This window comes from Ambystoma mexicanum, chromosome 2q (genome assembly GCF_040938575.1).
Source record: "Ambystoma mexicanum isolate Mex_15411 chromosome 2q, UKY_AmexF1_1, whole genome shotgun sequence".
NCBI lineage: Eukaryota > Metazoa > Chordata > Amphibia > Caudata > Ambystomatidae > Ambystoma > Ambystoma mexicanum.
In genome coordinates this window covers 191384843-191670536 of record NC_090924.1, presented here as the reverse complement: position 1 = coordinate 191670536, position 285694 = coordinate 191384843, and the positions used below count along the sequence as shown (strand labels likewise).

Sequence of the window (285694 nt, the reverse complement as noted above, 5' to 3'; positions counted from 1 at the left end):
ATTCACTGGAGCAAATGAGGAGATGCTCGGGAGCATTTATGATTTGCTCCTGTTACCTTATATCTGTGGTGGGGATGCACGCCACCAAAAACCACGCTGACTCCGGTAGTAAGTCCAAGGGTGTTTATTCAAATTACAAAGGGTCAGAATGGCTTCCGGTTTTTACGTTTTTTTGGGGGCCTACTGGGTCCTGTTGGGAGATTTGGTGCTAGAACCGCCCTTCTCTGTCTCACCTTCCCTGGCCTTACCCCCAGCTCCCTATCTCAGGCCTCCCCAATGGGGATGTTAGTAGCTGTTGATCGGTTGCACCTGTGATCTTCTCTGACTGGGACTACAGATGTTTTCCCTAAGACGATGGCTACCTGTCTCCCTAGGGTGTCTTCTAGGCTTTCCCTAACCTAACCCAGTTAGTAATCTTAGGGATTTTGGGATGGTGCTTTCTTCCTCATGGTATACCGTTTACTTCAGTCACACTCACTCGTATCTGACCCTTCTCTATACTGTTCTCTTTAAGATGTTCTCCTCCCAACCATATGACTGTCCCTTTGCTCTCTCACTCCCTATTTCCGCCTCCAAACTTTGATCTTACTTCTTCTCTCACTCCTCATTTTACTATCGCTCGTACCTCCAACTACCCCTCTGCCTCCCTCCTCTCATTCTACTTTCCCGCCTCTTACTGTTCCTCCGGTTATAATCTCGGTTTCACTCTACGCCAATAGCCACTTCTCTTTTCCCACTCCCAGTCATTTTTCCCACTTTCCGTCTGTTATTTATTGTTCCTACTTCATTGCTAAAAGTATATCTGTACTACCCTTCCCTCCTACTACTATTATCAGACTCTTCTGTTCACTAGAGCTTGCTATCGTCTCCTTCTACCAATTTCCAATCTACTGCTTGCTTCTCTCACTCGCTACCCCACTATTCCTTCTACCTATGGTCTTTCCTCCCAACTACTACTACTTCTTCACGAATCTCAGGGATATGGTACGCTGCTTACCCCTTTCGCTATCATGGAGCCCAGGGATATTGTGCCCGGCCTGGTTTTGTGAATAGTGCAACACCCCTTTGTGACTCTCATCCCCTTGCTGCATCCTCCGACTGGTGTTGTGGCATTCGTGGCACCACTTGACAGGGACGACGTAGCTATCTTTGGTGTCTCCTGGGTGCACTTATCCCCTGGCTGCTGTGCTGCATTCAGGCACCTTGTTGGGTTGGGGTGGGCTTGAAAGGGCCAACATTGCATTATATTGGCAGCCATATCTTTGCGTGTGTGTCATCTCACACAGAACGTTCATGTTGCAAACCAATAGTTCCTGCCACCGGTTGTTCTCCGATAAGTAAAGATGAATTGTCCTGTTCCTGGCCCCTAAGAGAGGAGGAAGATGCCCCTCATCTGTCCTGATACTGCCCTATGTTTGCTCATTTATCAACTCAAATTGAACTGTCATGGTGCCAACCATTACTCCTGCAACCTGTTTCTCTACTATACTTAACTTTGAGTGGTTTTGCAGACTTCTTGGCACCTGAGGGAGAAGGAAGATGCCTCCTCTCTGAAGGTAGGATGCCTTGCAGGTGTACTTGCCATATGCAAATGAAATTAATTGACTTATTTAATCATATAACATTGTGTAACTCGTTTACCAATATTCAGATTGACATAAAATCAATTCCAGTATCACTGTTCTTTCACCTGCTTTCGAGTCATATAGTTTGTGTCAAAAACGTATAGTGATTGTACCTCACACTGGGTTTGGGACTTTGTACATCCTTCCTGTAAACACCCTCTCCATGCTATGCTCCCAAACCCATGAAATTCTGAGCCATTCCCTGGTTAGACACACCTAAATTGCCCCTTCCATAGGAACCTGTTGCTGTGTCACCATTTGCTTTCCTGACCGTCTTCCAGGGAGCTCCCAAGCTCTGATGATTCCTCCCCTTGTCCCTCCTCATCTGGGTCTTCTGTGGAACTGTATTGGGTTTCCGTCTTCTTCTTTCTCCGTGTCTTCTTAGCCTCTTCGTCCTTCTTGTCCTTCTTTTCCTTCTTTTCTTTCTTCTTGTCGTAGAGATAAGGTCGAGCTCAGCCGGAGGCCACATTGACTGGGCAAATCCACTCCATACTAAAGGGGACTCAGGGGAGACAACCCCCCACCAGGGAAAAAGCCTAACGGCTGAAAAAGCACAGGACCGGCACGGACGGTAGCTGGAGTGATGGTTTGGTAGTCCGCGCAATGGAAGATCCAGACTGGATCAAGGTTTTGTCATGTGCGACTGCTCTGGCAGCCAGCAGGAATGCCAGATCCAAGAACGAATATCAAATGCAGAAGAGATAGGAGAAGTGAAGTCCACAATTTAGAAACTCCTGAGGTACTGCTCACAATAATGAGGAGGTTCCCAGCTGGAATAGGAACGAGGCGGTAAGTGTAAGAAGGAGATCCAGAGGAGAAAGCGTAGCAATGCAAATGGGTGAAATCCGTTAGAGCAAGCAGCTGGAATAGACGGCACCGCAAGGCACAAAGGGCGGAGTAACGGTGCCGACAGAAAGAAAGAATAAGAGAAGCAGAGAGAGCGTAGGCGTTCCGGGAATCTGTTACTCACCACACCTATACTGCCAGGGGCGATGTCGTCTCGGAGGTAGGCGAAGCCACAAAGCCAAGATCGACAACGAGCCTGATTCGAAACGACCTCCCAGAATACAAGCCTCCTCAATTTGAGGGAACTCTTTTTTACGATACACCCCTCTGCTGTTGTAATGAAACAGACAGAGGAGTTGATCCCACAAAAGAGTGGGGAACACACGCACCGCTTACACCAATGCTGAAAAAGAAACAACAACCGTTAATGGTCTGCACAAGTTTCATCAAATACAATCCCACTAGAGAACAGAGTAAGTACCTCGTATTATCTTGTTATGGACAGGAAATCCCAGACCTAAGGAATAGGGAATATATTACTGGATGGATAGAAGTTCTTAATGCCACCCGCTTCCTGATCAAGATTCAGTTCTTACCAACTAATATGATGCAACAGGCCAATTGTGATGAAACAGGCCAAACCAGAGGAATCAATGGCAGGAAAAAATAACAAAAAGCAAGGTTAGTATGGGAACCTAACACGGGCGGCACGAGGGATGCACTAGTGATGGGATGGTGCACTGGGTCAGCAGAGCGTTCTAAGTGCACTTGATTGATTCAGGGTTGTGCAGTTCTTTATGGCAAGGTTTGGGAAGTAACCAGATAAGTTAAGGAAATAGAATTCAGAAGGTGAGCTGTATTCTGGCATATGCAGTTCGGAAGCACTGGTATGATAAAAAACTGGAGAGTAAATAAAGAATAGAATTTTGTCCCCAGAAAAACTCGGAGGAGCTTACCACAGCTGGGAGAGCCAGCCTCTGTATCAAGAGGCACCGAGGATGTAAACCAGGCAATGCTGTTCTCCCGATTTCTGCCGTGTGTAGAAGGTAAGCCGATTGGAAGCGGGACCTCCTGTTGTCTACGGTGGAGGGTCGAAGGCAGTACTCGGAACGAGTTACAGAAGGAAAAGATTCCCGCGGAGGTAGAGGCCGTGACAAGAGCGGTAAGAGGAAGCAGGTCAATTGCAGTCCGAGGATCGTTACCAGGTAGACCAATTCTGTACAAGTCAGGAGGCAGGAGCTGGTCGGAGGACGAAGCAGGGTCAAAAGCTGGGTGATCACACAAGGAGACGAAAGGTAGTTTGTAGGAAAAGGTTTGTGGAATAACTTTAATTAGAAGCACTGGAGAACAGGAAGAGAACCTATTTAACTTCCTGAACTGGGCAGAGCATGAACGTGAGCAAGCCGACGTGGCGTGCGTCGGGTCCTCACGTGATTCGGACAACATGCCTTTGTTGTTAATCTCCATGGCAACCTCCATTTATTCCATACGGAAGGGTTTCTGGACAGAAACTTACCACGGGAATGAACACTGATCTTGAATGTTGTCCGTGGTTGTTGCATGGCCAAAGTCCTGCGCATAACAGAATCCAAACACTGAGAGGGAAATGCTAGCGCAGGTCTGAAACAGGGAAGCAAAAGTTTACACAGGAAGAACATACGGGCGTCGGCCAACAACAAGGGTTGCAACTCTCCGAGTCGCAGGTGAGACTCCAGTAAATAGCACGGCGGACATTTTGGAAAAGGCTAGACCGTTAAGCGAGCAAGTGAAAGAACATGATGGCATGCTTAATGGAGCCGCCAGCGCTGCCATACTTTCCAGGGACGAAGCATGACAGTAGGACCCCTCTTCATCGGCACTCCTCCTGGTTTCCCTGGATGTTGTCTATGAAACTGTTGGATGAGGCGAGGTGCATGGAAATCTGGGCTCCCAAGTCCTTTCTGCAGACTAATTCCCCTTCCAATGCACAAGATACTGCAAGGCCCCGCGTTTATACCTGGAGTTGATTAGTTTGGATACCTCATATTCCTCTGATTCTTGGGTACCTGTAGACTGGGTAGTCTTCGTCCATGTGAGTCAGGTATGTAATCCTTGAGGAGGCAACTGTGAAACACTGGCTGTACGCTCCTCAGTCTTTGTGGTAGGCGTAGTCGGAAGGCTCTCGGGTTCACCCTGAAGATGATCGGGAACAGCCCAATAAACCGGGGGGAGAATTTTCCCGTGTGAACCCATCGTGGAAGGTATTTGGTTGATAACCACACCAAAGTTCCGATATCCCAAGGAGGATTTGGTCTTCTCTGCTTGTCGGCCCAATCCTTATATCCCTTCTTGCTGTCTTCCAGCTAGAGAAGGGCTTCCTTGTTAATGCGCTTTAGAGTCTCCAGGAGTTGATCAATCATGGGTGACAAGGTGAGTAAAGAATCTGAAAGTGGGATGTGATTAGAATTGTAACCAAAAGTACAGAAGACGGGACTCATACCTATTGTAGTCTGTTTGGTGTTATTATAGGTACATTCTGCCATGGGAAGGTATTCGGCCCAGTCATCTTGTTCTTTGTTACAAAAGCACCAGAGATATTGCTCGAGGGTGACATTAAGGCATTCAGTCTGTCCATTGCTCTGTTGATGGTATCCCGAAGCCAATGCCCATTGGATGCCTAGCTCTCTGCACAGAGCAGTCAAAACTTTGAGGTAAACTGTGGGCCTCGATCGGAAAACAACATTGCGAGGAATACCATGAAGTCGAACAATATCACGCAGAAACACTGCAGCTGTCTCTGGGGCAGAAGGTAGTCCTTGCAGGAGGGAGAAATGTGCTAGTTTACTGAAAGAGTCCACAGTGACCATGATGGCTGTGTTGCCTCGTGAAGGTGGGAGGTCTACAATAAAGTCTGTGGACACATGTTCTCAAGGTCTTGAAGGTGGATTCTCCTGTTGAAGCAGACGGATAGGTTTCAGGGTGGAATATTTGTTTGCTGCACAAACAGGACAAGCCGAAACGTAATTCTTTACATCCTTGTACATAGTAGGCCACCAGAATTGCCTTGAAACTAAATCCAGGGTAGCCTTCTGGCCCCTGTGACCTGCAGTTGGAAGGTTATGGCACCATGAGATGGCCTGAGTATGTCGCTCTTCCGAAGGTAAGAATAAGTTCCTTCCATGAAAGTAAAGGCCCTCCCTTCTTTCCATGGTGTGTCTCCTTATACTGGGAATAGAGGTCTGACGAGTTGCTTGTTTGACATCCCGTAGAAAAATGTTAACACCGCCTAGAAACCGTTTGCCCATCAACAACATCTCCTGTCCCCGGTATTGACCGGAATCTACTCCCAAACTCAGAAACAGGGCATCAGCAAGGTCGTTTTCTTTACCTGGGAGGTAGGTTATGTCAAAGTCAAACTGGGACAAGAAATATGCCCTGCGGGCATGACGGGAATTTCGGCATTCCATCTGTTGTAACACAGATAAATTACTGTGGTTGGTACGTACAAAAAATGGATGAGCAGCTCCCTGGAGTAGATGTCTCCACTCTTCGCAGGCTTGTCTTATGGCAAGCAGTTCTTTCTCAAGAACTGAGTCGTTCCTCTCACTAGGAGTGAGGGTTCGGGAACAGGGGTGAGGGTTCAGGAACAGTAGGCCACTGGATGTTCAAAACCATCTTCTCCAGCCTGTAGAAGGGTGACTCTTATAGCACCCCTTGTGGCGTCCGTTTCCACAACAAAAGGAAGTGTTTGATTGGGTTGAATGAGCACTGGTACAGAGGTAAAGGTCTTCTTCAGTAGGTGAAATGCAGCGTCGGCTTCCTTATTCCACTGAAACTTATTTCATTTCTTGAGCAAGAAGTTGATGGGTAGAACAATATCTGTGAATTTAGGGATAAATCTCCTATAAAAGGTTGCTAGTCCCAGAAGGCGCTGAATGTCCTTGTTAGTCTTATGTTCAGGCCACTGCAGAACCGCCTTAATCTTTCCCCGTTCTATCTGTACTCCTTCTTTGGAGAGAATGAAACCTAACTAGGGAACAGAGGGTGCCTCGAAAGTGCATTTCTCAGGTTTGATTAACAACTGATTGTTGAGTAGGCGAACCAGAACTTTGCAGAGTGCCTCTGGTGTTCTGATATGGTGGACGAGAATATTAAAATGTCATCCAAGTAGACTACTATCGAGGAGTACAGGAGATCCGTGAAAACCCGATCCATAAACCACTGGAAAATTGCAGGGGCGTTCACCAAACCAAACGGCATCACTTGATATTCAAAGTGTCCTAGGGGAGTTCTAAAGGCCGTCTTCCACTCGTCGACCTTTCTTACTCTCAGCAGATGGTACGCTGCCCTAAGGTCTAGCTTGGTGAATAAGTTGGACCCTTGTACGGATTCCAGCACATCCTTAATCAAGGGCATCGGATATCGGTCTCTTCCTGTAAAATGGTTGAGCATGCGGTATTCAATACAGGGTCAGAGCTTGTGGGTTCCTTTCTTGGGTATAAAGAATAAAGATGCTCCTGCACAAGACCGGGATTCATTAATAAGCCCATTCTGAAGATTGACTTCGAGATACTCCTTAAGAGCTCTCTGTTCAGGTAACAAAAGAGGGTGCATCCTACCGAAGGGCACGGAAGTATGAGGAATCAAGTCAATGACACAGTCCTTTGCCCGATGGGGTGGTATGGTACAAGGTATCTTGTCCTCAAAAAGGTCTGAGAACTCCTGGTAGTGCAAGGGTATGGAATTCACTACGGATGAAGATAATCCCCTCTCTGGGGACTTGGAGTGGAAGCTCAAGGCAATGTTGGCCACAGTACTGAGATTGGAAGCAGATTGTGTTAGCAGACCAGTCAATACTGGGGTTATGTTTACGCAACCAGGGAATGCCCAGTATGACTGGGAAATGGGCAGCTCAGATAATGTCAAACACTATCTGCTCCTTGTGTTGAAACATGGTAACCGTAATGGGGCTAGACTCTTGCACGATGGTCCCTGAAGTCAAGGGAGATCCGTTGACCCCTTTCACCGGTATGGGAGTCAACTTCTCTTGTAAAGGTATGTCCTGCTCCTTAGCCCAAGTGGTGTCTAAGAAATGTCCTGCAGCTCTGCAGTCTAGCATGGCCAGTACTTCTAAAGGAGGTGATGGTCCGAAGGCCAACTGTACCTTGAATACCATCAGTTGGTTGTCAGCACTGTCTTCTTCCCATTGGGTAACGTTACAGGGATTGGAGAAATTGACCCCGGACCTTTCCCTGCTTAAGGTCGTGTTGTAGCATTTCCCTGTCACTGAGGAGGGACTTCGGAGCAGTTCCTCAGAAGATGTTTTGATGATCCGCAGTACATACACAGTCCTTGCTCTCTGCGTCTTGTGCGCTCTTCAGCAGCGAGTGGTCTTCTGGCCGTGCCAATCTGCATGGGTTCATCTACTTGCAGTCTTGTTGAGGGTGTCGAAGGGTTGATCACTGAAGGCTGAAAAGGTCTGGTCCTTCTTCTCCCCTGCTTATGTTCGGACTATCCGAACTCAATTTGGAGGGTCAGGGATAGCAGTTCCTGGAAGGTGGCGGGTCTTGCTACTCGGGCCAACTCATCCTTGATGTCGTCATGCAGTCCCTGGCGAAACAGGGTCTGTTGGGCAGAGTCCGGCCAACCAGCTTCAATAACTAATTTGATAAAGACGGATACATACGTCTGAACATCTTGAGACCCTTGCCTTATGTCGAGCATAGCTTCATACGATGAGTACTGTACTTCAGGCCGGTCAAATCTGGACTTAAACAATTGTGTGAACAAAGCATAGTCATTCATGGCACAGGATCAGACTGTGTAATCAAAGGGGTGGCCCATGCCAAGGCGTTTCCTACAAGATTTGAGATAAGGAACCCTACTCTGACTCTATCCAGTTCATATGCCCGTGGGCGAAAGGTGAAGTACACCATACAGGTGTCCAGGAATTCCTTGAGGGTTCTAAGGTTCTCGTCATACTTTCCGAAGGGAAAGGTCAGAGGAGGGAGCTCACCTCGTTGGTCTTTTCTTAAGGAGATCTGCTGTCGTAATGTCACATTTTCGGCTCGGTAGAGAATGCACCTCTACAGTCAGTCCTTGTGAAGCTGCAACCAGCTCCTGATCGCCTCCAATAGTTCAAGGGAGGCGATGTTAGTCCTATGGCGTTGCAAGCTCTTAAGCTCTGATGATTCTTCCCCTTGTCCCTCCTCACCTGGTTCTTCTGTGGAACTGTCTTGGGTTTCCGTCTTCTTTTTTGTCCTTCTTGTCCTTCTTTTCCTTCTTCCCTTTCTTCTTGTCGTAGATATAAGGGCGACCTCCCTCGGAGGCCACCTTGACAGGGTAAGTCCACTCCAGGCAAAAGGGGACTCAGGGGAGCCAACCCCCCCCCAGGGAAAAGGCCTAACGGCTGAAAAAACCCAGGACCAGCATGGACGTGTAGCTGGAGTGATGGTTTGGTAGTCCACACAATGGAAGATCCAGACTGGATGAAGGTTTTGTCGCGTGCGACTGCTCTGGCAGCCAGTAGGAATGCCGGATCCAAGAAAGAGTATCAAATGGAGAAGAGATAGGAGAAATTAAGTCCACAATTGAGAAACTCCTGAAGTACGGCTCACGATAAGGGGAGTGTAAGAAGGAGATCCAGAGGAGAAAGTGTAACAATTCAAACAGGAGAATGCAGTTAGAGCAAACAGATGGAATAGATGGCACTGCAAAGCACAAAGGGCGGAGTAACGGTGCCGACAGAAAGAAAGAATTTGAGAAGCAGATAGAGCATTGGCATTCCGGGAATCCAAACGCTGAGAAGGAAATGCTAGCGCAGGTCTGAAACAGGGAAGCAAAAGTTTACAGAGGGCGAACATACGAGCGTCAGCCAACACAGAAGGTTGCAATGCTCTGAGTCACGGGTGAGACTCCAGTAAATAGCATGGCAGCCATGTTGGAAAAGGCTAGACCGTTAAGCGAGCAAGTGAAAGAACATGACGGAAACGCTTAATGGAGCCGCCAGCGCTGCCATACTTTCCAGGAGCCTGTTCCTGCATCCAGTTGTACTCTGAGTTAGGCCTTGTCCTGAGGATTTGCTGCTAGTTGGTTTGCCCTGTGCCCTTTTCTATCCTGCCCCAAGAGTTGATTGCTGTTGTGTGAGCTCAGCGGAAGTTGCAGTATCCTCTGCTGCGCCACAGCGCACCTCTGACTGTGAGAGAGCTGATCCACCTCCAAAGTCAGTGAACCAGAGAGGCACCAGCGAGAAGATCCATGGCACTGCCACAACCACTGCATTTCGCTGCACTTTGCCTGCTGCTGTGATTGAGGAGCAGAGGAAAAAGGCAGGGCATGTCCTGATTGCTCAGAACCCAGTAATTCCTTTCCAGACCAGGGAACTGCTAGCGATGGGGCCCACTTCCAGCAGGCTTATCGCCTTAAATTAATCCCTGGATGAACTTGCTGCTTGTACCATAGACCTTGACCTGCCCAGTAATTCCTCCCTAAGTACTGTTTGGGTGATCCCCTTATATATCTAAAAGACATTAAGTGAAGTTAAAGTGTACTGTGTTTTATTTGAGTAGTTTCACTTGCCTACATGCAGATAACCCCATGTGTGCTTTAAACTGTCTGTATGTATTCCACCTGTGTATTATTCAACTTGACTTAAAGTTTTCCCTATTAAACTGTGAAAATATGACCTTCATATCATCTTGCCCATGTCAGAGTATGCTGCTATTATTCTATCTTGCTTTATATCATTTGCAATCATCTTGCATATTATTCTGCCTAGTTCCATATCATTTGCATTTACTTTGCAGGCCATTCTGCCATTATTTACATTGTTTACCCTTTCTTTGCATTGAATTCTGCCAATAGATTTATTGTAAAACTGAGCTCTGGCCTATATTCCTCGTGTCAGTAATCTTTGCCTTGGGTCTGCAGTAATTATTGTATGCACATGAATCCTCCTGTTTCCTTTTATCATTGTGAATATGTTTCATTGGCTACATGTATGGTTCTTCATGGTCCCTTGTATTACTGATTGTGCCGGGAGATCCCAGTCCCGTAGTCCACTTCTTCACCTCATCCATGCGTCCCCATTGGCAAGTTTTGCACAGTAGCTATCCTATCCGCACTGTTGATAGTATGTCAGGAACTTTGATCAGGTTACCCCTTTTTCCTTCAGCGCTAATTTCATGGGGGCACCAACTAGTAAGACCCTTCATTGGTCCAGTGCCTCACCCATCAGGGCCCTTCAAGTAATCTGCACCCTTTGCATAAACATCTGTCACATGTGCATCTCTGTGATGCTTCAGGCATGTCCAGCTTTGCTTCGGTTATAAGCTTTGTGAATCAGATCAAGGCACCCAATGCAAATCTGCGATGCTGGCAGCGAAATGCAATTCACGAAGATGTGCTCATTGGCATCTCAGTAAAGTCCAGGTATCCCCAGATTTGCTCCAATTGTAGGCATTGGGAATCCTCCAAGACGTAACTTGGATGCATCTGAGATGCTCAAGAGCATCTCATCAATTGGTTCAGTGCAAGTCTTTGAGCCTCAGGCCTGTACTTTTCTCAGCTTCTGGTTCACCTTCTCCGCAATATCAGCTCACAATGAGTGTTGTCTGAGCTAATGACCTGGAAGCATGCTGCAGGGACTCTATCACAGTTTACCCAACCATTAGATATATAGGCGATGCTGATACATGGGACATGCATTAACTTGAGGTGCAGTGAGCAACTAAGCACAGGTCTCAAAGCAGCTTGCAAAAGGCTTATTATTGAATATCCATGTCATGGGCTTTGCAAAAGAGTCAGATGCTCACAGCTAGTGAGGTTGGGTACCACAAAAGTTTCAAGTTACTCCTCATCACGGCTGGAATAGGGATCCTGTGGACTGAGACTCAAAGCTAATCTCCAAATATGCTGCAATGGGATCAAGCTGTTGTGTCACTCAGTGTCAGGATAAGCTTGTCTTTATCCTGGAAGTATTTACTAGTCATGATAAAGACTTTGGCTATGGACAGGGCCAAGGAGTGAGAAAAGACAGCAGGTTCCTTTGGAAGGCATTCAGATATGATATGATATGATATCATATGTCATTTGTAACGCACCTATACACAAGTGTTTCAAGCCACATTTATGTACAACAGTAAATACTTGAATGGTATCATAGAAAACATGAAATGCCATATTGTTTTCAGCCTTTGAGTGTAGGGGAGTAGCTGTGTCCACCTCCCCCGTGCCCACAGGAACTGTCCTGGGGGAAATATTTTGACCCATGTGAACCAACCAGACCCCCTGTTCCATTCCCCTTGTGCACCTATTAGTAAGCACTGCTCTATGAGTGAGTGGTTTCATGACACTTCATGGTTCCGTGCTTAGCCTCGTCCCACAACTAAAGGGGACATTTCTTTAACAGTGACCCCAATTGTTGAGCCCATTGTTCAAGTCAATGCAATGTGTCCCAGCGTACATCTCTCCCGATAAAAAAGCACCCCATTTAGCCATTAATCTCCAGTGTGGGAAGGTTGGAAAATGATGTCGGCAGTGGTGCTGCCCACGCCCGGGCATGAGAAGTCGGGCGGCTGGAACAAAAAACAGGTGTGCACCTTCTTGCTCCCCCTCTTATATGACCCAGTCCTCCTCACCCGAAACCTCTCGTCAAAGTACTTCCAGTACAAAGCGGTTGCGCCTACTAGTCATTGTGCCATTCGGTGCCAAAATGTCCCCCACACACCCTCTCTGGCCCTCCACTGGGCCTCCCGAAACAGCACTCCGACATGCTGCCAAGACTTGCTCCTACGGGTGGCACATGCGGCAGGGACAAGGATTGAGACAAGACTTCTTTAGGAAGGCACTCAGCCACATTTATTTATGCCTCTCTCTCGCCCTGGCTCCTTCTTGCATGCTGGCTCCCTCTCGTGCACCCCTTGTCCTTCTTTGATGCCCCTCACCCTCTTTCTTTCTCAACTTTTCCATCTCTTTTACACCCCCTGTCCACTATGTTGTACAATGCGTGGCTGTCTTTTGCGAGCATCATCTCCCTTTCTTGTATGCTCCCCGGCCCACTGTTGTACTTTCTCAAAGCTGCACCCTGTGGCACCCTTATCCTCGTTTATACCTGCACACTTGTTTGCAGCATCTTCTTCGCTTTGTCGACCCCATTTGACACCATGGATAATAGGTTATTCAAAACTTTCCGCACCATTTTATAGGAATGTGTGGGATATCACAGGCTAGAATATCAAGTTCTACTTGGTGGCATCACCTTTCTATCCCTTACCTGTGGTGTGCCCCAAAGGTCCACGGTACGGCCCCTTCTTTTTAAACCATAAATGTTCCGTTTATCCAGGCTCATTGCAGACAGTGGTCTGGGGTGTCAACTATACACTGACCACCACAGATACTCTTGGGTGTTCACAGCAACTGCGGCAATAACAGCCATTTTGATGACACTCTGGAAAAGAAACAGCAATGGGTGAAAGTTAAGTAGATACAAGTTACCTGGTAAAGCCTTAACAATAACAGAACTCTGGCCCTATTGCTGGGTACTCCAGATCAGAACAATGTCCTTGCCTGCTCCCTCTTAGCACCTCTCATAGTCCTGGGGAATATGTGCAGAAACATGGGGTAATCTTTGATAGTGACTTGAGGTTTTCAGCCTCTGTTGTGGGCCGTGGTCTGGTCACATGTTCACCTCTAGAGCCTCTCCAAAAGTGTCCACATTTTTCCAGAAAGCCCTTCGAGGACACGCAGTAATCTCTCATGTCCTTTATTGTGTCACTGTCTGAACTTACTATCCGGAGTTGAAGAAATTCAAAACAGGGCATTAAGGTTATCCCTGAACCAATAAATGACATATTCACATTAGAATTTCAAAAAATCAATTGACATCTGTGAGCTAGAGTACTGTATACTTAACAACACAAATATGTGATTGGAATTGTTAGAGTTGATCAAGAAAGACAGATGTTTATAGCTTTACAGGAAAGTTGGCAAAATGCCCCATTGAATCAGAAGGTTACATGGTTTTCAAAACATTTGCCCATGCAAACCCAATCAGTCACCCATCAGAGGATCTGGCAATATGGTCTCAACAGTACTGGCATGGGAGTTCCAAGAGGTGAAACCCGATGACACATATACAACATAGGTCATGAGCCATCCATGAGCCTGATCGTCTCGAAAGATGACATCCTGAAAGAATTTCCCCATCTCTGCCAAGGCCTAGGCAAAATGAAAGGTCCACCAGTCAAGTTATACATTGATCCAGTGGTCCGCCCAGTCCCACAACACCCACACAAAGTTAGATTCCACCTTCAGGCAGCGGTATCAAATGAACTAAAGCAGCTCCTACGAAATTACATTGTCGGGGTGATTTCCCGGGGGTCGGCAGGGCCGTCCGTGGACCTCCAGGGTAAGAGAGGCCCCAACTCCTCCCGCAGTCCCCAATGAGTATGAGACACACGCGCAAGGCGTTACTGCTGTTTATTAGCTGAAACGGCAGGGATAGGTTTTGGGATCACAGCTCACCCGGGAACACTTACTCACAAGAGTGGGCTCGCAGGCCCTTTTTCTGCTTGCGTGACGCCACACTGTGCGTCACATGGGAAAACCTCCCCCAAAACCTAACGCCACCTCGGGTTGGCTCCCCGAGTGATAGGGTTAGTATAGACACATATAGAGAAGTTAGTAATTGGTACAGAAGAGGTCAGGTGGTACGCTTGGCTCGTCCCTAGAAATTGTTACAGCAGAATGGTTATATAAGGAAGGTTAGTGATTGGCTAGGTTGTGATGCCGTCAGTAGTTAGCCCCCCGTGCCCTGATTGGTTCATCCGTGAGCCCCAAAGCCTGGGACCATTGTTGTTCCCAGCTCACGGTGTACCTGGTGTTAGAAACAATGTACGACTATGTGTCAGTGATGGATAATGGACAGGTCTGCCATTCGTTGCAGGAGCGCTTCTTTCTCACCGCCGTCAGTGTCCAATTTGTCACATTATTGTTGCAGTCTGTGTCCCAACGTGAGACCCCAGAGTTTCCCTGGTCCCTGGTCCCTGGGACTTGGCATTGCGTCAGGTCGGCCTGGTCACGTGTTGTGAGACCGTGGCTGGAGCAGAATTATGAGCATTTGCTTTGTATTTCGGCTCTGAGGGGCGGTTAGCCATGGCAGGTGTAGCCTTGGCTCAGGACGCGCGGCGTGTAAATTGCAACTTCGTGTCCTTGGTTGCGAGGCCCTCGTCGGGGTTAGTTCTGCACGATCAGCATTTTGCAGCTTCTCTGCTGCTCTGGGCCTGTGGCTCTGGTTTTGCGGTCTACTCTGGTGCTGAGGCCTACTCGGGCCTTGTCTATGGCAGATGGCTCACGACACAGGGGTCACGCAGGGTGACATGGGTCCTTATATATATATATAGGTGTCTTACGTCACCGTGGTTTTACTAGCAAGGAAGCGTTTGCAAGCATGTACACGAGCTCTTCTTGCGTCTTGCGTTTCTGCAGTGTTGTAGCTTAGCCTATGTGGAAAATAACAAAGATGCATGAATGAATGTAGCGGTCCCCTAAGTCCTGGTGCTGAGTATGTTCTTTGTGTGGATTGGTGTGGGTATGACCAGTGTGCATGGTGACACATGTCTTACCGTCGATTGGGTATGTCGTCGTGTCATCTCTAATGATGGTGGTTTTCATTGTTGCTGTTTAATCGATCTGATCCATATCATCGATGTCGGCATCACCTAAGGTTCCGACACGTGGTTTGATTGACGGGCAGTTCCCCTGGCCCTGTGGAGCGTGGCCACAGTCAGGGCCATCTTAAGCACTTTTGCGGCCTTGGGCACGGACATCTTTGGGGCCCCCATCCACCAAACCAAAGTAATGAAGTGATCAAGAATATCTGCCCCGTCCCCCCTGGCGCGATCACAACCCATGGGTTGATATGCTGCCTCAGAGCATTAAAAATAATCATGTTTACGCCCTTTAAGTCCCCTTACCCTCTTCATTCTTGCTCTAATCAGAATGATAAACAAGTACCATTTGAAGGCCGACATTATCAGTCTACGAAGAGGTTACTTCTGTTCTAGCATAGAGACAGGAGACTTTTTATCAATAGCATCCAGGAGGGTATGCAGTCTGTAGTATTAATGCAGAACTGTATGTAAAAGGTACATGTAACCCAGAATAGACAGAGAACTCCCATTTGATGCCTCACATAACACAATCGTGCTCACATGGATAGGGGAGACCAATTGGTAGGAAGGAGAAAGCTACACATACCATACATAGCACGGATAGTGGATGCAGATTAGAAGCTACCAGGAAGGTGTCTGTATCCAAACAGAAAGATTATAAGTGGGACATGGTTTTCAAATAGTGTTGCCATTAGAGATCAAAATAATAAGTGCCTGTGTGTGCAATATATCAATGCTCACTATTATAGTGGAAGGAATACTGTAGCAAGTGAAACCATGAGTGAGGCTGTTTTGAAGATCATACCCTGAGAAGGAAATCACTCTAAAGGGCTGACAATTTTTAAAGGTTTAGGGACTGGCAATTCAGAGAGGCTAGGCAATACAAGATTAAATGAGATGCCCAGGATCACACATTGGTTAAGTGGTGAAGCTGGGATTTGTGCCAACTCTACAATTTCTGCATTTGAACACTTTCATTAACAGTTCTTACCATTAACTAAAATAATCTAATTTTATAAAACTGACTTGGAAAATACACCAATCACATTACCAAACATGACAATTTTTAAAAACAAAATAGTATAGAAAGGTGTAACACAGAATGATTCTAGCTTCATTCTCTCCATCATCAACAGAAGTATATAAGTACCAGCATTTTTCTCCCCTCGTAGGATTTTCAAACTTAGGTGGCCTCTCCACTGGGTACCTGATATGCATTACTGTGTTCACTGTGTTCTGAATTTGTGGTAAACTAGGGTTTGCTGCTCTCTTCCTGCCCGCTCGTGCTTGTCCTACCCCCCCCCCCTCCTATCCCATGGTGCTCTTTATCTCACCTATCTTTTCTAACTGCTTCTCCATTGACTATCCTGGTCTCCTCACTAAATCTGGTAGGAAAAAGTTTAAAAAGGACATCCTGGTCTCCAACCCAGGCCTCCCTATCGCTGACATCTACACCAGTGCCTCCTCTAAGGAAACTCTCACTGACATCCTCTTTTTCGTGCCTTCACCTGACCTATGGACCCTTCATATGGTCTCTGTGCTCTCTCCTTTCTCCTCTTCTCCCATTAATGGTGGCACCCGCTGGGACGTCCTCTTGGCCTCCTTTCACTCCTCTAAGGCCATCATTAATGCCTACGCTAATGGGACCGTCTTGGTGCAAGGCCCTCAGGCCAACCTTCACCTCTTTGATAGACGCTTCCCGCGCCTCTTCAACTTCCTTTCCTCTCCTGCTGTCCCCCCTCCTCTGTCGTCGGCTACCTTGCCTCTACCCTCCCTCTCTGCCCCCTCCCATGCTCCTTATTCCCCTCCGCAGGGCGTACCCCTGATCTGTACCCCTCCCCGGAAGTCCTTCAAAGATGGCAACCTTCTCCACATTGCCACTCTTAACTCTCGCTCTGCTGTCAAACATTCCTCTGATATCTGCCGCCTTCTTGAGGACTGGACCTTGACGTGCTCGTTCTCACTGAGACATGGTTCACGGCCAGCTCTGTCACCAGCTTTGACACACTCCTACCTGACGGTTACAAGATCCTCTCCGTGCCCAGGCCCAACCGTGCTGGGGGGGTGTGGCCCTTATCTTCCCCGAGTGGATTCCTGCCACTGCTATTCCCACGCAGACCTACTCCTCTTTTGAATGTCTTGTCTGCCGACTCTCTCTCTCTCCTAGCCATTCCCTTACCGTGGCTACTATCTATCGGCCACCTGGTCAAATTTCCTCCTTCCTCTCCGAGTGGGCGGACCTCTCCTCCTCACTCCTGTCCTCAACCACTCAACTCCTCTTTCTTGGAGACTTCAACATCCACCTGGATGCCTCCTGTCCTCCCTCTGGACTCTTTCGCGACCTCTGCTACTCTCTCTCACTCTCTATTCTCCCGTCTGGGCCAACCCATTCTGCTAGGCACACTCTTGATGCCCTGATCTCTTCTGACCTTCCCCTCTCTGTCCCTCTCTCCACTCCTCTCTCCTGGGGTGATCACTTTCTCCTCTCCTCCCACCTCACCCTCCCTACCCCACAGGCAAAGCCACTCTCATTACTGCCATCTTCCTTCTCGGTCATCCGGCCCATGAAGCGTGTGTCAGTTGAGGCTTTCGCTGCCACCTCCTCGCCCCCTCTTGCCCCCTCGGCTGACTCCCACCCTGACACAGCCCTCTCCACTCTCGACTCTGCTATATCTGATACTCTTGATATTCTTGCCCCTGTTATGAGAATCCGCCTGAAGCCCAAAGCCAAATGTAACTCCTGGTATGACTCGGATCTTGTCACCCTTAAACGCTTGTGCAGGGTGGCACAGAGGAAATGGCGTGCTTCATGTTCATCCTCTGACAAACTGGTCTGTCGCCTGCTCCAAAGGCAATACCGGCTCTCCGTTCTCACCAAGAAGAGAGCCCTTATCCAAGCCCGCATCACTGCAGCATCTAACAATTCAGCTGAACTCTTTAAAATCTGCAAGGAGCTGGCCAACCCTGCTGCAGTCTCTACCTCTCCTGTCCCCTCCCAGGCCCTCTGTACGGCACTGGCCTCTCACTTCATTTCAAAAACTCAGGACATCCTGTCCTCACTCTCCTCCCATCACCTCCTCCCCTCTATTCCCTGCCCATCCTCTGGCCCTTCTGCAGGCACCCCTCCTCTCTCCTTCTCTGCCTTTCCCCTTTTTTCTGCTGATGAGGTTTCGAGACAAGTCCGATCTATGAAAGTCTCGTCAACACAGGTCCACCCCTGCTCCTCCAAAACTATTAAGGACCACATCGACTCCTTGGCTCCTGCCCTTGCTGACTTCTGCAATCACTCCTTCGCCTCTGGAGTCTTCCCATTCCCTCTCAAGCACTCCCTTTTGCACCCCCTTCTTAAGAAACCCTCTTCCGACCCGTCCTGCCCAGCTAACTATCGCCCTATCTCTATCACTCCTTTCCTGGGCAAGCTCTTGGAGAAACTTGCCATCTCCCAGCTTAATCTCCATGCTGAATCTGTTGGTAGCCTTCATGACCATCAGTCTGGCTTCAAAGCTGCCAGAAGCACGGAAACTGCTCTCCTGAACATCTGTGAGGACCTGCTCTCGAACCTTGACTCTAACATTCCATATGTTCTCATTTTGCTTGATCTCTCTTCTGCCTTTGATACTGTCAACCATACCATCCTGCTCAACTGTCTCCGTGATAACCTGGGTATCATTGGTCAGGCTCTGGCTTGGCTGACCTCTTTCCTCTCAAATCGACCCTCCCAGGTACAACTGGGGTCTTTCCTGTCGGACATCTTTTTCTCTACCTGTGGTGTCCCACAGGGTTCTAACCTCTCTCCCTGGCTGTTCAACCAGTATCTGGCACTTCTCGCCCACCGCACGCTGCTCTCTGCCCCAACTTTCAGTGCTATGCAGATGATACCCAGCTCATTTTCAGGCTACTCTCGGCCTCCTCTTCTCCGTCCCTCATCTCTGACTGTCTTTCTGCTATCCAGGAATGGTGTGCCGCCAACGACCTCTGCCTTAATGCCAGTAAGACCGAGATTCTACTCATCGGCACATCCACTCCCTCCTTCCCTGCAGCTCTCTGGCCGGCCTCTCTTGGCCCTCTTCCTGCTCCTACCTGCAAGGCAACAAACCTCGGGGTCATCTTCGACTCCACACTCTCCTTCTCTCCTCACATTTCTGACGTTTCTAAGAAGTCACACTACCAGCTGCACATCCTCAGAGGTATCCTTCCTTTCCTTCCCCCAGAAGCTCACTGTCTCCAGAGCCCTGGTTCTCTTGAAGCTGGACTACTGTAACAGCCTCTATCTAAATCCGCCTGCCTCTACTCTCCGCCCTCTGCAACTCATCCAGAACAGGACTGCGAGACTTGTCCTTGGCCTCAAGCCCAGGGACCGTATCTTTCCAGGACTGAAATCGCTACACTGGCTCCCTGTGGCTGCAAGGATTAAGTTCAAAACCCTCTGCATTGTCCACAAGGCCTTCTGGGGCCTGGGGCCAAATTACCTTCAACTCTCCCTTCCTAAATATCTTCCTTCTCGAGCACTTCGCTCTTCCGCCTCCAACTCCCTCAGGGTCAGCCGCTTCTCCAAGCAACGAGTTGGGGGGAGATCTCTCTCCGCAGTTGGGGCCTCCCTCTGGAACAACCTTCCTGTCTCCCTGAAACTTGAAGAGAACCATCTCTGGTTCCGGAAGCACCTCAAAACCTTCCTCTTTGCTTCTGCTTTCTCTCTCCCTCTCCCCTGCTAAATCACTGAAACTGTACTGAATCAGCAACTGGGCCACTCACCAATCTCGGTCCTTGGCCCAGCCACCCTCCCCTGCACTGCCTTCCTGGCAACCCCTACACTGCGGGACTGTCTCTGTATCCCTACAGCCCCCCTTCCCAGCACTTGTTTGCACTTATCTTGCACTTGCCACCAGCTGGCCCTTATTATTTATCTTTTTCATTACTAACCCTGTACTGCACTTTCCCCTCTCCCTTTCCCCCTTGCACTTTTCCCGTCCCCCCTACCCATGCACTTGCGCGATCTGAGTGACACCTGGCCTAGTAGGATCGTTGTCTGTCTCCCCTTGTTCCCCCCTCCCTGCCTCATCACGTCTTGAAACACTTGTGTATAGGCGCGTTACAAATGCCATATCATATCATATCATATCATACGAATAAGTGTGATTTAACAGATCAAATCTGGTTTTGCCTTTTGTATTTTAAAGCTTTACATACTTCTAAAACACTGGCTTGTTAAATTGTCATTTATAAACGTGCAGAAAAATCTTTGACTTTTACAAAAATGCAAAACATTTTGGTGTCAAACAATCAGATTTTAAAATATGCTTTCAGGAGTCCTGCACAATTGGGTCCGCTCCCTTCTGTCTACCACCTCTTCCACTCAAATGGCCTACATACGAAGAAAGATCAAGAAGTAATGGGCTACACAATGCCACCAGCATGCCAGAAGGCAAACTTCACAAAAGACTGTACATGTACCATATATTAGATGATTTGACCAGGATCACTGTATTGTCTTCTGGCAAAGCCAGGATACAAGCATGAATGCTTTGGTTCCAAATGTGGATACTTATTCATCTCTTGGACTAACCGTTTATGCTCATCATTGGAGGTGATTGCCTAGGTTTTACAACACCCCATCTGAACAAACCAATTTCTAGACCTACACCATAAGGATGAGATGTTCTTTTTTATAGCAACCCCTATCTGGTGCAAGTAGATTTCTGATAATAGAATTTGTTGTGCTGCAAGACCGAGTATATAAGCAGGCAGGTTTATAAACTTCAGACATAGGAAAGGCTCAGCCAGCCTTACGGAATGTGCTATTCTAATCTTGCATAGGAACACATATCTCTGTAATGTGTGCTTAACACACTGAGCTAACTTCTGAACCATTGTGGCACATGATTTACCAATATGCATTTCAAATTTGGCTATTGCACATGATGAACATAATTTCCACAGGAAGGAAAGAATGCTACAGGAGTTGTGCTGCAAGGAACACACAAACTATACATACCACATTCAACACAGAAAGCATTACCTGATGAATTGATCGAGGCAGAATGTACAAGCCAAAACCGACAGGCAATAGGTTTAGAGCCTCCGCACCATGCCATCAAATATTCTGATGTGTGCTATTTAAGTCTGGTGCATAAAGGAATCTTACACCTTTAGATCAGACAGCCTTGTGGGGCCCCTTCCAAGGTGGGTGCCCTGGCCAAGTGCCCCTTTTGCTCTCCCATAAAAACATCTCTGGCCACAGTGGATGTTGACGTCTGGGGCATCTGTGAGTAGGTCGAATTCCTCTCGTGGTGGGTACTTGGGTCGTGACGTTCTATGCCATGGTCTAGATGAGAATCTGGTAAGGGAACGTCCCATTTTCCCTCTTCAACATCATAGAACCGGCCACTGTACCGACTCCCTGGGTCTCTCCACTTGTGATCATCCCAAAGGAAGGGGGTCAACTGCGACTGTGTGTCGACATGAGAGTAGCCAACACAGCCATCCAAAGGGAACGACACCCGGGACCCAAGATCGAAGACATGATTGTTCAATTAAACAAAGACGTTATTTTTTCAAAACTGGACTTGAATCAAGGATACCATCAATTGGTACTCCATCCAGAGTCATGACCAATCACCACGTTTGCATCCCACGATGGACTATTCTGTTATAAGTGACTGAATTTTGGGATATCGTCGGCAGCTGACATTTTTCATGAAACCATCAGGCAAATCATCAGACCTGTGAAAGGAACCCTAAATTACAGCGATGACATCCTCGTGTTCGGAAAGACTCGAAGAGACCATGACGAAGCACTTTGTGCCACCTGTGCAGCTGTACAAGATGCCGGATTGACCTTAAACTTGGAGAAGTGTCGATTCAGTAAGTCCAAGCTCAAATTCTTTGTACATATCTTCTCAGCCGACGGAATGACCCCAGATGCAGACAAAGTCTCCACCATCTTCCACTTGCAGAGACCTGAACAGGCCACTGATGTAGATCGTTCCTTCGGATGGCCGGACATTGCGCTTGCTATGTACCTCACTTTGCCACCATCACTGAACCCCTTTGACGCTTGCTTCAAAAAGAGGTCCCGTTTGTCTGGACAGATGAATGCCAAAGTGCATTTGACTCCATCAAACTAGCCCTTGCGGAAGCCTGGAAGCTCGCCTACTTTGTCCCCGACTAGCATACTGAAATCGTAGTGGATGCCAGTCCAGTGGGCTTGGGAGACATCCTTGCACAAACCAGCGGCTCGGATACCCATCCAAGACATGTAATTGCCTACGCTAGCAGGGCGTTGGCTCCACCGGAATCGGCGTACTCCAAGGTGGAGAAGGATAGTCTGGCAGCCGTCTGGGCCTGTGAACACTTTCACAACTTTGTTATTGGGAAAAGGTTCACACTAATAACGGATCACCAGGCACTGCTGTCCCTTTTCGGGAATCCAAGAACGAAAATGCCTGCCAGATTTGAACGCTGGGGCATCCGCCTACAAGAGTATGATTTTGACATCATCCATCGACCAGGCGGCGAGAACAACCCAGCAGACTATTTGTCCAGGCACCCGACAAGCAAACCCATCCCTAGATCCTGTGATGCCGAATATGTAAGCTATGAAACAGCCAACACACTACCCCCAGCCATTTTCATCAAAACCATTGCAGCTGCCTCAGCAGCAGATCCCTCTGTGGCGTTAGCAAAAAGTTTGACAGAAAACAATAAATGGAAAGACTTTCGCCGAGCAGTTCAGACACACCTTGGTGCATGCAGAGAAGAGCTCGAAAGGCTTGCCAAGATACAAACCGAACTAGCAGTCCAGGACAAAATGATCTTATTGAGGGGATGCCGGCTAGTGAAACCAGCGACACTCAGATCTGACATCATCAAGAAAGCCCATGAATGCCATAGGGGTGCGGAAAACACCAAAAGACAACTCAGGTGCCACGTCTGGTTCCCCTTCATGGATGATATGGTCGAGAGGTGGGTGAAGAACTGCACAGCCTGCCAATGCACCACAAAAGCGGAACCCCCGGTGCCGCTCCAAATGACCACAATCCCAGACCACCCATGGGAACGAGTTGCGGTCGACTTATATGGGCCACTCGAAACAGGCGAATACCTACTATTATTCATTGACGAACATTCAAGGTTCCCCATTGTAAAGAAGGAGAAGTCCATGGCGTTCGCCCACATATCTGCCACGTTCGATGAAGTCATCAGCGAATAGGGAATCCCGAACACAATCAAGTCAGGCAATGGTCCACCTTTCAGCGGACACCAGTTCGGAATATTCGCAAAGCACATGGGGTTTGTACATCAAAAGATCACGCCACGCTGGCCTCAAGCCAACGGGATGGCAGAAAGGTTCATGGCCTCAATTAAAAAGACAATGCAACGAGCAAGAGTTTAGGGGTCAGACCCCCACCAAGCATTGTGCAGAATGTTGAGAGACTATCAAAACACCCCACATGAGGTAACAAACAAAACCCCAGCTGAACTCATGATGAAATACCAAGTTAGAATCAGACTTGTCACCAACCCAACAACACGGCCTGAATCAGATCAAGAGGTCATCAGAAGGGACGGTCGAACGAAAGGAGAAAACCAGAATCCAGACAGATGAGAGTAGGAGAGCTCAGACGAAAGAGTTTCAGATAGGAGATGAAGTTTGGGTTGAACAGAACATGAACAAGAAAACAGACTCAAGGTATACCCCAGAGCCTCTCCAAGTAATCGCTGTAAAAGGGACAATGATAACAGCCCAAGTGAGTCCAAGGAGGTGACCAGAAATAGCTTGATGTTCAAACATGTCCTGAGGGGAGAGGAAGAGAGACCACCACCGGCTGACCCAGACCCTGAACACTATGACATGCAAGATGAAGAGTGGGTTCCCCTCAAACCACTGGTTCAACGTCAGTCAGATCTGTATGACCAGACTGAGAGTGGCTCAAGTCTAGAATCACGGGGACAACCCCAAAGGGTCATCAAGTGACCTCCAAGGCTGGTTGAAGAATGTTAAATCACAATTAAAAAGTTCCAGTTAAATACCTTGCAAGGACATTCGTCCGGGGGTGTTGTTACAGGTACTGTCGCTTTAAGACAGTCTTTGAAATGGACGTCACAGCATCATGTGATGCAGGGCAAAGGAGGGGGGTTTTGAAGAGGAAGGGAGGAAGGGGCAGTTCCACTTCGTAGTTTAATAAAGAAGGTTCCATACGATCCAGCTGTGTGTGCCTCCTTTGTTCCAACAAGGGCGAAAGCACCATCAGCTCCAACATATATTTATGATTTACGAGCTCTGCTGACAGATTTTAGCATCTTGAATGTAAAATCATACGGCAAGCTGACACATTTTCAGGCGGTCCAAATCTGAGAAAGCAAACATGATCCTCTGCTGTTTCTCCTAAATGTCACTATTTTGTACCCCAAGATCCTCTCAGAGAGTGATACAATCTTTTTGGACGCACTTGAGGTCTCTAACAGCAAACGAATGATCACGTTGAACATGAGAGCAGCAGCTGAGAGATCTGATGAGTTTATTGCAAGAAGCCTACCCGTCTTTTAAGTGATTTTGTCTTTGGGGGTTTTTATCCTGTTTTTTAGTAGCATATAATTAATTGACTAACTTGGTAGGTGAAATATGGTCAACAATCTGTAATAAAAACAAGGGTGGTCATAGAGTGATGTCAAAGGGCTGGTTTGATAGCATCTGTAGACAGGCCAAGGAAGATCTATTTACAATAATGAAGAGCAATCGATTTTGCAGCCTATAGCAACTAATTGCGAGTTAGTCTTAGTGTTGTCACTCTTTATGTTATGAACTGGGGTTGCATAGATGTGTACTTGTTTGCTTTGAGAATGCCCAATGCTCGAAACTTAATTAAAAGGGGGGTGGGCGGTTCCTGGTTACCTCGCATTCGTTTTGGGTGAAGAAATTGATTTTCCATGCAGATTTTTGCGTTTTGTGCTAGGTGCAAGATTTTAATGTATCTTTTCGTTTTTACAGTGTGGTCCCAGTTAAGGTCAGCTGTCATGTTTTTCGACCCGTGGGTCTTTTTCAAGGCTATGGTTCCTAGCCCTCTGTGGGGTCCTGGGTGGTGTGCTGCGATTGGTCCTGTAGTTACAGTTGGACTCGTCTTAGGCCCTGGGATAGCGGTTGGTGGCGGCGTTTATACATCCTGCTTGCATGGCCCTTAAACTTAATTAATCACGATTAACAGGTGCTGTGATTCTTGCGCTCCAGTCAATAATTGGTTGAAGATTTAATAGTTGTACTTATTTTCATTGATGAATATTCCTTATCATACAACCCTCCAGAAGAACCATTATAATTAATGGGGAAACACGTGTCAGGGGACAATGAGAAGATCAAATAAATAGTTTCAACACATTTTTGGGGGGATCGTTAACAAAACTAATGAATATGCAATTTAAAAAATCAAGATAAAGGAATATTCATCAATGAAAATAAATACAACTGTCAAATCTTCAACCAATTATTTATTGGGGCGCAAGAATCGCGGCACCTGTTAATTGTGTTTAACAATAATAAAGAGCACCCATGGAATCTTATCCCGGATAAGGAGAAAAAAACATCTTAGCTTTGAAAAAGAGAACAAATAAATAAACCAAAAAATATAAGATTTGCATCTTGATGCAGCTATCAATACGAATCAAAGAATCTTCTGGTCATTGGTGGCTAAACAATAAAATACAGGCATCAATGCCACAGCCTGATTCATGTGTTTTGCCCCTCTCTGCTCCTCTTCAGAGGAGTCCCCAATGGGCAAAGTGTGTGTGGAGGAGGCATATGGTAGTGTGATATGGTGCACTCCTCTGTTATTAGAGTGGGACCTAGAGTGGTTAAAAGGATTCCACAGTACAGGTGTTTCTAGTGCTTTGAAATCACATCAAAAGGGAAGATGTTTAGAATAAGACTACTTTCTATCACATTTAGCCTTATTGGGAATAATATAGCAATGCCTGTGACTTGGAAATCTCTAGAGCTTATGTTTTTGTTTAAAAACGTTTGAAAAAAATAGTGCAACTTGTTAGCCACTGATCTCACTCCTGAATTCCATGAGAGACTATCTGGGGAGCTGTTGCATTTCAAACCTACAATGGGCAGCTCAGGTGAAGCATCAACAGCAGGACTAATTTTAGCTTTTTGAGGAAAATCAGAGCCGTTCTATAAAGACAGTTCTCAAAATCTGCCAGTCAAAGCCATAGCTCAGCGTCCACATGGCGTGTGGTTATGGGGGACCCATGCAGGAGCCTCTTTTCATACAATTGAAAATAGTTATATAAAATGTCTGCACAGTATTTTGGTGCGCAGTCCATTTTTACAAAACGAGTGTTTTTTCACTCTAAATAGGGCTATTCGTGCACAAAAGGCAACATAAAACTGAAAAATGAATAAACAGCTAAACAAGTCTAAAACACAAGCCCTGCTAAAATGTAGACCCAGGGGAAAATAAAACACTTAAACGTTAGGATTCTACTTAGCTGTCTCCCAGCACCGTGGCATGCAGACATCCTGACACTCCTTTTAGAGCAGAGCCACCGTTTTACAGTACACAACATGCTCCTGTTTTCAGTTATCTGCTTTCCTGTTACAAGGTTAGACCAACCACATTTTATATTCCATACCGGGTTTTGGGTTAATGCAGCAAATGCATTCTGGTGGATGTGTGCCTTCTAAGAGACAAAGGACTGGAGAAGGGACTTTGATTACCTTCACTTGCAGAAGGCTGCTGCGAGCTGGAGAAATATAGATTGCAGTCACCTGCTGCAGCTACGCAAGGGTAGAATGCGCTTGATTGTGCACAGCTGCCTCAGTCTGCAATCTGCTGTACCCCTTGTGGGTTGGAAGATCTCTGATAAGTTCACTTTCCCCAATACCAGCTATCTATTGAATGGCTTCACTGAGAGTTCCTCCTTTGTACTTCTGGGACCAGTTTCTGCCGTTTATTCGATACCTTGTTGCACGCCTGAATTCTCTTTGCTGTTACAGTCTACCAGTTTTGAACGGTTTATAGACATAATTTCGAAATCAAAAATTTCGAAAGTCAAAAAGTCGAAAAAAAAATGTCGAAAAAAATAATGTCGAATTTATTTTTTATGACGTTTTTTTTTCGAAATGGGGGGGTTCCCCCCAACCCCCGTTTTTTCTTTTTTTTTTTGTTTTTACCTATTTTTTTTATATAAACTAGAGCCCAAAAAAAAATATCGAAAAAAAAAACAATTCGACATTTTTTTTTTCGACATTTTTGATTCGACTTTTTTGACATTCGAAATTTTGTATTCGATATTATGAATGGACACCGTTTTGAACCTGTCTTTCAGATCCTGGTTTTACTTCTGAATATTGCGTGTTGTTGCTGCATTGTGCAGTGTCCTCAATCCGGTTTTCTATCACAGTCTTTCAGTTTTTGAATCTATCTTTGAGATCATGCTCTTGTTTGTGAATCTTCCTTGTTGTGAATCCAATGGGACTCCATGTGAATGCAGACTACCCGATTCCGCCGCCTGATATCCCGGGCCACCGGGACTTGCAATGCCCCGGTGGCGCCGGGATATCAGGCGGCGGATTCAGTGTTACAGGGACAGCGGCAACCCACCAGTAGCACCAGCGGGTTAGCGCCGTCCTCTTAATGAGGCCCCTTGTCTTTTTACAAACGCCCTATTTGTCTGTGACCTTTCCTCCTCAAAGATCCCTTCCTGTATTGCTCCAAACGAACGGTTTTGTCTGTGAGCTTCCCCCAATAGACTTCGCCTGTTGTGTAAATTACGTATTCTTTCTGTTTCTCTCTGCACTTCCAGTTTCTTGCGTTAGTGTCTTTTTTCACCTGCTCTCTAAATCTACATATTTGCTCAGTTTGCGGTAACCTTATGTATTAAGCTTTCCTGTTTGTTTCTTTATTGTTTTACTCCTAGACTTCGATCCACAGTATTGTGTGTCTGCCTTTTAGCACCAGACCTCTTATTATTTCACGTGTTTGCTGACTTGGCTGCAACCTCCTGTCTTGTTGGTGGCTGGTCCTTTGAGTTTTCTGATATTCCTAGGATGCTACGATTTTGAGTCCCTATGTCCGTTTTCTTGACTGCTTCCTTGCTAGTCCCTGATATCTGTTCTGTTTCTAGGTCAATGATTTTTCTCTCTACTGGCCTTCCTATGTGCCCTATAAGTTATTACTTATAAAGCTCCCATCTATAGCCTCTGTCTCTATTGTGTGCAGGCTGCATTCGTTTCTCTACCAGTCTTGTGCCTGGCTATTTCTAGCCTCTCTGCTCTTTCCACCATAGTGTAGCCCCTGGGTTGGTCTCCATTAAGGTTAGATAAGGAAAATACTTCAATTGCCTCCCGCTAGCCCATGGGAGTCTTACATGTCTCACTATATGGTCTCCAGTTTTACCCAAACACCAATAAAAACCGTCTTTATAGCATGTCGAAGACATTACGATGCTGCATGATAGGTATCAAGAGTAATCTGCTGGTATCTATCCCACAGCCGTTCTCTAATCTCCCTGGATATCTCTTATCCTTTTTCAGTACACCACTTACTCTGATCATCCATATTATCCAGTACATACCCGGTATATTTGCTTGCCATCCCCTTTTCTCTGAGTCTCTTTTGCTTACAACCAGCTCTTGCTAGGCTAGTAGTTCAATTCTCATCCATAAAAACTCACACTGCTCAACAGCACACAATGCTGAATTGGAGACACACAATGTCAATCTTAGCCTACCAGCTTCACGGCCAATCCTAAAAATCAATACTTTGGATTTGTTCACATTGATAATGACACAGACTCACCTCGACACAGACTGTCCGGAGGGAGACCTCCTGTGACCCAAAATGAACTTTAGCCGTGTTTCCTAGATGGAGCGACCTCAAAAGGGCCACTGTTTCAAAATCCATTTGTTCCTCTAGCATAACATATCAAAATAATTTCCTGATAAATGCATCAAAGACTGGCTGGAAGTCCACAAACAAAAAAGAATAGAGTTTCTTTCTCATGCTCTAAATACTTTGCTATAAATAAGTAAAGTCAGCATCTTCTGTTGTGCTCCTGCCAGACATGAATCCTGCCCCAGCCCTCTGCCAGCCATAAGTGAATATGAGAAAGGAGAATCTACCCAAGATTTAAAAAGCTTCATCCAACAATGAAATCAGTCTGTAGTTCCCCAGAACTGCCTTCTGACTCTTTTTGAATATAGGGAATATAATGGTGGTTTTCAATGTGTCGGGTAAGGAGCCCAACAAGATGCAGGAGATCAAAGAACAAAGGATGGCCTGATTGTGGGTTTCGAATAATAGAAGTCACTTGGAACTGCTTTATTTGGGGTTTGGTGCTTCAGGCCCTGTGCCACCTCTGAGAGTGATCCAATTGAATCCCTTTTAGTACCACTTGCCCTTCTTGCCCTTGGCAAAGCCAGTAGAAGCCCATTAATAAATTCTAAATTACATTTCTCTGCTGTCTTCATTAGTCACAGTTGACTTATAATTGTCACAAGCTCTCCAAGAAGCCTCCTTCTTTATGGTTTGCACAAGAGCATTATGATCCCAATAACATTTCCCGATAGCCACAATTTTAGAGGCATGGCTGAAGGACTCCACTATATGAAGCTCGGAAAGGACTTTCTTTTTGATCAAACCTTTCTTTGTCATACAAGCATATAAGTGTTACGGTGTCATATTTATTGTCAAAGTAGATGTCAGATAAATCTTCAATATGCCCATGAGATTCATGAAAGGATCTAAACATTGTTTTTCTACGTTCTTAAAATTCGAAATCATTTCTAAATATGAATGTACCTCATTGTGCATTATGTGAAATACAGTATCTATAACAGTACCTAAAATATTCCATCTGACAGCACTATTCGTAATATTTACTGGCTCAGTTGGATAATGAAGCGCTTCTGATACCCTGGCAAGATATACAGCAGTGCTTCTATAGGGCATTGTATTATTGCCAGCTTTTTAATTCTGTCCCAACCACCAAAAAGCATGATCCCATATTCAATGAATTATGATTTAAAATTACTTCTGAATATTGTTTAAAGTAGCTTATACCATTTTAATCACTGCTTAATCACTCTTAAAGTGCTTATTGGCAGCACGTCCAGCACACAAAAGGTTGCATCCTTCACCCTTGATTCCAGCACAAAAGGTTGCAATCCCGCGGGTGTGATCTTTTGTGTGCAGCCCGCTCCCCTTCCTTTTCAGGGGGAATCCCCCTGACCCCTGGCCGCTACTGGGCACCCTCTGCCCCTTCCCTCTTCCCCCTGCTCCCACCTCCACTTGCTCCTCAGCGCTCGGCCTCGAGCAGCCGAGTTCCGTCCCTTTGTTGCTCTACAGAGCGCGTACCCGACCTACCATGCAAAATATCAAGCATATCAGAATCCTCAAAAAAAATCTGTAATGGGAAATGCAACTTTAAAGTCCTCAAAACAACTGAAATATCATGGTCTTTCTCTGAGGGGGGGCCATAAAACACACTTTTCGAAGTTATCCATGCACTTTTTCATGGTGGAATTCCCATCCTTCTCCAGGTCCTGATTATGTACATCGAATACGTGAAATGATTCTCTGCGTTGTTGTCTTTAGAAGAAAATATGAAATATCTCTTGCACCTTCATCAAGTTGGGTCACCATGATATTTACATGAATAGACATACAGGAAAGTAACCTCCACACCTAATGTCCTATCTCTGCCTTTTAACCCAGAATAAAATTAAAATAGTAGCTATCCAGCATTGTACAATAGGAACCGCGTTTTGTGTAAATACGAAATTTGATGTGACTAATAAAATCAAGCCAGTCCAGGTCACCTAATTTGCCCCATAGGCCTGCAATAATCGAGCTAAAGATTAACTTTGAATCCATGTACTCATATACAGCACATTTTTTGAGCATTCGAGCCATTGGCTAGGGGAACCCACAACTCAATTGCAAAGCAATAGGGAAGGGGGCAGGACCTGATGTACCTGGTATTTATGCGTCATGAAAACCCTTCTCAGAGTTTGGCAAGAAACAAATCAAATTACCAGGCAGTGAAAAAACGCAAGTAGGGAAAACCAAAACTGACCAATGTGCTAATGGGCTTACGTTTAAACACTGTGATGTCGCCTGAAACTTAAATGCATTGTGGGTCCCTTCCCTAGCTCCCCATGTCTAGAAATGAGAAACAAATAGCTTTAAGTTTCTATTGCGCTCAATCAAATACATTTGTAGTGGTGTGATCCAATATGTTTTGAACCCAATAGTATAGACCACAAATAATGTGTGGGGTATTTATTACCAATGATAGAATAATTCCAATTTACTAAACATGAATCTAATTGCAGCAAATAAACCATGAGCTATGAGCCGACACATGTTTCTGAAAGTGATACTCTTCTTCAGGGCTCTGTACAGTTACTATGATCAACAATAAAAAACCATCAAATGCCAGTCTTATAGCGTAAAGCTTGTGAACAATATTCACATTCAGGAAACAAAAGTGCTCATAAAAGTGTCACTGCTTTCGGAAACATGATAAAAATTTAATATTTCCCCATCCTTGAGACCTAGCAACCACTCTCTTGGCCAGGACAAGTAACAAACCCACCATTTTCCTAGCGTATACAGGAGCATCTTTCGTATAGCCCAGCTAGGCAATCAAAGGCGAGGCTGTGACTTTCACACCAGCCATTTCACTGATAATATGGAACACTTTTACTGTAGAAATCGAAAATAGGCCCACAGTCCCAGGCCAGGTGGAGAACATCAACCTGGGCAATGCCACATCGCTCACATTCAGGTGAGGAGTCAGGGTAATATTTATGCAGTTGCATGGGAGTGTAATATATCTGATGCAGGAATTTAAAAAGAATCAATTCATAGCGGCTGTTGAAGGAGACACATTTGGTTTGTGGGCAACAATACTAACGTACATCATCTGCAATCCGCCGCAAAAGAGATCGCTCCCAGAGCCTACGAGTAATGCCAGTGCCGCTGCCCGCCCCCTGAGTGATTTTAGCGTATAGCCAGGAGGTCATGTGTCCCTCGTCCTCCTCTGAAAGCATTTATAATTGCTGATGGGAGTTCTGGTTAAGTAATTGGGTTTCCTGAGAACTGCTTTTCATGGGAGACTAAGGGCCTGATTCACAGAGTGTTTTCCTATGGTATTATGCCATTGTAAAACGGTTCTGTGAATCAGGCCCTAAATACATGTTAGAGCATTTTCAGCATGTTTAAGACATTCGAACTATGGAGAGAATATGAAGCAAAAAACAAAGCTTATTCTGTCATTACTAGCTGTGTTTGGTATCCTACTCTACTGTTTCAACTGACCCTCAAATCTAACTGTGTTTATTTTGTACTCTATTGCAATGTTAGGCATAGGTCCCTCTCCCACTATACAGGACTCTCAAATCTAGCTGAGTTTGGTATCCTACTCTACTGTTTCAACTGATCCTCAAATCTAACTGTGTTTAGTTTGGTACTCTATTGCACTGTTAGGCATAGGCCTCTCTCCCACTTTACAGGACTCTCAAATCTAGCTGTGTTTGGTATCCTACTCTACTGTTTCAACTGACCCTCAAATATAACTCTGTCTAGTTCTGTACTCTATTGCACTGTTAGTCATAGGCCCCTCTCCCACTATTCAGGACTCTCAAATCTAGCTGTGTTTGATATCCTACTGTACTGTTTCAACTGACCCCACATCTAACTGTGCTTAGTTCGGTACTCTATTGCTCTGTTAGGCATGGGCCACTATCCCACTACACAGGACTCTCAAATATAGCTGTGTTTGCTATCCTACTCTACTGTTTCAACTGACCCTCAAATCTAAGTGTGTTTATTTCGGTACTCTACTGCTCTGTTAGGCATAGGCCTCTCTCCCACTATACAGGACTCTCAAATCTAGCTGTGTCTCGTATCCTACTCTACTGTTTCAACTGACCCTCAAATCTAACTGTGTTTTTTTTTGTACTCTATTGCACTGTTAGGCATAGGCCTCTCTCCCACTATACAGGAATCTCAAATCTAGCTGTGTTTGGTATCCTACTCTACTGTTTCAAATGACCCTCAAATCTAACTGTGTTTAGCTTGGTACTCTATTGCTCTGTTAGGCATAGGCCTCTCTCCCACTGTGCAGGACTCCCAAGTCTAGCTGTGTTTGGTATCCTACTCTACTGTTTCGGCTGACCCTCAAATCTAGCTGTGTTTATTTTGGTGCTATGTTGCTCTGTTGGGTGTGGGCCTCTCTCCCTGTATACAGGATTCTCGGGTCTAGCTGTGTTTGGGACTGTACTAAACCACACAATCGTTTCTCAAATCTAGCTGTCTGGACCCCAGACTCAATTATACAATTGTCTCTCAAACCTAGCTGTGCTCAGTGTCTTAACCTAGTGCTTCAATTGACTCCAATCAAGCTGCGTTCCAGTAGCGCCCGGGCTCGAAAAAAAAGCGTTAAGCACAGCCTGCCACTACTGTTCACCCTCACCGGCGGAACCAAACCCACACCCCGCCAGCACCTGAAACCCATCAGTACCTACGTTAATTGAGTCCTATACCACCCGACCACTGAACGCCCACAACCAACCCCAACAGTACACCCTTAGAAAACACACCCTACCCATCCACAGAAACGACAGATTGAGCCGGAGAGCATCCAAGGGTATCTTGAGAAGAAAGTATAAATAAATAAATAAACAAATAAAAAATAAAAACAAACCAACAATGCTCTGCCTACACAACACAGCACAAAGCCCCAACTAAACTACTACGTCTACACCTTGAACCGAAAAATGGCCCGACCCATAAAGGGAGCGAGAAAGAGAACAAGATCGTGCAACAAGGCACACGAAAACACAACACCAACAGAACCCAGAAGAAGCAGCCTCATATGCAGGAAACAACACGTCTAACACGGTCATCACCAGAACAAACTATGTAAGAGAAAAATATGTATATCTCACACCCTACCGCGCGACAACCACGAAACATTGATACCTCAACAAGGAAACCTCGAGACATGCAAAGAATCCCCCAAAACAACCAGAAAAAAGACAGGTGGACTCAACAAGAGAGTGTGATGACTCCAACCCTATTACCCCATACATCACAAGAACAGAGGGACACCATCGATTTCCACAACACTGCACACAATACAACGAAGCCCCGACAACCAACAATCCTACCTTAAACCTAACAATCCGACTCAAAGAAGAAGAAGCCATTGCTGAGCCTCAACCAATCATCATCACAGCAGAAGCACCACGATTGAGTAGCCCTGCTATCAACCTATTGGACCACTTCAATGAAGAAGCAGCTGTCCCTGTTCTTCATCCAACCAACATCAATACGGAAACACCACGACTGGACAGCTACAACCCTAAACAACGAATAACCACTAAGCAAAATCACACCTGGAGAATCTACTGTAACTTAATAAACGCAAGGTCAATGTCCAAACATTCAACCGAAATATACAACCTCCTATCAGACGGAGGCATCGACATCCTATTTGTAACCGAAATGTGGCTAGACGACAATTGCAAGATCACCCTCAACAACTGCCTGCCTGAAAATTTTAGATGCATCCAAGCAAACAGGAAATCCAAAAGAGGGGGGGAGGGGACTGGTGATCATCCACAAGGAGCAACTGGCTATCAAAATTGAAGATCCACTAAACATCGATAAATGTGAATCCTCAATACTACGGCTATCAGTAAACCCCAAAACAAACCTGAAATTCATACTGATATACAGACCACCAACCTACGATGCAACCTTCATAGATGCCTTCACGGAAGCAATAACCATCCTAGCCATCAAGCACAATAATCAGATCATCCTCGGAGATTTCAGCATCTGGTTCAACGAAGAAACCATAACCACACGAAAATCCTTAACCGCCCAACTAGCTGCTATGAATCTACAACAACTAGTCAAAGGAGCAACACACTCGGCTGGGCATACACTTGATGCAATCTTCACCAACAGGGATCTCATCACCATGGCACACCCAATTCAAATACTCTGAAGCGACCACCTCATCATTCCGTTCAAAATCACAACGGCCGTTCCAACAAAGAAGCAACAAGAAAAACCACTGATCACGATGAAAAGAAATTGGAGAACCATAAATAATTCCAACCTAACCGAGCTCCTGGAACTCAGCAAACCACAAGCAACAACTATGGAAGAAGCTGGCCTAGACAAAAATGTTGCCCTGCTCCATACCTGGATCGTAACAACCCTAGAAGACATCGGCAAAGAAAAACCTTTCACCCCTTCACGTAAGAAAACAACGGCAAAATGGTTCACCCGACTACTCAGCGCCATGAAAAGAAAACTAGAATCTGAATGGAGGACCAACAACAACACTGCAAACAAATTGAAATTCCTGCAACAGATCCGCTCATACAAAAAGGAAATACAAAAAGCGAAGAGGAAACACTACGACAACCGAATCTTCAAAGCACCAAATACCCAAAAAGAGCTCTTCAAAATCATAAACGAAATAAAAAACCCACTGGGTTGCAACAACACACCAATTCCATCAATGAAACTGTGCGATGACCTGGGAGACCAATTCAAAAATAAAATAACTTCCATCCAACACACCATATAAAGCAGACCACGCGATCACACTTCAAACCCCACTGACACCCACAAAGAACACCCAAACAAACTACAAAGCTTCCCCGAAATATCAGTGGAGACTTAGGTCAAACTGGTAAATCAAAGCAACAAATCAGGCTCTCCAGAAGACCCCTGCCCTCTGGACATATACAAATCAATTCTCAAACAAGGAACCCCCATGGAATACCACAGGAATCTCCTCAACCTCTCAATCTCAACAGGTAAAGTACCACAGGCTTTCAAATCGGCATACAGCAGGCCACTACTCAAAGACTCAACAGGAAACGTAGAGCACTTATCCAACTACAGACCCATTTCCAACATTCCTTACATAGCCAAACTGCTAGAAACGTACGTTTACAAACTAACCCAAGAATTCGTAGAAGAGCACTGCCTACTAGACCAGGCACAAGTTGGATTCAGACCAATGAGAGGAACGGAATCAGCTCTCCTCTCAATATGGGACGACCTAAAAACAAATGCAGACTCGGACAACAGTACTGCCCTGATTCTCCTTGACCTATTGCAGCAATCGACACTGTCAACCACGACATCCTCATAAAGAGATTAGAAGGACTAGGAATAACAGATACCGCCATACTATGGATCAAATCCTTCCTAACCAACAGAACCGAAACCGTATGGATGAAACCTTTTAAGTCAAAACCAAGAGACTCCACATGCAGAGTACCAAAAGGATCATCTTTCTCCCCGCTTCCATTCCACATCTACCTGTACCTATTAATAAAAATCATCAAAAGACACAGCCTCACATGCTACAACTACACAGACAATGCTCAAATAATCTTCAACATACAACACACCCGAGAAGAAAACACCACACTAGAGAATTGGCTTTGTGATATAATCAACTAAATGAACCTCAACCACCTCAAAATCCACCCAGACAAAACAGAGAAAATGATTGTTACAAAAAAGGGAGGAGACATCAGCTACATCCCCAGGCCAAGAGAGCTCGGCACCACGCCAGCGCCATCATCAATTGTAAAAAGCCTAGGTGTCCTGAAGGACAACAACCTCACTCTAGAGCCACAAGTGAACGCTCTACTCAAGAAATGTTTCTTTCTCCTGCGGGCGGCAAAAAGGATCCTACCATTCCTGTCATTCACCAACAAAACACTTACCATCATCGCTGTGATCATGTCCAGTGTAGATTACGGCAATAGCCTATACCTCGGCATGCCTGAACGACTTCTAAAAAAACTGCAATGCATACAAAATGCAGCAGCCAGACTCCTCCTCAAGCTACCCAGAAGAGAACACATCACACCTGCGCTAAAAATACTACATTGGCTACCATTAAAACAACAAATAAAGTTCAAATCAACGTGCATCACGCACAGAGCAATACACAAACAAGGTGCAGAATTCCTGAGTGATAAACTACGCCTACACCAGCCGAAAAGAACACTGAGATCAAGCACCGACATCCGCCTGGAACCAAAACACTATAACAGAAGAAAACTCAGAGGATCCTCTTTCTCTCACCAGGCAACGAAAACCTGGAATGACCTCAAATCCTGGCTCGTCACAGCGTAACTACAACAACAGTGCAAAAGAATGCCCACTCCGCTAAACAACGATGAATAAAGATACCGACCTCGGGCGCCCCCCAAAAATGGACATGCACAGAACCCAAAGAACGGACCCCACGATAAACCATAAGACATCATGAGAAATAGCCACAAAAGGAGGACACTAAACACTGATCACATACTGAGACTGAGACGAAAGCCCTTAAACGACTCATCCACAGCCTCCCGGCCTGTACCATATCCAAACTCCCAGCAGACACATTCAGATAGAAAGTATTGTGAGAGGATACCACAACACCTGCTTCAACACCCAAGGAGGAGAATAGACACCCAACCCCACAGTATTTACTCCATCAGAATTAGAACACCCACAGAGCGTGTTAGAATAGAACAGCGAGCGCGTCGCACCAAAACCTAAACCCCTACCAGGCGTAGCCCTTTCGCCCATCTTGATGGGATTGTGAAGGGTAGCAAGCGCCACCCTTGGACAGAATTTGAATGTTAGCATGATAAACATCATATAACCCGCTAACCAAAAAAAAGCTCAACATTTCTGCAGATTTATCTCACTCAAAAATCTCATATAACCATCTCTCGCACAACAGCCCACACGCACTTCACAACACTGCAACAACAAATAAGCCGCACCAACAGCACACGAGGACTGACATCGATCTGATACCCACACCAAAGCTCAGCACCTGGTGTATACTGAGTTGAAGCTGCCAACAGAACACCACTCCTCTCATTATCCTACTTCCTCTTCACCTTACTAACCCATCCCACCTTCTCATTTGCAGATCCGCCAGAGCGCCTGGGGACCAACTCGGTTGGTGACGGTGTGCGGTACAAATACCTTTAGCATTTAATATTAAAAAATGAGATTCATCAAGAACACAATATTTGAGACTGGTAAGAACAATTGACAAAAAGGTATTGCAATGGTGGGTAAGGTTAGCATAACTTCAAAAAAGAATGTGATACCTGAGCGAGATGGAAACAATTCTATCCGTGGAAATGAGGCAGAAAATGTGTAATTAATTACATCCATATCCATGAAATATCTAGAAAGCATCCAACATAATGGTGACATCTTTCAACCATCTACCACATAATTTATCAAACAGGTTATGGCTTTTCCACCTGCCAAGCCATTACTTACCAATGGGTAAATACCATATGCAAATCCGGCTTGGTCCCACTCCAAAAGGGGCAGTCCAGCCCAAACTGCTATGTCAGATACCTTCTGCACGGGACTACAAGCTTCCCCAATCATGATTCAGCCTCATTGGGCATCATCCGTGAGGAGTAGGTTGGGTCTCTATGCCAAGCAGGAGCGGGACTGAAGTCTGGGCATACCCGTCTCACTCGGGACGACTTTAGTAAAACCAAAAAGTGATGCCTGGAAAGTTCATAACTACTGGCACTCCAGACCATTGTCCTTCAGCCAGGCTAGTCATTACAAAAGGGGAAGGACCATGTGCAAATCAGCTGCAACCTGCATTCTTTTCCAGCTTTAGCCTGGTTGAGTCTCCTTCCACAGCGGTTAGGGAGAAGTTAACCACGAAGGTTTAGTACAGCACAGATTGCAGATCAAACTTTGTCACTGTAAATGGGAGGGGGAGGTTGTGCTGAGCTCCTTTATTAGAAATCCCTTAATTATCCAGACAGGTACGCCTGATGTTGAAGTAACAGGGGGCTCAGCCAGAAAGCTAATGATTATTCTGATGAACTTGGGGTCTGTAATTCAATCTGATGAGCAAAAGTGTCCGTGGCGGAGGGAGAGTGTGCAGTAGTCATCTGGGGGATAAAGAAGCTGCAGCTGCACCTGTGTGCCCCAGTTTTAGTGGTGCAGAGGGAATCTTCACCAGTGGTCTTTGGCTTTGCTAGGGTAAACATGTAAAGCAGAAACACATCCTGGTTTCAAGAATGCTAATGATGATGGTCTGTCAATTGATGATTGGGAAGATATATTACCATTATTAGCCTGGTCTAGTCCTCATCACCCCGAATCTGGGGACGGTGTCAGTGTTAGGCTTGGGTTGAGGTTTATTTTTCTCTTTTTCTCTTCCAGTAGACCTCTCTATGGTCTGAGTGTGACATTTCTATGTCTATGATGTACCTCAAGTGTGTGAACTACAAGTGGATTTAGGATGGCTGAGAGCAGAAAAGGGCTTGTTGAACCTAGGGTCACTATGGTGATATTGGTGGGAGGAAAAAAGGGTAGACTGGAGAGACTGGTGTGCATGAATGTGGGTGGGTGCCATCTGCATTGAGTTTTTTCATACAAGACACTGAGCCCACAGCACACCTTCTCAGGCCCTTTGCTGTTGAAGTGAGACCATGTGAGATGTGTTAATGTCTTGTGCATTCTCAGTTAGCCTTTAATGACCTGAGAGCATCAGGCCTGTTTCCTATGGTCATCGTGCTCAAACACCTTTCTGACTGACATAATCTTGCCAACAGGATGACTTACCTTTAATGAACCTGACGCTCCAGGGTGAGGAGCCATGGACTTTTTCTCCATTATATATTTGTGACTAAACTCTGTGACACATCTTGATGATAGTCATGTCCAGTCAAGCCCTAGAAGAGGGGAGGTGTACACCTTGGTGAGGTGTTCTGATCCCACATGGGTAGTTCAATGTAGATTTGGGGGTGTGCTGTTCTGGGTACATCCATACATAAAGGTGCACAATTCTCTCACTCTAGTATTTGGTTTCTGTGGAGGACAGTGTTCAAATGGCACTGCTGTTCTTTCCATTATGCAATGTAATTTTTAATCCATCCTGAAGGGGTGTTTTAGTTGGCACACTGTAAAGGAAAGCTCGTCTGAGGGTCACATGATTATCTAAATGTATTGTTTGCTATTGATCCACTGCAGCCAGACCACAGCACAAGTAAGCAGCTCTGAGAACAGCATTGGGGGCAATTTTTACTTTGACTTTGAGCAAACGTTTGCTCCAGCCCTTGGTCTTTGCCCATCCCATCCTCCCCAGTACATTTTCGGGCTCCGCAGTAGTTCCTACTCACTACTGGCCACGTGGATCGGGTGGCCTAGTACCTCTTTTAAACCAACGCTGTCACCCTCCAAATTCCCAAGTACACACCTGTTGACCAGGTAAAAGCCATTGCCCTAAAATACCCCACCACTACTTGATTAGTCATTAGGTGTGGGGGCTGTTGTGATATTTCCACTGTGATTTTGTTCCAGGTTGAGCCATGTTTGCTATTTGCTCCTGAGTAGGATTAAGTGTGATATTTGCTCTAAGGTGAAGTCACATGTGGTATGTGTACTGTGATATCTGCTCCTGGGTGGGGTTGTATGTGATTTTTGCCTGTGATTTGAGCTGCTGGGTTGGGGCGTCTTCCATTGTGACGGCCCAGAGGGGACCCTTTATGATATATGTGTTACGCTCACCTGGTATCCACAGGGACGCCACCCAGCCGGGTTACTCGCTGGTATGCTTCTCAGCTTTGCCCTGATGTGGTCTGCGGGGAAGGTTCTGCCTGAAAATACAGGAGGACTGTGTTCAAGACTGACCGACTGGGTTAAGTATCCTCCCTCCACCCCCGTATGATTTCAGTCCCACTCCTCACCTTGTGGTAGAATTAGGCGTGCTCTCCATCCTGGCTACTTTGCAGGGGCGCGTTGTCTTTCATGGGCGAGTGCGGTCCAGTTACTTCACTGACGCCGGCCCGTTTGATATTGTTCACATAGGTCTTATTGCTGTTCTTTAGTTTTGTTGCTATCCTACATGCCTTTCTTTGTTTAAAATGTCTCTTTTTTCTCCCTTAGGTATGCAGAGCTTTAGCGCGGCGAACTGGCTTGGTTGAGCCCCGCTGGTAAATGATGGCGCATTAAGAGCGCTGTGATGCGGCTATGCGCAGCGCTGCAAAGTCTTGCCTTTGCTAACCTGTGTTTTCCTTCCTTGTAGGTTGCGGTGTTCTTCAGCGTGAGTGGAATGTTCGGATTGGTGCCAGCCGAGAGGCGACCAGCCAGGTAAGCCTTTTGAGCAGTTCGTAATTTGTAAATGTCTCTACTGCTTTCTTTAATGTTGCCTCTATCTTCCTCTTTAAGGTCGTTCTGTCCGGGAGGCGTGCAGATTCGAGGAATCTGTTCTCAGTAGCTGTGAGTGTTTAAAGATGAAGACTGCAGGTAAGATGCTGCTGCTAATGATGTTCCTTTTGTCTCCTTGCAGGTTCTGCTTCTCCGAGGTTTTAGGGAATAGCTGGACACCGTGAGCGCCACGTTGCAAGCTGCAAAGTAACGCGAAGCGTGTTGTCTTGCTCGGGTGTGGTTTAAATAGCCCCAACAAAATAGTCCAGGTAAAGTAGTCCCTAGGCTACCACACCCAAAACACTAGACCGCATAGATTGATTCTTAGGAACCAAGCTATGTGGATGCCTCCATGTTGGCTGACAATACAATAAAGTAGTTCCCAAGCACATTGTTTTTCATGGTGTATGAGCGTGGAGCCATAGGTGCCAGGACTGGCCCCATGAGGTCTTTTGAAGAGGATGCCAGGCTCTAGAGGCCCGAGTCCTGACTCCACCTGGCCAATGGGTTTGCCAGAGGGGGTTTTGGGCGAGGGTCGTGACAGCCCCCCCCCCAAGGCCCCTCCCATGGTGTTCATTCTGTCTGGCCCAGGTTTGGTTGGGAAGTTCCGATGGAATTTCCTGATTAGACGTGGTGCGTGGATATTCTCACTGGGCTCCCAGGATCTATATTGTGGTCCAAATCCTTTCCAATCGACGAGATAGTATAGCTTGGTCCTAGAGTATTTAGAGTCCAATATATCTTTGACTTCGAATTCTGGTTCTCCGTCAACAAGTATGGGCTTGGCTGGTGTCCCAATCCGTGTGCCGGGTTGCATTGGTTTCAGGAGGGACACATGGAATACCGGGTGGATGTGTAGATTAGGTGGTAAATCCAGTTTCATGGCTGCTGGGTTGATAATTGCCTTAATGGTATAGGGTCATAAGAATCTGGGATGAAAGGTCCGGGTTCCCTTGATGGGTACGAATTTAGCGGCTAACCAAACTTTGTCTCCTACTTGATAATCAGGGGCCTTTTTCCGGTGTTGGTCGGCAAATCTCTTTTGTTTTTCTTTGGCATGAATAAGGTGCTCCTTTGCCCTTTTGAAAGCCTGAGTAATGGTTGTGTGTAGAGTCTTTACCGCTGGCATTTCCAAGCTGGCTGGAAGGTCTAGTTCAGAGGTACGTGGATGTCTGCCATAAAGGGTATAGAAGGGCGTTTGTCCCGTGCTTGAATGCAAAGAATTGTTATATGCATATTCGGCTTTCTATAGTAGGTCCTTCCAATTCCTTTGTTCGTGGTGCAGCATGCACCGTAAATATTGCTTGAGTGTCTGAACACTAAGGCAGGGTTGATACTGTCGCTCCAGGAGTCATGAGGATACAGACGTCGGGTTTCTCCTCTTGGTAATAGCAGGCAGGGGAGCAGTCACCGGGGAAGGTTAATTTTCGTGCCCGCCAGTCTATCAAAGGGTTGTGAGCAACCAACCATGGCATCCCTAGTATTAGCCTGAACTGAGGTGGCTTGATGAGATCGAATGAAATAGACACCCGATGTCCATCCTGGCACAGCTAGGTTACCCTGGCTGTGCACTGGGTTACTGGTCCGGAAACGATTTCTGTCCCATCCACGGTGGTTACCTTGTCCATAGTTGGCTTAGAACACAAAGGAAGCCCCATCTCTGCTGCCAGTTCTTGATCAATATAATTTCCAACTGCTCTGCTATCGATGTATGCTTCAATGGCATGCATTCTTGACGACTGTTGGTGGTTAATTAAGATCACTGGTATTGCAAAGTGCGAGGTCAGCAACTCTTTCTTCTCACTCGACAGACTGAGCTCTACGTTTGTTGAGCCTGGTAGTTTTCCAATTCCTTATCTTCATCCTTCTCTATGGCCCCGACTGTTCTTCTTGGGGGTTTTACTGGACAGTCCTTCAGGAAATGTCCTGGTTTCCCACAATACAAACAAAGCTGTTGTCTTATTTTGTCCCGCTCTTGTTTTGGTAATGCAGGCCATATACCTCCAATCTGCATGGGTTCTACAGCATTTTCAGGAACACAGGATATGTTTTCCCTTGGTCGAACATACACGGTCCGAGGGTCATTCTTAGACCGGTCTGCCTTTCGGTCCTGCAACCGGTGGTCTAGCTGCACAACCAGATTTATGAATTCTGCACAGTCTCTAGGTGGATCAACCACCTGGGCTAAGACGTCCTTTAATTCACCTCGTAAGCCTCGATGGAATAATGTGGTTCTTTTGTTTTCTGGCCGCCTAGCTTCGGCAACCAATCTGTTGAAGGTAGCAATGTACGTTAACAAGTCCTGATTCCCCTGTCCGAGGGACAAGAGTTCATTGTCTACTGCTTGTTCCTGGGTATGGTGAGCAAAAAGTTTTTCCATTTCTCTCTGGAACCCCCCAAAGTCATGTAATAGAGGATCATCATGGGTTACCAATGGCACCGACCAATCTGCTGCACTACCACTCAGGTATGATAAAACAAAAGCTACCTGAGCTTGGTCATTTGGAAATGCTCCAGGCCTACAAAGAAAATGAAGGCGGCACTGATTGATGAATGCCGCATACTTCCGTGGGACGCCTGAGAACCTTTCTGGTAGTGCCATGGGCACTGTTCCATGTAACGTGATCTGTACCAGAGTGGGTGGTATGGCAGGGTTTTGCATCGTTGGATTGCTTGCAGGTAGGTCTGTCCTGCCTGTGATTGCAAGTATTGCCAGCTAATCTCTTCAGTGCGTTCTTTGGTCACTATTAGGTCTCTCCGGAGGGCATTAGTCTCTTGTCGGGCAGAATGAACCTCAGCACGAAGCTCTCCTAGTAATTGGGCCAATTGGTCCATTTCTGATGTCTCCATGGCGCCCATGTAGATTTGTTATGGTAGGCTTTGCATTCTGTTACGCTCACCTGGTATCCACAGGGACGCCACCCAGCCGGGTTACTCGCTGGTATGCTTCTCAGCTTTGCCCTGATGTGGTCTGCAGGGAAGGTTCTGCCTAAAAATACAGGACTGTGTTCAAGACTGACCGACTGGGGTAAGTATCCTCCCTCCACCCCCGTATGATTTCAGTCCCTCTGGCGCCCTCTCCTCACCTTGTGGTAGAATTAGGCGTGCTCTCCGTCTTGCTTTCTTTGCAGGGGCGCGTTGTCTTTCATGGGCGAGTGCGGTCCAGTTACTTCACTGACGCCGGCCCGTTTGATATTGTTCACGTAGGTCTTATTGCTGTTCTTTAGTTTTGTTGCTATCCTGCATGCCTTTCTTTGTTTAAAATGTCTCTTTTTTCTCCCTGCAGAGTTTCAGCGTGGCGAACTGGCTTGGTTGAGCCCCGCTGGTATTGAGAGCGCTATGATGCGGTAAGTAAGCGCTATGCGCAGCGCTGCGAAGTCTTGCCTTTGCTAACCTGTGTTTTCCTTCCTTGTAGGTCGCAGTGTTCTTCAGCGCGAGTGGAATGTCCGGAGTGGTGCCAGCTGAGAGGCGACCAGCCAGGTAAGCCTTTTGAGCAGTTTGTAATTTGTAAATGTCTCTACTGCTTTCTTTAATGTTGCCTCTATCTTCCTCTTTCAGGTCGTTCTGTCCGGGAGGCGTGCAGATTCGAGGAAGCTGTTCTCAGTAGCAGCAAGTGTTTAAAGATGAAGAATGCAGGTAAGATGCTTGCTGCTAATGATGTTCCTTTTCTCTCCTTGCAGTTTCTGCTTCTCTGAGGTTCGAGGGAATAGCTGGACACGGTGAGCGTCACATTGCAAGCTGCAAAGTAACGCAAAGCGTGTTGTCTTGCTCGGGTGTGGTTTAAATAGCCCCAACAAAACAGTCCAGGTAAAGTAGTACCTAGGCTACAACACCCAAAACCCTAGACCGCATAGCTTTGTTCTTAGGAACCAAGCTATGTGGATGCATCCATGTTGGCTGACAATACAATAAAGTAGTTCCCAAGCACATTGTTTTTCATGGTGTATGAGCCTGGCGCACTGGCCCCATGAGGGCTTTTGAAGAGGATGCCAGGCTCTAGAGGCCCGAGTCCTGACTCCACCTGGCCAATGGGTTTGCCAGAGGGGGTTTTGGGCGAGGGTCGTGACAATATGATATAATATGATATGAGTGTTTCTAGGTGCGACAAAGGGAGGATAAAACAAATGATCTTGCTAGGCCGTGAGTCATTCAGATCGTACAAGTGCATGGGGGAGAGGGAGAGGAGAAGTGTCAGGGTAAAGGAAAGGGGGACCTGCGATCAGGGCAGCATTGTTCTGATTAAGTGCAGCCGTGGTAGCCAGCTCTTGGTAGTACAAGGAGGCTGGGGATTGTAGGGTTACAGATACAACCACTAAGTGCGTAGAGGCATGGAGGCAGTGCAGGTGCTTGCAGGTTGTGAAGGTGTCCATTGGATTATGAAGGTAGCCAGGCGACCAGTCAGTGCAGCAGACAGGAGGGTTAGCAAGGGAGCGAAAGAGACAAAGCAGAAGCGAAAAGGAAGGTCTTGAGCTGCTTCCGGAACCTCAGGTGGACCTGCTCAAGTTTGAGAGGGCAGGGAGGCCATTCCAGAGGGAGGCCCCTGCAGAGGAAAGAGGTCTACCTCCCAATCTCTGCCCGGAGGAGCGTCTGACCACCAGAGAGTTGGAGGTAGCTGAGTGACGGGCTTGAGAAGGAAGATGTTTAGGAAGACAGAGTTGGATGTAGTGCAGGCCCTGGCCCCAGAAAGCCTTGTGGACAATGCAGATGGTCTTCAACTTGATCCTTACAGCCACGGGGAGCCAGTGCAGATATTTCAGGGCTGGAGAAATATGATCCCTGGGCTTGAGGCCAAGGACAAGTCTTGCAGTCCTGTTCTGGATTAGTTGCAGAGGGTGGAGAGTAGAGGAAGGCAGGTTGAGAAAGTGGCTGTTGTAATAGTCCAGCCTAGAGAAAACCAGGGCTCTGGAGATGTTGAGCTTCTGGGGGAAAGTGAGAGAAGGAAGAATAACTCTGAGGCGCTACAGCTGGTAGTGGGATTCTTAGAGAGGTGTGTGATGTGTGGAGAGAAGGATAGAGTGGAGTCGAAGATGACCCCAAGGCTTTTTTGGCTCACAGAATGGCACAGGGAGAGGGCCCAAGGAGGGCCTTTTTCCCCAATTCCACATTGATATCTGTCCCTTGAAAGGGTCCATTGTGATTCGTTCACTTTGATATTTGCTATGATACGTTGAATATGTGATGACATCTCAACTGTCTGTACTCATCACTAACCGAATCAAAATTTTACTTTCAACCATATACTACGCATAGCAACCAAACCACACAGAGCAATTAGACAATAGCTAACAAGGCTTCTCCTTTCTGGATACAAATACCTAAAGCGCCCTTATCATAAATCAACTAAACGCATACAATTTCACAAGCCCAGACACTTTTGATCTGCACACATCAACACAACAACAAAGCAATATTGCATGGTCCCTTTCCCTCTAATGACCCAACCCAGGGGTACTTTTCCAACTGTGCATCCTCCCTTTTATACTGCTTTTTAGTGCTTTCTTGCAAATTCGAATTTAGGTGTGATCTCCAATTTGTTAAAGATCTTTGTATCTGGGCACTTCTAGTGTGCTTATTGTTTTTGTCTGCTTGTCCGCCTGTTGAAATTCTACTGTTGTATAGTGCTTCTAACCCTATCCCCTGCTATCTCCTGGTTCCTCCTCCCCAATTGTCTCTGCCCCCATGGTTTCCTCCATCTCTCCTATCTATTCTAATTGATTCTCCATCACCTATCCCTCCTCTCTCATGAAATCTGTAAGGAAGACATTTAAAAAGGCAGTCCTGAGTTTCAACCCGTTCTGCCCATTGCAGACACCTACATCAATGCTTCCTCCAGACAGACTATCACCAACATTCTCATTGCTGTTTCTTCCTCTGACCTATGGACTCCCCATATGCTTTCTGTCCTCTCCCCTTTCAATTCCTCACCCATTACTGCCGGCACCAGATGGGAAGTGTTCTTGGCTCACTTTGCATCTTAGATCCTGTCCAATCCTATGCTTTCCTACCTGGCAGCAGAGTGCCTAGGATCTTCCCTGAGTGGGTTTCTGCCTCCATCATTCCCACTCAAACCTACTCATCCTTTACAAGCCTAGTCTGCAGGCTATCCATTTTGCCTACCTTTTCTCTTACTCTTGCTACCATCTATAGGCCCCCGGGACCAACCTCCATCTTCCTCTCTGAAAGGGCAGACCTTTCCTCCTCTCTTCTTGCCTCCTCCCCCAAACTCATCTTCCTTCGGGACTTTAAAATCCATCTCGACTCTCCGGATGTGGCTTCTGTACTCTTTCGCGTCCTCTCACTATCCTTCCCTCTGGCCCAAGCCACTCTTCCGGACACACAACCTGGATGCTCTCATCTCAACAGTCATCCCACTCTCCAGCCCTCTTACTACCCCTCTGCCCTGGTCTGACCACTCTATCCTATCTTCCCACCTCGACCTCCCTGGTCCCCTGATGATGCCTCTGTCTCCTTCTCTGTCATTTGACCGATGAAGCATGTGTCAGTCACTGCATTTACCTCTTCCTCCATCCCTCCTCTGTCCCCTTCATTTGACTCTCCTTCTGACTCTGTTCTAGCTAACCTCCATCTCTCTATCTCTAACACCCTGGAAATCCTTATCCCTGTCATGAGGATATGCATGAAGCCTGCCTCCAATTGCAACGCTTGGTATGATTCCAACCTGGCAGCTTTGAAACGCAAGTGCAAAGCTGCAGAGCGGAAGTGGCAGGCATCTAGCTCATCCTCTGACAAACTGGCCTGCCACCTACTCCAAAGGCAATACCGCCTCACCATCTGCACCAAGAAGAGGGCTCATGTCCAAGCCTGCATCTCTGGAGCCATCAATAACATGGCTGAGCTCTTTAAAATCTGAGAGGACCTTGCCAATCCCACTGCAGTCTCCTCCTCTCCTCCTCCCTCCCAGGCCTTCTGTACTGCACTGGCCACCCACTTTTCCTCCAAATCTAGGGACATCCTGTCCTCTCTGTCATCTGCTCCCAACTCCCCATCCCCCTTGCCTCCCTTGGCCCCCATACTCACCTCCTTTTCTCCCATTGCACCAGAAGAGATGTCTAGAGTGGTCCGCTCTTTGAAAGTCTCCTCTAAATAGGTGCTCCCCTACTGCTCCAGAACCATCAAGGACAACATCGCCTCTTTCGCCCCAGCCTTGGCTGACCTCTGCAATGATTCCTTTGCCACTGGATCCTTCCCACAACCCCCTAAGCACTCTCGTGTGCACCTTCTCCTAAAAAATCCATCTGCTGACCCTTCTTGCCTGTCCAACGCCCTATATCAATCACCCCTTTTTTGGGCAAACTGATGAAGAAGCTGGTTATCCCCCAACTGACCGTCCACACCGAAATGGCAGCATGCCTCCATGACCACCAGTCCAGTTTCAGTGAGTCTACATGCATGGAAACTGCTCTCCTGAACATACGAGAAGACCTGCTTTCTAACCTGGACTCAAACACTCCCTCCATTTTGATCCTCCTTGATTTGTCTTCTGCCTTTGACACAGTCAACCACTCCATCCTCATAAACCGTTTTCATGATAACCTACGCATCAAGGACAGGGCACTGGCATGGCTGACCTCCTTCCTTTCAAACAGACCCTCACAAGTGCAAATGGGTCTTTTTCTCTCCCCCACCTCACTCTCTACCTGTGGCATCCCTCAGGGCTCTATCCTATCACAATGGCTCTTCAACATCTACTTGGCCCCTCTGGCCCACCTGATCTCCACCTTCTACCTTCATTTCCAGTGTCATGCAGATGACACAAAGTTCTCCTTAAAGCTGCCATCCTCTTCCTCCTCCCCCTCATCCCTCATACCTGACTGCCTGACTGCTATTCATACATGGTGCCCTGCCAATGATATCTGCCTTAATGCCAGCAAGATAGCGATCCTTCTCATTGGGATGTCTGCTCCCTGTTCCCCCCACTCTCTGGCCAGCCTCCTTGGGTCCCTTCCCCACACCCACTTGTGATACAAAAAACCTTGGGATCATCTTTGACTCCTCTCTCTCTTTCTCTCCACACATCACAGACCTTGCCAAGAAGTGCAACTTTCAGTTCCACCTCCTCAGTGGTATTCTACCTTTCCTCACCTTCCCCTGGAAGCTCAACATCTCTAGAGCCCTGGTTCTCTCTAGGCTGGACTACTGTAACAGCATCTTCCTCAATCTGCCTCTTTCCTTGCTTTTCCGCCTTCAACTAATCAGAATAGGACTGCGAGACTTATCCTTGGCCTCAAGCCCAGGGACTGCATCTCTCCAGCCCCAACATTTCTCCACTTGCTCCCGGTGACCCCAAGGATCAAATTCAAGACTCTTTGCATCATCCACAAGGCTGTCTGGCTCCATCTTTCCCCCCCATAAATAGCTTCCTGCCAGGGTCCTTTAGTCCTCTGGCTCAAACTCTCTGCAGGTCAAACGTTTCTCCAAACAGAGAGTGGGAGGTAGATCCCTCTCCTCGGCTGGATCCTCCATCTGGATCAGCCTCCCTGCCCCCTTCAGGCTTGAGCCGGATCTTCTTAAGTTATGTAAAATTCTCAAGACCTTATTTTTCTCCTCTTCTGTTCCCTCTCCCCTCCCTGTCCCCCTCCCTTGCTAACACTCCCTCTGGTGCTGTGACGGAGGCCTGGTCCCTTTAGAGTCACACAGGGGCCAGACCACACCCCCTACCAGTCCCCACAGCATCCTTTTCCAGCACTTGCCCTTGGGCTCCCTTCCCCAGACAAGCCCTATACTGGTCCCCCCACCTGTCCACTGCACTCCTCCTCCCTTCCCCTTCTCTTTCCCCTGGTACTTGCCGCCTCCCCCCACCCTCCCAGCACTTGAGCTCCCCCTTCCGTTTGGGGACCCCAGTCCACCACTTCTCCCTCTACCCCTTACCACTGCACTTACCACCTTTTCTTGCACTTGCACAATAGGATTGTCACAAGGCCAATATGACCTTTTGTTGTTCTACTTCTTTCCCATGTCCCCACACCCCGACTTTTCTTGTGGCACCTGGTAAAAACTTGTGTATAGGCGCCATACAAATGTCCAATAAATAAAAACCTGCCCTTCTTCCCAGAATATCAGGAGACTATGTACTGGCCAGCTGCACCATATAAAACACAGTAATATAAGATAATATAACAATATGTCTTAAGTAGCCTGATAATCCAGCTGCTGTCAATGTGCTTTGTCGTTCATGCTGTGCTTTGTGCAGTGTATCTATGTACCATGGATTCTAAATGCAGTGTGCATTTTTGTAGAAAGACTCTCATCATATTATTCTTAGTTCATAACTTCCCTAACCCTGATTTGAAGAGATTCCATGGAATGGTTGCACTCTAGAAGGTCTGATAGGAGGGTTGTTAACACACATTCAACAGTTGGCTGCTCCCCAAAGAGGTAACACTACAACCGTGTCGGTCAGCAGCTACAAATTTCATGCAGCACAAAATGCATCTGTTAACCCAGAGAGCTGCGGCTGGTTTGGGTTGATTACTACAAATGTATTGGTCGTTGGAGAATTGGTCGCAATTATTTTTTTGCCAGGTACATTTTGCCGCATATTATGTGGCGGGAGACCTCGCTGCAGTCCCCTCTCCCCTTAACTCCTTTCCATTAATTGTATCCCTATACCCACTCTTGGGGGCTGCTCCGGATCACCGGGCAGCCCCTTACTCGGGTCGGGTGGCACCCGACGAGGCACACACAGGTGCGGCGGTCACGCCGCCTCGGTTGGGGTGGGGGCTCATCCCACCCGCTCCGGGACACCAGAGCTCCCCACATGGCCGGCTGGCAACCGGCTCACCGCGGCCCCGGCTCTGGGGGCACCCAGGCCGGGGTCGCCACCCTGGCCCGACTCACAGGGCCAGGGAAACACACATGGACGGCGGTGCCCGGCAGGGGCACCGGCCGGACGGCGTTGCCCGGCAGGGGCACCGTCCTGGAGCTGGGCCCCGTCCGTGGGCCCAGCACACGTGGTGGGGCGCCACCATGGCGCCAACACAAGAACACACACACACCACGGAGTCTCGTTGGTCTCGACTGACGAGCCCGGAAACGGCTCGTTCTTTTTATTAGCTTGGTCACGTGGTTCCCCACGTGACCAAGACAAACACACTGGACGATCCCATGTCCCCTTACAGGGGTGACATGCAACACCCACCACCCACATATATATGTAGCAAAATGTGCAAAAGTAATGGCAACCAATTCTCCAAAGACCAAATTGGAAGCACAACAATCAACCAATCCCCTGCGGCTTAGGCAGCATTAAAATACAATGAAGCATGGTGGAGAATGGGCTATCCCCACAGGGGCGTATTGAAGCAGCACCAAACCAATGATTGATGAAAGAAGAGAACTATCGGTGTGCGCTCTCATGCAGGACAATAGAATGCTATTTACTGCACAGCAACATGCACTTCAACCTCATGCTCTGTGGCTCGCTGCGCAAAGCCTTTTCATCATGCATGTCTCTCGGGACAACCAGAGATTTCTAGACAGCTTAGCTTTCGGGGTTGTGTGGCATCATCTTGATTGTCGGTGGCATCGTGCCCATTTGGCGATTGGGTGTGTGGGTACTGGCAGGGTGCCCGAGTTGCTAGAAATAGCTCGGCAGCATGAGCCTGTGGCACACTATTGCTAAGATAGGATGCTGATTTTTCTTGTGGCCTTGCTCCAGGAGAGGTCCTGTTAGACTGTGAGTTTCCCCGAACGTTAACCGGTTCCAAGATATCTTGTAACTTTTCGGTGGCTCATGTTCTGGCTGAATGCAACGTGGTTGGCATCTTTGTGCTCTTCATGGTGCTAAGATCTATTTTTGGCTTGAGATGCAGAAAACCAACCAGAACGGGAAGCCTTGTGATATAACAAAGGAATGATGTTAGAAGGTCTGGCACAACCTCGTGATCATCTTGGTGGTCTTGTATTAATGATCAAATGCAGATTGGTGCAGGACATGGTGTCTTTTCATAAACTGAGACACTACCGTGGACATTCCTTTGCTTGTGGGTGTATTAAGGCCATTAGGAATATGTGGTATATGATTGTTCGGTTCATTCTGTCGAATCTTGGAGAAACAAAATAACCCACCCCTTACGATTGTGAAGGTGAGGATGAGTGGTAAAAATCTTCTTCAGTGAGTTACTATTTAAATAAGACTTGCTTGGCATGCTAGGATAACTTCTTTGATAACGTTGAAGGTACCCAGTTGCGGCTCATGCATATCCATAAAATACAGGTTAACACTGCTTTCGCGCCCAGCATTTACCCCTGCAGGTAATATGTGAGACTGGACGCCAACCCGTATGCCTTTTATCTCTAGCCATGGGAGGCTGGTTCTATCTTCATGTTCAGACCCTTAGCATATGCCGCAGAGCTCTGATACCTTCCTATTAGACAGAAGAAGACGGGACTATGGGAGGGAATTTGTCAATCAATCAACTTCCCTCCTGTTTCCGGTTTCCTGTTTCCCAGTGCAGGCCTGGAGCTGCAGGAGCCAGAGAAGGCGGGGATCTCAGATTCCTGTCAAAAATATCTGTATTGGTTTTAAAACACGTTTGTGTGTTTGTGTACTCCTGGTGAGAATGTCTGTGCGTGTGTGTGGCAGTACGGCTGTGGGTGTGCATGGCATGTGTCTCGTGCAGGTGGTTGCTGTGCTCTTGTCTGGGTCTCCAAGGAAGATGCCTGCGAGACACAAGGTATACACAATGCTGCTCCGGCAACTAAGTCCCAAGGGCTGCGGCTGGGGCCTTTAAACAGTTAACAACTCTTTGTTAATTGTTAGTGGTAAGAAACAAGGAGGGGTGGGATTAGCTATTTTGCACCAGACAGAGAAAAAAATAAAGCTGCAGATAAATAGACAAGTATGTGCCGTGTTTCAAGACAAACACATTTAACTTGTCGCTCATTTCCATTCTGTTTTCTTTGCTTGTCTCTAACTAAGCCTAACATTTTCTTCACACTCCATATAAAGAAAAAGGGTACCTTGCTTAAAGAAGGCAACCTGTTGTAAATAATCCACTTTACGTAATCATGGAACGGAAAGGGATTATTTCTTGAGCAGCATCTCACGTCATGGTCCCAGTGTCCAGCAACTGGCTGCCCCTTGAAGGATGTACATTCTAGTTGGAATCCCGGGGGCAGGGCATTCTGAATTGATGACATAGCATTACAACACATCTCACTCTGTATGAAGGAGATCGATACATGGGAATTGATAAGCACAGCTGAAAATAAAAACAATGAAATCCTTGTAAATTGACAATCCAAAAGTGCTAAATCATCCAACCAGGGAATTCGTGGTGATCACAGGCTGAAATCATTCCACCATCCTGGCGGTCTACATTGTCTCCCGTGATGAGGCCTTGTTCCATACTCTTATCCCATTCCTTAGTTGAGGCATCTCCTCTGGAAATATTAGCGATAATAGATGCACCCCTTTCAATAACCTCAAACATTTCCTTTTCTTATCATTTTCCGATGGGGAACATGGACAAGCGATCCATTAAGTTGTTACTCTGGCCTGACATATATATATGTTACATACAAATGAAAAGGTTTGGTTATTCACATTCATCAAAACCTTTATTCGACATTATGTAATCCGGTGTTTAAAACGCTACAGTATTACTGAGACAATGGGGGTCATTCCGAGTTGGGCGGTAGGGGATACCGAGCACCGGTAAGGAGACCGGTGCCGGTAATCCACTACCGCCCAATTCCGAGGTCCCTTAGCGGGAACCGTAAGGGACATGTGGTCGGACCACACGTCTTTATGGGTCCCGCTAAGGAACCAGGGAGCAAATAACGGGCTTGCTATTTGCGAGCCCGTTATTTGCGCCCTCCCCATTCCCATTGAGCCCTATGGGGGCTCAAATGGGAATGGGGAATGGTTTGTTCAATGGGGACTACCTGTCCCTCCAGGGTCGGAATGGACTGGTAAGTCCCCATTGAACCAAACCGGAGTCGGTACCAGTATAGGAGGCAGCCATGGAGCTAATTGCTCCATGGCTACCACCATACTCGGAATGACCCCTAATATGTAACATTATTAGATACCTTGTGAGCCAAAAGACAACAGACAACAATAATTGATAAATACACCTTAGTTAATAATCACTTTACTATTTTATATAAAAAATGTCATCAATGATGACTTAAACACTTCTTGCACATACCAAGTACATAAATATAGCAAGATCTCATAAATAATACATATATTAAAAAGCCATCAAAAATATAATTTAATAGTTATCTCTCCCAGTTGTCCATTAGAGAGAGCCAGGCATCGGACAAACACGTCAAAAGAAATTAACTTTAGACGTATTCCTCCGTCTGCCTGGTTTAAAAAGTTATTATGCTGAATGTGTTGCATGTGTTTATCTTCTCAATAAAGCCCTGTGTATGTATTTTGACCACTATGCATACAACATTGGGGGTCATTACAAGGTTGCCAGTCTGGATACAACGGTACCGGTAAGCGTACCGGTACCGCTGTATCCGGACCAGCAAACTCCGAGTTGTGCCGCGGGTGCCTTTCATTTCGCCAGGCTTAACCTGGCGGAATGAAAGGCACCCGCGAGCACAGCATGCCTGTAGCACCGGCACCGTTGTGAACGGTGCCGGTGCTACAGGCATCCCCATCGAGCCCTATGGGGCTCAAATGGGAATGGGGATATACCGGCTCCGGCACCCGCGAAAGGGCAATTACCGGGTCCGGCTGGGGCGGAATACCACGGTAATTGCCCATTCTCGGGTGCTGGATTTTCATGCAGGTATGGAGGTAGCTTTGCCAGTAAAACCGGCAAGGCTACCTCCAACCTTGTAATGACCCCCATTGTCTAATACATGTCGACTTGCACATTACCTTTGCATTATGCATACTACGGATATTATGGGAGTTAAGCGTTGGTTTGAGGTATGAGGCCATACGGTCTGTGTAAGTTGGGCATACAAATAAAACGTGTTTTATAGTCTCCTCATTCTCCCTGCAGGATGGCAAAATGCTATTGTGAGGCTTGTTCCATCTGAAAAGAATGCCACATTCAGAGTGCCCATTCTAAATCTAATGCATAGCGACTGTGCTAATGGGGTTGTAATCTCTGTAGTCATGTTGAAGCGTTGATTGCATTCATCATTCAATATAAACTTAACACTGTTTCTGGTAAACTCTCTTAAAGGAGCAGATTTAGTTGCTAAATCACTAATGAATTTAGAATAATATTCAATTAACCCAAGAAATTGATTAATTTGGGAACATGTGTATTAACTATTTAATCCACTAAATCAGGGGTGCACAACTGATTTTGACAGAGGGCCGAAAGTACCTTATGTGTTGCCTCTAGTGGGCCGAAAAGTTAATGTGGGTATGGCAATAGGCGCGGCAGGGCATGGCGTGGCAGGCGGCTTTTTTAACCCCCTTTTCATTAAACACATGGAAAAAGAATATGTTTTTGAGGTGTAACAGTGTTTATTTGTATTTCAAACTTACATTTGGTACTACACATTTTCCATTGTTATCATTTATTTTTATTTAGGTATTGCATATCGTCTGTTAATTAAAGTATACATATTTTATTGACCACTGATTGGACATTCTGTCATTTTGGACTGCTATACTTTGCTGTTTGGGTTGATCATGAGGAGTATGGCCTTCGTTGAGTCGGGTATACATAAAAAGCAAAGGAGGTACATCTCCAAATGGTGCCTGTTTTAGCTTTATTATTGGGTTCACTCTTGGAGTGCGACACTATGCCCCATGGCTCCACCCCCCAACCAAACACTATGCCTCATGTCCCCCACCCGCAACCAAACACTATGCCCCATGGCCCCCTACCCTCAACCAAACACTATGCCTCAGGGCCCGACCCCCCAACCAAACACTAAGCCCCATGGCCCCCAGCCTTCATCCAAACATTATGCCCCATGTCCTCCAACCAAACACCATGCCCCTGGCCCCCACCTCCCCAACCAAACACTATGCCCCATGGCCCCCACCCTCAACCAAACACTATGCCCCATGGCCTCCAACCAAACACTATGCCTCATGGCCCCTACCCTCAACCAAACACTATGCCCATGGCCCCCACACCCTCAACCAAACACTATTCCCCATGGCCCCCAACCCGCAACCAAACACGATGCCTCATGGACCCACCCTCAACCAAACATCTCAACATACACATAAAAACAAACATACAGGCAGACCCAACACAGACCCGACACAACCCCCCACCCCCGCATCTCAACATACACAAAGTGACATACATGCAGGCAAACTCGACACACACATACCCCCCACCCTGCATCTCAACATGCACAAAAAAACAAAAATACAGGCAGACCCGACACATTCCCCCCACCACTGCATCTCAAGATACCCACACAGACATATATGCAAGCAGGCAGACCCGGCACATCCCCCCACCCCGCTTCTCAGCATATACACACACACAGAGAAACGGGTAGGACATATATTCCCCCCTCTCCCGCCCCTCCCTCCCTGGCTGCAAATCTTAAACTTTTTGTAATTCCTTATAAACCAAGTACTATAAAATGTGTTTGACCACGGAATGTGTTGGGCTGGCAGCTTGCTTATATTCAGGGCGAGAGTAGGGGAATTTTGCCCACATAGTGAAAATGAAAAGTTGGCACCCATGTAAGTGTAATAGAACCATTTATTTGTGACTAAGCAGTTTGACAAGCATATGACAGCTTTAGAAATATAACTTGTGAAAAAACACAAAGGAAGGGACACAAAAATCACAGGGTATTTCTGTGGCAGTCGACAAAAAAAGAAACTGATTTCAAAGAAAACTAATGAAAGTTCAAGAAGCATGTTTAAGTTTGAAAAATGTGTTTTTGTTCTAAAGAAGTGTAAGCTGCAAAGTTGGAAAACAGTAGTGTGTCCACCATGTAGGTACCCTGCTTTTATCGCTGATGGCCTCCATTGCAGTGATATTCATGGCCCATTGCTTCCTGCGTTATCCCTTTCTGGCCAGAAGAAAGAACACAGGCTGTGCAAATCAGCCTGCTAATGCACGCGAATGACAGCTGGTCAAAGGAGCACCTTTGATGCTCCTGGAAAGAATTCTTTGCCAGAGAGATAGATTTGAGGGGGGCAGGCCATCAATTAGGGGGGTGATTAGAGCCCTCTAGGGACACTTTTGTCAGCAGTGTCTCAGGCAAGAAAGACTTTTGTAATAAAGTGCGGCCCGCTTTGTTTTTTTACGTGGCTTGAAGTGGGCCTCCCTTCATTATGAAAGTTCTACCCACTCGGGGCTGCAAAGCACAATAGGGCGGGCTGTATATGGCCCGTGGGCTGTATGTTGTGCACCCCAGGTGTAGACTATGACGATGTAATCCAGGAGGTCGAACAAAGGTTTGGTGATGATATTGTATAAGGTCGGAGAGACACATGACCCTTGCGGGACTCTGCATTGTACGGGTTTGGGTGGGGCATTCCCCAGGTCTGAGAACACTCTTGAAGATCTACCTTCGAGGAATGAGGTAACCCAGATCATGTTGTCCTCAGAGAAGTTCCGCTTCTGAAGTTAGGTGGCGGCACAAAGTTCTGTGGTCCACCAAGTTGAAAGCAACCGATAAGACAAGGAGAAGGAATAATGCTTCCTTGCGTTCGTCTCTGAAATAGTCCAATTGATTTTTCAAGTCTAATAAGGCCGATTCGTTTCCATGGCCGGGTCAAAATCCAGAGAGGACATGTGAAAAATATGTAATGGGGCACGATATCTGATTGTGGTGGTGTATCCATTTTCTCGATGGGTTGAGGCTGGCCTATGTTCCCACCCAGATTCCAAGTGTGCCACAAAATATGGTCAGTCAGAGAGGTTTTCCCCCACTGAGGAGTGTGTGACATCCTAAGACAGACAATAGGACACATTTTTTCAATGAACTCTTCAAAGAGATAACTACCCTGTTGGGAATTAAACTTCATATGTGTTCCATTTACCACCCACAAGCAAATGGGGTGGTGGATAGAATCAACAGCCTCCTTAAAAGCAGACTATCCAAACTATGCAACACTCTGAAAACGAATTGACCACCACCTGTCCCCCCAAGAAAAAGTAACTGGCAGGCGCATGCAGACACCCCTGTCACCTGTCAGGAGAGCACCCGATGCTCATAGGGCAGAAACGATTCTGGGAGAAGAATTCAAACAGTACCTTACCCAACTCACACGTGCGATCAGATGCATCACAAAACAAATGGCACTGCCCCACACAGAGGAAAGGGAAACTACGACTACCCCACTGGTGGACACAACCCCTGAATAACCATTGTTGCCTGGGGAGTGGGTCTATGTCAGAAGCTTTGTTAAAAAATGGAACTCCCCTAAGTTCCATGGGTCCTATGAAATGGTGTTTTCCACCCCTCTTTCAGTAAAAGTGAAGGGGCTGAGGTATTGGATACACCTCTCTGATGTTCCTAGGGCACTGCAGGACACCACACCAGGCATCCAAACAGGCATCCAGACAGACAACAACAACACTACCTCAAAACAGTAGCTGAAAATGCTGGTCCCTGTCATTGTGGTTGTCTCAGTGATCTTTTGCATTTGCCAATTGGGTCTCTGGTGTTGTGCCAAAACTGTGCCTAATAGTGCAATGATGATGGTGACTATTGGAAATAATAAGGTACCTCATGATACAAAGGAAGTGGAGATACAAACTGAGCAAAATGACCACCCCGTTCAGCACATGGTCCCAATCCCTATTGGTGATGTAGTTGATAACTTGTACCACACAACCATTCCATCTCCCCCTGATCCAGAAAGAGGTGTGGGTGGATCTGGCGAGTGATGGGAGTGCATATACATGACCTAAACACCTGAACACTATGCACAGCGAGGGGAAAGTTTAAGTCAGGTGTGCAGATCGTGGATGCTAATAAAGGGAACGTCAGCATGGGACAAAGCAGAAAGGTGTGAAAATGAGTGTAAATATGGTGGGGGAGAATTTGTTACTGTAGAAATAACAAAAGGGTGGAATGTTGGGATGGAAATGAGCCTATCCCACCCCCTTAGGCACTTTCAGGTAAGGGGAACATCATATGAGGTGATGTAGTGTATAAGGGTGGAGCCATCCGCACTATCAGTCAACATATAGAGACACTTAGCGCCAACAGTAGATGCACAACACTAGAAAACCCATAGCACATGACTCCATTTTGTATTAGGCCTAAATGGAATAAGTGTGCAGGGTGGTGCTGTTCACATTATCTGCTCACTAGGCCAATCTCATTAAGACAGAATGAATCCACAGAACCCCATTTCCATGGAAGTCCACTTCCCCTTCACCCCTCCAGTGTTGCAAATATTTAGTATCTTCCTTAGGAATGTGCCCTGCAAGAGCGTGAGACAACACAAGGCTCCTTGCTGCGTCTATTCTTCACCACTAAACTGCCAGTAGGCCCCTAACCCCCACACAGCCAGTCCAGAGCCAGTCCCACACCACTGACCGGACAATCCCACCTTTGCATCCCCCAATATGCGAACAACACCCCTGGCCCAGCACAAATCAAGGGTCCGTTGAAGATCTAAGCATGCGTGACTGTATTTTTACAAGCATGAAAACATATTGCTTGTAACACGAGGTACAGGGAGGGATAAATTAAAGATCAAAACCTTGTGTGGAGACCTTGAGAGCGGGAACTGCGGTATCACTGACACCCTGTTTAGCTAATTTGTTATTGAGTGTCTGCTCGTGTGCGTGTTTTACAGATCTGTTTGCCTTTTACTCATCCTTGTTGCTAATTTTAGAAACGTTGACTTTAGCAACATCTTCGATAACGTTGCTTTTGGGCCTCATTACGACCCTGGCGGTACGGAGTGAACGGCGCCGTAAAAGGTGCCGGCGCCGTTCACTCCGTACTGCCGCATTACGAGTTCCCCTCGCGGGACACAGTAAGCACGCCTGGGAAAACCAGGCGTGCTTACCGGGTCACGCGAGGGGAAGAGGGAGCAAACAACGGGCCATCTCGTAATGGCCCGTTGTTTGCTCCCTCTCTCATTCCCATTCAGCCCTATGGGGGCTGAGATGGGAATGGGGAAGGACCGTGTCCAGGTCCTTGGAGGGAGGAATTACCGGGCCTTCTGAACTCAGAATGGCCAGGTAAGTCCTCATTCCGAGGACCCGGACCCCGACGCGATTTCGGCAGCAGCCATGCCGCCAATAGCGGCATGGTTACCGCCAAACTCATAATGAGGGCCATTGAAATTTAAATTGCATAGGAGATACATTGCTTACTATCTAGAGGAGTCCGCCTTTCAGTATAACGTAATGGAAGGACTCAGAACCCTGTTTTGTTGTTCATTTAACTAGGAACTACATATCCCAGCATTTATGTAGTCATTGTCTATTTTTTTTTTATCCAGGTGCGAGAGCGCCGGTGCGTGAGAGACCAGCTGGTCTTTGCTGCGTTATATAAGTAGCATCGATCTTTGTGTCACCTTTCATTTTTAGCTACTTTGTTATTGAGTGTCCACCCGTATGCATATTTTACAGTTCTGCTTGCCTTTAACCCATCCTTGCTGCTAATTTTAGAAACGTCGATTTTAGCAAAAATGTTGATAATTTTGCGTTAAAACATTGTGTTGAAATTTAAATTGCTTAGGAGATACGTTGCTTACTACCTAGAGGAGTCTGACTTTCAGTATAACATAATTGAGGGACTCAGAACCCTGTTTTGCTGTTAATTTAACCAGGAACTACATATCCCAGCATTTCTGTAGTCCTCGCGATTACTTTTTTGCAATTCAGGCACAAGAGTTCCGACGCTTGAGAAAGACCAGCCGGTCCATGCTGGACGTGGCGGCTTGGCTGCTGGTAACCCTCTTGGTTTGTCTGGGTGAGTTGTATTTCCCTGTGCTCTAGTACTGCATATTTGATATATTTTGGTTGCTTTACTAATATGCCACGTGTGTCAGACACTGCAAAGCAGCATAGCTCCACTTTACAAATTATTTTACTCAATACCAAGTCATTGGTGAAGTATGCACTGGAGGTTGCTGACTATATTATCGACCACGATATAGACAATTGTGCTCTAACGGAAACATGGCTGCATAAGGCAGCAGGTCCATATATTCTTTTGGCTACCTCCACCAACTGTACTATCCGCTCTATGAATACATAGAACAGAGGACTGGAGGGGTGGCATACCTTTTCAAAAACAGTTCACACACATGGGAATCGGATAAAAGTAGACTGAAGGGGTGTGAAACCTTATGGCTCAAAATAAGTACAGAGCCTTCTCTGATCATAAATATGTTTCGTATCTATCAACCCCCTATTGCCATGCCGAATTGCATGCATGACCTTCAGAGTTTTATTCTCTCCCAACTCAAAGAGAGCTCCAAATCGATAATTTAGGGGGATTTTAATCTTTGGAAATGGGATAAATGTGATGCGGCTGCTACTGAACTTGAGATATTTTTCTCTAAAGTAGGTTTTACCCAACTCATTGATGAGCTGACACATAATCAAGGAGAAACACTTGTCTGTGTGGCATCGTATATTATTTCTATGATTAATCCTAATATCTTTCCATGCCCCTGACCGGACCACTCTTTTGTTGAATTCGCTATTGTCGCCCAGTCTCCATTGAGAAATAGGGTCCCTAATCAAAATTGGATAACATGGAGGAATTGTAAGAGGCTGATACCTGATAAAATCAAGGAAAGGTTAGTATCAATGATCGAATTTCACAGTTGGACTCGACTAAGAAGATGATCAATACCCTTCTAGGGATGTTGGAGAAGATAACGAAATTTCTGGCACCTGTTAATACCAGGAAGATTACCTCCAAACCTACTAAGAGGTAGTTTACAGAAGGACTAAAAATCTTAAGCGTTCAAAAAAGGAAAGATTTCTACCAATGGAAGGCTTCCCAGGACTCCTTGGATAAACAAAGATTTTCTACCTCAGCCAAGAACTATTGAATAGCAATAGTTACTGCCAAAAAGAACATCTACAATGCCAGAATTGCTGAAGCTCAACATGAATCCAAAGAGATTTTCATAATCCTTAAAGAACTCGAGAAGCCGAATATAATTCTGGAGGATAGTATTAACAGAGATGTGGATTGGTGCACCTCTATTCAAAAAGCCATGACAGAGAAGTTAGAAAAAAAGTGCACTATCGAGAAAGAAAACTCTTTAGAACAGACCGTTACACCAATCCCCAATGCTGGTCCCAATCAGAAGTTGGAATCTGAGGTATGCCTAGAACAGTCTTTATTTAATTTTAGACACATTTCAGAAGCAGAGCTCAGGTTAGTCCTGACTAAACTCAAACCTTCATCATGTAAAGGTGATACTTTCCCTGCCATGGCAATCAAAGCGTGTTCAGAATCCCTAATAACCTCCCTCACTAGAAGTATTAATGCATCTTTCAAAGAAGGTTTTTTCCTAGCGCGACTGCAACAAGAATGGGTTACACCGCTCTTGAAAAAGCAAGGCCTGGACCCATCTAATCTTACCAACTATAGACCAATTGAAAATGCCCCTTTTCTCCTTAAAATTCGGGATGGGATTGCCTATGAACAAGTGTTAGTCCATCTGGAGAATAATACCATCCATAGCAAGTATCAATCAGGTTTTCGGCCAGCTCATAGTACAGGGTCTGCTCCTTTGGATTTAAAAACCAACATGTTGAGCAGGATTAATGATGAGCAGAACATTGTGCTTATGGCGTTAGATATATCTGCTGTGTTTGATTTAGTGAATCACACTCTGCTTCTGCAGAGACTCTGAAATGTCGCTAACTTTAGTGATCAAGCACTAACCTAGATTGAATCCTTTCTGGGAAACAGAAACATTAGAGCCTGCATTAATATAGCAGAAGCTATACCAGCCCCTATGAAATATGGAGTCCCATAGGGGGCTTGTTTATCGCCAATCCTTTATAATATCTTTTCAACCTCACTCTTTACCATGCTGGGAAAAAATCAGATTTGCTTTTCAAATTACGCCGATGACACCCAGAGTCTTATCACCCTTACAAGGGACTATTTGAGGATGAAAAACTGTTAAATAAGATCTAAAACCTGATTCATGACTGGATGTGCGAGAATGGATTGATCCTGAACTGTGAAAAAACAGAACTCATGGTCTTAGGTTCTGTCAGTAGACTTAGGAACCTCAGCACAGATTATCAGCAATTTATTATTGGAGATTGCTTAATTAAGACCAAAGATAAAATAAAGACATTGGGGGATCACGTTTGACCAAGCCCTGTCCATGAAGGCCCAGGTCAGCAGATTGATATTGTCTTCTGCCTACTATATTAGGCTATTGCACCATATTCACCCTTACCTCTCCCAAAAGAGTTATGAAACAGTGGCGAGAGCCATTATTGGTGCTAAAATTGACTATTATGGAAGCCTCCTGGTAGGCGTTGGGAAGGAAGAACTTTCGAGACTTCAGATGAAACAGAATGGCAAAAGTCAGAGCCATTCTGGGTCTTAAGAAGTTCGATCATGTCTCCAATGCTAGGAGAAGTCTTCACTGGCTCCCCATTGAGGCAAGAATCGAATTTCACCTCCTGTCAATCATGTTTAAATGCCTACCGGGACAATTCCCGTCATATGTGGCAGACAAGTTAAGGAGAAAGAAAATCACAAGGAATCTGAGATCGAATAATCTCAAGTTATTGGAAGTCCCCACTACCAATTCAGTTTTGTCAAGAGCTGTGCGTTCTGGGCAGCTGCACCAAAAAGTTGGAATGCAGTGCCCTTGGATCTTAGAAGCTGTGAGTCTCTTGAAATGTTTAAGAAAAAACTTAAAACTCACCTATTTGATTAGGAAGCCTTATATATCTTCTTGACAGGAAGGGTACGCTGTTTTATATTACCATCTATGTTTTTGGGGACCTTTGTCCTTGGAGCCTGTATGCCGCTGGGCCATTTGGCTGTGTCAAATACAATTGAATTAATAAAAAATAAAAAAAGAAATGCACTCACATACCTGCTTAGCATTTTGTATGTGTATTCTCTTGTAGATATAAAATAATAGTATTTAAAATAGTCTAGCGAAACAATATACAATTCCCAAAATTATTAATAATGTGCTTGTCTATGATACTATATACTCGTTGCTATCGACTTCCAGGGAACCATACCTTAGAACGAATTAATTATGTGAATAGCCAACTAAAATATGCCAAAGTAAGACTAAGGGCCTCATTACACGGTATGCGGTAACCATGGTGCTATTAGCGCCATGGTTGCTGCCGGTATTTTACCGTGTCCGCCTTGGTGGATGGGGGAATTACCGGCCTACTCCAAGGTGAGCGGGGCCGGTAATTCCCCATTCACCAAGGCACTTCCCCATTCCCATTTTTGCCCCCATAGGGCTCAATGGGAATGGGGAAGGAGGTAATTACGGTACCGCAATTTGCGATACCGTAATTAGCACCAAGGTCCCTTTGCGGGTCCGTTCCTTAATGGCTGGTAAAACCAGCCTTTGAGGTCGGGTCCGGCAAAGGGACCTCATAGTAAGGCAGTAAGGGTTTACTGGTACCGGAGCCCTTACCGGTACCGGTAAACCCTTACCGCATACCGTGTAATGAGGCCCTAAGAATGTAGTTGTATTTGTGCTTTCGGCTTAAGAGAACCAGTAGTCTTGTGATGTTACTTCAGCCATTGTAAAACCCTTAAACAAAGGGCAACACATTTCTATCCAAAGCCCCAGTCTACTGAGATCAATAGCCTCAATTAAATGTAAAGCATTGCATTATAAAACACAGTAAACAGTATCAATCCACCCATTGGGGGTCAACTCTCCCAGCAACAAACCAATCCATTTATGGGGCCTCATTACGACCCTGGCGCTAAGTGTTTAATGGCGCTGTAAAAGGCTGCAGCGCCGTTAAACACTTAGGGCCTCATTACAACTCAGGCGGTAAGGGGTTTACGGCAGCGTTAACAGCGCCGACCCTTACCGCCTGATTACGAGGTCCCCTAGCGCCATGGTGCTTTTAACACCTGCTTTTAGCAGGTGTTAAAATCCATGGCGCTAAGGGACCATGGAGTTAATTACGCCACCGTAATTTACGGTGGCGTAATTAACGCCTTCCCCACTCCCATTATGCCCTATGGGGCAAAAATGGGAATGGGGAAGGGTAAATGGGGATTGGGGACTTACCGCCCCGCCTAGGTCGGAATGGGGCGGTAAGTCCGCCAACCACCATGGCGTAAACATAGTTTACGCCAGGGTGGTAAAGTCACGGCCCAGGCGGTAACTTACCGCCTGGGTCGTAATGAGGCCCTTAGTGCCTTACTACGAGGTCCCTTTGCGGGACCCGACCTTAACGGATGGTCTACCCCAGCCGTTAAAGTCGAGACCCGCAAAGGGACCTTGGTGCTAAGTACGGTACCGCAAATTGCGGTACCGTACTTAGGGCCTTCCCCATTCCCATAGAGCCCTATGGGACGAAAATGGGAATGGGGAAGGGCCAAGGTTCAATGGGGAATTACCTCCCTGCCAACCTTGGAATGGGGTGGTAATTCCCCATTGAACCATGGCGGATCCGTTACAACATCGGCACCAACCATGGTGCTAATAGCGCCATGGTTTAGCGCCGGTGTTGTAATGAGGGCCATGGAGTAATTTATCCTGGCCAAAGAAGTATAAGAGCAACTGCAGGTTTTTAAAAGATCTGCACTCAGACTTGTACCATACCTAAACTCAGTGGGCCCCAGACACTAGTGGACAGCCAAGAGCTAATCACACATAAATAGAATGGTCAAAATACTGTTCAGTTCAAGGCCACATGGAATAAAAAAGGTTAATAAAAGGTATTGGAATCTAATCATGATCCACAAATATAGGAGCATGAATAATATTAGAAATTGTAAAACTAGCAAAATGCTTAATGTTGGACTCAAGGTGCAGATTTACTTTAGTCTGGACCATATGGGGGTCATTCCGAGGTTGGAGGTAAGTATTGGTTTTTACCGGCAAGGCGGAAAGAGTGAGTCCGATCTGGTACCACGCCGATATTTATAGGCTATTCCGACCTCGCGGGCACGAGCTTTCCGCCATGCCGGTAAATCCCCTAGCGGCATACCGCTAAAGGGCCCGTTAAACCCCTTACCGGCATGAAGCGAGACGTTCTTAACAACACCGCCATCGAAGCTTCGCCGTCCGTAATTAGCGGTGACCGTAATTTACGGATACCGTAAATTACGGTCACTGCTAACTAACGGATACGGAAATTACTTCATCGCACAGGAACGGGAAGGAGCGCGGCAACCATCTTTAAAAACACAATCCATTGCCATCCTCTCCAGGCAGCACCCTTGGGACAAACCTGAACCTCGGAAAAGGCCTACACAACTGCCAGCTATGCCCAAAGCACCAAAGAAGTCAGCGGACCGCCTCCGCAAGCAGCGCTTCAGCCCCGAGGAGCTGCAGGCCATGGTGGGCCACCTGGAGGAGCACGCAGACGTAGTGTTCAGCAGCGACATGCGCAGAGAGGCAGTGGTCCGGAAAAAAAAACATATGGGCAGAACTTGCCCAAAGGGTGAGCGCAGTAGGCACCACCCCCCGCACCCGCAGGGACTGCCGTAAGCGGTGGGACGACTTGCGGTTGAGGGTGCGGAGCATCCTCGCAGCCAACCGCAGCCAGGCACTGCAGACTGGAGGTGGACCAAGTTCACCAATGAAACTAGCGCCATGGGAGGAGACATGCGCTGCATTGATTGGCACAGAATCAATAGAGGGCGTCGGTGAAATGGAGTGTGGGGCTCCGTCGTCTGCTGATGGAGGTGAGTGTCCAAAGTCAACACCGCCAATGGCAAATACATGCTGAATACACTTCCAAGCCCTGTCCAATGCACCTTGTCATACTGCCCTCCACCCATTCTGATAATGGCAAGACAACTGCCACCAAGGGACAAGTGCTACCACATAATGCCCACCAACCACAGTGCAGTAACTAGCACATCCCAATAAGCACACTGTGCAGCAGGCTTGGCAGTGTGCGAGTCAGACTGCACATGACCAGGCCAGGATTAGTGACTCCCACACCTGTGTACATATCCGACACATCCGTAGAAACCAGTGATGTAGTAACGGCCAAAATGCCACCAATCCAAAATGACTGAAATGTGAATGCTGCCATTAATGACATTAGCGTCTCACACAACCACTCATGTTGTACCTTTGTTCTACACCCACAGGCAGTGAGCATGAGGGCGATGAGCCTGAGAGAAGCCGTCCCACCACATCCAGTGCCAAAGGCAGGGACCACCGCGTACCGGCCAGGAAGGACAAAACCACCACAGCTCCTCCAAGGCCCATTGAGGTTGCACCACTCCCATCCCTCACTGCATCAGCGCCTGCAACAATCACCACACCAAGGTCAGAGGAGTCCAGCATCTCTGGGGAGGTGGCAGCCACGGCCCCTCTGCAAATCGTGGACAGCCCCTTGTCCATCTGTGGGGCGGCAGAGGAGGACTCCTACCCCACTGTATACAACCCCGAGCCCTGCAATGTCCCCCAGGTGTCGTGCAGTGACTCTGGGGAGGGTGACACACCAGTCCGAAGTGCACATGGCGATGCACCGGGAGACGCAGATCCCGTGCCCAGTACCCCATTCGAGGCCCTGTCAGGGCATGTCGACCCAATCCCCTGCAGGGATGATACACCATCCCAGGAAGCACTACGTGCAGGACAGCTCACTGCCCTCGTCACTGACTTCAATGAGGACAACAGCCAGGGCAGGTTGGAGTTACTTGAGGAGCTCAGGCAAATGCGTCAGGTGTTCACTGAAAGCACCAACCATTTGTGTGAGGCACTTGGACGCATTGCAGACACCCTTGTGGCAGCACGTCCCATTCATGCGACTCAGCAGGAGGACACCCCCTCAACCAGTCCCCCCACCCCGGCAAGCCCAGCGCTCTGCTTGCTGCATTCTCAGCGGCGCAGGAACATGCCCCCCCGGGCACCGGGAGCATGGATCAATAGACAATGCTGCCACATGTGGCCTCAATGTGCCACACGGGACTACTGTTGCGGAGTTGGGGGTGAGGGGAGGGTGTGTATGGGAGTTGGGGGGAGGGGGTGAGGGTGTGTATGGGAGTTGGGGGGAGGGGGGTGAGGGTGTGTATGGGAGTTGGGGGGAGGGGGTGAGGGTGTGCATGGGAGTTGGGGGGAGGGGGGTGAGGGTGGAGTTTTTGTTGTTCACGTGTGAACCTACTAATACAATACACCGGTTGTGCATAAAAAATATCAGAGTGGACATTGATCAATGTGCATGTGTCTTTTAATGACTCACAGTGCATGGTGTACATGGATCCCCACAACCAGTGCCTGATGCCCTGTCATCCTGACACCCTCAGCTGACTTGAGTGTCAGAAATATTGTCCAATCAATGATTGCCACATGGCACATCCCTCCTGTGCATCTGCACTGTGATGCTGTCCTGCCAATTCTTCATCCACAGCCTCATCATCATCTGGTGGTAGCAGTACCAGGTCAGGGGGCAGTGGCACATTCCGACGGATGCACATATTGTGCAGCTTTACACATGCCATGGTGATCCTGGCCACCTTCTCGTGGCTGTTGATGAGTGCTCCACCCGAACGGCTGTGGCAACAAAATGATGCCTTCAACAGGCCAAATGTCTGCTCTATGGCCACCCGTGTACGGGTATGGGCTCGATTGTAGTCCTCCTCATGCCTGTTCTGTGGGTTGCAGATAGGGGCCATGAGCCACGGCTTCGAAGGGTAGCCACCATCACCTGCATGGAAGGGGAATGAAGGTAAGTGTTTGTACATTGATGGTGGCGAACTGTAGCAGTCTTGCATGGCAGCTGGTGATTCCTGGCCATACACACATGTCCCTGGTTGCATCAACCCCATTACTGGCCCGGCTATGTGTCCTGTGCCATGGAATGATGGAGGGGTAGCTTCTTCAAGATGGCTTATGGTGTGCACTCACATCTTGTTGCACGTGCACGGTATATGCGTGCAGTAGTGTTGGCCTGAATTCATTGATGTGTTGGGTTCTGTGAGATTTGGTGGCAGGGGGTGTTGACTGTAGTCAGTAGCATACTTGTCTCACTGCACTGATCAGTACCATGTTAACTTGCGCCACTACTATGGGTGTGCGGAACCAGTGACACGCTGCTGTATCCTTGTTGGGCTCACTTCTATGCACTCCCAGGGACGTTTGTCTTGTGTGGTGGGATGCAGGAGGCTGCGAGATAGTGCATATGCAGTGCATGGTGCAGGATGCCCTTACGGTGTGTGAGGTCCGCCGATGAGTGGTGCTTGTGTTGTGGTATTGGGCCAGGTTACCTGTCGGACGAGTAGTGTTGTATTTTCTACATTCTAGCATCGCTGTGAGGTTAGGCAGTCATGTGCCATATCAATTGCCTTGGGGCACCGTGTTCTGTGGGGTGCACATCGTGCACCGGCGTCAACATGCCCACACAGGTGTAGTATGCACCCCCCCTCCTTTCCCACCAAGTTGGGGTATGCATCCACCCTACTCATGGCCCCAATGCGCTGCCATGGCCCAATCAGGTGACTCACCAAGCAGCCAGGCACGTTGTCCAGCATGTTGCTCCATATAGCGTGGTAGCGCAGAGTTCCACAGGACCAGGGGGTCATGTGTTGATCAGGGGTATCGGGCACAGCAATGTGTGATGGCTTTACTGGCATTTCATACCATCTGGACGTCAATGGAGTGGTATTGCTTGCGGTTGCGATACGCCACCTCCATTGCATGTGGAAAGTACAATTCCACGTGGGTGCAGTCGAGGGCACCTATGCAATTTGGCATGCCTGCCAGTGCATCGTAGGCAACTTATGTATCCAATATCTCCTGGGGTGTCCGGGGTAGGGATACGTAGTACCTTGTGTGTTTGATGAGGGCATCCAGCACTTGGTTGAGTAGCTGTGAAAATATGGCCTGTGGTATGCCATGCATGTGCCCCACTGTATGCTGCTACGTGCCTGTTGCAAGGAAGCGGAGAACAGACACTACCCTGAGTAGAGGGGGGATTGCAGTGTGGATTTCTATGAGGCTCACTATGTCGTCATGTGTCAGGTCCACTATGGTGGTGATGGTGTCCCGGTCAAGGCGGTACAGGGTGTGGATCTGCTCTGGTGTGAGGTTGAAGGGGGAGGCTCTGATGCGAGGGATTGGGGGCTGCCGGCGTGGTAATGGTGGCTGCACCAGTAGGGCATTCTGGGCCTGTCTCACCCTCCTTCTCCTCCTGTGTATCCTCTGTGGTGGGGGCTGTGGTTGTTGTTGTTGCTGTTGTTGTCGTTGCTGCCTTGCAAGCAGGGCCTCCAGCTCCAGTAATCCTGCTACAATTGGTATCATCTTGGTGTGGGAGGGGGTGTGGTGAGTGGGTGTGCTCCTTTTGTGATGTGCCAGACTCCATTGCCTCCAACTGTGCTGATTGAGTGCACCTGTGCCTCTTAGAAACACTGCTCAGGGTTCTTAACACCTTCTCGGCGATGCCGGTATTTACTCCATGCCGGTAAGGTACTTTGCGGTCTTGTAGAGGCCGTTTTTTGCATGTCCGCATGACTTGGGATCAGCTCCGGTTTACGCCATGCCGCTAATTTCGGCATGGGGTGTCGTGCGTGTGCCACAAGACCGCTATTTACGGCCTCATACTTTACGGCGCTGTAAATAACGGTCCAGAGGGTCAGAATGGCCCGTAAAGGTAAACGATGCCGGTAATCCTTTACCGGCATCCTTTTTCCCTTAACGGACAACTCGGAATGACCCCCTATATCTGAAAAGCTTCTGGCTCCATCTACTGCTGTCCAGCATCCTCATCTGCTTCGCCCCAGGTTGAATCTGCGTGCCAGGAGTTGAGGATTGCCTGTGATATCCGTGTCTATTTCAGAGTGTACTAAAGTCAGGTCTTATCTAATATCAACTGACGGTTAACAGCCAGCCCTTTACTGCAGTGCCGTTGTGTATTTTTCTCACTGAGTCCTTGGCTTTTATTCTCTATTCTGTCAAAAGTATTTTATATGTAAACAATTGAATTGAATCCCTGGTCTGCCGTACCTGTCTGTCTATTTCCCTCCAATTACCCAGTTGGCTGCTGTCTCTTATAGTTTTACATGGAGAGGTATGTAAACACAATTAACCTATTACCTATGTAAGGAACCAACTCCTATAGTTTAGCATGGACTAGAATGAAGAAAACAATATTTGACATTTTGTGGCAGGATTTCACTAACAATGTCATTGTAGGATTAAAGAAGGATTACATTTGAATTAACAGTCATCCTTTATTCAATATGAAAATGGCCTTGCAGTAGGTAAAAAGCAAAGGTATAATTTCAATTAACTATCCAAGCGAATGCAGAATGTTTTTACAGTTTCTCAAGCGTTTCTGTTTTTGCTGTAAACAACATATAGCTCAAACGCCTCAAGCAATACTCCAACATGCAGTTGAAATGAATGTTGCACTTTCTCAAAGTCCATTTTGTGTTTTTTGAAATATAAACATTAATCATGCTCATGCAATGTGTGGGCAAATAAAATGCTATTCTAGCACAAGCCATAATCAAATGAATGTCTTGTCTTCAATTGAATATTGCTTGTACATTAATAATATACCTTGTTTCATATTGAGAATTGTGACAGTGCCTCGTGTGTGTTTGTGGTGTGTGTGTGTTTGTGTGTTTTTGCAGGCATTAATTCTACAAGATAAAACAAATCAAAGCATAGTAACATATTTTTTTAACCCAGTAGTAACATTCTTTAGTTTCGGGTGGATGGTGTTCAAAACCTGTATATATGGAATATGTGACACCATTTCTCATTTGCATACCAAGTAAGCCCTGTTTTTGTATTGCACACTAATACTTTCTTCATACAAACCATGCATTTTCATGCTGGATGTATTACAAAGAGCACAATGCTCCCCAATTTCTGCATCTTGGGAAATCCTCATGAAGGCTATTACAATAACTTTGTCAAAACACTAACCCATCAAAAAAAAGTCTTCATAATATAATACAGAGTTTCATTCACTATAATGTATCATTATATGCTGAAACAGAAAGCTGTCACACAATCCGAAATTGCAAACAGCAATACTTTCCCCTTCAATAGAAACGAAGATATTCATTCACTAAAATGGAGCGTCAGATGCCGCTACTGAAAATGGTTACACATAAAGAAAATTCACAGTAAATGACACGAGTAAAGAATACATTTGTTAGATGTGTCCTACCACTTCAAAATGGCACCTGTGAAAATGATGCTTTAGTTAGGGTCCAATGGCCCAATGGAATGCGCATTGTGCATCAGGAATGAGCTAATTGTTATGGATTGATAGCTTTGTTGTTATTTTTCTCACTACAATGTAATGAAGCACACAAGTAGAAAAACATCAATAAATCAAACAGCATAGAAACAAAGATGGCCTTAAGCTACGCAATCAATAATGTTCTCCACCACCTGCACAGTTGCACTAGTATTTACAAACTGGCTGCCACTATAACAGAGCTTTCACCATGATACTCGTTTTCTGCAATCAGGAGCAGCTGGTTGCCACGAGGGCCCCATTACCTACTTCGACAAAAGCTCCAGAAAAGAGTTAAAGGTTTGTCTAGCAACACCTAAACATTGTAGAATGTGCTTTTTATGTCATGCTAGCATATACTTTTACTAGGCACAGATTTGTTTAATTAAAAATACACACATTGGCTCATCCATTCTTAAATGTAACAATGTTTACTTTTAAGACCACTGGACACACAATTTGGAGCAAAACATTTATTTTTTGATTGTCACAGGATTGTCACACGTGCCAATGGGCCTTCCAATACAGTTGTCAGAGTTTCTGAGTTTAACAAAAAAGACTACTAGCATTTGTATGTCTAAAATGATATGACTATCATATCAGAACCATGCAAACATTGCTTACTCCCAGCATGCTGATTGTAAATACTCATTTCGATTTGTGCTCATTATGGCTGTGGACTATATTGATAAGACTTGGTTTGGAAATCTGTTCAAGCGCCCATTGATGCCACCAAAGTACGGACAACCTTTCTTTATCTCGCAGGACTCTTCAACCTTGAAGCTACAGAGTCAGATTAACACATGAAAAATACACTACAATCAAGAAATGTTGGAAAACAAAGGCTTACTTATAAAGAAGGCAATAGAAATGAAGAATTAAAGTTTAACAAGGTGTTGTTTCCTAAAAAACACTATTTTGCTGAAGTTTCATGTTCCTTTTCAAGGTTTATGAATCACAGTATTTACAATATAGCATTTGAAAAAGTGAAACGAACATGCATCGGGCACTCTTCAGAGTAAAGGCATCAGTTTACATAGCATAAAAACGAACAAGAAAGTGGGCACCTTGCAAGAAGGGCACACAATGTAACATTACAAAAGTGAGACAACAGTGGAAATGTCCGATTGCTAATGTGTACATAGTAGAAGAATATTCTGTGTGAAGAGTGTCAGTACATTTTCAAAGTAATACTGCATTGTTTGACAGGGAGTCCTCTTTGCCAAAAATAGGAGTCAGTAACAAAATATATGTTGATTAAAAAATTCCGGCAATATATGCAAGTCACCTACTAACCGTCCCACTGAAAGGTTCATGTCCCTGATTCACAGAACATTTTCCTATGGGATTGTGCCATTATAAAACACTTCCATGAATCAGGCCTTATAAGTGTTTGTGAAAACCAATTGGAACTAGTTTTTGGTTTATGCCTAAAATAAACTAAACACTAAACCTACATGCTTACTATATTCTTTATTTTCTAAAGCGTATGGATAGGGATGAAACTTCCAAATCTCAAACTATTGATACAGTAACACATGGTTATATGTTACCCATCCCGGCATCAAGCAGCATCAGACAAACATAAAAAAAACCCATAAAAATAAGATTACAAATTCAGATAAGAGTGCCTATAGGGTTTGACAACCAATATTCCCCCTTGTAAAATACTAATGTAATAGGTTTCACCAGAAATTAGTACCATGAGCCACATGAAAAAATATTATTTGAGAGCGAAAATACCATTCAATTTGTGCTATGTGATTTATGAATGTCAGTATTTTTTCATTCGATTCATATGGTAACTTGTGAAATCTAAGGATTTGTAAAATGTAAGAACATCAAAGAAAAAGCGAACTGTACATGAAATACTGTTCCTACAAAAAAGGTAAGCTCGCAAACAATGGTTGGAAAAGAAGAAGTGAAAATAGGATTATTTTTTACAGGAATTGTTAAGCTCACACAACAAACAAGAGAAACACGCAACATGCGCAGTGCTGTCTGTAAGGTTTGTCATCATCTTGTCCACTGTATCTTTTAAAACATCAGGGTGTTTTTTATCTTCTTTCCTTCCCTTTTGGTAATTTCGTTTTCCTCTCCAATTCTTGTGCTTTCTAGAGCTCAAAAAAAGTGGCTGGTGAGAAATTGGAAAAAGAAAACAAAAATCATTATTTCTTTACAGAGTGGGGGGGGGGTTAGGAATTCTCTCTGTACACTAAGTGACATTGTATTGTATCGTAGTTCTGCCTGCTGAGAAGGTGCCGCCTGTTTGTGGGTGCTGCAAGTATTTCACTATATGGACTAAAGGAGCGCCAACACATAGTCGAGCACCGACGCATACATTATGCAAAACAGAAACCGGAACTGAGGGTAACATTCCATTTTAGGGCTTGAAACTTCCGTGTGAAACACATCACTCATACCGGAAACCTTCTACAGCATCAATAACTGAGATCTGGCAAAAGTCTTGAAGGTTTCGATCTGTCACAAATCATCTACACTGAGCGAGAACATGACATAAGCTCCTGGAGTACACCTTCACCCTGTGCCACACCGACATCGCCCGTGTGAGCACTACCTGCCTTACTCAAGCCCCCTGTGGCAATCGCCTCCCACCAACAATATTTAATTTCCTGGAGACCATATCCCAAACATCCAACCTGTGTGCTGCCAACCTCGCTCCTGTCCATCACATTAGCAGACCCAAAATCGAGAAAAACTACCCACACTCGTCCACCATACTGCAGGCATGTCACCCCAAAACATCTTGCAACTATCAAGCCTGCTTTTGTATCGCCAGGGTATCAAGACTTCGCTCCTGCACCCATGCCCCCAGACTATCCCACCACAAAATAAATACCCCTGCATGCACTGGCAGACTTAAGTACCTCCTCTCACGCACATGCGCCCACGTACCAGCGCACCACCTGGACACTGCACCTCCACTCAAGGCCAGCCCTCCTCATCCTTCACCAGCCCCTCACCACCTCCAGTCCTACCCATCTTGCCTGAGCCCTCATCAATGCCCATTCCATCCGTGCCCATGCACCCGATATACATGACCTCATATTAGACAACAACCTTGACCTGTTCACCATAACAGAGGCCTGGCTGCACGAAACAGCTGGCCCCTCGCTATCCCTCGCCCTACCTACTGGGTACTAAATTTTTAGGACTGATAGTGATGCCAACCCAGGCGGAGGAGTCCCTATCATCTCCAAATCCTCGCTCCCCATCAGAGCATCCCTCCTCCCCCTGCTGCCAGGCTACTACAAACTCATGTTCGCAAAAATGTAATCCAATCTCCAGACCACCATCAACATCCTACTTGTTTACCGCCAGCCAAACAACCTCAGCACCCCTGACACTGACATCACCCTCCTCATTGCCCCTATCCTGAAGCCAGACACCAAATTCCTGCTCCTGGGTGATTTCAACCTAGGATTCAACGACCCCAAAGACCAGAAATCCACAGCTCTTATCACATCCCTTTATGAGATGAACTTCACACAAACGACCACCGCCCCATACATTCTAAAGGCTGGACCCTCGATTGGATCTTAAATCTCAACTTACCCATTGAGGTAACCACCATTCACCCGACACTCTGGACTGATCACTCTGTGATCTACTTTACTGTGAACCTCGCGTCCACCCCCACCCAAAGAACGGATACCCACCAACACATCACTGTGAGACACACTCACAAATTGACAAAGGATCTACTGGACCATACCATTCTTGCCTCCCTAGACTCGTAACCCAACACTGCTGACCTAGAAATCCTCCTCAAGGCCTACAATTCCACCCTCCTCACTGCACTAGATCTGCATGCCCACCCCCTTAAAAACCACGACACGTAAAAAAAGTATGAATCACAATTGGTTTAGAGAAGAACTAATTTCCCTACACAAACTCAAACGTGCCCAGGAACATCTCTGGAGAAAAAACCCATCACCCTCTAATAAAGAAATGTTTAGTGCCACTGCTAAAATCTACAAAACAGCACTCATCACCACCAAAGCCGATAAATGCAACACTAGGATAAACAAATCCTCCTCTAACACCAGAGAGCTCTTCAAAATCCTCAAGGAATTGGCTAGTTTCCTCAAAGACAAACCCTGGCGCTCCTCAGTACAATCAGCACTATCCAATAAGATCCACAACTTCAGATACAAAACTATCCAGAAAAAAGCTTTGTGCCCTACCACCATAGCTTACCCTCCTCTGCCCAAAGCCATCCTCACCCCCACCAATCCTCCTTTCCACTTCTCTCCTGAAACCCTGCCAAAGTGCTTATCACATACAAAGCCTCCACTTGCACAGGCAATATCTGCCTGGCCCATATCATCAAGATGTGAGCAAAACCCTTCACTTCCACCATTGCAAAATGTTTGAATGCATCCTTTCACTCAGTACCAAACTCCACCAAAGAGGCGTGGGTAATGCCCCTCTTGGACAAACCCTCCCTCATCCCCACCAATTACCGTCCGATCATGACAGTTCCCTTTCTATGGAAAATTATGGACTGCACCGCCGAGTCCCAATTACAAATCTAACTAGAAACCCAAAACCTACTTGGCATTAGCCAATCCAGCTTTGGGCCCAGACACAGCACTGAATCGGCAATCTGCGATGCACAGGACCTCCCTCTTCTCCACCTACTAGACCTCTCAGCGGCCTTCCATCTCATTGATCACGACATCCTATGCCACCATCTCATCACAACTTTCAACCTCTCCACCGAAGCGTCTATGTGGACCAGATCCTTCTTGAGCGAAAGATTTTTCAGAGTCTTTTCTGGGGCCGAAGCCGCTGATCCTATCCCTGTTCCCTACGGAGTCCCACAAGTCTCCTGTCTCCCGCCTACATTGTACATTATGTACACCAAACCTCTCTTTGACCACCTAGACAGTCTTAACATCCCATATACAAATTTTGCTGACGACACCCGGGTCCTCCTGCAAATCACCAGCAACCACGACCTGGAATCTGCTAACATCAACCAGATCTATAGCATCATTCAGACTTAGATGGCTAATCACCATATCTGCCTAAATGATGACAAAATGGAGCATCTCATTGTAGGGCACCCACACCGTCTTAAACACCTTGAACCTGCATTCTCTTCCTTCTTTATTGATGGCAACAACACCTCTGTCTCAACACACGTCAAAACTCTGGGACTCTATCACGACTCTGAGCTCAACATGAACAAAATAATGTCAAGGCTGTCGCCTCATCTGTAGCCTACTCCACCAAACTTATAAACTTCTCCGGGAAATTCCTCCCCCCCAACAACTGCCTCACACTCGCTAGAGCCATCATTGGCAGCAAATTAGACTACTGCAATGCCATCCTTGAAGGAACCTCCACCAACAACATAAATAAACTCCAGCATATCCAAAATAATGCACTCAGAGCAGTCTGGGGCCTGAAACCATCTGATCATATCTTGCTAGCAAAACAAGAAGCTCACTGGTTACCCATCAAGGCGCGGTTCAAGTTCAAAATACTCTCCATCACCCACCGCTGCCTCCAAACACTGCTCCTCCTTACCCCACCTACCGCATTGCTAGGAAACCCGACCCCCGACTCCCGAAATCCTCTTCCTCCACCTCGCTAACTACCCTGAGATACACCAGAAAAAAAGCCAGAGGCACCAGCTTCACCTTCAATGCCCCAACCCTCTGGAATACACCCCCCCCTGTACTCAAGACAAACCCTCACATTTGAGTTTTCGAAAAAAAACTGCTCTCTTCAACAAATATGCTTAACCATTACCACCCGGCACTGCTTACAATAAAAACTGGCTGCTTCTTGTCCAATTTATCGTCCCACTGCTCTCTACTACAAAGTCGGTATCTATAACTAACCCACACTGTGACTGAATGCAACTATGCTGATTTTAAGCTTGTAACACTTTTTTCTCCTGTGACCAACTGTAACCCTTAGGTCACAATACATTTACTGAAATGTAACCACCCCAGTGCCGTGATACCTCTGGGTCTGGGCGCTATCAACAAATAAAATAAGTAAATGAAATAAATAAGCAATTATCCGCAAACTAATACAGATTTTGGATTAGGGGACTATAACAAGCCGCCCTGCAGTAGATCGAAAACAGCACTTAGTTTATATATCACCCGTTTTATAAGATTGACAGAAGGTTCCTGAACCAGTTGCATGCAATGGAGACATTTTCATAATTTCCTCAGCACAGAGCTACAAGATGCTGCTCCTAAGGTCCAAAATACGGGGTCGCTATTAGCATGCATCACGGTATTCTGGCTGCTAAGCCCCTTTCACAGCTAAATCATAGAGTTATTGTGGATGCAAAATATGACGAGGCAGGTCGCTCCAGCCAAGAAAAGAAGTTCCATATCATTTGTGCAGTCGCTGTTTCCTTTGTACTGAAGAAAGAGGAGACCCGTCTGGCGGTATATTTAGATTTGGCCGGTTGGTGGCACTACCATCAACTGTCAACTATTTTCAAGTTCATTGAAGAGCACAGGGAATTAAGGGCACTTACCTCTGCATTGCAAAGAATCCATGGAGACTATAGTCGTCCTGTAGTACATTGCAGTGAATGCTGTGGGGGCCATTTTCCCTGGGGCAGTGGAACAGCAGGAGAGGAGCATAGCACCTCCACACTTCGACAGGCTTCCTCCACAGGCCAATTCCTCATAAGCCTTCCCACACTCAGTCAAGTGAGGCCGAGGAAGCAGATGGTAATAGGGCATGGGGAGAGTGGCGGCACCCAGCACCTACATCTCCTACATCTCTGTCCCATAGACTTGCCTGATCCTGCTGTGGAAGGTATGGTATAGTGAAGGTACATGGACCTTAATACTACCATTCACCAGTGCCCAGGCACTCCTCAGATGCCTCAATGAGACTACCATAAAAGGCATCATGTCCTGTGAGCTAGGCAGGGCATTGGGGAGTACTGGAATGCTGACTATTCCATCCTCACACTCCTACTTTGCCTGATTTCCTGGCCTGGTTGTGCAAGATGAACTGTAAGGGTTTGAAACAATCATAATCACTGCATTGCTCTGGGCAACCCTCCAGACCATTGTTTTTCAGCCTGCAAAGCCATTACAGAAGGGGAATGACCATATGCAAATTGGGATTGGTTCCACCAAAAAAGGGGCACGAGACCTCAAGCAACCCCAGACATGTTAGGTGTAATTGATCATCATCAGTAAGGTGTAGCTTGGCTCTCTGGGCACAGCAGTTTATGATGATTGTGGTTAAGCACAGCATGGGCAGATTCCATTATGACCAGTTAACACAGCATGGGTGGTTTACAGTATGTCCAGTCAGCACTTCATGCCCAGAATTGAATAAACCCACTTGGCACATCGTGGCCTTATGTAATTATACCTAGTTAGTACAGCATACCAGTATCCATTATGTGCATTTAACACATTACGCCCATATTGTATCATGTTCATTTCGATTATTCCCATTTCCCTTACACCCAGTTAGCATAACATGGCCAGATCACAACATGCCTAGTTAGAGCAGCAGTGTCAATATGATATGATATGATATGATATGATATGATATGGCATTTGTAACGCGCCTATACACAAGTGTTTCAAGGCGCGATGAGGCAGGGAGGGGGGAACAAGGGGAAGACAGACAACGATCCTACTAGGCCAGGTGTCATTCAGACCGCGCAAGTGCAGGGGTAGGGGGAAGGGAAAAAGTGCAAGGGGAAGGGGGAGGTGGGGGGAGTGCAGTACAAATAAGTAGAATAGAAATAAAATAAATAAATAGGGCCAGCTGGTGGCAAGTGCAAGCTAAGTGCAGACAAGTGCTGGGGGGGGGGGCACTGTAGGGATACAGAGACAGTCCTGCAGTTCAGGGGTTGCCAGGGAGGCAGTGCAAGTGAAGAGTGACTGGGCCCAGGACCGAGGTCGGTGAGAGTGGCCCAGTTGCAGAATCAGTGCAGTTTAGGTGAAGAATTTAGCAGGGGAGAGGGAGAGAGAAAGCAGAAGTGAAGATGAAGGTTTTGAGGTGCTTCCGGAACCGGAGATGGTTCTCCTCAAGTTTCAGGGAGGCAGGAAGGCTGTTCCAGAGGGAGGCCCCTGCCGCGGAGAGAGATCTACCCCCAGCTCGTTGCTTCGAGAAGCGGCTGACCCTGAGGGTGTTGGAGATGGATGAGCGTAGGGCTCGGGAAGGAAGATATTTAGGAAGGGAGAGTTGAAGGTATTTAGGCCCCAGGCCCCAGAAAGCCTTGTGGACAATGCAGAGGGTTTTGAACTTAATCCTCGCAGCCACTGGGAGCCAGTGTAGAGATTTCAGTCCTGGAGAGATACGGTCCCTGGGCTTGAGGCCAAGGACAAGTCTCGCAGTTCTGTTCTGGATGAGTTGCAGAGGGCGGAGAGTGGAGGCAGGCAGATTAAGATAGAGGCTGTTACAGTAGTCCAGCTTCGAGAGAACCAGGGCTCGGGAGACAGTGAGCTTCTGGGGGAAGGAGAGGAAGGGAAGAATACCTCTGAGGAGGTGCAGCTGGTAATGTGACTTCTTAGAGACATCAGATATATGAGGTGAGAAGGAGAGTGTGGAGTCGAAGATGACCCCGAGGTAAATATGTTAAATTAGTACAGCATTAGTTGTTTGCATTATGTCCAGACCAAACTGTGTATGTATCTTATGATAATAAGGAAGCAAGTCAATCATTAGGCCTCATTACAAGTACGGTGGTGTGACAAATAGTGGCAGTAAGTTCATTAGCACTTTAACCCGACATTAACTTACCGTACTACGAGTTTTGGAGGAAAGGTGTATTATGTACCGCCAGCAAAAAGCAATTGGTAATCGTCTCCTTTGCCACCAAAAATCATTGGAATTACTGAAACGGAATTACTGCTCGTAGTAATTGTGAAAGATTCCCCATGGAGCCACCACTCATAGGGCCTCATTACACAGTAGGCGGAGTACCAAGGTGCTATTAGCGCCTTGGTCCATGCCGGTAAAATACCGGCACCACCTTGGTGGAAAGAGGAATTACCGCCCTATTCCAAGGTTGGCGGGGCGGTAATTCCCCCTTCCCCCATTGCCCTTCCCCATTCCCATTTTTGCCCCATAGGGCTCTATGGGAATGGGGAAGGTGCTAATTACGGTGCCGCAAATTGCGGTACCGTAATTAGCACCCTGGTCCCTTTGTGGGTTGGTTTTTAACGCCTGCTAAACAGCAGGCCTTAAAGTACCTACCCGCAAAGGGACCTCGTAGTAAGGCGGTAAGGGTTTACCGGTACAGGTGCCCTTACCAGTACCGGTAAACCCTTACCGCCGTCCGTGTAATGAGGCCCATAATCCCATGGGATAACACAGGACTCAGTGGTGGAAACAGTAAACGATTCTGGCTGTAAATAAACAAATGTACCTCCAATTTACCGCCAAATTGGTCTTTCATCTAATTAGACCTTTATGAGTAGAAGAGTTTGTTAGGCTTTGTCCTCCCATGTAATCTGTTTGTAAATAACATTATTGACACACTGTGTATCATCTGGTATCCATTTTACTAATCAATTTGACACTGTTATTAGTCTATTTGGGGTTGTCAGCGAGTGTTCTATGATTCTAACACCATAAACGCGCAAGAATTTGATTTTTCATAGTTGCAGCATTTACTGTGACGAGAGACAGTACACAGCTGGCTTTCAGTGCAACAATTTTATGATTAGGACCCGATGGTATAAAAATAACATGAAATTACTCTTTGGCAGGACAGAGGAATTAGTTCCTTTCTAGTGGATTCCTCAAGTTTATGAAGCTATTAATGAAGTGCTTCCAACAACACAGCTGAACATTTCAAGATTGGCTGAGAACTAGCCAACCCTTCCGAAGCCTCCTCCTCCCCTTCTCCTTCCCAGGCCTTCTGCAACTCACTGGCCACACACTTCGCCACCAAAACTCAGGACATCCTAAACACCCTTGCTTCCCACCCTCCCTTGCCTCCCTTGGCCCCTCACCCTCCTCCTGCTTCCTTCTCCTCCTTCTTTCCTGTCACTCCTAAAGAAGTTACCGGAGTTGTCTGCTCCATGAAGGTCTCCTCTAAACAGGCTTCCCCTTATCCAGGACAATTAAGAAAAACATTGGCTCTCTTGCCCCTGCACTCGCTGATTTCAGCAATCACTCTTTTCACATTGGATCTTTCCCCTCCTTCTTTAAGCACTCCCTTGTGTGCCCACTCCTGAGAAAACCTTCAGCAGACCCTGCCTGCCCTGCCAACTACTGCCCCATTTCCATCACCCCTTTCCTGGGGAAGCTGCTCGAGCAGTTGGCATTGCCCCAGCTCAACTATCACACTGAACTTGTTGATGGTCTCCATGACCATCAATCTGGATTCCAAGCATCCAGAGTCACGGAAACTGCTCTTCTGAACACCTGTGAAGAGCTGCTTGTATCCCTGGACTCCAACTCCCCTGCTGTCCTCATCCTTCTCGATCTCTCCTTTGACACATTCAACCACTCTATCCTCATACAAAGGCTCCACGATACCCTTGGTATCTTGGAACGGGCACTGGACTGGCTGACATCCTTTCTTACTGACAACTCTTCCCAAGTCATCCTGGGCACCTTCTCCTCTCCTACTTCCTTCTCCACCTGTGGTGTCCACCAGGGTTCTATCCTCTCCCCTTGGCTCTTTAACATCTACCTTGCTCTGCTTGCATGCCTCATCTCCTCCTTCTCCTCCAACCTCCAGTGTTACGCAGATGACACACAGCTCTTTTCCAAACTTTCTGCTGACCCTCTTGCTCCCTCCATCATCCCTGACTGCCAATCTGCCATCCAGTCCTGGTGCACCTGCCACAATCTCTGTCACAACACCTGTAAAACTGAGATCCTTCTCATCGGGAACCCTGCTCCCTCCTTCTTCCCTTCACTCTGGCCTTCCTCATTGGGCTCTACCGCTGCTCCTTCTTCTGAAGCCAGAAACCTTGGCATTATCTTTGATTCCTCTCTCTCCTTCCTCCCTCACACTCAGGACATTGCCAAGAAGTCCCACTTTCAGCTCTTCCTTCTCCAAGGAATTCTCCCTTTTCTCACATTCCCCTAGAGGCTAAATGTTGCCCGAGCCCTGGTTCTCTGTAGGCTTGCAATAGCCTCCTCCTGTATCTACATTCTTCCACTCTGCAACCCCTCCAGCTAATCCACAATAGGGCAGCAAGACTTATCCTTGGCCTTAAGTCCAGGGACTGCATCACTCCGCCCCCTAAAAAGTCTTCACTGGCTCCTGGTTGCTGCATGGATTCAATTCAAATCCCTCTGCATCATCCACAAGGCTGTCTGCTCACCGGGACCACACTATCTCCAACTTTATCTTAATAAATACTCTCCCTCTAGACTACTACGTTCCTCTGACACCTACTCTTTGTGTGTAAAGTGTTTTGCTAAACAAAGGGTAGGAGGTCGATCACTTTCCTCAGCTGGCTCCCTCCTGTAGAACCGCCTCCCCCTGCCTCTGCGCCTTGAGCAGGACTTCCTTAAATTCCAGAAGCCCCTCAAGACGTTCCTCTTTACCTCCTCCTTCCCTTCTTCTCTTCTCCTCTTCTCTGCTAATCCCACAGTTGATGTGATTGGTGTTCAGGGTCCTTATGCATCCTTGGGGCCCCTGACCTCCCTCACCCAATCGGCCCAGCTCTGGTCTACCCTCAGCACTTGCCCTGGCACACCCTCCACCCTGGAGGTTCGCACTTACTCCTAACATGGCACTGGACGTGTAGCACTCAACAACCCAAGTACTTCATTTGTGGTTCACCCATGAGCTAGGACTCCCCAGCACTTATGCTTTTTTCCCTCTTCCTTGCTGCACTTGCACGTTCTGAATACTCAAAAGGCATAGTAGGTTCGTCCTTCCTTCCTTTTCCCACCACTGCTCTCATTAATTATCATGTTTTGTAATGTGTTTCACTCCCTTGTTCCCTCCCCTCGTCCTGGGGGCGCTTTAAGGCAGTATTTTACTTGCTGTATAAGCGCCTAACAAGCAAACAATAAATAACATAAATAAATATATAAAATAAATCTAAAAAATACGTATAACAACACCACTGCACATCGCTTTGAGAACATTTGGCAAGTGCAGCAAAGTTTAGACAAATGTGGCTTTGATTTTGTATTTCAAGTGCAAAACAGACAAGATTGACACAGCCATCAAACCTTAGATATATGTATCATTATTAAATACAAGCATGCTGTAAATGACAACAGATTTCCTGTGTGGAGGTCGCAATACTCACTTATATCTTTATATGTTACAGATGTATTGTAAACTCAACACTCATGGGAAGCTACTGAATGTGATCAATTTGCATGTCCTGATGAAGGCATTTTTTTATTTGTTAGACTCTAGGTTGTGGATCTCCATTTGTGGTGGAAACACACAGGGTCAACTCCTACGTTTTTAAATGTGTGATACATTGTTTCATACATGTATGAGCTGCTAGGAGATTGGGTGTGTTTATTAATTGCACATAATATTGAAGGAGTATTGAATAATGTTAGTATAAATAAGCTTGTTTCCTAATATATTAAATATTGTTAAATCCGCCCATACTCTGATATTTGTAGTAAATAAAACTTGTTTTTAGGTTAAATGTAATGAATCTCACGTGCATGATATGTTTTTGTACACAGTGATATAAATTAAATAAATGTAAATTGAACAATTGTGTAAGAGAGAATATTTTAAGAATGCAAAATGGTGTAATAATACACATGAGGGCAAAAAACTGTATTTGCACCTGGGGAAGGGAACTCAGCCAATTAGGTGGCTGGAAAAGCGGGCGAGAACACACTGTATACCGCCTGCATTTTCCAGGCACCTGAGGCCCTCCCTTGGGTGGCGCCACATTGGTTATGAGAAATCAACAGAGAGCTAGCCTCTCCATGTTGCCTCACCAGGTCCTCCCTACCCCCGCTACTCCAGGGACATCCCACAGCCTTCCCGCAACCACTCCTTTCCTCCCAACTTACCTTCCAGAGCAGAGCGCTGTGCTCTGGTCCCAGTGCCCCTTCCCAATCACTGCAGCATACAAATAGAAAAGGGTCTAAGTCCCTTTTCATTTACTATGGTGGTGGCCATCTTGTATTTTTTGTTTACGGGACATTGGGCTCACACAATAAGTGTGGAACCCATTTCCATAAAAAAAAAAAAAGAAAAACGATTTGCACCCTGGGCGAACCCGAGCTGAGAATAGGAATCACCCCCTTGTCGGGGGGCATACACGGGCGGTAACAGCCCACAGACCTCTCTGTGGCCCTCTCTTTGCTCAGGCCTGCCTAAGCTTGGGCTGATGGACCATTATATCCATGTACGTCCCCGATGCACGGGGGATAAAATAGCTACATTCTGTGTGATGCACCTTGTGAGGACCTATTGAACTTACATTTCTTTTCCCAGTTTACGCAAAGTTTAGGCAAACAATATTTTATTTATTGACAGTTAAATCCCCAATAATAGGCTGGGCGTTGCTTTCTATTGTATTCTTGGTATGGAATTTAAGTTTTATGAAACACTGTTTCCAGAAATAAACTTTAATGATGATATTTCAAGAGCATACATTGAATCATGCTTGCATGGCAACCTGTTCATATACGACCAGCGACACTTGATGTGCTTCTTGCTGTGCTGAGAATGACATCTTAGTGGCAACATGTTGTTTTATTTTGAATAAGGCACAAATTATACCTAATGGTACTAAGAAAGGGTCCATCAAGTAATGTGAGACCAAACAATATACTTCTCCAGTCCTTGCCGTGTGTTCTATATGGGTTCCTCAAATTATTTACATGATGAAATATGGCCACGATGTATTAAAAGGGCATAATAAATACCCTATGGTCGCCCCAGACCACATCTGAACTGTGTTGTGCCTTATGGTCGCCCCAGACCACATTTGAACTGTGTTGTGCCCTATGGTCGCCCCAGACTACATTTGAACTGTGTTGTGCCCTATGGTCGCCCCAGACCACATCTGAACTGTGTTGTGCCTTATGGTCGCCCCAGACCACATCTGAACTGTGTTGTGCCCTATGGTCGCCCCAGACCACACTCGAACTGTGTTGTGCCTTATGGTCGCCCCCAGACCACAGTGCTCTTAGCCTGTCCCTGACGGCATTTAACCTGTCTCTGATTGCATCTAGCCTACATATGATTGCTCCGTCTAGCCTAGAGGTACCCGACTCTTGCAAACCAACTGCTCGAGCCTAAAACCAGGCCACAATGATACTAACTTTTATTTACCTGTCAGCCTTTTGGACCACAATGTGCATCTAGCCTACATATGATTGCTCCGTCTAGCCTAGAGGTACCCGACTCTTGCAAACCAACTGCTCGAGCCTAAAACCAGGCCACAATGATACTAACTTTTATTTACCTGTCAGCCTTTTGGACCACAATGCCTAAAGTAAACCACTATCCGAGGCCCACACTACAGGGCATACCGCCTGTGGATGAAGGACTCTTAACTCCCCCCCTAGAGCCCAGCCATCAACTCTCACACTCACTTATTACCCACCAATCACTAACATACCTTCCCTGTGACATTGCAAATAGAAACGCAAAACTACGTTCAAGACTACCTAAAATTTACGAACCATTAGCTAGACTCAATACCTCTTGCAATAGAAGTAACGCTAACATCCGAAACACTCCTCCTGTAAAAATTGACCTTCATCGCAACAACCGCCTAAATAAGCAGCCCAACGCTAATAATAGCATACCAAAAAAGAAAAGTAATGCCACCCAGGCCACAGCAAAGCCGAACATCCAACTGAAGTGCGCCCTTATTAATGCCAGGTCACTAATAGCACACGCTACCGAAATTGCGGATCTCATTCAAATAGGAGACTATGACATCTTCGCCATAACAGAAACTTGGCTGCACCAATCTGCAGGACCTGCCCTAATGCTTGCCTTACCCCATAATTACACCATACTTAGAGAAGACAGAGTCAACTCTCGAGGAGGTGGCCTAGCTATTATTGCTAAAAATAATCTCACCCTAAAAACTGAATCAAGTTCAACGACTAACTCCTGCGAATCATTAACTGCTAAACTCCTCGCATCTCCCTCTCAAACTATTACTATTCACCTTATCTATAGACCACCAGGCCCTATTGGCACGTTCGAGGAGGACATTTCCACAATCCTCTCAAACAACCTAAAAACTTCATCCCAAGCTATCCTTCTGGGAGACCTAAACCTAGGCTACAATGACCCTAAAGACCTGCAAGCAACTAATATCACTAATGTCATCTCAGAACTAGGCTTCTCCCAAAAAATCCTACAACCCACACACGAAAAAGGCCGTATACTTGATTGGGTTGCTGACTATAACTGCAATGCAACGATTGTCGATATCACCTCACAAATCTGGACTGATCATGCACTGATAACTTTCCTCCTAAATGTTAACCTGGCCCTACCTATTGAAAATGCTCTAGCTCCCCCCTTGCCAACCAGAAACAAAAAACTTATAACTACAGAAAAACTGCTACCACTCATCCTCCCCAGATTAAACTCTCTACCTGACTTATTGGACACCTCATCACTAGTAAATGAATTCAACTCTTCCATGGCTACAGCTCTAGATACTATTGCCCCACTGAAACTGAGAAAGAGCAAGCCCAGAGCCCACCTAAACACCTGGTTTACTCCTCACCTCAAATCTCTAAGACTTGAAAAACGTAAATGCGAATCTGCTTGGCGACTAACCCCAACAGAGACAAATAAAATTACACTCATCAATGCCTCCAAGATTTACAAAAATGAAATAAAGAAAGCAAAAAGAGATAATTTCAACAACAGAATACTGCAGGCCAAATCTGGAACGAAAGAACTATTCCTTATACTAAAGGAACTAGAAAACCCTATTCCTATCCAAGATAACTGTGACAAAAATAAAATATGGTGCTCGAACATCCAAAAAGCACTAAATGACAAAATTGCCACACTCCAATCAAAAATTGAGACAAAGAAACAGAATATTCCACCCTCAACTAACCCAAGAGGCAAACCACCAATCAGCACTAAACTAGACCATAAATTTAACTTCTCGAAAGTAACTATACTCGAAACTGAAAAGATAATACTTTCACTCAAGCCATCCAATTGCCGAGGCGACCTATGCCCAGCCCAACTAATAAAGGACGCGGCCAGAGACCTCTCCCCATTCATTTCTAAGCTTATTAATGCCTCCTTTGCTTCAGGCACTATACCAGATAACCTCAAGCAATCCTGGGTCCTCCCCCTCCTAAAAAAACAAACACTGGACCCATCCATCCCGACTAACTACAGGCCTATCACAACGGTACCCTTCCTGTTAAAAATCCTAGACAGGGTAGCCTACCTGCAGATCCAAAAACATCTGGAGCTGCACCACCTTTTAGGCACAAGACAATCAGGTTTCAGACCCCAGCACGGAACTGAAACCGCGCTCATCGATCTTAAAACTCAGGTTGATGAGCTGAGAGACTCTGGAAAGATGGCCCTACTCCTCTTACTGGACCTCTCTGCAGCCTTCGACCTAGTGGATCATGATGTGCTCTGCACCCACCTAGAAACAGCTGCCCATTTCTCCACACATGCCATCGCATGGATCAAATCATTCCTAACCGGTGGAACTATGAGAGTCTTCTCTACTTCTGCTGCTGCTGACCCTGTATCCATCACATGTGGAGTCCCACAAGGTTCTTGTGTCTCCCCCACTATGTACAACATCTTCACAAAGCCCTTGTTCGATGATCTAGATGATCTGGGTGTTACCTACACTAACTATGCGGACGACACTCAGATTCTCATACCACTTTCAGGGGATTATGAACAAGATTTGGCATTAGTGAACAAGACCTATCTCATCATTCAGGCATGGATGGCCACCCACGGGCTATGCCTGAATGATGACAAAACGGAACTTATCATACTGGGGAACAAACAAAACATCAATAGATTAAAAGAAGAATACTCCTCCTTCGTCATAGACGGCAACACTATCAAGGTGGCAAAAGAGGTAAAAACATTAGGGTTTTACCTTGATTCCCACCTCTCCCTAACCAAACAGGTGAGCGCAATGGCATCCAGCACCGCATATACCTGCAAGCTGATTAGAGCCGCAAAACCATACCTATCCACTGCCAACTGCCTAACCCTTGCTCGAGCATTAGTGCTGTCGAAATTGGACTATTGCAACGCACTATACTTAGGGGCCAATAAACATACGTTGCAAAAGATTCAAACACTACAGAACAATGCTCTTAGAGCTGCCTTAGGAATTCCAAGAAGGGAGCATATTTCAGAGGCTAGAAGACAATCCAACTGGCTCTCCACAGCGGACAAAATCAAACTCAAGACAGCTTCTCTAACCTTCAAAAGTATCAACCATCTAGCACCCAAATACCTAGCTGCTAAATTCAACAGAAAAATCTCCACTAGACCTACCAGAGAAGCATACTCCAACCAGTTAGTGATACCCCCATTTAAACTAAGTACGGCCGGAGGAATCAGCTTCCCGGTCAAAGCTGCCCAGCTTTGGAACTCCCTCCCGCCCGGCCTGAGATCTACCCAATCCTACGCTCTCTTCAGATCTAACTGTATCAACTGGATCAAAGAAAATGACCGATAGTCCCGCCCTACACTAACATAACTACTGTCCTACAGACGTACTATGCACATAATTATATACTCTCTATCTTCCTACTGCATATTTCCTGTACATATTATGTTATATGTTTATATTATGCACATTGTATATTCTCCCTACTGTCCTGCATTATGTAATTTCTACGATGTATAACCACCACTTGTAAGCATGCGTAACCTGTAAAGTTTAAAGTATCCTTGTACAACGCGCCCGGTTACCCTCGGGTTTGGTGCGCGCTATAAATAATAAACAAACAAACAAACAAACAAACAAACCAGCATGGTGTTCTAAGTAAACATGATTGCATCAGACCACAGAATGCTAACTAGTTATATTCAGATCTCTGTATGAAATGCTGGAAACCATCCATGCTGTGCTAATTGGTAATAATAGAATTTGATCATGCTGTGCTTGCAGTGCTTAAGGAAATGTGCTCATTATACAAAGTTGGCAATTCATTGGGAATAACGAAATCTGTCCATTCAGCATCAATTCGACATAGTGTAATCTGGCCCTAACGTAATGACTGGGTATATTGTAATTAGGCCGTAATGTGCTAACTAACGGATTGGATTTGCCAGATTTCGAACTTTCTGATTCCATTTCACTGAAAGTAGTGAAAAAACGAAAAAAATGGGTTCAATTTCTGCTAATACGTTGTGTGGGCCAAGCTGGTACATGATTGGCTGGCCTCATTTTCCAGTTAATCACAGCGACTGAAGCATTCTGGATGGTATGCCTTTGTTTTTGGCTGCATGTGATATGGGCTCCAGTTTGTTGTCTTATACCACTTTTGTGCTCTATCATTCCTACGCCTTTTGGTCCTCTTTTATTTTGCGTGAAGCCCCCTTAATTTCACAAAATGTTGCACGTGTAGCTGATGTCTCATTAGTTGGTGATGACTGCGATTTGCTAAATGTAAGTAAGTATAAATTGACATAATTTAATCGATTTAAAATCGCTTATTGCCCATAATGGTGCTTCAAGTACAAACATATTGTTTCTGTTATGCAGCTCAGTTATTGCAATTTCAAAGATATCAAAGGTGGGATTCCAAGAGGCACTGTTTGAACTTTAACGAAATTGAAGAATTGTTGCCTGACTTATGAGAGACTTGCCAGTATGACAGAAACTGACAGAAATGAATGTCCAGGGCAGAGTTGTGTCTCTTAAAGTACAATGTATTGGGCATGCGCAGACTGTGGACATGCCAGAAAGCCCCAGTGTGAAATGAGATATTGATCTCAACATAATCAGTATATGTTAGATTCGCTAAATCGTCATACAGTAGCAGGCAGATCTTATTTGCCCTATCTCTTGCCAAAACAATTATATCAGTTCCCCAATAACCCTCTCTGGACTAGACCTCTCATTTGGGGTATTCTAACTGTGTCCAGTGATAAGGTCGCTGCAATAACCAGAGGCAAAAAAGACTGTTTAAATAAATGCACTTTTTAACGCATTTATATGTGCGAGGTGACTTAAGGTAATAATATAATGTATGGGGGCATGGGAGAATCGCATATAAATGCATTAAAAATGAAATTTTTTAAATGCCATTTATTTTGGCTGCAGGATTTTCTTTCGCAACCGTATCAGATAGAACCATTCTAACTACACCCCATCCTCTGTCTACTGCAAAAGGACTCCATTATCATCATTTTGGCATGATCGGGCCATTGTCAGGCCATTGTCATGTCAGGACTGTCTTTGAAGCACTGTGGACCTCCCGGGGAGTGTTCCTGTCTCCTGGAGATAGGTGTCAAACTCTGCCAGGGAGATCAGAAGAGAAGCCCCCTGGTCTGGGTCCCACACGGTTGTGGGTACACCTAGGCGAACAGCTATTTTCTAGGATAACAGAAGAATGCGAGTCTGTAGTTAGGTACGGGGACAGGTAGAGTTCACCAGCATTTGCATAGTTTAAGTCTGTGAAGAAAAAGGTTGGCAACATAAAACAAGTACTGGCAATGCCCGTAGTGTGGACTTTTATGTAGGCAGGGAAAAGGCACTTACCAGGCACTGCCGTAGTGGTATTAAATGGCATTGATGGTAGAAGGTGCAAAATGGTGCAAGAACCTGGACATCTAATAGCAGTACCTGACAAATGCCTAATACATAGATACATGCCAAAACTGTTACCTTTGCCAATGCGTGTTTTGAACAGGACTTCAGTGAAAGACACGCACAGTGCTTATAAATTGAATGGCTGAAAGAGCTAAAGGTTTTTCTACCAACACCTAAACATTGAAGAATGTGCTTTTCATGTCATGGTAGCATATACCTTTACCAGGCATGACTAGAGTTGCCTGCCTGAAGGCACAGATTTGTTCAATTAAAAACACACACCTTGCTTCGTCCATTCTTAAATGTAATCAAGTGCACGTTTAAGACCACAGGACACACAATTTGGGGTACAACATTTATTTTTTGATTGTCACAGTATTGATCCCAAGTGCCAATGGGCTTTCCAATACAGCTGTCAGAGTTTTTGAATTTAACAAAAAAGACTACTAGCATTTGTATGTCTAAAATGATACAGCTATCATAGTAAAAACATGCAAACATTGCATAGTGATTGTAAATGCTCATTTCGATGCGTGCTCATTATGGCTGTAGACTATATTGCTAAAACTTAGTTTGGAAATCTGTTCAAGCTCCCATTGGTGCCCTCAATGCACGGACAACCTTTCTTTATCTCACAGGACTCTTCAACCTTGAAACTACAGAGTCAGATTAACACGTGAAAAACATCCTACAATCAAGAAATGTTTGAAAATAAAGCTCACATATAAAGAAGGGAATTGAAATGAAGAATGAAACTTTAACATGCTGTTATTTCCTAAAAAGAAAACACTATTTTGAAGCAGCTGCACGATCCATTTCAAGGTTTATAAATCACAGTATTTACAATATAGCATTTGAATAAGTGAAAGGAACATATATCAGGCACTATACGGAGTAAAGGCATCTGTTTACATAGCATAAAAAAGAGAAAAGTGGGCACCTCACAAGAGGGGCACACAAGGGAAACTTACAAAAGTGAGACAACTGTGGAAATCTCAAATTGTTAATGTGTACATAGCTGAAGAATATTCTGTGTGAAGGGTTCCACTGCATTTTGAAAGTAAACTTAACCAATTCACTCATTATAGGTCTCTTTTTAATTTATTTGGGAGTTAAGGAGTGCATGGAGTTGAGTATCACTGGGTCTAATTTGTTCATTGATCTAGGGCTCACTCCCTCCTACTTTTGAAAATGTGGCCAGTGAAATATTTTGTGCACTAATTTAAAATTGGGAGGTAGCTCGACCCGGTTCAGCCCACTTCAGTATAGCATTTTCAAAGTAATGCTGCATTTTCTGACAGGGAGTCCTTTAAGTTACAGCGTTAGGGTTTTTAAGGCAAGGAGGTAGCCTCTGTTTTAAAATTTCTGTTCACAATGGATATGTTTCATTTTTTAAAACAAATACTTTGCACAGAAATGCATTTTTTGAATTGTATTATAAAGTGACTTGCCATCGCCCAGTAATATGAGCTTTGAAAAGAAAGTAAGGAGCATACATAAACACAGTGGAGCTCCTTTTGCAGGTCAAACTGATCATTGAAACATCTGTAGGGACAGGTACATATGTGTTACACCTGTCTTAGCCCTTTCTTTAAATATCCATACAATGTTCGTTTTGTTTTGAGGTTGAGCGGGGGCACTGGACGGATAACCTGTGCCTCTCATACTTTCCTGTTCTGCCTAAAAAAACAAAACACATGGTTTAACTCTAGAATGTATTATACCTTTGGCATTAAACCAATGGATTCCCGTGGAACCCACCTGACTTTTACACCTAATAAAAACAGACAGATTCCAAAGGAATTCATTGCAAATAACTCCCACAATCATTAATTGTTGGAGTCATTTACCCTTTCTCACAAATGTGGTGGAAAATAAGATGTAAAGATGATTTTGCCTGGTTTTACACTTTAAATTAAGGGGTGGAAAGTTGGAAATTATAGGGATGGGACATTTTGCATTGAAGTGTTAACAGACGTGGTCCTCTCCAGTTCAGTTACATTTTTTAAATGTCCTGCAATGGCTTTAAAAGGGAAATCATTAATTTATAGAGAGAGTATGGAGAAGCTACAAGGCAAGGGAAGGCTGCATCCGTGATGGTTTGCAAAAGAGAAGGTGTACATTGTGATACTTAGCTGAATGGACACTGGTGACAGCTGCAACACCATATACTTTTCTTAGCATCTCATTCTCATTACTGGCCAGTGTACTCATGAAGTAGCCTGAGTAGTGAGTAGTGAGATCTGGCGGTAGAGCTAATAACTTGGGGTTCTGCACGGAATGTGCCCGCGTCCCATGGATGCAGAACTATCATTTCTCACATGCATGCGGATCACACATGGGAATGAATGCTCCGCCTCCCAGGGTCATTGCATGCATCCGGACGAACCACGTATTCAGCTTGCAGGGCGCAATGCTTGGTGCATCGGCACAAAGTGGAGAAACAATGACTACTACCAGTGCCGCAACCACTTTGAGCAATGCATGCACTATGCCACACCCCAATGGTTGCAGGTTGCTCAGACATGGGGATTCAGCTGACATCAGAATTGCAGTGTGCAGGTCACGATGCACTATTCCTGCATGTCGCCCTAGAAGCAAACAGATTTGGCAGAAGCAGGGAAAACAGTGAACGTTTTCTCTGCACTTTTTGCTCCCATTCGGTAACCTGAGCATGAGGGGGTGGTCTCCACCTATGTTTTTATCTATCACTTTAGGAAACAGCAGCAGCCTCCAGCGGATGCAAAATTTTAAATGCAATTTGAGAGATATTTTAGGGCAAACACGGACATTTTGAAAGGCACGAATAAAACTCAATTTAAACGCACAGAATCAAATAAAAAAAAGAACATGTTCAAACTACATTGAATGGTACACATTTCTATGAACTAAACACTTCCCTTGAAAATCAGGACACATTGGGGTTCATTACGACTAATTTACGGTACCGTTATTGCCGCCTTCCCATTGAGCCCTATGGGGGCTCAAATGGGAATGGGGAATGGCCCTGGTGAATGGGGAATTACCGGTCCCTCTGACCTCGGAATGGACCGGTAATTACTCCATTCACCAGGCCGGAGTTTGGACGAGTTCGGAGGCAGCCATGCCGCAAATAGCGGCGTGGTTACCTCCGAACTCGGAATGAGGCCCAATGTAGTGGGCTTTACGTGACTCAAAGGTGACAGTGTTTTGGCCTTGGAAGAATTGAGGGCTAAGTTAGCTTTGCTTTTATTCAATCTTGTGACTGGTGCTCAACCGACCCAGATAATTTACTAATGTAATAGGTTTCATCAGAAATGAGTACCATGAGTCACATGAAAAACTAATTTTTGAGAGCGAAGATACCGTTCAATTTGTGCTATGTGATTTATGAATGTCAGTATTTTTTCATTCGATTCATATGGCACTTGTGAATTCCAAGGATTTGTAAAATGTAAGAACATCAAAGCAAAAAAGAAAACTGTACATGAAATACTGTTCCTACAATAAGGGGTGGAAAAGAAGAAGGGAAAATAGGATTATTTTTTACAGGAATTGTTAAGCCCACACAAAACACAAGGGAAACACGAAAGAGGCGCAATGCTGCCTGTAAGGTTTGTCATCATCTTGTCCAGTGTATCTTTTAAAACATCAGGCTGTTGTTCATCTCCTTTCCTTTCCTTCTGGTCATTTCTGTTTTCTCTCCAATCCGTGTGCCTTCTAGAGCTCAAAAAAAGCGGCTGGTGAGAAATTGGAAAAAAGAAAAAATAAAAGCATGAAACACATCGGCCTTACCACAAACCCTCTACTTTGCCAGCATCAAGGCCTGCAATCTGGCAAAAGTCTCGAAGGTGTGGATCCGTCACACATCATCTTCTACACTGAGCCATGACGTAAACATATACAATTATCCACCAACTAGTACAGATTATGGATTAGGGAACTATAACAAGCCATCCTGGAGTAGATCAAAATAATAATAATAATAATAATACTGGTTATTATAACAAGCCATCCTGGAGTAGATCAAAATAATAATAATAATAATAATAATACTGGTTATTATAACAAGCCATCCTGGAGTAGATCAAAATAATAATAATACTGGTTATTATAACAAGCCATCCTGGAGTAGATCAAAATAATAATAGTACCTAGTTATTATAACAAGCCATCCTGGAGTAGATCAAAATAATAATAATACTGGTTATTATAACAAGCCATCCTGGAGTAGATCAAAATAATAATAGTACCTAGTTATTGTAACAAGCCATCCTGCAGTAGATCAAAAACAGCACTTAGTTTATATATCACCCGTTTTATAAGATTGACAGAAGGTTCCTGAACCAGTTGCATGCAATGGAGACATTTTCATAATTTCCTCAGCACAGAGCTACAAGATGCTGCTCCTCAGGTCCAAAATACGGGGTCGCTATTAGCATGCATCACGGTATTCTGGCTGCTAAGCCCCTTTCACAGCTAAATCATAGAGTTATTGTGGATGCAAAATATGACGTGGCAGGTCGCTCCAGCCAAGAAAAGAAGTTCCATATCATTTGTGCAGTCGCTGTTTCCTTTGTACTGAAGAAAGAGGAGACCCGTCTGGCGGTATATTTAGATTTGGCCGGTTGGTGGCACTACCATCAACTGTCAACTATTTTCAAGTTCATTGAAGAGCACAGGGAATTAAGGGCACTTACCTCTGCATTGCAAAGAATCCATGGAGACTATAGTCGTCCTGTAGTACATTGCAGTGAATGCTGTGGGGGCCATTTTCCCTGGGGCAGTGGAACAGCAGGAGAGGAGCATAGCACCTCCACACTTCGGCAGGCTTCCTCCACAGGCCAATTCCTCACAAGCCTTCCCACACTCAGTCAAGTGAGGCCGAGGAAGCAGATGGTAATAGGGCATGGGGAGAGTGGCGGCACCCAGCACCTACATCTCCTACATCTCTGTCCCATAGACTTGCCTGATCCTGCTGTGGAAGGTATGGTATAGTGAAGGTACATGGACCTCAATACTACCATTCACCAGTGCCCAGGCACTCCTCAGATGCCTCAATGAGACTACCTTAAAAGGCATCATGTCCTGTGAGCTAGGCAGGGCATTGGGGAGTACTGGAATGCTGACTATTCCATCCTCACACTCCTACTTTGCCTGATTTCCTGGCCTGGTTGTGCAAGATGAACTGTAAGGGTTTGAAACAATCATAATCACTGCATTGCTCTGGGCAACTCACCAGACCATCGTTTTTCAGCCTGCAAAGCGATTACAGAAGGATAATGACCGTATGCAAATCGGGATTGGTTCCACCACAAAAGGGGCACGAGACCTCGGGCAACCCCAGACATGTTAGGTGTAATTGATCATCAGGGAGGTGTAGCTTGGCTCTCTGGGCACAGTAGTGTATGATGCTTGTGGTTAAGCACAGCATGGGCAGATTCCATTATAACCACTTAGCAGAGGATGGATGGTTTACAGTATGTCCAGTCAGCACTTCATGCACAGATTTCAATATACCTACTTGGCACATCGTGGCCTTATGTAATTATACCTAGTTAGTACAGCATACCAGTATCCATTCTGCCCATTTAATACATTATGCCCATATTGTATCATGCTCATTTCGATTATTGTCATTTCCCTTAAACGCAGTTAGCATTACATAGCCAGATTACAACATGCCTAGTTAGAGCAGAAGTGTCAATATGTTCAATTAGCACAGCATTAGCTGTTTGCATTATGTCCAGACTAAACTGTGTATGATAATAAGGAAAGAAGTCAATCATTGGTCCTGATTACGAGAACGGTGGTGTGGCAAATAGTGGCAGTATAGTGCCAGTAATTTCATTAGCACTTTACCGCCACATTAACTTACCCTACTACGAGTTTTGGAGGAAAGGTGTATTATGTACCGCCAGCAAAAAGCAGAAGGTAATCGTCTCCCTTGCCACCAAAAATCATTGGAATTATTGAAACGGAATTACTGCTCGTAGTAATTCTTAAAAATTCCCCATGGAGCCACCACTCATAATCCCATGGGATCCCACAGGACTCAGTGGCAGTAACAGTAAAAGATTTTGGGCTTCATTCATGTAATCATCTGTGCAGAAATTAGGGTACTTGCGCGCCCAACAGTGCGCAAATCTGCCTTCGTCGATTCATGGAATCGAATGCACAGTACTTTTCCTGGGCTTGCGCGGATTTCGCTCTGGCCCGGCACGTCGCTGTGAGCGGAGGATCGCCTTGCGCGAGACTCCACTCAAAGTGTGGACGGGGCCTACGCAGCGAGCAAAATAGGGTGCGGAACATGCAAAATGAGGAATAACATGTGAAAATGTGGGCGTGTTGAGGGACGGTCAACTCTCAAGCAATTGCACACTCATACCAGCGCAAATAAACGTATTCATAGATTCGAAATCTGAACGTCAGGTCGCAAAAAAGTTCACGCAAATCCTGGTACACTACCGCCACCTGATAGCAGGCATAAACATCAACACGCATCTATGCAGCATGCAATACACACCAAATGAAACAAATCCAGCCACAATGAATACAGCATTTGTCGGAGCGATCGTGCACGGACACCGCAGAAGGAGGAGGATGGCCAGGGCCCGGATCTTCAACACACGTACCACCCTCTTCAGGATGCAGCATGACCAGGTCTATGGCAGGTACAGGTTTCCCCCCATATCATCCTAGACCTGGTCAGGGAGTGGGAAGATGGGCTAACATCACCCACTATGTCTTCTCAGGCCCTTAGCCCCCTACAAAAAGTGCTCACTGCCTTACATTTCATGGCAACAGGATTCTTCCGGTGGACCACTGCCATAGTAGGCAGCATCTCCAGGCCACATAGTCACGCTGCCTACACCAGTGCTGGCGTGCATAACTGCACAACCTTCTGTGCACCACCATATACATCTATATGCCAAGAGCACCGTCAGAAAGGCAAATAGTAGTGCAGGACTTCTATGCTGTGGCATGCTTCCCATGAGTGCTTGGTGCAATAGATGGCACACATGTTGCACTAGACCCCCCATATTGACAGAGCTCATATACCGCAACCACAAACATTGGCACTCAATCAAAGTTCAGGTTGTGAGCCAAGGGCATCAAAAATTAAGTGTATGCAAACTATCCAGGAAGCACACACGACAGTTATATATTCTGGATGTCACCACTACACTTGAACCTGTTAGCTGGCAAGCATGGTAACGCCTGGCTCATTGGTGAATATGAACAGACACGCACATGCATGCACATTGCACACTTACAAATAGACACTGGCAACAAATGATAATGACAACCATGTATACATTTACAGGGGACAGTGTCTACTCGCTGAGCACATAATCATGATGACGCCCATACGGAATCCCACCACACCAGCTGAGGTAAGGTACAATACTGCCCATGTAGCGACTAGGGGCATAGTGGAGCGCACATCTGGAGTGCTTAAGTTATGTTTCCGCTCTCTTGATCACACTAGTGGTGTGTTGCTACATGCACCACTAGTTGTGTGCAGGATCATTGTGGCAGCATGTGTCCTGCACAATGTTGCCACACAGTGTGGTGTCCCAGTGGAAATGCTGGTGGGCCACTGCCCACACCAACAGGAATGGCCCTTGTGCATGGTTGGCCAAAGGACATGTGGAGAGTCTGCACGTACCCAGCTGGTGCAATCCCTCTTTACGTAGAATCCTGCCCCTTTGGAGTGCACACGATCAATCCACATCCCAGGTGCCATCCAGACCATGGGCCAATCCTCTGTGCCCACACAAATACCCATACAATGTGCCCCTTGGAGGGCAACATTGTGTGCATCCATTAGACATAAAACAGCATGCACAAAGTGTGGCCAAATGAAAGACACGTAAGTGGGAGTATACCACCACCATGGTAAGCATCGAGTGGAACCACTCCTGAGGCACAAAACCATCACTAATGTCCAAGAAAATATCACCCAAACTATGTTGCCACATATACATTCAGCAATTTACCAACTATCAATTATGAGTAGCTAGACATTCACAAACTCCAAAAGTAGCATTTCCACCAATCCCCATAAACCCAATGAAATAGGGTTGCAATCCTGTGTGAGAATGCGCATGACAGGCACTAATGTATTCTTGTTGCTGTGAGCGCAAAAGTAGTGGTATCAGAATCCACATTTGAAATACATGCAGCCAATCTGGAGACAATGCACCCCATATCAAAAAACACACTGAACAGGACACAATTGACAAGTGAGACAAAGGGCCTCATTAGGACCCTGGCGGAATGGGTTTAACGGTGCTGGTAATGGTGCCGGTGCCGTTAAACCCATTCTGGCCTATTACGAGGTTGCCTCACGGACCCGCTCTGGACGTCTGGTCCGACCAGACGTCCATTCCGGGTCCCGCGAGGGGATCAAGGAGCTAACAACGGGCCGTTAATAACGGGCTCGTTGTTAGCTCCCTCCCCATTCCCATTGAGCCCTATGGGGGCTCAAATGGGAATGGGGATGGGTAAATTGAATGAGGAATTACCGGTTCCTCCAAGGTTGGAATGGCCCGGTAATTCCTCATTCAAGAAACTCGGACCCGGACCCGAGTTTGGAGGCAGCCATGCCGCAAATAGCAGCATGGCTACCTCCAAACACCTAATGAGGCCCAAAGTGATTGACACACCCAAATGGACACAGTCACAGATGCGGCAATCAACATTAAGTCATGACCATAAGGCGCATGGCAAGGCAACATTCAACAGTACAGTCACAGCGTCTGCAAATAACAGTGTACATGAAGTACACCAAAAACAACACATCACAATAGACAAACTACCTGACGACTGTCACATGGACAACAACTGTACTTCATGTAGACACCAAACCTCACACATGAGACCACAAGTAGTAAGGCACAGCACTGTTTTGGAGCCAATTAACCTATTCAAGGAAAGCCCTGGACCCACAATGCGGGTTACACAACAAAAAACACATACACTGGCCAACCCATTCCGTGATTGGAACAATGCACATAATACTTTGAATATTAACAACCAAAGAGCAACAAAAGTGCACTGCAAGTGAAATACACATCTTACCTGTTTCCTGTGCATGCATACGACTGCAAGTAATCCCTCAATTCCATTAACCATCACATCATGACGAATAGATCTGCAGAGAAAGACAAATCAATGAGAGGGCAGTTGACACATCCATGCATCCAAACACACAGCAATATGTGCCCCCCTGGGTGACATGTGAAAAATACAAACAACTCACATGCCGACCATCAACATGTATCCTGAACACTGGCAGGGGAGACGATGCAAAGCCCAAGAATGTCTGAACCTAAATACTCACCAATTGCACTGAAGACAGGATCTTGCAGAAGGCAGCACCTCACCGGGGTAAGTGGCATGAAACACACAAGCATACATGACACAGCATTGAGAAACAGAGATAAAAGATAAATGCACACATAAGGGAGTTAGCAACTTGAAAGTGCAAGGTAATGCAGACTTCACTGCGACTCAATTGCATTGGGTCAAAGGTGCAGTGAATCGAAAGTTACATTAACATATGCACTCAGCAGCTGTCAACATGCCACAGTCATCCCCATAGTGCACCATGAATGGCACATGCATGGCAAATATTAAACACTGCTCAATCTAGTGTGCCTGGTGTCAGTAGACAACATGGCATCCTAAACATGTGAATCAGTGGTGTCATGTGTGTGTATTATTCTAAGGACTGCACAACAAGAATGGTGAACCCTGACTAAGAAAGGCTAAATAGTGTCTTCCGTGTGCATGAATCAATATTAGTGAATCATTGTATGGGATGCCATGTGTCAGGCAATACACACGTGAAAAGTGCAAGGAAACACCCACCACAACCACAATCAACACGTGTCACAGCCCACAAACAGCTGGCCTTGCCATTCTCCTGACAACTGAACAAGAATGGCCCTATAGAGATCACCCTCCCATAACTACGATCCCACAAACTGTGGCACCATGATATGAGTGTGAAAACAGTATGCACAGACACATGACCATAAGAAAACCATGTGACACATGCACCCACGAACTTGTACCCGTGCCCCACAAAACAAGTTAAACAAAAGCGAATGCACACAGTGCCAGACTCCCTGCTAAACACCACACCACAAGTGACACCCTGAGTGCCCTTCACTTACCTACACGGGGTATCTACCTGGCATTCATACACTGCATCCCAACGGGAAAAACTCAAATTGTAAAGACATGCATTGCAACAACCTAAAGACAGTAGAGATACATGACAGCCATTTATGGAATCACAAAATAGGCATAGACCACCCAGTGCAGAGGGACCACAGGGTGCAAGCAAGGAGTACACTCTCTGGAGTGGAGATGGGGATGGACATGCCCAACATCACTGTGAGTGAGGACACATAGAAGATGACCCAGGGAGGCAAAAACCCACAATGGCATGTACTACGCAACAAGACACATGTACCCCACTTCCATGCAACAAAGTCACTGAAAGCATATACCCCTACCCTACATCAGACAACATATACCCCACTTGGACAACACAAGAAATGGACATGCATCAGTACATTCACCCCCCAACACACCACACCCCTGACTGAGACTGCCCCAGTAAGTGTGGCTGTATACAAATTGTTCGTATTACAACTGTTCGAATGAGAATTGACCTTTTCACAATTGACCGAATTGTGAAGGTCAATTGTAACATATATGTGGGGGGAAACCCCCCGCAACCCCCACCCAACTCAAACCCGCCCAAAACCCCTTATATATATATATGCGGTCAATTGTGAAAAGGTCAATTGTGACCCTTTAAATTCGGTCAATTGTTCATTCGAACAATTGTAAACAAACAATTTGCGTAATACCGTAAGTGTGCATGGATTCCAGGGCTCACTTGCACCTGACGCAGGGACACCAGATAAAGCTAAGCGATGGGAAGTGGAGGATGTCAGACATGCATGAAACTACGTTGTGTCAATGCAATGTACACCCACAGACGGTAGCTTTAAACTTGAAGCAGACATTAAAACCAGAAAACATGTAATACACAACAGTGATGATAACCAACAGTACAGAAACATATACAAAAAGTCACCAGACTGGGTAACAGCAGTCAGTCAGGTGTACACATGTGCATATCTGTCAAAGCCAACATGCATCAAGGGCAACAAACATGCCCTGTGGAGTCAATGCACACAAATGTCCACAATCTAGTCACCATAGCCCATTTTATGAAGCGCTGCAGTGTAGGTTGTGCATAAATGCCTATCAATGTGAATGGGACATGGTGGTCAGTGGCCTGGCTGGGCGGGACATGTAAGCGGAGAAGGAGGTGGATTTAGAATTGCCAACAGTCAAAGAGTAGTGTGCAGAGGGAGAACACCTGCAGGGCACGGTATGCAACATAGGTACTCAGGGTGTAGAAGGGTGGCAGTAAGGAGACATCACCACGGTGAGTGTGCCAAGTATCGCAGAACAGAAACCCCCACAGTGCACAAGCACCAACAATGTATGTGGCCAAGTAGTATTGCATCCACACTGAACGAAACACTGACCATGAGGAATGTGACCATATTGATGCACAATTACTTCCAAACATGCTGCCAACATCATAAGTGCATCCACAGAAACAAGCCACTGGCATAGAAGTTCAAATGCACACCCACACACATGCATGAAGTATTTGTGTATAGGCGCGTTACAAATGCCATATCATATCATATCATATCATGTGTACAGACGCACATCGGCACAGTCATTCACTGTGACACAAGGTCAACACCACCAGCTGATCAATATGTGTACTGCATGCAGAAACCATGGGGAACACTTACACTGGCAGAACATACAAGACAGTGCACATGCTTACCTGCTGACTGAGCCAGCTTGATTTGATTCCCGCATCACCTCCACCAGGAACTGTGCCTCCAAATGCGGGACAGGAGGTCCAGTGCCTGACAGAGGGAATGGGGAGTTGGGATGTTAAAGGGTGCAGGGTGTCTCCCTCCGGGAGTGCAGTCACCACCACATTCCGGAGCACTGTAACAACATGGAACAAGGCATTATAACAGCCGTAATACAGTACCATACATGCGACACACGTGTCAATATTCAATCAACCCAATGTTACCTGCACATGCCATCCCATCCACCACAATGCAACCATGGCAGTTGACGTGAATGAGCATGTCTGAATGTCCACTACTGCATACATCATGGCCTTGAGAGGGCAACTGCACAACTCAAGGCAAATGTAAAAATTAAAAAAGAAAACAGAAAAAGATTCCACCTTGTAAAGGGATGAACAAAAACAATGCCAACATCTGGGCTGGGGGGTCTTGTAATCAAAGAAAAACGCTTTCATGGCTAAGCAAGGGACACAAAAAGAAAAGAAATAAAGGCCTGCAAGCGGAGGCGTAGGGTGCATGCAAAATTTGACTATGAAAAAAAAAACCTCACAGGGTTCATTTATCTCACAGCAACGGTGGACTGGGGGCATGTCTGTGCTAGGAACCCCATCCTGCGGTTGATCTGCAGGTGGGCGTGGTGCTGGAGGCATACCATGCAGTGCCAAGGGCTGGTCTTCAGAGGCGGCGGCAATGTGTGACACTGATGAATGGATCAGCACAGTTAGGCCGGTGATGTCTATATGCGTTGCATCACATAAGGCAACAGAGTCTGCATGTGCAGGCGCCCATGATGCACAGAGTTCCTCTAAGAGTGACTGCCTGAAGGCACCCACCTTATTGTGGCTCAGTCTCCTTGTGGCTGTTAGTTCTGCACAGAGGACAGCCCTCTGGGCCTCCTTCTCAAGTCTCAAGGCCTCTCTGTGTGCCCGAGCGTCTGCATGCAGCGAAGCCTGCAGACACCCAAGATCAGCGCATCGGCCCTTGATGTTGGGCAGTTGGTGGGAGTGGCAGGAGGACCACATGACCTGCAGCTGTTGTTCTACCCTGGCTGCTGACGGGGTCATGGATTTGGCCATCTCATCCATGCTCTCAGATATCTTATCCAGCACATATCCATGTCAGAGGGCGGAACGCAACATCTGTTGCTTCCACTCTGTCTCCCCAGCCTGCACACATCCCCCACATGTGCAGGGCCCACGGTGACCTGATGCAAGGGACGTAGTCCTTTGCTGTGGTGCCCCTATCATTGGCTGCAGGTCTGCATCCCTCCCTTGGACATTAGGCCCAGGACCCGATACCAAATTAGGGGAGGGTGGCCTTGCAGCCGTAACCACCACAGATGGGGGTGCCACCACTGACTGGCCTTGTGAAGCTAGCACATCCGCCACAGACTCACAGGCTCTGACTGATCCACACATTGGGGCACTCACCTCTGGCCTCTTTGAGGAATGCACATCCGGTTCAGCATCAGAGACATTTGAGTCGAAAGAGTCTGAAGAGTCTGCAGCATGACTCAGGATGATCTGCAGCACCAGTGGGTTCTCACAGCCTACCATACCATGTCCCCCATTGGTGGTCTGCCGCACAACTGACTCTTCCTCCTCCTCCACCCCTGCATCTGGTGCATCTTCACCTGCACATGTCCAAAGAAAGACATATTGATAAATGTCAAAATTAGGGGTGTACCGAACTTCAGCTTCGAGTAAGTATTCGGCTGAATTTTGGCTGAAGCCCAGTTATTCGCCTTTGGCCGAATGTTTCCTGGAATACTTACTCAAAGCCAATGTTAAAAAAAAGATTTATTTTTTTTACAAGTCTTTCTATGATTCGCACGCTTCTCTCAGTGTGAGAGATGATAGCCAATCTTAGAAAGTATAACAGTGGGAAAGCAGCAGCAACCAGTGCGCTCTGAGCGTACTGGCTGCTGCAGGCAGCAAAAGATAAAATACCATGAAGCATTGGGACAGTGCACCGAGGCACAGAGACTGGAAGAAGACAACCAGAATATGATGCCCGAGGAAAGACGGACATTGAGGCGGCATCTGGTAAGTGGCCAATCTGGCAATTACAATGACAGCGGGCGCCATATTACCCTCTGTACACTTCAGAGCCATTACCTCAGATCTCCTGTTTACAAAAAGGGCATTTACTCATTTTGTAAACTCCCTTCTTGAAAACAGGAAAACAAGAAATCCAGAGTTCGGATCACGGAAAATTACATGTACGAGATCCGAACTCAGGATTTCCTGTTTTCAAGCAGGTAGCTAACTAAACTAGTAAGCACCCTTTTTGTAAACAGGAGATCCAATCAAGAAACGTGGAGAGCAGTTTTCTGCCCACGCGTGATACGTTATTTGGGAAGATATGTAATTTGAGAAGATGTGTAATCCTAATTAAATTTAATTTATTTAATGGGTAATTTTCCTGTTCTGGCTGCGATTCGGATATTAATATCTCTCACAATAATCTGATGTCACACATGTCTATCTGTACAGGTACTCATTTGGGCTGCCAATTACTTTTTTGCATTTGAACGTGCAAAACAGAGTGGAAACAAAAAGCTGATTCGCTGATCTGTGGTACATCCAGGATCATGGAAGTGGAATCAATCGAGGTATCTGCTATTCGCAGTGCAAGATTAGGCAAAGCCGACTTGAACCCATGCGATTCTCCAAAAAGCACACAGGACACAAGCTGCAGACTCTGACTCATAGGGGGTCATTACGACCCCGGTGCTAAGTGGTTAACGGCGCCGTAAAAGGCTGCAGCGCCGCTAACCACTTAGCGCCTAATTACGAGGTCCCTTTGCGGGACCCGACCTTAACGGCTGGTGTAGACCAGCCGTTAAAGTAGGCACCAGCAAAGGTGACCTTGGTGTTAATTACGGTACCGCAATTAGCTACTTCCCCATTCCCATTATGCCCTATGGGGCAAAAATGGGAATGGGGAAGGGCCATGGGGAAATGGGGAAATACTGCCCGCCAACCTTGGAATGGGGCGGTATTTCCCCATTTCACCATGGCGGACATGTTACGATACCGGCACCAACCATGGTGCTAATAGCGCCATGGTTTAGCGTCGGTATCGTAATGAAGGCCATAGTCATAGCGGGTGTCAGTCTCTAGATTCCTGCCTCCATGTTTCTTGCTCGGTCCACTGCAGTGTCAGCTGGAAACATTGCAGAGGTTTGAGCACAGATGTAATGTGTGAAAAGTAGTGTCCCAACTTCCAACAAAACAAGAAAAACCCTGCAGCCAATCCTGGTATAGTGCCCTGCTAGACTCTTTAGCACTGTGGGCAGATTTAGAAAAAAATCTTCTGTGCCTCGTTAAATGATCACGTCTAAAGTGGTGCACATTTAACGAGACACACCAGATTTTTATTTTTTTATTGCATATTTGTAAGGCGCCTATACATCGAAAGGTGTTTCCAGGCGCCCCAAGGCAAACAAAGGGGAGGGGGAACATGGGAAATAATACAACAGTAGTGGTTCTACTATGCCTTGTGACATCCGGATCGTGCAAGTGCAGAAGAAAGAAGAGCAAGAGTGGAAGGGGGAGGGGGAGTGGGACTGAATACTATGCAGAGACGAGGTTAGTGGAGGGGCTCCATGGCTAGGTAAGTGCTGAGGGGACTCACGGGTAAGTGCCAGGAAGTGCAGTTGGTGGGGAATACCGAGCTAAATGCGAGTGAGTGCAAGATTACCATTTAAACACTCTAAACAATGCTATACAGTTTATCGGCATAATTGAGTTTCGAGGGGCAACATCAACTGGGAATGCCTCCAAGCATTTGTTTGTATTCAGCACTGAATACTGTTGAATGAAGGTGATAATCAACAGGTCGCAGCAGTAAGCATGCACACTAGCAGATGACAGAAGCCTGCCCTTACTATACAGTTCCCTGTTTGATTCCTGGTCCCCCTATGATTTACTGTCTGGCGAAGCAGTATTTCTCATGTGCTGGAAAATCTATTTAAAAAACAAATATTTGGCTCACTATTCGGCTTTGGCCGATCTCTCCTAAAAAAATGCAAACTTTCCTTGTTTTGTGTATTTTTTTGTGAACAGAGATGACGCTTAGTGGTGAACACATCAAGCGCATTGTGTGCCATGAACATATGCGGACTCAGAATAATTTACCAGCACCTGACCTCCCGGTGCCACCGGCTTATTAGGAATCCGGCAGCCAGGAAATCAGACACCAGTATATTTGTTAATCCCCATTCCCATAGAGTCCTATTGAACTCTATGGGAGTGGGGACACAGGAGCACCAGCACTGTAAACAACGGTGCTTGTGCTCCTGGGAAGAGTCTGCCTACCATGGCCGCAGCGCCTGGCAGGGTGAGACCTGTCAGGCAGAGCGGCCATGGCAGGCAGACTCGTAGTTTGCCGGTCCGGAAACAAGGATGCCAGAGAGCTTACTGGCACCCTTGTTTCCTGGACTGGCAAACTCACAATGAGGCCCATATACACAATGAAGGGCTCCTTAATTGCCCATTTCCCTCATGCTCAATGTGAGGACAGGGAGAGAGGCCTGAGAAAAGAGGTAAACACAGAATGCACTAACTTTTCAGGCACCTGACGAGGACGGCGAGTGGGTGGAGGGATGGTGGGTGGTAGGAACCTCTAGGCAGACACGACACACCAAGGATGAATAGCAAAACAAAGTAGATACTTCACCCCCTGGGGCACAGCAAGCAACCATCAACAACCAAAGCAGCAGTTATCTTCCGCATCTCGTGTAACAGGGGCATTTTCGCAACCTGCACTTCAAACATCTTATAAACCCCAACATCAGTAGAAACATCAATCATTCAGGAGGATCTCAGCATTTCCTTGGCCAGCCACGTGGCCTTGATGGGCAAGGAAGGGTCACATTTGCATGTCCATAGGACCCCCTGTTAACTATCAAAGTAACTCTGGCATGCCCCCTGGCTTCTGCACATCTAAAAAGATTTAAACTGATGATAGTGACCATGGGGAGGGAGACAGAGACTCTGGGGCAGATTTACAAAAGCACAAATGTGATCACAGAGCTATCCTGTCTCTTGCCTGGGCATGTGACAGTGAACCCGTGTAACAGTAGATCTGTGTGTCTTAATCTGATGTTATGTTAATAGAATTCAGAAATGCTGACATTTAAAAAACAAAAACCCTGGGATTTCTGTTGCCACGGCGCAGACACGCCTCAGTCCACCATAAATCCTCTAAACTCTGCCCTTGCACCACCCAACGTTAAATAGATGTGCATACATGGACACATGCCAAATTAACATTTCCAAGTATTGAGGAATCTTAGTATCAGCATTTCTGTCAATCCTATTATACCGGTTTTGTTAATAATTAAACACATCTGCACACATACTTGCTGTTTAATTTCTATATCGTCATCTAGTCACACAAAAACAGGACTTTAGTAGTTTTTATTAAAACTACTGTTGATTATGTTCAGTGAGATAAAATGGTTTGCACAGGATCACACACTTTAGTTAAGTGGTAAGGCCTGGATTTGAAACTATATTGACACATTTATAGTAGTAAACTACTATTCAGTTCACTATTTGTCTCCGGCCGCATACTTAGGCCAACTATTTGGTATTCGGCCGAATTGTAAATTTACTATTCGGTACACCCCTAGTCAAAAGTGACAACAATGTACATATGCTCCAAGGAATACTCTGACAAGAAATGGCATGACATGCACCCATCAGACACTGCGCATTCCCATTATCTATTTTTGTGAAAGATTCAACTCTAATGACCTAAAGATGGATCATAGGGTCCGTAACACGCCAGCAACAATATTTCTATAGAGTTCACTGTGTTAGTCACACACAGGCAACCGTGGAGGCAACCATGGAGGTGCACCGTGTATGCAGGTGCCTGTTGTCCAACAACAACATGCAGGTCCTAGCGAGGTTCTACTCGGAGCTGCATGCCCAGGTCTGCAAGTTGCAATGACATCTGGAGTCGAATAGTGAGTTGGCATGTGTTGTACTGCTCTATGGTGATGTGTGTTGTGCATGTGCTAGCATGTTTGCAGTGACCTCCTTACTTTTGCAGCATGTATGTCTCAGCAACCAACATCTGCATGCAGGCCCCAGACAATGCCCCCATGTGGGACATCAGACCTGTTCGGATTCGAAATGCACTGTAATTTGCATTGTATGTTGTGGTACAGTTTTGCAAACTGTGCACATGCAATATTTCTTGTGTCTGAAACGTGCCTGGGTGGCAAGCATGACAGTTGAGGGAGTGTTGACCATATCATGTGCAGGCATGCTGCTCATGTGGTTGTTGCAACAATAGCAATGTGTGACTATGCATCACTCACGTCTGGAGGTCACACATGCATTTGGATGTTTGCCGTTGTCACGTTTGGGAATTCCAGTTTGCAGGACTATGATATGATTGGTCATGACACTGCTTGTGCACTCAGAGTGATGTGTGTGCATGCTGTGTGAATGTGCTTGGGGCTATGGCATGCCACATGTGCCTGTGCAGTTGATGCATGTATGTGTGCATGCACGCAGGATGGGTTGTGGCTGAGGCATGTTGTTTGATGTGATAGTGTGGAGAGGTGCCCAGGCAGCTGTCGGCATGGCCATGCTGTGAGTGGTGCAAGTGTGTTTGGCCACACAGTGTGTCTTGCCCACAATGTGTCCACGGCATTGGGCCACCACATCTGTGTTCACATGCTTTACATGTGTGTACATCATACCAGTTTGCTCCCTGCCCACCCCTGTGCCCATCTGGCATGTCTCCCATGGATGTGCATCAGGTCGAAGTTGGGTCACGTGGACCTTCCCCTAGGGTCATGTGATTCATCTTGGTATGTGTCTGTGCACTGGCCACATTGTGCTGTGTTTACATGTGGATGTATCATGGAAGTGTTTCTCATAATGCCTGGGTTGTTGTGTCTGTTTGGCTGTGGATTTCATGTCCATATGTGTGGCTGTGGATGTTGCTGATTGTTCCATGGACATGTCATGTTTCTGTAAATGTTGTTGATGCCAGACCGGCTTAGTTGCAGTACACTGACGTTGCTGTTCTGTGTCTCCTTTACCACAGTTGCTGCAGCTGATGAAGAGGGCAGAAGCGGTGCTGTGGAGCATGGAAGTAGGGATCACTCCACCAGTCATAGGCGCAGGCCCCAGCCACTTCCCCATGATAGCTCATCTTCGGGGAGCAATGTGGCTGAGGTAGCACCTGTACCATCAGGCGTGGCTGCTGGGGGTAAGTCCAAGGATGTGGAGGTTGCAGGGGACTCCTTAGCAGCGGTGGGATCGGGTGATGCAGCACAGGGGCCATCCATGGCGGAAGACACCCTGGAGTCATCGCGTTTGACAGAGAGGGGGCGGAGGAGGTGGCAGTTGCAGCCCAGCCCATGGGGTCAGGTGGGGGTGTCGAGGTGGGACTGCATGCTGCCATCCTGTCCCGGGGGCTTGTGGCTGTACAGGCGACTGTGGAGGTGCCTGTGAAAAATCCTGTACCAGTGCCATCAGATGCAGGACTGTGCACCTGCCAGGATTCCTCCACCAAGACCAGCATCCTGTTTGCTGATGTGTCCATCCGGGATCAGGTGCTGCCCCTGCTGGCCGGGCTTACCAGTCATTCATGATGATGGGCATGCTTCTCATCGTCTTCTTTCCCATCATCACAATGAGCTGTACCGGCCTTGCCTGCTGGGCTCCGTGGGCTGTTCACTGCTGCAATGGCCTCCTTGGCTTCCTCCTCTGCGCACCAGTCATCCTCTGGGGTGCCTTCTGGACCACATACCAGCAGGGCACCCTGTGCACTAGTCCCATCCACAATGCCCAGTCTGGTGGAGCTTACATCCCTGCCAGAGGTGGGAGTCAGAGGTATGGCAGCTGAGGTGATCACTGTGCCTACCCAGGCACCAACAGGGGCACAGGCAACGGAGGGACAGGAGGCACCATGGATCAGTGCAGGTGGCATACACCCCAGATGATCATCATTAGGTCAGAGGGCATACATGAGAGTGTGCAATGGTCACAGCAGCAGCAGCAGCAGGTAGCAACCAGGAGGAGGTGTTATGCCACAGGGTACACCACCCCAAGGAGGCAGGTGGAAAGCTTGAGGCAGGAGGATCAAGTGGGATTGATGCACTCATGGTCTTCTGTGTTCAGGAGCTATGAGTGGCAGCTGGTGGCAGAGAGACAGCGGGCATGGGAAGCAAGGGTGATGGTAGCTAGGGCTGTAGTTGCGCTCCGTCGGGTGAGGAGGCGGGCCGCCATCCTGGAGAAGACTTGCAGGGCGGCGCAGGACACCAAAGCACTGATGATGTCCACCCTGCAAGCCCTCCAGGAAACAAAAGAGGCCCTCCTGATGGAGGCGGAAGTGGTGTGTGACTCAGCCCTGGTAGGCAGCTTGAAAGAGATTGGCGAGGAGGACTAGCCCGCTGCCTTTGTATATAGTTATTTAGGTGTTGGCTTCCTTTTTTATTTATTTTTTGCCCCTGACTTTGAAGACTTTCCTTCCCTGTTTTTCCAGTATATAGTTGTTTAGGTGTAGGGTTGTTTTGTAATTTCATCTTTTCCCCAGACTGCTTGACCTTCATTCCCAGCTTTTCTTGTACTTAGTTTTGTTTAATTCATCTTAAATCGTGTTCCATTTCATGCTTCATGAAGTTGATTTGTGTGTCTGCAACTTTGATAGTTCACTTTTCAGCCAGTGCATCTCTCCATTGCAAGTCATGTGTCTTGTGGCGTGCTTGTGTGTGTGTTGTTGTTGCCGTAATGGTTGCGGCTGGAGGGATGCGCATGTGCCTGACATATGGGAGTGGGTCCTTCAGACGACTGGGGCTGCAGTGTATGTTTTCATTTAAATTTACATGTCTAGCATCACTGTGTGTTTGGCGTCAGTGTGGTTGGGTGGAGAGAGCTCAGCTCACTGTGGAGGGGTGCCATGGTCACGTTACTTGCACATTTGTTTGTCATTGCTGTGTCAAACCCATGTCATGCGCAGATGCCCATCAGCATGTGCAGTTACACACTGCTTGCTCTCACGTCTTCCTCCACCTCTGCAACTGGAATGCATTTGCGAGCCATGTTTGCTCTTCCTGTGTGGCAGCACACATTTCCTGTCTCAGTGAGTCATTCACTCTCTGACTGCCCTCCCATCACCCATGGGCCTGTCATGTTGTGGTCCCGGACAGGGATTTTGCCATCACTTCCAACCAGGTCACTTGTGCTCAGGCTGTGATGCGCCTGGCCATTATTTGTGGATCTGGCCGATGTATGAATAGGTTTACTTCTGTCCTTGGCACACATTCGGTTGGTGTGCTTTGATGCCTTTGAAATGACCCATGGTCAACAGGCACATGCCTCTTGGCATTGCATTCACTTGTCACATGTTGATGGGGTGGCCACTGTGTTGTTGATGCAATATAGTCCTGTCTGGCTGGGGTGCTGCAGATTCCAGTCTGCCAGGGAGTGACACCGGATGCTCCGGTCCAGGATTAGTCTTCAGTGTTTCCTGTTGTTCGTGTTGGCGGTAGACATGTTGGTGGTGTGCTTCATGATGGAGGCAGACCACAGAGGTTCAGGTGAGTTGCAGCCATACATTGAACTGCCTGCAGGGGCAACAGTCGGGGGTTGCCTGGGGTAGTGTTGGAGATGAAGGGGGCTAGTGGGTCCTGTCTGGGGTGGTGCCAGAGGTGAAGGGGGCTGGTGGGCGATGTCTGGACTTAAGGGGGCTGCCTGGGGTGGTGTCAGAGGTGAAGGGGGATGGTGGGTGGTGTCTGGACTTAAGGGGGCTGCCTGGGGTGGTGTCAGAGGTGAAGGGGGATGGTGGGTGGTGTCTGGACTTGCGAGGGCTGCCTGCGGTGGTGTTGGAGGAGACGGGTCCTAGTAGGTGGTGTCTGGACTTGAGGGGGCTGCCTGGGGTAGTGTCAGAGGTAAGGGTAGTGTGCGGAGGGCAGTGTACTATTGGGGGCTGCCTGCAGTAGTGTCAGAGGTGAAGGGGGCTGGCGGGTGGTGTCTGGACTTGCGGGGGCTGCCTGGGGTGGTATCAGAGGTTAAGTGGGCTACCTGGGGTGGTGTCGGAGGTGAGGGTGGTGTGAGGATGGTAGTGTATTATCGGGGGCTTCTCGGGGTAGTGTCAGAGGTGAAAGGGGCTGGTGGGTGGTGTCTGGTCTTGAGGGGGCTGCCTTGGGAGGTGTTAGAGGTGAAGGGGGCTGGTGGGGGGAGTGTGGACTTCAGGGGCTGCCTAGGATTGTGTTGGAGGTGAAGAGGGCTGATGGGTGGTTTCTGGACTTGAGGGGGCTGCCTTGGGAGGTGTCAGAGGTGAAGGGGGCTGGTGGGGGGAGTCTGGACTTCAGGGGCTGCCTAGGATGGTGTTGGAAGTGAAGAGGGCTGATGGGTGGTGTCTGGACTTGAGGGGGCTGCCTTGGGAGGTGTCAGAGGTGAAGGGGGCTGGTGGGGGGAGTCTGGACTTCAGGGGCTGCCTAGGATGGTGTTGGAAGTGAAGCGGGCTGATGGGTGGTGTCTGGACTTGAAGGGGCTGCCTTGGGAGTTGTCAGAGGTGAAGGGGGCTGGTGGGTGGAGTCTGGACTTGAGGGGTTGATGTGCAGAAGAGGTATATGCCAGAAGATTGGGTTCCTAAAGTGTAGGAGGGTCCTTTAATACATGAGGGAGCCTGAACGTTTTCATTGGGGGGTGCAGCCTTAGCTTATGAGGGAGCCCGTGCATTTTCGTTGGGAGGGTGCAGCCTCGACTTACGAGGAGGCTCTTGCATTTTCGCAGTAGTGCCGCCTTAGCTTACGAGGCAGCCCGCGTGTTTTCTTTGGGGGGTGCAGCCTCGACTTATGAGGAAGCTCTCCCGTTTTTGAGGGTGTGCTGTATGCTTATGAGGGAGCCTGCACATTTTTGCAGTGGTGCTGAATGGTGGCTAAGGGGTGGATGCGGAGGTTTGCGCTTCGGTTGGAGTATGGCTTGGGTTTTGGTTTGCGTGGGGGCGTGTTGTGGGCGTTCCTCACGCAGCTCCATTCCCTTTGTGTTACATGATGAAATATGGCTATAATGTATTAAAAGGGCATAATGGATACCAACCTGGTGTTCTAAGTAAGCATGATTGCATCAGTCCACAAACTGCTAACTAAGTATATTCAGATCTGAAATGCTGGAAACCGTCCATGCTGTGCTAATTGGTAATATTAGAATTTGATCATGCTGTGCTTGCAGTGCTTAAGGAAATGTGGTCATTATAAAAAGTTGGCAATTCATTGGGCATAAAAAAATCTGTCCATTCTGCATGAATTCCACATAGTGGAATCTGGCCATAACGTAACGACTGGGTATGATGTAATCAGGTCATAATGTGCTAACTGCCGGAGTCGATTTGGCAGATTTCATACTTTCTGATTCCACTTCACCGAAAGTAGTGAAAAAACGAAAAAAATGGGTTCAATTTCTGCTAATACGTTGTGTGGGCCAAGCTGGTACACGATTGGCTGGCCTCATTTTCCAGTTAATCACAGCGACTGAAGCATTCTGGATGGTATGCCTTTGTTTTTGGCAGCAGGTGATATGGGCTCCAGTTTGTTGTGTTATACCACTTTTGTGCTCTATCATTCCTAAGCCTTTTGGTCCTCTTTTATTTTGCGTGAAGCCCCCTTAATTTCACAAAATGTTGCACGTAGAGCTGATGTCTCATTAGTTGGTGATGAATGCGATTTGCTAAATGTAAGTAAGTATATGTTGACAATATTTAATCGATTTTCAATCGCTTATTGCCTATAATGGTGCTTCAAGTACAAACATATTGTTTCTGTTATGCAGCTCAGTTATTGCAATTTCATAGATATCAAAGGTGGGATTCCAAGAGGCACTGTTTGAACTTTAACGAAATTGAAGGCATGTTGTCTGACTTATGAGAGACTTGCCAGTATGACAGAAACTGACAGAAATGAATGAATGTCCAGGGCAGAGTTGTGTCTCTTAAAGTACAATGTATTGGGCATGCGCAGACTGTGGACATGCCTGAAAGCTCCAGTCTGAAATAGAGATATTGATCTCAACATAATCAGTATATGTTAGATTTGCTAAATCGTCATACAGTAGCAGGCAGATCGTATTTGCCCTATCTCTTGCCAAAACAATTATATCAGCTCCCGAATACCCTCTCTGGACTAGACCTCTCATTTGGGGTATTCTAACTGTGCCCAGTGATAAGGTTGCTGCAATAACCAGAGGCAAAAAAGACTGTTTAAATAAATGCACTTTTTAACGCATGATATAATGTAAGCGGGCATGCGGGCAGTGCAGGGGTCTCCCCCGCCTATAAATGCATTACAAATGAATTTTTTGCTCGCAGGATTTTGTTTGTCGGCCTTATCACATAGAACCATTCTAACTCCACCCCATCCTCTGTCTGTCTACTTCAAAAGGACTCCAGTTATCAGCATTTGGCATGATCGGGCCATTGTCACGCCATTGTCAGGCCATTGTCATATCAGGACTGTCTTTGAAGCACTGGGGACCTCCCAGGGATGTTCATGTCGCCTGGACATAGGTGTCAAACGCCCCCAGGGAGAGCAGAAGAGAAGCCACCTAGTCTGGGACCCACACGCTTGTGGGTACACCTAGGCGAAACAGATATTTTGTTTTTCAAGTCTGTGAAGAAAAAGTTTGGCAACATAAAACAAGCATTTGCAATGCCAATAGTTTAGGCTTTTGTGTAGGCATGGGAAAGGCAATTGCCAGGCACTGCAGTAGTGGAATTAAATGGCCATTGATGGTAGCAGGTGCAAAATGGTGCAAGTACCTGGGCATCTAATAGCAGTGACTGACAAATGCCTAATACATATATATACAAGCCAAAACTGTTAGCTTTGCCAATGCGTGTTTTGAACAGGACTTCAGTGAATGACATGCACAGTGCTTATAAACTGAATGGCTGAAAGCAGACCTGCTTTAGGGATTTTTATTATGTCTGTGGGGTGTTTACTGCTCCAATTAACTCTCAGAGGAATGCTTAGAAAAAACTGGCAGGCAGTTTGCGTGCAACGTTGTACGGCAAGACTTGATTAAAGCGAGCTGAAAGAGTTCACATGATGAGGTGTTTTGGACGGGGGGGGGGTGTGGAGGTGCGGGGGGAGCAGGAACCCGGTGGGAATGGCCATAGGGATTATCTTGGCAATGGCAGTTAGGGGGCAAATAACCAAGCAACACCTACAAGCTTTGTGTCCCTCCTCATATGCCATTCCTGCCTATCTGTACCCTAAGGCAATAGTTTCAGCTTATGCCTCTGCCACCTAGTAGCCCAAACTAAAAAGGAATTGTAAAATCCACAATCTGGCCGCTTGGAATGGGAAGAGGCACTAGGGGCAATATGCAATATAAATAGGAAGACAATCAGCAAGTATACGCATACTTTGTGGCTCCACAACTGGAAGTCATATTTTTTGCTTAATGCCATCAAAGAAGGTGTCGGACTTCCTAGAGCCTGTTTTCTGAACTTTACACCATACAAAAAGGTTTTTCAGAAGTATTACCTCTCAGACTGGTCTTGCCCTACCCTGTTACATCAAATGTCGAGTGATTTGGAAGACTTGCAGCTGAAATTTTCAGACACGGACACCCCCTTAATGAAGTAATAATCCTAAGAGCTGAGGCCTTTAACTTGCTCCTCTTGTGCAATAACCGATCAGAAAAGGCACCCGATGAGGCAGTAATATTTATGGGCTAAGGTCTGGAGAACTGATAGGATGATTTGTTTACATGGGAAATGGCGCGTGTAGAGCGAGCTGCGCATTATTCATGCAAAGAACATACAGAAAAAGATGGCCACCGCGGAAATGATGAGGGAGTTCCATTCCCGGTGATCCATGGGAGTATGGAGAGGAGGGCATGCTGCCCCCTAGAAATGATAAGGAATGGTACGCCACGGGAGAGGGCGAGTAGAGTGAGGTCCGGTGCAAGCGGCATGCATTGCTGATCCGTCTGAGAGGATTGGGGCCCTTACCAGTGTGCAAGCTCTAGTTCAGAGCCACCGGATTGGTTGATGGCTTCACCGCGCATACTAATGTAGCTGAAACGGAGCAGCTGGGAATGTTGGCTTGTGGAGCATGCCAAGCGATTTGCTGTTGCGACATGAGGCCATGCGCAAAACCACTGTCACAGAAAATGTTTACGATTTCGAAACAAAAAGAGATAACATCTTTTACTGGTTTATCTTTGGTTGGATTTTTACCAAGACCGAATGAGGAGAATTTTTGGGAGCGAGTCCTTAGCTGTCAGAAGATCCCCGCTAGCTGGTGCAGCATTGACCTTTTTGAGTAAAATTGGTCTAATCTCTTTAAGGTGGTGCTAGTAAATTCTATTGTATTTTATTAAAAAGATTGTCTTGAAAATGTGACTGTTTCATTTAAAAATCTTTCTAACTTTTACATTTTCTAGGTATCTGTATTGATGTTAGATATGAGCCTATTTCCATATTCTATTGTTTGTGGGGATATAAATTGATTGTTTTTTCCCCTAGTTTTAGGTCTAAATAATGTAATGTTTTGACAATGTTTGTGATAATGTTTGGTGATGCTGTATGAGTCGCGTTTTATAATTCACGGTTAAGATTCTGTTGTTTGTATTTGTGTAAGTGTTGCTGATATCCATCCATAAGGAAGAGCCTATGGCAGGAAGATCAAGGGGAGGGGCTTGGGCTCTCTGCACGAGGGGCGGGAGGGGAAGTAGACGCATCCTCACAGGATATTCTGCTCCCTTCCGGTCACTTTGTTATACAGTTAATGGGGTGGTAGGAGGGTAGACGTTTGGGGAAATAAGAAGAAGAACTGGTCCCTTCCTAGGCTGTGACAAACCCCTGAGGATGCAATGTGGTCTATGGAGGTGAGAAGGACCCAGGGAACCAGCCAGGAAATGGGAGGTAGGGGAAAATCAGGGGAAATACAGGGGTGTGGTAGGGTGACCAGACTTAAAAAGTAAAACCGGGACAGGTCAACTAACATAAAGTAGGACTAACTCTTGAAAGTGGCTGTCAAGGCATTACACTTCAGTAGAAGGGTAGAAGGGAGAAGGGGGGTTAAGTGTTACTGTTCAAATAAACACATATTATAATTAATTTATCACAAACTAACACTATCTTAACTTGTAAAATGCAGCATTTCTCATGTGTCAGATACTGCATTCATGCCTGTCCGCTATGAAGACGACTACCAAAATCCAGGACCATTGCAGTTTCCAATGGAACATAATCTTGAGAACGGGGGACAGAGCACCAAAAACCCGGACAGTCCCGGTAAAGCCAGGACATCTGGTCATGCTAGGGTGTGGTGAAATAGTGATCGCGCATGTGAGCTTCATTGCCGGCAAAATCACAATGGCAAATCACACTGATTTTAAAGAAAACATTTCAAAATAAAAATACTTTCTGTTTTTGGTGGTTTGCTTTCATCTGAATCGTGTTTTTAATAGTATAATTTGTGTAAATTTGTACATGTTATATTGTGCAGAACTCAGTTGCATTTGTAGCCTTGATTGCGCCACATGTGCATTTTAAATTAAGTAAATTGCGGGGAGAAACAGAAATTGTTCTTCATTTGTCAGTGGCAGCCCTGCTTACTATAAAGAGCCCATTGCCCGGACCTGCGACGGAATAATTCCACTCTGGGTCTCACTCGCTATCTAGCAACGCCCCTACTTCACAAACAGTTCCACCTTCGGTTCCTGAACTGATTAGGATCACATCACCAACATGTTATTCTTATAATTTATATACTATGCTCTAACCCAGGCTTGTCCAGCCTTTTTGAATGTGGGGCCGAAGCATTAACTTTTTGCCACCCAGTGGGCCGGCGAGCCAAAAGTCAACAACCTCAGCCAAAGCAGTATATTAAAAAGCGATATTGTGTGACCTTAGTGTCTATACCCAAATGGCACGCGGGTGCCTTACAACTATCAGTAAAATTTAAGCAGAACATAGATTTCATGGAAGGAACTTACACAATAGTAAAGCAAAAAACTATGAAAGAAAGCAGAAATTAAAATAAGAGCATCATTAAACAAAAGAAAACCTGAAAAGAAACAGCAACAACAATGGCATTAAAGCTAAACCAGGGAGAACACATTTCTTTTTCAGACTTAATTTAAGGACATCAGACTTAGGATAGTCAAATGGAAGGAAGCGCTAAGTTCTTGAGCCAAGGTGCACCATTTGAAAACCCTCTTTGGTGCATTACATGATAAAGAGATTTCATGGATTTATACACTGTATAAAAATGTGATAACTCATATGCAATTTCGCCGTGATACCCTCGGGTCTGGGCGAGTAATAAATGTAATAAATAAAATAAATAAATAAAAATGGCACAGAAGAGCAGAACGAGGAGTATTATAGGTGAGGCAGCCAGGCTTCAGGTGAATACGTGCCTGAATCGGCAGACTGACAGGAAACGAGTAGCAAGATGCAGCACGCGGTTCAAGGGCACCAACGAAGACGGGAGACCAGTAAGACCAGTGCTTCTGCCATCCAGGTGTGAACAAACAAGAGACTGGATGGCGGGCCAAATATTAGGTGCGGAAGTATGAAGGGCTTGCTGTGCCACAGAGAAAGCGAAAACATACCGGAATGTACAATTTTGGAAATGTGGCGTTTCAATATAAGAGTGGAGACCATTGCGATACTCAGGGTGGGACCAGAGGGCACGAGAACATAAGAGATAACGATTGCTGAACGCAAGGATATCCAGTGCAGAATGGGGAGTGAAGACTGGGAAGAGGGAAGACGGACACACTTGGTTTTAGTGGAGTTCAATTTTAGGGAGTGCTGGAAATTCCAGTCTTTGATGGGAAAGAGCTGTTCCCCGAAGAGACGGGCATTAACGAGAGGTGACACATTCAGGCAAACCTTGGTGCCATCAGCATACTTGTGGATGGTGACACCGAGCTCCTCCATCAAATCGCTCAGCAGCTCCATGCACAGAAGATGTTAAACAACATTGGAGACAGGATTGTTCCGTGGGATACAACAACACAGGGGGATGTGGTAGGTGCTAGTTAACACCAACTAGGAATTCCCAGGAAGAAAGACAACCACTCTAGTACCTGATTCCCCTCCCCCCATTCATGTTGGCACCAAGAACGGAGGAGACTTCAGCTAGCAGTGTTTTTACAGTTGGGTGGTATCTAATGGTCCGCATTGCGTAATACAGCAGCATTCGAGCGGGTGAAATTTCAAGTGGGCCTCTATGTAATGATTCCAATCAAATGATATTTGGACAGAACCCGGTAATACTAGAGGGTGAAGACTGCTGAAACTTGGAGTAGGGCAGTATAGTGCCTACCAAGGGCGAGTGCTGTTTCTTCATGGTATATGTAGAGCCTTCTCCCACTGTAGGGCCTGCAGACGTCTGAGGTTTGTATCTGGGTGGTATTAAGTGCGCTTCACATTGTAGTGCCTAGGGGTGGCCGATACTGGAAACTGGGTGTCATGTAGAGGCATGTCTCTCAATGTAGTGACTGTAAGCATCCGAAACTTGTAGTTAGGGACTGTATACATCTTCACCTCCTATTGTTTTGTATGGAAGCATCAGAGATGTGTAGCTGAGTGGTATATACAAGTTCACTTCTGTCTATTGTTCATGGAAGTGGCTAAGCTTTGTAGCTGAGTGTTTTCTTTATGGCTCTGTCTCAAAATGTAGTGTCTGAAAGTGACTGGGAATTGCAGTGGAATGACTGTGGATTGAAGTTGAATAGTATATAAAGATCCCATTCCATATAACGTCTTTATGCTTTCACTATTGGAGCAATTAGACAAACTTGGCCTGGTGTACGCAAATTATGCGGATGATATGCAGTGCCTTGTGCCTCTGAGAGCGGATTACATTCTTGACTCTGATCCGATAAATTCCAACTATTAACTCTTTCAATCCTGTATGCAAGTCAATAAGCTGGCCCTAAATAGTTCGAAGACAGAATTTATGAAGCTAGGTACCGCAACGCAACTGAAGAAGCTCAGTGCGGAATGCCTAAATTGCAGATTGCAAAATCAGAATAAGGTTAAGATACTTGGTGTGATTCTCGACCAAGAATTGTCTATGAAAAATCAAGTCAATGGTCTTGTCTCCTGTATGTGCTATCATTTGAATATCCTAGCTCAGCTACAGCCCTTTCTGTCATCAGCCAATCGCGCCATAGTGGCGCGAGCCATTATTGGAGCTTAAAAAGATTACTGCTCTAGCCTACTGTTAGGAATCTCCAAACAAGATATAACCCGGTTGCAGGTGATTCAGAACAAGCAGTGCTCATCGTCGCAGGTCTGCAAAGGAGAGAACATGTCACAACGGCTAGGAGACCATTACATTGGCTCCCCATTCGCAGCCGCATTATCTACCGCGTGTTGTGCACTACGCACATTTGTATCTCAGGGAACGCCCCCAAGTATCTGGCCAGCCATATCTGAGTGCTGAGATCAAACAACACTGGCTTGCTAGAAACACGGAGAGCACATCTGTCTTATGTGGAGCGTAGCTCTTTTCCTCATGCTGCCCCACCGATATGGAACTCCCTTGCTCTTGATCTGAGGTCCTGCACTAATTTGCAGCTCTTTAAGAGCAGGCTGAAAACGTATCTATTTGAGTAAACTCATACCAACGATTTAACCTTGTGCCTCCATGACTTTTCTCTTCTCATTCTCCACCCCCTGTGGATTCTCTCGGTTCTGTGTTGTTTGTATTGTTGGCACCCCTATGCCTCAGGGCCTGTGTTTGTGCGTGATATAAATAAAATTAAAATAAAAGAAAAAAAACTGTATGGCCTGGAAGTGGTTGGCACTTGTTGCTGGGTTGTTTATAATGTCCTATTCAGCCAATAGTGATCGGTGGCGACACCTGGGTCTGGCACCAGATGAGAGGGTGCTTCTACATCTCATGCACTCTATTCTACACCCCTACCAGTTGCTCAGTAACTAGGGCTTGTGGTTGTGTCCTCTACACCAGCAATGCTGGCGTCTGCTGAATGAGCAGACTTCAGGCTCTAGAGAAATTGTAGTTCTCCTTGCATCACTGGTCTTCACAAAATATACGTGTGTGCGATTTTATAAATAATGACCCCTTCTAGCATTCTACAGGAAAGTATTTTAAGTGACAGATTTCGGTAGGTGGAGTCCAGCGTGTATACCGTGCTGCAGACCCAAACAGGTGTCATGTGCTCCCTTATCAGAATACATGGAGGACACAGTAAAAAAAACACTCTTTAATAGGTCGGAGCTGAAAAAGATAGAACCTGAATTTGGACAGAGAATCGTTTCCACTCGTTGAATTCCTAAAAATGTTTACACTTATATTTATTTGCTCAGTTACAACTACTTTTCAGTGTTTTGCATAAGTGCTAATTTAGTGATTTGTTATATTCTCTACAATAGTGTTAATTAAACACTCCTCGACAGTTGTAGTGGAGCTTGCCTTAAATCCTTGCAGGTGATAAGATCAACAACAAATGAGTTGATAAAATCCCTCTGATGAAAGACGGTATGAATTTTTGGCCCATTGACCTTGAACTGGTTAAGGGCTTTGCCCTGGGTTCGAGCTACCTTACATTAGAGGTCTGTAACCTTTGGCTCTCCAGATGTTTTGGACTACAACTCCATCAGCCCTGCATAGCATAGTCAATGGTCAGGGTTCATATAAATTGTAGTCCAAAACATCTGGAGAGCTGCAGGTTTGCATTGTGTACAGTAGGTATGCACTGGAGAAGCAGAGTTGTAGGGAGGCAGCCCAGAGCAACCTAAACAATGAACATTGTTCTGGGGGCCGATTCTCCACCACCCTTTAGTTGTCCCCCACAACGCCCCCAGCCCTATCTGAAATGTCGTCAGACCTAGTACCATAAACGCTTGTTTTGTTCTTCCCCTCCCTTTCTGCACACCTCTCCCTCTCCTTTTGTTTTTCTCCGGGTCTACCAGAAATGTTGTCAGGCCTAGTACGGTAGTCACCTGTCTGTTTCCATATCCTTCCCACTCAGCCCCTCCATTCCTTATCTATGTCATAGCTCTTGCACTATCTGAAATGTCGTCAGGCCGAGTACGATAGTTAATTTCACATCCTTACTGTTCATGGCCTGTAAGAATGTCATTGTATTTTCCCTTGTTCCCTCCCTTGCCTTGAAGCGCTTTGAAACACATTGTGTATAGGCGTTATATATATAAATTATCATATCATACCATATCATATCATATATCATTGGACACTTAATGTTCCATCTTTGAAAAGTCCCATCTGCTCCCCGACTATCTTGTGACACCTGTCAGAATCTCTCCGGCTTATTTAATATATGCTAGTAGGCATCAGGGTGTGATCTAGAGAGGCAGCATGAGGTAAGTCTGGTGCACTATAAGGCCCCACCAGGCCTTCTGCCGAGTAGCGTGCCACTAGCTGGCTGAAGATCTTCATAATTCACCATCTTTAAGCAACGCAGGCAAACATTTAAATGTACATTTACATTTACAATTCCTTCCCTCGGAAGGAGTTCAATAACAACCTGCCTCCTACAGGCACAGTTTCTTCTCTGGTGCCTGGTACAGCCCTGAGCGCTGAAACGCACGGCTGTAGGTCCACCCTGTCCATTGTCAAAATCATTGATCATAGTTGCTTGACACATAGGGGCATGAGGAAAAAGCGGATGTTGCATGTGGCATTCAAGGATGCCCAGATCAGCTCGATCAGTCAACTGCCCATCCTAGTGTGTATGCCTACATCCAATAGTGCATCATGCACTCACTTAATGCATGCTGTGAACTTTGAACTAAATGGATTTGAGTGCAATCCAGAGCATGCACGAGTTGGTCTAAAACCGGCCAACCATGTTAAAGAAAGAAAAAGCTCTCTTTCAGGCAATGGCTAAACACCAGAGGGCTCAGTCCGAGCCTGCCTATAACTTACCTTATTATCGGCTGTGCAAGGTCTTGGTGCTTGCCTGCATAGAGGACCAAAGCAATCTATTGTTCAGTTTAGGCCAAGCCTACTTCAGAATATAAATTAAAAACTGCAGTCAACGAAGGGATTCCAAGCAAGCAGAACAAAAACTGTTTTGTATGTTCTCAATCTGATCCGCTGGGTCACTACCTCAAATGTTTGAGACATAGGGCCTCATTACAAGTCCGGCTGTAGCTGTGCCGGTAAAACCGGCAGGCTGCCGCCAGACTTGTGAATTTCTCTGGCGCTTGGCTTCACGGAAACACTGGGGGATTATGACCCCGGTGTTCCTGGAAGTCAGGCGGCAGAAAATCCTTAATCCCCATTCGCATTTGAGTACCATAGGACTCGATGGGAATGGGGATGATGGAAGGACCGGCACCGTTAATAACGTTGCCGGTGCTTCCGTGAAAGTCTGCTGGCGGCTGCCGTACCACCCGCCAGGTCAGACCTGTTGTTTACCTGCACACAAGTAATGCTGGCTGGCAGGCTTCAATTACACAAATTCTGAAAATGAATTAGGAATGTATGGAATTGTCATTCAAGGGTAATCTAATTCCAAAATGCGATGGGAAGGTGAATGAATATAATTTACACATTGCAAATATTAGTAAAAAAAAATTCTAACTTTTAATAGATCCTTCAACACAGTCAAGGGAACTAATGCATACTATCAAGAACCACATTAATTCTTGTATCACTCCATATTTATGTAATGCAGTCATGATTACAGCACCCTTGTTCCCCATGCCACAAGCAAGGCCAGTGCAAGGTGTTCTGCCACTCTAGGCAAAGTGCTATTGTGGTGCTCTCATCCTTAAAATGGGGCAAGATGTGGAGTTTTTAGGTTCGAAATGGTACTATTTGCTGCCACTCTGCTGGTGCCACCCTAGACAGATGCCTAGAATTGCCTGCTTTAGGCACCAGCCCTTGCTATAAGTCTGTACATTTGATTAGAATGCCATCCATCTAAGAGAGAATCGGCACAGGCAGACACCCACACAACCGTGCACATGTACATATCCACACACATACACCCCGCCCCCCACACACACACGCGCGCACACACACACACACACACCCCTTTCTCCACCCTGCATACATGACAATGTACAATCATTTTATTGACTGTGAAAGTATTGGCTGGGCATGGATTTTATAAAGAACAACGATCAAGGGCCTTGCCATATTAGTGGCCTGCTTACCTTGCTAACTACAGGGTCACACTTGATCGCAGTGCTGTTGGCTTTGTCCCCAGTGATGAAGGCTGAACAGTTTTTCACTATCTATAGCGGAGAGAGAAAGACAACAATGTATTTTATGCAGGTTGTATTGATGGTCGTTCTTCCTGCACAGATTTCGTACACCAAGCCCTGAGGCACTTAGATGGAAAAAAGGTGCCTTTCCGGCGTAGGGTTCAGTCAAGAACTCTCCCTGCATGCTGGGAATTAGGATCAGTAGCACAAAAGACCCTACTTGTGCCACCCTGAAGTTCTTACAAACATTGCCTCAAAATGCATTTCTAGTTTTTCTAACAAGGTAATTTATTTATTTCGATTTTATCCATCCTTCCTAAGACCTATTTTGGTGATGCACATAAGTGGCAATTAGGCGCACTTGCCGGTGGCCGTCATGGGGCACAGGGAATAGACAGATGCGCCTCCCAAAACCAAGCAGATGAAGGGACGTCTGGCCACTCCTCCACTCCCTTCACCAGGGGAGTTGCTAGGTCTGAAAAAGACCCGGGGCTAAACTGATGTCGTAACTGTTGGGACTGGGGGCTAGCTAGTCTTTTGGCTGTAGCTCCTGAGATTCTATCCGGGGCTACAACCAAAAGATCAGGGGCTATAGTCCCCTTAGCCCCCGCCTAGCAACGCCCCTGCCCTTCACAGTCACGCCCCATAGTTTGGTATGCTTTCCTGGCAGCGATGATCAAAATATGCCTGAGAACTCTTCCTCCTTGCTGCTGGAACCAGAATAAGGAACAACCGGCATTTCAAGGGCAACATTAGCATTCAAGGATTACGGTACTTGCGTTCCAGCAGAGGAACAGGAAACCTTTTAAGAATATCAGCCACAAGGAAAGTATCGAGGGTGTAGCATTGATGCAGACACAGAGTAGCTGTATGAAAAAGGTACACTAACCCAGCACAAACATAGAACTCAGATTAAACATTACAAAGAAAGTACACACACTAGATCATGTTCCTGGTTGCCGCTCTTTTCCCCTACTTTAGGAGCCCTCCAGCCTCTTTTCCTTTGCAGATGGGGAGCAGGTGCAAGTGGATCTAGGTCACGTGGTGTAAGCCCCGCCTACCTGGCACCTTCCAGGTTGCTGCGCCTTTTCCTCACTTAGCAAGCCCTGCCCACCGGGTGCCTTCCTGATTGCCGCTCTTTTTCCCTACTTAAAGAGCCTGCCAGCCTCTTTTCCTTTGCAGATGGGAGCAGCTGCAAGTGGATCTAGGTCACCTGGCCTAAGCCCCGCACAGCTGGTACCTTCCAGGTTGCCGCTCATTTTCCTCACTTAGCAAGCCCCGCCCACCTGGTGCCTTCCTGGTTGCTGCTCTTTTTCCCTACTTAAGGAGTCCGCCAGCCTCTTTTCCTCTCCATATGGGGAGACGGTGCAAGTGGATCAAGGTAACCTGGCCTAAGTCCCGCCCACCTGGCACCTTCCAGGATGCTGCGCATTTTCCCCACTTAGCAAGCCCCACCCACCTGGTGCCTTCCTGGTTGCGGCTCTTTTTCCATGCTTAAGGAGCCCACCAGCCTCTTTTCCTTTGCAGGTGGGGAGCAGGTGCAAGTGGATCTAGGTCACCTGGACTAAGCACCGCCCACCTAGCACCTTCCAGGATGCCGCTCTTTTTCCCCACTTAGCAAGCCCCGCCCACCTGGTGCCTTCCTGGTTGCTGCTCTTTTTCCCTACTTAAGGATTCCGCCAGCCTCTTTTTCTTTGCATATGGGGAGACAGTGCAAGTGGATCAAGGTAAGCTGGCCTAAGTCCCGCCCACCTGGCACCTTCCAGGATGCTGGCGTTTTCCCCACTTAGCAAGCCCCACCCACCTGGTGCCTTCCTGGTTGCGGCTCTTTTTCCCTGCTTAAGGAGCCCACCAGCCTCTTTTCCTTTGCAGGTGGGGAGCAGGTGCAAGTGGATCTAGGCCCCCTGGCCTAAGCACCACCCACCTTCTTAGCCCTGCCTGTTACGAGACCCAGACAATGCCAAAATGTAATAGAATAGTACAAGAAGACAACGCTATAACCAAATCCACAAATGAATCTAATAAAAAGGTAGGATCAACAGGGGGACTAGGTAAATCTGATTCTACCTTGGCAGGTAATATAATAGATATGAAGTCCAACCAGTTAGATACACCCATGAACCCTGAAGAGACCAAGAGATTCTGGCAATGGTTACCCATAGCATTCAAATCTCACTTTGAACAACGTCCAAAGGTATAATGCTATCCTGAAATACAGAGGTAACCAGCACTATATAGCAGAAGATGGGCTACTTGCGAACCTCAACGTCTTATGTTTAATAGCATTGCAAGAAACCTGGTTGTACAACCTATGTGACATAGACGAGTGGTGCACCATACAAAGTATGGCCACAAAAGGGCCAAGAGGTCGGCCTAAGGGTGGACTACTTACAGCGATGAGACAACCCTGGGTGGGAAAAAATACTAAATGGTCCACTGAAATGGTGCTAGCTGTTGAGATTTGCACAAATATGCCTGCAATCCCTAAGATATTGTTAGTGAATATATATAATCCCCCTAATGGAGTTTTTAACAAAGTTAATATTGAGACAGTAACTAAAAGAATTAGATGAAGGAATACCTTGTATATTAGTAGGCGACTTGAATGCTAAGATTGTAATACCTGAAAATGAAATGAATGTTGAAGTCCGCTCAGCGTCGATAGACCACGGTTTCTCAAATAGATATGGGAAACCTTGGGCCAACCTATTTCTTAAACACGACTTGAAAATATTGAATGGTAACACATGTGGAGATTCAAATCGTAGTGTGACGCGTGTTAGTGGTCGAAGTACATCCACAATTGATTATATAGTGGTGAATGAATGTGCTAATGAATCAGTGATAGATATGCCAATGGGCATTAGAGAAGAGAGTGACCGTCTTCCGCTCTATTTACTGATAAAATATAGTAAAGAAGAGACCTGTTACCAATTAAATGGCAATATAGAGATCTCGAATGCAGCGAACCGGATCATATGGAATCCCATTAAATTGGGAAAAGCTAATGCAATAGCTGAATCCGAAATTGCCTTATTTAATAAACAGTTGGCCCAATGTGCCGAGGAATCCACCAACAAAATTATTGGCAAATTCGAACAGCTGGTAACTAATATCAAAGTGGTCTCTAATCTGAAAAGAAAGACAAATAATATGAGCGAAAGATGGTATCTCACTAGTAAAAAAACTGCGGACTATGACTGGGTAATACAAAAAGCAAAACAACAACTGAGGCATAAGATTAATGACATAAAGAACACCCAATTAAGAGAAGCAACTGTTCTGATTAAATTAGCCAAAAAACAACATCGTAGTTGGCTTAGACAACATCGAATGCTAAAGTCTAATGAAATTTGGTGTACTATTGCTACCCATGCCAAGAACAATAATCATCAGGCTATGTGGGCAGCCATCAATAGCGGTAAGAAAAGTTTGCTACCCATTAATGGTGTACCTGAAGAGAGATGGATGCTGCATGTTAGAAATACTCTTGGAGTAGAAGGACATAACGATGAGGGATGTCAAATTGTTAAATCTAACTGCATGGTACATTCACAGTAGAAAGCTTAATAAAATTGATACTACAGCTTAAGATCTCCAGAGCAACAGGCCCATATGGCACCTGCAATGCTCTTTTGCGGATGGCACCAAAGTTGTGGGAACAAGCCCTATTTACACTATTTCGGTGGATCGGAAAACATGCGATTATACCCAAGTCTTGGCAAGAAAGCATAATTTTGGCGATCCATAAGAAGGGTGATTGGATCGGATGTTAGCCATGCTAGACATTCCTGACAAAATATTCGCTAAAGTGTTGCTGAATGAACTAAATGAATGGATAATCAATAATAACATCTTACCATATAATCAATCTGGCTTTAGAGCTAAATCATCTATTATTCATAATATTGTTAATTTAGTAACTGCAGTGAAATATTCTTGGACGATTCGGAAACTACCGGTCTATGTTCTATTTATTGATCTAAGTGCAGCATTCAATACCATTGTAAGAGATAAATTATGGTTGAAGCTAAAGAAATGGGGGATCCCTGAGGGACTCTTACATATGATTCAGTTATTATATTCTGATACCACTGTTCGAATTAGATAAGATAGGGAAGGCAAATTATCTGACCCTATAATCATATGCCGAGGAGTTAAGCAGGGCTGCACCTTAGCGGAAACACTGTTTAATCTTTACTTGGTAGATATTCCTGACTCAATAGAGGGAATAGGAGTTGATGATGTAAACATTTCTTCATTGCAATTGGGTTGGCTTGGTTACGCTGACAACCTTGTGTTACTGGATTATACACCTGCAGGACTTCAAATAAAATTGAATGCATTGGTACAATATTTAAATAAAAACGGCCTTGTCATCAATATTGGTAAAACAAAGGTAAGGGCATTCTTAGGAAATTGTAAAACAAGCCGTTCTAATATCTACAAGTGGTATGTGAATAATACTCAGTTGGAAGTTGTTGAATATTACAAATATCTAGGTGTCATTATAGATCATAAGCTACAATGGAATCAACATTGGTCAGAGACAAAACTGAAATGCAAAAAAATAGCTGGTGCGCTGACTCAATTTATCGGAAAACAGGGTGGATACTCTATACAAACAATTGTATTACTATATTCAGCTAAAATTGTGTCCTGTCTTCTGTATGGAGCCGAAGTATGGGGAAAGAATTTTAAAACTGAGCTGAATAAGTTTGAAGGAAGCATTTTAAGACAGCTTTTTAGATTGCCAAGTAATGTATAGTGTGAACTTATTTTATTAGAATGCAATTTTAGAGATGCCAGCGACATTTTAGAATACAAAGTGGCAATGCTATTTATGAAGCTATATTCTCTGGAGAATAATACATTTATTATATCTTTGATTAATTTGTTTAATAAGATTGAGAATTTTAGAAAATTTCAAACTATTAATAATTTATGTATGATATATAAGAAATGGGCTAAAGAGAATGAATTAAGCTGGTTGAATATGTCACAAAACAAGTAAAAAGGCTGCTAAAAATGGAAATATACAATCAGGCAAAAGAACGTGATATGATATATGTAGCCTATTTGGCAACAGGTGGGTTATTTCTCGAAAATTGGTCGACAAAGAGAGATGTACCTACTTATCAAAAAGCCTTTCCCCATCCTTGTAGCTACTTTTTAAATTTAACAAAACTGATACAATGGAAGTTTTGGGAGCTAGATTATGAATTACTAGATTATTGAGATTGTGTCGATTATGTGGAAATGAAAAGATTGAAACAACTAAACATCTGACGTGTAATTGTGAAAGCCTTAATGAATTGAGACTTAATTACTTGAAGCGATATGACAACTTAAAGTCAACTGAAAACTTTGAGATAATATGGCATAAGCTCCTTGATGGTAACGATATAAACCTCATGTATCATATGATGACATTTTTTGAAGTGATTTTATCTATTTTGAGAGATTTGTCAACTGTTTTTTTTATTTTAAATAGGTGATTTATAATTGGTTTTAGATATCTGTTGATTGTTTTTAAATATTGATTTTAGTATGTAAATGAATTTTTGTGTGTAATATGTAAAGCCAGGAATGGCTGTGTGCATATTTAAATACATAAATAAATAAATGATCTAGGGACTGCCCAAATGGCCTCTGACAAAGTTACTTCCGGGTAACTTTGGGTATATAAGCACGGTTCTTTGGGTGTCATTGCCATCATACATAAAGACACATTCACACTTAGTAATCCCACACACCACCATACACATCCTTTGAAGCATTCTCTCTATTTGCTCCCTCTATCACACCTACACCCCACCTTTCACCACCTCATTTATCGCCCTCTTACACCAAGTCCCAACTTTCACACTGACTGGACTGACTTCACTACTAACAACCACACCTCCCACTGCAACATCTACCTCAGTGACTTCAACCCAAGTAGTGCCCTTCCAGACACAAATCCCATACTAAAGACTATCCTCACTCCACTCACCTCTTATGACTTCACAAAACTCATCAACTATCCCACACACATTGTTAGCATTATGTCGCCATGGATAATCAAATAATAAAATAAAATCTGGGTATCGTGGAATAAACCCTTTGCTATTCCCTTCATGCTCACACTACCACTGAAAATTCCACCACCTGTCACACATCCCCTTTGCCCCCCAGCGAGACAAACCAAACACATTAGAGACATGGGCCTCATTACACGGACGGCGGTAAGGGTTAACGGTGACCGTTAATGGCAACGGTGACCGTTAACCCTTACCGCCGTACTACGAGGTCCCTTAGCGGGTTGGTGTTTTAACGCCTGCTTCTTGCTGTAGTGGAGTTTGCCTTAAATCCTTGCTGATGATAAGATCAACAACAAATGAGTTGATAAAATCCCTCTGAGGAAAGACGGTATGAATTTCTGGCCCATTGACCTTGAACTGGTTAAGGGCTTTGCCCTGGGTTCGAGCTACCTTACATTAGAGGTCTGTAACCTTTGGCTCTCCAGATGTTTTGGACTACAACTCCATCAGCCCTGCATAGCATAGTCAATGGTCAGGGTTCATATAAATTGTAGTCCAAAACATCTGGAGAGCTGAAGGTTTGCATTGTGTACAGTAGGTATGCACTGGAGAAGCAGAGTTGTAGGGAGGCAGCCCAGAGCAACCTAAACAATGAACATTGTTCTGGGGGCCGATTCTCCACCACCCTTTAGTTGTCCCCCCCACCGCCCCCAGCACTATCTGAAATGTCGTCAGACCTAGTACCATAAACGCTTGTTTTGTTCTTCCCCTCCCTTTCTGCACCCCTCTCCCTCACCTTTTGTTTTTCTCCGGCTCTACCAGAAATGTCGTCTGGCCTAGTACGGTAGTCGCCTGTCTGTTTCCATATCCTTCCCACTCAGCCCCTCCCTTCCTTATCTAAGTCATAGCTCTTGCACTATCTGAAATGTCGTCAGGCCGAGTACGATAGTTAATTTCACATCCTTACTGTTCATGGCCTGTAAGAATGTCATTGTATTTTCCCTTGTTCCCTCCCTTGCCTTGAAGCGCTTTGAAACACATTGTGTATAGGCGTTATATATATAAATTATCATATCATACCATATCATATCATATATCATTGGACACTTAATGTTCCATCTTTGAAAAGTCCCATCTGCTCCCCGACTATCTTGTGACACCTGTCAGAATCTCTCCGGCTTATTTAATATATGCTAGTAGGCATCAGGGTGTGATCTAGAGAGGCAGCATGAGGCAAGTCTGGTGCACTATAAGGCCCCACCAGGCCTTCTGCTGAGTAGCGTGCCATTAGCTGGTTGAAGATCTTCATAATTCGCCATCTTTAAGCAACGCAGGCAAACATTTAAATGTACATTTACATTTACAATTCCTTCCCTCAGAAGGAGTTCAATAACAACCTGCCTCCTACAGGCACAGTTTCTTCTCTGGTGCCTGGTACAGCCCTGAGCGCTGAAACGCACGGCTGTAGGTCCACCCTGTCCATTGTCAAAATCATTGATCATAGTTGTTTGACACATAGGGGCATAAGGAAAAAGCAGATGTTGCATGTGGCATTCAAAGATGCCCAGATCAGCTCGATCAGTCAACTGCCCATCCTAGTGTGTATGCCTACATCCAATAGTGCATCATGCACTCACTAAATGCATGCTGTGAACTTTGAACTAAACGGATTTGAGTGCAATCCAGAGCATGCACGAGTTGGTCTAAAACCGGCCAACCATGTTAAAGAAAAAAAAGCTCTCTTTCAGGCAATGGCCAAACACCTGAGGGCTCAGTCCGAGCCTGCCTATAACTTACTTTATTATCGGCTGTGCAAGGTCTTGGTGCTTGCCTGCATAGAGGACCAAAGCAATCTATTGTTCAGTTTAGGCCAAGCCTACTTCAGAATATAAATTAAAAACTGCAGCCAACGAAGGGATTCCAAGCAAGCAGAACAAAAACTGTTTTGTATGTTCGCAATCTGATCCGCTGGGTCACTACCTCAAATGTTTGAGACATAGGGCCTCATTACAAGTCCGGCTGTAGCTGTGCCGGTAAAACCGGCAGGCTGCCGCCAGACTTGTGAATTTCTCTGGCGCTTGGCTTCACGGAAACACTGGGGGATTATGACCCCAGTGTTCCTGGAAGTCAGGCGGCAGAAAATCCTTAATCCCCATTCGCATTTGAGTACCATAGGACTCGATGGGAATGGGGATGATGGAAGGACCGGCACCGTTAATAACGTTGCCGGTGCTTCCGTGAAAGTCTGCTGGCGGCTGCCGTCCCACCCGCCAGGTCAGACCTGTTGTTTACCTGCACACAAGTAATGCTGGCTGGCAGGCTTCAATTACACAAATTCTGAAAATGAATTAGGAATGTATGGAATTGTCATTCAAGGGTAATCTAATTCCAAAATGCGATGGGAAGGTGAATGAATATAATTTACACATTGCAAATATTAGTAAAAAAATATTCTAACTTTTAATAGATCCTTCAACACAGTCAAGGGAACTAATGCATACTATCAAGAACCACAGGAATTCCTGTATCACTCCATATTTATGTAATGCAGTCATGATTACAGCACCCTTGTTCCCCATGCCACAAGCAAGGCCAGTGCAAGGTGTTCTGCCACTCTAGGCAAAGTGCTATTGTGGTGCTCTCATCCTTAAAATGGGGCAAGATGTGGAGTTTTTAGGTTCGAAATGGTACTATTTGCTGCCACTCTGCTGGTGCCACCCTAGACAGATGCCTAGAATTGCCTGCTTTAGGCACCAGCCCTTGCTATAAGTCTGTACATTTGATTAGAATGCCATCCATATAAGAGAGAATCGGCACAGGCAGACACCCACACAACCGTGCACATGTACATATCCACACACATACACCCCGCCCCCCACACACACACACGCGCGCACACACACACACACACACACACACACACCCCTTTCTCCACCCTGCATACATGACAATGTACAATCATTTTATTGACTGTGAAAGTATTGGCTGGGCATGGATCTTATAAAGAACAACGATCAAGGGCCTTGCCATATTAGTGGCCTGCTTACCTTGCTAACTACAGGGTCACACTTGATCGCAGTGCTGTTGGCTTTGTCCCCAGTGATGAAGGCTGAACAGTTTTTCACTATCTATAGCGGAGAGAGAAAGACAACAATGTATTTTATGCAGGTTGTATTGATGGTCGTTCTTCCTGCACAGATTTCGTACACCAAGCCCTGAGGCACTTAGATGGAAAAAAGGTGCCTTTCCGGCGTAGGGTTCAGTCAAGAACTCTCCCTGCATGCTGGGAATTAGGATCAGTAGCACAAAAGACCCTACTTGTGCCACCCTGAAGTTCTTACAAACATTGCCTCAAAATGCATTTCTAGTTTTTCTAACAAGGTAATTTATTTATTTCGATTTTATGACATTTTTAGACAACCCCCAAGTGATTAAAATATGAACAATGTATAGACATGCATTTTATGATTCACCTTACTCCATCCTTCCTAAGACCTATTTTGGTGATGCACATAAGTGGCAATTAGGCGCACTTGCCGGTGGCCGTCATGGGGCACAGGGAATAGACAGATGCGCCTCCCAAATCCAAGCAGATGAAGGGACGTCTGGCCACTCCTCCACTCCCTTCACCAGGGGAGTTGCTAGGTCTGAAAAAGACCCGGGCTAAACTGATGTCGTAACTGTTGGGACTGGGGGCTAGCTAGTCTTTTGGCTGTAGCTCCTGAGATTCTATCCGGGGCTACAACCAAAAGATCAGGGGCTATAGCCCCCTTAGCCCCCCCCTAGCAACGCCCCTGCCCTTCACAGTCACGCCCCATAGATTGGTATGCTTCCCTGGCAGCGATGATCAAAATATGCCTGAGAACTCTTCCTCCTTGCTGCTGGAACCAGAATAAGGAACAACCGGCATTTCAAGGGCAACATTAGCATTCAAGGATTACGGTACTTGCGTTCCAGCAGAGGAACAGGAAACCTTTTAAGAATATCAGCCACAAGGAAAGTATCGAGGGTGTAGCATTGATGCAGACACAGAGTAGCTGTATGAAAAAGGTACACTAACCCAGCACAAACATAGAACTCAGATTAAACATTACAAAGAAAGTACACACACTAGATCATGTTCCTGGTTGCCGCTTTTTTCCCCTACTTTAGGAGCCCTCCAGCCTCTTTTCCTTTGCAGATGGGGAGCAGGTGCAAGTGGATCTAGGTCACGTGGTGTAAGCCCCGCCTACCTGGCACCTTCCAGGTTGCTGCACCTTTTCCTCACTTAGCAAGCCCTGCCCACCGGGTGCCTTCCTGATTGCCGCTCTTTTTCCCTACTTAAAGAGCCTGCCAGCCTCTTTTCCTTTGCAGATGGGAGCAGCTGCAAGTGGATCTAGGTCACCTGGCCTAAGCCCCGCACAGCTGGTACCTTCCAGGTTGCCGCTCATTTTCCTCACTTAGCAAGCCCCGCCCACCTGGTGCCTTCCTGGTTGCTGCTCTTTTTCCCTACTTAAGGAGTCCGCCAGCCTCTTTTCCTCTGCATATGGGGAGACGGTGCAAGTGGATCAAGGTAACCTGGCCTAAGTCCCGCCCACCTGGCACCTTCCAGGATGCTGTGCATTTTCCCCACTTAGCAAGCCCCACCCACCTGGTGCCTTCCTGGTTGCGGCTCTTTTTCCATGCTTAAGGAGCCCACCAGCCTCTTTTCCTTTGCAGGTGGGGAGCAGGTGCAAGTGGATCTAGGTCACCTGGACTAAGCACCGCCCACCTAGCACCTTCCAGGATGCCGCTCTTTTTCCCCACTTAGCAAGCCCCGCCCACCTGGTGCCTTCCTGGTTGCTGCTCTTTTTCCCTACTTAAGGATTCCGCCAGCCTCTTTTTCTTTGCATATGGGGAGACAGTGCAAGTGGATCAAGGTAACCTGGCCTAAGTCCCGCCCACCTGGCACCTTCCAGGATGCTGGCGTTTTCCCCACTTAGCAAGCCCCACCCACCTGGTGCCTTCCTGGTTGCGGCTCTTTTTCCCTGCTTAAGGAGCCCACCAGCCTCTTTTCCTTTGCAGGTGGGGAGCAGGTGCAAGTGGATCTAGGCCCCCTGGCCTAAGCACCACCCACCTTCTTAGCCCTGCCTGTTACGAGACCCAGACAATGCCCAAATGTAATAGAATAGTACAAGAAGACAACGCTATAACCAAATCCACAAATGAATCTAATAAAAAGGTAGGATCAACAGGGGGACTAGGTAAATCTGATTCTACCTTGGCAGGTAATATAATAGATATGAAGTCCAACCAGTTAGATACACCCATGAACCCTGAAGAGACCAAGAGATTCTGGCAATGGTTACCCATAGCATTCAAATCTCACTTTGAACAACGTCCAAAGGTATAATGCTATCCTGAAATACAGAGGTAACCAGCACTATATAGCAGAAGATGGGCTACTTGCGAACCTCAACGTCTTATGTTTAATAGCATTGCAAGAAACCTGGTTGTACAACCTATGTGACATAGACGAGTGGTGCACCATACAAAGTATGGCCACAAAAGGGCCAAGAGGTCGGCCTAAGGGTGGACTACTTACAGCGATGAGACAACCCTGGGTGGGAAAAAATACTAAATGGTCCACTGAAATGGTGCTAGCTGTTGAGATTTGCACAAATATGCCTGCAATCCCTAAGATATTGTTAGTGAATATATATAATCCCCCTAATGGAGTTTTTAACAAAGTTAATATTGAGACAGTAACTAAAAGAATTAGATGAAGGAATACCTTGTATATTAGTAGGCGACTTGAATGCTAAGATTGTAATACCTGAAAATGAAATGAATGTTGAAGTCCGCTCAGCGTCGATAGACCACGGTTTCTCAAATAGATATGGGAAACCTTGGGCCAACCTATTTCTTAAACACGACTTGAAAATATTGAATGGTAACACATGTGGAGATTCAAATCGTAGTGTGACGCGTGTTAGTGGTCGAAGTACATCCACAATTGATTATATAGTGGTGAATGAATGTGCTAATGAATCAGTGATAGATATGCCAATGGGCATTAGAGAAGAGAGTGACCGTCTTCCGCTCTATTTACTGATAAAATATAGTAAAGAAGAGACCTGTTACCAATTAAATGGCAATATAAAGATCTCGAATGCAGCAAACCGGATCATATGGAATCCCATTAAATTGGGAAAAGCTAATGCAATAGCTGAATCCGAAATTGCCTTATTTAATAAACAGTTGGCCCAATGTGCCGAGGAATCCACCAACGAAATTATTGGCAAATTCGAACAGCTGGTAACTAATATCAAAGTGGTCTCTAATCTGAAAAGAAAGACAAATAATATGAGCGAAAGATGGTATCTCACTAGTAAAAAAACTGCGGACTATGACTGGGTAATACAAAAAGCAAAACAACAACTGAGGCATAAGATTAATGACATAAAGAACACCCAATTAAGAGAAGCAACTGTTCTGATTAAATTAGCCAAAAAACAACATCATAGTTGGCTTAGACAACATCGAATGCTAAAGTCTAATGAAATTTGGTGTACTATTGCTACCCATGCCAAGAACAATAATCATCAGGCTATGTGGGCAGCCATCAATAGCGGTAAGAAAAGTTTGCTACCCATTAATGGTGTACCTGAAGAGAGATGGATGCTGCATGTTAGAAATACTCTTGGAGTAGAAGGACATAACGATGAGGGATGTCAAATTGTTAAATCTAACTGCATGGTACATTCACAGTAGAAAGCTTAATAAAATTGATACTACAGCTTAAGATCTCCAGAGCAACAGGCCCATATGGCACCTGCAATGCTCTTTTGCGGATGGCACCAAAGTTGTGGGAACAAGCCCTATTTACACTATTTCGGTGGATCGGAAAACATGCGATTATACCCAAGTCTTGGCAAGAAAGCATAATTTTGGCGATCCATAAGAAGGGTGATTGGATCGGATGTTAGCCATGCTAGACATTCCTGACAAAATATTCGCTAAAGTGTTGCTGAATGAACTAAATGAATGGATAATCAATAATAACATCTTACCATATAATCAATCTGGCTTTAGAGCTAAATCATCTATTATTCATAATATTGTTAATTTAGTAACTGCAGTGAAATATTCTTGGACGATTCGGAAACTACCGGTCTATGTTCTATTTATTGATCTAAGTGCAGCATTCAATACCATTGTAAGAGATAAATTATGGTCGAAGCTAAAGAAATGGGGGATCCCTGAGGGACTCTTACATATGATTCAGTTATTATATTCTGATACCACTGTTCGAATTAGATAAGATAGGGAAGGCAAATTATCTGACCCTATAATCATATGCCGAGGAGTTAAGCAGGGCTGCACCTTAGCGGAAACACTGTTTAATCTTTACTTGGTAGATATTCCTGACTCAATAGAGGGAATAGGAGTTGATGATGTAAACATTTCTTCATTGCAATTGGGTTGGCTTGGTTACGCTGACAACCTTGTGTTACTGGATTATACACCTGCAGGACTTCAAATAAAATTGAATGCATTGGTACAATATTTAAATAAAAACGGCCTTGTCATCAATATTGGTAAAACAAAGGTAAGGGCATTCTTAGGAAATTGTAAAACAAGCCGTTCTAATATCTACAAGTGGTATGTGAATAATACTCAGTTGGAAGTTGTTGAATATTACAAATATCTAGGTGTCATTATAGATCATAAGCTACAATGGAATCAACATTGGTCAGAGACAAAACTGAAATGCAAAAAAATAGCTGGTGCGCTGACTCAATTTATCGGAAAACAGGGTGGATACTCTATACAAACAATTGTATTACTATATTCAGCTAAAATTGTGTCCTGTCTTCTGTATGGAGCCGAAGTATGGGGAAAGAATTTTAAAACTGAGCTGAATAAGTTTGAAGGAAGCATTTTAAGACAGCTTTTTAGATTGCCAAGTAATGTATAGTGTGAAATTATTTTATTAGAATGCAATTTTAGAGATGCCAGCGACATTTTAGAATACAAAGTGGCAATGCTATTTATGAAGCTATATTCTCTGGAGAATAATACATTTATTATATCTTTGATTAATTTGTTTAATAAGATTGAGAATTTTAGAAAATTTCAAACTATTAATAATTTATGTATGATATATAAGAAATGGGCTAAAGAGAATGAATTAAGCTGGTTGAATATGTCACAAAACAAGTAAAAAGGCTGCTAAAAATGGAAATATACAATCAGGCAAAAGAACGTGATATGATATATGTAGCCTATTTGGCAACAGGTGGGTTATTTCTCGAAAATTGGTCGACAAAGAGAGATGTACCTACTTATCAAAAAGCCTTTCCCCATCCTTGTAGCTACTTTTTAAATTTAACAAAACTGATACAATGGAAGTTTTGGGAGCTAGATTATGAATTACTAGATTATTGAGATTGTGTCGATTATGTGGAAATGAAAAGATTGAAACAACTAAACATCTGACGTGTAATTGTGAAAGCCTTAATGAATTGAGACTTAATTACTTGAAGCGATATGACAACTTAAAGTCAACTGAAAACTTTGAGATAATATGGCAGAAGCTCCTTGATGGTAACGATATAAACCTCATGTATCATATGATGACATTTTTTGAAGTGATTTTATCTATTTTGAGAGATTTGTCAACTGGTTTTTTTATTTTAAATAGGTGATTTATAATTGGTTTTAGATATCTGTTGATTGTTTTTAAATATTGATTTTAGTATGTAAATGAATTTTTGTGTGTAATATGTAAAGCCAGGAATGGCTGTGTGCATATTTAAATACATAAATAAATAAATGATCTAGGGACTGCCCAAATGGCCTCTGACAAAGTTACTTCCGGGTAACTTTGGGTATATAAGCACGGTTCTTTGGGTGTCATTGCCATCATATATAAAGACACATTCACACTTAGTAATCCCACACACCACCATACACATCCTTTGAAGCATTCTCTCTATTTGCTCCCTCTATCACACCTACACCCCACCTTTCACCACCTCATTTATCGCCCTCTTACACCAAGTCCCAACTTTCACACTGACTGGACTGACTTCACTACTAACAACCACACCTCCCATCTACCTCAGTGACTTCAACCCAAGTAGTGCCCTTCCAGACACAAATCCCATACTAAAGACTATCCTCACTCCACTCACCTCTTATGACCTCACAAAACTCATCAACTATCCCACACACATTGTTAGCATTATGTCGCCATGGATAATCAAATAATAAAATAAAATCTGGGTATCGTGGAATAAACCCTTTGCTATTCCCTTCATGCTCACACTACCACTGAAAATTCCACCACCTGCCACACATCCCCTTTGCCCCCCAGCGAGACAAACCAAACACATTAGAGACATGGGCCTCATTACACGGACGGCGGTAAGGGTTAACGGTCACCGTTAATGGCAACGGTGACCGTTAACCCTTACCGCCGTACTACGATGTCCCTTAGCGGGTTGGTGTTTTAACGCCTGCTTCTTGCAGGCGTTAAAAACCAACCCGCTAAGGGACCTCGGAGCTAATTACGGCACCGCAAAATTGCGGTGCCGTAATTAGCGCCTTCCCCATTCCCATAGAGCCCTATGGGGCAGAAATGGGTATGGGGAAGGGCAATGGCGGAAAGGGGATTTACCGCCCGTCCAACCTTGGAATGGAGCGGTAAATCCCCTTTCCGCCAAGGCGGTGCCGGTATTTTACCGGCATGAGCCATGGCGCTAATAGCGCCATGGCTCACCGCCTACCGTGTAATGAGGCCCATAGCCTTAGCACCACTCATACCACTCCTCCCTCCCCACATGCACATCACTCCATCCTACTCCTCCAATACAAACACCATCATCACACAGGCACTCTACAAAATTCCACTGCTCAAACTACAAAATCCCCACAACAATCACCACAAACCATGGTTCAACAGTTCCCTCCTGTCTATCAAGCAGGAATAAAAAGCAAAAGAAATGAAAAAAAGAGACTAAGACACCAGGCGGACAGATCTTTCATTATTACAACATCCTGAAAAACAAGAAAGGCAGAAATTAAGAGTATTAGCAATTATCTGCTGCATAATGTTTAAAACACACTAACCAATGTTGGAAAGAGCCAGAATGTGATATGTCCTTTATTTTGTCTAAATACGTTTGATTAGCATGGTGATAACGTATGTACAAAAACATACCTTTGTAAAATATACTGTTGTGGTAGTGTTGTTATACACCATGGGCCATTTCTTGAAAACGTGTTAAATAATGTTTGACGGCATAAAAGAGCACATTAAGCACTAACCCCACATTTGCACTTACGCACTTTAAGGAGTAGGCATGACCTAAGGTTTTGGCAGCGTGCCATACAAAATTATCTCCTCATGAATTTTAAATGTATGTGGAAATTGTGTAAGTCTTCTTTTTGTGTACTGTGTAGTTTGATGATTGGGACTTTAGAATTCTGTATATTTTAATGTATTTAGTGTGTCTTTTTTACTAGATGTTAAATTATTTCAAAGATTTCGTTATCAGTGATGAAGAAGCTGAGGTATAATGCAGTTATTTTTCACATCTGCATTTTCTCCACAGGTGGGTTATAGCTTTCACACAAGAGGGAGGAGTAGCGTCCAGTCAACTGTTTAGTTTTTATCAAGTAGGAAGCCAGACACCTGGAAAGAGCCTGGCAAAAGAACCCATGCCCCTCAGGCACGACACCCCCCAGACACTGCCACAACAAATATAAAACAGCCATATGCAATGCCAAAGCCACCCAACACCTCCAAAGAACTCCAATCCGTCACCAATTGTACCCAGCAACTATTCAACATCATGAAGACCCTCTTTGAGCCACCATCCACACCTGCATCACCCCACCCACTGCAGTATGCCACTTCCTCATGAACTACTCTTACTCCAAAATACACATCAGGACGGCCCTCCCATCAGCTCTCCCACTCACACCCCCACTCCCAAACATTGCAACACATGGTCCACCTTGCACCCCACCAACACCAACACCCTCACTGGCAAAATAAAACAACATGCCCACCTCAAGCTGCATTTAATTGCATCACCATGCTAGCTCCCCACTGGCTCAACATAATTGACTCCGGTTTCTCATATGGCACTATCCACAATGCAATCAAAATGGGACACATCTCACCCCTCTGCAACAAGCCATCTCTCAAACCCATGCCCCCTGAAAAAAAAACACCCCATTACTATCCTACCATACAGAGCCAGAATTATGGAACGCTTTTTAACCACCCAGCTGCAACAACATATCACCACAAACAACCTATTCAACCCCTTTCAATCTGACTTTCAGCCTGGATACAGCACTGAGACCGCTACTTTTCACATCCTTGATGGCCTCCACAGCATCACAAAGGACACACAGCACTACTCGTACTCGTCAACCTCTATGCAGCCTTTGATACCATCAACCACACCATTCTACTAGATATCTCAGTCCACACAATGAATCTCTGTAGCACAGTACACAACTGGTTGACCTGCTTTCTCACTGTCAGGACACACTTTTTATCCATGCCCCCTTATCAAACAGACTCCACCCCTGTAAAGTATGGGGTCCAGCAAGGCTCCTCCCTTTCTCCACTCCTCTTCAATCTATATGTTGAATCCCTTGGATATACCCTTAGCAAACATAATGCACATTTCCATCAATACGCGATGACACACAAATATACTTCCAAATGTCATACACTTCACAACTCTGCACCCTCAAAACCTGTCCACTATCACCAACTGGATGGCCTCCACCTCCTCAAACTCAGCCTTTCCAAAACAGAATACCTTCTCATCTGACTTCACCCCCTGGATCCAAGAACTCACCACAGACAACCCACACACAATCCTTTCCACACCTTTGAAATCTCTTGGCTTCACCATCGACCCCCACCTTTCCTTCACACACCACATAGTCACTGTCACCAAAACATCCTCCTATGTAAAATCAGACATACCCTTTCTCCTGGCGACTCCCGCACCGCAGTCCAAGAACTGGTTCGCTCTATGCTGGACTATGGAAATGCTCTTCTCACTGGACTCAGCAACAACACCCATGCTTCCTGCAAGCCATGCAAAATGCAGCAGCCAGACTAATCCTCCACCTACCCTAACATTCATACATCAAATCCACTCTTGCCCAGCTCCTTTGGGTCCCCATACCACAGAGAATTACCTTCAAAGGACTCTGCATTGTATTGAAACCCATCCACCTCAAAACTCCATCTTACCTGCATGGCAACATCAAACCCATCATCCACACAAATACCAGACAAGCCAGCCTACACAATCCACTTTGCAAACTCACATGCACACAAACACATGCATTTACCCACTGGGCACCCAGGGCATGGCACACCCTGCCTCTCCACACACACACTGCATCCTCCATTATCACTTTTAGAAAGAGCCTCAAAACATACTTGTTTCCGCAAACATAACCATGCCCTCCTCCACTGCTATCATTTGTCTATCCCAATCTTCCTAGCCTATTCTGAAAACATTGTGTAACTTCTTTTTTCAACTCCCACCTTTTCAATATCTGAACCATGCAAGGCGCTCCAAGACCCTCTGGGTAGGGCCAGTGCTAAACAAAAATTCCAATAAATAAATACTTCCATGAGCCTATTAAAATATGAAGGTGCAAAAGAAAGGCTTAGGCCATATAATGTATCTTTTGACGATGGGCCTACAAGCCTTTCGCTATATAGTCCTACAGCTCTTTCAGTGGAGGCTATCAGGTCTGGAGGGCTTGTGATCCTAGGCGACAGGAGAAGAGTGCTTGACCATGTTGCTAGGTGAGAAAGTTACAAGACACTGGTCAGTTGGTTCTGGAGGTAGGAAAGGGCAGAGCAGGAGTCACACTGAGTGGAGAGTGACATATTGACAGAAATCAGAATACATAGCCATAACAGTAATGTTTGCCAAGAATGCTTAAATCCTAATTGGTTCTCATAATTACAACATCGCCCACTGGGTGCTGATTAAACTTTACACTTTGTAAGAATGAGATATAACAACTGGTACTTTTCATGATAGTGTTAAATCATACAATGAAAATGGAGTTGAACTATTATATGAAATGCATACTATAGTGAACTCTCTCTGACCATGAACTAACTCTCCACATTGCCTGTAAAGCATACATGCAGGGTAATCTCTATCCATATGATCCCCATCATAAAATATATTGTTATGATACATTAGTTCCTATATGTGAGGAAGGGGCGGGGGCAGGGGCTGAGAAATGGTTAGAAGTGCTTGAAGAAACAAAGAGGTGATCATGTCTGTTTTGGCCCTGCCAGAATCGTGGGCAATGTACCAGGCGCAAATTGGGTACTATTTGGAGGTGAAGCAGACTGAGGCACTAGTAAGTAGTATTCATTTTTATTTTTTTCAGCTTACTTAGTTCATAAGGGATGCAGTCAATATTTTGCCCAAATCCCTGGAGATTAGGTTGGGTTTGATGCAAGCAGACGCCTTTCCAATATCTTATCATAGTGTTCAAAGTTCCTTATATAAAATAGAATGTTGAAACAAGTACGTCCTAGGATCACCATATAAAATACTGCTCCGTCTAATGTATCAATGTGGCATTTTTGTCCAATTTCTCTCCCTCTTTATTTGTCTAAGTTGATAGAGCGGCTTGAATACTGCCAACTTTCTTCCTTCCTATCTTAACACTCATAAGAGCTCATGTTCACTTAGCCGTAATGTGAATGAAAGGCGTAAAAGCCTTGGGTAAGGCTTCACACCACGGCTCATTTTCAATCCTTTGTATGGCAGAGATGAGGCGTGGAACCAACTTGCGTTTCTGCCGCCTTCCTTTCCGCTCCTCCATACAAATGCTCCAGCATTTACGCCGGGATAGATTTTCATTATGGCGCAAATCCTGGAGATCCATATGTGGTCCGCCTGCTTTATGCACGTGAAAATAGCAGGTGGACCACATAGGGATCAATTGTACACACTGCCTGCCATGCGAGCATGGCAGGGAGCGTGTACAATTACAATGAAACCCTTCCAAACATGCTTGCATGTCGGGGAGGGTTTAATTGTAATTGTGAATACTGCCTACCATGTCTCCAAGGTAAGCAGCATTCACAATTGAAATGAAACCCTCGCCGACATGCAACTATGTCGGGGAGGGTTTAATTGTAATTGTGAGCACTGTTTTCCCTGCGAACATGGCAAGCAGCAGTCACAATTAAAAGTAAACAATGCCTGGTATGCGTTTACTCACTTTGCATGGTGGAGTGCAAAAGTGCAGGACAAAAGGCAGAGTACACACGTGTACGCTGCCTTGTGCCCTGCACTTTTGCACTCCACCATTCAAATGATGAACATTTTGATATGGGAGCCGTGTATGTTGCAGTGCAAACTATTTCTTGGAAGGGTTCCTCCTCCCGCTCCTTTTCTTTCCCCTGTGGTGTTCCTTAGGACTTGGTTTTTGGTCCACTTTTATTTATACCTTATACATAATTCTTGGCTTCCTTATTTTCTGATCACAGCTTTCAAGTTCATCTCGATGCTGATGACACGTATATTCTGCTCACATGTCCCTCTCTCAGTCATTCTATTCACATGCGTCTCTCTTCTTGTCTTTCCACTGTTAAATCCTGCTTCCTCTCTTTGAATCCCCAAAAAACCTGAACTCCTATGTTTTCCTGCTTCTGCTAGCATTTATTCACCTTCTTTTATTTCTCCCCCCATCCCGTTTCCTATCTCTCACCAGGCACCTAATTTTGGTTTTATTTTTGATTCTTCCAGGTTGCAGTCGCAGCCCAATCTTGTTGTTTTCATCTCTTTACTATCACAATAAATTGTCAATTACTTACCAATGCTTCAACTTAAACTCTTCTACAAACTTGTGTTCTTTCACATCTACACTACTGCTGCTCTCTTTACGTAGTTCTTATTGACAATGCTTTTATCTCGGCGCTCTATCTTACACTCTCTGATAAGGATTCTCTTTGGTTTACCTTTTTCTTCTAATGTTACTATTCGAGTATGTTTCTCCACTCAGCTTTCAAAACTATCCATGCTCGTGCTCCTTCTTATCTGTGTTCTTTGATTTCTCTTATTATCCTACAAGGGACCTGTGGCCAGCTTCACAATTTCTCCTGTCTCTCACCCACCTTGTGCTTCCTCACGTTTTCGTTCATTACAACCTCTTACTCCAAACTATGGAACTCCTTACCCTTAGACATTTGTTACTGTTGTTCTGTAGCTCAATATAAAAAAACACGTTTAACATCACTTGCTACTGACTGCTTTCTCCTGAATGGTCTTGTGAACTTTTACTTTTGACCATGCTTGTTTCCTTTTATTACACATTTTTGATCTATCATTGTTTTCGATTTGTTCAGTGCTTTGGATAAAAGTGCCATATAAGCATTGCTAAATAAATAAATAATAACTATTAATGTTCTAGCTATTACTGTAGGAGAGAAAGAAATGTCTGTGATCAACTTGAAGAACTGGAAACGTGATTTGACTGGGAGCAAGGAAGGGTTGCAAAGTTCTGTTTTTTTCAGTTTAATTTGTGAAGTGTCTGGAATTGTGGGGGGAATTAGAAAAATAAGACAGCATGTTGGATAGTGTGACATAACATGCTGGTGCTTACTTAATCCAGTTTGTAGTGCTATAGAGGTTTCATCATCTCGAAATGCAAATGTTTTACTATGTATTTTGAAGTTCCAATTTAGGATAGTCACACTCAAATACTTGATTTGAGGCACTGGGCCTGGAAGATATTTGCAAACTTTGAGGTGTTTTTTCCTGTGGGCAATGATGTAGCTATAAGACATACCTATTCATAGTTGTCTGAGAGTCTGAATGGTTTTGCTAGAAAGTCTGAGCTTGGTATGTTGTGCATGCAAACAGATAGGCCATCTTGGTCAATGTTCAGATGAAAGAACTACATATCGTGTGCTATGTTCATTGTGCCCATTGCTGTGAGGTGTGCAAAGATTCTACATAGTTTCTGCTGGCGGAGCTGTTTCACTGATCTTTTGCTTGGCTTGTGTGTTTGATTTTGTCAATCTTCTGTTTCAACATGTTACATTTTCCTAGGGCTTTAATGGGATTTCTGGGAGTACTTCCCCACCCTTTCTGTCTTCCTTAGAGATGGTTTGAACATGCATAGCAATCTTGCACAGGATTTTCAGTTGTGGATAGTAGGTAGCAATGATCATTGACAGTCATTGAGGTCTTTTTTGCTTGGGTTCCAGCTGGTCATTGCAATGCATTACTTTTGCTCTATAGGTCTGATCATGCCCCTGTGGCTGTGGCCAAAATATATGAATCCCCTTCTGAGGATTGTAGTTACTGAGACAAACAACCCAAAACGAATCCTCTGTTCTACTTTCTTTTTCTTGTGATGTCAGGGTTTTTTATTCAATTGAGTACCAGGGATTTCTAACTTGTCTCCCAAAGACTGTAGTTTGCAGTCCTTCCTTCGCTTTCTGTCCCAGGGCCTTCACTCTAAGTGATTCAATCAGCCATTCACAGTCTTGTTCCTCCTCCTACTCCACTCCTTCCCTTCTCACAAGGTATTCCTCTGCCCCCTTCGCTCCCCTCTACCTTCCTCACACCACCTTCCCTTCCCTCCTCCCTTGTTTGCATTCCTCCCTCCCGTCTCTATGGGCTAACCAATATACACATAGCTTCTCACTTCCCTCTGATGTTGTCTTCCTCAAACATCTCTCCTGGAATTGTGAATGGGTTGTGAGCAGTAAACCTGTGGCAGATGTGATGTAGGACCATTTGGAGCAGAGCCTCAGATTGGCAGGGACTGTATGGTTTACAGCATTCTTGCATGTTTCCTCCAAGGCGATATTAGTAAGGACGATCATCATCTTGTAGTTAGGCTCACCTTGCTCCATGTTCACCCAACATCAGGGCTGCACCAGTGACATGTGTGCTGCTTTGTTTTCATGCCTGTTTGACTCCCTGTGCTGCCAGACAGACCACAAGCTTGCGCAAATCTGAGCAGTCCTGATTTCTGGTACATCTCACCAACCAAGCTTGTGCCCCAGATACTTGCTGGCCCTGGGTCACTATCATGGGTTATATGAAACTGCCAGAGCACCATTATTGTAAGCTTGCAATACAGGTTTGCTGAAATCCAGATGTGTTTGTTGTCTGCTACAACATACAGGGTGTCTCTGATTGTTGACTAAGGTGAAAAGCACAAGGCTAGGGAATGGATGGAGGTTACAGGGATCCTCTGTATACCAGCTCTGAGGCCAGCCTCACAGAGCGGGTGCTAATTCCTGGCACCCGGGGTCTCAGAGGTAAATGTGTCACATATTGACCCTTATTTCTCCTTGGAGAGCTGGGAGTTGTCAGTTTCGGAAATGGACATTCACTTGTAGACATTTGTCCCAATGTTTGATGGTAAAGGTATATGGTTCTAGGGCCAAAAGTCATCTCACAATTCAAGGATGTGTCCCTTTATTCCTAGTCAATCAGATCAGGGGTGCATGGTCAATGAGCAATTGAAAGTGTTGACCTGTCAGATAATACCTTAAGGCCTTGATGTCCCATTTCATTTCTAGACACCTCCTCCTCACTGCTCCAAATCACCACCTCCTTCTTGCTACAACTCAATCTGCTAACACCAACTTCCAGCATATAATACTGGGACTGGACTTCCATTCCTAGTTCTGGTTGATCATGCATCCTAGGAAATGCTTAAACAATTTATGATGTACTTCATGATAATTTGTTTCCCCAAAGAGGTCCTGACACATCAGGCATTCACCTTCATGTCCCACCTATGGTGGAAGCTAAAACCCTGTTAAAGATCCCGAATCTCTGAACCATGATTCACTGGAGATAAGTGGTTGCTCCTAAGCAGATGGCCATATGATCCTTTGGCCATTGACATTGAGCCATATAGTTCAAAGAATGTGTTCTGCACGTTGAGCTTAAAAGCATTGTTTAACCAGATAGTGCACAGATAAAACCATTGTTCAATAAACTTTCAAGAGCTGATGACTGTGAACTAATAAGCTGTGCTATGTTATGCTATTGGGATGTATACCACACAACACTACCATTGGCATGGCCTCCAAGCACTCACATATGAAGACAAGGGTTCATCAGTTCAAATGTGCAGAACCCCACTTTAAAATGTGAAAGCAAAATGACTCTTCGCAGTAGACATGATTTTTATAACTTTTGGTTATTCATCGGATGGAAAAAAACAGAGTATTGAACTGGGCTCGATCAGCCGTATAAAATACGTGCAAATTATATTTAGGAATTCATACCTTGTAAATAGTTCACATATATTGATAAAACTGATATACTTGATATGACGGATATTAAAGCTACTACTTTAGATTGATGAGAATTGTATTGTATTTGTATTTTATTGAATGTATATAGCCCCTTAATCCAAAGGGCTTTAAATGAGAACAAGTAAAATACAGCAAGCATAAGATGACAATTGAATCACAACTCGAAAACAGTATAAAGAACAATGTACAATATTGCAGAGGTGAGGAGGGAGTAGGGAGGGGCAGAGGTGTGCAAGGGAATGGTAGATGTTAGTGGAGGTACGAGCAGGAGTAAGAGGGAATGCAAGAATGTGTGAGGAAGAAGAGAGAAAAAAGTAAGACTAGATGAGAGCAGGGGGTAGGGAGGAAGGAGGTAGCTAGGATGGAGAGGGTAAGGAAGAGCAGGAGTAAGATGTGAGAAGAGAGGGTCATGGAGAAGAAGGAGAGGAAACAAAGGGTGTTAGGAAGGTGAGTGAAAAAGATAAGATTTTAGAGAAGATCGAAAGGAAGGGTATGAGGGAGAAGAGCGGATGTGAAGGGGGAGGTGGTTGCAGTGGAAGGGGCAAGGAGTTGGAAAGAGCGGAAGCGGGAGGGGGCGCAGGGTGGCGGAGGAGGAGAGAGTAGGAAAAGATTAGCAGAGCGGAGAGAACGAGATGGGGTATAGAAAGTAAGAAGGGAGGAGAGGTAGGGCATAATAGTACATTATTTTGGTCATTCTCACATATTTATGGCAGGACATGCACGAACAAATTATATTTCACCCAGAAAAGATCCCCATGTTAAGGGAGTGAGCTACTTTGCAGTGAACACAACCCTCTTTTGATGCACCAGATTCATTTGGCCCATGGAAGAAAGGCAGATGGCCCTTTTGAGTGTGAATTAAAGAAAAAAAAAACAATCATAAAACCCTTTCAAGCAAATTAGGCAGTTATAATGATACTTGGGTAGAAGGGACCCAGCCCAGTATAAAGACTCATGACTCTATGGGAGAAGGGAGAACTGGACCAGTTTCTGGCTACATCCTAACCCACACAATTTTCTGAGAAAACCCATACTAAACCTGATGAAGGGGGTTGAGGCACTTGGACTAGAAGAATTTTCCAAATCTAGAGCCAGAATGTGACCTGAGGTGGGGGGCACCTTGTGACCTGGAACTTAAGGGTTGGAGAGGAGAACCAGATTACCTGGAAGTCTGGTGCCTTCCCACCCAGAGGACAGTGCCAGTCCAAGGAGTATTGAAACATGCCAGAAAATGATTAATCTCTACATGATTTAATTTGACTTCTAAAATGTAAGTGTACCCATGCACCCTGATCTATTTAAAATACTCAATCCCGTAGCAATTGAATCTTAGGAAATGGGGGAAGGGTCGTTTCAATCTACATACAAAATACTTCCTTTTCTGGTCTTGTTTCTGAAAGCAAAGGGCCTACTGAAACCTGGGACTTCTTTAATCAATTTCACTCATTTGGAAAAGGAAATGAAATGCTTGATGCTTTGTGACAGCTCTTATAGATAAATGTCCAAATGCAGAACACTGTCCCAGCTGTGTAAAGATAGAGTGAGAGAGAGATCTGTCAAGGAAGGGAAATTCTGGCGCATGTTATTTAAAGGGATTCCTTTACTACTAACCCCCCTTCCAAAAGGAAAGGAAAGCCATTTACAAAACGTTCCTTTCATTTATTCAAAACTTGAAAAAGAAACTCATTTAAAAATGCTCTATTCAAGTATGCTTTTCAGAATACCTTCCTTTTTACAATACAATTATTCTGTGATATCATGTATCACTTGCACATTCTGATAGTATGTTCTAAGCACATTTTCCAACTGCTTGTTTTGAATTGTATGTCATTTTAAGCGAAAGAGCAAAATGTTTAAGATTAAGAGATTGCTACTTGTAATGCCCCCACAATTCCCAATATTCACAAATCTCTCAAAACATGGCTTTTTCAACAACACCTGACCAAGGACTCATTGCAATGGATACACAGACCACAGCTCACAGTACTGCTCTACTGTTAAAATATGCCAACCCCAATGCTGGCTGCCCACACTCTATACAGCGCTGTGCTGCTCTTGAGCAAGGTCCGCACTTTAAACAATAAAGTAAATCAAATATATTTATTGTTGATTTGTTTTCTTTATACATTTCCTTTCGCATTGAAAGTTAACGGTAATTATGATGATTGAATTGTAAAATGAAAAATGAGCATATTACAAAGAACAATCATTCATATCTGTTCATATATGTATGGATGTTTGTCTGCGTAGGCAAAGCAAACTTAATGTTCTGGGCCTGATCCCCATCCACTGCCCCTGAAGATCATGCACAGAACTGTGCTCCGCTCCACAGCTCCACCACCACTTGGCATGACAATACCCTGAGCCCAGGTGGGGGATCTGACCTGGATCGATGCCTGCAGTGGCCTCTTTACTTACACCAGAGCATCGGCTCCAGCTCTAGATGGCGGATGCGACGTCTGCAATGATGAAAGTGCTTGCAAAAGCCCTAGTCCGCCTGCAATGCCTCTGATAGGCTGCTGCCTGAATAATAACAGCTATTGGTAGGGAGCAGACAGGTGAAGCCGACCTCAGTGGAAGGACCTCGGGAAAGGACATCATCCCTGTCTGGCCACGATCCCCATCCACTACCTCTGATGATCTCGCACAGGACTGTTCTCCCTCCACATCTCCACCACCATGCGGGCTGATAACACCCTGAGCTATGGTGGTGGAGCTTCCCTGGATCGAGGGCCTAAGGTGGGGGTATATAACTCTGCCTGACATAACTGACTACCTTAGAGCTACTGTTGTCCACTAATGGTTCTGAATTCTTGGTTTCTCCATAGACATTCCCATCGGAAAAAAAGACTATGCTTGCCTCTCATTCACTCCAATACACACACAATGAATGCACTTTAGTCTGACATTTTAAAAGGAATGCTGTCAGACATAGTGTAAACTGCATGCGGGAGAGAGGTGCTATCAGAAGCGCTTACATGCTGGTGGGTAGCTTTTATGGAATTTTACATGCTAACAAAATGGAATGTTAAATGAAAGAGTAATAACAGGCACAATCACCTTTACTCTTTCATTTTTCTCTCCTTCTAAAACTTGCAAATGCATCCCAAAAATTACAAATTCAGACACAATTCACAATGGCTTGCTACAGAATCTGCCTGCTCTTGACAAGGGCTGCATGCAGGTACATATTAATGGAATCCATTAGTTAAATGCCAGCATGAATAAACATGTTGGCTTCAAACCATGTAGTATATAAAAGCATGATGAATGGTAGAACTAGGGGGGACATTCCAGGAAAGTATATGTGGGGGGGGAGGGAAACAATAGGCAGTCAACTCTTGATTACATTTTTTTGGGAATATTGCCTGCCTGATTGCTACCAATGAACTCAGGGTGATCGCTAACGACTCCAGTGACCACTACCACTACTGGCTCTTACCATGAACCTTCAACCTACAGCTTATAACCTCTGTGGTTGTACAGGGTTATTGCCAAATCATGGTGGCAACTGTATATCTTGGTCTGTTAGACAACTACATAATGTGGGAACGTTTGTTGCAGAGTTGCCTAGAGATATTATAGAGGGACTGGGGGCATTTGGTTGTAACGAAATTGAAAAGTGGCTTAAGGATTTAGCCGCAAGAATTGGATCCTGCCCTAAGGGACCATTTGGTACCTATATTAACTCGACGAATAAATTTGACCCTACTATCCCCAACACCAAAAGAGCGCTGCGTAGGAAACTAAGAGTAGCACAAGGTTACCAGTGTCCGATGCCTGAGTTGATTAGTATGGTGAAGCTAATTCAAAACAGCTACAGTTGTTTTAAGCGTTGGAAGTGCTCGATCCTGGTTTATAGTCATAATCTCGAATACAAATATGTCAAAAGTCATAATGTCGAAAAAATAAAGTCGAAAACAAAAATGTCGAATTTCTTTTTTTTTGTTGATTTTTATTCGAAATGGGGGGGTTCCCCCCCCAACCCCTCTTTTTAAATTTTTTTTTTATGTTTTACCCGTTTTTTTTACCACCGGAACCCCAAAAAAACATGTAAATTAAAAATAAAAAAAATTAGACATTTTTGTTTTCAACATTATTGCTTCGACATTATTGTAATTCGACATTTTGTTTTCGAGATTATGACTGGACACCCTCGATCCTTAATGTTCAATGGCAAAGTATGATCACGCTACTCCGAAGTGACAATACTAGGAACATATGGGCCACCCTAGCTAGGGCTAAGGGGGATCATAGAGTTAACATTTTGAAACCTATCCAGGAAGATACATGGATCAGCCACCTAAGTGGGAAAGAAAGTCCATTGGTAGAGGTGTCCCCCCTCAATATATGATGGGTGGCTGGCCACTTGTAATAGAGGAAAAGGACATTGAAATCATTGTTGGGAAGATTAAGAACTCGATGGCCATCGGCTGAACGGTCTGGCGAAAGTCGTCTTAAAACAAAACCCTGGGACGTGGGCCAGAATTCTTAAAATCCTATATGATAGGGTGAGCCATGCACAGGTGATTCCCACTTCAGGGCAGCAGGCCGTGATTGTGACGGTCTATAAAAAAGGGGACCGATCCTTGCCAGAAAACTACAGGCCACTGTCACTATTGGATGTACCTTGCCAGAAAACTACAGGCCACTGTCACTATTGGATGTAACGGGAAATATCTTTGCCACATTTGTCCTGAGGGACTTGCAGAACTGGGTCGATAAGTCTCAATTGTTACACCTAACGCAAACTGGATTTTGCCCAGGGTGTAGTACTGTGCACAATTTGAGGATCATGGACGTATTGTTCCATAGAGCATCAGCCCCTGGGGGATCCACGTTGTAGGTCATGTATGTGGACTTCCAGAAGGCCTTTGATGACGTTAATGGTGGAAAACTATGGTAAAAACTGGAAAATGGGGGGTGTATCAGGTGGCTTCTGAGGGTCTTAAATGGTTCACATTTTGACACGCAAGCGCGGCTGCGCTTCAGAATCCTTAGAGGTAAACCAGGCTGTACCCTGGCCCTACTTTTGTATAATATATTTATGGCAGACCTCCCTCAGTGTTTTAACTCGGAAGTTGGGTGTTTTCCAAGAATCAGTGATTGTTTGTTACCATGTATTTTATAAGCTGACGTCCTGGTGATGTTCAACCACACATACAGGAGTACACGAGTCATGTTTGACAATTTGTAAAAAATGAAAATGAGCTTACCATTAATATGGGAAAAACAAAGGTAGTGGCGGTTGCGCCTAAAAAGGTCAAGTGCCTGAGTTTTGATACTAGCCTGGGGACACTAGAATATGTGGAGTTTTACCCCTTCTTGGGCCTGAAAATGAGCGCTAACAGGTCATATATCCACATAAAAGAGCCCAAAGCAATAAAGGTTCGCTGCCTGACCCACTTGGTAGGAACATTTGCAAATCAAATGGCTGGCTATTCCCTGGAAGGGATAATTAACATATTGACCCAATGTTTTTGCCCCACGGTTCTATATGGCCTCGAGGCCCTAGCCATGGGAGATTGTAAATGGTTGGACACCATTGAGGGATGGGATATTTTTGGAAACGAATATTAAAATTGCTCCCATTGACTCCCATTGAGTACCCCAGACTGGAGTTGGGGCTGGTCCCCCTGCAGGGCCAATGGCTGGCAAGGCAATGGTTGCTTCATATAAAAACCTACTCCCAACCTAAATGCCATCTATTGGCTCTGTTGGGGCACTGTAATGGAACTGGTCCCAGGTGCAGTGGAGTGGAATTTGATCAGATGATTACCAGGTTGTATGAGAGCATTGGCTGGCTACCCGACTTCAAATGAGGTACTCAGTATTTATTCAAAAGTAAACTTCATGAATGGGATTGGGTGAATAATTAAATCCCAGTATCCACATTGTGCACTTACAAGTACGTATCTAATGTCACTCATCGGTTTCTTCAAACCCAAAGATATCTTCAACAGTATCCTAGCCCCGCGATCCAGTATTTCTTACTCTGACTGCGGACAAACCAATTACTGCTGCAAGTTTTTATTGGTGCAAGGGTGAAGATTCCGCTTCAGTTAGGCTTTTTCGAATTTGTAAAGTCCCAGGGGCTCTGGAAACTGCAAAACATTTATTTATCGAATGAAAATCGCTTGGCCCGGCATTCATGACTATATTGGGCACTTTTGTAAATGACTATGACTCAATAAAACAGGTGGACTTTTAGAATTACTGTATTAATACAGAGTCTGAAAGAGTGCAAATTGCATTACACTGATTGTATTTATTTCCTATTCCTTGTCGAATTGATTGTATTTGGACTTAGATCTATGTATTTTAAATATATTCTAAATGTATTTTAAATGTATTGCATTGCAGAATTTGCACAACATAACATTTTTAAAAAAATTTGTTTTATACAATACTTGGCACGGAAACGCTGTAAATGCATTGTAATTGTAATTGATTTGATTGATTACTTAGTATACGTTTTTGTAAAAGTTCTTTGAACTAAAAACAAATAAAGAAATAATGAGTATATGAAAGCAGAGAAGCAAAGTGCAGCAGAAATTTAATTTTAATCCCATTGAATGTTCCTCTACACATTGTTATACCCGACTCACCTGCTGTACTCAGGTCTTGTATTCAATTCACTAAAGTTTCACTTAGCTGCACTTTCAGCCTACACTACGTCCCAGCAGAAAGTGTCTTGGTGGAAGGTCTCAGCGATTAAAGCTTTTATGGAAGGGGTTAAGCGAATGTATCCTCCCATTTCCAACCCAGCTCCCGGATGGGACCTAAATGTGGTATTAACTAGACTTATGGGGTCTCCCTTTGAACCTATGCACAAAGCAAGCCTAAAAGCACTCTTACAAGACAGCCTTCCTAGTGGCAGTCACTTCCATACGAAGAGGTGGTGAACTACAGGCCCTTTCTATTCTAGACTCTTTTGTCACAATTCAGAGAGAAGCTAGTTCTAGGCACTTGCCCAAGGGTTGCGCCTAAATTCATTTCAAAGTTACATGTGAACCAGTCTATAGAACTGCCTATACTCTTCAAGAACCCTACTAACGTGGCAGAAAGAAGCCTACACACACACAATAACTCTGACAAGGATCAATCGCTGGGTAAATGGAGATTAGAGCGACAGATTGGAGATGGTGAAGAGATGGCTTACAAATGTACTCCCAAATATACCCTTAAGGCTGGACAGACTGTGAAGGTATGGTGTTTTCCCCTCTAATTTTAGTTAATTGAGTATGATAAGGAGGCTAGCTTTTTTTCTAATTCAAGTATGTATGTAGCAATTGTATGTTCAATACCACAGGTTTTTAATGGTTTTCTCCATTTTATTGCCTTCTCCAAAATGCTGCAAACCTCTGACTAGGTGAGAACGTGATTGTCCCTATTAAGTTGTTGTTGGGCACACTCATTAGCTTTTACTCTAATTTCATCCCATTTCTAATCCCGGCAGCAGGTGAGTGTGTCCGGGCCCTGCGACCCCATTTTGGTCCTTATCTTGCCCAAAGAGTGCCCCCATGCCCCGTCAGCGGCATTTCGCTCGTCCCCGCAGCGCTTCCTGATATAAGTGCCCGCCCCACCCCTGTTTGGCTAATATTGTTTCTGTTTGGAGTCAAACGACTCACTGCCCTCCAGCTGCCTCCATTCCTAATCCCGGTGGCAGGTGAGTGTGTCCGGGCCCTGGAACCCCATTTTGGTCCTTATCTTGCCCAAAGAGTGCCCCCAGGCCCCGTGAGCGGCATTTCCCTCCTCCCCGCAGCGCTTCCTGATCTAAGCGCCTGCCCCACCCCTGATTGGCTAATATTGTTTCTGTTTGGAGTCAAACGACTCGCTGCCCCCCAGCTGCCTCCATTCCTAATCCCGGTGGCAGGTGAGTGTGTCCGGGCCCTGCAACCCCATTTTGGTTCTTATCTTGCCAAAGAGTGCCCCAGGCCCCGTGAGCGGCATGTCCCTCGTCTCTGCAGCGCTTCCTGATATAAGTGCCCGCCCCCAACCCTGATGGCTGATACTTCTGGTCATAACTGCCCCTCATTGGCAGTCTTCTGCCCGGCAGGCCCTTCGGCTAAGGGCCCCAAGGCAAAGGGCGGCTCCAGCAGAGGCGGCTCCAGAAAGTGTCAGTAGGCATCCACAAGGGAAGCCAGTGAAGCCAGTGACCAGCCGTCAACCAGCAAACAACCAAGGACCAGTAAGGTAGGAGTGGCCTATGGTGAGGGGTGGAGCAATAACTGCACCATGGAAGCCTAACCACCTAGCAAATCTATCTGAAACACCTTAGCTGAAAATCTCTTCTCCCCTCCTCAACTTCACGCTATTAAACCTAGCTATGTCTATTATTACACCCTTTTGTTAGGCGTAGGCCTCTCTCCCATTATACAGGACTCTCAAATCTAGATGTGTTTAGGATTGTAATCTTCTCACCTGTGTTTAGAACTGTAATCTTCTCACCTGTGTTTAGGACTGTAATCTTTTCACCTGTTAGGCGTAGGCCTCTCTCCCACTATACAGGACTCTCAAATCTAGATATGTTTAGAACTGTAATCTTCTCACCTGTGTTTAGGACTCTAATCTTTTCACCTGTTAGGCGTGGACCTCTCTCCCACTATACAGGACTCTGAAATCTAGATGTGTTTAGGACTGCAATCTTCTCACCTGTGTTTAGAACTGTAATCTTCTCACCTGTGTTTAGGACTGTAATCTTTTCACCTGTTAGGCGTAGGCCTCTCTCCGGCTATACAGGACTCTTAAATCTAGATGGGTTTAATCTAGAAAGTGTGCCTAGTAGCGTCACTGTGGTAAATTTTAATCTAGAAAGTGTGCCTAATATCATCACTGTGCCAAAGTTTGAACTTAGAGAGTGCCTAATAGTGTCACTGTGCTAAAGTTTGAACTTAGAAAGTGTGCCTAATAGCGTCACTGTCCCAAAGTTCCAATTTAGAAAGTGTGCCTAAAAGCGTAACTGTGGTATAGTTGAATTTAGAGAGTGTGCCTGATTATAGTCACTGCTCTAGGCTTGAATCTAGAAAGTGTGCCTAATAGCGTCACAGTGCCAAAGTTTGAACTTAGAAAGTGTGCCTAATAGCGTAACTGCGGTATAGTTGAATCTGGAAAGTATGCCTAATAGCGTCACTGTGCTGGGGTTGAATCTAGAAAGTGTGCCTAGTAGCGTCACTGTGGAATAGTTGAATTTAGAAAGTGTGCCTAATATCATCACTGTGCTAAAATTTAGTGGATGGAATGGATATATCTCTGTATATCTCTGTATCTCCTATTTATGCTCTGTATATGCTATGTCCTTGTATCCCCATGTTATCTGTATCACATGTTTACCCTGTCCATCCTGTCGCTTTATATACGTATGCCGCTACATACACCCCCTGTCCTGCTCTCGTGCTTGGTCGCAGGCGCTTTACTGATAACCACCATATGACACTACTACGCTTACTCTCTCCTATACACCATCATTCAACTAGAACACAGCTGTCCTATGACACATTCGCCCTAGCTGTTCTCATACTACATGACCCCACAAACACCTCATCATCCTAATAAAACACAGCTAGCTGAGCACATAACAGCTATTTTAGGCATCTCCTCAGGCCTAACGCAGCCAGAACTCAGTCTGGGTGTCCACCCTCCAGACTGAACACATCCAAATGATTTCCTCAGCACCACACCTACTGCTAAGAAGCAGCTATCATGCAACAACCACACCAGCTGCACACATATCCGGTGCGCCCATGCACCATACGACACTCTCTCTCTCCACTGACTTGAACTGCGGTTCCCGAGGGCATTCAACCTACAAGTCCTTTGAGGTCATACCAATGATACATAAGGCGCTATATAAATGCCAAGTAACATAAAATAACATAACATAACATTCTCAGCCTTCTTCAAATAAAATATAAAAGCCCCAAAGTGTAAACGTGAGACATACAAATTGCTTACAACTTGCTCTTACGCCTCACTTTTGCACTTTCAGGATCTTAAAAATTAGCATCAGTGTTTGATTCCATTTTTATTTTGCAATCTCCACCACATTTGTGTCTCTCCCAGATGTTAAACTGCATTCAAAAGGGAAGACAAATTATCAGGGAGGAGGTTTTTAACAGCCGAAATTCAGTGAAAACTGACTCGATGCTGAATTTTGGTACACCCCTAGTGCGAACCTAAGCTTGATTGGTGGATGGAATTCATTAAAACTGTTAAATTGTGGATTAGAGGTTTTATGCAGCAGGTTGTGAGACATTTGTGTTCTTGTTTTCTGACAATATACATCACTGACAAGTGAGAAGTAGGATTGGGTCAATATAAATGGCAAATATTTAGTTACAGTATATTTGTGTGAATTATGCTGTTTCAGGAATTCCCTGCATTCTGCCACTAGATCCTAATGGGGGATGTTTGTTTACAGAGAGTACACATCTGAAAGGCATCAAGATGGCTCCTTATAGAAGGGGCCCCAAGGACTGTAGTTTGTTGACCAAGTATATTGTGTCCAGTATGTAACCGGTTGTTGTCTTTATCAGGGGGGTTTTACCATGTTTTCTATCCAGCCAGAGATGTTTGCATTCAGTCTGCCAGAACATAAGCCAGTTGTTCAGCAAGGGGTGTCCCAGTTAAGGGCGAACAGTGGAGGGTGAAGACAAGCTATTGACCAGCCTCTTTGCCTCTAAGCCTATGAGCCTTTGCTTGCGCCTTCCTCTTTGTTGCACCTGTAAGTACCCCAAGCTTCCTAATTAATGTACTGTCCCTCCACACTGTGCCACTCACCTATTATGCATTCACTCCTGCCCCTCCTGCTGCTCCTCCTAATCAGCTCTCTCTATGCTTTCTCCAATCACGCTACAACTTCCTCCTTTCCTACCCCTATTTTAAAACTCACAACTCAAAACTCCCACTGCTCCAGGTCTCTTCCAACTCCTTCCAACATACAAAGCTGACAAGCTAACCATACCTCCTCTAACACTCATCCATCTCACCCCTCTTCCTCTGTGACTCAACTTCTTCTACTCCTTATCTCATCAAATGAACATTGCACTATGTAATGCACTGGAATACTCAGCCTGTATGCAGCAAAAATTCCTTTTTCATTGAATACGTAGACCTTCTTGCTATCACTGAAATCTTGATTTCTCTATCTGACACTGCTACTCTGGCAGCCCAGACATTTCTAAAGTTAGAGACTCTCTCCTCACCTTCCTCACAATGCCTCCTCCTAGATTTTACACTCTGCATACTCTACCATCATCCTCTGGCTCGTTCTCACACTTTAGTCACACTGATACTAACAAAGTCATGTGTCCACTAATGAAGGTGTACCCCTCTTGTGTCCCTTCAGACCCTCTTGCTTTTCAGCTAGTCAAGCCACTTGCCCCTTTAGTGGCCTCTCACCTCACTGAACTCTTCGACATGTCCTTGGACTCGCTTGCTTTCCCTCTGTTTTCAAAACAGCCACGGTCATCCCTCTCCTAAAAAAGCTAGGGGCTGACTCAAACCTACTGTGTAACTTTGGCCGTGTGTATGTCCTTCTGTATTACTCTAAAGTGCATGAAAGGGTTGTGTTCAACCATCTTACCAATTTCGTAGACATCCATAATCTTCGAGACCCTCTACAAACAGGTTTACGCACCTGTCAATCCCTGGAAACAGCTCACATTAATGTGTCCAACTTCATCGCCTCTGCTAAGCAATCCAACCAATCCTGTATCCCAATTCTCACTGATCTGTCTGCTGCCTTTGACACTGTCGATCACTCTGATCTCTTTAATATTCTCTTTCTTCTTAGGATTCGTGATCAAGCCCTTGCCTGGATTAAATCCAACCTTGCACCTTGCCAATTCTCTGTCTTTTGGAGCAACAAAACCTCTCAACTCATTCGTTAACTGTTGATGTTCCAAAAGGCTCTTTCCTGGGTCTGCTCCTCTTTACACTCTACACCTCTGCTCTTGGGACACTAATGTCCTCCTTTGGATTCTCAAACGTACTCTTTGCGGATAACACCCAAATCTTCTCTTTTCTGAAACTCTCCTCTCATCTCTCTATCAATATGTCAAACTGTCTCCGTGACATTAAATATTGGATGGCTGTGCACACTCTGATGTTAAACACTACCAACACAGAGGTGCTCTTCTTCGCTGCCAAACGCTCTCTCTCATCTCTTCCTCTGCCTATCCAGTTCCCTCCTGACACACTCCCCTACTCTTCTTCAGCTAGAAACCTCGGCATCATCTATGGTACTCCTCACATGTTCTCTACTTTCAACTCCAGAACCGGAACAGCAGCTCTCCTCCACCTCCTAAATATTAGTCGCCTCCTTCCTTTTTACACTGCTAAGCATCTCTTAACCACTTTTGCCTTCTATAAACTGGACTACTGTGCCAGCATCCTCTCTGCTCTCCCCAACTATGCTTTCTGTCCTCTAGAAAAGATAATTAACTTCACTACCAGGACTCTCTTTGAACTCCCTCACATCACACCTGCTTCTTCATACCGTCACCAGTATGGATGGCTGACGATGCAAAACATGGCCAGATTTAAATGTCTTCTTCTGGTTCATAAATCTGTCCACCTTAGCGCACAACTTTATCTATCCTACTCTCTCCACCTTTACAAGCCTTTTCGTAATCTCCATTCCTTGGCTACCCTTTTGGCTCCTCACTGTCCCTGTGCCTTCTCTCACTTCTGCTCTTTCTCTCTTCATGCTCCACCTGCATGGAGTTCTCTTCCCCTGGACATCAGAGAAACCGTCCACCCTGATTTGTTCAAAACCAAACTAAAAGCCAACCTCCTTGCCTCCGAGTTACAATCTTAACCTAACTCTCATCTGCCTGCTAGCTAACATTCTTCCCTCGCCTCTAACCTGCCTATATCCCTCACTTCCTCTGCCTCCACTCTTGGAAGAAAAGCCGATGATCTTGCATAAATTATACCTTTTTTAAGTTGACACAATATATGTGTCTGTTAGCTTTTAAGACCACATGGGTCTCTACTCCATGCAGTTATACTATGACCATGACCAAAGCAGCAACTTCATTTACAGTGAAGAACAGTTTGAGTACAAGTGAACATAGGAAAGACAGAAACATTTATGTTTTTTGAGATGTATTAAAGGAAAATATGAATTTGGTGAAGAAATAATGCATATTTGATTTCTTTTTGATCTTGTCATGTCAATAACATTTTACAGCATGTGCGTGCAAGCTGCAAGTTTAGTATACCCATTGGGTGTACATTTCAGCTTTTCTACAGACACAATTACTCAATGTACTGGGGATTCCTAGAGTGTTTCAGTACCTTAAATGTTTATAACATTCACATTATGCGTTATAAAAACAATGGCCGCTATAATGTCAGTATACAATCCATAGGTTTAAACATTGACTTACGCCACCATCTTTGAAGTGACAATTCTCTATGTTATTCTCCAAAGGCTTTTGGCAGTTGGTTTCTTTGATTGTAAATGTTAGTCTTGTGGGATCTGTAGTGTTTTCCTGGAAAAACAAGCAGACATTACAATTACAACGATTTGCTAGGAGCAAATCAATATATTGAAACATTTTGCAATTTTGCCAGATGTCTTTCGCCCTTTGCACTGAAAGTTGTACTCAAGCAAATATGGAGGTGCTCAAAGCTTTCTTGAAATACTAAGTATGTTTAAAGACAAGAAATCATAGTCAGAGTGAAATTCCTTATCATAAGCACATTAATAATGCCATAGCCAGTTGTGCAATAGCATGCCAACGTTGTTAAACTATGCACAAAAATTAATAATGTACACTCCACAATGGATATAGATCTAACCAAAATGAATTACATATACAGCATAATGAACACACACACCCTTGATAAAGTATCTAAAAATGGAATTGATACATATACCAAAATAAATAACTCACAGCAGAATACATGATGTGACCATTAATACAAATGATGCTCAGGCTCAACATAATAGGGTACACATAAAATTACAAAGGTACCAGAAAATAATGTAGACAGTCAAACATATGATATAGAAACTAAAATGAGTAAAGTATACCCAAAATTAATATAGTATTCCCTAAGATAAATTATGTGTACCCAGTTAACAAAAATAATGAATAAAACATTCACAAATGTGAATACTGTGCAAACAATAATGAATAATAATGATACATAGCTTGCTAGTGGCCACAGGTGAAATGAATATTCTTAATAACAAAATAAAAATATACTAAGCGAACTAAATAAAATGCAGACAAAATTACACTAAATTGCAGAGCATGAAGGACTTACCAACATGAATAAATTGTACACCAAAAATAACAGGGTACACATAACAACAAATAGTGTACACATGCGAATAATAATAATGTTCACACCCAACTGAATAAAAAGCCACATAATGCACATGCCTCTCCTCTGGCAGCCTAGTCAATCTAAGGTGTTGTGATCTGGGTACCCAATATCTTGTATACAACATATGGCATTAGATAATAGTAGGACTTGGCCAAGTAACTGTGTATCACTTCACATGAAGTTCCCCTAATGTCTGCATTGCAATTGCCCTATTGCCTCTGGAAGGATCACCGCAAACAGTTTATATTCCATACATTGCCCTGCTGCATACCACAAAAAAAATATAATAAAAGGTTTTCCCCTTGAAGTCAATAAATGGTATAATTTGTGCATTGACCTGCATGTTTCACCAACTATCTGAACAATGGAAGAAATGATATTCATATGTGTTTTATTTGTTCATGAAACCTGCCCTCATTGGTGAAGACAGCATACTGTTGTTTGATCAAACCTGGTACTTTTTTGTATTCAATTGTGCACACAAGAGTCCTTAAAGTATAAGGATGTGCATGTCCAGAATGGAGAATTTGTTGGAATTAGCAAGTGAAATTTGGGGAAACTGCTTTCCAAAGTATTTTTTGCAGAATCACACAGAAATAAAAGACAGAAGGCCAAATGTCGCCAGATTTACCATTACCCCAAGTCGTAATGTACCCATATGTCTTGAATTTCGATGAACGGGCACGTTTTTATGTCAATACGTAGTGTTAGCAGTCCGCTATGGGGCTTCTTTCGCAGTGTTAAGAAGAGGATGTAACAATATGTCTAAACTCATAACTACACTTAGACTTCTTGAAGAGAATGCCTGCTCCATTATATATATCTCAGAGGCTTTTAGAATGGCAAATTCCGGGAATTTATCTTGGGCTAAATGCCAACAGATACTGATTACTAATGGGCTTGAATTTATACAAGTTTAGGCCCAAGGACGAGACTTTCATCAGATCAGCCAGCGGTCAGCAACAAAGGGGAGACCGATTTTTGAAGAAGAGGAGGAGTTTTCAGACCATATGAGTTCCATATGAATGTTCGTGGGAGAGACCCCTAATGCATTTCAGTTGCATAAGTATGAATATGTTGGGGACTGATATCAAAATAGATCAAATCTACTCTGTTCCAATCTCTGAATATTTACACAGTCACAGAGTGCAGTGCTGGTAAACACCCATTAATACACTGTGACCCACAAAAGCTGCCTTGTCGAAAGACCCTATAGCTTTCTGTCCTGAAAACTCTTTGCAAAATGGAACTACAAGTCAAGTGTCTTGTTCAGTAGTGTGTGTATAATAGTCAGTATGCATATGTAAGCTGTCACCATGCAACATATAAGCTTTACAGTATACAGTATTTAAATACCCTCAAAATATAGTACCTATTTCAACATTTAGTACGTATATATTTCAGTATATACTGTATCTATTGTAATGTACAACACATCTGATTTTTCACAGTTATATACACATTTTCAATTTACATGATGCTATTTTTACATGTTGTAGATGAATTTTAATGTACTAACATGAATAGCAATAGCGGTTACTCATTAAATGATGTTATACCCAGATCTGTTGTCTGTGGACAGGAAGAGCGTGTTTTTGTGTCTTACTGTTGATTTTTATGCAGGCAGAGGTCCTTGCAAAATATTAGTAGTAGTGGCGTCTGTTGATCTTTTTAATTGGGGTGGCGCAAATATTTCTGCCAAATATGCTGGAGTGATTGACCAGCAAGGGAGCCAAACCAACTAAGGGGGGCTCAGGGACAATCTCCCCCCAGGAAATTATTTTGAATAAGGGGTTTAGATGGCACATATTATAGCAAATGTAAAGTGAGAAACTTTGAAAAAAATCCAGACAATTTGCAACTGGTTTTGTGGTGTAACTTCTGAAAAAATCCAATAGATGCAAGTCATCAGCAGTGCATAGGAGCATTTCCCAATTCATTTTTATGATGCCTTTGACCACAATGTACACCAGTATAAAAACATGTTCACGTTGGTTGTGCCCATACATGTCCATGCTGGCTGCACCATTATATGCCAGTATTCCTATATAAGAACATACTCATGTTTGCTTTGCACATAATTGCCATTAATGATACGATAAGAAACATGTCCACACTGGTTCTACCAATATATGGCAGTTTATCCATGTAGGAACATACTCCAGCTGGCTTTGCCATTTCAAATGCCATGCCACAATATGAAAACTTGTCTAAACTGGCTGCACCAAAATGCCAATGTAGCCACGTAATAACACTTATCATGCTTGATGAACTATAGCTGCACACCAAAAATTCCATGCCCAAGAAATAGCTTGATTGACATCACCAAAATGCCTGTCAAGCCTCGTAATAACACATATCATTTCTTCTTTATCAAAGATGTCCAGTAAAAATGATGCCGTCACAGCATCATTTGTTGCTGGGCATATTTGATTTTGCCCCCCATCAGCAGCCCAGTCAAAATACAGAAGGTCATACCGTACACACATCCATGCAACAATCACTTGCTAAATCACTCCTCATTCACATATCATTCACTCGCACAGCATGCATCATACACTCACTCATTCATTCATTCATTCATTCATTCATTCATTCATTCATTCACACAAGCATACATACATATTAAATACAATCCTCACCTTCAGCCCTGGTCCGGTCAGCCCCTTGCAGTATGCCACCTCCCAGGAAACAGATATGCCCCCTGGCTCCCGTGCCACATGAATAGAAACCAGGAAGCAAAGGGTACAGTTGCTGTTCTCCTGAATGCAGGGGAACAGAAATTGTTAAGGGGAAACAAAGTTTCCCTTTGACAGCTTAAGCCATCCCAGGAGAGCTCCCTCAAATGCAGAAAGCACCTAGGGGAGCACTCAGTGTTTACCCTAGGCTGGCTCGGCTCCTCCATAATGGGCCAGGATACTTACGGGCCGGCGCCACCTTACCTATTATGGACAAGCCGCAACTGATGACCAATTTTTTTATGGGCGATGGGTCAAATATTTTTCTGTAGGATTCTAAGTTATTTCTGACCGGCTCTTGAAAACAGAGTTCCCCATATTGTTGACAGATTAGTTGTAGAATTTGGCTATGGGAGGTATATAATATTTGAGTCCAAATTAATTTAGTTTTATTTAGGAACTAACAGAGATGCGTGCCATGAGAACACTGCATAGGTGTGTTTAAGGAGCTTTGCACTGAAGCTTAGAGAAATCAGGCTCACTGGAGATGCCTTCCTCAAGAGCGCACCCAAGAAGTCATTATCTCACAGTAATGTGGCTGGGTTTTGCACCTTTGGACAGGTATGCAGATCACAGGCACAAGAAAAAACATATTCCGCAATCAGCAGAGCTCAGCCTCCAAAGACACCTACCACCACCATCAGTAAAAGCTTCCAGCCCAAATGAGAGAGTGGGGGGGAAGAAACGGAGAAAGCCTGGAGAGGTGGGGGTGATTAGGAAAACCAGAGAAGAAACTAGTGAGGGAGAGGGAAAAAGATGATTGATGAGTGGATGAAATGGAAGGAAAAGGGGAAACCAGAGAATCAGTCGGAGAAAGGTTAGAGAGAAGTGAGGTAAGTGAGAGATAGGGGTGCAACAGCAGAATGGTGAGAAATGATGAGGAGAGAAGAATGAGGGGGTGAAGCAAGACAATAGATCATTAGAGCAGATGGAAAGGAGAGAGGGGAGAACTTGCAGAAGAGTGGAAAGAAAATATCTGAAGGATGGAGAAGCAAAAAGGAAAGAGAAGGAGTGAAAAAGTGGAAAGAGAAAAAGAGAGAAAGAGAAGGTGGGTAATGAATCCAGGAGGCCAAATGCAGTGGCGTGTGGGGGGAGAGGGGGAGAGAGAGAGGAGAGAGACAGAAAGAAAAAATACCCAATATATTGGCTCTTAAACTAGACACAATACTTTGGGTGTGGCTTGCAGGAATGGCCATAATATTACATATGTGGCCTGCAGAGTTTGGCACAATACTGCAAATGTTGCCGCCATAACTGCATACTGTATGCACTATACAGTGTTTTAGGTCCAGGCACAGTACCCCCATATGTGACTTTTCTGCAGAAATAGACAAAACTCATAGGATAGCCTGAAGAACTGGAGACAGTAACCCCATATGCACCCTCATGGAGTTCACTGAAAGCAATTCAGGAGCATTTGCGGGACCTGTGTTAAATAATACTTTAAAGCAATTCTTTGCATTTGTATCCTGGGATTGGTTGGTGAAGTTGATCAGGGCAGGGGCTGTGAGTGGGCAGTGTATGTCTGGAAGTGTTTTCTTCTGACTGTAAATCTTTCCATTATTATTTTCCTTATCCTGTTTTTTCGCTCTGCCTGGTAAACTTGTTGTGTTACTCAATTCTCTCGCTATACAGGCTACCTTACTCAATTTTCTTTCATTTTTCCTATTTTCATCTGCTTGCTCCCCATCTCATTTCTGCACCTTTCATCCATGGAAGTGCCTATTTCTCAATCAACATCTTCTCTTCCTGTTCAGTTTTTGCCTTAATCCGTATTCTTCCTTTCCTCTCATTCCCCCAGAAGCTCACTGTCTCCCAAGCTCTGGTTCTCTCTCAGTTGGACTATTGTAACAGCCTCTTTCTTAATCTACCTGACTCTACTCTCCGCCCTTTACAATTTATCCAGAAGAGGACTGCGAGACTTGTCCTTGGCCTCAAGCCCTGGGATCGTATCTCTCCAGCTCTGAAATCTCTCCATTGGCTCCCATTGGATGCAAGGATTAAATTCAAAACCCTCTACATTGTCAACAGGCTTTCTGGGGCCTTGGTCCAACATACCTTCAGCTACCCCTCTGCAAATACCTCCCATCTCGAACACTCGGCTCCTCTACCTCTAACTCCCTAAGGGTCAGTCGTTTCTCAAAGAAAGATCTCTGTCTTCGGCCTCCCACTGGAACAGCCTCCCTGCCACTCTAAAACTTGAGGAGAACCATCTCCGGTTCTGGAAGCACCTCAAAAACTCTTTTCTCCCCTGTTGATTCTCCCTATGCACCATGCATCTGGCCACCCTCTGTCCTCCGGGCCCAGGTACCTGCTCATCTTGCCACCCTCACGCGCTACCTCCGGGCCACCCCCTGCACTGTGGTCTCTTTATCTGTACCCATACAGCCCTCCCCTTTTCTTCCTGCACTTTCAGACCTACATGGCCTGGTGCCATAAACCAAGCACTTGCCACTTGCTGGCTGCACTCCCATTGTTTGCTGCCTTTTTATTATTATTTTTGTTTTTTTCCTTCTTGCTCCGCACTCTCCTTTTGTTCCCCATTCCATGCACTTCTCCCCCTTATCCCCTCTACCCTGCACTTGCACCTTCTCAATGTCACTGGGCCTAGTAAGATCGTTGCTTTTGTTCTCTCTTGTTCACATTCCCTTGCCTTGTCGCGCTCTGTAACACTTGTGTATGAGCGGGATAGAAATAAAATATCAATATCAATATATACCTTACTTATCTCCCACTCTTTCACTTCTTTCTTCTTTTGGTAATTTCTTTCACTCTGATTTCTCCCTTCTCGCCTTATCCTGTGTTACCCCTCTCTCTCTCTTTATAGCACTTTTAGGCCTTGTTGAAGTATCTCCACAGTACTCATATAACAAAATGATATGCTTTTCTCCTAATTTGTTAAAATACTGAGCCAACCTACAACTTTATGTCTCTATTTCGAGAGCATGCCATGTACAAATAGAAAATGATCTTTATCAGAAACAGTTTTACTGTAGGAAAGTGTCTAATACATTTTTTTTTTCAACCTATAATGAATTTCTCAGTCATTTGGAAAATGAGATCGAGGCCTTTGGAGCACCTCTGTTTTTAATCTAAGCATCTCTGAGTGAGAGTGAGGCAGCAGAGCAGTTATGCATACTATGATAATATCTTGAGTGCTGATGTCCAGAGAGAAGTGCCAGCCATAGGAAGCTAGAGCATGCACATTTTAACTTAAAAGAGCATGCCTATCTGAGCCTCTCTTGTATTTGTTACCTGAAAAAAGTTGGGACCTGGGCCAAACAGTAAAATCCTGTAAGAATCCCTGGATTTCCGGGACATTTGGTTATCCGAAATATGCAAACCTAACTTACAAGCACTTTTCAGCATTGAAAGGTAATTACTGGGTATGTGGGCTTTATTTATGTAGACTGCAAAATGACAGCACACTCTCAAATGGTGATATCACCATCTTAAAACAATCTGCAATTTGATAAGGAGCACTTGAATACTGCTCATATACCTATTAAGCCTCTTTGAAGGCTTACAAATGGGTGCAGGTTAGGATTTGCACAGTGTTACATGAAGCATAGACATAGTAAAAAGATGTCAATTCATCAATGAAAGGACGTCTTTTTACAATGACTGTTTAATATAATATAGGGGTGTACTGAATAGCGGATTTAAGTATTCAGCTGAATATCAAATAGTTGGACAAGTATTCGGCCGGAGCCCAATACTGAGCCAAATAGTTGCCTTTTTAAGAAATAAAGTTATGTAGACAAGAAAAAAATGCCGTAAATTAAAATACGCACTTTAAAATATGTACACCCTTTCTTTATTGCCTTTCTCTTCTTTGTTGTCTACAGAAGATGTTTATGTAAACCATGAAATGAATACATTGTAAGAAAATAAACAGTTCAATAACCGCACAGTTTGTATTTTTGTGCATTAATAAGCATTGCTTGTTGGGCAGGGCCCAAGTAACGAAGACTAGCCCGAAGGTATAGTATGCATGTATGCAATCAATATGAGGGAAGACTGGGATGTGTCTACTCATAATTTCAAATGTGCCATTGGGCATGCCGAACTTTACCCTTCTGGCTCCAGCAAAGCACTGAAACACGAAAGGAGTCATTACATGAATTAGCACCAAGCTGACTGCTGAAGTGCAACTGAAGACAAACCTACGGGATGTTGAAGCCACACTTTCTACCTCTGGTACTGAGGAGAGATGAGACATTTGAAAAATGTCTTTTCATTAATAGATGTTATTTTTGTTTGTTTTTCAGTTGGGGTGTGTTTGTGGTGTTTTGAGGCATGGTAAAAGACACACACAAAAATACATAGGGAATGCTAAATCCTCCATGGTTCCTCTTGGCTGACCCTGTAGTGAACGGAAAGTGCTGATTTTCTGATCTTTAATTGGCATGTTTATTGTACTTATTTGTTCCGCTTGTACATCCATTTCGTCCATTGTTTCTAAATTGTAAACCTGTAAGTCCTCATCTTTGTTGCACAAATATCCCTCTTTTTTAACTCTCTAATGTTTGGAGGAACATTCCTGCTGCCACAGACTGGTGCATTTAGGTTACCAATCTTTTCTGTAAAACTCTCAATCTTTTGGATGCCACTTCCTTTAGTTAAATCTGCCCCTTTTACCAAATTCAAAGAGACTCACTTTGGCACCATGAGAAAGTTGGAGGGCAGGAATTGTAACCTATTTTTTCACATTACAAGCACATCTCTGACGCAGGTACATTTCCCACTGGGCCATTTTTCTTGCTTTATAACTTTGGCCTGCAGGCTGAATACGTCTCTTTGCTGCAGGCACACTACCTCAGGCCATATTTTACTCAGGGTCTGAAACTCTGTGGGATCTCTGAAGCAGCTATACAGATCCACTTAATTATATTTCTTGGATTTGGAATTGATGGGACTGGAACCTGTAACTTTCAAATTACTCACACATGTCATCAGCAAATTCCATTTTCCAATAGCAACTTTGTAAACTATTGTTCCAGTTCAATGGTTTTCAACTGCAAAATACAAGGGAAACAAGAGGCATATCATTACACATTTAAAATATTGAGAGTTTGGCTTCAGCTCACTCCTCATCAGCAAACCACCAGATTAAAGTCTGTTTGTCCAGCACATGAAGGGTGGGGACTTTGTTTGCACTTTCATACCTCTGCTCTGTCTCTACTAAATAAAATTAGTGACAGCAGCATTTGTTCAATGATGCTTTTAAAGGATAAACATGATGTGCCTGAATGGTTCCAGGCACACAGTCAAAACAGTACTTAATGCATTTTTAGGGGAAACTATTCAGCTTTCAGTGATAATTAAGTATTCGGTCGAAGCTGAATATCTCATTTTCAGCTGAATACTTACCCCAAGTGGAATTTTGCTATACCCCTAATATAATAGCATGCACATAATAACCTTCATGCACCACTCTAACCCATGCTCCTTACTTCTATATGCATGTTTAGAGCAAACAGGAGAGCCCCGCCATCCATCTCCCTATCCAGTACATTGCCCCCTCGCAAACGCGATCCCTCTTCCCTCAGGAGTCAATGGGAGTTGTGATTTTTTCATTGAATTCAGTGACTCAGAGGTGTTCCACATCTGCAGGGAAACAAATGAGTGCGGAAAACAACATAATGATAAACATCTTTACTGTTGGGGCCTAAAACAATAATTATAGCTATGTAGATTTGTTATTGCTACAACTAGAGCTCGGTCAGAGCTGAGTCCTGAGTAGTTGCAGTACAGCCATATCTCACCGATTTAAGTATTATATTAGAAAATAACATATACACCCAAAGATGAAGCGCAATTTTGAACAGGTTACAAATCTAACTACATAGGGGAAAATACTGATAAATATGGAGGCTAATCACTAAATGGAAGCCAATCTCAAAAGGGGTATCCCGTTGTTTTCACTAAGTAAATTACTTCAAAATAATTTACTTAGTCGTAATTACTTCAAATGACTTTCAATTATTTATATATGGTTGTGGCTTAATGTGTGAAAGGGGCTGGGGAGGGGATTGGGGTAAGGGTGGTAGTAAAGTGAAAAAGGGGTATGGGGTAAAAAATCAAAGTAAAGATTTGCAGTACTTACCAGTAAAGTACCACAAAGTCATTTTTTTCATTGAAATGACATGGAACCCTCAAAAGGGATTAAGAACGTGCAGTGAAACTTGCACAGAGCATTCATTGAATGCAGAGTTCAAGCTAAACATAGCTAACACTACTACAATTAGAAAGCCACAGGCAATGTCTAGGCAGAGTAGACAGCGATGTTATTGCACAGGGAGCTGTGCTATTACAAAAAAAGAAATGACAAAAAGAGACAAAAAATGCCCTTCACATTTCAAGCACTATACGGTGAGGGGTGGTTGCAATACAAACAGCCTTCTCCATAGCTTTCTAAAAATGTCAAGCCCCTCACAGGTAGACCTACAAATATCCTTCAATATCAAACAACCTTAGCTGAGATGTACTTGCCTGTTGAAACAGGGAAGCTAAAAAAAAGGGTGAATTGAAACAGATTTGGGGTACACTAAAGGAAATAGATGCACAAAGCAAACAAGTTGCCGTAAGACATGGGGCATTCAAGGAGAGGTTATGAGAAGCAGTGGAGGAACACTGCTAGGGCACATGATCCTGTTGAGAACATCAGACTCTCGCAGTGACTGTCAAAAGCTTCATGGATTTGGAATACTGAGCTATCAGAGCCAATCTGAAGTTCTTCTGGATCTGTGATGGAGCAAAATTAACATCAGGGACTGCCAGAAACAAATACTCCTAAGGCCTTTCCAGACCTTAGTGTAGCAGACCAGACTCGAACACCAGTAATGGGGGCACTCTGGCTACTGCCCTAATGCTGGTGATGCAGAATAGATTTGAACTACACTCTGGTGAAAAAAGTTGGCCACAAAGGAAAAAGAAATGACACAGCAGCAACAAAGTCAGACGAGGACATAACACATTTGAATAATAAATGGGACCAGGTTGAGTGGGAGGCAGGAATTAGGCGCAGACAAAGGGTGGCAGAAGCATACAAGCCTTCAGTAAGAGGAAGGTCAAGGGGAGAGGAGTAAGGGGCTGAGGTGACCGGGAGTTTAGATATTTCAAATTATGAATAATACCAGGCAGATCCAAGCTGTTTAGATTTTTTGCATTGCTCTATAAATTGCTTTATTTTCACACACATTTGTACCACAAAGGATGACACAAGAAATTAAGCTAATATGGTATCTGGAATGATCAAATGATGCAAAGAATGGCATATTTTAATCATAGCAATGTGCCTCATATATCTCACTATTGGAGAAGATACATCTATTTGCTGAAGAAAAATATAAACTATAAATGTCTTTGTAGCACATATTTTGGGGAGTAGTAATGCCTCCCATATAAAGGGCATAGGGCTTTTAATTAGCAAGACATATGGGAACAAAAGGTTGCACAAAACGTGTGAAAGAAAATGGGTGACTTCAGATGTGGACCTTCCATGTCAATGGAGCTGTGTTTTTATGGGTCGACTAAAGATAATGCTAACTCATTACGTCAGCTGCAAACATACTGAGCTCCAATTTACAAGTGTAGAAATATATTCGGGTCTTGACCTGCATTCAATGTATACCTTGAGGTCAAAGAATAAATATTGCACTAAAACCAAAGTGAGGCAAGGATTAAATGAATTCAGCCTCCCTTAGGGTTTTGTCGGGTGTCTGATAAAAACTGCCCGAACTAAAGAATATACATATTATGTCAATAGACATCAAAATCTATTATTCAAATCCACACATGAATGAAATCTTTTTGCAATCCAAATAGAAATGTGAAACTACACAATAAAACAAAGAACCAGGTGATGGAGAGTGGATCAAGCAATTTTGAAGACCTTGATTTTATTAATGAATTAAACGTGGAAAAAAGCTTACATTCACTTGATGCCATATCTTATTAACTTGGGCCACTATGAAAGTTGTAATAAGGGGTGATGCAACATTGTATGGTTGCTACAAATCTTAAAAACATTCAAAATGCAGTTCAGTCAAATTGGAGTCAATCAAACCTCTGCCCAATGGAATGTTGGGGAATAGTGAAAAATGATATATCTAGCTTTTGCATTTAAAAAACAAAATCGATTACTGCCAAAATTAAAACAAGCAAAAAGCGCCTTGACCAGCAAACCCAGTAAGAAATCCATGAAGCATTCGAGATCTACTACTTATTTTTTTATGTATTTGTTTATTGAGTGCCAAAAGCCTGCAGGCATAGAAATATTTACCCATTTTACTTGAAACGACTTCCAACATAGATGATCATTTACAAGAATATACATAGCAAATGCTAAATTACGTAATATCCCTACGGAGCAGGGGATGAGGCACAATTTCACACTAAGTGACATTAAATCAGTGATTAAGGACTGAATTTAAAAAACGGATTTAAAAAACAAAGAAGCATCTGGGCCTGATGGATTTAAGGCTGAAATGTTTAAATTTTGTGGTTCTTGAATCGGACAATCAAATCAGCCAGGATATCGGCTCAATGCAACCTTGATTTTAAGTGTTATCTTGCTAAAACAGTAAAATCGTAGTAATGGAGGAGCAGCAGACATCTGTCCAGGCGAGAAACCTTGTAGAACAATCCCATGTGCTATTGACCATAATAGATGTCAGACATCAATTAATAACGCTGACATGTATATCTAACATTAATGCCAAGCAGGCTCTAGACAGGCTCAGGCAAATACATCTGTGCCTGACGCTTTTGAAATGTACTATCTCTGATAAATGTGTTAAAGCTGTTCAAACACTGTATCACATCCCTTTGGCAAGGATAGAGATAGAGGGTCAACTAACCAACACAACCATAATTGTTTACATGAGAATTCTCATTATGAGCTGGCCAATCATACTGCAGTCTCCACGTCTCTTGTTCCCTCCCACGCCCTTTGTACGGCCTTGGTGTCTCACTTCACCACTAAGACTAAAGACATCCTGTCCTTGCGTTCCTCCTCTGCTCTCCCTCCCTCTACCTCTCCCAGGCACCCTTTAGCTGCCTCTCCCTCTCCTCTGCCTTTCTCCTCCTTCTCTGCAACAACACCTGACAATGCTTCCAGACAAGTCTGATCGATGAAAGTGTCATCCAAACAGGTGCTCCCCTGCTCTGCCAGAACTATTAAGGCCTATGTGTGCACCCTAGCACCAGCCTTGGCTGATTTCTGTAATCATCCTTTCACCACTAAATCTTTCCACTCTCTCCTCTAGCACACCCTTGTGCACCCCCATCTAAAAAAGCCTTCTGCCGTTCCTATCCATGCTGCAAACTATCGCCCAATTTCTACCACTTCTTTCCTGGCCAAAGTCCTGGAAAAGCTGACCATCTTCCAGCTTACTCTACACACTGAATCTGATAGTAGTCTCCATGACCATCACTCTGGCTTCAGAGCAGCCAGAGGCACGGAAACTGCTCTCCTGAGCACCCGTGAAGATCTGTTCTCTAATCTTGATTCCAGCTCTCCCTCTGTCCTCATCCTCCTTGACCTTTCCTCTGCCTTCGATACGGTCAATCACGCCACTATGATCAATCGACTCCATGAGAACCTGGGCATCACGGATCACACCCTGGCATGGCTGACCTCCTTCCTACTGGACCGACCCTGCCAGGTCCAACTTGGGTCCTTTCTCTCTACCACCTCTCTCTCCACATGGGGTGTTCCCCAGTTCTCTATCATCTCACATTGGGCTCTTCATTGTTAATCTGACCCCTTTGGCCCACCTAACCTCCACCTTCTCTTCTAACTTTCAGTGTTATGCAGATGACACTCAGCTCTCGTTCAGGCTCCCCGCAACCTCCTCTCCTTCCTCACTCATTGCTGATTGCCTATCTGCGATTCAGAATTGGTGCTCCTCCAATGATCTCTGCCTTAATCCCAGTAAGATTGAGATTCTCCTAATAGGGACCCCTGCTCCCACTTTCCCTCTCTCACTCTGGCCGCCCTCTTTTGGCCCTCTTCCCTCACCGTCCTGTGAGGCAAAAAACCTTGGTGCCACTTCAACTCCACACTCTCCTTCCCTCCTCACATCACGGACCTTGCCAAGAAGGCCCACTTCCAGCTGCACCTCCTCAGAGGTATTCTACCGTTTCTCACCTTGCCCCAGAAGCTCACTGTCTCCAGAGCCCTGGTTCTCTCCAGGCTGGACTTCTGCAACAGCCTCTTTCTCAATTTTCCTAACTTTACACCTCGCCCACTGCAACTAATCCACAACAGGACTGCAAGACTTGGCTTAGTAAGATTTGACTGTATGCAATTCATTCGCAGCAATTTCACCGAAAAACAATTGCATGTGAGAACGAATTTGAACACATGCATTTTTGGGGGTTTTCTTTTGTCCCCCGTCTCCAATTTTAAAGAAGCAGGGGAGAACCCTGCAGCCGCAAAATTGCTAAATACCAACCCTGCACAGCAGGCAACACCCCCACAATCCCCACTCTCCAGGGTTGCTATTTAGCAATATATGCAGTCAAATTGGCCCAAAGGCCAAATCACCCATGTCACATTCGACCAAATAGGTTGATAGGTTATTTTTTTCTCTGTCAAACAGGCTAATACCCAAGACGTATCCTTGGCCTCAAGCTCAGGGACCACATTTCTCTCTGCCCTGAAATCTCCCTGAAATCTCTCCACTGGCTCCTGGTGGCAGAAAAGGACTGTCTGCATCATCTACAAGGCTTTCTGGGGCCGGGGCTCTCACTGTATCCAACTCTCTCTTCCTTCTAGAGCTTTTCACTCAGTTACCTCTAACACTCTGAGGGTCAGATGCTTCTCCAAACAGAGAGTGGGGGTAGATCTCTCTCCTCTGCAGGTTCCTCCCTCTGGAATGGCCTCCCTGCCCCTCTCAGACTTGAGCCGGACCACCTGAAGTTCCGGAAGCAGCTCAAGTACTTCCTTTTCTCCTCTCGATTCCTTGCTAACTTACCTATCTGCGGCACTGACTGGCTGTTTGGTACCCTCAGAGTCTCACTTGGTACCAGGCTCCTCCAGGACCAGTCTTCCCTGCACTGCCTCCGGTCTACAGTGCACCTAGGGGCTGCAACTGTAACCCCTACAGCCATCTGCCTCCTACACTTACCCAAACCCGTGCTGCCCTGATTGCACTTCCCCATTCCCGCTCCCCTGCACTTCCCCCTACAACTCGCGTTTGTCTTGTCTTCCCTCCCTTGACTTGTGGTGCCTAGAAACATGTGTGCAGGCATGTTATACATAAAACCTGTAGAATGTGGTTGGATGCAGAGAAGCTATTAAATGTAGTATCATTGTATCCATGTATTTCATTTTTCTATTGAATGAACTAAGGTGAACCATATTTCTTCTAACCTCCACCCGCCTTGCAATTCAAAGGATATAATGTGTATATCTGAAATGTAGCATGGTTCCCTTGCATTGCAGGTCACCTGAGCTTGATAATCTGTAATTGCCCAAAAAAGACATACAGTTAGCTAGACCACTCAGTTGGAACACAGCCTTTAGTTGCAGTATGTCACAGAATTGCTTTTTGCACCTTTCAATTTTACCATAAAAACAAGAATTGATTTGGCCAAGAAGCAGGCTGCTCGATAAATTGATTGAAAGAACCATCACACTCTTTTAGCGGATCAGCACTGATTACCATTTAGACAAGGTGAATTATGGAGGATAAACTCCTTACTGTGCTCTCAGGCAAGAGACAGGAACACCCAGTGTCAAGGCTGGTGCTGACTGGAGTATTTGCACAGTGCATCTAGGTAGATGTAGTCTCTTGCTGCAATGCACCAGCATCAAAGCATATGAAAGATTGAACATTAACACTTATGGCTGGATCAGCTCATGAACTGCAGTTCAGTGTGGCAAATGTAGTTTTCTGGTTGTATGGTGCCCAGCAATTCTAGGTCTTTCAGTTGATCAGCACCGTGCTTCTGAGTTGATGGGGTTTCTGTCTCCAATCCATCCTACATCAGTGTATGAGAAAGCGTGAAATGTGCAGATTTTAGTTACAGGTATAGAAGATCAGTGCAGCATATCGTGGAAAAAGTAGGCTTTTTGTGTCTCACTCATTCAGTTATTTGTCATTATCAACCTCATTTTGTAATACATGTCATTTGCATGTTGGGGACCACCAACGAGGCAGAGCATAAAGTGAAAGGGTAAAACGAGGCAAACTCAGTTCTGCTCTTTCATTTTACTCGCCCTCTTTTCAATAAATAACTACCACCTGCAATTTACTCTTTGCAGGTAGCATTTATTAATGGATTCGTATGGAATCCATCTGCACTTGAATAGGTGCAAAACCAAGGTGGATTCCATAGGTATCTATTTGTTTTACGCCTGCATGAAAATGTCACGCAGGCGTGAAACTAAACACACTGACAAGATGGAGGAGGTCAGAATGGCAGAGATCTTATCTCCCCTCCATGGCGTCCTCCACCCTGTCAGTGCAGGAAAATGGGGTAACGAGGTAAATCAACGCATATAGGCATTATGCCTTGCTTTTATGCCCTGATTTATCGCTCCATCCCATGTAAAATGAGAGTGTGTATGTTTTCATTGACCTTCCTATCCACATGAATTTCTGTAGCATTCATTTTGATGTATGTAATTTTGATAGTCATGTGGTTTTTAGTTTATTTTTGTATGTACGGTATTCATGTTGGCATGTCGTATCCACTTAATAAGTTGTATTATTGGAAAGATTGCAATTTGAATTTGATCGACTTTGATAATGAGGTCTGGTTATTTTGAACATGGAACTTCGTTTCAAACAAAGTCTGCTAAGTCTGGCTGTTCGGCAGTTGCTCCTTGGATTTCGACAGATCTTGCAAATGGTTGAGCAAGGAGAGGGAGTCAGACTCTGGTTGCCCCTTAGCAGTTGGGTGTCCCGCTCTCATCATGTCTGTTTGTTTGTAGACAATTTTGATTATGGAATAGCGGATCGGCCAACTTAGTCTGCTATTGTTTTCTCTTTATACAAGGTCATTTTAAATCTGATTTGTATTGTATTCAGTTTTTTTAACTTTGCACATTTGCACACTTTATATAAATTGTAGATTCTGTATTTTGTACTTTTTTAAGTGTATGAGCTTTTTACATTGCAGATTTTTTTAGGTAGTCTTTTTAATAGCTTTCCTATATTGACAAGTACTATATTATCTTTTTGACCTATTATATTCCTTTAGTTTTTTATTTTTGTTTGGTTAATAAAAAACCTTTGCAAAATCTCAGATTAAAATACAGAATCAGAAAATAATTAACAATACATATTACTTTAAAATTATTACATCAGTGTGCATACAAAAAGAGTTACTAAAATATCAAGTACACTAATCAGTTTCCCTCAGTGTCGACTTTCAAAAATTGCCAAGTCTTTTTCTATGATCTTTAAAAGGTGGCCCAATGCAAAGATTAGTGGATAAAATGTACCATGCATAAGTCTATCCCATAACATGTCAGTGCAATCTACATTGGTGGCACACACAAAATTCAATAAAAGCAAAGTTCGTGGAGTTTTGAATTGCGGACATTCTAATACCAAATGTTTAGGTGTTTCGCTTGTTTCATTACAATTCGGAAACCTGCATTTCATCGTCTGCATAAATAGAGGCATATCCCCCCAGTGTCTACATCTCTCTTTAGTTCTGAATTGATTTAATTTCATTTGTTGTGAACACGGTCAAGAGAAAAGCCCAGGATGACAATCTAATTAGTAAAAAGGCCAAATAGCATAAAAATGTTATGCCGAAATCCAAGGATAACTCACAATCCTTTTTGGATCTTTATTTAAAGCATATGACCGGGTAAATAGAAAAACCTATTCTAGTCTCCAAGAGGGTTATTGTGGCAGCTGGTTATGGGCTTGAGGGTTGGAAGGGATGGGGCCCAGGGGGTGTTGCTGAGCCTGATGACCCTAGAGGTCCATGCCCTTTAAATGTGGATCTACTGGAGACCACGAGAATCAATGAGGTAGCTGACGAGAATGCTGTGTCAGCATCGAGGCCCGGTTTGTTGGACAACCTTGAAGGGCATTTAGATGTGGGCTTGCAGGCGGCTATTCAGGGTTCTTTGCCATGGGCAACTGTCTCCGTGGTAGGCACATCTTATTTAGAAGATTATGGGAAACATTAAGGAACAGTTATGGAGGACAATCCAGGCTCTCGATTCGGGAGCTCCTGTCTGAGCAGACTACAATGTTGTTGGATGTCTAAACTGGAAGAGAAGGTTTTGGATAAGATACTTAACTCAATGTGTGATTTTTTCCATTCTTTTAAACAAGGGATTTTGAACACCATGGCAATAATGGACAATTCAATAAGATAACAGAGGAAGAGTTTTCTGAAGGTACTCCCCAATAGCTTGGGGAATAGTTTGGGTGTGGTAATCTGCTCTCATGTGGCTCGTAATAAGGCTGGCACTATTGCCTTGGCTGCTGATAGTTCTGCTAGCGCTAAACAGCCGCTCTGCATACAGGCAGACATCTGCCACCAGGGGAAAGTCAACCCTCGAGCTGGAATAGCAAATGTAGTGCCCCCACCGTACCCAGGCAGGGGAGGGGTGGCATAGGTTTTGAATCTTCCCCCTGCTACCGTGCCTCTGGTTGCAATAATCCTGACTGTTCCAAGCCTACCCAAGGAGAGCATGGAATCCACAGTTTCTTTGATTAGCAAAGCTAGTTACTGGGCAAACACAGACCTGATTGGACCTGATATTAACCCCCAAGATATTCTGATGGCCAGAAGGGTTGGGTAGGTTGGCCACTCTGAAAAGAGGGTAGTGGGAGCTTGCAGTGTGGTCACCTTCGCTAACCAATCCTTACTTAACCATCTGATCAATTCAAAATTATCCAGAGGCCTCAAGCTGAATGGTGGAAAACTCCATAGCAAATTTTTGCCGCTGTAGGGACTCACCACCTTCTATTTCTAGTAAAGGGATCAACAATGGGCTGGGCATGACAGTCGGGTTTTGACCCATCCTAGCAACTGCCCCATCTTGAACACCAGGATGAGCTCCTTGACAGAGAGGAGGGCCAATGACCAAACTGAGAGCATGGTAGTTCCGGTTTCCAATCATTTTGATTGGCTGTCCTTAATTGAGGAAATAGATAAACTTTCTGATCCCTTGCCCCCTCTCCAAACCTCTGCAGGTTCGGAAGGGGGGTTTGGACTTTATCATGGTGCAGAGAGCTCTGGGATTGTTTCTCTGGAAACCCCCATGGATGTTGGGTTTCTATCATGGAACATAGCTAGTGCTAAGACAAAATTTCCAAATGCTGATGTGTTGAACTTTTAAAGATATGATGAGGTTATTCTCGTTTAGGAAGTGTGACCATTGGAGGCACCTCCTTTGGATGGTTATTTGTCCTTCATCATCCCTGCATGCAAAAATACTAGAGGCAGATGCTTTGGAGGTCTAACTATATTGATAAAAGAGTGGTGATGGTTGACACAAAAATTGATTACTTACAAATGCTTACCTTGTCTATGCGCAATGGTAACTCTGTGGCAGTTCTACATTTTTATAATAGCCCACATGAGGCGGATTTGAATGGGCTTTCTAATTTCAGAGACTTCTTGGAGGAACAATTAACATTTAAGGCAAGAACTGATATTGCATCTTTTCTAGGGGAGATTTTAACGTGAAAATGGGTGGTGAGATCTCAGGGAACTTATTTGATGACCAAGCAGAGTTGCTCCTCAAAATTCCCCGACCTCGGCTGCAGGGCCCACTGGTTTCTGCTAAAGGTCTTCATATTTCCGTCCTGTTACTGGGCCCGTTCCACCAGATATTCCTGGCCACCCAACATTTAGGAACCACAAAGGATCCTCCACCATTGATTACTTCTGTCTCTTGGTCCAATTTTGGGACACGATCCAGGGGTTTGAAGTGATAGGGGATCCTTGTAGCGATCACTATTCAATTAGCTTGAGGCTCACAGGGTTTTTGAGAATTCAGGAGGAAGTTGTAAAAGACTTTTTACATTTGGTTGAGGTCAAGTTAATCACTAAAAGAAGGATTACATGGGCAAGGATTGATGAGTTAAAATGGAACAATAAAGTACTGGCTGAGCAAGGCCCCCTGATACTGTCTACTTTGGATGGTACCTCTAGTGCCTTTTCTGCTGTTGCTAGCATTATTGAACCAACGGGGGCCTTTTCTGACTGCTTGCAGCGTAACTTCAAGCTTAAGTTAAAATCTACCAACAAAGGTTGGTTTAATGAGGCTTGTGTAGTGGTAAATACGTCACTTCTGAAGGCTCTAAAATTCCAGTCAGTTGCAAAAGAGACATTATCTAGGCTAGAGCTAGGTATTGTGCAGCATTGGATGAGCAAGCTGGATGAGCAAACATGGGGAGAGTTGTAAAATGATGTTTCGCTGAAAGATTCCAAGAAATCTTGGGAATTTGTGGCTGACGGCCCTACCTATAAGAGAAATAGAAGGCTAATGGTTTCCCACATTGACGCCATGGGCTGGGTTGAGCATTTTTCTACTCTATATCACGGCCCTGGAGATAGCAATGACACTGCAGAGTTCACCTCACCTTTGAACCTCTCACTTGAGTAGGTCTTTTCAGCAATAGGAAAACAGGCATGCAACCATAACCATGACCGGATGCAATTGCAGCTGATCTATATCAAGACCTTACTGGCCTTTGGGCACCATTGTTAATGTTATCTTTTAATGCTTTTTCAGAGTTCGGTCAGTACCCACTAGCCATTATCTTCCCAATATTTAAAAGAGGGGACCCTGTAAGCCAGCTCTTGTATAAGCCCATCTCATTGCTTGATCATTTTAAAAACATTCAGGAGTGCTTTCTTGGGGTGTTTTAACGATTAGATTCTTGAAAAATCCATTCTTTCTAACATACGGTTCGAGTTCAGACCAGGGGTAGGAACTGCTGACCAGGCCTTAAATGTGTACCTGCTTGTGGATCATTCTGTCTTTATCAAGGGTGAGGAAATCGACCTTGCATTCATGGACCTGAGCACGGCCTTCGACAAAGTGAAAAGGGCTAAGCTCTTGGCTGTGTTCCAGGCTATGGACTGCCCAATTGAGATTTTGTCTGTATTACAGGCCATTCATAGTGGGAATCAGGCCTGTGTGCAATACATGAGAGAATGGCAATTTAAGGACTCCTTTGGGGTCAAGTTGGGGCTTTGCCAGGGCTGTGTTTTGGCACTGGTTCTTTTCACTTTGTACGGCAATGGTTTGCATGATGCCCTGGTGAACGCCCCAGTCAGACTACACAAGAGTTGGTGGTAGGGTCTTTCCGATCCTGTCATATGCCGACGATATGGTCCCCATTGCCCGAACCCCTAACACACTTCAAATTCTGAATCAGGTATATTCGGTTATCATGAATAAATTGGACCTTAAGATTAATACTGCAAAATCACTGGTGATGGTGTGCACCAAGAGGAAAAAAGCTAGTAAAAATGAATCAGATGTTATGCAATGGGGCAGTTTTCCCCAGGGTCATGGAATTTGACTATACAGGCATTCGCTTTTTATCTGTAGTAACTGGCACATCCGATATTAATAAGCAAAAAACTAAGATGAGCCAATTCTTAGGGGGCATTTCTCGCTTTATGGCCATGTGCCAAGGCCCACCTCTTGGCATGATCTTAAAGGTCTTTGGGACCCAGACCAGGGTTCAAATCCTAAAAATTAAATTGGGGGGACTCATCAACAAATGCAATGGGATACGATGTCGCCAGAAATTAGCATATCAAGGTGAAATATGCACATCTCATTAATTTGGCTTTGCATAACCACCCAAATTGCGCAGGACGAATGGCATTTGCCTTCCATAAAATCAACACACACACAAAAAACCAAGAGAGGACATTTTCTTTTCATAGTGTTTTTGAAAACGTTATAACGTGTGCATGTTTTATACTCCAAGAACCAATACAAATGTTTTCTGTAGGACTTGCAGTACCGAAATGCGAAATTTCACCTTCAGTTGTTTGTCATTTTTCATCAGGTTATATAGTGCAGTGGTGAAGTGGCCAGCCTACAAGCCTGACGACTGCGGTTTGAGCCCTGAGGTCACCTTTAAATCATATATTGAAAGAGGACCTTCAATGTTTCTAATTTTAGCTGGGGGTACTGAGTCCACCCTCTGAATAAAGTGGGGGGACTCTGTCCCCCCCGCGTGTACCCTCGACTTGAGCCCTGACCCAGACAAAGGCTCCTTTTATGTATGGGGTGTCATTCTGGGTTAATGCAAACCTGTAATATTTGCAGACCTATGAAAAAAAAATTAAAATGACTATTGGTCCTCCCGGTGTCAGGCCCAAACTTCGTAGCAAATTGAGAGGGGGTTTCCTTGCGGTTGACTGAGTCTTGCCCCTATTTTACACTGGCTTAGTCTATGGTCAAATACCAATGCGGGTCTAACCCACTTCATCATTAAGGCTGTATGAGCCAGGGAAGATTGGCATACAATGCACTAGCTTTCTTTCACAAGTAAACATTTCTTACAGTTGAATGCTTCTGCACTTTTCCCTCCCTGCATGTCATTGTCTATTGAACATAAAAAGTTTTAAATGGGAGCCTTAGTCACTGCAGTTAAAGAGAAGCCTGAGAGCAAAGAGTTGCGTGTCAATGCAAACAGACAGCCATTAGTTGGATAGACTCTATGAAGTCCTATCTTACATTTGGTTATACAAAATCGCATCGCTGGCTGATCACCTGAGCTCGCTTTAACTGTTTATTGTTGAGAAATTATACTGTGGGCTGGAATGACTTCCCTGAGTCGTCGAGCTGTCCAATGTGTGGGGATGGTAAAGAAGATCTTTTACATTTGGTGATGTTTTGTCCAGCTTATCATCACATCAGAAATGAAACCCTCCTTCCTGTGATTAGGCATTTTAACTTTAGAAAAAGTCGTCCTGCTTTGTTTCTTCTTCTCTCAGTCATTCCCCTCTATGTGGCCTGAGCTTTGTTGACCTTTTTGAAAAAATCCATGAATCTGGAAAAGCTTTGGGAAAGCATGTATTCTGAGTGATAGTTTACAAGTTATTTACATGAGCTCATGTTTGTATATGGCTGTTTTTATATGAAGTTAGAGTGTATTTTAATTGCAAAGCTTTGCCAAGAATTAGTTGCTGTGTTCTTTTAATGTGTGCATTTTATGCTTGTTTGATGGATTCTTTTATCTGAATAAACATATTTTGATTGATTGATGATGAGGTACAAGATCCAAAAGAGCAGTTTAAAAACACTGAGACCCAACCAGAGACAGCCAGCAGACTTCCTCTGGGATTTTTGACCTTCCTTTGAATGTTTGGTTTCTGTTGCATTGCAATTGCAGGACTCCATCTTTCATTGAACAATGTCATACTTCTGCCCTATATGGGTGGCAGCTGAATTATATATCCTCTGTACACGCCATCCAATTTTGATAGCAAATTAGAAAGGATTCCTTATTCTCAAGCAAGCAGGCAGTATATAGACAGCAAATATATTAACATGCTCAAATTCAATGCTGTAGATTTCATCACAATCACGCGTGTCAGGTGTGAGGCGATTAGCTAGTCCTCTTCAGAATAAAACTAAATGTGCCAGAAAGGAAAGAAATACAAGACTTGGTAAATTGCTCAGTCCTTAAGTAGAACAACGTGAGACCTCTGACTAATTTGGATCTGGATGTTAAGTGCAATTTAGAGAAAACGGTAAAACAATCCTGCATAATCATAAGGAAAACAGTAATCCTATAGTACTGGTACTGAAGAAAGAGTGGGAGTTCATCCAGGAATTTCATACAGAAGGATGCCTTTGTTCAATATTATTATGGTCTTAAAACAACAGTTCTGTGGCTTAGCAGATTTGTTAAGATATTTTGCATAGCAGACAAGTTCTGCTCTTTGTATGAAATATGAATAACAAGGCGGGGCGCTGAGGCCATCTCCCTAACAAGGTTGGGGTGGGTGTGAGCATATTTCCAGTAAAGGCCTGGCTAGTGCTAGATTCACATTTCCTCCTCTATCTGGCACGTGTACACGTAGACGATGAATAGAAATGCTCATGCCTGTGCTCACCCCTTCTTTCACTAATTTTCCGTTCATGCTCCTAAACTTCGCAATGCTCTTCCTCTCCCTTTCAATCTGCTCCTACTCTCGATTCTTTCTTCTCTTCTTTCAACGCACCTCATCTGGCTATTCCCCAACACTAAATTGGTACTTTCTTTATTTTATTGCACATGATTTTGTTAAGCTTTATTTAATTTCTTTGGTGGAAGCACTCTATCAGCACTCTGACATTTAGGATTTTTTTTTTTTTAATCCTAAATGTCATGCGTGATCGTTTCAGTTCTAGGCAGATCAATCCTGCCATTCACCTGAACAGATTCCGGGTGGCATTGTGCATTCCCCTGTGCTTGGTTTCTATCAGGGGAGACCAGGGGCAATGAAGAGAGTGCGGGGGCAACCACGGGTGATGCGAATAAGGGGATCAATTGTGGCAGTGTTTTTTTTATATAGCCAATTTTTTGTTAACATCTTGTATAATATCCACTTAGTCAACAGATTCAAAAGCATTGCATGATGTACACATAAACAACAGGTATGGAGAACCAACCCCAGCCAAGTCACTCTGAACCCCTCGCTGCTCTGACCCCTCAAGTTCCTTCCCCTTCCCTCCGAACAGCAAGTCTGACACCATCCTGCAACCTGACCCCTCCCCCCACAGTGACCTCAGCATTAACCCGGTTCTACCCCATCCCTCATCCCTTTCCCCCACACTTTCTCATGTTTTTGCATACATCCCCTGTTCTAGCAGATCAGCCTTTTCATCTCCATGCATCGGTCCATGCTGAATTACCATTTCGGTCAGCGAGGGGGTGTCCTTGGAGCCCCGCACTCTGGCGATGCCCCTTTTGGATATGACAAATGCCAGGTCTGACAGCTTCCTGTCCCATGTCGACGGGAATGCATTCCTCCATTTCCCCAACTGGCATATCCTGGCATCTGCCTTGATCTCTTCTCCCAACACAGCACACACTCTCAACAGCACCACTTCCCAGAAGTTCTGTATTCTGGGGCATCCCCAAATCATATTCCCAAATTTGCCCTGTGCATTTTACATTTGGGACAGATGTCATCCTCCCTCGTTACCATGAGGTATAATCGTTAGAATTGATTAGAAGCGTGAATAAAAAGGGGACAATAAAAAGGCCCTGCCTCGTCCCCCTCTCAAGAGAGAAGTGTTCAGAGAGGTAACCATTACCCCCTCACCCAGGCAGTGGGTTACCCATAAAGTAATTTGACCCAAACCAGGAATTCCGGGCCCAAACCCCAGCCTCCGTAGAACAGCCCACATATAATCCCAACCAATTGCATAGAATGCTTTGTACGAATCCAATGCCAAGATTATATTACCATCGGTGGGGAGTAACTCAGCCGTAGATACCACCCTGAAGAGCCATCACAGAGATATTGTAGAGATATTTTAAGTTTCTTTTAGATAATTGTGAATTGTTGCTTCACTATTGAATAACCATTTTATGGAACTAATAGGTTTTCCCTTCCAATACTGCGCTCTTATTTACGTGATCTTGACACTCATCAAACATTGGATGACGATTATGTAGGCTAACGTTCCGTAGCTTACATGTGATTTTGAGCAAAACATATACGCGTCTGTAGGTTACATAGGTACGGTTGGAGCGGTCAGCAACTTTGCTGCGGCAATTGTGCAGCGATACATGACATTAGGGTGAGATTTGTAGATTACGAGCATTGAGGATGCTTTTTTAGATAGTTCGTAACTTGCTTATAATATCTATGTTTGGGTGCAGGCTGGAGAGGATTTCCCCTGCATGAGGAATTCTCAGCTCATGTGGAGTGTTGTGAGTATATTGATCAGCAATTTTATTACGGACACAACTAGTTAGATATATGGAGTTGATATTGTACAGTATATCCATTTATATTTGTAAAAAAGGCAGTGAATTCGGATCATATTGTCAGTGCATATGGTGACAAGGAGTATTTATCAGGTTAGTGATTTACAGTTATCAAGAAACCTCTTAAATTAATGGAGTTAATGAGTGGTCACTTACATTTGATTTTGTATATTTTTAGATGGTTTTCCGTGATGAAGAATATATTTGCATTCAAAACGTGTTGGACCTAGATAATTTAACCATCATAAGTGGTCAGAATTCAGCACAGAGCACAGGTACCAATGTTTAAGAAATTAGGAAATTGTGTTTTTGTTTTTGTTTACTATTATACATTTTATTTGAACAAACTTGTTAATTCTTTGAATGAAGAATTTATAATGTTGCCTTGAATTTCTTAAGGCATTTTTTTTCAAATTAAAGTAAATTGGGTATTGACCTTTAAGCCAATTTATGATTATATAATAACTTTTAAAGTTATCTTTTGTGATTGTTTTTAGATATTAATATTTATTTGAATAAAGTGTGAACCAACTTTGAACAAGATTAAGGAGGCATTTTTTGCTCTAAGTAGAGTGCAGAGAACCTAACCCCTATTTTACAGTGGTTATTTCATTTTTTGTGTCCCAAGTATGGTGGTTGCTAGACCACAGCTTTTCTCTGCACCATAAATAGATGTAATAATTGCCCTACTTATGGAATATATTTAAAATTGAAAAGTATAAATAGTGCACCTGAAATAGCCGTTATTTCGTTGGGCAAAGGCTTCTGCAATGACCTCCCTACCCCTCAGGATTGTCCTCCAGTCCCCCGGATGGCTGAAACCCATCTATTTTCTTCCTCCTGCTATGACCAGCTATGCTAATTTTTTTTTTTTAATTTAAAATATATTTGTTGTTTTTAGTTCGTTGTACAAACTTTTACAACAATTTTTACGTTTCTCAAAATTTCACAGTAATTCATATATCTTTTTAATTGCATATAACAAATTCTAAAATCATATTTACATTTCATAATCACAAATTACAATATCGCCGCTACTTTGCTAAGCACCTATTGCATGTATGCTGTCGACACCAACCTTTCATTAGCTGTTAGCCTGTGCCCAGACAGTACAATTCACCAATTGCAGTTGTAGTGGGAGATTAGGTAATTTCCATTGGCGTTGTTGAGGATACATTCAATTGCATACATTTATTAAAATTCAACATATGGTCGACTACTGCATTTGCTGGAGCCTTTTAAGTTAAGTCCCCATGAATTACATTTGCCCTTGTGGCATTGCTATCAGGGTTTAACATTAACCGTGTTACTGCTCAGACGATGTCCTTCCATATTTTGCAGAGCAGCTCAAGCGCGTCATTTGCAGGTCAGGTCTCACCCATGCCTTATATTCAACTAATTTCTTTTGAAGTTGCGTATTAATAATGCTTAAGAACCTTGTCAATGAAAGAATCAGCGTTACATTTGTACCCCACATGCAACAAATCCACAGCCATTCTCTCCCTAGTGTCGTGATATCAGTTTTATTTTTGCCAAAGAAAGTGATGCGATGTGTTTCAAAGTGCTTACAATAAACTGTGAGATGCTTAAGAGTTTCCTTTATGGAGGGATTGCCACAGAATCGACATCCACCATGTGCAATTTCTACGGGCATGGTTCTCCAATATTGGATTTTTTCAATAGTCGGAAACTGATTTAACTTAAATCGTAAGTAAGTGTCCCGTTCTAGTTTTGCCGGGAATTGCATCAAATATCTTGCTCTTGGGGTGTATCTAGTAATAAACTGTGCTATTTCTGTGTACATTGTCAACGTTGGAAGGGTCTCAAGGGTAATTCTCCAATCATATTCATATAGCTTTTTTTTAACATATGCTGGGCGCAACTGCAAGTCGTCAATTGTTGCATTGATATTTGATAATAAATTAAACATTTCCCCATAATATTTTTTTATAGATTTGGGAGATTTCTCTGTAATCATGGTTGACAGATTTTCATACAGAGAATTTTGTGGTGGAGTAAGCATTTTTGAAAGATTGTTAAGACGCCTCCAGTGAAGGCGAGCAGATAGAGATATGAGACCAAGTTCATGTTGTATCACTGCACTCGGGATTGCATTAGATAGCCTTAACGTTTTTTTCCATATCACGGATTGAGCCTGGTTTAGCTCTGGTCCGATGTTTATCAAACACATGTCCAGACTATATAACACTATTGCTTCTACTTTTAACGTCTAAAATTCAAATAGAGGAGACATAGAGTACTCGCAGTATCTATTGAATATAATTTTCATTTGCGCATATAGTGGTTTGATCTTATCTTGAATGCAAGCTTTCCACAAGCTTTTCGACTCATTGTTGGATAGATTGTATCCAAGATATTTCACCGAGTGTATGCATTCAACTCGAGTATCATTTAGTGCCCACTTATATTTAACATATTTTTTCTTAGAGTTGCTGTATATAATGATGTTTGATTTCAGTGCATTTGCACTCAGATTATGTGATAATGCAAATTTTGCAAACATCTCTAATTTGGTTTGCAGACCAGATGGCGTAAGGTCGAACAGTAATATATCGTCCGCAAACGCCAACCACTGTATGCACAAGCCCCCCAGCTTGGCAGGATAGATGGAAGTACCCTGCCAGATGTTATCCATATCACACAAGTAGGCATTAAAAAGGGTGGATGCTAAATTGCATCCCTGTCTGACGCCAATAAACGTAGAGACTGCGTCAGATAAGTTGCCTTGTTGAGTGATACGAATCCGAACTTGAGTGTTTTCATGGAGAAGAGCTAACATGTGTAATAACATAGGATCGAACACTGATTTTTTTAACTTGGACCATAATAATGATCGGATGACTGTGTCAAACGCAGATGTTAAGTCCAGGGAGGCCATGTAGATAGGACCACATTCACCATGTTTAGATTTTGTAAGTAGGTGCGCTAGGATGGTGGCATTCAGAGGGGTGCCCATTGCCCGTCGAAAGCCCACTTGGAATCTTGAAAGCATGTTTTTGTCCGACATGTGACGTTCCAGTTCCTTTAGAATCAAAATAGAAAATACTTTTTCTGAGGTGTCTAGAAGTGCGATTGCTCTGTAACTGGCTGGATCTTCTCTGTTTCCTTTTTTCCAGATAGGCACTACTATAGCAGTATTCCAAGATGTAGGGATTGATTTAGATTTGAAAATGTTATCGTATTTGATTTTACAATTGGAGGCCCATAATCCAGGATCTTGTTTCATGACGCAAGCCGGGATGCCATCAGGCCCCGGTGCCTTTGAGTATTTTAGGTTGTTTATCACCCGTTTGATGTCTAATTCTGACCACGGACAAACAGATACAGTTGTGTAGTTCGTATCACATGGATTCGTTTGCTGGAATGCAAGAGGGAGTTGGTATTTCCTTTTTATGAATGTCGTCCAAGTTGACGCAGAGATTGGAGATGTCATTACTTCTGATTGTTTGTCTACCGCACTGCGGAGCATCGCCCATATGGACCTCCTGTTGTTTGTGCACAGAAATAGGACCATGTTTTGATTATTTTTAATTTTTGCATTCCATTTGATGTTGCGAACTTTGTTGGTGAAGTTATTACAGATTTTCTTTTTTGTATTAGATAATCTTCAATATTAGAGCAACTTTTCTTTAATTTTCGTAAAGTTCTGTTTTTCAAACATTTCAATTCGAGGATTGCATCATTACAAAGTTTGTGAGGCTGTGATTTCAATCTATCAACGTTACTGGTTCTTAATGAGACAGTGGATGCAATCGTCTCCATGAATAACTTCTCTGTGCACTTGATGTCATGTGAATGCCAATTAGACTTTGTTAGTGCGGAAGTAGAAGCTTTAATTACTTTGTTTACTTCACGACATAATCGGGCATTCCATTTTATCGAGATGTCCGGACGTTCAATTTCAACAAAGTCCAACCCTAGGTCCTTTGCTAATGCTGGTACTTTCATACCAATATTTGTGCCAATAATTAGGTGATCCCCCAGTTGTACATCTACCGTATATGCCAGTGATGATAACTGTAGCAAGTTTTGTGATGCAGCCAAAAAATCAATTCTGGAGGTGCTGTTGTCTCGCTGCCATGTATATTGTGTTGCGTTGGAATCAAATTCTATCAGATAGATGTCCCAGCTTTCCATAAACCGTCTCCATCTGTGCCATTCTCCTGTGACTGTAATTGATATGCAGAGAGCCCATGTGACACACTAGCAGCTTCATACCCACTGCAGCATGCATTGAAGTCCCCTCCAATGATTATATGATTCGAGGGATGGGCGTGAGTGAATATCCTCCAGAATTGAATTTAACTGTTCCAGCATGCACTCTAGTGATGTTCTGGCTGGATTCCAGTATAAATCAATTATGTAAAATGGACGCCACGAGTCGTTACATAAAGAAAGCATCACTACTAGCATGAATTCTGTACTTTGAATCAACTCTGACTTTACATTTAGACTATTGTTAATGCAGATGGCCAGCCCTCCAGCCGGTCGCCCTCCCCTGCCAGACTTGGCTTTAGTGAGAAATGTCGTAAAGCCATTAATAACCCAGTCCTGGGTGTTCATCGTTTCCTGTATTAGAATTATCGATATCTCAGAATGAGCAAGAATTTTATCCTGCCATTTTATGAAGTTTTTGAAACCACAGGAATTCCAGGAGCAAATTGATATTTCGTTGTTACTATGTGAGATGTGCTACCGGCTTTACTTCATTTAGAGTTTTAGCTAAAGGAATCAGCCATGACCAGTCTTTGATCGTGGCAGTTAAGTTGGCTAGTTGAGTAAGTGCTGTTATTTCTGGCTCTCTGAGGGCTTGATTGCCATCAGCTTGTGTGTCAGCCATGGAATATTTGGGTGGTTGAAATTGAAGAAAGTTTTTACCTGCTTCATGCGATTCAAATTGAAAAAGTTCAAGCCCCAATAACTCAAAATCCATGCAGTGTTCTAAGAGCAGTTTCGTAATAATTAACGAGTGCGTTTTACATACCATTCTATTATTGTTGGAGTTAAACAGTTCCACCCAGTCAATGTCCTCTGATTTCAGATTTCTGAGCGATGGTATGAGATTGAAGATGTGCATTAGATGAGAGCGATTAATTCGTTTCTTGCCATTAACATCTTCATCGCTTTGCCATCCGATGATGTTCTCCATTTCTTTATCAACTTCTCTGTTGGTATTAGATGTGATTTCCTGTTGGCAATCAGAGCTCAATTCCTCCTCGCTCTCTTCCGGGGCAGTACGCAGTTGATTGGGGCTTATAATGCCACTTGGTTCTTTTTTGGGGAGCTCCAGCTTTTCTGTACCAATATTAGCATGTGCAGGTTGTGGTGTCACCTTCTTTTCTGTAGATGTTTTTTTATCTTTAAGCTTCATTTCGAGCTGTGATTTAGAGTTGGTATCTGATGGTTTTTTACTCCCCTTTACTTGAAAGAAGGCGGAGAGTTGTAGCTGTTTAGATGATTTAGATTCGATAGCCGAAGCACCTTCAATACTCATTGCGGCGGGTACTTGTGCCTCCCTGCAGTTATGCATGTCTGTCTTCTTTAATTGTGTTGCCGTTGTGGTGATATGTGTATCCTTCTTGATTTTGGTCATTTTTTGTTTTTTTGTGACACTCTTTATTCCTATTTCTACTTCCTTTTTTACATTTATCGTTTTATTTTTCTCTATTTGCAGGGCTTTTTTACTTTCATCATCTAGCTGTTCCAAGTCCAGCACGCCCTCCTCTCCTGAGGTGCTTAGCTGGGTGTCTGTCATATCCACACCTTTAGCATCATCCTGGGGCATGATTACTGATTGTTCAGTTTCAGACGCTTTAGTCTCTTTTTTAAGGCGAAGATTCCTTTTTAATTGCCGTGTGTGCGTGCGCTTTTGTCTTCTTGACATATAGGGTCCTGCTGAAAATCCCTTTTTGTTTTTGCTAGGGACCTCATTTGTGATGTTGGCAATTGTTGCCTCATTCACTTCCTGCTGTTCATGCTCAATTATCTTTAATAACAAGGACGGGCTATCACTCTTCTCTCTGCTGGGGGAGGGAAAGCTAGAAGTAGGGCTTTCCGAGCTGCCTTCCATTTTGCAAAAAACTCTGTTTGTTAATAGAGTAAGTTTTGAATCCAACATATCCAATTTAATTTGAATTGTATCACTAAGTATCGATGGTTCAGCAACGGCCTCTGCCTGTGTACTTTTATTCAACGTCGTTTTTTGTTCCAGCACTTTAGCATATGATCTAGATGACACCGCAAATGGTTTTTCCGAAAGGTTTGTTTGTACTGTTTTGGAATGCCGTAGGAGAACTGCAGTTTGAATGGCCGTAGAGGACACTTGAGTTGTTTTTCCTGTGGTGGAGTTGCTTGGTTTGGGTTCACCAACATTCTTTAATCCCAAAATATACCCCTCTATTTTGCTGATCTTGTTGAGGGTTTCTTTAGCTGTTTGTTTGAGTTCTCTGATTTCAAGGTGGGTGAACTCATGCCCCTTATCAAGCAAATTCAAAATTCTGGTTATTACAGGGAATGTTGCTTCTGCACTCTCAAAGTCATTGAGTGCATTTGTCATTCCCATAGTTGGAATTTGGGAGGCTTCATGAGTTGCCAGGAGATTTTGTTTGTAGTCTACGGGACTGGAGCATGCTCTAGCCCCATCAGTCGTGGCTGGATTGAGTTCTTAGTTTTGAGGATTATTGCTGTTCGTGGCAAAAGATGTTTGTATTAAGATTGGATCTGAGTCATTTAGTCCCATTGGAGGGATTTGCAGACGATCAGAGTTGATGCAGCTCACACCAAATAGATGTACTTCTTCAATGGTTCCATGTCTCAGGTTTGCAGGAGTCGAGGGCCCTAGTGACATACATACTCGTTTTCCCAGCTCAGCCATTATAGTTGGAGCTAGCATAGATTCATCAGATATGCCCTGTTTTAAGAGGCCACCTGACCCACTATTTGGTACATTAGTGTGTGGGTCTTCACGTATACTCATAAAACTGAGTTGCACAGAGTGTTCACCATCATACATTTCCTTCAGAGGGAACGGAGGGATTCCGTGTGGATGCGCACATGGTGTATGTACTTCTGCACTTACAGTTACAGGATTGCCTTTGATTGCATTACCATTATTTTGATCTGGCAGCATTTGTGTTTTTTCTGCCTCAGTGAGAGGTGTGGGTTGTGCGATTTTTTCACCCGCCTTGCTTCTTAGCCCACTGGCCATATTTTCCTCTCGCTTTGGATGGACTGCTCCGGCTGTTTTGACTACCTTGCAGACCTAGTAATATAGCTCTGTCATTTCGTATGCTAATTGAAAAGTGCTGGTGACACTCACTTTTCAGTAGTGGTTATGGTAAATTCGCATACAACCCACTAGCTCACCTTATCAACAATAAACATTAGCTTTCAATTTTCATATGCACGTTATTGCACAGATGAGTATGGGCGAGAAAAATGAAATGCTAATAGTTTCCTGTCCTTATCCCCATGTTCATATATCCTCCCCTTACTAAGTTTACCCAGGTACCTAGCATCATCCATCGTGGGTGATCTCACCCTCTGGTGAGACTGGCGCAAGACTCTCTGCAGCTGATCAGATCACCTTTGGCCCTCCTCCCTCGATAGTTCTTGCCTCCTCTTTTTCTCTCTCCTCCAAACTACTCAAAGCAGCTCTCCCCTAAGTACTGTTTTGTAGGTCTCCCAATACAGCACCTCATTATCTAACAACCCCTCATTTTCGCATAAGAACTGATCCGTCATGTCCATAAGAGCGTCTGTGAATCCAGGTATCAGCAGATGATAGGCATTAAGGCACCAGACCCCCTGGGATGTTCTCTGTTTCAAGCCCCATGTACACCAACAAAGGCAAGTGATCCGAAATACACCTCAACAAATATATCGCCTCTGATTTACTGTGTACCACATCACTCTGTGTGAACACATAATATATGTTGGGTAAAGACTCATGGGCCCCGAAGAATGTGCACTTCCCAGGAGGCAAATGTCTCCAGACGTCCACAAGGTCTAAGGATAGGGCCCACTCTGCCAATTTGGTACTTCTCATCCCTCTCAATCCCGCCACTCTCACGCTATCCCAGCCGACATCCATGACAACATTGAAGTCACCTCCAACTATGACTGTTGCCGACCTTTCTCTCAAGATGATGTCTCTCAGCTCCCGAATCAGGCCGTTCTGTACCAGTGGGTTTGCATAAACATTAACCAGAGTGACTATACCATGTCCTAACTTCTCCATAGCACATATATATCTATCCCTGTATCCATTATCAAGCACCCTGTTGCCCAGGGGACCGATTTCCTGACCATAATAGCTACCTCTCTTTCCTCCCGGTGAATCCAGAGTGAAACAGCATGGGGTAGAGCTGTCTACCAAGGAATGGACACTGGGTGCTCTCCAGATGTGTCTCCTGAAGCATAACCACTTTCAGCCTATGGAGCCGCAAGTGTCCTGCCACTGTCACCCTCTTAACTTTGTCCCCCAACCTGTTCCACAACATAAGCCTGATCCTAGTCTCACCCATGAATGAATCCCATATTGCTTGGCTGTATCCCCCACTTCTTCATTAAGTCCTGCTGTCATATCCACTGTGTTTCTCCTCCTCTCACTTGGTTGTGTTGTGTCAAAGAGCACCCCATCTCTCGTTCCCACCACTAAAGAACCCTGCCATTCATCCCATCCCACCCTATGCTTCCACCCCACAGAAGCATCTGTTGCCCTCCCATGAATCTGTCCCCCCCTCTCACCTAGCTCACCCCATCGAAATGTAACCAACGAACCAAACAGCTGCCAAACTGGCCAACAACTGATTTCCCTCTAGCTGTAGGTTTCTTTAAGCCTTGATAAAAAGCCCATTTCTGCACTGGGCCCTGTTATGGCAAGTTTAACATTAGTGTAATAAGAGCCTAATTTCACTTCTCCCTCCTCCTCTGCCCTCAGCGACCCATCCTCTGCCACCACTATATGAGTGGCTAATGCTTCCCCATAGGAGTCCCAAGAGCCAGTGGGAGCCACCACAGACCCGCCATTCAAACCACCAGCCGTTCCCCACCTGGTCAACCCCCTACGTTCTGAGAATCAGGCCTCCTTCCCCATCATCCTTTCCAGCCACTCCTGAGCCTCGCATGGGCTGTTGAAGAACCAACACCCCTTAAGAGCCCCTTCAACTTAGTGGGGAACAGGAGCATGTATTGCACATCTCTCTTTCTCAACTCCCTTTTCACCCCCTCATAGATTATCTTTGTCTCTGAACTTCTCAAGTGAAGTCTGGGAAGATAAGCACCATTGTGTTTTAAACATCCACTGGATCAGACCTCCTCACCATTTGAGGGAGTGCGTGCCTATCTCTGAAATTCAGAAGGTGGACTATAGTCACCCTCAGGAATGCCCCTGGTGGTGGGGAGGTGCGTCTTCCCGGTATGCGATGAACATGCTCCACTGAAAATAAGCTTGACAGGCCCTTCCTGCCATGCGTGTCTACCAGCTAAGATTCCAAAAAGAGCTCTACCAATCTCCCCCATGCCTTCCAGCAGGCCCACAATCCTGATATTGTTCCTCTTTGATCACCCCTCCAGCTCCTCTGCCTATTTCTCCAGCTTGCTAGACATTCCCTATAGCCAACAGAGTTGTTCCTTCATCAATGACACATCTTTTTCCAGGGTGGAAATGCAATCCTCCACTTCCTTCGTTCTGCCCAGGGATTTGCGCAGATCAGTCATTAGTAAAGACACATCCATACCCACTTCTCCAATTGTGTTCTCCAGAACCATGCTGCTGCTCCTTATCTCCTCTAGCATCAGGGATAGCGAGGCTTTGGCTGAGCCCTCCTTTGCTGAACCCCCGTTCTCATCATGGGGGGTCTGTCGGGCCCCTGTGTCTTGCCAGTTAACCCCTTGAGTGGTGCATAATTGTCCATTGTATTGTCCTGCTGTGCTATCTTTTGCCTGTTCCCCGACATCCCTGATTCTCCTGCCTTCTATTGGGTGCACTGTCACAGTATCTGTGCCATAGTCTGCCCCTCTTTATTGGCCCAGTGTTGTGCAGTGATGAACCTATCGGGGCAGGAGGAGCCTCCATCTGGTGTCGAATGGTCCTGCTAGCAGGACCCCTTTTTCCCCCCAAGGGCCCTGTTTGGGCCCTATACCTTTCCCCAGAGCGTCACAACTCTGGGCCAGTGGTGTAGTCTCAAGTCTGCAGCAGAGGTGGCGCTCCTGGCCTGATGTTCCCTCTGCTGCCCACCATGGCCAGGTTCCACAGTGGGTCTTCCTCCAGGCTCAAATCTCTGCCCACACTCTTCACCTGTGGCTCCTACTTCCGCGCTGCAGCCACCAGGCACTGAGCCCTGGCCGACTCCTCCTCTTCAGGCCGCTCTCCTGAGATATCAAGGCTAGCGGCTAACACTGGGTGCTGATCACAAAGATATGGACTTTGCCAGTGGCTCACATGCAATTCCAATTGGGGGTTATTTGGAGCCCCCCTCGTGCATCTACACTGCCATCTGCTATGCCAGTGCTGCTTGACCAGACCTACATAGATCACCTCCACTCGGGCACCACTCAGACATTCTAGTGTCTCTCAGGCGGCCTATGGCACACCCACATCCTTATTCACACAGGGGAGGAGGGAGACACCCTGGAACGGCCCAATGGTAATGGGACGGTGGCTGGCTGCTCTCCCCCTCACATCAGAGGGCTCACCATCACGGCCTCAGCAAGCTCCAGCTTCACCACTATCCACGGCGGCCTTCTTGGGCCCACGCCGAGCCCTCTCCATCTCTGTCTGCCCCGTTCATGGTGCTCCATATAGCATCAGTCGTACTTCCTCTTCAGGATGCTCAGTTTAGGGTCATTAAAGGTCAGGATATGTGCCGGATTTCCGTGGCTTACTGTGAGCCCTTCAAAGGAACGTCTGCACCATGTGGCTCCTAGCCACAAAAGCTCCTGGCAGTGATGTTCCCACCGCAGCCCCTGCATGCAACCAGCCCTATGCGCTCATAGATTCACTTCTGTGAATCAGTGCACCTGCCGAATGTGGGTATTTATTTAACCTTGATGTGCAGACAAAAGGAGGGAAACATGTTCATGCGGTGGCCCCATTGTCATTCTGGTTTCTACATTGTCCCCAGAAAACTCCCATGCCTATTTCACCTTTGCCAGGCCAACATTGCCCTATTTATTCCCATTGGTACCTTTGCCCCCAGAAAATGCAGACACTTTGATATTGCCCTGGAAAAAGACTGAAGTGCGATGACAAGGTTACCCAGCTTACCACACTGTTATCCATTTCCAAATGACTTCCCAACAACCATCATTATTAGGTGCTACTTTCACATATTGTTGTGCTTGGTTCAGTAGTCACAGACCTTGTTTCCTCCGAAAAGCACATTGTCAGAAAGGTTTCTACTTTGACCCAAGAACACTGCTATGTCAGTGCCACAGAGCTCCCAGGAAATGTCCAGGCCACTTACACATTTTCCCTCAGACTACGATGATATCAGTTTCAAGACTGTCCTGCAAGTGCTAACACAGAAGCACAATGCCAGGCTAATTTCCACGCTGCTCTTAGAAAATGCTGATGCTATTTTATCATTGACCCCCAAAACGTACCATAGCACTTTGTCATGGCAACCAGAACTATGTCCTTAGTCACTTTATGGTCTCCTCAGACGACTGGTCTTGCCACTTTCAGATTACTCCCAGAACATTTGTCAGTACCACTTTCACATTGCCCTCTGAACTGACCCAAGCCACATTTAACACCATGTCAGTTTTCTCATTGCCTTCAGACAATAGCTGAATGTCTCATTCACATTGCCCCTGAATATTGGATAGTGTCCCCACGCCACTTTCAAAATGTGCAAGAACATTACCCATACCATCATTACACTAAGAATTGCCAAATGGCACTTACACATTGCTGAATGAATGTCCACATGCCACGTCCCCGTTGCCCAATAATATTGTTCCATGAGAATTTAAAAATGCCACAGAGTTACTCCAAATCACTTTTGCATTTTCCCTGAAAATTGCCCATACTACTTATATGTTGTTCAGAGAACATATTCAATGCCACATTCATGTTTCCCAAAATATTGACCCTTTCCTCTTTCACATTGCTCAAGAACATTTCCCCATAGCACTTAGAAATCACCCAATAACTGCCCAATCACTTTCATATTGCCCACATAAAGGCACTGTGCCACTGTCATGTTGTCCCTGCCCCCACCTCATTCACACTGCCCATGCCACCTGCATATTTTTCCCCAACAACCTACACATGGAAATTTCACAGTGGCCCAGTAGACTATATATATATATGTATATATATATATATACACACACACACACACACAAACACACACACACACACACACACGCACACACACGTGCAGATATACACACACACACACACACACACACACACACACACACACGTGCAGATATACACACACATACAACCCCTCCAAGTCAAGCATGTATCAACAAAATATATATATTTTCATGATGGGTATGTCCCTCTTTGTTCCGGCATCTGGCAATGATCATAGAAATGCATGGGTCATGGGGAGGGAGCCATGTGGTACTTGTTGGGCCCATTCTGGAAGCGACAGACCCCTCTCCAGGAGGCGATAACCCAGCACGATGAGATGACTCTCTTTGCCATGCATTGTCAATGCTGTGCAACACTGAAGAGCAATGAGTGGATGGAGATGCTCTGAATTGATCATAACCACTGACAATTGCTCTGAGCAAACTTACATTATATTGTTTTTTAGAAGACTGTAGCATTGCAGAAGGGGGAATCTGATATGTGAATCAGGTTTGGTCCCACACCAAAAGTAGCACAGCAGCCTAAACTGCAAGGTCGCACCCCTTCTGCAAAAGACCACAAAGATCCTTTGACATGTGTCCACCTCATGGCCATCCTCACAGAGGTGTAGCAAGTTAGGACCCAAATCGGGCATATCTATGGCGTTTTGATTGACTTTTAAACAATGAACAGTGAAGTATGGAAAAGCTTTGATTTAATCATAACCAGTGGTGATTGCTCAGTGTTCTGTGTGTGTGTGTGTCTCAGGCATTAAGTGGGGATCAGAGAGTTGACCCCACTTCTAGCCTGATAATTGCAGCAACATAGCAAGCTATAGGAGCACCTTTCTCTGCCCTAGACACAACACTTGCCACCAAGCCTGGTTAAACGATTGAGATGGAAACCCAAACCACGTGAATTGTGTGTGGTTTATGGTCCTGTGCAGTTATACATTTTCCAGGCATCTTTCCTGGAAAGGTTTGGGATGCACCCACGAAAGCCCTGTGAGGGAGGGTAGGCTGCAGCAATCCACTGCCATCCACACAGGCGCCTATAACATAACCCACTGGCCTGCTGGAGCCTGGTAGGCCTCCGCAGGGCAGCACAACATGATCATTGTATTACATATAGCGTATATAAAACCTATTTGCATTGATTTTTCCCCACATTCTATTGCCACTAACATTTGACTTGCTGGATGGACTTGGGGGACATGCTCCCCATGACCCCCACATTTCTGACACTAGCCAACCAAACTGGAAATTTTGCAGAAAATGTGTTACATGGTTCAAAAGTTATTAAGAATGCAAAAAAAAAAAAAAAAAAGCTTTCACCTTTAGAGATCCATCAAATCGTATTATGCTGCAATTATGAGACGTGTGCCATGCGACAACTCATCACAGCCACACATCCAATTACACTAATTACGAAGAGCTGGGAAAATGCTTTACAGGGAAACATGCTGCACAGTCACTGTAGCAACGGAAAGACTGCTGCGCTAAAGCCAGCAGATAGAGCTGGAACAAATGCCCCAAACGTTCGGGGCTCCGGGGCTTGATTAATGGATCTTTGCATGCTGTGTTTTCTTGGGCATGGTTTCTACATGCTTTGGCTCACCATGAATTTGGGGAAGGACAAGTGTTCTGACTACGGCTTAGCCATCCCCAGGCATGGTGTTCTTAAGCACTTTGCATGCAAGCCTAGGTTTCTGGCAACCATGACATCAATAAAGGAGGAAACCAAAAAAGTCAGGGTTTTTTGCTCGGTTTCCAGGGAGCTGTTGCAAAATTGGCAAATTCGAATTTCTGACAAACAATCCCTGCCAAATGTTGTTGGGGGCCCTAGGGAAGTTAGTAGAAGGGCGTTGCCACCTGTGTGTTTTTGGGCTTCAACGTGCCCAGCTCAACATGCAGTGAGTAAATTCCAAACATACCCTCTGGCGCTGCGAATACCGCTTCTCCAGCTATCTCTCCTTTTCGACGCTGCGCCTCATAGAATACAGTTGAGCTCCACGATAAATTTGGTCCAATTGTACACATCGCTGTTGCAGCTTTTCCTTTGCATGCCTTCCTGAGCACCTTATCTATCCCCCTCCCTCATCTCAGTTATCTACCCGACTTTGCTCCTCCCTACCACTACTGAGATGTTCTATCATACTCCTCCTTTGCCTCTCTGATGGGCAAAAGCGCTTCAACGCCATGAACTATGGCAGTAGGTGCTATATAAACACAAAGTGACATGACACAAGTATCGCTCAAACTGCTGACATCATATGGTAAGAGCAGCCTCAAATGCTGAAAGTGAGGGATCCATGTGATAAAGTCGCCTTGAAAAAGTCGTCAGGTCTGGTGACTTTTTCCTGGCTACCAAAATTCTTTCCCCAAATATTCTAGGAGGGGTATAATTATATATTATTACCCCCAGTCCGAGAATATTTGGGAAAAGTGCTTGATAGCCTGGAGGGTGCATCATGAATGCATTTTATTTTTTAAAAAAGTTGCCAACCTGACGACTTTTTTCATGGAGGCATTATTACCTGATACCAACCCGAGGTAACGTAGCCAGAGAGCCCAGCCACATCCGCTCAGGGAGGTTGGGTCCCTCACATCATCAGAGTTATCTTTTAAATAATGGGTTAACAGTGGTGGATTATACAGCATGCATATTAGAATAATTGGATACAACGCAATCGAATTTCCAATTGGTTCTATGGTGATAGGCATGAAATGCCCCAATAGATATCAGGTCAACAACAGTATAAAGATGAACATTTCACAACACATGTTCATGCCACTGCTAGAGGAAATCATGTGTTTGTCTCAAAAATCTATACCAGTACTGATAAACAGATATTCGTGATGGCTGTGTCCAACCCAGGTCATAATACCTGCTCCCAGAGAAAAAAAGCAAGTGCCCAGTTCAAACAATATATGCCACGGCTGCCGGCCTTCAATCCTGGATTTTTTCTAACAAAATCATCAGAGGTGTCTTATCAATATAATGCAGCATTTCCATTGTAAGTCAGCATTGGGCAGAAAATAGCTAAGTGTCTTATCTACTATATGATTGAAAGTCCAGCCTTGTCTAGAAATTCAGCACAGCAAATGCCTCTAGTTGTAAAGCTGGGTGAGTAATCAGGAGGCAAGTTCTAAAGAATGGTGGTCTATTTAGCAAGTGGAATACCACCATAATTTCAAGAAGTGACTTCAGTGTGTATGCCACTGCCGCACTCCTGGTTTGTCAGCCCTTTTTAATGGGCTCACCCCCGATCAACGAACATAACTGGCAATATTCAATGTCTCTTCTGCCACACGATACAATTTGAAAAGTAACTTTCGAGTTATTAAAGGCAGGCGCCTACTTCCGCTAATAATGTTGAACTACTGCCAACTTTTCACACCTAACATAACTCGTTCATCATATACTCGCTGTTTAAATCGAATCCAGGAATAGAGCTCTCAAGTGATGCTCAGCAAGTTCTGACTCTTATCCTATATGGTTTTGCATTCTATCACTCATAGTTATTTTCCTTTAAATGTATAAGATTGCAGGTACATAATGCAAAGTGGTATGTATATAAAATCAGGACTATCCATCATCAATTACACAATTAACATGTCACAACTAGGCTTTCTCTTAAAATAGTCTCTCCATGTCGACACAACCGTTTTTCGGCCTCTCAACATCGGCATCGCTAAATTAACGTCCTTCATTTCGGCTTCATCAGGACACAATTTCCCCTGGGCATAAATAATTTCTGCCTAGTTTATTAGCTAGCAGGTCAAGTGAAATACATGCCTGTCTCGTCTAAATCTTGGAGACACAGGTCTGACTGCTTACTGTCAGAACATTAGGGCTATGTGCAATACTTTAAAAAGACAGTGAGACAGGGTGAATATCTGACCTGAACATTTTAAAATAAATTGTGGTGATTAGAAAACTGCATTAATGAATTGAGTCACTGTTATACTAACCTCTTGCACAAAATTAAAGTATTTTTTAATTGACAAAATTAAATATATTTTTCATAATTACTGCTGTGTGTTTTATTAAATATTTGTGGATTTATACATTTGTTCATGCAGCCAAATGAAGGTACAGAGCGGGAGGATAAGCCTGTGTGAGCAGAACTTGCAGAATTGATTCTACTCCCGTTAGGAGCATAATAATTCAGTGGTGAGTCCCGGTGTTGGGAGTATTTTTCTGCAGTCCCCATTTTTGAGTGCACTATAAGAAAACATCCATACTTGCTTCTCCCATTATCCTCCCTACCCCCACGTAAGAACACTCACCAAGTTGGTTTTGCCAATAATTCATTGAAACAAGCCATTCGACGCTAAGAAAATGGCCATAATGGCTTATCCAATGTAGACTAGTATCCCACATAAGAACATTTATCATGTTTGCTTTGCCAATAATGCTGGTAATGCATGCCAAGCCACTATAAGGAAATGTCCGTATTGGCTTTCTCCATTATGCACCTACCCACCCCCACATTCGAACGCTCATCAAGTTGGCTTTCCCTATAATGCTAGTAAAACAAGTCATACCCCCGCCAAAATCCATGTTTGGGCAAGTATTCCATAAAAGAAATGTATAATGTTGGCTTTACCAATAATGCCAGTAATACACATGCCAGTGTAAGAAAATACTCATGAAAAAGGTCCTAATGTTACTCCTCCCTCGTAAAAATACCCATACATTTGCATTTGCCCATAATGTCAGTAAAATAAACCATAAGTCCATGCGGTCTGTTCCAATCTCGGTAAAAATCCACATAGGAACATTTATAATGCTGTCTTTGTCCATAATTCCAGTAATGCATGCCATGCCACTGCAAGGAAAAGTTCATGCTGGTGGCACTAATATAGCTCCCAACCCCACCCCACCCCCCAACCGACATAAGAACCCCATCAAATGGCTGTGCCAATAAGACCAGAAGACAATGCCATAACTGTAAGAAGACATCTATAGTGACGTGTCCTCCTTTCCCCTATTTCTCCTGAGCCACGCTCCCTGCACCACAAACGCCCACACACACACACATTCATATCAATGCACACATGCAGTGATGCACAAATAATACATACACCATTTTCTCTCATTCGAACGTGCACCCATTCAGAAAATGCACACTCCACTCATTCACCCATGCACACATTTACACCCACACACAACACTCACACTGCATTCTCATTCACAAATGCACTTACATACACAACCCCTTGCAGGCCTGCACACATACATTCATCCATACACACTAACGGCACTCATACACACCTACACAATATAATGTTTCTTACTTGCTCCAGTTCCAGACTCATTGCTGCATCCAAGCTTCGTTTTAGGGCCGCTGGGTCCCGTGCAGCTAGGAACCAGGCATCACTTCTGTCTAGTTCCTGGTGTGTGTGATGGAGCTTGAGCACCAGAACATGCTGTCCAAGGCCCTCTGAATATACAAGGAGGAGCAGAAGTACACACATTTGGAAATGCAATTCCTCAGCCAGCTTGTCTATTGCACCATGCAATACTGGGGGTCACAGAATGCTCTAGATCTTGCAGGGCCCATTTGGGAACTGCAAAATGTAATGTAGATATACAGGGAAAACATGTGTTCCTGCACTTACAGGATTGGTCCTCAGTGGCTCCTCCCTGATGGGTGGGCGGGATCTATGTGCAACGGGAAGGTTCAGGCTGAGTCGCCCAATCCTCTTATCCGTCCCAGTCTGATAAAACGAGGGCCATTGAGTGCATAACAGTGCCCCTTGGCACGGCAGATGACTGACGCATAGTAAATAAAAACTGATTTGCTGTTTCAGAAAAGGTCTGGTGGGATGTGTCACGATAGTGAGCAATAACAAGCACTCTTTCGAATAACTGTTAGTTGTGACTCTTCAACACTGCAGTGTAGGGTTATCGAGAAAGACAACAAAAACACATGTATTTGATTATCTGACAGAAAGTGGTCTGTCATAAAATCCATTGTCTTAAGAAGCAAAACTCCCAGACATCGAACAGCCCATGTGGCCTGTTGGTTATTCTCCTGAGCTCTATAAAATGAGCAACACTGAATAATTCATAACATTTGAGTTCTTAGAAATAATTCAGTTTGTGGTATGAACTATAGACATAGTCGATATTGTTGCCAATGCTGGCACTGGGCATGGGTGGCCCGTGCAGCAGCACGAGGCCTTGTGCTTGTTGCGGCTTGCACCGACCCATTGCACTATTGCACATCACTACCAGAGGCAGCGTGGTGGGTGTGTTGGTGATACAGATTCCCAGGCACCACTCCTCTCCCACCATCCTCATGTCCTTTAGATGGATCAGCAAATGCTTCTCACGCGTATCTTTCTTCTGTGCAGCACAAGATGTCCTCTGTAGACAAGAAAGGCGTGGAGAATAAATCTAAGACTGATCATTGTCTGTGACCAGTTCTTGTATGAACAGCCTCATTGCTATTTGGATAGAGGTGGAAGACACATGTGGACAATGGTTTTCAAAGCTTGCCCTCCACATCTATTTAATTCTCATGCAGGACCTGCGTGAAGAGTTCCTGCACAATCTGGGAACCTTGCATGGGATCTCAACACAAGAGTTTTCACACACAGCTCCCGCACCATGTTGTGTGGAACTCGTCATGGTCCAGAGGAGTCCTCATTGTGATGCTTGTATGTACACATGAATCCAGTGGATTGAGCCTTTTCCCAGTGCCGCCATGTTTTCTGTGCTATCCACCATTGTAGACCTATGCCGTGCACATGTGAGCATGTATGTAATCACATCAGACTCACTGCATGTCTACAGTTAAAGACAAAGAAACCCGGGATGATCTGAATTCGGTAACTCCTCCATCAGTATCATCAACATGCTTAGATGACTAGAATTGTTTGGGAAAAGTGTGTCAGAAAGTACATGCTATAAGTTACACTCCTCTGAGCAATTCGTCTGAGATCATCATAATGAACCTGTAAGTGTGAATGTTTGAGTGGTTCTCACTGCAAAAGGTGCATCTGCTCTCAGATGTTCCAGCCCCAATTAGCAAGCCCATCAGAGAAAACTATACACTGAATCCCAAAATTTCTATGTGAGGAATTCGACCATCCATATGGTGGGCATGGGCTCGCCTGGGCTTTTTTGGCAATTTTAAATACATGGATGATGGTAGATCGACCTCAGGAAAATGTGTGGGGCTACATTTTCCAATGCTTACACAACAACAAATTCATAGACCCGTGTACTCTGCGCTGGGCACCCCCTACATGTACAGTTTGCCCTGTCATATTTAGTTGGAAGGTAACAGCAGAGGAGGGTACAATTTCATCTCAAGGAAGGTGGGGGAGAGGGGGACAAACTTGCCATGTGCAGCTTAATTGACTGACAAAGGCTCCATGCTACCACCCTGCCCTTTTGTTAGGCCCTGCAGCTGGTGGCAGCAATTATCATACCAACAGAGCATACTTCAAACAGGCCCCCAGGGGACGAGAAGATTTATAATTTAAATGTTATTTGTATGCTTGTTTAATCGAATCTGTTCTGTGTATTAGAGGTGTGGGGCTGATTGATGGTTTAGAAACCGATATTCACCCCTGGACCACTGGTACCCCGGAATTTCATTGTCACATTGGCGGCAGACGGTCAGATCTACACACATTGGTGGCAGACAGATCTGTTGCAAAGCCCTCTGGTTATGACCTCATGCATATAGAAAATTGTAGGTAGGGACCCCAGGTTTCTTGCATTAAGGTGGGCTCAGCCTACACCAATTACTGTGGCCCAATTTGAAGAGGGCCACAGCCCTTCTTTAATCATCTGAAGACTTCACAAGAAGCACGGAAGAAGAACTCATCCTTAGACCCTGGCTGAAGTTACAGTCTGACTTACTGCTTCCACCAGTGGAAGAAGGCCAGGAGCATCCAAAGAGGGAAACAAGATCCCCCCTGAGGAACCTCCAGCCGCTTCAGAACCGAAACCAGGCTGCACGCAGCGTGCCCTGCTAGGCTCTGCAGCAAACTCCCTGGACAGGGAGTGCCAGAAAGTCTCTCAACCCGAAAGCAAGGACAAGGCAGCTGCCTGGAACACTATCCCAAACTTAGGGCCGTCCGCCTTATACGATGAGGCAATCCACTTGAAGAAGCTTGGAGAAGTGCAATGACAAGTATCTACTGCTGAATGCCTTAAAGTATTTTTTCTTTTAGCCAGTCGAGTTCCATGATTTTCAACCGACTGCATCGCTGACCGCTGGCAAGCCTTGACCTACCACTGTCACTCTCCTAACTGTCTTGCCGCCTGATACCCCCCGCTGACTCCCGTCTCGAACTCTGTCGCAGAAGCCTGAAAGGTGCCCTGAAGCCGACTCAAAACTGTTGAGCACCAAGCACAACTACAGCAAAAGGTACATTGTGGTTCTGTTCCCCTGGTCCTTCCCAGAAGGCCCCTGGAGACATTTTAAGACCCTTTCTCACTTTTTGCTGCAGGCAGGCAGTCTATATAGACTTTAGTGGTTATTAGCCATACCAACTACCCTCCTGTCAGTATCAAGAGTGCATCTGTTTTACTTCTTAGAAACTGTCTATTCTCTTCACTCCTACACATGGTGGGTTGTATTTAGTTGTGTTATTAGATTGTCTGTTGTGATAATAATAAAGTAGATATTTGTATACAACCTTGACTGGACACTCTGTTTATCATTGAGTAATAATTGTATTTTCACGGTGTTGCAAATAACCAACTATCCACGCATGACGTTTAGAGGAGATAGGCATGCCGTTCCGTCCACGTTACCATAATTGGACAAGGAGGTTTATAATTTTCATTGTAGGCTTGTTTAGTCCGATCTGTTCCAATCCATTCTGGTGTATTAGAGGTTTGGGGGTAATTGATGGTTTAGAAACCGATATTCACCCTTGGACCACTGGTACCCTGGAATTTGATTTGTCACAAACCCCCTTATTCAAATAGTGCGGTTTATTTCCATGATGCCTGCCTGTCAAACATGTAAAAATAAGTTTGCTTTGTTAGGTAAGACTTTATAGAGTCCAACTGGTGTGGGACTTTACAAGACTTATCTCTTGGTATTAGGTAACCCACATTTTAATATAGGCTAGTACAACACAAGTTGGTAGATTGACTGAGCAGCCAGACTTATCTTAAGAGGGGTAATTTGATCTGTAGAGCTGTACAATTAAATTAGTAAATACAGGTATTCAGGTAAACACGTACACACTTAAAGTTATTGTATACATATTTATTCATATATATATACACAAGGATAATTTAGACAATCTTTAAAAATCAGCAACTAATAGTAACATTAATCCCAAAGTTAGGATTCAATTCAATAAGATCAATAAAGTAGGTGAGCCAACTTTTTTTCTTATGCTAAACATATTCCAGCACACTGAGTGATGTCATTTGAGGTCAGTAATAGCACTTATTTGTGATCACCATTACAATATTTAGTTCCAAGGAGGGAAAAATCTAAGTCAGATCATAGCATACTTTGTAGGAAGAAAAACAGTTTGATTCTCCCAGAGGGATGTAGGCAGTCTTTTAGCCCAGCAATAATAGTGTTCAACAATTAAAACATTTGAGGGAACAAGCACTGCTAAAGCCAATATGTGCAGAAGAGGAGCCTTTAGGGAGCTAGGACAGCCGTCAATGGGCTAGTTCAAAGTTCTGACGCACTGTTCTTAGAACAATTTTTTTAAATATTCAGTACTTTGGTAGAAAATCACAGAAGCTCAAGAGGAGCCACCTTCAAGAAGCACGCACTGGGAGGCCATTGCAGGTGAGTGGAGGTCAACTTGGAAGGGTATAAATAGTACTACCTAAGCTATAAAGCACCAGAAAAGGAAAAAGGTAGATGCACGCCAAGCCCCACAGTACCAGAGAATTGAAGAATGTGTTCTAGCTGGATGCCTTCCTGTTGCAGTGTAGCAGGTTCTTGTTCCTGGTCCTTGGTCATGGCGATGAAAGGGAGGATGGCTGGTGGGCTTCTAGAGGAGTACTAGGGAGAGGGCCTCTGCAGCAAAAGATTCTCCTAGATTCAGCAGCTGTTTGTAGTTTGGGTGTCTTTTTCTCTTTTGCTCTGGTTGGTTGTCACTTGATCCCTCGGTCCTGGACTCAGGTGAGGGGACTCTGGATGAAGATGTCCTGCTTCTGTAGGATCCTCTGGATGCCCACAAAGGTTTGTCCAGATTTGCACTTCCAAAGATAATGCACTTGGTAATGGTTAGGGGTCCCCGGGTATTAGGATTTTGCATCCTTGGAAAGTCACAGCAAGTGGGGGTTGTGCCAAAATTAGTTACATTGCGGGTCTTCCCAGTCGAAATGAAAACGGGGTCAGCATAGCTGCAGGTCTTCACTGGGCACTTCACAGTCCAGGAGGGTGCTGCTGCCATCTCTTCACATCTTCTTCATCGGATGTTGTCCTGCCATGGTTGACTCTGCCTCTAGTCCTCTAATCCCAAAAATCTCACCTTTTAAGCAAAGCTCCCATTCATTCACAGCCCTAGGTTGTCAATCACCCAGCAGGTTGGCTGTCCTCCAGGCCAGCCAGCGAGCCAATCAGGACTGGTTTCACTCAGACACACCTACAGACAAAGGACAGGGAGGTTTCTGGACCCTCCCTCACTTCCTGCCTTTCCAGATACACTGAAGCCTGGTCGTACTTCGCGACGGGAACCTCATAATCAACCCTGACGGAATGAAGGGGCCGGTCCCGTACCGGCCCCCTTCATTCCGTGAGCGCCAGCCCTATAACGAGGCCCTAAGAGTCTTTCACTAAGTCATGATTAAGTGCTTTTCAATCCCCTGACATTATTCATCTCAATCCCTTCTCAGTCCAAATCCCTGGTTCACACAATAGCCAGTTTATGTTGAAATATGTATTTTCCCTAGTTCACAGGTGTCTGGTAGCACATAATTACTGTTGTTTTTCTTCTTTATAATATACATTTTACCTTGAAGAACAACGCAGGTGCAAATGTTTAAAACCAGGAAGTTTGATGAGACACTGCCTTAAAATCTATTTGCAGATGTTTCTTCTCCTTTGTATTCTTTTTCTTAAATGTGGTAATGTTCTTTTATTGTGTGGTCTGTGTACTTTGAATTATCTTTCATAAAAAGAGCATTACGTTCCGATAGGACAGTTAAGCATTGACAAATAATTGTACCTTGCTGTTCCAATAGAGCCGGCCAAGTGCTTAAGTTGCAGATTCTGCTGAGTTCATGGCTAATTCACTGTGTGTTTGCTGCCAAAACTGGGAGTAGCTAGAGGTGATTTATTTTAGAGTATACATTGTTCAAACAAGCACTGACAAACCCAGTGGGCCAGGTTTGTGTTAGGGGAATGTATTGTGTAGCGGATGGCTGAGTGGACACTGGAGGGTATTGTTGTGCAAAGATGCTTTCAAAGAACTATCACAGTGCATTTGTTAGGAAGGCCTTGTTATAAATCACACTTATAACATTGCATTATGGAGAAATCACAAAGGAGACACAGTAAACCTCAACTGTAAAGGAAGCCACATACAATCCTGTACTTCTAAATTATTATCATGATCCGGAAAAATAGTCACTGATAAAACGGGACACTTTTACCTATGTTTACTCTACCTTTAAACATGTGTTCCATTTGTGAGTAATCATTGTGAAATGTGACTTATTTTATTTATTTATACATTTATAAGAGTGCACAAAAACCCACATGCATCGAAGCGCTAGTTGCAAGACCAAGACTTATCATTGGTATTGATATTTTATTTCTATTGCGCTCATACACAAGTGTTTCAGAGTGCGACAATGCAAGGCAAGGGGAACAGAGAAGAAACAAAAACAACGATCTTACTAGGCCCAGTGACATTGAGAACACGCAAGTGCATGGTAGAGGGGGAGAGGGAGAAGTGGATGGAAGGGGGAACAAAACGAGAGTGCGGAGCAAGGAGGAAAAAAACATAAATAATAATAAATAAATTGATAAATAAAAAGGCAACAAACAGAGGGAGTGCAGCCAGCAAGAGGCAGTGCTGGGTTTAAGGCACCAGGCTGGGTAGGTCTGATAAGTGCAGGAAGAACAGAAAAAGGGGTGTGGGCTGTATGGGTACAGATACAGACCACAGTGCAAGAGGTGGCCCGGAGGCAGTGCGTGTGGGTGGCAAGAGGAGCAGGTACCTGGGCCCGGAGGAAAGAGGGCGGCCAGGTGCATGGCGCCGAGGGAGAGTAGAATCAGCAGGGGAGAGGGGGGGCAAAGGCAGAAACAAAGAGGAAGGCCTTTTGTAGAGATCATTGTCAGTCAAAGGGGGACAGCCCTAGTGAAGAGGGGGTCCCTGGAATGCCCCTCTTGACCCCTATAAACATGAGAGCCCAAAGAGTCAGAGATGCAATATGCCAGTCACTGTTTGGACAGCCCCCAAGAGGGACAGTGACAAATACATTTGCAAACAGATAGTCTCTCAGACAGCCATTCAAACCTTATCCAGCTAACGTCATCATGGATACAGGTGCCCCACACTGATCATGTATACAGACACCCCAATGGACATGATCGACTAATGATAAATATCCTGCGGTGCAGGCATCATTAGAGACACCACGACATAGCAACGTTAGCCATGAAGTACACTTGCATCACTGCACAAAGTTACACGGACAAACATGTGCACATATACGAAGAACATGCTTACACATGCAGGCACTCTCAAAAGCAAAGTGGTAATACTGATGGCAACAATGGGGACACATAGTCTTTCTCATCACCTTGAGAAGGTGAATGGAGCGCTGAGAACAGAGTTGGGTCCCAGGCATGGGTAGATCATCTCCAGCCAATCAGGGAACACAAATCCAGGGGTGGATGGCAGAGGGAAAGGCCCAATGGTAAACCTGCGACCCTGCAACTATGTAATAGATAGTTTCTGGTGTAGGTTCAGGCAAGCCACCTGACATGCGAGGGCCAGTCAGACAACCTCTATATGTGCCAGCTATAGGTAATACCACCCCACCAACCCAATCACGCATGCTCTTAGGTTTTTGGGGAAGAACCCTGATTTGTGATGTCAGACCATAACAAAAGCCCCTGACACAGGCTCAGGAGCTGTGATGCTGGGGATTTCAGTTTTCCTGTATGATCCCTGTCTGTTATGGAAAATAAAGGACAGTTCTAGCTTTCCCTTGGTTGAGTCCTCCTTTTGTATGCTGGGGGAGGGCTTGTTGGGCGCTGGGTGCTCTGAACATTGAATGCGTGGTGTGAACCCTGGTCCTCTCTGGCATACCTATACAAAGTGGTAGCAGAGGGATGGTTCACTATACCCATTCGGCATAGAGCCGCCTCTTCCGTCGCTGTGCCTAGAGGACTGTGAGCTGCCTCGTGGAGCGCGAGTGCACACTGGAAGCACACCCCATGCAGAGGTCTTCAGGAGCCATCTTGGAAATATCCTGTCTGTGGTTCGTTTGGCGCCCAGCAGACCAGAAGGATGGTGTGTCAGTTTTGGGGAGAACCGGTGGCCGAGCAGCGTCAGTGGATCACAGATTGTAAGTATGACTCAGCCACACAGCAATTGAGGGGGGTGGTAAAGAAATGTTGGGTGTGGGGTGGTGATGAGTGTTGTTGAGTATTGGTGTACTATTATTGAGTATCAGTGTAATATTGTGAAAGGAGCAGAGGTAGATGTCATTACTTTGTGGTTAGAGAGCATTCAAACTTGAGGTAAAAAGTCTGGGCGGATAACCTAGACTATCGATTTAAGAGTACAGATGACAGAAGGTATGTAAATATTGGATTCCCTGTGGATTGGGGATTCTAGTTTGGTCATGGATGATGGTATCCCTGTATACAGGGCTTAGCAAATGGAGCTAGCTTAAATTGCAGAAGGTGTTCTTCTGGTTAAGTCTCACAGAGGCATTTAATCTACAAGGCGATGCTGTAGATGCAGATTGAGCACGTGAAATATTGGTATCCCCTGTTAGGTTTTTGAGAATATCTGTGTACCGAGAGAATGCTGTTGTGAGTTCTGTTAGTGGTTTCTATAATTCCCTTACGTAGCAAAGAGGTGACATCACCAGGGAGGTTTGTGTATAGCAGGAGGACAGAGTCACCTGTTCTGTGGCGGTGCGTGGAAGGCACATGTATGAGATTGGTGGGTGTGCCTGAGGAGGCAGAGATTTGCAGAAGGGCAGTGCGCGGAGCACGCCTGAGAAATTGGTTCGGAGACAGAGAGGTTTGTGATAGTACAAAAACAATTGTTATTTCGAAACTTGGCATTGAGCATGATAAGTTATCGGACACCTTGACACGAGGTCAAGTAAGTATTCAAATCAATGTATTGTGGTAACGGTGTGGGGGACACGCTCCTACAGCACCTATGCCAGGCCATTCCATGCTATAAGGACAAGATTTGTAAATATAGTGCGCAATGGTGAAAAAGCACAGAAGGTAAATTGACTAAGCCATGGCCAAATGGTGGGAGCTTTTACAAATATGTGCAGCAACCGTTACACACACAATTCCAAGAAGTTTATAAGGGGAAAAATTGAGCACTCGTATGTCAATATTTGAGCTCTGGAAAATGTTTCAGGACGACGGGGTGGCGAGGAATCAATGGATGCTGAGCCAACAGGAGACCCCGGGTGAAATGCCCTTGGCCCCCACTTTCCCACCTCCTCCTGACCATGAGAGCGAAGGGGGTGAAGCAGGAACACAGTGATTATCCCCTACATGGCATGTAGAAGCAGAGGGGGAATGCCACAGAATGGGGGGATGCCACAGAATGGGGAAATGCACTACCAGCTACCATATCCAGTGGAACGGAATGAGTATTATGCCTAGGACCAGACACAACTGCAAGGACAGATACCAACTGCATACCCACAGACACAACAGCCCATGACACAGACACCACAAATGCAGGCGCCAGTGTAACGGTATTCACAGACCGCACAGATATTGCAGACGCAGAATACCATGCAGTTATCATACATGGCACAGCCAAACAATGGGACACTGGCAATAACAGACTCCATGACAACGACTCCCATTAGGACACTAGGGGGGGTCACTGTAGTGGGGGGCAACTCATTCTTAGGAAATAGAATGTCATTACACCCTCAATAGGACAGCCTGCAGATGGACCTGATGTGTTCCATCCTATCGATTACACCCAACCCTGTGGAGGGCAAGGGCCAATGGTAATCCTGCAACCCTGCAACAATGTATATGTTTCTGGGGAAGGTTCAGGCAAGCCATCTGACATGCAAGGGCTAGTCAGACAGCCTATATATGTGCCAGCTATAGGTAATACCTCCTCAACCACCCAATCACACATGCTGTTAGGTTCTTGGGGAAGAGCCCTGATTTGTGATGTCAGACCTTTACAGAACCACCTGATACAGGCTCAGGAACTGTGATTGCTGGAGAATTCTGTTTTCCTGTATGATCCCTATCTGTTATGGAAAATAAAGGACAGTTCTAACTTGCCCTTGGCTGAGTCCTCAGTTTGTAGCCTGGGATGGGTTCGTTGGGACCTGGGTGCTCTGAACAGTGAATGCGTGGTGTAAACCCTGGTCCTCTTTGGCATATCTATACACTAAGTAAAGAGGAATGTTTTTAGGAGTTTTCTCAAGGTCTGGTACAACATTTCAATCGCAGGGTGAGTGGCATGGAGTTCCAGTGCTTGGTGGAAGCTGGCTCCATCGGGTCTGGGGCGTCTAATTCTGGGAGTGATGGGACGGTAAGTGTAGATGGATTGTGTCCGTTTTATGGAATTAATTCTTTTGAATTTGTGAGAAAGGTAAGGTGGGACAGAGTTGGTAAGGCATTGGTGTGTGATGGATAGCGTTTTGAAGGTGATGCGTTCACGTTTAGGGAGCCAATGAATATTTCTTCTGGCAGCTGAGATGAGCTTGCTTCTGGGCAGGTCTAGTCCAGCTCGAAGGGCGGTGTTCTAGATGACTTGTAGTTTGTTGATATTGCAGCTAGAGGTGCCGCAACTATTGGGGGATAGAAAGGGTCTGCTCGCCTTTGTGAGTTTTGTTGTGTAGACTGCTGCATTTGCGTTGGTGCTGACCTGTCGTGTTAAGGTGAGCGTAGCATTAAGTATACACCAAGTGTCTTCACTGCTGGGGAAACAACAATGGTGATACCATCAATGGTAAAGGAGCAGTTCATTGGGTCTAGGATATTGAGTAGAGATTGCGGGCTGGGGAGACCGTTTGGTCATTGTTGAGGGAAAGTAGCTGGGAGGCATTCCAGGACTGGACAGTCTGGTATACTGAGCAGAGGGTGGAAGAGTCCTAAGTGTACTCTCCTGTAAGGGGAGGTTTGTGTAGGAGACACCCTGGGCATCCAGGTGGTCGAAAAGATGTTTGGTGTAAATATTGTAGAAGGTAGGGGGAAGAGACACAAACCTTGGGTTACGCTGCAAGATTCGGTTGATGGGGGGCTGAGGCATTTTTCGCAAAGACTCTCATGGTTCTGTCAGCCAAGAAGGAGCTTATCCAGTTAGTTGCTTCTGGCGAGAAGTTGGTAGCAGATGTGAGGGGCTGGCAGAGGATTTTGTGGTCTACCAGGTCGAAGGCTGTGGAAAAGTCTAAAAGTAGTAGAAGGACTAGTTTGCCTGCACCCTCGATGTCGTTGAGCTGAGTTTTTAGATTGAGTACTGCTGATTCCGTGCTGTGGCCAGGGTTGGAAGTCTGACTGATGACAGCGGAGGATGTGGTTGGACTCTTGATAGTGTTGGATCTGGAGGTAGGCAGCTCGGTCAAGTATCTTTAGAGGGAAAGGGACTGTGGTGATAGACCGTAAGTTAGTGTGGATAGAATGGTCCAGAGAAGGTTCTTTGAGGAGAGGAACTACCCAGACTTCCTTGAGAATGGTGGGGACAGAGCAGGCAGCGAAGGAGGCATATATAATGGGCGTGATGATAAGTGTGAGATTGTCTACACAGTCTTTGATGACTGCGCTTGTGCATAGATCACCTTTACTGTGAGAACGTTTAAGGCCTTTCATGATGTGGGTCATGTCTGCCATAGATGCAGGGTGAGAGTGAAATAAGGGATGGGAAAAGTCTGTTGTAATGTGATACTGATGGTAGCTTCTTTCAGTTGAATGTTCTTCTGTAGTGTGGTGATTATGTCTAAAAGACTGGCTCGGATGTGGCTTGGATACTCATACACCAGGCTAAATCTTTAGTAAGGTTAGAGGGGGAAAGGTAGGTGATTTCAACTCATGCAAGATGGTGAAGAGATGCAGGTATTGAACATTGGATTTGAGATGCTGGCATTGCATGTTGTATCTTTGGCCTTGGCTATTGCCTGTTTATACTCTTTAGCTGTAGTGGAGAAGTGTGCTTTGTTGGCATCTGAAGGGGTTTTCCTCTATTTAGTCGCACACTTCTAGAGCGGAAGGCTTGTATGTTGGGGATGAACTACGAATTGTAGTGGGTGGATTGTTTGGTCTTAGGCTGGACAAGGGGGGCAATAGTGTCAACTGTGTGCGTGAAGGTTTTGTTATATTGGTCAACTAAGATAGCTGGGTTGATGTGGGGGAGTGGTACAGTTTGAAGATCATCAGGCAGAGGGAGGAGGCAGTCATTGGTTAGGATGCATGAGATATGGTCCAATGCAGATGGCAGGGACGAGGCAGTAAGTGTCAGTGGCTTGATGGTCGGAATAGTGAAGGAGATGACATGGTGGTCTGTCCATGTGTAGGGCTAGTTGGAGAGAATAGAGGCACGGCAAATCAGCTCTGCTATCTAGTCCAAGATGCAGCCATCGTTATGTGTGGGTGCCAGTATTCATAGTATAAGCCCTAAGGTATTGATGGTGTTGGCTAGGGCAGAAATGTTAATGTATTCCTTATCGTTGAAGCCGAGGTTGTGGTCCCCAGGGATTATGTGTTTGGAAGTAGGCTTCAGGTTAGCATATAGTAAGTGCAGGAAATCCTCTTCAAAGGATAGAAGAGGGTGGTAAATGAGGTATATTATGATAGTGGAAGTGTGGGAAAGTGATAATTTAGTGGAAAGGATGTCACATTTGGGAATAGAGGAGGTGTTTGGTATTCATCATACCATTCACAATTCTCTAATGGAGAGTGACTCCCTCATGATCAATGCTACACCCTGGCCTCTGGTATCTGGTCTGTCTCTATGGATGATAGTATATCTGGGTTGGATAGCAATGGACAAGGTGCGACCTGTGGCAGTGTGTAGCCAGGTTTCAGAGACAGAAGTTGTTAGAGGTAATGAAGTCCAGAATGTCTGAGGTATGTCCGGGATAGTGCTGGCATTGACTAATGCTCAATTAAAATCTGCGGAGGGCGGGTTTGGCGAGCTGCTGTGAGCCATACATATTAGAAGGAGTCTAGGGTCCGGATTGTGTGAGGAGAGGGTACTACACAAAGACTTAGCATTGTTGCTACTGGGTATGAAAGGAGTGGTAGTACATGAGCATGGGCAGGAGTTCCTGGATAGCAATGTAGTGGGCAGGGAGTAAGGTGGACATGGAGGCATTGTTTGTTTTGTGAGCCAGGCCAGTCTTGTTAAAATTAGGCATGGTAGATGGGTGATCTTGAATGGGGTGGGCCATGGTCTAGGTTAGTTGGGAAGGGGAACAAAGGTAAGAGTGATGAGGCAGGGTCAGAGGTACATGGGGCAACCGATGGAGGGAGAAATCTCATGGGTTGAATCATAGAGTGTGGTGGCAACAATTCTGAAAGGAAACAGGTTGCTGAGTAGGAGAAGGTGATATTAGACACATACCTTGGACCTTTATCACAGATATGGCTTTCCTGGCCTGGACAGGCCCAGACAGGCTTCTGTAGCCTTATAAGTGGGCCTTGGAATGGGACCAGATCTGCCTACTGGCAGATATGGTCTGAGTCCTTTTCAGGACCCTGTGGCCAATTGGCTTAGGAGGGCCGATTTGGTATCAGTGTGGGTTCCCTAGGCCATTTTGGAATTGAGCTGAGGCTCCTTTTCAGTGGTGCTCCATCCTGCACAGTGACTCTACAGGGTGCATCCTCCACTGGAGGGGGCTTTAGTGGTCCGCTGATGGTGAGTGCATTATTCTGCGGGTACAGGCCCAGACAGTCTTCAGTAGACTTAGAAGCATGCGGTGTAATGGGGCCGGCTCTGTCTGCCAGTGGATATGGTCCGAGTAGTTTTCAGGACTGGCTGGCCAAATGGCTGTCTCAGCGGTGAGGGCTTGGCAGAGAGCTGCACTGTAACTTAGGGCGGCTGATGCTGCATCAGTGTGGGTTCTGGCTGCAATTTTGGAATGGAGTTGAGGCTCTGCAGGCTTCCCGCTCCTGCTGGAGGGGGCTTTAGTGGGCCACTGATAAAAAGCACAGTTTTCTGCTGGTGGGTACAGGCCCATATAGGCTTCTGTAGCCTTGCAAGTGGGCCTTGATTTTTTATTTGTACGCATGGGCTCCTGGAGCCATGACTAAGCTCCTGCTGGCTGCAATCTACACCACAGGAACAGCTTTAGCATCAGAATTTGTAATTTGATGTCTCTCAATGACAACCTCTTAGGCAGCAGCAGCTTGTGTATTTTTTAATTGGAGGGTAACGATTTCCTATGAATGTGTGCAAGGGGATGAGCCCCAAACATTCAAGGGTAATTGAGGGTGTTCCGCCCACGGGAGATATTTTATAATACAGTAAAATTGTGCATTTATTGGCAAATGTTATGTGAAAAATTGGGTACAAAGCCACACAGTTTGCAATTGGTTTTGTTGGTTGATAAACACAAAAGAAAGACAATATATGCCAGCTCACCAAGAGTACAGAGGGGCCTTTTCCAAGTTATTTTCATGATGCCTTTGTCCACAATATATGGCAGTATTCTGCCAGGGCATAAAACATTTTCATAATGCAAAAATATATACATTCTGGCTGTGACAATTTATGCCAGTATCCTCACATTTGAACATACTCAAGTTTGCTATGCCAATAATGCCAGTAATGGTACTGTAAGAAAACATGTCCATGCTGGCTGCACTATTGAAAACCAGTAACCCCGCATAAGAACAATCATCATGATGGCTTTGCGAATAAGCAAGTAAAAAGACATGCCACAATAGGAAAAAGCGTCCCTACTGGCTGCATCTATATAGGCCAGTATCCCCACCTGTGAACACCCATCATATTGGCTTTTCCCATAATGTCAGTGAAATTATATGCAACTGTTAGGCAGCATGCCCATACCAGTTGGACCAATGTAGGCCAGTATCTCCATTTAAGAACACTCATCATGTTGTATTTGCTTATAATGGCAGTAAAAATGCCATGCCAATACAAGAAAACATGCCATAAGGGCTGCACAAATGCAGTCCAATATCACCACTTAAGCACACTCAACATGTAACCCAACATTAAGAAAATATTTCCCTACCTAATGCAGCAATATAGGCCAGTTTCCCCACTGATGAACACTGAACATTGTGGCTTTAAGGGGAACCACATAAAATCATGTACTTCTAAATTATTATCATGATTCTGAAACATAAATATTGACCAAACAGGACCTGTTTCTTTTATTACTTATTGTTCTACTTCTAACATTGTGTTACATTACATTTTAGAGAAACCATTGTGAAATGTGACTGCTGCCTGGTTATTGCTTGCTTTTTATTTTGCATGCATGGACTCCTGAATCCATGACGAAGCCACTGACTGCTGCAATCTACAATAAAGGAACACCATTCAGCACCAGAATTTGAGGGCTTTGCATGACAACCGCATAGAAAGTGGAGGCACGTGGATCTTTAAATTGGAGGGTATTAAACATTTCCCATGAATGTGTGCAATCAGCCAACCATATTGAGGGACCACCCCCAAACAATGAATGGTGATTTGGGGTGTTCTCCCCTTGAGAAATATTTTTAAATAATTGATTATTATGGTACATCTAACAGCAAATGTTCTGTGAACAATTCTTTAAAAATCCACACAATGTACATTCAGTTTTATTGGCTGATAAATAAACAAATACAAAAGATGCCAAATCACCAAAAGGACACATGAACATTTTCCAATGTATTTTCATGATGACTTCCCCACAGTATCAGGCAGTATTCTGCCACCGTACAAAAACATGTTCATGCTGGCTGTAGAAAGACATGTACATTCTGACTGTGCCAATATATGCCAGTATCTCCATTTAAGAACATACTCAAGTTTGCTTTTCCCATAAAGCTAGTAATTGTATTGTAGGAATACATGTCCATGCTGTCTGCACTAATGTAGACCAGTATCCCCACATAAGAACAATCATCATGTTGGTTTACCTTATTGTCTTTAAAAATAATATGCAATAATAGGAACAAATATATCTAGTGGCTGCACCAATGTAGGCCAGTATCACCACTTATGAACACTTTTAATGTTGCCTTTGCTCATAATGCCAGTAATAATGAAATGCTACTATTAGAAAATGTGTCCATACTGGCTGCACCAAGATAGGCAAGTAGTTGTACTTAAGAACATTCAACATTTTGGCTTTGCCTATAATGCCAGTAAAAGTCCATGGGCCACATTACGAGTCTGGTGGTAAGCCTGCTGGTGCTACTGGCGGGTTGCCGCTGGACTCGTAAAATGTTACCAGTGCCTGATTTACCGGAGCCACCAGGAGATTACAAGTCCGGTGGCACAGGAAGTCAGGCCCCAGTAAAATGTAAGTCCCCAGTCCTATAGAGTCCCGTAGAACTCTATGGGAGTGGGGACTCGGAAGCGCCAGCACCGCTGTCAAAGGTGTCGGCACTTCCGTTAAGGGTCTGCCTACCGTGGCCGCTACACCCGGCAGGGTCAGACCTGTGGGGCACAGCGGCCACAGCCAGCAAACACATAGTCTGCTGGTCTGGAAACAAGGGTGCCGGTGAGCTTACCAGTATCCTTGTTTCCAGAACGGCAAACTTGTAATGAGGCCCCATGCACTGCAAGAAAACATGTCTCTACTGGCTGCACCAAAGCAGGAAGGTATCCCCACGTATGAACATTCATCATGCTGCTTTGCCCATAATGCCGTCGAAAATGACATGCCACTGTTTGAAAACATGTTCATATTGCCTGCATCAATGTAGGCCCTCCCCACATAGGAACACTCATCACTTTTACAGTATACCGACTGTATACTGAAGGGTCCCCCCATTACTTTTAGTCATTCTCAATCTGGCACACCAGTAGAAGGCATCATTTCCAAGCTACTTCCAGGAAACTTACAGTAGTTCAAAAATGGCATCTGACATGACCATCACACCTTTCCAGTGCCACCACCATCACCACATGCAGGACCTGGACAGGGGAACAAGCGTGATGATGCAGAGGAGGATGACAAGGAACAGGAAGATGAGGTACAGAAAGTTTCTACCTCCTCCACTCAGAGAGAATCATGGGTGTGACAGTTCTTTAAAACCATTGAGGGTGTACAAAAAGCTTGGGCTGCCAAGGTTAAATGCACTGAGTGCAGGGTTGTACTCAGTCGCGGACAACCTGGGCAGTACTCTTTTGTGACCACCTCCATGTGACACCACACATTCTGTAAGAAAGGCAATTCCTTTCTCAGGGAGAAGTAGGTCATCTTCTTCTACCCCATCTTCCTCAACCGCTCCTACCACCATACAGGCTACTCCAGACCATTGCAGCAGTCCACATGGAGACAATTGCCTTGCGGCTCCCAGAAAGGACAGTGGGGACCAGCACGGTATGCCCCCATGGTCCACGACAATTTGTCTGCACGATGGAGGACTGCCAGGATGAAGAGGCACAAGAGGAATACACACACCACTGCATGCCGTATAAACATGACTCACAAACCAGCAGGACTGGGACCCACCAGATGACCCCTTCCATGAATATACAAACAAATATGTCTACTTGATGGAGTGTGATCTCGAGATAATGGCCGCCCCCCGGGTGTCGCTGGACATGCGTGGCATGACACATTGCTTCATGGACACGGGGCGGCAGTTAACATAATGGGAGAACAAGAATTGCCCAGACTACAAACAAGGACATCCTGGGCAGGTCGCCGGCGAGAATATACCAGTGGGGTGTGAATGCACTGCTGCAATTCATAGGCCAGTTTTAACAAGTCCTGACACACAAAGGGAAATCCACCACTACCACCATTTCACGTGCTACACTTGAGGATGGACCTTCTGTGCCACAAAACGGCTAAGGACCTGGGCCTTATTGATGTCCACTGCCAGGAATCATAAGTAGTACGCTGTACACCCAGTCGCTACACCGCCTCACCGATTGCGTCCCTGATGGACAGCAGTCCTATATCAAAGATGGCCCTATGACTGGAATTTCCGTGCTTGTTTCAGGGTCTAGGGAAACTCAAGGGTACTGTTGTATAGCTCCACATCGAAGAGTCAATACGCCCAGTCCCTCAACACTTGAGACAAGTGGGTTTCCACATGCAGCAGGCCGTCTCGCAGGAACTGCAGAATCTTCTTAGTACAGGATGACATAATAGAAAACAGATTGGGCCTCACACCATTGGTCTTACTTTCTTGATTTTACCAATGAGCCCCTGCCCTCCACACAATTAGGTGCTCAGATAGTACAGAGCACCAGGGGCAGCAGCAGTCTGGGAACAAGATTGTGCATGGCAGAGAAACCGTTCAAACCAAGAAGGAAACTGCTGAAGCCACTTAGTCTTTAGACAAAAGAGAGCCAGGCAGGGCTCAGGTCAGCTTGAGCTAAGTTGCTCGTGACACAAAAGATAAATACAGAAATAAGCGTGGCCGGCCAGGGGCAGATGGCATCTCCCTGACATCCTGTCCTGACCAGACCTGAAAACCTACCCCTTGCACAGAGCCTTGTAATCCCCTCAGACTTTGCGGAGTGATGCAGACCAGGGCCTGTCGTTGAGGTGCCACAGACCTGCATACCATGCCTCGTTGCTGTCAGATGTGGGTAAGTTTGGGAAACTCCTTAGATGCACAGTGGGTGCATGGTGGCAGACTGGAAGAGAGGAACGCGTTATTGAAAGACAGGTCAAGTGTCAATTTGAGGTGGTCGGAAAAAGATGGGCGTTTTTGTACCTGAAAGCCCCTTCGCACAGTTCTAGTGAACTACAACATATGTCACCCCTTTCGAGACAATTAAACCGAGCTATAAAATAACCCCCCTTTAAAAAAGAAAACACACACACAGAACACACACATACACAACACACAGACACACACAACACACACAAACAAAAAAGCGGCTTTTCTTTTTTTGCAGAGCTTCAGATTTGGTTTGCATCATGTATAGTAACAACCTGTACGCATGAGTAAAACAATAACAACAGGCAGGTGACATTGCCACGACGTTTTTTTGTTTTGTTGTGTTTCTTTAAGTCTTTAAAGTGAAAGTGCAGTGAAATGACTCCAGAGACAGTTTTTCGACCATTGACATTGCTTTGCATTCTGGTACTTGTAGTATTTCATTCAGGATTGGGAAAACGAAGCTACTATTATTATCGTTTTGCTCAAAATATATTTGTCAGTTTGATCTTTATACGTTTTAAGTCATCTCAATAAAACAGTGTATTATGTTAGATATTGAAAGCACACAATTAACACGTTTATATCAGCTGAAGCCGAGAAGGCATGTGGTCAGGTGTCTTAAGTGTGCTGGGTTTAAACCCAGGCTTCGCCTCTCAATTTAAGTGTTTGATCTGGGGAACGTCATTTTCATCCCGCCAGGTAGAAACTGACAAATATGAGGACGGGTATATAATTTATAATGTAGGAGATGGGGGGCAGGATGTCAGGTATGGGGTATCTGCTAAGGGGGTGGGTAAGGTAGAACAAGCAGGGGTTGGCAGGATGTCAGGTAATGGGTATTTTGTTAAGGGGCCGGCGGCGGCACGGCACCAGGCAAGGGTCTTATGTTAAGGGGCCTAGGGAGGCAGGGAGTCAGGCGAGGGTCTTATGTTAAGGGGCCTAGGGAAGCAGGGTGCTAGGCAAGGGTCATATGTTAAGGATCCTACGGAGGAAGGGTGCTAGGCAAGGGTCTTATGTTAAGGGGCTTAGGGAGGAAGGGCGCCAGGCAAGGGTCTTATGTTAAAGGTCCTAGGGAAGCAGGGCGCCAGGCAAGGGTCTTATGTTAAAGGTCCTAGGGAGGCAGGGCGCCAGGCAAGGGTCTTATGTTAAAGGTCCTAGGGAGGCAGGGTGCTAGGCAAGGGTCTTATGTTAAGGGGCTTAGGGAGGAAGGGCGCCAGGCAAGGATCTTATGTTAAAGGTCCTAGGGAGGCAGGGCGCCAGGCAAGGGTCTTATGTTAAGGGGTTTAGGGAGGAAGGGCGCCAGGCAAGGGTCTTATGTTAAAGGTCCTAGGGAAGCAGGGCGCCAGGCAAGGGTCTTATGTTAAGGGTCCTAGGGAGGCAGGGCGCCAGGCAAGGGTCTTATGTTAAGGATCCTAGGGAGGCAGGGTGCTGGGCAAGGGTCTTATGTTAAGGGGCTTAGGGAGGAAGGGCGCCAGGCAAGGGTCTTATGTTAATGGGCCTAGGGAGGCAGGGCGCCAGGCAAGGGTCTTATGTTTTGGGTGTGGGAAGCAGGGGGATTGGCTTGGGCGTTGTGTTACAAGGAGGCTGGCCACCAGGTATGGGTATTATGTTAATGGTCCTAGGGAGGCAGGGCGCCAGGCAAGGGTCTTATGTTAAAGGTCCTAGGGAGGCAGGGCGCCAGGCAAGGGTCTTATGTTAAGGGTCCTAGGGAGGCAGGGCGCCAGGCAAGGGTCTTATGTTAAGGGTCCTAGGGAGGCAGGGCGCCAGGCAAGGGTCTTATGTTAAGGGTCCTAGGGAGGCAGGGCGCCAGGCAAGGCTTATGTTAAGGGTCCTAGGGAGGCAGGGCGCCAGGCAAGGGTCTTACGTTAAGGGGGCTAGGGAGGCAGGGCGCCAGGCAAGGGTCTTACGTTATGGGTGTGGGAAGCAGGGGGATTGGCTTGGGCCTTGGAGGCAGGCCACCAGGAATGGGTATTTTGCCCGCTTGGCTCTAATTTGGCTGTTAGAGGCAAGCCAGAACCCCGCATTCGGCTACACCCATGAATCCTCGAGCTCATCCTTCTCTATAATCCTCCCAGCTAAAGTACTAAAATAATGGGGAAACGAGAGGGATGGTGCACACATATGTGAAGGTTGACCTAAAGGAGTTTATGAAGGAGAAACTGAGGACAGCAAACAAGAGATAGAAAAGAAAATGAGAAACTGAGGGGAAAAACCAGAAGGAAAAGAGTTGAGAATGTACTTTAAGGTCCAAAGTGATGGTGAGAGGCATGACAGGAGAATAGAAGAACGAGGTGAGAACTGGCCTGTGGTGCAATAAGCCCAAGGCCGAACCTAAAACACGCTGGTGTGTGCCAATTTTTCTGGTCAAAGTGGGCCACTCTTTTGGCAAATTTGGGCCAGTTTATGAGTTAATTCACTCTGCGTCTAGTAGTTTTGACCAGTGTTGCTGAATAAATATTCTTTAAAATGCACAATTTTCCTCACACTTTATCAAAAGGACTCCCCCTTGGTTCCTATTCAAACGTTGTCACAAAAGGAATGAATAGCCATTTGCAACTGTGGGCCACTTTTTCATTGGTGCCCAAGACAATTTTATGGCCCATTCCAACCCTGGGTAGAAAAAAGAGGCAGAAAGGATAAGAAGAGCGCGATTCACTAGAAAGGGCATTGGGATGAAGATTGAGTGGGAGCAGAAGTGATGAAGATTGATTGATGATGTAGAAATAAAGAAAGAGAGTAGTAACAGACGGGAGAAGAGACGCCAATGAAGAGTGGGATCTCTGATTTATATTCTAAGGTGTAGTTTATTCTGGTAAATCCATTTTGCATGGCTCCAGAAACACACTTCCAATTTTAGGCACTACAGAAACACACCCTCTCCTTCCAAAATGAAAACTACCCGCTGACACCTTTGCCAAAGCCCCCAGTCACAAATACCGCACGACAGTAATTTCACACCTACCAGTTTGGTGCCACTATCGACGAGCTTGAAGACTGAGCCCGAGCTTGTGTCGTGCTCCCTGCTGCTGTAGCTGTGAATAGCTGCTAGAATGGCTTCTTCCTGCAACGTCGCGCTGTGATTCCCAAGAGGCGCGCAGTTGCCTCCTGTCAACACGCCGAGCAACAGCGCCACTTCCCACCACATCTCCATCCTGGTCACTTTCTGTTTCTCCGACGGAGCTTCAACATCCGCGCTGCTCTGGAACCGCCCCCCCCCACACCCCTCCCTTCGACAGAAGAGTGAGTCTTCGGTTTGGAATGCAGTTTGCCCAGACGAAGATTTGAACATATGCTGCTGCTAGACAGGTGAGCGGTATGCCAGCATTGCCAACACATCCACTAATCGGAGAGCAGGTCCAGGCTGGAGGAGGGCCGCTGGCAGTTGGCGACGTCGAAAGCCCTTAACGTGTTTAGTATATTCCAGCATTGCGCAACGGTGTCTTATACAGTATGTGTATCTCACTTGGCGATGGTTGTCAAGCACTAAGTGTATATAAATAAAGAGAACCGCAAATACTCTGAAAAAGGCATGATGAAAACATCACTGCAGGGCGTTAGGGCAAGGTCGATGACATGCAAGTATGTGTTGAACTCTGCGAAGCGGCAAACTCACGCACTCAGCATTCCCAGCCTGCCTTGTAGGATCATGTAGGGAGTGCCAGAGCCATTCTTAAGTAGCTGAGGGGCGGGGGGGGGGGGTGCGTGGGGAGGGGGTGAATAGGGTTCTCCCAGCACGTTGGCACTGGGGTATAAAATAGTCATGCGCACTATAAAAAAGACGACATGCTCAAAGCGTAATTCGTGGGTTTTCACTGCATCCTGTTGGAATATAAACTTGAGGTATATTTTGGGGAAATATTTCTGAAATGATCCTTTGCAAAGTACAAAGTGCAGTGTCTATTGGTTAAACGAATAACAATAGAGTACATCAGGAGATTAAAGTGGCCCACAGTAGCCCAGAAAACTAGGTCACATGGACTTGTTGGGCTGGGCCTTCGTGCATTGCCCTATTGGCCTGCCCGAACCAGGGGTCCTAACAGGACACCTGGGACCTTTATACCGTACGATAAAAACAAGTTTCCATTGTGGTGCAGAAGACAGAGCAACACACTAATTTAACCCACGTAACAATCGAGCCATTCATCCATTCTTGAAGGCAGAGATGTATGCACAGGTTTAACGTCTAGATGGTAGCAGCATGTAAGCATTAACAAATCTAGTTGTTTAGTTTCTGTATATGCACTGTATAGTCATTTGTAAGGCATTCAACATTTACTGGGCATTTCCCTGATTACTTACTTTCTCATAGTCTTACGTTTCCGGATCCAAGTACTTACACATAGAACCGCCTTCTGACAGAACCCTTTCCCATGAAATCCTTCTTCTTTTTCCAATGCACCCAAACAGAGCTTGATCTGCTCGCATCACTGCTCGAAGCCGGGTTTGACAAGGGGCTAGTGACCAATAACTGCCTGTTTTGGGCCCTAGAGACTGGTTACGTTTGCACCTTTTTAATCCAAAGACCCATCCATTGTTGTGGTTAATAGTTTGCCTATCACCCATGTCTTCATCCTCAGAGTGCTACATTCCACTACCTCTTGCATCTTCTCTGTAACTACCACGTGTGCAGATGCTGGTACAGTGTTTTCTATATCGTTTTGTTGCAGATTGTGTATTTGATTAAAGTATATATATATATATATATATATATATATATATATATATATATATATATATATACATGCAGTGAAAACATTTTGTTAAAGGGACATTATGGTTAAGTTGTACTAATAAAAACATGAAATTCAGTGAAAAAACATTCTTAAAGGGACGTTATGGTTACAAGTAAAACCAAAAAACACTTGAAATTTGCCAGTTATGGTAAGCTAAGCAACCATAACTCGCGCCACCACTGTGCACTGCTGAGACTAACACCCATGACATCAAAGATGACATCACAAATGCCATTGATGAAATCACTGATGACCTCACATATCTGGGCCACTTGTGTTTGTTCGCTGACATATGTAGGCCAGTTGTTTGTGTTCACAGACAGCGAGACTTTTCAAATTCAAAAGGTGCTATATATCTAGACGTTAACCGTACCCTATGTTGTTAGGGTACTGTCCTTGGGGTTTGGCCTCAGCTCATGGTGCACATACATGGGGAAATAAACACGCCCCAAACACACAATTGAATTGTCTACATGATGATGAACTCTAATGCTATTGTCATTTTCTGGTGATGTTGATTATTTCCTCCTTACTGGAGTTTTCCTGTACATGCCTCAGATTTCTATGCATTGTGGCTCTTTGTGTGGATTGTTTGTACTAACACAAGTGTGTGGTAAGTCTTGAATTGTTAGCTGTTTATTCCATTATTAACATTAGTCACAATTCTGATAGGGTCGCAGCTATTATTTTACTGGCTAAAATTACCAGATTAAAAATGCTGTACTTCTATGGTGCATTCTGCAGCCATTGCCTATGTTTATGTATGATTAGGTTCCTGTGTTAACAACAACACTCTAATACAATGTTTTTTGTAGATGAGTACATTGTTTAATACATTGGGGTCATTACGAGTATGCCGGTCGGGTAACTACGGTACCTGTAAGCTTGCCAGTATCGTAGTTACTGGACCGGCATACTCCGAGATCTGTGGGCAGGTGCTGTAAGAAAATATATAGCGTTTTACCAAAATGTAAAGGCATGCTTTTTATTGCAATGTGCAGTGGCATTTTATTGCCAGCAGTAATGTGGTACATATATTTATTTTTGTGTTGCAGTATAACATGTGAATATGTTGCTGGTGGCATGTAAGGTACAGAATTCATAACACAGCAAAGCCCAATGTGAAACTGCAGAGAATGAAGTGCACCAATTTTTTTTTCCTCTGTGATGCCTTATATATGAGACTACATTAATCATATAACCGACTAATTGAATTAACATAACTAAACTCTAATTCTAACTTCCTTAACATTATAATGTAGTCTCATGTGCAAAATGAGGTGAAAATACATATGTTGGTGACACTGCTGTAATGCAGCTGAAATGCACAGTAGCATTTCTTTTCCCTCTTTTTCTTCTGTGTTAAGTTGTGGAGAGCAGAGGGAAAGTATGCACAGCAGGAAATACATTGAAATAGTTGCTCAGAGAGCAAGGATTTAATTTTTCTAAAATTTAAGGGTGGTGTAGAAAACATGCTTTTGACCTGATTGGAAGAAAGTGACGGCAGACATGCCACGTAAATAAAGTAGGAAGGCTCTGAGTTTTGCTAATGTTAAATGTTAAATGTTAATGGTATGTGTACCGCGCACCGTCACCAAAGGAATTGGTACCCACGCGCTCAGGCGGATCTGTAAACGATAAAGGTGGGATGTGTTAGTAAGGTGAAGAAGGGAGTAGGATAGTGAGAGGAGTGGTGTTCTGTTGGCAGCTTTAACTCAGTATACCCCGGGTGCTGAGCTTTGATGCGGGTATCGGATCGGAGTCAGATCCGCTACCCTAATGGCAAAACTTGCAGAGAGGAGTTAGTGGAGACTTGGCTGTGAAGACAGAAGGAGTTCCAGAAGGAGTTCCAAGGGGTACAGAGCGCTATCTGAGAAAATTATCTCACTATGCTCCCCACACACACACAAGATTTACAGAAGCATTCCGTGCTGACTGGGTCTGTCTTTGAGAGTGGAGCAAGGTCGCGTGGGGGACTTCAAAGAAACCTTTTTGGGTAAGATATGTACAAGTGAGGACACTGTGAAATGCTTCATGAATGACTGAGCTTTAGAACAGCGTAGAAAGGCAGGGAAGTCACTGCATGTATTTTTCTGCATGTTCAGAATGGGGAAAATTAACCCATGCTTTAAAAGTCTTGTTTGTTCTGTTTCTCTTTCTTTTTGTATTTCAGATGATGATGCAATGTATCCATGGTAAGATTTGTTAATACGTAAACAAGGTTCCAAATAATAAGTATCCATGAAAACAAATGGGGTGTAGTGTCATTTTTGCATCTGTGAATTCATTTATATAAATATACAGGGGAGATACATTTTGTTCAGTAGTGCACTTGTCAATTTACCACTGCAGATAAAACAACCACCCAAAAGAAGCTAATAATATTCAGTGATAAAGCAGGTTTTGTGTGTGTGTGTGTGTGTTTTCATTGCATGATGACGGGAGGTAATCTGAGATAATATATAGATTACTGGACGTCCATGAGCCAGTAATACTTTATGACATAGATCACTGGATGTAAATAAACCAGTGATACCGGCTACAACCTATAGGTGGCACTCGAAATAAAATTGTTGGGTTTCTATCAAGTGCATAGGTCCAAGGCTCTCTATAGACCACTGCGAGGTTTTGTTTTATGATGGGGTTATAATATAAGGAAGAAAAAAATGCTCATCACTAAATACCGCGAAACAATATATCACTAAATTACCCAATATAAGCTAACAAGGTATGGTCACTAAAATAATATGAGGCCAAACTCAATCTAAATGCAAGGCTAATTTACCACCAAACTACCGCTCATATTTTGATGGTAAGAAAATACCGCCAAACCCCAAATTCTTTTTTTTTTTTTTTATTATTACTTGTTGTTTTTCGATATCAAAATCTTTACAACAATGGTTTAAAATCTTGTTCTCTCATATAAAAATCAAGTTCAAACAACAAGCAAACAATAAAAATAGAAAATCAAAAATCAAAAAAATCAATCAAAAAAAAAAAAAGTATAATGCAAGATACAAGACAATAAGAATAGCAGCATACTCAGAACTTGATAAGAATAAATTGGATTCAGCTTTTAGAACATATAGCTGAAATATATCGGCTCAGCCCTGGACCTTCCAGAATGATATTACAATTAGCAGTTTATATCAGCAATTTGTTATCAAAACTTAGATCTTCATTCATACGTTACTTTGATATTTGCCAGCTTCTGCTCTATCACAGACAAAAAAAAATATAAATCGACAATCAATGGCTGCCTATACCCCCACATACATTGTAGCCACAGTAGTTCAGATTTATGATTTGATGATGTATCCACATAATTACCTAAGTATCTTAGGCGCTCCTTTGCGAAATATGAGCAATAAATCACAAGATGCTTCAAAGTTTCAATCGATTGAGCCTTACAGAATCTACAAAGATCTACATGTGATAATTCAATGTTCCGCCAGCATTTTGTTCGTTCTTTTGTTAGGAACAGATTAAATCTGAAAGGCATGTATGTTGTTCGTATCTTTTGACATGGAGCCTGCCTGATATAAGGGATTAACGGTTTCTGCTTATGGCGAAAGTTCGCATATTCCTTATATGCTGGATAATTGCCGATTTTATCGGCTATCATTGCCCAGTCATGCTGAAATAGTTTACTCTTCACAATTTGGGGCCGTTTAATTAGATCTTCTGTATCCATTGCTAACGCTATCAGATTTTCCTGACAGTATTGACCAGCAGCATAAACAGATTTTAGCATGCCATGCTTGAGCATTTTTCCTAAATCTTCATATAAAGAGTTTGACACATGGTCCAACATTTTAGCATAGCTATCATGTTTTCGCCATAAGTACCTATATGCAAGAGACTTAAGTCAAAGTTCATGGATAATTATTACATTTGGAAGAGATGAGGGTAAATGCAAAACTTCTTTCCAAATTTTACCTTGGATTTTATTCAGGATATTCCCAATTTCTAATGAACATAGGTCTAAGCCATAGATGATTATTGCTTCAACTTTAAGTGTATAGAACTCAAACCCCAAATTTACCCTAATAAGACAAAATTATCTTATAGTGCCCTCCTGCCCGCCAGGTCTGACCTGGCGGGCAGAACGGCACCCGCCCGCAGACCATGTCGGTGCATCCAACCTCCCCATTCCCATTGAGCACTATGGGGCTCAAATGGGAATGGGGAGTATTTCATTCTGGCGCCCGCGAAAGGGCAATTAGTGGGTCCGGCGAGGCCATAATGACCCGGTAATTACCCATTCGCGGGTGCCAGAAAAATTTGCAAGTTTGGCGGCAGCCTGCCAGGTTTACAGGCAAGGCTACCACCAAACTTGTAATGAGGCCCATTAAGTAGCTCATGAGAGGACTCCCGATCACCCCTGACATCTTGCTAGCATCATTGTAAACACAAACCCTTGTAAGGACTTTTCATCAAAATTAATTTCACATGTGATGTCATCAGTGATGTCATCAATTACATTTGTGATGTCATTTTTGATGTCCTGGGTGTGAGTCTTAGCAGTGCACAGTGGTGGCATGAAGTACGTAGTGCATTAAGTAATGCATTGATACGAATACCATTCTATTATTAGGTTGTTTGCAGTATACTAAGCTACTCATGTATACATATAGGCATTGTGTGCAACATACTTGATGGAGGTGCAATATTAAGAATCTTACCATGTTGAATAGTAAAATGATAAATGCTTTCTTATTACAGTTTTGCCTGCTGTGAAACATTTAATAACTAGCTAATAAAACCCACTTACTACATAATTGCATTATTGGAAACAAAACACAAATAAACAACACAACATACAAATATGAGCATATACAGGGAAAATGAAGTAAACAAAACAACTACTTCGCTATGTATAACTATCATATAATGTGACAGGACCATAAGAACAGTAGTGTGTATACCATGTATACAAATATGAGCATATCTTGAGAAAGTAAAGTAATTTAAAAAAAAGCAGAACTATAAGAAAGTGTTGATAACCTTACTAATCATCTTCATATACAGAAAGCACTGCTGTCTTCCAAATCTGTGTTTTCCCATATGTATATGTTTCATATGCTGTGAGTGAACCCCAAGTGAATTATTGTAAGAACATATTTGAAGTATAAGTCTACAAATATAGACATTTTTGAATTTTTAGTTCCTGACTGTTACTGGCCTAGATATGTCAGTAAAGGAAAAAAGAGGGAGCCAGACATGTGATGTCATCAATGACATTAGTGATGTCATCTTTGATGTCCTGGGTGTTAATTTTAGCAGTACGCGGTGGTGGCGTGACTGCGAGTTATGGTTGCTTAGCTTACCATAACTGGCGAATTTCATTTTTTTTTTTTTGGTTTTACTTGGAACCATAACGTTCCTTTAACAAAGTTTTTTTCACTGAATTTCATAGGTGTTTAGTAGCACAATTTAACCATAAAGTCCCTTTAACAAAGTTTTTTTACTGAATTTCATAGGTTTTTAATAGCGCAACTTAACCATAACTTCTCTCTATCAAAGTTTTTTTGACTGAATATACAAATACATAGTGTGAATTTGGTAGATGTTTACTAGGATTCCCTAATTTTATATACATGTAAAATAGAATATGCTGAACCCCCTGCTAGAGATTTGATGTCCGCGGACTGTGCGTATGTCCACTGACGGACGCGGACAACATCAGCACTACCCAAAAACTCAGGGGGTATCTTAGATTGTTCTATCATGACATATAAACACTGAACAAGTTCAAAAAGCACCACATGAACACATTATATGTAATAATAAATAAGAAGTGGAACCTAATATGTATCACATCAACTGTCCATTTAAATACCATATGTACTAAAATGAAATATACCAAAACAAAAAAGATATGCCTCCAACATAATTACCTCACAGAAACTGGACAGCAAGAAGCAACATCAGACCTACATAACAGTAACAACAAAACTTACCAGAAACTAGTAAGTAAACTTCATTTTTCTTATATATTTCTAAACTTTCTGTATTAGGTACACTAAAAGTAATATATTTTATTTTACACAGAAATCTCCAGTACTTTGGAATGGCTTGAAGAACATTCCCCGCGTGGTGAAATGAGTGAAGACAGTGATACTAATGGTAGACACTTCTCTATATAAGGCAATTAATAGTCATTACTTTATGTGTACTTCACACAATTATTTTTTAACAGACCATACAAACAGTAAAAATAATATAGCAAAAGAGACATTAGAAAATGCTCTGCAGCACATGGAGCAAAAAAAGGATATGCTAATGGGACATTTGAATCTTTAAAAACATTTTGTAGAGGACCATGTAAAAGAAAAAAAAATATCATTGTCCCACATGTACCGGTTCCCGACTCTCCATGTCCCAGTCAACTAACCCCAAACCCTCACCACCAAAAAAAATGTTATGATGAGACTTCCATCCTTCATCCCCTCCCATCCATCCTCTCCAAACCCCTAATTCCCCTGTATTTGTGTCAGTTTCTGCTTCCCCCTCTCTTTCATGAATTTTATATTTGTATATAATAAAAAAATATTATGTGTGTTTTAATTCAGTCCTCTGTGTCTTTTAAAAAAAAAGAGACAGTTAAGGTGTCTGCTGACAGCGCGGGTCTCCAGAATGTCCGCAACTAACCAAAATGTAGGTGTCCTAAGAACACTATACCTGTCCGTAATGTCCGCAATCAAAATGGAACTGTTCTTAGAACACATTCGATGTCCGGAATGTCGGCAATTAATCAAAATTGAGGTGTCCTAAGAACACTATGCCTGTCCGTAATGTCCGCAATCAAAATGGAACTGTTCTTAGAACACATTTGATGTCTGGAATGTCCGCAATTAACCAAAATGGAGGTGTCCTAAGACTCTAGGCCCTGGCCACAACCACTGCATCATAACACACCCATAGAATCAAACATTTTAACTGTGCTATATGGGCTACTTATACAGGATATTAATTACAATCAGCGTTATACTAACAACCAGGCCCGTTTCTTGGCCCGGGCGAGGTGGACAGCTGCCCGGGTCGAAATTACCCCGGTCCCTGCCCCTTGCTGGTGGTGTTGATATTTCTGGTTTTCTCGAGTGGTGAGATTGCTGCATGCAGAGAGTTCGGCAGTGCTGTGGCAGGTGCTGGCGGACCCTCTTCTGACTTGCATACTAAGTGACATTACAGTAGCCAGAGCAGGCTCCCTCTGAGCACTTGACTTTCGCGCCACTGGGGGTGGGTGTGGGGGCATAAAAGGGCGCCTTTCCTGATGGCTGCCACCTTTTCTGCTGCCTGTATCCTGTGCTCGAGACGGCTGCTTTTCTTTCTGTGTTCCTGGCAGAAACATTTCTTTGGATCTCAGACTTGTTTGTGTGCACGGTGCACCGCTTCATCAGAAAGAAGGTAGGTGCCATGTTTGTTTTATTATGCTTTATACTAAGTCCTTGACGCCTTTGTTTTGTTTTCCCTGTTAGAGCCGTACTATGCATGATTGCTCTTGTGTGCTTGTACTGAGTGTGTGTTTGTGTAATTACACAGCCACTCTAGTGGCTGTGTAGTTATGGTTAAGTTGCTAATCCCATAGGAAGAGCACGTTTTGGGCGGCTTATAACTTTGCTCACCCTGGACGAATCCTCACCAAACTTTGCAAAAAAAGTATATGGCCCACTCTGAATTTTTTTGCAAATTTTAGTGAGGTTTGGTTCAGGGGGGGGCAAAGTTATAGGGGGAGGTCGCAAAATTTGTTTTTTTCCCAAACACAGAATGGGAAAAAACTTTGCGCATGGCTACAGCTCAAACCGCTGGACGGATTTCCACCACATTTGCAGCAGGAGTGGCGGCTTAGTCCCGAAAGGGTGCTTTTGTTAATTTGGTGTAAATCCGTCCAGTATTTTTTTTTTAAATGGCCAAAACTTAAGACAAACAAATTTATGATATCTATGTCCGCTCCGCGGACACACTTCCCGGTTCACTCCGCGGACAGGACACCGATTGGCTAGTTGGTTCACATCATGTCCACAGACAGGCAACATGTTCTCCGATTGGCTGGGGTGAGGCGTGAGGTGCGTCATATTGTTTCGATCCGCCCGCCATCTTGGATCCGCCGACTGCGTGACGGCAAACAGAGGCCAAATGCAATTTTGAGGAGTGTGTTGGTGTGCAGAAGGGCCTGGGGAGGGTTGGGGAGTAAGAGATGGGTCAAATACTGCATTTGCTTAGGTGGCAGGTGCCCCTGATGTGTTCGCCATGTCCGCGGTCGTAGCGATTGTCCGCGGATATAATCAATGCACTACTGCCTATTTTACTTTAGTATGATGTTGGTTTCGGGTTGCTTGTAGAGGATTGATTGTAATTAATATCCCCTATAAGGAGCCCACATATTATAGTCAACATGTTTGGTATTATAGGTGTGTTATGCAACACACACACATGGTTTGGTACTTCAGCTGAGGTACTTTCAAACTTTAATATTTCTTTTTTGTATGTGTTTAATAGAAGGTTGCTATTTGTACAGCAGTTGGCAGTTTGTGGTAAAGCTAATGCATTTTGTAAGTGGCTTTCACTTCCAAAATATTGTCTCTGAATATGCTCTATTTCTTCGAGTAGGTGTTTGACTGTACCATGTAGAAGATTGTTATTTACATTGAGTAGTGCTAAAGCAGGACTTTTAGCATAGTAGAGTTTATGGACCAGATTTTTATAGTTGCATGATGTGTTGATATCATTTTCATATGATGGAAGGTGGTTTTGCAAATAGGTCCTGAAATGCAGGCTAATGAATGTGCTTGTAGTCCTGTGTATTTGCGCACTGGACAGGCATCCATATTCTGTAGTAGTTTCATTTTGATTTTGTCTTTGCTTTTTACATACTGATTGAGGAAGTGGCGTAAAGATTTGAAAGATTTTTTGGAAATATTACACATTGATATGCACGGCCATTTGTAGATTGGACGTTTTGGTTTATTAGAATGGAGAAGTGTTAGTGAGTTTTCTGGGGATATTTTTGTGAGCAGAGTTTCTTGTTTCATAATGGTGTTATTATGTTTTTCTCACCCTCGTCCACTGCTATGTTTGGCAATTGGGTTTGTTTGCTTTTGTTCATATACTTCTTCATGAAAATATGGTTCTGTGGTCGTGGTGTGACTCCATTCACTTCCACAGATGTTTAAGGAGTTCTTTTTTTCATATTAGTTTATTGAAAAGTGTTTTTTGTAATTTAGTAGTTAGTTTTGTTAGTGGTTTCATTCTGTTTAAAATAAAATAAATAACTTCCTTTTCAGAAGGATTGCACTGTTTATGAGAACTTTTAGGATTACTTTTCCATGGTATGTTTTAACGGTTGTCCATGATTTCTCTCCTGCTTTTATAAGGTTCTGAAGGAGTCTGTGGCGGAACATTTTTTGTAAAATATTTGTTTTGGTATGGTTCTTTGCTACTATATCAGTAGGATTTCATATAGAGGCAGTGGTGTTGTTTGAGATGGGAGCCTTTGTAATTATATTGTCTGTGTGTGTGCTTGAATGAACACGCATGTACTCATTCAGGCTGCGTGTAATTTTTTAACACACTGGACAGTCTTTTTCATAATTATACTGTTATTTCTCCCATCTTTCAATATTAAATACATATTTTTTAGATATCTGTGTGAGTAAAAAAGAATTTGGAGAGGAGACAGGTTTGCAATTGATACTTCATCATACCAGATGGGATAAATGAAGTAAGGTCATTTTACAGTTTATACAGGGTAAGCAGAAGTTACTCTGTTTATATGTATTCTTAGAAGAGCTGTACATGTAATGTGTAGAAAATATTCATGCCTGTATTCTAGGTTCATGCATGTGGGTGTATATGAATGTGCAAGTAGAAATATTGGCCAGTTTTATAGTAGTTGTTGCTGTAGGTCTGCTGCAGTGATAGCGGAATTGATCAATAGTACATCTAAAGTGCTGATGTGTGATGATAGAGTTAGATGTAGAGTTCTTGGATGTAATTGGTGGATGATTGTGTGACTGTTTAACAGTAGCGAATGAGGAAATGGTGCAGAGAGTGAAGTGGAAAGGGTAGAAGGGTTGCCCCAGTGTTACGCCCACCTCGAACATCGTGGGTGTCTGCGGACAGAGCATTCTACATCTGGGGTCTCTCAGAAAATTCAGCATGTAAAGGGGACTGTAGGGATGAGCCAATCAGATGTTTTTGTTGTGGTTTGTGTTGAAAGAGGCTGTGTGTAGTGAAGATGGTATAGGTGGAGAAAATCAGGGTGTTGATGGTTGGAGATATGTTTTTGCATGGTTTGGAGTGGTATGCTAGATGTAGGAATGTGGCAAACAATTTTGATGTTAAAGGAGTGGAGGTGATGTGGAGCACTATGCCTGGTTTTAATGTGCAGGGAATTGGTCAAGTTTGTGGAGATATGGGCAGGGTAAACATTGCACATGTAGTTGTTTTGCACTGTGGTGCTTTGTATTTGGGGTATGTCACTGCCCCTACTTTATTGGCAGATTTTGAATATTTGGTTCAGACAGTAATGAAAATAATTCCAAATGTCAAGGTTACTTTTTCTGGTTTAGTACGTAGGGCAATATGGGACAATAGTTTTGGTTTTTTTGCTCAGCAGGTGGAAAGAAGGAGATGTAGGGTGCGGTTTATTGAGGTAGGTGGCAGAACTTCTCATTCTCTGTTTTACAGTAATGTTGGTATCATTACATTTGACCCATCCACAATTCTTTTCTATATATGCAGTGTAGTGACGTGTATTGGTTGTGGCTGCTGCGTGGTAGAATATATCTAATGGTGTGAAGGTTTTTTTTTACCAAGTGATAGTGTACTATTTGTAAATCCAGTTAGTTTGCAGTTGTTTTTGGTACCATTTGCATTCTAACGTGAAAGCATTTCTATTAGGTATTTACTATGTGTCTGCATTTGTAAGGTGGTAAGGCACCCACACCGTTCATTTCGCTATTGACCGAAAGTGGGATAGTACAAAAACACGTGTGAAAATTACAGGCCATTAATATATAAGTGCTGTCATTGGGGGTCAGGGTCCGCGGCGTGGCCGGAGGGGGTTGTAGCAGGGTTTGTTCGGACATTCTCATACGACCACTTTTTGTCAGGGCTCAAGACATGCTCCTTTCAAAAATGTTTACGTGAGTTGCCGTGTGAAGAGGAGATGCGATGAGGTGACAGGTGGTGTGGCCTGACTGTGGGAGTCGCTGGAAGAGTGCGAAGTTCTCCAGAGGAACAAAATAAATCTGTACAAATGTCGTCCGCATTGGTGAATGGTAGCAAACAATTCATATGTTTTTAAAAAATATTTGTAATCCAACTGTGGTGTGAAGCGCTATCGGCTCCCATTCTGAGTGAAGGTCAGCGCCGTTGAATTTTTGTTTCCTAGCTGAGCAAACTCACGCATGGTACACAGTATAAGGTTCAATTGTTTTTTGACCTTGAAACAAAGGGAGGGTTGCGAACGGAATGCATGAAGGGAGAGATGTAAGACTTTCAAATATGATAATGTTCACCATTCAAAAATTGTACAAAGGAACATGTAATTTCATTTTATGAAAATTTGTTGAAGTGCACGGAGTGCCTGTTTTACGCCGATAGAATGGAAATGCCAAATATTATGTAAGTATTGCTTTGGATGATTTTATACACGAACTAGTCAAATTATCATTCGGTGACATTATTGGTGGGGTAAGAGAGAAAAATAAGTCTAAGAAACAGTGTTGGCGCCCCAGTTAGGAAAAAATGTTCTTCTGAAATCACAATAATGGTAGAAGAGATACAGTAACTAAGGGATGCCACAGAGGCTGACCTGGGCTTGAACCAAGCTTAAAATGAGAAAAGCCCTCCTGTCGCGCTTCTCAAAATGATTGACACAAGGTAAGTGAGTGTATACGAATATAGAATTTATTAAATTCTTATCATGGATGTGAACATGTATAAATCAAAAGACGAGTTATGTAGCACTCATGAAAAAATGAAGAACAAACTTGAAATCAATTCGTCTAATGTCCAAGCAATGTAGGTTGATTATGTCCTGAATTGCTGTCACTGGGTCTTGGTGCTTGGATCATATGGCCTTAGTTATTTTCACTAGGTCTTGATTCTTGAGTCAAGGTTTCAAATGGTACAGATAGATTGTGGCCTTTGTTGTTTTCACTAAGTCTAGGTATCCATGATTATGAAAAGCAAAGTCTTTTGAAGAACGATGTTAAGTTCCAAAGTATAATCCCAAGAGCAGTTGGCTCTATGATTTGGATAGTTCCTTTTGAGGTTGTAATCCCAAGGTTAAATTTCAAGAGCAGTTGGCTCTATAGTGAAAGTGAGTCCTTTTGAGGACAACACAAGTGAACCCAAATAGTCCTCAATGAGAAGGGTCCTAAGGTTGGCTGAGCGTAAAGGCCAATGGTATCCTCAACACGTGTTTCCCCACTGCATGGTTGCGTTGGTTCTTCAGGAGCAATATATTACATTTGATTGGAGAGATTGTCTGAGAGGAAGAAGAAGAAAAAAGAAAAGAAAAAAGGAGAACATGTAGTTGACTAGAGCATATGATTCTTGCACTGACTGTTCAATTAGAGAAACAATTATCACTTTCGTTGGCACAGCTAATATAATATTTACAGATTAGTGGAGTAAGTAGTGGAAAACCCGGCAAGTGCTCCTACATTGTGCTGAATCAACATCATTATTGGTGGGGTACATTGTATTGTTTGTTGTTGTGTGTGGTATATTGCAATGACACGCAATTACAACTTGTGTGTGTAGTTTGTTCTGTCGTGGGCACATGGGCAGTGCAGCATTGAGACGGGTGTAGTTCAGTAGTGGGTTCCCCCAGGTTCACAAACGCGTAATTGAACGCTAATATTTAATTAAAATTCTGTGTATGTGTGTATGTGTTCTTCTTGGTTTTATTTAGCTCTCTGATTGCAGCGTCAGCCTTAGCATCCCATTTTGAGCTGACCATACTCTGTAGCAGTAACTTGTACAGCAAACTGAAGAGTACTTTGCATGTTGTTTTGTTTGAGTTATCATTGTTTGACGTCTGTGTTTATCAATAGTTGTAACAGGGGACCAAATTAATGGTTAAAATGATAAACTGTAATAAGATTGGTTACTGAGATACATTTCTGTTATCTTTTTTTAAACAGCTACATCTTGACTTTATGCGATTGATATAGATTCCAGATACCAACTGACATTTTTTTTAACCGTCAGCTACAGATACACGTGAGTGGGTGGATCACAGAGATCCTTTTTTGGGATGATCGACACGAACCAATATGCCGTACGACAAACCAGCGATAAGGAGCAACTTGATATCTTTTATGGTGGCCTAGCGCAATGTTCATGTCAAAGTCTTGCGATTCACAGTGCATCCAATGCATTTTTATATCCAAAAGGAGCACCGCGTGACTCACGATAAACATTTGTGGATCGAGAACGAAGATAACAATTACCTATTTGCTTGCATATGTAAGTCTCTGTATGTTCTCGGAGCGTTTATTGTAAAATAAAAGTACTTAACAAATTGGACAGTTTTGCTATTTCCTTTAAAAGTATGGTTTCATATTCAAAATTGGGACACGCTGTGTTGTGAGATGATGTGTATTGATATTCCAGATTATGCGTCAAGTAACGTTATCACATAGGTGATGATTGGGTGCGTTTTACTACACTGTATAGTAATGTTCTGGAGATAGGTAGAGCATATCACTAGGTTTGGTGATGTTAGCCTCAGGGGCGGGGCATATGCATTAGTGCCGCCAGGGCAGTCCACCTTGGGGGATGCTGGAAAGGATAAGATTATCACAAGATGGCTGCGCCCTGCTGCCTGATTTTGCATGTGTAAAAAAGAGGAACATTTCGGTAAGGTGCATAGGAAATGTTTGTACCATCGATCAATGTATGCTTAGAAGTACATGCCCGAACACTTGGGAAAATAATGTTTCTGAGTGCACTATTATTTTAATAGATACATTTATTGCTGCATTCGCTGCAGATGATTTTCTAAGGTCTGTTTCTGTATTATTTTAATGTCTGTATGGTGTGTTTAAAAACATAATTTGGAAAGTACACATAAAGTAATGGGTAATAATTTGTTTATATAGAGAAGTGTGGTGTCTTCCATTAGCAGGGCCGGTCATACACCTGATTGCACCCCAGGCAGGAAGCATCATTGGCGCCCCTCCCCGAAAAACAAAAAATTACAACAACATAACTTGGGTGCAGATGAGCACAGACCCTCTTACTATAGTATTTTGGGGCGTGATTCAGGGTGGGCTATGTTTAGAATTAATAAACTAATCACACCTGCATGAATATTCCCACCATACAATGCATTATTCACCAACATAAATATGTTATCCATTCTCTTGAAAACTGGTTATAAAAAGAGGCATGTTAGTATAACTTCAATTCTACAGTTCACTATACAAATGTGGATCTTGCACCAACTAAATGTAAGGTTAGTAAGATGGAGAGAGGTAAAAGGTGTGGGTAAATCATGTTGCTTGGCAATACTGTGATACAAGCGTCATTGCAGGTGTTTGATGGGTCCAATGTCCACATACCTTTACAATGCGCAGGCATTTACAAAAGGAATGCCACCGAGTTGTCAGTTGAGGGGGTGCACACTGTGAGCCTACTTAGCAGACTTGTGCTAAGAGGTTGTATACAACTGACTATGCTGGCATTTTCAAACACGACGAAGGAAGATTTCTATGCTATAAAGGAAGTTGTTTCAATGCATAACTACACACATGCTTCCAATCACTGTATCAGTAACTAGTCTGCCAAACATTGGCTTCAGTCCGATATGCTTCACGTTACATTTAATGGTCGGTTTCCTATCCTGCTGTCCAGTCAGTGCACTTTTGAGCCTTGCTTGCATTTCCAAACTCCCTGCCACTACTTGATGTCCAAGTGCATAGCTGCCATGTGAGCCAATAAGAGCCATTCCTGGCTTTTCTCGTTGCATGATTGGATTTGTAGTTTCATGTTTCCCCTGCTATGTATGGGCCTACAAATTCCAGCATGTAAAGTCAAAAGCATGAACAGGCTCGTGTTATCGGGCATGATATGGGACCACTTGAGAGCTATGCAAGTGTTCATCAAAAACTCATGCTCCCGGCAGGTTTTGCGACTGCTCTTCACACTCTGCTATGCCCGGTCATGTGCTTTTAAATGCTCCTGTAGCAGATGTGTTACCACATGTGGGTTTTTAGGTAAACTAAAGCATATGTGCACCATATATATTTAAGAAGACTCTCCCTTATTTCTGGGAAGACCTCATGGTGCCCACAGTAGTGAGACGTTCAGCAAAGGGTTATTTTCTTAAGTCCTATCAGTTTAAATTCAGGTTCTTAGGGTTTTCAATTCCGGTTATACATGCATGATAGTACATATTCTAGAAGGCACAGAGATCTAAGTTAAGTGCTACGATATAAGTTACTAGGCAGGTTCAACCTGACGGGGACCCAGTCCTGCTCCCCAGACACACGTGTGGTCTGGTGCTACATCCCGAGTCTCCCCAAAGCGTTTTACTCCTATGCCACAGGAGTCCCAGGGTGTCGGTTCAGCATAGGTGCCAGAGTTTTGAAGTGCGTCAAGCGCACTTTTGTCTGAGAGTGTGTGTGTGTATTGTGTGTGTGTGTGTGTGGGCAATGCCGGTCTTTGCATCAGGCCATGTATTTTTGAAATGTCAAAATTAACTTGCAGGATTAAAAGCACTTCTTTTAATCCTGCGTGTTAATTTTGCTTCCCATTCACACCTCGTTCACGCTCCCATTCACACCTGCTGGTGGTGGCGCCCCCTGGAGGTTGACACATCAGGCAGCCGCCTGCAGGCCTGATGCAAAGATCGGCCCTGTCCATTAGTATCAATGTTTTCACTTATTTCATTACAAGGAAAATTTTCTTCCAGCCATTCCAAAGTAGTAGACATTTCTGTGTAAAAAGAAATATATATATTATTGTTACTGTACCTAATACAGAAAGTTTATAAATAAATATAATCAGTGAAAAAAACTTTGTTAAAGGGATGTTATGGTTAAGTTGCGCTACTAAAAACCTATGAAATTCAGTGAAAAAACTTTGTTAAAGGGACGTTATGGTTAAGTTGCGCTACCTTTTGCTATATTGTGGTGTACCAATATTCAGAATGCCTTACAAGAGAAAATCACTCTCCTCCTCAATAAAATATTTACTAAGAAAAATCTTATAGATCATACCTTACCACATAACCCACCACTAACTACAGCCTGCCCCAATTCAACTTCAAACCATTATCCTCCATCAAAGAAGTTGAGTTAATCATACTCAAACTTAAACCGTCTAATTGTAAGGGTGATGTCTGCCCAGCTACGATTATCAAGGAAGCTACTACTGCACTTGCTCCCTTCATCACTACATTTATTAATGCATCCTTCGAATCAAGCATTGTACCTACCAGTTTTAAAGATGCATGGGTACTCCCTCTTTTGAAAAAAAATACATTAGATCCTAACATTCCGTCCAATTATAGACCTATCACAACAGTACCCTTCCTGTTAAAAATACTGGCTCGTGCAGCATACCTCCAAATTCAGCACTATTTGGAAACTAATAACTTACTAGGCCTAAGACAATCAGACTTTAGACCAAGACACGGGACGGAAACTGCACTCATAGACCTAAAGACACAACTTCAAACCCTAAAAGATGAAGGAAAATCTGCCCTCCTCCTACTACTTGACCTATCTGCAGCATTTGATCTGGTAGACCATGAAATCCTCTGCAAACGCCTGTCCTCTGCAGCTCACTTTCCTAACCAAGCCAACTACTGGATCAAATCATTCCTTAGTAATAGATCCATGAGGGTCTTTGCACCTACTGCTTCAGCTTCTCCCACACCAGTCTCCTGTGGAGTCCCCCAAGGTTCTTGTGTGTCCCCAACACTCTACAGCATTTTCACCAGGCCTCTGTTTGATATACTTGACTACTTGGGTGTTACGTATACTAACTATGCATACGACACTCATGTACTCATACCTATCACTGGTGACTACGCTGCAGATAGCAAAAAGTTAAATGATATCTATAGCACCATACAAATTTGGATGGCTAAACATGGTTTATGTTTAAACGATGACAAAACCGAACTACTCCTGCTTGGCTCTCCACATAAACTGAATAAATTAGGACCATCGTTCAAAACCTTCAATATCGGTGGCAACATTATTAAAGTAGCCAATGACGTGAAAATACTTGGTATCTACCTTGATTCCACATTATCCCTCACAAGACAAACAAACGCCTTATCCTCAGCAACATCATACACTTGTAAACTTATTACAGCATGTCGCCCATACCTATCCTCAAACAAATGCATCACAGTAGCAAGAGCCCTAGTATTCTCGAAGCTAGACTACTGTAACGCGCTCTATTTAGGAACAACACAACAAACATTAACAAAATACAAGTTACGCAAAATAACGCAGTTAGATCAGCTTGCAATATCCCCAGGAAACAGCACATTACATCAGTTAGACATAATCTAAAATGGCTCAATATTCAGCAAAGGATTGACTTCAAATCTCTCTCCATAACACACAAATGCCTCCACAACCAGGCACCTTCATACCTTTGCGACACTATAGTACGACACACATCGGTGCGACCTAGTAGAACTGCACAGGCCCATTGTGTCTCTATACCCAGATATAACCAACAACGAGCAGGCGGGGTCAGTTTCCCTGTTTTGGCCGCAAAAAAATTTAATACACTTCGCATCTCCTTGAGGACAGAACCTTCCTTCACGGTGTTCCGAAACAAGGTCAAAACATGGCTATTAAACTAGGATCTCAACTTTTCTCACACAGGAACCACTACTACCACTGAACATGTTCATGCCCTTCTGTATATGTTATGCCATTATCTGTACCAATGTACGATTACTGTATTAATCGAAATGTACATATGTGTATTGACTACTGCTACGAATATTCAATCTGTAATATCACTATTTTTAGTTAAATAGCTGATAAAATATATACAACTGTATAATATGCAAGAACAGCGCTCAGTTGCCTTTGGGTCTTGACGCGCTATGCAAATAAATAAATACAAAAATACAAATACTAAAAACCTATGAAAATCAGTAAAAGAGACTTTGTTAAAGGGACGTTATGGTTCGAAGTAAAACCGAAAAACCCCTGAAATTCACCAGTTATGGTAAACTAAGCAACCATAACTCTCGTCACCACCGTGCACTGCTAAGACTAAGACCCAGGACATCAAGGATGACATGACAAATACCATTGATGATATCACTGATGACATCACATGTCTGGTTCCTCCTTTTTTCCTTTACTGACATATCTACATGCTTTTCTTAAGTAACAGTAGGGAACTAAACATTCAAAAGGTACTATATTTGTAGACTTATCCTTTAAGTATGTTCTTACAGTAATTCCCTTAGGGTCCTTAGGGTCCAGTCACATCATATGAAACATATACATAGGGGAAGACACAGGCTTGAAAGACAGCAATCCTTTCTATGCAGGAAGATAATCAGTAGGGTTACCATAACGTCCTTTTAACAACGTTTTTTTACTGATTTTCATAGGTTTTTAGTAGCGCAACTTAACCATAATGTCCCTTTAACAAAGTTTTTTTGACTGAATATAAATATATATATATATATATACAATGAAAAAACTTTTGTTGCAGGGAAGTTAAGGTGAGCAATACATTGTAACAAAATATATGAAATTCAAGGAAAAAACTTTAATTGCAGGGACGTTAAGGTGAGAATTTATTGCAACCAAACTCCTAAAATTCAGATAAAGCCCCCTTGACTTTGTGTCTCCTGTTGCGCAGCCTATGACTACAATGATGACATCACAGATGCCATCACTGATGACATCACTGGTGACATTAATAATGGCAAGGCCTTAGTTGCAGGGGCATTAACCTCGGCCGTGCCCACTGTATTTTTACAACACTACCGGGCCAGTGGCTTCGGCCAGCGGCCACATCCCTTGGCTGTGTCCACTGCACACGTTCTCCCAATATTTTTCTTTTGGACTTACTAGACGCCAACAGCCTTCGACCGTGACCACTATATATTTCTTTCAGGCCCAATGTACAGGCTCCCCCAATATGTTTCCTTTGGATCCACTAGATGGCTGGACTTTAGCTGCAACCACTATACATGTCTTTTGGGCCCACCGGGCAGGGTCTTCGGCCGTGTTCACTGTACATGTATCCTTGATATGTTACTTTTGGACCCACTAGGAGGCCACAGCTTTCGGCTGTGATCACTATACATGTCTTTCATGCCCACTAGTCCGGGCCTTCGACCCTGCCTACTGTATATTTTAAAACACGACCAGGCCACTGGCCTTCAGCTGTGTCCACTATACAAGTTCCTGCCAATATGTTTCTTTTGGACACAATAGGTGGCCACGGCCTTTGACCATGAACACTATAAATGCCTTTCAGGGCCACTAACCAATGAATATTTTAAAACACTACCAGGCTACTAGCAATGGCCTTCGGCCATGTCCACTGTAATATGTTTCTTTTGGACCCACTATCCATGTCTTTCAGGCCCACTAGCCAGGACCTTTAGCCCTGGGCAGTGAGCACAGGCTTCGGCAGTGCCCACTGTATATTTTAAAAACACAACCAGGCCAGTAGCCATGTCCTTGGGCCATATCATCTATACATGTTCCCCTGATATGTTTCTTTTGGACCCACTAGGTGGCCACAAACTACACATACAGTGGCATTGAACTACCCATGCCCATGGGATTTCCCCGATATTCCCCCGATAACGCTTGAACGTTCAAAACTTGTCCCTGTCCTCACAGGCAATCACCAAGTGCCTCCCTTCTCTTTCCATGTTCCTTCCACCCCACTTCAATTGCTTATTTCCTCCATGGCCCTCTGCTGGCCATTACCCCCTATCACTGTTTGGTTTGTGTGATGCATTTTTGTTTTCTGAGGTGGAAGGCTGATATATATATATATATATATATATAAAGGTTTTAAGGAACAGGGGGGCACCCACATTGTCTCTGTTGAATATTTTAAAAACTACTGGATCGAATTCCCCCAAACCAGTCAAGGAAATTGAGTCAATGCTTTGTGCCCAAATTGTTTCATATTTGGTCCAAATCTTTCCAGTGGCTTACGTGCAACAGCTATTAAAAAACGGCACCTTTTCTCTAAGGGAAAATTAATGCGAGTAGGCTGAAAACAGCATTTTAATTTTTTCTTGATATCTTTTTCACTAATTGTTCCCAAAACTTCCAGTTTGGGGGGAGCCTTGAAAAAACTTTAGTTTAAAAAAATGTCATCCAAATCCATCTGGCAAGTCAGACGTTATTAGCCTCACTTTTTGAACTTTTCCCACTGTTTTTGCGTTCGTCCACGTCCGCAAATGTCTGACATCATCACAGACTTTCCGGACAATGTCACGTGACTACACACGTGCACGCCACATGATGACGTGTCCGCTAACGCGTCCCACTTTGTGATTGGGTCCATGCTTCATGGACAGTTTGGAATTGCACTTTCTACTGATCTGGCAACTTTCAACCTCAAAATGTACCCTCACACAGCTCCTACAACCATTCTTACTCATTATCCACTAACAATCTAGCACACAGCACATCCTTGGAAGAATATTAGCAAAACTACTATTTATCTTTAAAATTACATCATCTTCTGCCATCCTTCATCCCCAAGAGCCAACATCACCACTACCAGCTGCAGGACGAGCACAACAAAAGAACCGCTGCACTTCCAAAGATAAAAAAGAGGACCAAGAAAATGAGGTAGAGGAAGTACCTACCTCTACCACCAAGAAACAATCATGGGTGTGGCAGTTCTTTACCACTGTTGGGAATGTATCAAAGGCTAAAACTACCAACGTGAAATGCACTGAGTGCAGAATTGTTCTCAGTCATGCCCTACCTGGACAAGACCCCTACAGGACAACATCCATGCGCCGCCACACCCAATCCAACCATCGCAATGCTCTCAGAAAGGTTCCTCCTTTCTTAGCAATTAATAGTCTGTCTTCCTTCACCTCATCTTCGTCAACCAGTACTATAACTGCACAGCCTAGTTCTGTGGGACAGAAAATGACATCAGCTACCTTGCAAACAATAAAATAGGCTGTTGATCCATATCTTTCGAAGACATCGGTCCTCTGTATATACTGCAACACACCACTATGCAGCAGGGAGCAATTTTGAAGTGCTTTTCAAGCTTCAATAAAAGAGCCTGAAAAACCCTGCCCCGCTATCTTACATGTAACACATGTGCTACATCTTCCCCTGTCCACCTGCCCCTCCATATTAGTGCTTGGTGCCTATTCCATCAATTCCCCCCCATCTTACATTGCCACCTTTTGGGGGAAAAAACAAAGAACAATAAACAAACAAAAAACATTCTGGTAGGAACCCCCTCTCACAGATAAGAAATAAAACGAACAAAGTAATCTTATAGGATTCATCTACTTTCCATGTTCAATAAAGTATACAAACTCAATAAGATTCTATCCACCGAACTTTAAAGAGTCGTGCAGCACTGATTACATTTGCCCGCCCCTAACGCAAACATTAATATACGCTCAAAATAAGCACCACCTACTTCAATGACGTTAGTGGGCACCATAGCCAGACGTACAAAGTCATCACCAAAATTATAAACTTATGTTACGCACAACAAGGATGTTAAACACAAGCATCCACAATAAACACAAAATCTTGGTCTTTTTTTACTGAAATAATAGAAACCTTCTATTTTGAATAAAATGGCAGTAGTGGGGACCAACACAGCAACGAAAACATTCACTTAAGTCGATGAAGATTTTATTAACTTTTTTTCAGACCTAGTTCATAGTTACTGAACGTTGCAGCATTTCCATTTTCACTGAAACTCACAACTGTAATCTTCTACTGCCAAATTCAATCATCGATCCATCGATGCAAGTCTTTGCGTTCTACAAAATAATTATTTTCCATAAGCGACGAATAATCTGTGCACATGCCGTTCCATTACGTAGGACAAAGTACTGCTTTCCAATTCAAATAAATGCAAAACTTTCACATCTGCACTTTTCTAGGACCTATATGCGACCATGTTGCTTCTTGTGACTGCAACGGCAAAAGGACAAATTGTTGTCTGGCGTTCATCGCACACAATGTTGATGACACATCTATTGTTGATAATTATTGTCCAAACAATGCTGAAAAAAACCATCTGCCGGTAGACTGAAACCATGACATGCACACAGCGGCAGTATATAACTATGTGAAATAGACAACAAAAAACATATTTCAGTAAAGATTTTACAATTCAATATACAAGTACATTGATATTTTGGCTATAATTTCAAGTTCCTTGGAACATGTATTACGTTTACTCTTTGCGGTAAATTGAACATTCATCACAGTGTTCATCATATGGCAGACAGTTACTTTCCACACTTCAATAGCTGTAACGCTCACCTGATTCCCACGGAGGCGCAGGTCTGGCTTCGAGTGCTGATGCTTCTTCAGTGGTGAAGCGCAGAAGAAGGATAGGAAGGGCCCTCTACTCTGGCTTCTCCGGCTCGCAGGAATATTCCCCTGTGCGTGAAAAGGGAGTATTACATACTGACTGAGTTATGCTCAAGCCTCCCACTCTCTTCCAACCCTCCACGATACCCTTCCACAATTCCCCGTGAAGTCTCACCTTAGGGTCTGAAAGGACGAGCTCTCCATCCTGCTTCTGACGCAGGGGCGCGTTGAACCCAGTTACTTCACTGGATTGAGGTTGGATGGGAGTTCAGGTAAGCTTGATTATACTGGTAAGGCGCTGTAAAAGTTTTGTTGCAAGTTCAAAAGTTCAAGCTCTAAATAATAATGTTCATTGTCTTTTTTCAGGTGATGAATGAAGATTCCTTTGGAGACTTCTTGCAACAAAGCGCTGACGTTGATGTCTTTTCCCCATAGGGGCCGGGGTTCGGAATGCCGGAGATATGGCGCCAACCCAAAGTGAAACGTGCAGTTCCAGTAAAGATCTGGTAAATCCTAGATGAGCGCTCAGGTAATGTTTTTGCATTCGCTCATCTAATGTCTTTGTCTTTTTTCCCCATAGGGGCCGGGGTCCTGCTTGGAAGCAGCAAGACCCGAAATGAAATGGGAATGACCCAACGGGTAAGTCTTAGAAGGAAACTGAGCTTTTCCTATTTCCTTCCTTCTCTCACCTCTTATTCTTGTCTTTTTCTCTAGGCTCTGGGAAGTGGCTGTGTATCCGGATGATCGCTGCTGAAGATGGAGGAACCCAGGAAAAGTGAGTGAAATACAGCGCTGCAGCGATCGTAACGAAATGCTTTTAAAAATGATGTCTTCCCTTTCAGGATCGTCAGTGATGTCTCCGTGGTGCAGATTAGCTGGTAGGTCTCTTGTCTCCCTTTGCAGGTGACCCAGGATGCTGACAGGTGTGGCTGAAGTCCAGATGCAGGAGCTGACACGGTGAGCGTCCACCTATGAGGAACAGAACAACGCGAAGCGTGAGTTGCTGATCGGGTGTGGTTTAAATAGCTTTGGAAGAAGTTCCAAGTGTGTATCCTTCCTCCGATCAGGTATGTATCCTTCCCCGACCACACCCGGGTGGAAAGTAGTCCCACAGGGTAAGTAGTTCCTATTCAGGCCTCAAGAGGGCCTGGATGTGGCAGCATGGTCTGCATCAGGTAAGTGCACATTAAAACACTTGAACACATGTCTAGCTTTATGAGCCTGGCGCCCAAGGCGCCAGGACAGAGGTCCAACATGAGCCTGGCGCCTAAGGCGCCAGGACTGCGTCCAAAGGGCCCCAGCTTGGGCCCGCTGGCACTCCCCTGGGGGAAATGATGCCTGTCTCTGGGGTTGCTGGGTCGGACCTGGCTCCTTGGAGGTAGGCATCATGACAATAGCTTTCATGTAAAACTTTGCTTACATCGCATTTTGCAAATCCATTTTTCCAATGTTGAACACGACGAACCGCTTCACAACACAGTTTTCTAAAATGCAAACCTTACTTTCCAATGTCTGCTTTTAATATTTTCATTCAATGAATCTTATCATTCTTTGCTGACCACCAAGGCTGTCACCACAGTACCATGTTCTGCACACGTTCAGCTTCTAGATAAACATTAGAGGAGAACTATAATAAGGACCAGCACTGTAAAATAAGGCCAACATATGTAAATAGAAGACACAGAAACATAAGCGGGGGCTGCGGTGACCCATAGGGTGAGTACAGCGACTGCACAACATTAGTACAGCACAATAAGTACACAACCACGACAGTACTTGTTATCCCCCCTTTTTCACACCTAAGTTTCCGTTTTCTTTTCTTCCCCTCGCCTTTCCTTTAGCCCCAATGCAAAAAGAGGACCACCGGGGGAAGCAAAAGGCAAGTTAGGATCTCACACCATGGTGCCAAAAGGGCCCAGGTGTCACTCTGCAGAACAACAAAGGAAGGGAAGCAAGTGCGGCATAGGAGGACAGGGGGGTAACACACGCATATGCAAAATCTTCTGTGCGAACCAGACGGCACAGGCAGCAATGACATGACCAAACCAATGGCATAAGGCCGCAAAAAACAAATAAAAATAGCACTGCCAGCAACAGACTCATCATATCATATCATATCAATTCACACATCATTCCGAACAGAGCGCAAAAGAGCTGTTCTGCAACTGAAGAACACTTCTAGTTTTTCAACAAACCCACCCACCCAGAAAAATAAGAATAAAAACAACAAAACATGGACGCAAAAAACAATGACAGTACAACGAACGTTGTCACACAGTTGTGGGAAAACAAAGTGGCACGGGCCAAGGGTTATACCCACTGCCCTCGTGCTCACAAGGACTTTTTCATGTTTTTAATGCAAAAAGTTATCAATGAAATTTTATTATCATATGATTGTGTAGTAAAATCCCCAGCCTTTTATTTCCAACACTACCTACAAAGAGTCAGTAGTGATTGGACAAACAACCCAACAAACTTGGAAGTAGGGGATAATAACACAAAAGGCTCAGGGGGCCATCGCTGCTCCTCAGCTTATAGGGTAAGCACAATAGGCCTGGGACAGCATTCAATGAACTCATACATAAGTTCATTGCAGAAACAAGGTCGTCAACAGGTTAAACAACATACTCATTGTTATGAACTATTCTAAAATGCTAATATCACATTTATAGAAACGTAAGGGTGGTCTAAATATGGGCAAATACATAGAGTGATCTTAAGTCTGATGCCATTAGTTAATCATTGATGTGATATGATATGACATGGCATTTTTAATGCGCCCATACGCAAGTGTATCAAGGTGCGTATATGATGCTATTAGTGATGTCACCAGTTATGTCATCAGTGATGTCATAGATTATGCTATTAGTGAGTCATCCATGATGTCCTATGTGATGTAATCTGTGAAGTCATCATTGTGGTCATAGCATGCGCAACAGGGCACACAAAGTTAAGGGAACTTTAGGTGAATGTCAGGGGTTTTGTTGATTTATGTTCTCACATTAACGTTCCCGGAACAAAACTTTTTCCTTGAATTTCAAAGGTTTTATTATAATGTATTGCTCACCTTAACGTCCCTGCAACAAATGTTTATCCTTTAAATTTCAAGGGTTTTGTTATTCCATAGATTTTTTCCATACATGGCCAGTGGTCACGACTTACTGCAGTGCCTACTGTATATTTTAGAACACTACCAGACCAGGCCAGTGGGCAATGCTTTAGTTGCAGGGGCATTTACCTCAGCCGTGCCTACTGTATTTTTAAAACACTACCAGGCCGGTGGCTTTGGCCAGTGGCCATGTCCTTTGGCCGTGTCCACTGTACATGTTCTACCAATATGTTTCTTTTGGAACCACTAGGTGGCCACAGCCTTTGTATTTCTTTCAGGCCCACTAGCCAGGACCTTCAGCCATGCCCACTGTACAGGTTCCCCCAATAGATTTCTTATGGACCTACTAAGTGGCTGGCCTTTGGCTTTAACCACTATACATGTCTTTTGGGCCCACTAGCCAGGGCCTTTGCCATGCTCACTGTATATTTTAAAACACTACCTGGCCAGTAGCCAAAGCCTTCACTCATTACCAGTGGCCACGGTCTTCGGCCATGTCCACTGTACATGTACCCTTGATAAGTTTCTTTTAGACCCACTAGTAGGCCACAGCATGCGGCCGTGAACACTATACATGTCTTTCGAGCCCACTAGCCAGGGCCTTCGGCCATGCCCACTGTATATTGGCCACTGTATATTTTAAAACCCAACCAGGCCACTGGCCTTCGGCCGTGTTCACTATACATGTTCCTGCCAATATGTTTGTTTTGGACACAATAGGTGGCCACGCCCTTTGACCATGAACACTATAAATGTTGTTCAGGCCCACTAACCACTGTATATTTTAAAACACTACCAGGCTACTAGCCATTGGTGGCCTCTGGCTGTGTCCACTGTACATGTTCCCCCGATATGTTTCTTGCCATGTCTTTCAGGCCCACTAGCCAGGGCCAGTGCACACAATATATTTTAAAACACAACTTGGCTAGTAGCCATGTCCTTCGGCCATGTCATTTATACACATTCCCCCAATATGTTTTTTTTGACCCACTAGATGGCAACAAACTACACATACAGTGGCATTGAACTACACATGCCCGTGGAATTTCCCTGGTATTCCCCCAATAATGCTTGAAAATCCAAAACTCATCCCTGTCTTTGCAGGCAGTCACCAAGTGCTTACCTTCTCTTTCCATGGTCCCTCCACTCCCCTACAATTGCTTATTTCGTCCCTGGCCCTCTCCTGGCCATTATCCCCCATCACTGCTTGGTTCATGTGATGCATTTTTGTTTTCTGAGGTGTAACACTGACATATATAAAGGTTTTAAGGAACAGGGGGACACATTGTTGAATGTCTTAAATACTACTGGATGGAATTCTCCCAAACCAGTCAAGGAAATTGGGTAAATGCTTTGTGCCCACATTGTTTCATATTTGGTCCAAATCTTTCCAGCGGTTTACATTCAATGGCAGTTGACAAACTGCACCTTTTCTCTAAGGGACAATTAATCCAACTAGACTGAAAACAAAGTTTTTATGTTTTCTTAATATCTTTTACATTTTTTGTATGAATTCTTCCCAAAATGTCCAGTTTGGGGGGGGTGTCCTTGACAAAACTTTGGTTTAAAAAATGTCATCCAAAACCATCCAGCAAGTCAAACGCTACTAGCCTCTCTCAACCTCTATACTGCAAAGTCCAAAGACCGATATAAAGGTTTTAAGGTGCAGGGGGCACTCGTTCTCTGTCAAATATTTTAAAAACTTCTGGTTGGATTTACCCCATACCAGTCAAAGAAAATATGTAAATGCGTTGTGCCCAAATTGTTTCTTATTTGGTCCATATCGTCCAAGTGGTTTTCAAGCTACGAATGTTCAAAAACTGCACTTTTTCCTTATGGGAAAATAAATACAGTAGGCTGATAACAGAGTTGCTATGTTTTCTTAATAGCTTTTTCATTTTCTAACGAATTGTTACCAAAATCTCCAGTTTAGTGGGGCGCTTTGCAACCTTTTTGTTTAGAAAATTTCAAGCCAACTTCATCAGACAAGTCAAAAGTTATAAGTCTCGCTCAGCCACTCCGCTGTAAAATGTTGTTTCTTATTTGGTCCAAACCTGCCCAGAAGTTTTCACACTATGGCTGTTCAAAAACTGAACTTTTCCGTTTCTGCCGCATGGCTCTGGAACTCTCTAACTTTATCACTTCGAGTAATGTGGGATCACCTGGCCGTCCATCGTGCTCTTAAATTGCTTTGCTTATAGTTCCTCTCTTTTTGTTTGACTGGTCCCCACAGCGCCAAGATGAGCTAGCTAGTGTATGTTGAATTTTCTAACATAAAAACAATATAATGTAACATACACAGGTTTGCATTAGTTGGGGCTATACAAAACCCCATCATAGTTCCACACTTTTGATGATACAATTTATCTTCAAACAAAAATAGATCATGTTCCAAACAAACTTCAGTAATGTTAAAATAACTTAATTATGTTGTTTTAAACTAACCAATTTTGAATCAAGAAAGTGTTTACATGCCCTTAACCCATTCTAATGTCGTATGGTGCTGTACAACGAGACAACATCCAGTGTTGCCATTATGTACACAGATTCCCACTGGATGCCCTCTAATGTATTCATTTGGTCAGTGGTGTCTCTTATAAATGAGTTAAGATCTATTACAAATGGCTGAAGGAAATGGTCTTTATATTTAGATACATTTGCCAATAGTGATCCTCTCAAGGATACTATTTGCTTACCAGGTGGCTTCTCTATGTCTTAATGAATCTTGGGAATAAAATACAATATCGGACTATCAAATTGGGATTGAAGATGGATTTGTTTTTTAAACCACTGTCCTCAGTTAAGTCAGTGTGCATCCCAAATCTAGCTAGGAATTCTTGGTAATCTGGATCTGAGCAGCAAAATCAACCTGAGCTTCATCAAAGGTGTCCAAACAGATTAATGAATCAATATCTTTAACAGACAGTGGACTAGGGCCAGGAGGTGGTGTTGCAAGTGCAGAAGAATCACCACTAACTTGAGTAAGGACATATTTCTTCAATATTTAACAATGCAATTCTGGTTTGAAAAAAATAAAAATTCTGTGTCTGTAAAAAAGTTAAACCCAGTTCAAGCACAGATTTCTCTGTTGCTGTAATCGCTCTGTTAGATATTTATTTATTTATTTATTTATTTATTTATTTATTACATTTGTTACACACCCAGACCCCTGGGTATCACGGCGAGGTTACAGACAGTTTGTTAAAATAACATTCAGTGGGGATCATTTGCGGAAGAATTACAATCAGAAAAGTCATAGCAGGGTATTTACATACAATGAAAAATAGAAGCGTCATAGAGTAGTTACAGGTGCTGAGGTGTGGCATTATTCGTATTGGTTGAATAGCCAAGTTTTGGGTGACATTTTGAAGCCCAGAAGGGATTCCTCTTTTTTAATGCTGAGTGGGAGGGAGTTCCAGTGTTTTGGAGCTAAGCATTGGAAGCTGTATCTCCCACTCTAGATTTTTTGAATCGTGGTGTGGCGAGAAGTAACAGATTGTTAGATCTTAGAAATCTGGTGACTTCATTTTTGGCAAGAACTTTGTTGATGTAGGATGGACCTTTGTTTTGGTTGCATTTAAATATGATGCATAGTGTTTTGAAGATGATTGTGGCTGCTATGGGCAGCCAATTGTGGTCTCTTCTGGTTTTGGAAATGTGATCTGATTTTCTGATTCCTAGGGCCGCCCGTAGGGCTTTATTTTCTATTGATTGGAGTTTTTTTAGATTGGTGCTGGAAGTGCCTAGCAGAAGGACATTGCAATAGTCTAATCTAGACAATATAAGGGCTCTGGCCAATGTGATGAAGTTAGCAGGGGAGAGGAATTGCCTGCTAAGGGTGATTAGTTTAGCAGTGTAGGCGGTGGATGATGAGAGGTTACTGATGTGTTTGGTCATCGCGAGATTTGCATCCAAGTAGACTCCTAGTGTTTTGACTTGCCTCAGAACTGGTATCGTGGAGCGGTCAATGTTAATGGAGGCATAGTCAGGGTGTAGGGCTCCTATTTTAGATTTAGACCCCACAATGAGAATCTCTGTCTTCTCATCGTTAAGGCATTGGGCCTCATTAGGAGTTTGGAGGTAACCATGGTGCTGTTAGCGCCATGGCTGCCTCCAAATCCTTACCAACTCTGCCCTGGTGAATGGAGCTATTACCGCCCCATTCCAAGGTTGGTTGGGGCTGTAATTCCCCATTCACCAGGGCCCTTCTCCATTCCCATACCGCAAATTGCGGTACCATTATTAGCACCAAAGTCCCAACTTGTAATAGAGCGGTAAGGGATTACCGGTACCGGTGCCCTTACCGGTACCGGTAATCCTTTACCGCCCGGGTCGTAATGAGGCCCGTAGACTATTTAGTGCCATCCAGTTTTGGATAATGGTGTAGATTTTGTTGATCGTTTCTGTGTCTTCGAGATAGTTCCCTGAGACTGGAATGAGGATCTGGGTGTCATCTGCAAAATTCATGTAGAGGACACCCATATCTTCTAGGGTAGAGAAAAGAAGTTTGGTGTAGGTGTTATAGAGGGTAGGGGATAGGCAAGATCCTTGTGGTACTCCCATAGTGACTGGAATCAGGTCAGCTGCTTCTTTACCTATGGCGACTCTAGAGGTTCGTTCATCTAGGAACGATTTCATCAACATGGTGGCGTTGGTGGAGAAGTTGAAATCTTTAGCTAGGCTGGAGCAGAGTTTGTCGTGGTCAACAAGGTCGAATGCTGCAGACAGTTCTAGTAGTAGGAGTATGCAGAGTTGACCTGAATCCCTGATAGAGGCCATCCGAATTTTAAGGTCTAGTAGGGCGGTTTCAGTGCTATGGTTAGGCCTGAAGCCCGATTGTCTCAACCCAAGGAGTTGATTTTGTTCCAAGTGTGTTTGGACTTGATTATACGATATTTTATCGAGGATTTTCACATATGGATTTTCGGAAGGAAGGGGACTGTTGTTATTGGACGGTAATTGGTGGGTATTGCGGGATCTAGAGTGTTTTTTTTTTAGTAGGGGAGTGACCCAGGCCTCTTTAATGTTGGCTGGGACCCGATTGGAGTTGAAGGATGCATTAACAAAATTGGTAATAATGGGTGTGAGAGAGTGGACACATGATTTGACTATTTTGGCTGGGGCAGTATCTCCTTTGCAATTAGAAGCTTTGAGTTTGGTGATGGTGTCCATGACTTGGTCTTGGGAGACTGGAGTGAACGAAAAGATGGGGCTGGTATTCAAAATGGGATTAAGGGTGAGGTTGATGGCTAGTAGTTGCTTTTTTATTGATATTTTGGTTTGTAGGAGATTCATTTTGGCGGCTATGGCGTCTTGAATAGTGGTGCACCATTCTTTACTGGTATTTATGGCGGATGAGGTCGGTATGCCGTTTTTTTAATTCTCTCAAAATTGAGAAGGGCTCTTTGGAATCAGAGGTAGCGAAAAAGTCTGGGGTGTGCTGAAACACAACGTTTGTATTGTCTATTGTGGTTAAAAGGAAAAATGTTTGCAAAGGCAGAGCTGGCGGCACTTACTGAGTGTAGGATAACATATGGTTGCCAGCGCCTAGCGTCTCACCGCGGAAAGGCGCAGACAGGCAGCTCCCTTAGTGACGCCCTTTGTGATTAGGCCGGCTCACGCCTAGTCATTGAATACTTTTGGCATTAATTCCTGCTCTGTTGCCCTCTTCCTCTGTTCCTTTGTCTTCTACCAAAACATGTAGTCTGATTATGGGAGGTTGCTTCTCCAGCATTTCCTTCCACTCCTGGTCTTTCTCTTGCAGCTCTTCTTCCTCTAACTGGAGGTCTTGCTCTCGGCTCCTGCTCATTTCTGTTTCGAGGTGGAGAAGTTTGAATTCCTAAAAAAGAAAATCGTCTTAATTGGTGTTAGTTCTGGGTCAGAGGATTCTACTTGTGAAGAAGTGGATTCTACTACAGGAACTACCACTGATTTTGCCACTGATTTATTGTTAATGATTTTGGCAAAGATGTATATCCTGCCCTGTTCATAATCCTTGCTTTTCTTGTTGGAATTTCTGTTGTTTCTTTATTCTGATTTCCTCTTCAAACCATTCAAGATTCTCTCCCATTCTTGCCACTTTCTTCTTACGTTCATCTGCCTCATTTGAGGTGAATAATTCCTTCGCTCATTTCTCAGTCTCATTTATAATTTTTTCTCGTTCTTTTCTGGGAAATTTGATAAGTGTGCAAATCCTACTTAAAGGGCATGTGTTGGTATGATTAGTCCACTCCTCTATTTGATCTGGGTAAATCTCTTCATATGTCAGGATCGTCAGAATCCTTAATCCTCTAGGAATCCTCTTTTCTGCTATGTACATTGTTAAAGTCATGGCCTCCGACCATTTACTTATCTCTCTCTCCTTTAATCTTTCTAATCTGTCCATTCTTTGTTGCACTGTTAGTCCTGCTGAAAAGATCAAACTAGGTATTTCTTCATTAGCTGCTTGCACTTTAAACATGACCTGGGCTGCTGCAAATCTTTTGGCTTCTACCTGCTCTGACATGTTGGGTAGATTAATCTCTGCAGTCTCTTGGGACTGTATTTATCCCTGCACTTGTCACAATCCTACTCACCTGCCACCCAGCACTGCTACATGCGCCTCTGCCTTTATTTCCTTGTATTACCGCTGCAGTTTTGGACTTATCTAATTGCGTTTTCCATTCTGGCTTTTGGGTTAAACCAGTAGATGCATTCTGGGACATGTATGCTGTCCAAAAGGCAGACGGCTGGAGGAGGCATACTAAATACATTTGTTTGCAGCAAGCTAGAGCTAGGGCCTGTTGCATTCACCTGTTCCAAACTACTGCAGGCTAGGCTACAGAGAGCTGGAGAGCACTTGATTAGAAACCACTGCAGGCTACTGAAGCCAGGGCTGGGCTTAATTGAACACAGCTGCCAGAGTCTGCAATCAGCTCCACCCTGCTGGCCTGCTGGCTGCGAGGGCCTTTATAAGCTCACTTCGAACAGAAGCAGTTGTCAGTCAACTTCTTCCACTGGAAGTTCATTTCATTTTGGTGCTCCTGTTACCAGTTTTTGACCTTTCCTGGAAATCCTCTTTTGGCATTTTGATTCCTGTTGTTGTTGATGCTTGCAGCTCCCTTTCCAGTCTGCTGCAGCCTTCTGTCCTGCTCCTATGGGCTCCCACCTGGCGGCTCTGCCACACTCTGCTGCCTTTCGCCCTGCTCCTCTGGGCTCCCACCTGACGGCTCTGCTGCACTCCGCTGCCTTCCACCCTGCTCCTCTGGGCTTCCACCTGATGGCTCTGCCGTACTCCGCTGCCTTCCGCCCAGCTCCTCTGGGCTCCCACCTGGCGTCTCTGCCATACTCTGCTGCCTTCCGCCCTGTTCCTCTGGGCTCCCACCTGGCGGTTCTGCCACACTACGCTGCCTTCCGTCCTGCTCCTCTGGGCTCCCACCTGGTGGCTCTTCCACACTCCGCTGCCTTCCGCCCTGTTCCTCTGGGCTCCCACCTGGCAGCTCTGCCACACTACGCTGCCTTCCGCCCTGCTCCTCTGGGCTCCCACCTGGCGGCTCTGCCACACTCCGCTGACTTCCCCCCTGCTCATCTGGACTCCCACCTGTACCTTCTGCCCTGTTCCTCTGGGCTCTCACCTGATGGCGCTGCCACACTCCATTGCCTTCCACCCTGCTCCTCTGGGCTTGGCTCTGCCGCACTCCGCTGCCTTCTGCCCTGCTCCTCTGGGCTCCCACCTGGCGGCTCTGCCACACTCTGCTGCCTTCCGCCCTGCTCCTCTGGGCTCCCACCTGACGGCTCTGCCACACTCCGCTGCCTTCCGCCCTGCTTCTCTGGGCTCCCACCTGGTGGCTCTGCTACACTCCGCTGCCTTCCGCCCTGCTCCTCTGGGCTCCCACCTGGTGGCTCTGCCACACTAGGCTGCCTTCCGCCCTGCTCATCTTGGCTCCCACCTGTACCTTCTGCCCTGCTCCTCTGGGCTCTCACCTGATGCCGTTGCCACACTCTGTTGCCTTCCACCATGCTCCTCTGGGCTTCCACCTGATGGCTCTGCCGCACTCCGCTGCCTTCTGCCTTGCTCCTCTGGGCTCCCACCTGGCGGCTCTGCCACACTCTGCTGCCTTCCGCCCTGCTCCTCTGGGCTCCCACCTGACGGCTCTGCCACACTCCGCTGCCTTCCGCCCTGCTTCTCTGGGCTCCCACCTGGTGGCTCTGCTACACTCTGCTGCCTTCCGCCCTGCTCCTCTGTGCTCCCACCTGGTGGCTCTGCCACACTCGGCTGCCTTCCGCCCTGTTCATCTTGGCTCCCACCTGTACCTTCTGCCCTGCTCCTCTGGGCTCTCACCTGATGGCGTTGCCACACTCTGTTGCCTTCCACCGTGCTCCTCTGGGCTCCAGCTTGACGGCTCTGCCGCACTCCGCTGCCTTCCGCCCTGCCCTTGCCTTTCAACCTGCCTGTTCTAGCTTCTGATATCCTATGCTGTCTTGTACCTGTTTTTTTCTTTCAACGCTGCTTTCTACTTGTATACATCTTGGTCCACTGTGGTGTCTCCACTTGAATCCGTTTTACAGTGTGATCCTGGGTTGGTCTCCGTTCAGATCCGATAAGGGAATACTCATGTTGCCTTCACCTAGTCTGTTGAAGTCGTACCTGCCTCAGTATATGGTCTTTCAGTTTTACCCTTGCACTGAGTACAACAGTTTCCTCAGCACGCTTAAGTCAATACGTTGCTGTATGACTGTTGTTAACAGTAATTTGCTGGTACCTATCCCAAGGGCTTTCCTTAATCCCTGGAGACCCCTTATCATATTCTAGTACACCCTTATTTCTCATCAATCCAAGTTGCCCAGTGTACTTGCTTGTCTTTGCCTTTTCTCTGTCTCTTTGTTTACAGCCTGTTCCTGAAGTTCTTGTGAATACCTGTTTCAACTAACAGCTTTGTATGTACCTTTAATCTGTTATATGCTAGCATTGTCTCCGGAATCTCCCTTAATCTACTTGCATACAGTGAGAGATAGCCTCTGCCCTGTGCTCTCCGCCAAGACTTGTGTGACAGCACTCTATATGGCTTTGTTGTAAGTTTCAGTGTTGCCCATTTAGTAGGATGGCTTATGCAGCAACTTAGACCCCTATCTATGCTTGTGTTATTGGACAATTGCCCATACACAAGCTGTGAGGCACTGACCACTGGTATGTTGATAAAACGTAGCTTGTTCGGCTAATGCAATCAATAGAATTGATCACCTTGCTTACTCCACATACTGATATCCCAATTGCTGTCCAGCCGGATGTATAGGCTTTCGCCGTGGCAGAATTCTTCACGGCCCAATTGACCGCAGTCAATTTTGCTCTGAAGACAATTTTGCTGTGGCCAAATCCTGCAAAACTTTAACCCCCCACATGGCCCAGTACATCTGCCTAGCCACCCACTACTTACCTTTTTGACATCCGCTTTTCTTCTGACCCTGCAGCGTCAGTTCTGTCCCTCCTACATGGGCCGGATGCGACGCCGCAGGGTCTGCTTTTCTTTTTTTTGTCCCTGCCTCCAAACCTCCAGAAGTGGGGGACACCTTGCTACCCCCAAAGGCCATCACTACCAAACATGGGGAGCACCCACAGCCCCCGCATCCCATGTTTGTTAGTGATTACCCAATTTGATCATTTCGAATCAATTGAATGGTGCTGGCCGAATACAGCTAGATGTACTATACAATCAATTCGAAATGAAAAAAATTGGGTAACCGTCCAACCATACCATTATTGCGGGAGGCTGCTACCATCCAAAATCTTCACCCCAAAAATTGTACTTTGACTACTTTCCATCGGTGCTCTTGGACTCAGTCAGAAAAGACCTTGAAAATACAAACAACTTGCAATATTCATATATAATTGCAGTATTCCGTTGTCTATGCCTATGCTTAACATCATAGAACAGAACACTGTTAAGCAAAAAAGTCTGCCCAGACATTCTGTCTATTTCAGGTGCAAAACATTACTGCAAAAGGATGGGTGTCCCCTTCATTGTGGACCTGGGGAACATGTATGATCAAAGAACCAGAAAAGATAGTCACACGAGCAAATAAAATAATTATTTACTAATTGAATAGACTCAAATGTGTGGAAAGAGGGGATAAGCTTGGTCAGTAGGAATTATATATTCATATTTTATTATTATAATAACACAATTTATAAAAAATAAATAAATTATTAGTCATAAAATGTATACAAAAGTGTGACAGTTCTAAAAGACCTCTTAATTTGATCATGCATGATCGAGCAGTATATAGTCTATATCTAGAGATATATACCATCTAAACATAGCCCTACAAGAATGAATGCTAAGTTGCCTTTGTAATAACTCGCCATTAACTCATATTCAATCTGTGTTCTATATTTCTCTCCACTAAGAGATTCAATGAAGTATCAATTGCACGAATGAAAATGACAAAAGTGCAAAATATCGCAAAGTGATAAAACAGAGCAAATGTTCACAGAAAAACTGTACTAAATGTCGACTACAGGTATCTTGCATGTGCCTATATAGTACATAACTCAAGATATCTAATTAGTGTTGCAGCTTCGACGAATACTCATATCTAGCTCTGCCGAAACCAAGAAGAAAAGGGGCGGGAGGGAAGAACTGATATTCGTCTTCATCAGTACAGAAACACAGCAAGCCAATGTTCAACAATTAATGTAAAGGAACATATATAAAGTATAGCTCTTATCTAGGCTTGCTCATGTATTAATGATCAAGTAGTCTTCATCTTGAATCTTTTTGCAATCCACGTGTTCTGCAAAAATGACAATACAACACATTTAAAAAAAACTGTCCGAGCCTAGCAGCTCCATACCACCAGATAGAGTTCTGAATATTGTTTATATAAACTTAAATCATAAATGAGTAACAAATCCTAAATGTATTGACCTTGTTCTATCCAGTTGGGAAGTGGAGAATAAATACTGCATACAACGACCACAGCAACAGACAGATAATAAAGGAATTATCTGCGGCGACACAAAACAAGAACTGGGATTCAAAGCTATTCCTAGTTCCACTCCAGTGGCTAAATTGTCCACAAGCAACCGAACTGTGCGAATGACCAATGTCAGATTTGAACTACCTCCATAAGTGTATTAGAGGAGCAAAGACATCAAATTGGATTTATTAAAAGTGGTCCTTTAAAATCTACAACCAACTCAGCAGAGAGAGCTTCTATGCCACGCATTCCTTCAGCTGACATAATTATGCATGAAAATAAAAGAAAGCCAGTGTTTGAACATTTTTATTTTTGTCTGAGGAAGTCCTGGTAAATGAGACAGAATGCGTGGCATAGAAGCTCTCACTGTAGAGCAACAGACTGCTATATAAATCCATGTTGGTTGTAGATTTTGAAGGATGACTTCTAACAAATACAATTTGATGTTTTTGCACATGAAATAGACTGAGTGCCTGGACAGCCTTTTTTGCTTTACAATGTGCTGTGCTGTTAAGCATAGGCAATATATATATATATATATATTTATTTATGTGTATTATAGAGCAGTTAATGTGAGTCGAAGACACATAGGAACTCCTCAAAATTCTATTGTTAATAACTTTTGAGTAACGTATTTGGGCGAAATTTCTAAAGTGATTAAATGTCCACGCCCCCACACCCCCAGACTTCAAAGTTTCGTAAAGATTTGTTAAAATATAAAACATTTATTAAGCATCAAAAAGAAATTGGTCATGTCCTTTTGCCCTTCTTATGATTTCAACTTCACAGATGATAGAATTGACCACATCAAAATTTTTCGCAAACTTAAATTGATCAAATTGCTGATGGAGAAATCCCCTTCTTAGAGAAACCATTGGTCTGCTGCTACAATAGCGGCAGGTAAGAATACTGTTCAATATACATGGATCATAATTCATAGACTACCAGACCAATGTGTTCTCTAAGAAGGGGATTTCCCCATCAGCAATCTTTTCTTCTGATTACAAGTAGATTTGAATCTACCCAGATAGTCACCAATATGACTACAACTTCCCATGTAATTAGTTACCTACACGCAATATATCTCACTCTTTGAATACTCATCTTCACTGTACCACATAGACGTTTCATACAATTGGTGTTTTATCCTTGTGTTTTGTTGTAGATTCTAAAAGGCTTTTTGCACAGCTAGGTAAGCAATTATATTTGCTTGTTTGTATGTAGAGAAAGTTATGGAGCTTCAATGCATGAAGCCCATTAGGATGACATATTTCCATATGTGTTGACTTTGGCTTTCTTAATTTTTTTCTTTTCAACATCAACTTTATGGTATCAACGACATATATGGGGTATGTATTTGTTTTTTATTTTTATTTTGTTTTGATTGGATTTACTTATCTTTTCATGTTTTACACTATGATGGCATACAATGCACATAGTGTCCAGCTCTGAAGACGGACTAAGGTCCGAAATGCTTTGGCAAGCACTGTTGGGACACACACCTGTGGATGCACACTGCCTATTATGCAATGAAAGTAATTGCGAAACCTTTTACTAAAGAGTCATGGACTATCATTTCTGAAACTGTATGATTTAAATGTCAACAATTAGCAAACAGCTGCAACTTATCTAAAGGCAATAATGTGAGCGTATCATGGACTAGGGATCCTTTCCTAGTTGTTCTTGTTTGAGTTCTCAAAGCCTGCAATGTTTTATACATAATATAAAATAGATATTTTTACATCTACAGTGACATAGAGAGTGAAACGTCACTGGTGAATCAGGTCTCCCACCCATGCAATAACCAACCCTGCTTAGTTTCAAACTGAGGAGAAGGCCAGCGCCCTCAGACCATGGGGTCTAACAAATCAGACAAAGTTACAAGACCACTTATAGCAACAAGGCCTGAGGGGGCTGGCCCCTTCCTCACTTTGAAGCTAAGCAGTACTCTGCGCATATTCATGGGTGTCAGTCAATTTTTCCCATTTCCCTGCTGCTTAAATGTAGTTAGTTGGGGTTGTGTGATGTATCACAACAGACACCAAGAGACCAGCCATAAAACAAGGGTCTTGAAGCACAGGACAGAACATTTCGGTATGGCCAGTTAGGTGCAAACCGTTATGGCATGACCTTTTCGCCACAGGTTCTGTTTGGGCATGCTCACTTAGACGCAGCCAGTTGTGGCAGGGACCACTCAGCACAAGGATGTTTTGGCATGAGAGGTCACATTCGGCGGGGCATGAACCTGCAGGCACTTTGCATTTTGTACCTCTTAGTGCAAGGATGTTTTGGCATTAGCACAATAGTGACCAGTGGCCACAATCTTTGGCTTTGCCCACTATATATTCTAACATAAATGGGCCACTAGCCATGGCCTTTGACTGTGATCAGTTTGTTCATCTTTTGGCTGTGTCCACTGTAAATGTTAAAATAATAAAATGCAATAAGTGATGGTCTTCTGCTGTGCCCACTGTGTGTTACACAACACTAACCAGCCACTAGCTATGGCCTTCGACCGTGTCCAGTGTGTATTATATACACTAACCAGCCACTAGCCATGGATTTCAACACAATACTAGCCAGTGACAAAGGCCTTTGACTGTGCCAACAGTATATTCCGACATATTAAAGGGCACTGGCAGTGGCCTTTAGCCATGGCCACTGACTACCGCTTTCAATGTTGCCCACTGTACATTACTGACGGGCTACTAGGCATGGCTTTTAACCATGCACATTGGTATTTTTGAACACTAACCGAGCACTAGCTATGGCTTTTGGTACTGGCCAGTGACCCCCAGCCTTTGTCATGGCCAAGTCCACGGCCTAAATTGTTATTAATGTAATCAAAGTTCTCATGAGCTAATTTATAAATGTTGTAATGTATAATTCCATTATTTATTTAATCAGTTATATTAAATGTAATTAGTGTCACCAGTGATGGCATCAGTGATGTAATTTGTAATGTCAACAGTGTTACCATAATAAATGTCATTAGTGATGTCATCAGTGATGTGATCTATGATGTCATCATTGTGGTCAAAGTCTGCACAAAAGGGGGCGCAAAGCTAAGGTGGCTTAGATGAATTTCCAGGATTTTGTTGCATTAGGTACTTGCCTTAAAGTCCCTGCAACTAAAGTGTTTTCCTTGAAAATATACAAAAAACTACCTTCATCCAATACTACACAAAAACGTGATTATCAAATCTCATATCACCTGTGAAACTGAGTATGTTGTGTACGTACTCACTTGCCCTTGTGACAAGTGGTATGTTGGTAGTACCATTGGCAAACTGAAATTGAGAATACTGCAACACATAAGAGCCATCAAGAATATCGATTCTACGTATCCGATGGCTCTTCATTTTCAGGAAAAACATGGCAGCAACCTACAAGGTTTTGCCTACTTTGGGATACATGCTATTCCAAAGGCACCTAGAGGAGGAAACCGTGAATTGCTCCTTAGACAAACTGAGAAGAAATATATACTGGATCTAGAAACTAAGAAACCTAAGGGACACAATCTGGATGAGGAACTTTATACTTTTCTTGGGACTTAAATTTACTATCTATATTTGTCTCATACATCTTGAATTGTATCTGTTCTAAGATTTTACTTTGAGACCCCCCCCCTGTGTCAACTCTTTGGATTTTTCTGTAACTCTCTGGGACACGCTTGGCATAATTTGCAGTTCCGTCAGCTGGACTGACATATATGGGTTCATTGTGTTATTTATCATAATTGCACACTGGTCTTTATGCTACACGGTTTGTTGACACCACTGTCATTTCTCACATTAGCTTGTAGGTTTTAGAGTCTATCAATTCAATATTCCAAAGACAGTAATTGAATGAATTTTAGATCTCCTCTTACTTTCAGCTATCTAATTTTAATGTTTTCTTTCTTAGTTTTATATGTAGGGTGAGCAATTTTATTGCTATGTTATCTAGGAACTTCATTTTAAACCCGTAGTTATATTCTATTTTAGTGATTTTTAAAGTGTTCCTCCTTTTAAAATGCACATTAGACTAGTTACGATTAATGCTCAGGTATGATTGATTTTCTAATTAGGGTTTTATCCTTTGTCGCAGTCTTGTATTTCAATTGTATTATCATTTGTATAGTTGTGTGTATATAATTTGTTGTTCCTACATCAAGGCTATGAATGCACTAAGCACTTTATATATCCTTGTATAGGATTTCTATGCTGCTATATTGCTATTTGCACATTACTCGTTGGGGTTAGTTATTGCGATTTTGCACATGCACTTGCACTTTATGCATCCCTATATGCAGTTTATGCAAAAAGCAGCCTGTGATGCATTATGGCACTTGCACTTTCATCACATAGCCTATCAACAATATGATGTTTGATAATTTCGAATATATGTCACTAGCTACATTGACACATAGCTTTTCGTAATTCATTTATGAATTGCAGGAATAATATTTGGTAAAATTATCCAGGATTGCGACTAGTGAACAGTATGTAATACATTGGTATTTTGTCTGCGTGTTTTTTGACATTAGATAAACGTGTTTTAGACTAATAAATAAACACGATACACGCAGTACTACACATACATACAGATCTGACTTAATACACACTTTAAATCACACATTCGTTTAAAATAATAATACATTTATAAACGTAACGTGTGCAAAAGGAGGACACTTACTGAAGTTTAGAATGTGTGTTTTACATGTTGAGAAAAGCGATATATCGCCAGCCAATTGGATCTGCCTAACAAATGTATTGCATGCTATTCAATGTTTTTTAAGGTAACCCACTGTAGGTTTAAACACTTTCAAGCATGGCGGATTTTGTGGGAAAAAATGGCTACCATTGTTCTGGACAATCTATCCATGTATACCAAAGAGAATATACGGGTTTAAATGGACTTCTTTTGTTTCTGCACCCTCATCGTGATCAAGCGGCTAGCTTTGCCGCGAAACGCGTCGTTGTCCGCATTTTTCTTTTGTCCATGGCATTTCATTAAAGAACATTTTGGACGTTTGGATGACTGCTGGTCTCTTTGCTACTCTGGGTCCAGTGTGGAATCACCACGTGGGTTCGTTTTCTGGAGTGCACTCCGACAGCCTGATACTGTGGTACAAGGCTATTCTACATATATATATATATATATTTGATTTTTTTTATAAAAGAGTTAAGGTTAAACCAACAAAAACTTAAACTGTACAAACATTAGAAATAATAACGTTAAGGTAACAACATAAAAATATATGAACAATACATTTAAAATAATATTATATTTAAATCAAAGTTCATGGTAACCTTCACTCAGCCTGTTTTTGTTTTGTAATATTTAGCATGGGTTGTAATATGCTTTACAGTGACGGTGATGTAATTTGTTTTACAGATATTTGTTTGTCTTTGATCAAAGAAAATGTGAAATCAATGTTCATTGATTTATGTTTTTAATGTGTATTATAATTGGACTGCTTTTGTTACTATTTACATTTTGCATTACTTAGTAATTATTTTAGTAGAAATGGGATGTTTGTATCTTTGTTTATAACTATTCAAATTGAAATGTTACTAGGTTTGTGGTTCTATGTCATATTTCTGCTTTTTGTTGGTCGCCTACCAAAAACACAGATTTTCTTTGGCTGATTTTCAGAGCCCGCAAAAAGTGGAAATAGCACAACCTTTTGCCCCCCACCCCTAACCTCACTGGTGGGATGTTTATAAAATTGGTGGGTTTCATGGCCCGAAACTGCCCTCCTCAACTCTCCCCACCTCCCCCCACCTAAGCCCGCAAACACACTTGAGACATAAACACACACACACTGCTCTCCCGCGAAGGCTTTTCCTGGTCCTGATGTGTCTGTCAGCCCTGCACGCTCTTGCGTGTGGAATAGGCATGATAGTTTGATTTAGAAAGACCTCTCTCTGTGGTCACAGAACACTCTTTCTACACAGCCTTTTTCTATTTGAGTAATAGAAAAATACCTTTTCACCTAATACCAAGTTTGTACATTGTATAATTTGTATAATTTGTTTATATAGAGATTTCAGTTGTTGAAATATATGTTACTAAATCGTGTTTATTATATTGTATTGTATGGATTAGGAGTTAATAATTTGACTGGTATTATGGTTTTGTAATTGTGTATAAAATGTTTTAAAGCACTATTACATTTTGTAAATTATAATGTGTTGTAATTTATTTAATTGAAATATATTTTTGGAGGAATTATGTAAAAGTAGACTTACATGTTATTAATATAAGTGATAGATTTTCTGAACTTGTATTTTGTTTAATTAATGTGTTTATTAAATTGATTAAGATTTTAATAAATGTAGGCAAAGCATTTCATTTATAGTGCATTTTTTAAATGTACCCATTTTAAATACTGCATGTTTTGCAATAATTTAATTAGTGCTAACTTTGCTTGTGTTTGTATGATTTATTCAGTTGATCAAATATTATTTAATTATAGTGTGTATTGTAGAAATTTGTGACATTGGTGGTTTTAAACTTTTTTATTCAGTAAAACATTTTCAGTGATAGCATGTTTTTTAAAGCATACAATTATAGTTCAAATGTTAGTATGTGCTGTATGCATATTTAAATATTAATGGTTTCAATTGGTATGAAGTGTATTTGTGTTTCTTGTATTGTTTTTTGAATGTCTAAAGATATATATATATATATACATAATTGCATATTACATTTTGATTGTATACATTAAAATACAAATTATTTTACTTATGTGTTTTAAGTAATTATATTACAGAGGTACATATGATGGATTTACATTTTTAAAATATATGATTTTGTTTTGGAGGTATTTGTTTAGTATAATTGAATTTTTTATATGTAGTAAATGTGAGTATGTAAAAACATGTTAGTGTATTTTATAGTTATGTTATTGATATTTAATTTATGATCATATATTTTACTTTAATTTTATGATTGAACATACTTTGAAGTATGTGTTATTATACATTATTACACACATGTTTTTTAAGAGTTTTCAAATATGATTTATTTATTTGGTGGGATTAATATTTATTTAACATATAATTGTAATTTAGTTTTTAAATATACACATATTTTATTGTAATACATTAATTATTTTTAATAAGCAATGGCCCACATTTATGAGTAGGTAGGACAGTGGAAAAGTGGACATTTTCAAGTTTAAATATTCGTTTAAATATATGTGTTATATATTACAAATACCTGTTTTCATAAATATTTACTTTTTAAATGTGTTTCTTAATTGATGATACTTTAATTTTTACAGATGGGTAGCAGCATTTGTTTCTACAACTGCAATTATTGTTCCACATTTTAAGCAGCCTAAAAAAGAATAAGCATACTCTAAAGTTGGAAGTGACATAGAATCACCAACTTGATATTTTTTGAGAACTTTAGAAGTTACAGGTTCATGTCCTTTTTCTACTGTAACAATTTCTTTATGCTGCGGAGCTAGTTTATTTTATGGAAGTTTCTTTGGTTGTTTTATTTTTACAAACATTTTAAAGATGTATTTGCTATGCCTATTTCGCATACGTGCCAACAATGCACAATTTGCCAAAATACATTTTTTGACCATTATCCCTTTTTAAAATTGTTTTGCAGATGGCGAAAATTACTTCAGTTATGTTTCACACATTATCTTGTTTAGGAGTTTCAAAGCAGTCCCAAATCCAAGATCTTAAGTTTTCCATCTGAATTTAAATCACAAAGGACAATTTTGTTTATTTAAGGGTCATGGCCGGTCAAGTGGCACAGCGAGTAGAGCGCTCGCTTTGACATCCGTGCAGTGCCTGCTAACGCAGGTTCGAATCCCGGCAGGGCCAAACTCAGCCTTTCATCCTTCCGCAGTCGATAAATGAGCACCACACACCGTGGGTAATAATAAGCAGCGCTCAGATACCTGAGGGTTCGTAGCGCTATATAAGTGCCTAATTATTATTATTATTATTATTATTATTATTATGGGCCTCATTATGACGTAATTGAATAACGATGCCGGTAAAGGATTACCGGCATCGCTTACCGATTCGCCTGATTACGAAATGACAACCCGCTATTAGCGGCACCATACTTTACGGTGCCGCAAATAGTGACAGGAGCGCGGGCACGCGACCCCTCATGCCAGCAATAGCGCCATGGCGCAAACAGGGGAACATCACGAGTCATGCGCGGACATGCAATTAACGCCCTAGTGAAGGCCGCAAAGTACCTTACAGCCTTGATGCAAATACCGGCATCGCGGACCAGCCGTAAATGTCCATGTGCAGTGTTCCCAACTGCCACAGGTGCACACAATCAGCACAGGTGGATGCAATACAGACTGGGCCAGCACAAAAGGAGCACACCCCACCCATTCCCACACCCAGTCACACTCCACAATGATTCCAGTACTACTAGCAATGCTGGGGCTGGAGGACATGATTGCAGTGGAAGTGCTACTACAGCAACTGCAACAACAACAACAACAACAACAACAACAACAACAACAACAACAACAACAACAACAGGCAGCACAGAAGAGACGCAGAAGGAGAAGGAGGGCAAGGCAGGGCCAACATGCCCAACCTGTGCAAGCAAGTGGCACCACGCAGGCAGTCCCCAATCCCTCGCATCAGGGCCAGTCCATTCAATCTAACTCCTGAGCAGATCCACACCCTGTACCGTCTGGACCGGGACACTATCACCACCATTGTCGACATGATACATGACGACATTGTCAGCCTGATTGAAACACGCACCGCCATCCCACCCCTACTAAAGGTAGTGTCTGTGCTCCATTTGCTGGCCACAGGCACCTACCAGCACACAGTGGGGCACATGCACGGGATACCTCAACCATTATTCTAACGTACGCTGAACCAAGTGCTTGATGCCCTCCTGAAGCACACAGGCGACCACATTTACTTACCACGGACTGGCCAGGAGATATCAAACACCAAAGTTGGTTTCTATTCACTGGCCGGCATCCCTGGTTGCATTGGCACCATCGACTGCACCCATGTGGAATTGGTGGTCCCACATGCCATGGAGGTAGCGTACCGCAACCGTAAGCTATACCACTCCATCAACGTGCAAATGGTATGTGACTCAAACAAGATCATCACACATTGTTGTGCCCGATATCCCGGATCAACCTATTATTCAATGGTCCTGCGGAACTCCACAATACCACGCTACATGGAGCGACATGCAGGGCACAGATCCTGGCTTCTTGGTGAGTTGCCTGTAAGGCTTATGGAAATGTGATGTGGGTCGGTGATTTGGGGAGACCTGCACACTTCACCTGACTGAGTATGGGGGGGGAGAGATGCATACTTCACCTGGCTGCGAGTGCCGGAGAGAATGGACCATGCTCATACCCCAAAGCAGGCCAGACTGGACCTGACACCTGACCACATAATGCAAGATGTAAGCAGCCCTACCATGTGAATGATGCAGTGTCACAACCCAGTGTCGTCCTATACAACTGTCGAAGCTGCAAAGCGTATCATATGTATTTTACCAGCATTATATCAAATGTACATAGGTAATTATAAAAGGTATATTATCATAAAAATGGGACACACTTTGAAAACCTTAAGTTCCAAATAAGGATACATTCTAAAGTAACATTATATATGCATGAATAAGCTTATGAGGTGAAGCGTATCGTTTTTAAGCTGTAGATTGTGCATTGTTGGTTAAATGTTTTCTTTATTTTATTTTGATTATGCTGTTTGTACTGTTTAGCATACACACTTGTATGTCAAATTGTAAGGACATTTGTTAAATATTATATGTAATTGTAAGTACATTTGCTGAATATTAAATATTCTTAATGGATAACTGTTTTGCGTACACACCGGAGAAGATGTGAAGTGTATGTACATGAAGTGTATGAAGCATATGAAATAAATAGCACGCTACTGCATGTACACAGTGCTATATATATTGCATCAAGCGTACCTGACTAACAATGAAAGGTATATAACAATAAAAACGGGCCACACTTTGGAAAGCTTGTGGCTCAATGAGGATGCATTTGAAAGTAATATTATACATACACAAATATGCTAGCGATCAACCTTCGCTTGTTGCGGGACCGGCCCATCAAGTCTCATGTTCCCCAGTTGGAGGGAATGTTGCCTGCTCTGAGGACCCCACGGCTCACACTGCTGCTGCTGGTGGTATGGGCATATGCCCCTTCAAGCATTCTTGTTTGTCGTCCAAGGATTTGGTTTGGTCGCGGTCGGCCCTGTCCGTGTCCCAGTACAGGTCCGGCTGCAGTATCCATGCCCCCTCCCCACAGTGGCTCACCTGAATGGGACATCTGGTATCCTCAAGTCACCTTCGGTGCCGTGGCAGGGAGCACAGGTCTATGGTGGCCATGTTTGGCATATTGTCACATCGTGGGGTAGATGGCGAGTCTGGGATCGGTATCGACACTGTCCGCCATAGATCCTGCCGTCACGTTCCTTTTCCCCTGCGTGTTTGCAGGTCTAGTCTTTCTCCGCTCGCGTACGCGACCGGGAGCTTTTAGCCTTCCACTTCCGGGTCGCGTACGCGTTGCAACGCTCCCGGGTTGTCCGCTTGCTTTGCCTCTCTAGGAAGCCTTCTGTGTTACCTCCGCCCGTTCCTGCAGTTTTCTTCCTCCCCTTACTTTCGTTTCCTTTTCCCCTTTTCTTCCCGTCTCTCTCTCTCTCCCTCTCTCTTTCCTTCGTTCTGTCTTCCCTCCTCCTTTTTCTGTCTACTTCGCTACTCTACTCCCATTCTGCTCTACCTTCCTTCTCTCGCCTGCTATTTGGTTCTGCCTCAGCCTTCAGCTGTTGTGGAACATATTATCATCCCGTGTACCGACCTTGCCTGCTATTTTGGACTGCCTCAGCCTCCCGTTTTGTGAACTGTTCCTCTTCCTGTGTACCGACCCTGCCTGCTATTTGGACTGCCTCAGCCTCCCGTTTTGTGAACTGTTCCTCTTCCTGTGTACCGACCTTGCCTGCTATTTTGGACTGTCTTCGCCTTCCGTTTCTGTGGACATTGGTCCTTCATGTGAAGCTTACCCAACCTGCTTACAGATCACAACCTGAAATCTTCCACTAGGGGTTTTTTGTGCCTTTGGCTTTTTCCCCTTATCCGACGGTCACGGAGCATCTTTCACCGCCTTACCTATACGGTGTCGCGGTGGCGTCCTTTCGTGGCCGTCCATACCTTCATAAAAAAAAGGAGAAACCAGGAAACAAGGAAGGAAAGAAAATCAGGAAAAAAGACAGAGGTGAGGAGGAGGGGGAGGAATTTGAGACTGAAACTTCAGTTGAAGAAGAGGACATTGCTGACCTTTGTGATACATATGATGGGGTGGGGCTAACCAGAACACTGGGACAGTGGGATGGATAAGATAAACGGATTGGCCGGGTGTAACGGCCACGTCCATAAAAGTGGATCTCCAAGAGATCCTACAAGACCTCTTTCTTTATCCTGCAGCCTATCATGCCATACGGCCCAGAGGAGAAGGAAGAACTGTGTTGAGCCTATGAAGACTGACTGCCCACAGGCACATGAACATCCCTACTGCTGCTGTATCTGACTGGACTAAGAAAGACTCTCGTTGGTGGACTGATGCAAGTCCACTGACCACTTGTTTATCTGTAGCATCAACCCTGAATAGAAGGCTTTTCTTTTGACAACCTGCCATTCGCCCCCTCATCACTTTACAAAGTGGTGGCAGCGGTGGGATTTCGAGACACCTCATGGAGGGGATAATCAAAACCTGTGTGGAAGGGCAGCAACAACTCCAGCAACTACTGCATTTTCAGAGTCACCAGGCACAGGCGGAACACCAGGCTTTCCAGGAGGCCATTCAGATTCAGGCCACAACACAAGAATAGTACCAAGAACCCTTGAAGCAGATCACAGATGTTATGGTAAGCTCCAGAGGATACCCTGTGGTTCCCACCTTCGTGTTACAGAAGTACCAGGCCGGCGATGACCCCAGATCTTTTTTCACCAATTTTGCACGGGTTGCCCGCAATGCCCAAAGGGCAGCAGAAAGATGGAAACACTACATTCCCCCTCTCCTAATGGGGGCTATGCAAGGAGCCTATCAGTCCCCTAGCTCCTCTGGTGACACACCCTATGCGGACATTATGATATGATATGATATGATATGATATGATATGATATGATATTTTATGTGTATCGCGCTCGTACACAAGTGATTCAGAGCGCGACCAGGCAAAAGGGAGGGGAACAAGGGAGAAACAAAAACAACGATCTTACTAGGCCCTGTGACATTGAGTACATGCAAGTGCATGTAAAAGGGAAAAAGGGGAGAGTGCAGGAAGATGGGAAAAGTAGAAGGTGCAAAACAGAATAAATAATAGGTAGAATAAATAAAAAAATAAATACAGGCGATGAACAGTGAATGTGCGGCCATCAAGTGGCAAGTGCTAGATTAGTCAGATAGTGTATATCTGATAAGTGCAGAAGAAAAAAGGGAAGGGAACAGTATGGTTACAGATACAGGCCCCCGTGCAAGGGTAGCCCGGAGGCAGTGCGGGAAGGTGGCAGGGTGAGCAGGTACCTGGGCCTGACGGACAGAGGGTGGCCAGGTGCACAGTGCTGAGAGAGAAAACAGATCAGCATGGGAGAAGAGGGGCAAAGGCAGAAGTGAAGAGGAAGGTCTTGAGGTGCTTCCGGAATCTGAGATGGTTCTCCTCAAGTTTCATTACGACGACTCTACTCCAAAGACTGTGCATGGATGATGAAGCATATAGAATATGCCTATGGTGAGGCAAGACAGCTAGACCGCTAGACAATTATATTACCAGATTCAAGACTTGACTGATAAATGGCTGAAACCTAGCAGCAGTTCATCTGCAGAGTTGATGGAAAAAATCCATCTAGAACAGCCCTCCCTGAACCGATGCAATGATGGGTTAGGCAACACCACCGACCAGCTCTGGCTGAAGCCATCAACATTGCCTAAGCCTATCAGAAGGTGGGCCCCTGCAGACCCCTGGTCTCCTGTACACCCCCCCGGGAGCAGCCAAGGATGACTACTCACCTGGGACCCCCTCCTGGCCTCAAAACATCCCACATGGAAGGAACAAGCCCTGCTTGGCCTGTCTCCCCCCAACAACCCCAATGTTTTGATTGTGGGGAGTGGGGCCACATCGCCAGATTTTGTCCACGAAAACCAAAAACAGAACCTATGGAGATCAGGGTCCTGCAGACCCAGAAATACAGATGACGTTGAGCTCTCTACTTGGTAGACATGACCATTGACGGAAGACTTACACACATACTGCTCGACAGTGGAAGCCAACAGACTGGCATCCGGCCTGAAGTAAGTGGATTTGAGGAGTATGAGGGTCCTGTTATCCCGATTAAATGCGTGCATGGGGATGTTAAGACATACCTGACCCAGGTGGTTGAAGTGGACTTGAATGACACACATTCCCTAGTAAGGGCCGCCATAATGCCTTCTCTGCCATCACCTGTCATTCTTGGAACTGACCTACCGACATTTCACCAGTGTGTCCGCAACTTTGACTGGCTCCAAGATGCTCAATTTTCTGGAGTGCACAAAGCTGCTCCTCGACCAACCCGCTACAGGAAAAGCTGACGGGAGGTGAGAATGAGGTAAAGAGAATGGGCCTGTTCAAGGGCTGTGGGGTGTATGACTAATTGGATGGGCAAGGGAAGCAAGACCACTTTCTGGAATGAGTCCCAGACAGATCCTACCCTCCAAAGAGCCAGATAACAAGTTCTAGCCAGGTCTTCTCCAGGTTTTAGCGGTCCGTGGTTCAAGGAAAAGAGAGGGCTTTATTACCGGGTAACCAGGGATGAAGGGAACAAGGAGACCCAACATCCACACTTTTGCGACATCATCCTCAGGTTTGCACATGATGAACCTCACGGAGGACACATGGGTGCTGAGAAAACCAAGGAAAAGTATTGAAGTAGATTTATTTGCCTGGAGTTTATCAGGACATCGGCTGATATTGTCAGGAAGCCCTACCTGTCAGAAAAGCAGTTCCCATATCCCCCCACCTCTACAAACAATGCCCTTAATCAAGGAACCTTGTTTTCAAATCAGGATGAACATTGTGGGCCCACTGGAACCTACCAGTCGTGGGTACCAGAATCTGCTGGTGATTTTCGATTATGCCTCTCGCTAACCAGAAGCCTTCGCCATGAGAGGAACTTCAGCTGTACAGGTCTGTGATCATCTCATCCTATTTTTTCAAAAGTGGGTATCCCCGCTGAGAATGTTACCGACCAGGGCCGGAACTTTGTGTTCACTTTCATGAAAAGGGTCTGTGAGCAGTTGAAGATCAAACAGATCAGGATGTCAGTTTACCATATCCAGAGTGATGGCCTGGTCGAGAGGTACAATAAGATGATAAAACATATGCTGAAGAAGATTACTGCTCCGACCAGGAATAATTGGGACCTTTGGGACACGCCCCAGTCTTCTACCGGCTTTGCTCCTTTCAAACTACTGTTTGGTCACCGACCTTGGACGGTTCTTGATGTGGTTCGTGAAGAGTGGGAGTGCCAAGAAGAAGAACAGCCATTTGCAGCCTACGTAACAAACTTAAGGTCCAGCCTGGAAAACCTATGGGACATGGCCCGTGCTAATCTCGGCCAAGCTCATCGCACTCAAGAAGAAAAATACAACCGATGGTGCCGATTGCGAACCTTCAAGGCAGACGACAAGATGTTAGTCCCGTTACCCACCAGTCACAACAAGAAGTTGTCCCAATGGCAAGTATACTTTGAGATTACTGCTGTGTTAGAACCCGTTAATTAGTCTACCAAGCCGAGAAGCGAAAAAAAGAAAGAACTACCACATCAACTTACTGAAAGAGTGGATGGAGTCACCCCATTCTGTGGCAGTGTCCCTCGTCGAAGACCAACCTGGCAAACAGATACCCCAGAGAGGTCTTAGCCAAATGTACAGCGGGGATCATCCCTGGATAAACTAAAACAAAAGGAACTCCTAAAGGCTCTGGATTCTTATGCTCACACCTTTTCAACCTTGCCAGGACGGACTTCGCTTATTGAACATACTATTACTACCATCCCGAATCAAACAGTTTGCGTACGTCCTTATCGAATCCCTAAAGCCAAACAGGCAGCTGTCCAGGCCGAGATAAATTACTTGCTGGACCTGAATATCATCAAACCCTCTACTAGCCATTGGTTCTCTCTGATAGTCCTAGTACCCAAGCCAGATGGAAGCACAAGGTTCTGTATGGATTTCAGGCAGCTAAACATCATTTCGATGTATAAAACCTATTTGATGCCTCAGATAGACAAATTGCTCAAACAACTAGGTTCTGTGGTATACCTGAGTACCATCGACCTCATGAAGGGCTACTGGCAAATAACTTCAAGGGAAGAAGACAAGCCTAACACCGCATTTTCCAGCCCTCACAGACTCTTCCAATTCACTGTCCTTCCGCAGGGCTTACATGGAGCACCGGCTACTTTTCAGTCCCTCATGAATTTAATACTGGCTCCTCATACCGCTTATAGCAATGCCTATATGGACGACATTGTAATTTTCAGCAGGAGTTGGACTGAACACCTGCATCACCTCACGAATGTTGTTAGAGAGCTGGAGATGGCAGGACTTGACATCAATCCAAGGAAAACCATTTTAGAAGCACGTCAGAACCGCTACCTCAGATACACCGTCAGAGGAGGTGCGATCAAGGACCAGACTGTGGCAAAAAGAACCTCAAAGCTTTTGGGGGATTCATCAGTTATTACCAGCACTTTATTCCTTCCTTTTCGAGTCTGGCAGCTCCCCTCAGATGTTCTCAAGGCGAAGCACTTGGGAGATCTCACCAAAGACAGCCCAGCCATCTGTGGCTTACAGAACATGAAAAGGATTATATCTTCTCTTCCGGTGTTGCGCTGCCATGATTTTGGCCACCACTTCTACCTGCAGACTGACACCTCTGGTACGGGCCTCTGTGCTGTGCTATCACAGTGTACAGTGCAAGATTTGTACCCAATCACCTTCATCAGCAGAAACTACTTCCGCATGAACTACCTTACTCATTGATTGAGGAGTGCCTTGTCATCAAATAGGCTGTGGAAGCATTGCGCTACTATCTCCGGGGACGCTCCTTTACCATCTTTAATAATCATGCACCTCTTCAGTGGTTGGCCATTCAGAAGGACTCCAATCAGTGGGTCCTGCATTGGTTTCTTATCTTGCAGCCCTTCTTGTTCCGAACTGTTTTTCGCTGACTTTCTGTCCAGGAGTGTTGACCTTCCCGAATGACCGGTGCCTTTGAGGGGGATGTGTAACAGGGTATACTCCTCCGCTACCGATCAACCTTCCCTTGTTGCAGGACCGCCCAATCGAGTCTTGTGTTCCCCAGTTGGAGGGAATTTTGCCTGCTCAGAGGGCCCCACGGCACTCACTGCTGCTGCTGGCAGCATGGGCATATGCCCCCCTCAAGTACTATTGTTTGTCGTCTGAGGATCCAGCTTAGATGGGGTCGGCCCCATCCATCTCCAAGTATGGGTCTGGCTGCAGTATCCATGCCTCCCCTTCCCACAGTGGCTCACCTGAACGGGACTTTTGATATCCTCAAGTCGCTGCCGGTGCAGGGGCACAGAGCATGGGTCTATGGCGGCCCTGTTTGGTGTATGATGGGGCGGGGCTAACCAGAACACAGGAACAGCTGGATTAATAAGGGAAATGGATTGGCCGGGTGTAACGGCCGCATCTATAAAAACGGACATCCAAGAGATCCTAACGAGACCTCTATCTTTATCCCGCAGCCTAACAGAGTGTACAGCCCTGAGGAGATGGAAAAACTGTGTTGGGCCTATGGAGGCTGACCACCCACAGGGACGTGAGCATCCCCACTGCCGCTGTATAGGAGCGGACTAAGAAAGACACCCGTTGGTGGACAGACACAAGTCCACTAACCGCTTATTTATTTGTATCATCAACCCTGAATAAAAGGCTTTTGTTTTGACAACCTGCCTTTTGCCTCCTCATCACTTTACAATTGTGTATTATGCTATTTGTACCGTTTACCTACATACCTGTACGGTATAATTGTAACGACATTTGATGCTACAGCATACATTCATATTAGTTTCCCCCATTTTCAGTGGAACTCATAAATAATCCACATCATGCGGTTTATATATTGTTCAAATTTATATGCAAGTTCTGTTTCAATATATCACAAATTGCAGTGGGTTAGTAACTTTGTGGCTTTAACATCCTGACAAGTTGGTTTAATGTGCCGTCAATTCTTATGAAGTTTCACCCATTGGGCTTTTTCAAGGCGGTTTGTAAATAATAAATCTCCAAGGTTACAGGTGGGCAGAGTCAAAACAGTTGGAGAATTAGTAGTTACATACATTGATAGATATTAGTCAATTAAATAAATTACACAACAAATGGGTTCATGAATTGGTCAGTTCTCAACCATACAAATGTAGGAAAAATAATAGGAAAATAATAAACAAGACGGACGGACAAATAAAGAGAAAATCATGATTCATGTCAGTATTTTTTTGTTTAATTTAATTTGTTTAATTGACTAATATCTATCAATGTATGTAACTACTGATCCTCCAACTCTTTTGACTCTCCGCACCTGTAACCTTGAGATTTATTATTTACAAACTGCCTTGAAAAAGCCCAGCGGGTGAAACGGTTTGGCCATAAGAGTTGGCGGCACATTAAACCAACATGTCAGGATGTTAAAGTCATAACGTTACTAACCAACTGCAATTTGTGATCTAATGAAACAGAATTTGCATATAAATTTGAACAATATATAAACCGCATGACATGGATTACTTTTGAGTTGCACTGATAACTGGGGAATCTTCTTACAAACTCTTTACTATAAGGCCTAGGTTGTTAGCCTTCCCCAATAGTAAGTAGCACTCAATACCAATCAGTAGGACACCAAAGAAGCAGACAAATTACAAATATAGGGAGGTGCTGGCAAGCAGAGCCTAACAACCACTGAATCTTACTACATTCATATTAGCATTTTACATATAGTACTATGAATAGTATGCTAGTGACTACCTTCTTAGTTATTGGTATACAGAATACAACATAACTGAATTTAAGATACACACTTGTTGAAGCTATGCAGTCTGTGAGGGGTATGAACTCGTTGAACAAATTAATAGTACAC

General features: G+C 44.3%; 1 protein-coding gene across 1 annotated transcript; it reads right to left on the bottom strand.

The window, feature by feature from the left end:
* Positions 1-92670: 92670 nt before the first annotated feature.
* Positions 92671-229357, bottom strand: LOC138569272 (cathelicidin antimicrobial peptide-like). The gene is made up of 5 exons (XM_069647109.1): positions 229112-229357; positions 164193-164297; positions 135518-135598; positions 126397-126477; positions 92671-96048 (listed from the first exon to the last, which is right to left on the bottom strand). Exons 1-5 carry the CDS (start codon positions 229298-229300, stop codon positions 95848-95850), a joined length of 657 nt encoding a protein of 218 aa, XP_069503210.1. The 5' UTR covers positions 229301-229357; the 3' UTR covers positions 92671-95847.
* Between the last annotated feature and the right edge of the window lie 56337 nt (positions 229358-285694).

Coding starts and splice junctions, on each gene's coding strand:
- LOC138569272 (XM_069647109.1), bottom strand. CDS start 229,300: ATGGAGATGTGGTGGGAAGTGGCGCTGTTGCTCGGCGTGTTGACAGGA. Junction 164,298..229,111: donor TCGATAGTGGCACCAAACTG/GTAGGTGTGAAA, acceptor TTGTTTTTCCAG/GAAAACACTACAGATCCCAC. Junction 126,478..135,517: donor GTGACCCTGTAGTTAGCAAG/GTAAGCAGGCCA, acceptor TCTCCGCTATAG/ATAGTGAAAAACTGTTCAGC.